The sequence below is a fragment of the Podarcis gaigeae genome (assembly GCF_964106915.1).
Source record: "Podarcis gaigeae genome assembly, chromosome: 6".
Lineage (NCBI taxonomy): Eukaryota > Metazoa > Chordata > Lepidosauria > Squamata > Lacertidae > Podarcis > Podarcis gaigeae.
This window is the reverse complement of record NC_139682.1, coordinates 75,795,315-76,083,672: the sequence shown is the minus strand read 5'-3', so window position 1 is coordinate 76,083,672 and position 288,358 is coordinate 75,795,315. Positions and strand designations below refer to the sequence as shown.

General features: G+C 42.5%; 8 protein-coding genes and 2 long non-coding RNA genes across 17 annotated transcripts in view; 6 read left to right on the top strand and 4 right to left on the bottom strand.

The window, feature by feature from the left end:
• LOC310846583 (putative ferric-chelate reductase 1) overlaps positions 1 to 21,610 on the bottom strand; it is a 27,776-nt gene extending 6,166 nt beyond the window's left edge. For both annotated transcript variants that reach the window (XR_014565404.1, XM_083743428.1), the window contains exons 1-13: positions 21,360 to 21,610; positions 15,314 to 15,506; positions 13,371 to 13,507; positions 10,746 to 10,837; positions 10,176 to 10,260; positions 9,464 to 9,481; positions 8,760 to 8,945; positions 7,656 to 7,757; positions 6,636 to 6,780; positions 4,163 to 4,276; positions 2,570 to 2,682; positions 696 to 782; positions 1 to 35 (exon numbers count right to left, since the gene is read on the bottom strand). The exon at positions 1 to 35 is cut by the window's left edge and continues 63 nt beyond it. Coding sequence is in view for 1 of the 2 variants with exons in the window: in XM_083743428.1 (XP_083599554.1) it covers positions 1 to 35; positions 696 to 782; positions 2,570 to 2,682; positions 4,163 to 4,276; positions 6,636 to 6,780; positions 7,656 to 7,757; positions 8,760 to 8,945; positions 9,464 to 9,481; positions 10,176 to 10,260; positions 10,746 to 10,837; positions 13,371 to 13,507; positions 15,314 to 15,506 (1,307 nt within the window). In the remaining variant the exon portion in view is untranslated. The remainder of the gene's footprint in view (positions 36 to 695; positions 783 to 2,569; positions 2,683 to 4,162; positions 4,277 to 6,635; positions 6,781 to 7,655; positions 7,758 to 8,759; positions 8,946 to 9,463; positions 9,482 to 10,175; positions 10,261 to 10,745; positions 10,838 to 13,370; positions 13,508 to 15,313; positions 15,507 to 21,359) is intronic.
• Positions 21,611 to 28,454: 6,844 nt separating this feature from the next.
• MTF2 (metal response element binding transcription factor 2) lies at positions 28,455 to 49,709 on the top strand. The gene is made up of 15 exons (XM_083743412.1): positions 28,455 to 28,834; positions 36,516 to 36,714; positions 36,799 to 36,880; positions 37,772 to 37,867; positions 38,596 to 38,696; positions 38,788 to 38,936; positions 39,678 to 39,773; positions 40,676 to 40,744; positions 41,757 to 41,880; positions 43,369 to 43,436; positions 43,743 to 43,913; positions 45,287 to 45,395; positions 45,561 to 45,613; positions 45,729 to 45,830; positions 46,970 to 49,709. The coding sequence occupies exons 1-15, from the start codon at positions 28,830 to 28,832 to the stop codon at positions 47,322 to 47,324; spliced, it is 1,779 nt and encodes a 592-aa protein (XP_083599538.1). The 5' UTR covers positions 28,455 to 28,829; the 3' UTR covers positions 47,325 to 49,709.
• A 2,316-nt stretch (positions 49,710 to 52,025) lies between these two features.
• TMED5 (transmembrane p24 trafficking protein 5) lies at positions 52,026 to 58,245 on the bottom strand (the record flags this gene model as incomplete). The annotated part of the gene is made up of 4 exons (XM_083743595.1): positions 52,026 to 54,889; positions 55,276 to 55,450; positions 55,634 to 55,731; positions 58,057 to 58,245. 4 exons carry the CDS (start codon positions 58,243 to 58,245, stop codon positions 54,671 to 54,673), a joined length of 681 nt encoding a protein of 226 aa, XP_083599721.1. The 3' UTR covers positions 52,026 to 54,670.
• Positions 58,246 to 58,631: 386 nt separating this feature from the next.
• CCDC18 (coiled-coil domain containing 18) lies at positions 58,632 to 91,121 on the top strand. Of its 2 annotated transcripts, none has more exons than XM_083743210.1 (29): positions 58,632 to 58,765; positions 60,645 to 60,823; positions 60,948 to 61,101; positions 61,272 to 61,436; positions 63,601 to 63,710; positions 65,043 to 65,171; positions 68,701 to 68,797; positions 69,657 to 69,778; positions 70,748 to 71,057; positions 72,388 to 72,470; positions 72,568 to 72,719; positions 72,885 to 73,102; positions 76,265 to 76,375; positions 76,683 to 76,814; positions 77,771 to 77,905; positions 78,226 to 78,303; positions 80,421 to 80,537; positions 81,634 to 81,801; positions 84,264 to 84,406; positions 84,876 to 85,039; positions 85,322 to 85,535; positions 85,625 to 85,724; positions 85,887 to 86,003; positions 86,659 to 86,802; positions 87,347 to 87,550; positions 87,773 to 87,910; positions 88,504 to 88,692; positions 89,443 to 89,878; positions 90,790 to 91,121. In XM_083743210.1, the coding sequence occupies exons 2-28, from the start codon at positions 60,678 to 60,680 to the stop codon at positions 89,848 to 89,850; spliced, it is 4,248 nt and encodes a 1,415-aa protein (XP_083599336.1). In that variant the 5' UTR covers positions 58,632 to 58,765; positions 60,645 to 60,677; the 3' UTR covers positions 89,851 to 89,878; positions 90,790 to 91,121. The 2 variants fall into 2 exon arrangements, with proteins under 2 accessions (XP_083599336.1, XP_083599337.1); XM_083743211.1 differs by lacking the exon at positions 58,632 to 58,765 and adding an exon at positions 58,950 to 59,115.
• A 997-nt stretch (positions 91,122 to 92,118) lies between these two features.
• Positions 92,119 to 101,064, top strand: LOC310846627 (retinol dehydrogenase 8-like). Its single transcript, XM_083743556.1, has 6 exons — positions 92,119 to 92,469; positions 93,211 to 93,376; positions 94,570 to 94,745; positions 96,307 to 96,400; positions 97,575 to 97,758; positions 98,933 to 101,064. Exons 1-6 carry the CDS (start codon positions 92,373 to 92,375, stop codon positions 99,170 to 99,172), a joined length of 957 nt encoding a protein of 318 aa, XP_083599682.1. The 5' UTR covers positions 92,119 to 92,372; the 3' UTR covers positions 99,173 to 101,064.
• Positions 101,065 to 102,341: 1,277 nt separating this feature from the next.
• DR1 (down-regulator of transcription 1) lies at positions 102,342 to 115,343 on the top strand. Its single transcript, XM_083743616.1, has 3 exons — positions 102,342 to 103,241; positions 111,579 to 111,742; positions 113,333 to 115,343. Exons 1-3 carry the CDS (start codon positions 103,022 to 103,024, stop codon positions 113,477 to 113,479), a joined length of 531 nt encoding a protein of 176 aa, XP_083599742.1. The 5' UTR covers positions 102,342 to 103,021; the 3' UTR covers positions 113,480 to 115,343.
• Positions 115,344 to 129,419: 14,076 nt separating this feature from the next.
• Positions 129,420 to 204,316, top strand: FNBP1L (formin binding protein 1 like). Of its 5 annotated transcripts, XM_083743453.1 has the most exons (16): positions 129,420 to 129,844; positions 157,609 to 157,724; positions 168,282 to 168,335; positions 170,997 to 171,144; positions 172,582 to 172,644; positions 173,323 to 173,427; positions 177,010 to 177,138; positions 181,402 to 181,548; positions 182,562 to 182,765; positions 184,217 to 184,375; positions 189,862 to 189,876; positions 196,646 to 196,755; positions 197,003 to 197,135; positions 198,005 to 198,099; positions 199,686 to 199,834; positions 200,266 to 204,316. In XM_083743453.1, the coding sequence occupies exons 1-16, from the start codon at positions 129,821 to 129,823 to the stop codon at positions 200,442 to 200,444; spliced, it is 1,830 nt and encodes a 609-aa protein (XP_083599579.1). In that variant the 5' UTR covers positions 129,420 to 129,820; the 3' UTR covers positions 200,445 to 204,316. The 5 variants fall into 5 exon arrangements, with proteins under 5 accessions (XP_083599579.1, XP_083599576.1, XP_083599575.1 ...); XM_083743450.1 differs by lacking the exons at positions 184,217 to 184,375; positions 189,862 to 189,876 and having other exon boundaries at positions 200,266 to 200,424; positions 201,950 to 204,316; XM_083743449.1 differs by lacking the exons at positions 184,217 to 184,375; positions 189,862 to 189,876.
• On the bottom strand, positions 184,675 to 188,228 carry LOC310846712. Its single transcript, XR_014565500.1, has 2 exons — positions 187,248 to 188,228; positions 184,675 to 186,985 (listed from the first exon to the last, which is right to left on the bottom strand). It is a non-coding gene; the product is annotated as an uncharacterized lncRNA (long non-coding RNA).
• Positions 204,317 to 204,390: 74 nt separating the features above from the next.
• On the top strand, positions 204,391 to 206,806 carry LOC310846690. Its single transcript, XR_014565475.1, has 2 exons — positions 204,391 to 204,690; positions 206,300 to 206,806. It is a non-coding gene; the product is annotated as an uncharacterized lncRNA (long non-coding RNA).
• BCAR3 (BCAR3 adaptor protein, NSP family member) lies at positions 206,501 to 280,313 on the bottom strand. 2 transcript variants are annotated; one of them, XM_083743347.1, is made up of 12 exons: positions 279,486 to 280,313; positions 266,293 to 266,620; positions 253,774 to 253,813; positions 227,052 to 227,195; positions 222,086 to 222,528; positions 220,974 to 221,074; positions 218,618 to 219,249; positions 213,293 to 213,408; positions 211,140 to 211,311; positions 209,471 to 209,582; positions 208,680 to 208,892; positions 206,501 to 207,455 (listed from the first exon to the last, which is right to left on the bottom strand). In XM_083743347.1, exons 2-12 carry the CDS (start codon positions 266,610 to 266,612, stop codon positions 207,277 to 207,279), a joined length of 2,472 nt encoding a protein of 823 aa, XP_083599473.1. In that variant the 5' UTR covers positions 266,613 to 266,620; positions 279,486 to 280,313; the 3' UTR covers positions 206,501 to 207,276. The 2 variants fall into 2 exon arrangements, with proteins under 2 accessions (XP_083599473.1, XP_083599474.1); XM_083743348.1 differs by lacking the exons at positions 253,774 to 253,813; positions 266,293 to 266,620; positions 279,486 to 280,313 and adding an exon at positions 238,345 to 238,603.
• Between the last annotated feature and the right edge of the window lie 8,045 nt (positions 280,314 to 288,358).

The following is a 288,358-nucleotide window of genomic DNA, read 5'->3' as shown; positions in this document are numbered from 1 at the left end:
ACAATGCATCCAATAACAGCATGGGCTTCTGCACTCTGTCAGAGAGAAAAGGGTATGAGTCCTATTTACGCTTTGCAAAAGCTACCTCTCCTTTAGAAAAGGCTGCATCTTAATTCTTCTTGTAGGAAATCCTTGTTCGCATTCAATGTTCTTGCAAAGGGACCGTGGGGCAGCAAAGAACATTGTATAACGAAAAAGGAAGCTGCCACCCATAGGTAGAAGTCGTCAGTCGGCTATTTCTCTGTACAGTCACTCAGGAAGGTTTGACATCTCTTAACATGCCACCATTTCCGGGGCATTTTTAGATGACATTTCCTTTAAAAAAAAACCAACCACTATTACTTAAAATTTAGACTGCAATCACAAAACACACAAATATGAGTAAGTCCCAATGAACAGTTCAGAAGCATGCTTGCTTATGAGTAAATATGCAGAGGATTGTGCTGGAAAAAATCCAACACTTTCTGCACCCTCAAGATACCATGTGGGTCCCTGCTGCTAACTCAGAGGTGTCTTACAGTATATGTGTGTTGCACGTCTTTTTGGCTTTGGCTATAGGCTGCTGGCAATCTGCTTTGGAAAGGGGTAGCAAATTGGACCCTGCTCTATCATCAGCCTCCTTCATCACCCTTCATCAAAGTAAGTTGTTCAGCAGGGATCTAGGTGCTGTAGAAATCAAGGAAAGCTAAACTTACTTCACTCCACCCATTTGCTGCCACAAAGATTAATATGAAAGCGATTGCCGTTGCCACGACAGTTAGCAACATCATCAAAAAGTGGATCTGAAAGGGGGGAAAATGTGCTTAAATTAGATAGCAAACCAGTGAAAAGTGAAGGATTAACTGGCCTATTGCCATTATATAGAATAGATATGTATAAAGCCATTTTTATTTTTTTATTTTTAACCCTCATTCCCCCTCACAGAACAGCAGTTCTCAAAGTGGTACCCAGGATTCCTTCGAAGAAGCCATGTTAGTTGAAAGTTGAATGTTACTGCCTTAAATATATAGTACAGATGGGGAAACAGTCTCTCAGTGGCCTTGGTTCCTTCTTTAAAATAGCCAATTCACTTTCACCATCTACAGGCAGAACAGGGTAAGACTCAAAAGTCTGAGGGCTTCTAGAAATCTGGGGAAGGATGAATCTTCCCGTTAGGGAAAAATGCAGCAATAATGATGAGTGCTTTGCCAAAGATACTATTTCTATTTCAGAAATAACAATATATCCTTCAAAAAATGGCAAAAAGATATTTCAAAATTTATCTAGAATGGGAAAAGACTAAGGATAAAACATAAGATACTAACAGACTTAAGAGATAGAGGAGGCTTTTCTCTCCCAGATTTGAAATTGTATTTTGAAGCAGCATGTCTTGTATGGATAAGGGATTGGATAAAATTGGAAAAAGAAGAAGAGTTAGAAGTTATAACTTAGAAGGACATGACACTAGATTTGGCTGGCACTCATATTTATGGTATGGGAAAGGGAAAATACATAAAGGTTTTTCAAACCATATAATAAGAAAGTCATTAATAAGAGTGTGGGAAAAATATAAAGATCTGTTAGAGTGGAAAAGACCATGGTGACTGTCACCCACTGAAGCATTTTCACTTAAGTCGACCAAAAAAGTAAGCTGGTTGACATATAGAGAGTTGTTAACAAAAGAAGGTAAACTGAAACTAAAAGAGTATGATGAGCTGAAAGACTATTTACAAAGTTGGTTACACCATAGGCAATTAAATGAAATTTTTAAGGAAGACAATAAAAGGGGGTTTAGTTATACAATCTCCAGATTTCAAAAAGAAATAGTGGAAGAGAATGTTAAATTGTTTAAAAAAGCACATAGTATTTTATTAGAGTGGGAAACCAAAGATGAAGAGGTTAAATCAGTTATGATTAAATGGGCTCAGGATGTGGGACACAACATCCAATTTGAAAGTTGGGGAAAATTATGGAAAGTTGATATAAAATTCACAGATTCCATACTATTAAGAGAATTACATAAAAATGATGTATAGATGGTATATCACACCAGTGAAAATGGCAAAGATATAGGAAAGAAAATAACAGATGTTGGAGATGTAAGGAAAAGGAAGGAACATTTTATCATATGTGGTGGGAATGCAAATGCATTAAAAAATATTGGGAAATGATATACAATGAATTGAAAAAAATGTTTAAAATGAATTTTGTCAAACACCCTGAAGCCTTTTTGTTAGGTATCTCAAATCAAGAGCTACCGAAAGAAAAATGGACATTATGTATGCTACAACAGCGGCAAAAATCTTGATTGCACAATATTGGAAGATGGAAGAAATACTGTTTCTCCAAAGAAACAATAACTTTAGCGCAGAATCAGAACAAATGGCGGTGGTTGGATTGTGGTTACTGCTGCTGCTGCATTGAACTCAGAAAAAAAAAACCCTGAAGATGTGCACACATTTCTATTACGATCTGTGCAATCCCAAAGCTTGAATGCGATTTCGCCATCTGAAACTACTCTAGTCCCCTGTTTGTAGGGGCCAACCTAACAGTCCTCTCTACCCAACCATAGATCTATTAATGTGCGTACCTGAAACCAAATATCTTTACCCAAGAGAGGTTTCTTGATGGATTTCTTCAAGTACCTGGCAAATATCATTCCCACACTGCCTGTGGTCATCCAAGCGATCAACATGAGGGCTCCTTAGAACAGAAGCAAAGAAAACACATGGAGACAAAGAAAAACCAAATTATCAGTGGCCTGAGAAGGAGCAGCTCCATGGAACTTGCTTCAGCTGCTCCCCGCCCGAAAATTACAAGGTTTTTATTAAGTGTTCAAGAGTGTGTGTGTGGGGGGGGGAGTTTTCCCTCCTCTGTCCCAATCTCCTATCCTTTTGTGTTCTATCTTTTAGATTTTAAGCATGAAGGCAGGGGCCATCTTGTTTTGTGATTGTTGTGAGTCACTCTGAGAGCTCTTTTCCATTGAAGAGGAGTTGCAAGTACCTCAGATAAATAAGTGTACAGTGTGTTGTGTCTCACAAACACATTGGTATGCCCATCATTCTTCTACGCCAAAGGAACACAAGAAAAATAGAACGTATATTTACTAATAAAAATAAATATATGTTTGGCAAAACTCTAGGAGCTATTCTGGAAGCTGTCATTGGGACACGGGCACGGCAGAAATTTCCCCCACTTGACTGATTGGCTGTTGCCATTTGGGTTTCGCCTGCCGCACAGCAAATCGTCACAACTCGTAAGGTTGCAGATAGGCTCTGGTTCAGGTGATAGGGATGGGAGAACGCTCTCGCCATCCCTATGTGAAGGGTATTCTGTTAAAGGAATCAGGGACTTGATGGTTTGGTCAACCCCTGAGAGGGAGTTGTGCCTGTGCCTGAGTCCAGGGGGACATTTGGGCGGCAGAGTTAGCCCGTTCCCGGCTTCCGTTCATCCGGGTGTTCACCCTTGGCTGACCTATGCTGGAACCCTGGGTCAGCACTACCTGCATGGCAGGGAGCTAGCCGAACCAGAGCCTATGCAACCAATCACTTTCTGTAATCAATGAAGTTGTGGCATAAATTCTGCCAAAAACCAAAACCAAAATTTGAGTCATGTTTGAGTTTATTTAGGCAGGAGGTTTCTGGGTCTGAACACGCAATGGGTTAAACCACAAAGCCTAGGACTTGCTGATCAGAAGGTCAGCGGTACGAATCCCCGCGACGGGGTGAGCTCCCATTGCTCGGTCCCTGCTCCAGCCAACCTAGCAGTTCGAAAGAACGTCAAAGTGCAAGTAGATCAATAGGTACCGCTCCGACAGGAAGGTAAACGGCGTTTCTGTGTGCTGCTCTGGTTCGCCAGAAGTGGTTTAGTCATGCTGGCCACATGACCCGGAAGCTGTACGCCGGCTCCCTTGGCCAGTAAAGAGAGATGAGTGCCGCAACCCCAGAGTCGGTCATGACTGGACCTAATGGTCAGGGGTCCCTTTACCTTTATCAGAACTTGAGTGGAGGGACAAACAAAGACACAAAGCAACTAATCCATCCCCACTAAACTGAGCTCACTTAAACATGTACGGAATCTATCCACAAGACCAAGACCCACTAGGAGCATCTCTCACAGGAGGTACTGCAAGAGGTGGAATGGAAAGAGACTTTGGAACTCCACTCTCAAAACAGTTACTTACCATGAGCTTTGATGATCAAGGGTCTAGAACTGGTGCCACCTACTGCTGCAAAGCTTGAAATGTTCACCTTCTGATCAGTAATAAAGGGTGTCCTGGGATGCTTCTGTATCATCCCTCCAAGTGTTTTTGGTTTTTTAAAAAAGAAGAAGAAGAACTAGTTATCACAGGGCCTCTTGCTATAAAATGAATTCCTGCTTGAACAAAGCTATCAACAGTTTTAAAAATCAACAGTTTTTTGTAGTCAACAGGTCTCAAGTATGCAAGAAGGTTCTGTACAGGCATCGTTAAAGAAGATGACTGGGTCTTCCTTTTTTAATTTTTATTCAAAATTAAAACAAAACATATTATCCAGAAACATATCATCCTTATTTTTCCCCCCATTTTTCCTCCCACCCTCCCACACAAAACCCACCCACCCCCACCCCCTGGCTTCCCTCAGTTCCAATCTTTGATTTCTCTAAGTATGCTGTTTTCAGCATGTTACACAGTTGTATAGATCCTCAAACTATTTAGCAGATTATCATCAATAAAAAAGTTTGTGAATGTTTATGGTTACTGGGTCTTCCAAACTTAACACTTTATCATAGTAAAGTAGATAATACCGATAATGCAAAACAAGAATAAAATCTTCAGGAGAGGAACCGCATATGGGCACCTCAGCCCCAGGCTAATATTTGCTTCACTAAGCTATGGACTATTTCCAAAAAATATCCAAAGTTACACTTAGGGCAATTGTGGAGTATGGTTCTGGCACCACCACACTCTCTGATGTTTCCATTTCCACAACTCAAACTGTTTATACTTTTCAGAGCTGGTAGCCTAGAAATTTTGGTCTAAGCATGATCAGCTTTGTAACAGAAGCACTGTGCACGACCTAAGTAGATACTGACTTGTATGTTAACCAAAACTGTGTTTAAATCTTCAGTTATGAGAAGGCAAGGTTATTTATGATTCAGAACGAATCATAAATTGTTCTTGTTTTTAAGCTAGACTTTGTGCTTTTAAAACCCTAACTTAAAACCCTACCTGACCGTGGTGTTAAGTTGTGGGTGAACATATCAGACAACACAGCGATTCTTCAAACAGCTCTTGTTTATTCAGAGGCCAGAACAGAACTGAGCTGAAGGGCTCAGTCAACCTGTTTATATAGAGCTCCAGTACACATAATTGTAACAACTTTCTGTAACTATCCAATCACTGAACGTCACTTTCGATCCCTTATTTGCATAACTATCTACAGTATCCCCCTGCTGGCCCAGGGTGAGAACTTCAGTACATAACACGTGGCACCACTGCCAGCTCCACCACAGTGCTGCTGCCGCCCTCTCACCTGCTGCACCCTGCTTGCCGACGCTGTGTCAGGGTGCCATTGCAGTGGTGGGGTTGGCGATGGAAGCACACATGTGACAGCAGGGGCCGGGCAGGAGCTCAGATCAGCAACAGGGCATTGCTGGGGCATTTTGCCTTCAGCAGCAAAATGTCTCAGGCCAGCCCTGTCCTTAACAAGGCACTGGTAGTTCAGTTTCAAGCCTAGGACCCTCGTACCTACGGGACCGCCTCTTCCGGTATGCCCCACAGAGGACCTTAAGGTCCATAAATAGCAACACCCTAGAGGTCCCGGGCCCTAAGGAAGTTAGATTAGCCTCAACCAGAGCCGGGGCTTTTTCAACACTGGCTCCGGCCTGGTGGAACGCTCTGTCTCATGAAACTAGGACCCTGAAGGATCTGATTTCTTTCCGCAGGGCCTGTAAGACAGAGTTGTTCCGCCTGGCCTTTGGCTTGGAGTCAATTTGATTCCCTCCCCCTCTTTCTTTTTTCCTTTCTCCTCCTGTGATGAGGCTGCATTTTAATGTTTTTAATGTTGTATTTTAATCTTGTTTTAAAGTTGTATTCATTCAACTCGTTTTTATTATTGGTTTTTAGCCGCCCTGAGCCCAGCCTTGGCTGGGGAGAGCGAGGTATAAATAAAATTTATTATTATTATTATTAAGCCTTACTTCAGATTACCATTCACATATGGTTTTGCATCCTATCCTCAAGTCAGCAGTCCATGGCCACTGAGCATACTTACCCTAGCAGGTTGTTTGCAGAGGAATCCCCGCCCCCTTGGGATTTTTTCTAAAAGTTTTCTGTTCTTCCACAAAACTTAGTATTCCACCCAAGCTTGCTGGTAAGTCCTGTTTTCTTCTTCTTCTTTGTATAGGTAGGTTTTTTTGGGAGGTGGTATATGAGCAACAACACTCACAGTCTGAGGATTAGGCAACAATCTAAGATCTCTTTGCATCTTATAACATGTTTTGGTTGAATACCATTGGCATTCTAAGTATCTGCAGACGATATTGGAGCGATAAAAGCCTTCCAGCTATTATAAGTAAAGGCATTTGCTACAATTAGGCTCTTTAAGCCTTGAGCTCCAGAATTCTGTTGCTCTTGTAAACACTGTCCCCATTTCCAGTTTCTATGTGGAACTCACCATCAGCGTGCGATGGCCCAAAAGCCAGAAATATGTAGTACAAACTGTCAGTGCTTCTTGGCTGGGTTGATATGGGGTTTCTCGAGATGAAAGAACACCTGATAATTCCCTCGCTGAAGGATGTTGTCAGAACGTCCACGTTACCCTAAACACACACACACACACACACACACAAGAGAGAGAGAGAGAGAGAGAGAGAGCGCGCGCAAAGTTATCTGTCACAGTAATTTTCACCATTATACATAAACTTATAGAACTAGACACAGTAGTAATGAATAAACTCATAATAATCAAGTAAAATAATGTGATGCTGTTATAATATCTCTGCCTTTTCACCTAATTGTGGAGATACAATCCACAATTTTGTGTATCTGCCTTCTTCCTATAATAAAGAGCTAAAAGGGGATAAGTTTATACAAATCCTGAAGATTCATCATTATTGCACCTCAACCCCCCTGAAAAGAAAACCTATATTCTTTCCCATTCTTTGAAAAACCCACCACTACAACTCAGGAAGAAAAGGCACTATTCCCTTGTGCTATTCCAGTTTGACTAGTTTGTCTAGCATTTCCAGCATCAGACAAAAGGATCGAACTCTGGGTGTTTCCGGCATAGGCTTCAAGCTTACTGACTTCCCTGAAAGGGATGATCATCATCTAATCTTTGCCCTATTAAGCAGAGATCAAATCATTTCTGCCAATGGGCCTTTAGATGTTGTCTGACTGCAAATCCCACTGCCTGTGGCCAGTGTTCGCGGTCTGGCATTATGATGAATTTGTATTGTTTATTGTCTGTGGATATATATATATTTATGTACACCACATAGAAATATGAATTAAGTAAGTGGCATAGAAATGCCTTAAATAAATAAGGATGACTTTTAAAATTATCCATGGCGGTTGGGGCTGAGGAGAGCTGTCATCCAATAAGAAATCATGGGGCACAGGTTTCCCACACTCCTGATAGTTCCACACATCATACTTTAAAAAAAACGGAGGTAGCAGAAGACATTTCCAGTACCAGAGGCCTTGGGCTGGGACGACTACGTCCAGTTGAGAAGGCGTGTTGAACCTCTATGCGATCTGTTCCATTCTTACCACAGATATAAACATCATCATTTCCCTGGGAAAAGATACACAACAGTCTCCTGTTATTCAGAATGAGTGCACGCTATATTTGTTTATTCTAATGTTACTAGCCCACGGGAAATCTGCCAGTTTAGCTAAGGGTACCTTACGTCCAGGTTTGAGTATGGGATGCATATTGCATAAGAAAAAAAGAAGCCTTGACGACAATGAATGGAGGTGGGGAAGTGGAAGGCAGGTATGTGGTCTGGTATCCTGGAAAGCCACTGCCATTCAGCGTAGAGAAAACTAAGCAAGATGGACCAATGGTATGATAGTATTTGGCATCTTACTATGCTCCTACATTCATGCTTGCTCTGGTGTCCATAAATGCTCTATGCTTCCATAACCACAGGGACTGCTTGTTAAGTTGGTGGTGAACATATCAGACGACACAGTGATTCTTCAAACAGCTCTTGTTTATTCACAGGCCAGAACAGAACTGAACTGAAGGGTTCAGCCAGCCTGCTTATATAGAGCTCCACTGCAATGCAACTGTAACACTTTCTGTAACTATCCAATCACTGAACGTCACTTTCAATTCCTTATTTGCATATGTGAACCTGAGTGAAAATATCTACAGTGTCCCCCTGCTGGCCCGGGGTGAGAACTTCAGTACATAACACTGCTGACTTTCAGCGACATGTAACGCAATACAAATAGTTTTTCTTACTTGTGGTTTTTTTAAGGGTTGCTTAATGTTTAGGTTTTTTTTAAAAAATAGCGCTTTCAATTTTTGCAAGAACTAAAATCTTGCAAATTTGTATGCAGAATCAATGCAATGTGAACACCTGTGAAATTCTGTTGAAAACGACACAATTTTAACTTGTTCCTCTCTTATTACCTTTAGCTTTACCTTTGTCATGTTTGCTGCACCTAGGGCTACATTTTTTTTAAAAAAATTGTGACATGGCTGCAAGCTTTGTACATTAAAGTAATATAGTTAGACCCTAAGCACCTTTTTTTTAAAAAAATAAATAAAAATAATTCAGTATCTCACCATTATGGTGTCATCAGAAAAGGCAATGGCTACATATCCGTCTGAAAGTCCACTGATTTCGAATTGGAAAGCATCGCTTCCTAATGCCGCGGATGACATGAAGTAACAGTTTGGGTTGCTTGGGCTGCAGCCTGCAGGGTTACTGAAACAGAACTTGTATTTGCCACATCCTTCCTCTGTGGAGATCTGCAAGGAAGAGTAGATCCCATCAACCATCAGCAATAAACATGGCTGTTAGTTATATCCCTAAAATATTAATTCCACCTCTAAGATAAGACTATGTTTGCCTGTCTAAAGGTACATGATAAATAAATGGAATCCTGTTTGAATGTGTGTTCAGGGGTACATGTAAGTCCCAGGTAAGTCGATAGATTCATTGCAACCATAATGAACACATTACACACAGACACACACACCTGGAGTGCATAAATGCTGCCAGGCCCTCTTGCATTTGTTTTTAGCATGCTTTCGATACACAATCCTTGTGACATTTCCACTGGAGGGATTCTCGGAGTTTGCCAAACTTACAGCACCCTTTATAGCACAATTCCATACATTACCTAGAAGCGAGCCTGGGTTTCGGACACAACGACTGTCCTCTCCAAAAGAAACATATTTAGGTTACTTCTGACATGGAAGAAATGGGCTTGGATGAAGTGGGAAACAAGTCACATTAAAACAAAATGCAAAGATCGAACACTTACTGTTGTGGAGGAGAAGGTCTGTGAAAGAAAAGAACATTGGTTACATTAAAAAATGGCTAAGGAAAAGGATTTTACTTCTCAGCTTTTCCGTCAAAAATCCTGGGATTGAGGAGGAGATTATGAGCCATCTATATTGTTTTAATTGTTGTACCCTGCCCTGCCAGGAAATAAATGTCAGGGGAGTGTGTATGGTGTTAAGTTGTGGGTGAACATATCAGACGACATAGCAATTCTTCAAACAGCTCTTGTTTATTCATAGGCCAGAACAGAACTGAACTGAAGGGTTCAGCCAGCCTGCTTATATAGAGCTCCACTGTAACGCAACTGTGACACTTTCTGTAACTATCCAATTACTGAACGTCACTTTTAATCCCTTATTTGCATATGTGGACCTGAGTGAAAACTATCTACAGTATCCCCCCGCTGGCCCAGGGTAAGAACTTCAGTACATAACATATGGCACTTGTTACTCCATATGTCTGTATCGTATGTATACGTTGCTGGTATTTGGCCTTCAGAGATGTCGGTTACAGTCAATGTAGTTTTCAGGCCCCCTACAGTTTTCAGCAATAGAATGTTTAAACTATTGACACAACCTGGTAGTCCTTACACCAAACAATAGAGTTCTCTAAGAATAGTTTAAATTAAATGCACAGTATTATTATTACATGCTTGTAAAACAAGGTGGCCAGTAAACCAGATTAAAACTTACTGGAACAAGTGGTGAACTGGAAGACACGAGAACTTGACTTTGAACTTGAGTCCAGAATACCGAAAAATTATAGACCGCTGTTGCTCTGAAAATGGTGGAATACACAGCATGTAAATAATTTTAGAAAGCATTGACCAGGTACAGCCAACCAAGTCTTCCACATTGCACTATTCTATTTTTCAAATATAAAATTTGATTTATTATATAACCTGGAATTTGTGGATTTAACAGCTTCAGTCTACACTGTTAATACCACCACCACCCACCCTTTACCCAGGGTGAGTTATAACAACTTAAAATTCAGAATCAAAAACAGTTAAAACAGATTATGCATGCTGCTTATTGTTTTCACTGCAGCAGTTCCCAGTGCCAAAGAGCCAAGCCACAGTGAAATTTAGAAAAATGCTTGGCCCTTCTGCAGCAGAGACACGGATTCTTGTAGCCAATCCCAGCAGGATGTAGGCTTCCTAGTCTAGTATACATTTACAACCATAAAGTAATTTAAGACTTTGGGGAAAATTAAGGCATTAGGAAGTGCTGCTCCATTATACAGAGAAAACAAGCCTGTACCTGAACTCAACATTCCCTACACCAGGAGCAGCAATCCAAATTGCTGTTATGTTTTGCTTCTTTGCCTTGTTTGTGTGACTCAGGGAAGAATTCTACAGTGGGGGGAAAAGAGAAAGAAAACCTGATGCAGAAGGAAATCAGGCACATTTCAGATGCTAAAAACAACTCAGAACAGTGGGCCCATGGAGTTTCTTGAGAAGCTGGGTGATTACAGAGAACCATTCCCCACCACCACCAACTTTCATTGCATACCCTTCAACTGTCCCAAATTAAGCGGGACACCTTATGCTTCTGATTGGATCCCGGAATATCCTGATTTTGGTTCAGCTTTCTGGTGTGAGTCAGCCGAGCACCAAAGATGCTTGTTTTTTTATCTCACTCTCTGGTGCGAGTCAACTAACTCCTGTGCGAGATCAATATATTTTTTTTAAAGGAGTGTCCGATTTTGATTAGCAGGATGTTGGACAAACAAGAACCATGCTGGCCTTGTAAACAAAATACTGGTATTGGGGTGATGGGGAAGTGGAGCAGTCTGGCCAATGATCTGATTAGTCACGCTGGGGGAGATGGGAAAGTGTCTCCCACTCCGCTAGGAACACAATTTTACACCCCTGCCAGTAGTGCAAAGATGGGGATCTTGTGGCCCAGATATTGTTGGGCTACAACACCCACCACTCCGACGACTGGTCATGTGCTGGCTGAGGCTGATGAGAAATGAAGTTCAGCAGCGCTCAGAGAGCCAGAGACTCCTTATTGCTTATAGACAACAAAGATACACTCTTCTTCTTCTTCCCATGGGCTTGCTCTCCTGTGGAACTGGAAGGGGAGTATAAGACATACAGAGTCTCAGAGCTGCTGGGTTGAGGACTACAGTCATACCTCGGGTTGAAGTAGCTTCGGGATAAGTATTTTTGGGTTGCACACTGCAGCGACCCGGAAGTAACGGAGCGCGTTAATTCCGGGTTTCGCTGCTCGCGCATGCGCAGACGGTCAAAATGATGTCACACGCATGCGCAGAAGCAGCGAGTTGCAACCTGCAGATGCACGGACATGGGTTGCATTTGCTTCTAGATGCGAACGGGGCTCCAGAACAAATCCCGTTCCAGGCTGCGCACCTGAAGGACCAGGTGAGCAGCCTGGGAGCCATTTTGGACTCACAGCTGTCCATGGAGGTGCAGGTCAATTCTGTAGCCAGGGCAGCTGTCTACCAGCTCTACCTGGTACGCAGGCTGAGACCCTACCTGCCCGCGGACTGTCTCGCCAGAGTGGTGCATGCTCAAGTTATCTCCCGCTTGGACTACTGCAATGTGCTCTACGTGGGGCTACCTTTGAAGGTGACCCAGAAACTACAACTAATCCAGAATGCGGCAGCTAGACTGGTGACTGGGGGCAGCCACCGAGACCACATAACACCGGTCTTGAAAGACCTACATTGGCTCCCTGTATGTTTCCGAGCACAATTCAAAGTGTTGGTGTTGACCTTTAAAGCCCTAAAGGGCCTCGGCCCAGTATACCTGAGTGTCTCCACCCCCATCGTTCTGCCCAGATGCTGAGGTCCAGCGCCAAGGGCCTTCTGGCGGTTCCCTCATTGTGAGAATCAAAGCTACAGGGCAGAGGGCCTTCTCGGTAGTGGCGCCCGCCCTGTGGAACGCCCTCCCATCAGATGTCAAAGAGATAAACAACTACCTGACATTCAGAAGACATCTTAAGGCATCCCTGTTCAGGGAAGATTTTAATGTGTGACATCTTAGTGTAATTTTGGTCTTTGTGGAAGCCGCCCAGAGTGGCTGGGGAAACCCAGCCAGATGGGTGGGGTACAAATAATAAATTATTATATTATTATTATCCAGAGGTACCACTGTAAAGCATTTTGAGCCCAGAAAAGAGCATTGGTGGTTGGGTGGGGGTGGGGGAGAGGAGAAAATATCCTTCTCTTTCTGCCAACTGAGGCCCAAAGCTGTGATTGCAGCCCTGACTTCTTCCTTCCTTCCTTCCTTCCTTCCTTCCTTCCTTCCTTCCTATGACATGTATTGTGGCGAGGGTCAAAAAGAACCATGAATATAGTTCTGTGCACCCAAGACACCTGCAGAGCTGCTGTTAGTCAATCAGCATTCCCCTCTCCACACCTTTTCACAGCCAACTGCATTTGAAAACAAAATATACCTTTAAAACATGTGTGGGGAATCTGTTTTGACCTTCTAGAAGCCGCATGCCAGTCGTGGGCAGAGCAGGAGACAAAGGTGGGCAGAGCGATGAATGTCTACCATTGTAGAGTAGGCTAGGCTCTGCATTCACGCCTCTGTGTCCAGACAAGCCAGAGGCATCATCAGATTTCAAGGACACATTTCAGCCAGACAGAAATACTCAAGCCTGAGGAGAGTCCAGAGAGCCAGATAAAGAGGCCTTGGGAGGCCTAAAGTTTCCCATCACTGTTTTAAAAGAATATGTGGTAGGATATAGCGTGGGATCAGCTCTTCAGACAAAAAAACAGACTATCCCCCGATCATATTCAAGGCCATAGGATATTCCCTCAGTGTATATGAGTCTCTGCTCTGCAACCAAAGCTTGTTTTTGCATCGCAAAAGCTACTAACAAAAGAATTACACAAGCCCAAGTTACACATACCTGAATGTCGTTACATGCAAGGCCTTGCGAGTTAGGGTCTAGGATTCGAAAATGTCCCACAGCAACATCACCTCCAACTGCTCGGGCCTGGAGTAAAAATCCCTCAAAACTGGAATCGCCGCTTGCCGTAAGAGATACTGAGTAAGAAGGATGTTGTAAAAAGAGTCAGTTTAAATGTTTTGCCACAACAAATATTAAGGGCAAAAAGCAACAACAAATGAAAGTTGCTTTAATTACTACCATCACTTCAGTGTGAGAATCTACAAGGGCTGTGTACACACACCAGGGTGTGTCCCACAGATCTGATTTTAATTTGTGCACTTTTGTCTACACCCGAGTGCTTTCAATTCAAATCTATCTTGATGTTTCCTGTCCACACTAGTAGGGGCTGATTGATGAAATGTATTTGTGTTCTGTGTTGTTCTCCCCTGCCTTTAATGACTTTTCCTCCAGTCCCCCAAAATTCCAAAGACTAGGGATCTGTACTCACTCAACTATATCTATCTATCTATCTATCCAGTGCATTTTTCTGGAGGAAATTTTGTGATTCTTTGTGCTTTAGTCCATTTACCCAATTTGAACTGTAAAATGGTGATTTTCTTCAGTCAAAATGAGAGTACCCCTAAACATTTTTAAAAGAAAAAAATGACTATCTATTCATTCATCCATCCAAGACCATATAACACCGGTCCTGAAACACCTACATTGGCTCGGTAGTGCGCCTGCCCTGTGAAACGCCCTCCCATCAGATGTCAAGGAAATAAACAACTATCTGACTTTTAGAAGACATCTGAAGGCAGCCCTGTTTAGGGAAGTTTTTAATGTCTGATGCTGTGTTGTTTTTAATATTCAGTTTGGAAGCCACCCAGAGTGGCTGGGGAAATAATCTTGTTGTTGTTGTTATTGTTGTTGTTGTTATTATTATTATTATTATTATTATTATTATTATTATTATTATTACCACTACTACTACTACTACTACTATTATCCCTCCCTCCCATGGAATATCACAGTAACAAACTATAATCAAAGCCCAAATTCTGAACACATTTGAAAGTGGGCAAAATGGTCTCTTTAAAAAAACCCACACACCTTTTTTATTTATTTATCACTAAACAGCACCCAGCCCCACCAGGTAGAAAACCTACTAGGTACTGCCTCTCTAGGCTGGGCATGCAGAGATATGAGTACCTCTTATCTCCAGACCCTCCCTCCCACTACAGTGTGGCTCAGAGAAAAACAAACTGTACATTTCACAGACAAGCACACATGGCAAAGTACAAAAACATGCCTACTTTCTTTATAGCAAACTGTAATGTGATTGAAATAGGAAACGCTTTCCATTGGACAAAGAATCCTTTTGTCTCTCCAGAGATGACTAATCCATGTGATCTTGTTGGCCAAAGATGACACACTTATTGCAGCTCTGAGCAATGATCCAAAAGAATCTAGCATGGCATTCAGGGCTCCCCGCCCCTGCCCCCCCCCCCCCGCCGTTCCGACAACCATTCCCAATAGACTGAGATTGTCAAAAAAGGAGAATCTAATGTGAAGGGCTACAGCAAAAAGTGAGGCAGAGGGCAGGGAGACATGGCATCAATGCATATACATGCACACCCACAGGGCAATTTGGATCCTGTTCATTTCACATTTGGGCTTAAACCAGGGATAGAGAACTTGCTTCCCTCCAGATATTGCTAGACTTCAGTTCCCATCAGCCCCAGCCAGCATGGCCAATGGTCAGGAATGATGGTCAAAGCTATTTATGGAGTGCAACAGATTGCCCATCCTTGGCTTAGAGATAAAAAGGTATTTAACAAAGGCTTGATGTTAAGTAGAGACATTGGGGGGGGCAGGGAGAGTGGGAAGGAAGCACTTCCTAGAGTGGACCTTTGACCTCACGTTTGGTTTACATCGCAGTCAACAAATGGTTCTGAATTCACCTATAATTTCATCTCCTGGGGCAAATGAAGTTTTGGAGGTAGAGATGGCATATGGCAGTGCAGAGTTCTGTGCAGTGAGTCCGTGACCAGGAACCATAGAGCTACAAGCCGCACTGATTTTTCCATTTGAGTAGCCGAGGACTCCTGAAGAAAACGCTCCCCATAAAAGAAAGAAGCTAGCCAACTTTTCCATCTGTGAAGAAAGCAAAACATTTGAAACATTTAAGTGAGGATAACAGACGATTGCACAAGCAGCTTAAAGGCAAATGGGGGAAGGATATCTCAATATCCTCTGTTATGGGGGTGGAGAACCTGCAAGCATGGTCAATGGCCAGCGATGATGGGATTTGTAGTCCAGCCGCACCTTGAAGGCCACAGGCTCCCCAGCCCTGCTCAACTGCTTAGACTTTTGCAATAAAATTAAGCTTAAAGGAAACACACTTTCAGATGATAAGCCACAGAATAAGACATTACCTCAGACAGCATGTATTTTGCATCCATGAAGATGCAGACAGCAAATGTCCTCAGCGCTGGACCTCAGTGTCCAGGCAGAATGATGGGGGTGGAGACACTTCTTCAGGTATACTGGGCCGAGGTCAACACTTTGAATTGTGCTCGGAAACGTACTGGGAGCCAATGTTGGTCTTCCAGAACCGGTGTTATATGGTCTCGGCGGTCGCCCCCAGTCACCAGTCAAGAGACCAGGGGCGCAATAATGCTACTTATGTGGTGTTCCACTGATACCAGAGACAAGGTGAATTACAGCAGCAGCAGCAGCAGCAACAACTGTAACCCAGAGCAGTTATTTAGCAAGCTGGAACAAGCACATGCATTCATAGAGCAGCACACTTACAAGCCTCTGGGTGCAAGAAGCAATACACAGTGAGTCCAAAAAGCCAAACCTTCCACCATGCCAATGAACTGTTTTGGTTATTGTGCTGACATGCACTGGGTGGGGCTGAACAGGCTACGAGGTGGTAATAATACGCTATGCACTGATTTGCTTACTCCAACAACAAAGTTGTTGTACCTGGGAGACTGTCCTATACACTGTCATTAAGACCACCAGGGTCAGTCCTGCTTTTGGAGTGATGAAGCTGACTCAGGTGGCAGATCCCGGGGTTGGCAGGAGCCCCCCAATTCATTTCCCTGAGTCCTGGAAGCCGACACTGCTCATTGCATGGGGAGACACCAGCAGCTGGGTAACCAAAGCAGAGCAGGGTGAGGTGGCCAGGAGGTTGTTATATTTACAACATTTATATACTACTTGATGGTAATAAAACAATAAAACTAAGAGTGAGAAACAGTGAAAATCAAACATTTAAAACTAAAAATAATTCAAAACCGCATTAAGCTAGAATTAAATAAAACACACGACGGCTTCTACATGTCAGAATAGCCTTGCTTAAACAAAAATGGTTTTAGAAAGTGCCAAAGGGAGATACAGTGAAGGCGCACATGGTTGAGGTCAATGGGCAGGGAGTTCCAGGGTTTACACTAAAGAAAGAGTATAATATGGCAGCTGCAACAGGGCCAGTTCTGCACTGTGCGATGGGTGTCCTCATGTAATTTGTTTTGGGGGTTCCCCCCCCAGCATTCATAGGATGCCATTGTCCGCAAAACGTCAGTCTGTATTTCCCTACTCCACCCCCGTTTAATCTGGATTTATTACTTTTTCCAGGAAAAAAATATGTTTTTCTTAAAAGTTAGCAAATTTCCGCATTACACAGAATTCCAGGAGTGGTGCAAAGGTGGTGATGTCGGGGCTCGCATAGGTGCAACAGTAGATGTGCAAGATTGGCTCTATCAGCATATCATCACCGCCCGGCCCCATCCCACAGCTCACACGCAGCTCTTAAGTACATGTGGGCGGTTCTCTTCTTAAACTTATCAGCTTTCAATTCATTCAGCATTTTTCATTGTTTCTGAGATTAAGACTTCAGGAATAGAGCCAAACCACTAAAGTCTCCCGGCTGCACGTATCTCACGTAACCCATCCAGCCTTTTAAAATAAATAGCTATTTTTCTTCCAATTAAAAATGAACTTTGTCACAGGGTTCTGTTGCTTATTGATTTCTGACACCTGAAAGTGAAACTTCAGACAAATATGAGAGCAAATTAAGGACCTGGAGGTTAGGGTGGGACAAAGAGAGAAATAGGGGAAATAATAATAATTTTCAAGTTTGGCATTTTTAAACTAAGGATGACTATTCAAAGCTATCCATAGTATCCTGGTCTGTCCTGCTCAATACTGTCAACACTGACCATCAGAGGCCAGGAGTGGGCAGCCAGGAGGAGCAGGGCAAAGTCACTTGCTTGGCTTCCCAATGTGGAGATTTGCGGCTACCAGTAAAGGAAATGGCGATGTCAGTGGGGTGCAGCCGCAACGGTGGAGTCAATCTGCAATTCCCTGTGTCCACACCTTACTGACCTCCCCACCTCTCTGCTCTCCCTTAAAGGTAAAGGGACCCCTGACCATTAGGTCCAGTCGTGACCGACTCTGGGGTGGCAGCGCTCATCTTGCTTTATTGGCTGAGGGAGCTGGCGTACAGCTTCCAGGTCATGTGGCCAGTATGACTAAGCCACTTCTGGCGAACCAGAGCAGCGCATGGAAACGCCATTTACCTTCCTGCCGGAGTAGTACCTACCGTATTTTTCGCCCTATAGGACACACTTTTCCCCCTCCAAAAATGAAGGGGAAATGTGTGTGCGTCCTATGGGGCGAATGCAGGCTTTCGCTGAAGCCTGGAGAGCGAGAGGCATCGGTGCACACCGCTCCCTCTCGCTCTCCAGGCTTCAGGAAGCTATCCGCAAGCCTTGGGAGCCCGGCGGGAGTGCTCACCGAGCTCTCAAGGCTTGCAGGCAGCAGCCTGCAGCCCGGAGCACGAGGTGCGCTCCGGAGCATGCCCTGTGCTTCACGCAGATGTTTGCAAGCCAGGCTCGCAAGGCTTGCGGGCAACAGCCTGTTCTGGGGGCTGGGGTCGGGGGAAGCTCGGGCTTCCCCCACCCCCACCCCGCAAGCAAGCTCCGGGAGTGATGGTGAGGTTGAGCGCAACCTCGCCTTCGCTCCTGGACCCCCAGCCCCGAGGCTAAAAACGATCCATCCCGCTCGCTGTCATGGCTTCTTTGCTCTTTGGGGCTCGGGGGGAAATATTTTTTTTCTTTATTCCCCCCCCCAAAAAAAAACAGTGCGCCCTATGGGCCGGTGTGCCCTATAGGGCGAAAAATACGGTATTTATCTACTTGCACTTTGACGTACTTTCGAACTGCTAGGTTGTCAGGAGCAGGGACCGAACAATGGGAGCTCACCCTGTCACAGGGATTCGAACCTCCGACCTTCTGATTGGCAAGTCCTAGGCTCTGTGGTTTAACCCACAGCGCCACCCGCGTCCCCTGCTCTCCCTTACTAGCAGTGATTTCTGTGCTGGGAAGCTGGGTAAGGAGCTCTGCTCTGCTACACTGGCAGCTACAGACAAAAACTCCAGGGTTTCAGACAGGGGTCTCTCTCTCTCTCTCTCTCTGCCCTACCAGGACATGCCAGGGATCGATCCTGGGACCTTCCACATGCCAAACATTTGCTCTACTGCTGAACCTCAGTTCTTCCCTTCGCAGATGACTCACCACAGAGCTTTTAGATCATTGATGTCCCTCTCAGATCAGATACTTCTCCACAGAGGCAGTTCAGAGATACCTACAAGATGCTGGGCGCTATATCTCTCAGTGATTTCCACAGACAAGTCAGTTCTGGTTTAAGATCTTCTATGACCAAATACCTTCTCATTTAAACCACCCCTTATGAAACTGCTGGCCCTTGTTAAGTGTTAGTAATACCTGAGGCACTCAGCTGTAAGTCGATGCATTACAAAGGCAGATATCCATCACCTACCTTTCACCTATTCCTAAGAAGCATCTCTCTGCCTAACACTTCAAGATTTAAACTTTAAGTGATACTAAAGTGCTCCTTCAACAAAGCCTAGTGTGATTTGCTTACTGTTCTTCCAGCCTCAGTAGGAGCACTTAAAGCTGCCCTTCGTTCTTGGAGAAAGGTAGAGGCACAAATGTAAGATACACAAAGTAATAAAATAAGTAGCTACTACCCTATACGTGTCTACTCTGAAGTAGGCCACAATGAAGTCCCAAGTAAGTACAGCAGGCATAGCCAACACTGTGCTCTGCAGTTTTTGTTGGACTGCAATTCTCATTACAGTGGTAACTCGGATTACATACACTTCAGGTTACAGACGCTTCAGGTTACAGACTCCGCTAACCCAGAAATAGTACCTCGGGTTAAGAACTTTGCTTCAGGATGAGAACACAAATCGTGCTCCGGCGGTGTGGCGGCAGCGGGAGGCCCCATTAGCTAAAGTGGTGCTTCAGGTTAAGAACAGTTTCAGGTTAAGAACGCACCTCCAGAATGAATTAAGTACTTAACCCGAGGTACCACTGTATTCCTGACCATTGGTCATGCTTGCTGGGACTGATGGAAGCTGTAGTCCCACAGCACCTCAAGGGCTAAGTGCCTGGTGTATAGGATTGCAACCTTAGTTACTTTGAGTGCTGGTAGCATCCATTTATTCCCCCTAAAAGAGTGCTGTGTTCTTTAATGCTTGGTGCTAGGCAAATACAATAGAACACACAAAACTGACCTGTAATGAAATTAGCAAAATTAGGACTGGAGAACTGGGAGGTGAGCAGCGTAATATAGATGTGGCTGAACTGGAGGCTGTAAGGTGTTCTGGAGTCACCTTTAAGAATATAAAAGAGCCTATGCACTCTCCCAAGTTGTGATTCCCTGTACCTGGCATCCACAGGCATGCTGCCTTCAACAGTGGAGGCATAACAAAGTCACTGTGGCTAGTAGCCACCAATAGCCTTACCCTTTTAAAGCCATCCAACTCAGTACCTATCACTATCATTTCCTGTAGAAGCAAATTCTAGACTTTGCATTGCATAAACCACTGCTTTCTTTCATCAGCCAGGTACAATTTCCTCCACCTTGGAAGAAATACAACACTAAAATAGGTGAAGGGTGCTTTGTATACAGAGTGGGCAGGCACAGACCTAGCACACTTCCCAGGATCGAAGCAGCGAGCCACTGCGCTCTTGTGCTTTCCATTCTGTACAATGGGCAAACTGAAAAAGTGAGAGGTTATTTCCCCAGAATGACATCTCCCGTGCTTTTTGCACTAGTAAAGCCCCAGGTCCCAACTCAGCCTCGTTCACACAGCATTTTCAAACACATGAGCTCAAAGGAGCAAAGCTAACAAATTCCACATGCCAGCAATCTATAGGTATATAGTGAAGAGGCCAGTAAAACTGCGTCCAGGGGTGCAACCAGTGGCGTAGCGTGGGTTGTCAGCACCCGGGGCAAGGCAAGTAATTTGCACCCCCTAACCCGTGGATTTGCGCCCCCTAACCCTAACCCCCAGATGTTGCGCCCGGTGCGGCCGGCCCCCCCTGCACCCCCCACGCTACGCCACTGGGTGCAACACACACCTCTCATTCTCTGTCTCACTCCCCACTTCCTACATCCCATTAAGTGCACAGCTAAGAGTTGCGAGGCAGGCAGCCCATTCAACAGGTGCAGTTTTCACCAACCCCAAAATGCACTGACCGGAAAAGTTTCACCTAGTGAATATCAGGAATATAGGAAATTATGTTCTCCTCCTATAAAGATCACTGGATCACTGGTGCATTAGTGGGCGGTAGGTATAAAAAGGTTGACTACCCCTGGTCTACACTGACCGGCAGCAGCTGTCCAGAATTTCAGACCAGAGTCCATGGGCATAGACAGGATTTTTGTTTGGGAGGGGGCAGGCCTTTTGTTAGGGGAGCAGACCTTTTTTGGGGGGGAAGAACCTCAGTTAGCTATGTATTTTTATTGCTTTACGGGGGGGGGGGCAGCTGCCCCTCTCTACCCGCCCACCTTGGCTACACCCATGCCAGAGTCTCTCTCTCAGCCCAACCTGGACTGAACCTGGGATGTTCTGCATGCAAGACAGACGCCCAAAGCTTGCCAACATTTCAGTCTCCACTCCAGCCCTACCTGGATAGGTCAAGGAATGAACCCGGGACCTCCTCCTACGCGAAAGATGCAGCCGTGCAATGCCTCTCCCTCGAAGTCAGCTTCTTGAAGCTTCTTCAAGACGGAAAGCGTGGCAAACTTAGGCGCATTCCGAATATTCCTGCTGCGGCCACTCCTCCTCGCCTTCGCTTCACCTTTCTTTGCAGCCCAGCCTTGGGATCCTGCGCACGAGCCGCCTGCCTGCCTGCTGGATGCAAAGTGGAGCCTTTGCGCTCGCCCCTCCCTGGCTTTAAGACCACGCCTGGGCCCTCTGCTGGCCAAGGTGGGCCACTGCCTTTGCCCCGGAGCTTTGTTTATTGCTGTGACCCGGCGACACGCGCTTATCAATAAAGGCGCGCGGGGCGGGGGTGCCTTTATCTTCACGGCCACGGGGGAAACTTTAATTAGACATAAAGGGTTGGATCCGGACGTCAGCTGAACTTGGGTCCCCTTGAGTTCAGTGGGTCAAGTTAGTCGCGAAGAAAAAGGGAAGGAATCGAGATGTTGCTAGACCCACATTGAATGGTCCCGGAGACATCAAGTCGCATCTAGGCTAAGGGTGCAATCCTAACCCCCACATCGTGTGTGTGTGGTGTTGTTGTTGTTTATTGAATGTATAAACTGCCCTATATGCAGGGGTCTCAGGGCGGTTCACAGAATAAAATCAAGATATAAAACCACAAAATGCATAATAAAAATAAGAACAACAACCCAATAGCCCCCCCAAAAAAACACATTTTAAAAGGGCATAGGATGTAAATCAGATCAACCAAAAAGGTAAAGGGTAAAGGGACCCCTGACCATTAGGTCCACTCATGGCCGACTCTGGGGTTGCAGCGCTCATCTCGCTTTATTTGCCGAGGGAGCTGGCATACAGTTTCTGGGTCATGTGGCCAGCATGACCAAGCCGCTTCTGGCGAACCAGAGCAGCGCACGGAAACGCCATTTACCTTCCCGCCGGAGCGGCACCTATTTATCTACTTGTACTTTGATGTGCTTTCGAACTGCTAGGTGGGCAGGAGCAGAGACCGAGCAACGGGAGCTCACCCCGTCGCGGGGATTCGAACTGCCGACCTTCTGATCGGCAAGTCCTAGGCTCTGTGGTTTAACCCACAGCGCCACCCGTGTCCCTCACAAAATACATAATAAAAATAAAAACAACAATCCAATAGCCCCCCTCCCCCAAAAAATCCCACATTTGAAAAGGGCATAGGACGTAAATCAGAGCAACCAAAGGCCTGGTTAAAAAGGAACATTTTTGCCTGACGCCTAAAGGTGTATAATGAAGGCGCCAAGCGAACTTCCCTGGGGAGAAGGGATGGGGAGCCACTGCAGAGAAGGCCCGTTCTCATGTTGTCACCCTCCGCACCTCTCGAGGAGGAGGCACACGAAGAAAGGCCTCAGAAGATGATCTCAGGGTCTGGGTATTTCATATTGAAAGCGACGGTCCTTGAGGTTTCTCAGCATGGTATTCTCCCCACACCAATCTCCACCAAAGAATGCTACCAGTTGGGGAGGGGGCTTCACCATGGTGAAGGAAGGTCCCAGTGCCACAGCAGTTCCCCCTTTAGTGGTAGCCAGTGGAGAGCCTCAAAGCAGAGATTTTCTGTATAGGGCACTTCCACTGCTATTCCCAATGAAGTTCACTGTTACCTTGTCCAAGTTATGAAAAATATAAACGAGGGGGGGAAACGTTTGTCTTAGGCTTGTGTTGTACACTCCCCACCGATATGTGAATGGCAAATAGTTCCACAAAGACTTTTGTGGTTTGTGCAATTTGCTCCTACCCTTTTAATATGCTTGTTTCATCCCACTGCTGTGGGGTTGGGAAATATTCCATTCCTTTTATCCTCTCTACCCAACCCTCAGGCTTCCTTGCCTGACCCAATGTGAGGTAATATAGCCTTCCATATGCCTAGGTAAAGGTAAAGGTATTCCTGCCCATAGGGGCCAGTCTTGACAGACTCTAGGGTTGTGTGCTCATCTCACTCTGTAGGCCGGGAGCCAACTCTGTCCGCAGACACTTCCGGGTCACGTGGCCAGCGTGACAAGCTGCATCTGGCGAGCCAGCGCAGCACACGGAACGCCATTTACCTTCCCGCTGGAGCGGTACCTATTTATCTACTTGCACTTTGACGTGCTTTTGAACTGCTAGGTTGGCAGGCGCTGGGACCGAGCAACGGGAGCGCACCCCGCTGCGGGGATTCGAACCGCCGACCTGACGATCAGCAAGTCCTCGGCGCTGAGGTTTTACCCACAGCGCCACCCGTGTCCCCCTTTCCATATGCCTAATTACTTCCAAGATCAGGATGTTTGTCTAAATCCTACTAGAATGGTCATGGGTGGTGGGCAAGGGGTGGGCATCATAGCCCCAGGTTCACAGCTTTCATTTCTTTTGAAAAAGTAAGTTTTCAGCATCTGTAGAATTCAAGGTGAGGCACAATTTACAGGCACTGCAAGTCTCATTTTTGTTTTGTTTTGTTTAAGAAGCTAGCCCCCTTTGCAGTGTTTCACTTTGCTCCCCACCCTCAACCAACCACCAAAAATTCCTGTGGACACCCATGAATGCAATACAAACAGCCCACAATTTCACTCAGCTGTGCGTTTGGAAGCTCCTCTCAGTCCTTCTAAATGTCCTTTCTTTCTGCAGTTTAAAGGATGAGGCTTTAAAGGACACATATACATTTTGGATAACGTCACATGAAGATGGAGTAAAAACCTAGCACTGGAAGCACAATAAAATAGGACTGCAAACATAATCTCTGAGAAGACATGCTCCGAGGTGAGCATTCTCAATTGTTCTCTGGTGTGGGAGATGTCAGTTCGGCAGGCACAGAATCAGCTGCATGCTTATTTGCTCAGCTAGTTTGCTTCTCCCATGATAGCTCCCTGAAGAGGCTCAATACAAGCATGGATGGCCACCACAGCTCCTGTGAGCAACACAGATGTCTTCCCATGTGCCCAAAGAAGACTTCGGTTGTGCATGCTTGCATGTGCTCATGGTTACAATGTGTGCACAGTTGTGGAGCATCACAGTTTGCGGATGTTTCCAATGGGTCCCCAAAAGTAGGCAAGCCCTGGTCAGGAAGATGTTTGCTCTTGCAAACTGGCCCTAACATTCAAGTACAGTGGTACCTCGGATTAAGAACTTAATTTGTTCTGGAGGTCTGCTCTTAACCTGAAACTGTTCTTAACCTGAAGTACCACTTTAGCTAATGGGGCCTCCCGCTGCCACCGCCGCACAATTTCTGTTCTCATCCTGAAGCAAAGTTCTTAACCCAATTTCTGGGTTAGCAGAGTCTGTAACCTGAAGCATCTGTAACCAGAAGCATCTGTAACCTGAGGTACCACTGTAAATATATTGTGTGTGTGTGTGTGTGTGTGTGTGTGTGTGTGTAGATGTATAGAGATGTATATAAATACATGTATATAAATGTATTTATTTAGTTATGGAAATATTTCTATATATGTTATAAATGTAGGATTGGGGGGGGGGGGAATCAACAGATTCTTTCCCCCTCAACTATAAATGAGAAGTTTTTATTTTTTTAAAAAGAACTGTATATTGCACAACCTAAAGAAAATCTGATACATGAATGAGATCCAGGATAGCATGAGCAGGCTTCCCCTTCCTCCTGCAGCCCCCACAATCTGCTCCAGAGGATTGAGAAACATGCTAGATTGGCTTTGGGGCATGTGGGGATGGGGTACAGGTGTGTGGGGAAGAGAAACCAGAGGTTGTATTGCACAAGTGGAATTCCATTGCACAAGTGGGGAGACGTCACCGGATGCTACCCATAATTAGGAATCTCAAAAACTGACAACTTTTGACAAAGTGCTGCAATATACTTGGTGGTGGTTGTTGTTTTAAAAATGAATAACAATAGAGCAACAACAGGGATTAGGGAAGAGTATAAGAATAGCCTGTCCAGTCCAGCATTCTGTTCCCATTGTGGGCACCACATATCCATGCGACACCTGCAAGCAGAACATGAATGCATTAGCTCTCTCCGCAACCTGGACTCCATGGCAAGCGGTATTCAGAAGCATGGTGCCTCCAGTGCGGGAGATCATAATCATCAAGGTTAAACAACATTTGTCTAATCCCCTTTTAAAGCCATCCAAGTTGGCTTGTGGTTGCAAATTCCATAGTTGTGACTATGTGCTGTGTGAAGTGGTACTTCCTTTTGTCTGTTCTGAATCTTCTAGTATTCAGCTTTGCTGGATGGCCCCAGCTTCCTCTAGTATTTTGAGAAAGGGAGAAAAAGGCCTCCCTATTTACTTTATCCACAACATGCTTGGTTTCAGACACATCTATCATGTCCATCCCCCGTTACTCACCTCCCCCCCCCCCCAAAGCCAGAAAATGTTAGGATCTTTCTTCATAGGGCAGTTGTTCAAGCCTCGCGATCACTGTGGTTTCCTTATTCAGAACCTTTCCAGCTCTTCAATACCTTGTTTGAGATGTGGCAATTAGAACTGTACACAGTATTCCAAGTGCGCTTGCACATGGTGAGATAACATTTCAGCTATTATGGTCACCTAGAGTTTTCATCTTATCAAAGCACCAACATGAACAAATGAAATAATCAACTCTTGAAAGATTAAATATCCCTTAATACAGATGTAATGGAATTTATTCCTAACCTACCTGCATGCTTCTATAACCCAGAACTTTCCAAACTTTTCAAGATGGTGACCAACTTTTTAGACACGCATCATTTCCTGACACAGCAATTCAGTTTTCCTCGCAAACCGGAGGTTAAACTAATCCTTTTCCAACCCTGGGCAGATCGCAGGGAGAATTCTCGTGACACACCTACACATTGCAGCCAACACACTAAACATGTCACAACACACGGTTTGGAAAGCTCTGCTATAGCCAATGGCCACAGTCCTACTCATGGTTAGGTGCAGGGATACGTGCATTTACTTCAACTGGCTTAAATGCATCTACTGCTGTATTGAACTGTGGCCAGTATAACCTTAGCTAAACTCCACACAGTATGATTTTGCTCTGCAGATAAGCATTAGCAACACTGCTGAAATAATTAACCTTTGTGCTAGCTATAGTATGGCTCCAAAGTAAAAATAGCCAATCAGATCTGCAGTACAAACACATCATATTTTTAATCAGGCAAATCAGCATATTCTCCTGCAATGCTGAAGGTGTAACTGGCTAATCTCACTTTTGAGTGATTTATTGCACTGAGATAGTGGCACAGTTGGATATGAGACCAAACCATATTCTAAGTGCATAGAACAAGCACGGCTTATATATCATCAGCGGACTGAAGCCACTGTGTTCTTTGAGACACAGCCTAGGACTCACCGATCCAAAGATCGGTGGTTCGAATCCCTGTGACGGGGTGAGCTCCCATTGCTCGGTCCCTGCTCCTGCCAACCTAGCTGTTCAAAAGCATGTCAAAGTGCAAGTAGATAAATAGGTACCGCTCCGGCGGGAAGGTAAACGGCGTTTCCGTGCGCTGCTCTGGTTCACCAGAAGCGGCTTAATCATGCTGGCCACATGACCCGGAAGCTGTACGGCGGCTCCCTTGGCCAATAAAGCGAGATGAGCACCGCAACCCCAGAGTCGGCCACAACTGGACCTATTGGTCAGGGGTCCCTTTAACTTTACTTTACCAATAATAACGTGGGCATATATTGGACCACGTGAGCTCTGACTGTTTGTGTCTCCTTGCCAGAACTGGTCTAGGAGCTCAATTCCACTCCTTTGTGACCAGATTCTCCCCACAGGAAAATTGGCTTTGTTGTCAAGCTGAAATGAAGACACTCCTTGACTGGACCACCCTGCTGAAGGTAGCCTGGGAGCATTTCCACTCTTCTCTTCACTATTTGAATAACATTGCAGAATCATCACAAACATAACCTCCCTATCGGACTCTCTCATCTCCTTCCATCAATGAAGGAAGATAACAACAACATTGCAACCTTCCCTAGATAGAAAGCGACACAGTAAAAAGCTCCTCCTAATGCAGACTGAGTCTGGTTCATGGTAACACACCGGCACTCACCCAGCCCTCCTTGCCCCATCTTTATTTGGGTTTCCATAATAGCTGAATTTGGCCTATTGGTAGTAGAAGTGGAGAGAGGGCCATTGCCCTGTGCCTCCTTTTGTAGGCTTCCCAGAGGCCTCTAGTCAGCCAGTGTTAGGAACCATGATGTGGGAACCACCAAATGTGCCTTGTTGGGCCTGATCCACTAGGGCAGGGGAGCAGAAACATACGGTTTTCTTATATGTGCTGGAACAGGCTTCCTCAACCTTGGCCCTCCAGATGTTTTGGACCTACAACTCCCATGATTCCTAGCTAGCACGACCGGTGGTCAGGGATGATGGGAATTGTAGTCTCAAAACATCTGGAGGGCGGAGGTTGAGGAAGCCTGTGTGGAAGCTGCCCAGAGTGGCTGGGGAAACCCAGCCAGTTGGGCAGGGTATTATTATTATTATTATTATTATTATTATTATTATGCCTCTCTGAGCTGAGGCAGGGACATGGAAGAGAAGCAGGGAGGCGACTGCAAAGCACCTTCGCTAGGAAGGCATTTTTATATTTTATATCCAGTATATAGTATATCCAGTGCTTTTTTCTGGGGGTACGCATACCCTTAATCATTTTGTGAATTTTTGTACTTTTGTCCATTTACTGTATTTATTTTTCCTGATTCGAACTATAAAATGGTGATTTTCTTGAGTCAAAATGAGAGTACCCCTAAACTTTTTTTTTTAAAAGGAAAAAAAAGAGCACCGAGTATTATCGCTGTTAGGCAAGAGCAGAAGCTGTCCACTTCGGTCTCGAAGCTAAACGCTCTGCCTACGCCTTGTTTCCTAAAAACACATTCCCGATTTCCTTCCAACCCTCTCTACCCGCGCTGAAGAGTTCGCTAAAAAAGACGCGGAGGAGGAGGGAGCCGTCTCTCTCTTTCAAAATAATCCCTCTTTGTTCACCCGCAGACAAGGCACTCTCGCGGCTCCGTGTCCTTCCGCACGCAGCTAAAAGCGGGCGGGTTTGTTGGTTGGCTGGCTGGCTGCCTCCTGCTCTCGCGCTCCCTCGCGCCGCCCCTCGCCGAAGGTGATTCGGCGCGAGGGCGGGGCCGGCGCGTGGGCGGGGCCGCCGCCGCCGCCGTTGGAAAGCGGCTCCTTTTGTGTTTTCCCCCACAATGCACCAGCGCCTCCTCCTCCTCCGCGGGAAAGCAAAATGGCGAAGGGCTGCGGTGGAGGCGAAGGGCTGCCCGTGAGGCTGCCTTGAGCTTCGTCCTCGTCCAGCCCACCCCCCTCCCCGGTCCAACGGCCCTATAGAGCCCCCCAGCACCACCCCCGTGAGGCGGTTGGTTCGCGAGGAGCCCGGCCGGCGGGAGGCTTCTCTCGGGAGGAGCGCGTTGAGCTCACTTGATTTCCCTGTATGAAGCGGGTGGCCCCACCGGAGAGACCGAATGAGGTGGGTGAAGGGAGCGGGGAGGGTAGCCGGGGAGGGGGAGGGGGGTCCCGGGAAGGGAAGCCCCCCCCCCCTCGGCTGGCGCAGGGAGCGGGAGAAAGAGCTCGGCTCCGTCTCCCCTCCCCTCCGCGCCCTCAGTTTCCTCCGCTGGCTGGATTTCCTTTCTCTGTTCTCCCCAAATCCGGTTTTGTTGGGTGGAGGGAACCGACATCACGAAGGCCTCTCTTTCTCTTCCACCCCCACCCTCCACTCCGACCTTATTTTTAATTGTGCTTTGTTAAAAGAAGGCGGGGAGGGGTGTCTTTGGGTAATATTACTGCCGACAGAAAAGCTGCATTTGTGGGTTTGAAGAGGCTTCTGGTTGTATTCCCCCTCCCCACCTCCCCACCTGGAGACCAAAACAAAGGCGAGGGCCTCCCGGGTGGGGGTGGGGAAGAGGGTGGCACTTTGATAGCTCGTGGCGACCTCGACTCCCAGGGAACGGGGAAGTTTCCTGGCTTTGTTGATCCGTACCTATGAACGAGCCGCGGCGTTTTGTTGTTGTTTTTTTTTTGTTATGATCATCGCTCTTTGCCTGTGTAGATGTTTATGTGGTGTTTAGAAAATGAGGGGGTCCGGTAATTTTAGACTCTGGATTTGCAAAAAACCAAAACCCAACAACCCCCAATAAAGATGGTATTGTATATTATTTCAAAGGGTGCTCGTTACTCTCCTCCTTCTCTTCATCTCACGTTTATAGTTTTAACACATTCCTAGTATGTTAGAGCAAAAGAAGTTTAGCAGCCCTGAGATAGATAAATGGCCACACACACAGTGAGTCTTCTAAAGAGGTCCTGTGGAATATGTGTACTCTGTACTCTGTATCCGTGGGGCCTCTTTTAAAGGACTCACCGTGTGTGTGTGTGTGTGTGTGTGTGTGTGTACACATACACACATGCTTCTGATCAAGCACAGAATTTCATGCCTTAAATAATTAACTGTGGCCATATAGGTTGATAGCTATATAGGTTGGTAGACCATGAGACTTTTAATCTCCGGGTCACAGGCTTGATCCTCATGATGGGCAAAAGATTCCTGCATTGCAGGGGGTAGGACTAGATAATTCCTTGTGGTCCCTTCCTACTTGTGATTAATTGCAATTTCTGTCCAGCTGCTGTTTGCTTAGTGGTCTTGGTTGATGTCCTTCCGCTGTCACTTAACCGCTATTGCAATGCATTTTATGTTATTTTTTTCCTTTGATGTGGATAGCACAGATTACATTATTCTGGTTTTCAAATGTTACTGTGCCACTCATCTCAGTGTTTTGGTGGTTTGTTCCTTATGTGAAAAGCAGGTTCAGTTCATGAATTAAATTGAGGGTGTCCTTTCCTTTGGGGGAAAATCAGTTTCACAAGCTTTTAACTCATTTCTGGGATGCTAAATTCTCCACTATGACTGCCAGCCTCTCTTTAGAATTCCTGAACTCCAGGTGCTCTGTGACAGTATGGTGGAATTGGAGCAGCAGTATGTAAGAAAACTATCTTGAGAAAGTCCAGATTAGTGGGGCATGGCAACCCTCCTGGTGAACAAAGGTATTAGGTGTCTATATATCCCACCCTTTCTCTGAGGAGCTCAAGGCAGCATACATAGGTCTCTCCACACCCTTTTATCCTTGCAGTAACCCTGAAGATGGTTAGGCTGAGTAAGTACAGTGCGATCACATTTTGCACAATGGGTACATTTTGGGGATGGTGCGCATACACAAAAATACATATACAGTGGTACCTCGGGTTAAGTACTTAATTCGTTCTGGAGGTCCGTTCTTAAACTGAAACTGTTCTTAACCTGAAGCACCACTTTAGCTAATGGGGCCTCCTGCTGCTGCCGCGCCACCGGAGCACGATTTCTGTTCTCATCCTGAAGCAAAGTTCTTAACCTGAAGCACTATTTCTGGGTTAGCGGAGTCTGTAACCTGAAGCGTATGTAACCCAAGGTACCACTGTACTTTGAACCACTTCAATGCAAGCAATCTTACCTTCTGGACCTGATGCACCAAATGGGTCTTACTCCAACAAGCAAGGCAGAGAGCTTTTAAGTTGTCAGTCTTGCTTACCAGACTCTGGGAGGCTCTCAGAAGATCTCATGAGAGGCACCCATAGCCTGGTAAGCAAGACCAAGAGCTTAAAAACTTTCCAACCTAGGAAAACCCTGTGCAAGAAGAGCTTTTAAGCTCTTCAGCTTCCATGCATTTAAATTGTGTGATTTCAACCAGCTGGCCTTCAACTGCATAAACCTGAAATTGCATGTGTTAAATGTATGTAAGTTGCAGGTTACCTGTACAGGCAGTCATTGTGACAGCCCAATAACCAAGCGTCCACTAACACTATACAATGAAAAATGTCAGTTATTCTTTGGTGAAGAAAAAAAGAGCCGGTATTGTGATGTTGGGAGTTGTAGTCCCAACAACATCTGGGGACCTAAGGTTGAGAAAGGCTGGTTAGAGGTTAAGAGTAGGAGGACTTTGGAGAGTTGGATTCAAGTGCTTCTTCAGCTGTGAAGATTACTGGGTTCCCATGAGCTAGCTCAGGGTCATCAAGGTTTACCTTGCCTGGGCCAGTTCACTCCAGTGGAGATCCCACCGAGGGTCGGATTGTGCACGTGTGTGAGCGTGCATGTGATTTCCGGCACCGCGAAAATGAGTCCCCGCACCGTGTTGCACTGGTTTAGCACAGCGTGGGGGCTCGCCAAGCAGGTGGCTCGGTTCGAGGGCAGCTCATGGGCCTGTTAAACAACCCCCATGGACCGCTTGTGGCCCATGGGCCTTAGGTTTCCTACCCCTGGACTAGCTAGTCACTTAATCTTCGCCTAATTTCTTCACAAGATTGTTGAGAAGAAGAAGAGTTTGGATTTGATATCCTACTTTCTCACTACCCTAAGGAGCCTCAAAGCGGCTAACAATCTCCTTTCCCATCCTCCCCCACAACAAACACACTGTGAGATGAGTGGGGCTGAGAGACTTCAGAGAAATGTGACTAGCCCAAGGTCACCCAGCAGCTGCATGTGGAGGAGCAGGGAATCGAACCAGCCATGTAGGGTGCCTTGAGCTCCTTTCAAGAAATATAGTATATAATTAATTGATTTAAAAATATATTCCAGATAGGTGTTATTTATCTACTGGAATATTTTGGTAATCTCACTTGATTTAACAAGAGGTTGTGGGGACTGCAGTCTTACTGAGGGTACATTAGCATGGGACTGGGTATTGGGGAAGCATATTTTTTTCTATATTAATTGGTATAGTCAAGGTAAGTGCACCCCTGCATTGTCTACAACAAATGAAAGAAATTGTGGATTCAGTGATAGTAATAAAATCAACACATGGGAGCTTGGTTGCTTGTGAAGCCCACAAATCAGGGGTAGCATAGCAGCCTCAGACTTCTGTGTAAAAAAGTAAGGTAGTCACTTCCTACAAAGTTCATTGCACAGCACACAGTTCCTTACCTGCTCTATTTAGTTGTTTATTTACACACTTCTTATATCACTTTAACTACAGTAACCTCTAAGTAGTTTACACTCACACTATCCTTGTTGTCCACTGTAAGGGTTCTAGGTGGGGGTCTTCCTAGCTAGAATACACACAATTGTTAGAACTAGAACTGCCTGGGACTGAACATGTTATTTTACATGCAAAAACATGAAATGTAATACAGCCTTTTTGTGCACATTCAAAGAATGTGGGCCGCTTTCAGACCCAGAAGAGGGCAAAACAGGCATGGTAGGCTTATGCTCACTGTGGTGAGTGTAGTGGTGGTGTAGTGGTTAAGAGTGGTAGATTCGTAATCTGGTGAACCGGGTTCACGTCTCCGCTCTTCCACATGCAGCTGCTGGGTGACCTTGGGCCAGTCACACATCTCTGAAGTCTCTCAGCCCCACTCACCCCACAGAGTGTTTGTTGTGGGGGAGGAAGGGAAAGGAGAATGTTAGCCGCTTTGAGACTCCTTCGGGTAGTGATAAAATCAAATCCAAACTCCTACTCCTCCTCTTCTTCTTCTTCTTCTTCTTCTTCTTCTTCACCTCACTTTTCAGTCCAAACTTTGGAAAAGGAAAAAAGAAAAGCTATACTCTGTTATCTGTATGTTTTCTTTATTTTAACTTGAAGACTAGTGGGCAGGTTGTTCCAATCCTCAAAATCCCTTGTGCTTCTTATTGAAACAAGAGAAGGGTCTCCAGCTCTTATCTAAGCCTTACCTTTTCATTGAGGCGTTGACTTCCTTTTGCAGAACAGAAGGATTGGTGATTGCCATGTTCCATTCCTCATTACCTCACAGCTGCTTCCTGGCTGCTGTCCACATTCCCTGGAACATGTGAAGTGGTCATTGGACAATCCACTGGTCATTGGTGGCCAGTTAACATCTCATCTACCTTCAGTAGCCAGCGACCATTTGCATGGCAGACAAGTTGAGTCCTTATCACTTCTATATCATACAGCATGTAGAGCGGCTTCATTGCTGGGTCCTCATTTTTAAGCAGTTGAAATGGGCTAGCCCTACTCTGGAAGCAGGGCTGTGGCATCCTGTAGGTCTACTTGGAGTCCATTAGAATCAGTTGCAGCGGCAGTTCACAGAATTTTAACCTTTTCCTGCTTACCAACTTGCTCTAGCAGAAGAATACGTGTGGGAGCAAGCTCAACTTGCTTTGTGCAGTGGCGCTTCATCATTTTGTGTGCACAGTGAGAACATGTGTAAGTCTCAGTCTGCTGCATCTGTGTGTCGTGTTTTCTGATAGTTGTGGTGTACAGAAAGGGGAAGTACCACCTTCTGGATTACCAGCATCAGTTGGCGGCAGAGTAGGAGGAAATGGGGGCGGGGGGGGGGGAGACCGCTTCTATTGCCATGATCTGCTCTAGACTTTGCCAGCTCTGTTTCTGCCCCCAGTTTAGTCTTGTCCAGCTACCTCTGCAGTATTTTACCATTTCACCTCAGTGTTGCACTATTGCTCTCGTGTTTTGTTTGCACTGAGCTGAGAGCTGGATAGCAGAGCCACTGATCAGCTGTGAACATCTACTCCTTATGCAGTTCTTCCAAGCTACCAACCTCATCCTGGTGCACTTCTAGTTCCATGTACATTTAGAAATCGCATGTATTTAGAAACCAATGTAACCAGCTTAGTGTTTTTGTTTGGAGAAAGTTGGGTATATATATATATAATTTTTTTGTAATTCAGCCAATTATTTGAGGTCTAGATGAATGCAGATATATATCAACTGTGGGAGCAGAAGCCCACTTCCTTATGTGGATTTCCTATAGTTTCTCCTTCCATCACTAAGAAAGTAATTGCGTATTAAAAGGAAAATATTATTCATGGTCATCGATGGTATGACGGAAGATTACCTTTTTTACTACTGTTTTCATAAGCATAACACTTGACAAACACAAAAACGTCATAATTTGCTTATTTTAGAAAATGGTTATACAAGTATTAGTGTTATAATTACTTTTCTTAATGATGACATTGCCTTTTTGAATTATTGGGGTATATTTGGGTATTGGCAACCAAATGCAAGTTTGTAGTATTAGCATAAATTTAGAATTGCAGTTTGAATATCCTAAGTAGCCATGACCAGTGGATTTCACTTGGTAAAAAACGTAAAATGGACCTTCTTAGTGATAGCACCCACTCTCCAGAACGCTGTCTCCCAGGTAATTGGTATGGAGGCAGCAATGATCTCTAAAACATATGCAGCAAACCTTTAGTCAAAAGTAGACCCATTAATTTCAGTGTTTGTTCTGAATAAAACTTAGCTGAATACCACCCTATATGTTTATCCAAGCTTTCCTGGACTATTTTCTTTTTCTTTTTTTCTTTTTTAAAGGGGTTTTCTACACTGCTCAGTTTTATTTGTGATACATGTTTTGCTTTTTTATCTAGTTTTTAGGAATGTTTTAATTGAATTTTGTGTTTTTATGTGGACTGCTTAAAATATTTTTCCTACATTAAGTGGCCTAAGAATTGTTTCCAACGTTAGTCATGATATAGACTTATTTCAGTGTGTCTGCTCAGAGTTTGACTAATGTTGGGTATCACCAGGTTCATTGATCAGCATATTTTTGTTTTAAATGTTGAAATTATAAGTGTTGAGTAGACTATCATAACCCAGATCTAATAGTTCTTCAAAGTAACTGTAACCAACCAAAACAGAAGTACATTGCCTTCTACTTTACCAGTCTACTGCTACTGTTGCAACAGATTTTAAGGTTGCCATCTTGTTTGTGCTTTGGAGTAAGTCTCATTGGAATCAGTGGGATTCCAAATCAGTGATTCTGGGAAATGGGTTATCTGTAAGACTGCAAACATAAGCTTATTTACTGTGGAGCAAGCCGCATTGAACACAGTGGGACTTCGTACAGTCATACCTCAGGATAAATATGCTTCAGGATAAGTATTTTCGGGTTGCGCTCTGCAGTGACCTGGAAATAACCGATTGCGCTACTTCCGGGTTTCGCCGCTCACGCATGCGCAATCAAAATGACATCATGCGCGGAAGCGGTGAAACGCGATGCGTAGTCGCATTTTACGTTCTATTCAGGATGCAAACGGGGCTCCGGAACGAATCCCGTTCGCATCCCGAGGTACCACTAGTGAACATGAGTAGGATTATAATAATGCTAATTTTATTATTTGTAGCATACCCACCTGACTGGGTTGCCCCAGGCACTATGGGTGGCTTCCAGCATATATAAGAACATAACAGATCATTATGTTCTCTTTTAACACAATTATGTACTTGTCAAAATTAAGTTGTTGTGTTGTGTACAGCTGGTTTTGGGGGCTCTTCTATCAGTAGACATTTTCAATGGATGAGTTCCATCCCTCTATCCCAGGGTTCCCCAGTGGTTATAGGGAAGATGAGGCTAGCCTAATTCACTTGTTAAAATTTGGTAGATAAATTATTGGGTGCAGGGAAACACTCTTTCATTAATACCACATTCTCCTTTTCACTGTGTGTTGAAAGTTGGAATTCATGATTTACCTGGCACTGCATCCATCCCAAGATTTAGAAGCCAAGAGCAGTGTTTGCTCTATTTCCTTACAACTTTTTGTAAGTGCCTTGGTTATGGTTTTGTGTTCCGATGTGTTACGCAAATACTCATTGAACAAGTACAACATCGCACTTGCAGAGTGAAAGGAAGCATTTTGCATTTGTTGCTGTACTGTAAATAGAAAATTTAAAATGACACTTATTTTTATCATTACAAATGGCACCAAACGACCATTTTACTCGTTAGTTGTGCAAGTAATTCAGAGGATTATATTGACAGTAGAAATGGCAGAACTCAGATGTTTACCACTCAATCTTGACATCCAGGAATATGATCTACTACCCCAGCCCTGTATTTTGATATTGCAGTAGCTACAATTCCCCAGGAGGAAGGCTAACCTCACCTTTCATATTCATATCTCAGATTTTTCTTCAGATAAGTTCTGCTTTCAGTCCCACTCCTATTTTGAGTACTCTCTTTTTTCAGTATATTAACTTAATTAGATTGTATTTATTTGCATTTTTGGTGTCACATGGCTTGTAGTTTTCTGATGGCTTTTAGCTGGAGGGTTGCAAGGTGCAAAGAGGGCTTTATATTTTTACTACAAGAAGAATAGCAAGTGGCAAATTATTCATATTAATTCTACATTTATTTTTGTTCTTTAGAGACTCTACGGGGGTGGGTAATTCAGTGGTCCACAAGCGGTCTCCTTTACGCCGAAACCAAAAACCACCAACGTCCTTGACCAAACTGTCCTCGCGGGATGGACAGAAAACCAAAAAGCCAGTGTGCAAATTCGAAGAAGGTCAAGATGTCCTAGCTAGATGGTCAGATGGCTTGTTTTATCTTGGAACTATCAAAAAGGTAATTTGTGTCCAACAGCCTTGTAAAATGATCATACCTCTGAGGCTGTGCCACCTAAACACTAACATTTATTCTCCTTTTCAGATAAACAAACTTAAGCAGAGCTGCTTCATTATATTTGAAGACAGTTCTAAATCCTGGGTTCTCTGGAAGGACATACAAACAGGCAAGAACCTTACTTTATTTTTATTGATACTATGAAATTTCAGACCTCATCTATTTCCAGTCTTGTCCCAGTGAGAGACCCCATGGGAGGGAACAGAATAAAGTTAAAGGCTTTGTCAGGGAGTTTTGACCACTCTGCATTGATCTTGGATGGGCAACATTTATCAGCATGGCCCTTAAAGCAGGCATAGGCAAACTCCGGCCCTCCAGATGTTTGGGACTACAATTCCCATGATCCCTGACCACTGGTCCTGTTAGTTAGGGATGATGGGAATTGTAGTCCCAAACACCTGGAGGGCCAGAATTTGCCTATGCCTGCCTTAAAGTCTTATCTCCTTCAATTTCTTATGTCTATGCTGGAAGCAAGACCTGGCTGAGCCATCTGTATGGCAGTGTCCTGTTTGAGGAACTTCCCCAGGAAAGTGCATCTGTTGCTGTTTAGATGTAAACAGCTGGCCCCCAAAACATGATTAGCTATTGCTAATTTACACTGGTCATCATCCTGAGCTTTTATAGGAAAGAGGTGAAGAGGGTGATATAAAAATGAATTTAATAATAACATGTAGTTTTATTCCGCGAGCTGGCTGGCGGTGCATAGCTTCTCTCTCCCACCCCAGCTGCGGGCAGGAAATACCTCCCAGATAGCTCCCCACTTGCTACAGCATTGAGGGAAACCACACTTTCGCCAACCGGATGACTGGCGTCGCCCTGCTCTCCCCCCCCCCCCCCCCCGTGCCATTATCGGTGTATTGGATGACCCCAGTTTTTTGATGTGATTTTTGAGTCAAAAAAACTCATCCAATACACGGAAAAATACGGTAATACAACTGGTATCCATTTAGTCTATGTATTTTATTTATTTAATGTAAACCATAACATTTTATCTTTTTAGGAGCTACTGAAAGTGGGGAAATGGTCTGTACAATATGCCAGGAAGAATATTCAGAAGCACCCAATGAAATGGTTATTTGTGATAAGTGTGGTCAAGGTAAAGTGAACTTCTTAATGTGCAGAATTTTTTAAAAATTCAGGATTGTATTACACAGTGTCACTCAGCTGATGGCAAGGGTTCCATCAGCAAAAGAGGAAGGGGATTTTATCTATTTATCTATGTATCTGTTTGTTTATTTATTTAGCCAATTCACTATTCCCTCTACAGCCTTTCATATGCTCTTGAAGCTACTCCACAGGTTCCCTTAAAATTCTGGAGCAGATTGCTGGAGGCAGGGGCTTGCAGAAAATTGCTCCCCTTCCTATTTTGCTGATGGAAACCTTACCATCAGCCGAGTGACACAGTTAAGTTAGTGCTGTGTCCACTGTAAGTACACGGGGTGAGATTGAGTGTTGTGCCAGCGGACCCGACAGGTCTTCCTCGTCCTTCTCTTCCCTTCTCCAGCTAGAGGGTCCTCTAGCCCTTCAGAGCAGATTTGGATGGCAGAGGTGTGTGTGTGTGTGGTGTGTAGGAGAGGAATTGGAAGTTCTCTTGTAGGTCTGTTACATAAGCAGTCTGGCACTGTTACATGTTGTCCCGTTGATACGGTTGTGTACATATGGGATATGTATTGTACCTCTTGACATAAAATACATTTGAATTATAATGTAAAGCAGAAGATGGATTGGGTTTTCTTTATTGTCACATGCCATAAAGGTTAAGATGGCAAGGGTGTTTAGTAACCTTAGAGTAATAAAACATTTAAACAATCTTTTTAAATTCAGGTTATCACCAGCTGTGTCACACACCAAATATTGATTCCAGCGTGATAGATTCAGATGATAAATGGCTTTGCCGGCAGTGTGTCTTTGCAACAACAACAAAGGTAAGTTATTCCCTTTGTGAAGTGACTACAGTTTAAATTTGAACTTGATTTTGTATAGTAGTGGTCGCTGCTTCAATCTGTTTTATTCCAGAGAGGTGGCGCACTTAAGAAAGGACCAAATGCCAAAGCACTGCAAGTCATGAAGCAGACATTGCCTTACAATGTATCCGACCTTGAATGGGATGCAGGCCATAAAACAAATGCCCAACAGTGTTATTGCTACTGTGGAGGTCCTGGAGAGTAAGCATGTTGAAACTCTTATGAAAAGATTTTCTCTCAGATTTATTGCTGTATATTCTATTAAATACCAGTAATCTGTATGAGATGTTGTGTTCTGTTCCAGAAATATTATGTATATATTTATAAGGCAATTTTAATACAGTAATGGCCATTGTATCAGCGACCCTAGGCTTTCATTACACTTTCTGTTCAGTTTTAAAGTCTGCATTCATAAAAATAGGATTGTTAAGCTCACGTTTCTACACGTTTTAACTTGGGAGCAAGCTTCATTAAACACATTGGGTTGTATTCAACTAAATCCTACTTGGAGAGTAGAGCAGACCCACAGAACCTAGGGTTATGTTCATTACCTTAAGTGAGCCTACTCCCAATAGGACTAGCTTTGAATAGCACCCAGTGAGAGTTACTTTCAAGTAAACATGCATAATATTAAGCCACACATTTTCAGTTGGGAGTAAAATTATGATAAAATTTCCTTCAGCTTTCCCCCCGCTAAGTGTCACTTTTCCATTTACTGAAATGGAATGGATTGCATTCAGATCTGCCATGCAGAACAGGCTTCCACTCATCACCTTTCTTTCTTCTCACCTACAGCCTCCTATGGGCCCTCAAAATCTCCTACGGGAGGTTGGGGGTCTGTTTGCCCAAATTTGGATTCTGCCCCATGTGTTTGCACTTCAGTAGGGAACACGTAACACATTCCAATTCAATTCTTTCCTTTCTCCCTTTCTGTTAATGAAGCTGGTATTTAAAGATGCTACAGTGCTGCAAATGCAAACAGTGGTTTCATGAGGCTTGTGTGCAGTGCCTCCAAAAGCCAATGCTGTTTGGTGACAGGTAAGGTGTATTTTCTTGATCCTACTTGTGTTTGTCTGGGTTTTATTCTGGGGGGCAGGCCAGGGGGAGACACAATAATGCATTTATACGTATAGCATCATAATACTATTATTTTCTGCACACTTGCAGTTATGGCATGTGGTGACGTTCTTATTGCTGTTCCTTGTTAGGATTGTATTAGTCTATATTTTTATTTGTAATTTGTTACAGAATATAACTGTCACCATTTACCTAGCTATGTATTTAGTTAGCTTGTATAAATAAATAAAGTTACCTAGATAAAGATTCAGTTATCTTAACAATTATATTTATAATAACCGCTTGTTATGCAAAAATTCAGTTATATGTTTATAAAGAATTATACCCAAACCTCACTATAAACTCCACAGATTCAGATATCCAAACAACCTTTTCCGTGCTTTGTTGGTTAACTGCAGCCATTTTTGGGTAGAAACTATGGAGGGAGTGGGGAATGAGACAAATGAGAGAGCAGGAGAGATTGGGCAAATCAGATTTTCCTTTGTCTCTCTTTTGCTGGTTGGCTGCAGGCATTTCGGGAAGAAACGATAGAGGGCAGGTGAAGAGGTCAGACAAATTTCAGATTAGCAATGTTTGCATAAGAATCAATATGAATCATGGACTTGTTTTGTGAATGCTCACTTAACGAACAATTTTCAGGGAATGCATTGTGTTTGGTAACCGGGACTTGCATGTATATAAAACAAAGGAAGCATTTTAAGTTCACAAATCTAGATAACTATTAATTATTTGATATGCTACTAAGTAGTTTGTATTGGCTCCTTTGGGCTTTGAAGTCATAGACATCGTGCAAAGTGAATATGTTGCTACAAGTAAGTACTTTCTCAGCAATTACTTTTTTGGTTATTTATTTTTATTTTTAGGTTTTATACATTCATTTGTTCAGTTTGTAGTTCTGGACCAGAATACCTCAAACGTTTACCCTTGCAATGGTAAGTACAATGTTGCACCGGAGGAAATCATTCAGTAACCTAATAATTCACTAAGTTGTTTTTAGTTGGTTCTCATAACGTGCCTTTCGCTAATGTTTCTGGGGCAAGGGCCCCATTGACTCATGATCAGGCTTCTAGGGGTCACATGTCAAAATTGGCATGGCCAAGGAAGGTGCAACAGTTATAAAGGTTTTTCTAAGGGACATATTTGGGGATTTTGTAAGGTCACCAAAACGTTTTGGCAGCACAGAATAGCAGTAGGGTGCACATGAGAGTGGTCAGTTAAAATACTTTTTAAAAAATGGGTTAAGGGAGGTGACGTTGAAGGATGACAAAAAACTGGGTATCACAGCAGGGCACAGATTAGCTACCCATGCTGTAAACAAAGCACAAATAGTAAGTTTGTAAGTCTAGTAAGTTTGTGAACAATTACTGTTATTAGTATATTCCTCCTCTCTGGCTTCATATTGAGAAACAGAAATAAAATGTCTAGTAAGTGGTCATTCTTAATAAAAAGGTAAGGCTGTTGTCAGTTTTCTTGGTCACCAACAGGTAGTGCTGTGCTGTGAAATATGGCATGACAACAGACTTCTGCAAGCTGCTAGGCCATCATATCAGTGTTGGAGGGTGAGAAGGGATGTGGTGGAGAGAGAGAGGAAGGCTTTCCAGCTGTAGTCCTGTTCTTCTGTTGCCCTCACTTCCTACCTCTTCTGCTGAATCTCAAACAGTGTCATTGGTGTGAAGAAGACAGTATGAACAGGGGAGGGGAGAGCAGGGAATGGAGAAGGGGGGTTGTCAAGGGAGCGGGAGGTAGGCCTGGCTGGCAGGCAAAGCAAGCTGGGGCATGGCCCCAGTAGTTTATAAAGTTTATAAAGTTGTAAAGTTCCTTAATGTAGCACAGTATGCTGGCTGATTTATGAAGAGCCACATCACTACTTTAGCCGGGTGGGGTTCATACCTATGACATTTTAAAATTTCCTAATTGTTTTTATTAAAACCTTTTGAATTCTAGGGTAGATATAGCACACCTATGCCTTTACAACCTAAGTGTTATTCACAAAAAGAAATACTTTGATTCGGAGCTTGAACTCATGACATACATTAATGAAAACTGGGATCGACTCCACCCTGGTGAGGTAAGTTGTTGAAATGCTATTGGTCATCAGGTCAAACTATTGTGATCAGTAGACTTTTAAAAAATGGGCTAGTCCATTTACAGAATATATCAAGGGTATAAAATTCCTGTTCTAATGAAATGATAGCTGGTTTTCAGAGGATTACGTTAGGGTTGTAAGCGAGGGACTTTAACATGCACACCAGTAGCTACAAAAGGCTGTCATTTAGCACATTAAGCCATAGTTTAAAGAAAGTCAGTGCATGAGTTGGTGGCAGCTCCATAGAATCATAGGTTTTTTTGCAAGTACAGCCTGATTTCCTTTATGCACAAAATTGAATGGAAACCGTGACAGTGGCCTGAAACATAATTTTATGTACAGACGACCGATAAATGTCCACCTGATTGACAGTGCCAAACACAGAAGTGACCTGAAAAATTTGCTAATCATACCACTAAAAGGCCCCCCCCCCACTCTGCCAACATGCGTGGGGGCTGGGGAAACCCCCCATGCAAAGTGGTCAGCTCTATTGTACAAGATAACAGAGATCCCACTACACTATTAGAAAAAAACCCTAACTGCTTTATTGCATTTATTTGTGTAAAATGTGTGCCACACAAATCTGGCATCATTTTCTGTGCGCTTACCTCTAATAAAAATTGTTAACTCTATTTGTAAAATGCTTGTTTTCCTGTCATTATAATGATAGTTGAAGTAAATTCAGTACCAAAAATAACAGGCTGGATGGTGATTACTTTTCTCTGATTGCACCTAATCTAGAAAAGATTGAGGATTTCAAAATTATTTTTAATAACAATATTTTTAAAATTCATAAATGTACCATTAAAAAAACACTGAGACAGAATAATGCACTATGCATACAATCTCAATGAGACTTCATTCTCCTCTCCTCCCTCTGTAGCCCATCACACTCCAAAAAACAATTCTATTATTTAGCTGCTTTGTTTGATAGTCAACAAAAGTTTATAGCTAATTTTTAAAAAGCAGTCATATTCTAAATGTATTCCTTTCATACTACTGTCATGTTCAGTTCCAGCATTTCATTAAAATGCAAGGAATTCTAAGTCTAGTTCTGTCAAAGCTATTCATTGTACCTGATACAGAAGTAGTCTGTTGGTAATATGTAAATAAAATAAAGCATGTTATTTTATTAACATTTATTGCTTTATTTTATTAATAAAACACTCCTAAACATGAATGCTATGCTTATTTGTTTGAACAGATGTGGAATTTAGGAATTCCCCCTACAATTTCCATACTGCCTTGTTAGGATGTTGAAGTTATTCAGCATACTACTTTTTCAAATTTCATTGTCTTAATAGTCAAATGCAGTAGGTATTCTAGAATATTACTCTAGATTTCCTAATGCATGTAGGAATTCTAGAATACAAATACACTTTGTCTCTTTGAATGGCTGAAGGTAATAATTGTGATCAGAAGTTTTACTGTAACTTTTAGTAGGTTAAATCACTTCTTAATACTTTACAGCTGGCAGACACACCCAAATCTGAAAGATATGAGCATGTTCTGGAGGCATTAAATGATTACAAGACTATGTAAGTTGATAGGGTTTTTATACACTTTTCTCTTCTTGATTTTGTCCTGAGGTTTCTTTGAATGATTCCCTAAAAACATGTCCATGGTAGCAGCATGAGGAGGCACTGCAAAATTGTTCAAAGTCAAATCTGTAGTTATTGAGATACAAGTTAGGTGTTTAGCTGTCCTTTCGCTGCATTTGAAGGGAATTAAATATTATGTCTAGGGACATAATATTGGTACTAGTAAGTTAAATTGGGGTTTATGTGTATATTCAAAGAAACACTTCTAGCTTCATGTTCTGTGTTTAATGTTTAACAATGTAGGTTTATGTCTGGAAAGGAAATAAAGAAGAAAAAGCATTTGTTTGGTTTGAGAATTCGTGTTCCCCCTTGCCCCCCAAATGCTGCTTTTAAGGCTGAGAAAGAGCCTGAGGGAACTTCACATGAGTTCAAAATTAAAGGCAGAAAGTCATCTAAACCTGTGCCTGATCAGAGGTAAATCATGATTCGTTCTCTCTTGGAGTAAATAAATTATTTGACAAATGACTGGTAAATGCATTTCCTGATACTTTAAGTATCTAGATATACAAATTTATTAATGCCAGATTAATTACCACTGATTTCAGTGGCAGTTTGCAGGAATTATGGGGGGGGGTTCTGTAGGATATCTTCAAATAGCACTGGTTAATATGTTATGCTTTCTCTTTGAAACTGAAGTTTTGCTTAATAGAATTAGTTTAGGCCTAGAATATTACTGTTGTGCATAAACTAATACTGTAAAATGGTGCTTTCTAGTAATAATCCTTATATAATAAGCAAATTAAATCAATTGGTTGGGTTCATATCTGTTCAGAGAACAAAATGTCCCTCCTGAAGATGTCCTCCGTGGAATCTGCAGTATTAGACAGTTGCCCAGTCTTAAATTTCTGTTTCTTGAGCAAAGTGACATGAGACATAGCATTTTTAGTGGAGGCAACCTGCCTATGAAACTCCTTCCCAAGTGAGATTCAGTCTTCCTTCACTCTAGAAGGTGAAAGACAATTTTCTTTGTCCAGGTTTATTAATCATTGGGTAAATTATGGTGGCACTGCTGCTATTTTTCTGTTTTACTATGACTTTGTGGTTTTAATGATGATTTATTGATGTGTAATTTTATTCTTTCTCAGCCACTCTGAACTTCAGGTTGGAAGAAGGGCAGGATATAAAAGTACCATATAAGTAAAGCTTAAAGTCTGACCCAGATTGGGTACTACATCATATATTTCTAGAATGTTTCCCCATGTGAGTTGTGGCCTTTATCGCATTGTGCTAGCCTAAAAGTATATCAGTATGATGAGGATGAAGGGCTCCAACAACATCCTCCTGGTGCCAACGCTAAAATTCTTTCCCCATAGTTCACAACTAACAAGAACAGCAATCTCTACATTTCTGCTGCTTACACAGGGCAAGACCATGAAGAAAGGCTCTTCTTCCTTTGCTTGGATAAGTGGTAGCACTGCTAATGGGGATGCTTCTCTTTGGCAATAGCCGTATTCATACATAAAGAAAGAACATAGTTTAAGACTACATGAACAAGTCTCTGTGCAGCCAAGCAAAGCCTCAAGACTAATACACTCCCAGTTCTCCTATTATTCAAAGACATGCATGCATTCTTGCAGTGGTTATCTTCTGGGTCCTATTAGTGTGTAACAAAAAGTCACAACGTGAGTTTCTTATAGAGAAAGAACTATATAGGTTCATTGAATATATATTCAGGGTAGTAATCATGTTTGATAAATGATGACGGTAAAAAAATGAAATCATAAATAATACTCAAACATACATTCTTTTGGGGTATCTTTTAAAAATGACTGTGGGCGTCCTTCTAGGGAAGTTACTAATGGTGTAGAACGAAAGGGGAAGAAAAAATCTGTAGGCCGTCCACCAGGCCCATATACCAGAAAAATGATCCAGAAGATGTCTGAGCCATCTATTTTAGTAAGTGGCATTTTCATTTACTCGCTGATTACTTTATCGACTTAAAAATGGCCAATATGTTAAACTGTATTTAAAAATAAAAAGCTATATCTCCTTGAAAAGGCAAGTATTTGCACAGCCTGAAAAGTTCTGTTCTTTTTTTTTTTTCCTTCCCCTTGGGAAAAGGAACCTGTTGTAGTGCAAGAATCGCCTCCTTTGGATTTACCAAGCACTACTGGGTGAGTAGGGGAAATGTACTCTTAAATTTGTATTGTTCTTGCTTGGCTAATGTCTGATCAGATCAGATTTTAATATTTGATTACTTTTATCACATGGCAACATGAAATGGCTCAGATCTGATGGAACTGCACATTCATCCAATACCTCAGATGTGGAATCCACAGGTGCTGCCAGTACAAAAGAGACTACCTCAAACAGTATTTCCAAGCATTACAGGTACACTGCCATTTGCTTTATGCCGTGTGAGTGAAATGATGGATTGCAGCTGTTACTGGAAAGGTGACCCAATTATATGAAACACGTTGGCTCCGATTCTAATATAACTTCTCTCTGGAATGTTGGCAAGTCTCAGCCATGGGGGGCTGCTGGAGGAAGAGGAGGTAATTGCACAAAATAGGGTCCCGAGAAATTAGAAAGGTCACAGAAAAGTTTTCCATCCCTTTCTTTCAGCAGTCTCCTGTTCCACACCCACCATTTGCCATTTTGTTAAAATTATTTTACCACCCTTCATTCTTTTCAGGGTTTCAAGGTAGTATACAGTCGTAATACAAATACAGTAATAGAACAACCAATGCAGTCAATCAAATTGGCTTGAAACAGAGTAGCAAACTACCTGATACTAGAAGAATCACAACGGTTGCCACCAGGTAGACTGTTCTAGGGACTGTCTCAAAGTTTGGGGTGTCAGCAGTGCAAGTCCTGTGTTGTTTGAGTACCATATCTGATAAGGAAGGCACATGGAGGGGAAAAGATCTTAAAACACATACAGATTGCTTTGTATTTGGGTCTCAAGTTGTGCAGGATATAGATATATACCCACACATATACAGAAAACAAGAGAAAGTAGAAAAATACAAACAAGAAGAAGGAAAGGGATATACAAAGGGTAGACTCCCATTGTTCAGGGTTTTATTGGTAATTACCGGCATCTTGAAACATCTTGGGCATCTTGGGCCTGGAAACAAACAAGCAAGCAGTGATATGTGTAAATCAATGCTTTATTTTGCATAAACTAAAGCTTTGATCACCTTCAAGGATAGCCCCTTGGAGGATAGCAATACAACAGATGTATTGCTATAATCCAACTGGAAATTTACTAGGCCATGGATGCAAATTATATTATGAGGGTGGAGCTCAACTATTGCTATCCTCCAAGGATTTCCACTGGTGCAACAGGACATTTCCCCACAATCCCACCCTGTCATAGGTTTGGGGGAACCCCTGGAGCAGATTTTGGGGGCGCACAGGGGAAGAACATTATGTAAGGAGAAATAGTTGCTCTGAAGGAACGTTCACTTAAACGCTATGTTGAATACAACCCTCAACCTTAAATTATTGTTTCTTATCTTCCGTAGTTTGTCTGAATCCAGGAAAAGGACACGAACAGGAAGAACTTGGCCAGCTGCAATCCCACACTTAAGGAGAAGAGGGCGCCTTCCACGTAAAGCACTCCAGATTCAGAATTCCGAAATTGTGAAAGATGACGAAGGCAAAGATGATTACCAGTATGATGAACTTAATACAGAAATACTTAATAACTTGGCAGATCAGGAGTTACAACTTAATCATCTTAAAAACTCCATTACCAGTTACTTTGGTGCAGCAGGTAGGATAGCTTGTGGTGAAAAATACCGTGTTTTGGCACGTCGAGTAACACTCGATGGAAAAGTGCAGTATCTTGTGGAGTGGGAAGGAGCAACTGCCTCCTGACTGTAGTACTGAACATGTTTGCTGCACTGTTTATTTATAGGCACTGTTTATATAAATCAGGAGTGCAGAAGGAAACCAAGTTAGCCTTAACATTTCTTTCTTAACAGTACAAAACATTGTGCTGAAAATTCTACCATTTTTTAAATGAGGCTGGATTTTTTTAAGATAAGGATTTAGATTGTTTAGGGCGGGAATCTGGGATTTCATTTGCTTTTAAATGTGCACGACTTCAGAAGAGACTTGTCTAGAGAACATTCCATGTGGGTAGAGAATATTTTCTGTAGTTAGAACAAATTTTTAGTAAGATTTCGTAATCTTTTCTTACCCAAATGTTTGCAAAAGTGTATTTCTACTTTGACAACCCTAGATTTTCATAAGGTGCAGTGTATATAATTCCTACTGAGGACTGTAAAATATTGAAATCTTTCAAGCAAAGTGTAAAAAAAATATATTGAGCTTGTAAATTGCTCTGTGACTAGACTTTGTTGTCTTTTTAATATATTATTTGCATGTGTGTATATATACACATACGTGTGCATGTGTATATATGTGTGTGATTGTGACCTATGCAATATAAATTATGGGATTGGGCAGCTTTTGACTATATATCCCATAATTCTTTTATCAGGAATAGTTGCAGTATTTACACAGCAGCATTTCTTCTCAGGCTTTAATGGGTGCTGTTGTTTGCCACATACTACAGAATATGTGTCAAATGAGTGCTGTGTGTTTTGGCAGTGAGTGCAGTTGTTAATGTCATATGCCTTCAGAAAATAATTCAGGCTGCAATCCTCCACATAGAGGCCCAGTGATGAAAGATTTGGTATACCTTTCAGGTTCACATAATCCCTCCCTGTCTCTCCTGTGCAGATTCCCCTTCCTTTCAGCATTAAGATATGTTTCAGCATTACATATACATAGTGCTAGAGATCCATGTATAGTTGCCTCAAACCAGAGTTTGCAAACTAGTTACAGCGAACAGTGGTTAGTGTTTATCTTGATGCAGATGTAATGTACATCACTAGAAAGAGAAGGGATTAGCAGGAGTACTTTTGCTATATCTTAGCCAAGGTTAAGAAATATGGGAATAATTTCATCTATTGTGGACCAGGTTGCTTTGAGGCTGCAATCCTTTACTCACTTACCTGGGAGTAAGCCCTAGTGAGCTCCATGGGACAAACTGCTGAGCAGACATGCTGAGGATTGTGGTGTAAATCTTCTTGATCGAAGCAGCCTGGCTGCACAGTATTGCAGCCTCAGTTAATGTTGGAGAAAGTTAGCTGTCTGACACAAATCTGAACTTGAAAATTTGAACATAAACTCTGGCTAGGAGAAAAAAGGATTTGTGACACATTGATTGTAAATTTTGTCTCCCAGTTAATTAAAAAGTCTGCAGGAATCACAATATTCCTTTTGTATGTAATGTTTTGTAGTCATGTTTGATAAACATAGTTGGAGCAAAGTGTTTAATTGCACAGGGTCAACAAACAGTATGTTGCCACTTGAAGTAACAATACTGCTTTTATTACAATATTACCTCTTCTGTTCTTATAAATATGAATCAAGTTTTAAATGAGTAACTTTATTTTACTTGTAAAATAACAAGTGTTTTTGTCGGGGCTAGATGTATTTTCTTTATTGGTTTTGAGTTGTTCTTTGTTTTTTGTTTTGCCAAAGAGTGTAAACAACTACTTTTTCTGATGGTTTCTCATTTTACTGCCTAATGGTTTACTGTCAGACACGAGCTTGCCAACAAAACAAAAAAATATGACTTTAAATAGTGAGAGGCTATATGGCTAAACCTAATTGTACTAAAATCGACTTAAAAACAAAATGCTGTTATGATTGTTAAGGGAAATAAATCTTTTGTCACCACCTTATATAGCCAAAGGAAGCATAGACAAAATATGTTGTTCTGTGCTTGTGGCTGGCCAGTAAACTTACAAGCTTTACAAAGATGATAATTTAAGTTTACTTTTCTTTGCCTTCACTAGAAACATGAATCTCTTTTCCCCTCACACAGTCTTGGCTATTAAGTTAAAGTTGCCTTGCCTATAGCTGCAATATTTTGATAAGACCCAGGTTACTTTTTGAATGTTGGTCTCTTGGGACAATGCAAATTGTAGTTGTGATGTTAACAACCAGATTTTCATTAATTTTCTTTTTCACAATCTTTGTACTTCACATCAAACACCAGCAGTATTTGCAGTAGGGCTTCCATATAAAGACAGCAGTTGGAATTGAGTTGGGGAGAGAAATTGACAAACTATCAACATATTTTTAGCTGTTTTTGTTCTCATTTTGTCACAGTGGTTGACATGTTTGTATTGCTGAAACTGTTCTCACGTTTTTAAAATCAACATTAAATGTGTGTATTTTTAAGAAGTTGTCCCTATTTTTGTTATACAGGTGTGAACTGTAGTTATATCTTAAAGCCTGAGTTAAGTGTGTTTCCTTAAGTAAATTCAATGGGACTTTATAAACATGTTCTAGATTTAAGCAATGTGGATTGTAGCCCAGTCCCAAGGTTTCCTACTCTATCTTCAGTGCAGCTTTCTTCCAAGTGATTTAGGCAACAGCACAATCCTAAGCATGTTCAGACAAGTGCAAATGCAAGAACACAGCAGCTTGGCAATGCAGTCTCCTTTAACTCAGTGGGATTGATTTTGGCATAAATATGGGAATGAGGCTAATTATCTGAACATTGCTCCTCCCTTTCTAGGGTCTGAAAGAGCATTATTGCATGTTGACTACTATATAACCTCTTTAAGCTTTTATAAACTACAGGACATAAAATTTGGCAGTGTAGATTACAAATGTGAGAAAACTATTTAGACCACTAAATAATCACCCATTCTAAGCCACCGAGTCAGATAGGTGGATAATGATGATGTTTGTTGTTATTAGTAGTCCACAATTCAATATTGGTTTTAGCACCTGTATGCCATAGTTGAGACCACATTAATTTGATCCATTTCTGTTATTAGTTCAGAATCTCTAGTGAGACCCTTTTAAAACAAACTAGTGAATTATATTCTGCTGTACAAAATTTGAATGCTTGTTTGTGTTTTTATAGAGTTGTATTCTTAAAGATGTTATCTTTGCATAGTTTTGCTTCATTAATTAGGTATTCTCAGTAGCTTCCAGATAACTACTGTAATTTTCAATGGTCTGCATAAGTTGCAGTGCTAAAAATAGTGACCCCGCGTTTAGCAAGCAGACGGAACTAAGTCACCCAGTATCAGTTTTTATTGAGGCAGCTGCTATACTTTGTTTTGAGGTCATAGCATTGGAGCAAGGGAATTGCCCGTCCTTCCGTGAAATAAATGTAACTAGTGTTTGCCCGCTCCACCGGCAGAGGCCATATGAACAAATTGAGGTGAGAGGGAAAATGGCACAGGAATTTTATATTGCCAGGGGTCACAAGAACAGCCTTGTTAATAATGCAGACATTAGTTAATACTAACAAAAAAAATTCCTTCCAGTAGCACCTTAAAGACCAACTAAGTCAGTTCTTGGCACACAAAAGCTCATACCAAGAACTGACTTAGTTGGTCTTTAAGGTGCTACTGGAAGGAAATTTTTTTGTTTTGACTATGGCAGACCAACACGGCTACCTATCTGTAATTAGTTAGTACTAATATTGCCTGGCTGTTATGGCTATTCAACATTTCTCCTATTTCAGATGGAACTCCTCATATGAGATAGTCATTGCTCCCAGTTTGTTTTGTCTACTAACAAATTAAACTATGCTGTTGATAGCTTACTAACTACACCATGCAGTTGCTGGACTATAGTGCTTCAGAATTAAGAGAATATCCCATTTAGTGCAGATTTTTGAAGGTAGAAAATATTGTCATGAATCCCAACCTGAAATTGGAGATGGCACAGCCCACAATCACTGTTGGAAAACTAAGCCATGCTTGTATAATACTTGATTTTGTAGCAGCCTGTTTTGTATTATTTGCCCTAACTTCAAAGACTAAATGGAAAAATTATTTATCTATATAGCATTTCTGCTTGCTGCTTACCTTCTTGCTATAAATCAGTTATTCCACTTGTAAAAAAAAGGGGGGAATTATTAATCAGATTCTGTTGCCAAGTACTGCTATGCTTGCTTACTTGTCAGTAGTTAAAATAAGTCTGGTTGCTTCATGAGTATATAATGATCGTGCATATTTGAATTTTCTAAATTTTGCAGTCTGAGTAACTGGGATGAATTGGTAATATACACAACAGGGAATCTATGGCCCGAGAGCCAATATTGTGTCCCCAATTTGGCCTGCCAGGCAATTTCAACTAAACCATGCCCACCTGCTTACAACAGTAAATGGGGTGGCAGGACATGGTTTAATCCTGCAGGAACAGGATTGTGCATCCCAGGCAGCAGGATTTAAAAAGAGATGAGCAATCTTGCTGTAGTCTTATTGGGTGGGGGAGATAAATTTGCCCTTGAGGCAGATTCTGATAAGGATCTGTGCCGTGGAGCCAAAAAGGTTTTCCACTTCTATACACCATGCCCAATGTATACTAATGAATAGGGTGCTCGCTTTAGTGTCTGCGGCAGTGGCAGGGATATCACTGTCCTGTAGGCAAAAGATGCATTTGAATGTTGCATGTCTTACCACTAAGTTGTTATGACCTGCCCTGGGACTTTAGGTGAAATGGGTAAGAAATCAAATAATAAACACTGAATACACATTAAGTTTAGAATTCCTTTATTAAATCCATTTCACAGCCAGAAATTTATTCATTTACCGTCGTGTTCATTTTTACTGCTGTGTCCATTCTTACCTGTGGAATTGCACACACTATTCTGCAGCATTCTGAAAATGTACAGCACAACCATGAATGCCATAGTAGACAACTTTGTTAAGTCCCCAGCAATGTGGATGGTATCCAACTAACTTTAAGTTCACTGGGTCCACTGAGGATGACTGAGAATGGGTACGATGCAGTTGGCTATCACCCTATTTTATATACATGTAAAGTTTTGTTGGAAACCAGAACTGCAAAGGACAGATCAATTGGCATTAGCATAAACTGAGAGGTAGAAGGCTTAGTCACAGCTTTTTGGTGAAGATACTTTTTAACATTACAGTGCTGAAAGATCGTATATTTTGAAACCTTGGCATCCACATTTGCATGGCATATTTAATACTATGTTGCCTCAAATTGGGAATAATTCTCATCTAATTGGCTTTAAGACTTCGTTTCTGCTGATATTTAGTAGATAACTACAGCCAGCTAGAGATCCCATTGCTGCAGCCTCAAAATGTATAGCAATGGGTCACTAGTACTAAGACTCATTTCAGCCCAATTAATAATAATAATAATCAGCCCAATTATTTGACCCATTGGTATGTAAAAAATATGAATATGGGCAGAAGAGGATAAGCATAGATGCTACCACTGTAGCAGCTGTAAATAACTACTTGGTCTGCTACCTGTAACTTAATATGCTTATATGTTCACATAATAATTTTTACATTTATAAACTGGTAACAATTTATGTATCATTAGCCACACCAGTATTAACTTTATGACAAAAGTACCGTGACATCTAATACTGTTGAAAAATAGGTTCAAGTTCACAAGAATTATTACCTGGTGGTTCAAAACCTTGAGCTATGTTTGAGGTGCATTTCTACACTTACCCCCACATAAACTGCTTAGCATAATGGGAATTGAATTAATATCTGCATATCAACTTCAGCAGCTGACATGTTATTTGTGTAGTTTCAAGCAAAAAAACAAACAAACCCAAAACATGTTAACCATGCTAAGCATGGAATATATACACATATGCATGTTCAGACATCAGTTTGGGACATCCAGGTTTGCTGGATTACAGCCATAGGAGCCATCTCAGCATGCAAACATGCATGGCATTTTGATGAGCAACTGTTGACTGCTTTAATTAAAGTTTGTAACCCTTAGCCCATTAACTAGGAACCAAGTTCCACTGCATAATAGGATTTGCTTCTGAGTATGTCTTCATAAATCACAGCGCAAATTTTCCAGCTATTTTTAAGTTGTAAATTTAAATTTTCAAGCTAAAATTTAAAAGTGAAAACTTGCTGTTTTTTAAAAATCACAATAAGGGAAACTGGGCTTTTAGCTGTCAGTTTCAGCTACCCTACCCAGTAACCATGAAAATTGGAGCATTCTATCTCCATCCTCTCTCACATATTCAGAACTACAGTATCTAGGGCATAGCTGTCAACTTTTCCCTTTTCCTCGGAGGAATCCTATTCGGAATAAGGGAATTTCCCTTTTTAAAAAAGGGAAACGTTGACAGCTATGAATTCTAGCCTTCTAAATGTTGCTGTATGACAACTCCTGTTATCTCTAACAATGGAGTATACCGGCTGTAGCTAATGGGAGCGAGACATTGGCAAAGCAACAGGTTGACCACCCCTCTGGTGTATGAGGGGAATGTGCTATTATAGTTATCCTGGTTTGAAACACATTAGATGTGCCTGTGTATAAAAAACTCAAATGTTATTAATTTGTGTAGTAGAATAAAAGCGATTCACGAAGTCCCCCAAATTGGATATAATGAGTCCTTTTACAAACATGTATGCATGTAAGTGGCTACATGGCCTCAAAACTGGTTGCTAATATGCCTAGGCACTTGCAGGGTTTGTGTTACATAAATAATCCAGAGGGGAAAGCTGGTGCCTTTCAGCCCTCTTGAGCTTGTGTTTTTGCAGTTTTGAATTATGAAGGCTAGCTACAACAAACTAACAAACAAACCCTGATCTGAACTTAAAATTAATTCACAAAGTGAGAAAAATTAAAGAATTTGGAAGCAATATACATTTTAGATGCCAGTTAATTTTTGTTGAATAAGTTTGTTAATTAGTACAAATAAGGCACAAGAGTCTTCACTAACACCCATTTAAAAATATTGTCTAAATAACAGCATAGTTTGCTGTAGCAAATATTCCATTTAACTGACATATCCAAGGCAGGACTCAAATACTAAATATACAATTCAATTCATAACTTCATGAATCTTTTTCCTTTTTAAAATATTACCTTTAGGCTAGCAGTCATTAAGACATAGTATCAAATATTGGTAAATATAAAATCTGAATTTGTTGCAAATTGTGCAGTATAGATGGCTGAGGAGATTCAGGCAAGTTTTAAGTTATCCACCTTAATAAACCAAGTTATTGCAATTTATTGGAGCAAAGAAAAGCATTCTGCTCATATTAAAAAGTCATATACAAATGTTAAAAACTGTTCATTCAAAACAAGCTGGGAAGAAACATCAATCTCCTTTTTCTTTAGCAGTGTATTGCATTTCCCCCTGTTTAATGCTGTTTAAGACACTGGTGTTACGTTCTAGTTTTCCTTTTATCTTCAAAAAGACTCTTCAGCATGTAAACTTGAACAGCTGACACCACCACCATTATTGCAAGGTTGACCATGGACCAGAAGTTTACCCTGTCAAAGTTGCTTTCTTGTATGTTTCTATCACGAGCTTCAAATGCTTTGAGCAGGGTCTGAATATGGATACTTTTGCTTAGCCTGGACTTCACACTGTTGACCGATTCCTGATAAAGATCAAAACACTAGTTTTAGAAAAATAAAAGAGAAGCACACAATTCAGCACAGCAGACTCGTCTACAAAATATTGCAGTGACCTTGTGAGCCCCAACTCCTTGCCATGCTTAGTTCCAAAGCCTCAAAATGAGAACTTGCATCTGTTACTTCCAAAGCTGAGGTATGTACACTTCCCTTTCTTTTCACATGCTACAGAATTTAGGCTATATATTTAATCAATAATACACTTATCACAATTAAGGCCACTAGAGATAGTTGTGCAGCTTTCAATAGGGTGATCCTTACTAGATAGTAGTAGCAGAGGAGAGCAAGTAAATTCCAAGCGTACAGAGCCATTCACTCCATAGCTCTTTAAAAAAGGATTGTAGATACATACCAGAATATCTTCTAGCTTCATATCCAGAAGATCTGTGCCAGTGATATACTTCTTCCAATCTTCCTCTTCATCTCCCATGTTATCCAATATCAGTTCAAAGAAAATCACCTTATCTGACAGAGTGCTGAATGTGTTGTCAAAGCAGAACATATAGTCACCATCCTCTGTCTCCACCCTGTAAACACAAAAGACATTACACTTTAATGAGTGCTGGACTGGAAGGGAAGAGGGAATAGAAAAATCCCCTCCGGTGAAGTCTCATTCATACATTTCAGGAATGAAGTCTTAATTACTAAGCTCTTAGAATGCCACTAAAAATGGTTTAATTAACGTTTAATGAAATCATTTAAAAACTTACGTATGGACTCCATCCGATTTTCTCTGTTCAAAAACTAGTGCTTCACCTTTTGGTGATAATAGATGGAAATCAATATCTAAACCTGCTCCATCAAGAACCTGTAAAGTCAACAAACAGCGTATATGAGCAAAATGAAACATGTTTAATATTCAAATCTTACTTGAAGACAAATCCACATGAATCTATATGAACACTGAGATGTTATCTAAGATTACTACTATGTATTTTAGCTTTTTAGGAAACTATAGATACAGTTGGCAAAAGTAGTTTAAATATTTTTTTTACCCTGCTCTTTGCCCAAAAAGTATCCCACAGCAGCTTAGAGATCAATAAAAATCAGGACTATCCTTGCCCTCAAGCTTACAATTTAAAAAGCTGTGACACAAAAGGGAAAAGGATGGGGAGGAACAAAATAGCAAACCAGCTGGAATGGAAACAGTTCAGGAACATAAATCAAAAGGAGGTGGGTGATCTCTCAGCAGAGCTGATTGAGAGCTGCTTCCCATTTCTCTATATTGTAATTTTATTCAATGCATTCAGATAGTGCTTGGTACTTCAGTACTCACTATCAACCACACCACTAAAGAACAAATGGCTGCATTCATGGACAATAAAGAATGTCAGTGTACATAAGACCTTACACCTTTGAGTAGCAACTGTGATCTCCAGGAATATTTAACACAGTTTCTAGATTACAATTTGAAGACCTCTTCATTTTTTTAATAAACATTACCTGCCTTTGGAAGATATGCTGACAAAAAGGATGAAATCAAGTAAAAATAAATGCACTCATTATTATTATAGTGGACACTCCCGTTGCGAACGTGATCCGTGTGGGATGCACATTCGCAACCCGCGTCTGCGCACGCACGGGTTCTGATTCAGCATTTCTGGGCATGTGCAAAGCGCGATTTAGTGCTTCTGCGCATGCACGACCACTGAATCCTGGAAGTAACCCGTTCCGATACTTCCGCGTTTCGGCGGTCCGCAACCTGAAAAAACACAATCTGAAGCGGCTGTAACCCGAGGTATGAGTGTATAATTATTTACTTCCCAATGTGATGATGGAATCCTCAGGCTCCTCTGAATGCAGCCCTCCATGCTCTGGTCTATCTGGTCCTCCAATGCATGCCCCCTCCTCACACCCCTAATTTCTACACCCATACATCATGCTCCATTAAATACCACCACAGGAACATGTACCAGTTGCATTCCATGCAACTAGAGCAGAAATGCTGCTCATTTCCACCTTGTCTCAAACCTCCATTCAGCACTATTTCAACATATTTCGCTTACGTGGCTCTAAAATTTCAGAAGTCCTCTGTTTGGCTAAGGTTATCAGATCAGGCTCCCAAACCAGTTTGACCCAGCCTTTCATGACATTTATCTAGCCTGTTTCCTCCATGTAAAAAAAACAACAAAGAATTGTCATTCTGAAGCTAGAGGGAAGTAATACTCACATGGCTTTCTTTCTCGCCCTTCAGAACTACAGTGGTACCTTGGGTTACATCCGCTTCAGGTTACAGACTCCGCTAAGCCAGAAATATTATCTCGGGTTAAGAAATTTGCTTCAGGATGAGAACAGAAATTGTGCTGCTCTGGCGGTGTGGCGGCAGCAGGAGGCCCCATTAGCTAAAGTGGTGCTTCAGGTTAAGAACAGTTTCAGGTTAAGAACGGATCTCCGGAACGAATTAAGTACTTAACCCAAGGTAGCACTGTATACCCTAATGTTCTGATCCTGCAGGTATATCCAAATATTCAGGTTGGTACTTTGAGGCTAAAGGTGACTTTCATGCCATCCCACCCCATCTTTTATAGTTAAGGTCCCGTTTAACTTCACGGCAACAGAAAACACAGCATATGGCTTTCCTCTTAAGGACCCAGCGTTACTACCTCTACCAGACTATGGAAAAACAAAATTCAAATTACAATCCGAAGCAGGCTTCCCTGGACATAAGCCTCTTTGCATACAGTGCTAACAGACACATATCTGCATATTGGAGCCCCAAACAATACCTCCCAGGAGTGATGGTGGATTCCTCGGTGGTTTTAAAGCAGAGGTTGGCTCGCCATCTGTCACGTATGAGATTCTCGCCTTGCACGGGGGGTGGACTTGATGACCCTTGGGGTCCCCTTTCCAACTCTATGATTCTATGTGGCTGTGCAGCAAGTAAGGGAGGTTCAGAAAAGGCACACACATTTTTCCTTTCTGACATGCAGGGCGTTTGTGTGCGTTTCCACTCGCTTTGCAGGAGGCATCCTGACTGCAGCCGAGGGAATGGATTTCCCTACGACTCAAACACGCGAGCTGGTCCTCGCCCGGACACCAGATTGCGCGTTGGGCGCGGGTGCCCGCGTTCACACGTGCGCTCCTACCCCAAGCAGTTGAGGAAACTCGGAAGGGCACCGGCTCCCTCCCTCACCTGATACTCGATCTCCAGAGAGGCCTCCTTCTGCATGCTCTGGAAGAAGCACTCCTTGCGGCCGGCGGGCAGGGTGAAAGTGAAGTCGCTGTCCAAGGCGGTGGCGAAAGCCGAGGCGCCCGGCGGAAGCAGCAGCAAGAGCAGCGGCAGGAGGGAGGCCAGCAGGCACCGCCGCATCTCCGCCTCCATCGCCGCCGAGCCCTCGAAACCCAGGAAGCGGGAAATTCCGGAGGAGACGGCACCTCTTCGCCGTCCGCTCTCACTCCCTCGCTCGACTCAGGTCTTCTGAGGCGACGAGCGAGGCTGGGTACCCACAATGCACGGCGCGCCGCAGCTCCGCCTAGAGGAGGAAAAAGCGCGAGGGGAGCGACTTCCCCTCGTTTTGAAAAAAACGCGTGCCCGCCGCCGCCGATAGGAGGGTCCTCGGCCGCCGCAAGGCACTGCGGGAAATGTAGTTGAGGGCAGGGAAGGAAGCGGAAGGGGCGAAGCGGGGAGGGGGGGAGGAGGAACTACGGCTCCCGAGAGCTTTAGCGCGGAAGGATTTAAGTAGCCGCTTCGCCCGCAACCGTCTCCTCCCCCCCACCTGTCAGGTTACGGCCCGCGCAGTTCGAACGCAGGAGAGACGGGTCGCCCCGAGGGCCGCGATTCGGAACGCGCGAAGCGACAGGGCCGCACTGATTGAAAGAGGCGTTTCCTCAGAGAGGGCCTGGTAAGCAAGGGCTGCCGCTCTGGCTGAAGGGATTGAGTCCGGAGCGGAGTGCAGTAGCTAAACGGTTAGGGCTGGTTATAATGGGGAAACCAAGGGGACGCGCCTTCGCTTTGTGGGACGGCGCGAGGCCTATATGCTTGAGGGGGAGAGGCGTGGAGGCAGTGTTGCTAAGCAACGCGAGGCGCTCTGGCCTGGAACCCGCGCGGCTGAGGCGGTTCCTTGGAAAAATGCCGCCGCCTGCTAGAGAGAAGGGTGGCCGCTGAGGCGAGAAGGTCAGCCTGCCTCCGGGGCAGAAGCTGTGCAGGGTTGGTGCTCTCTGGGACTGGCAGAGTGGAGAGCAGCAGCAGCAGGTGGGGGCCGGGGAACAAGACTGAATGGCTATAAATAAGTAGGTGAGGCCTGAGGCTGGTTGGTAGTGATTCTGGACTCCAGCTCCCATGAGTTGCAGTTCAGGAAGGAGAGGCACAGCTTTAGTGCTTCTCAAGCTTGGCTCCCCTCAGCTGCTGTTGGACTACAGCTCCATTCACCCCCAATCCCTGGTCCCTGCTAGCTAGTAATGATGGGGTTTGTAGTCCCCACAGCAGCTGGGGACCCAAACTTGAGAAAACGCTGCTAGTAACGGGTCAACCTCAGCTAGGCAAAGGGGAGTACTGGAATAGCACATCACACATGGCAATGCTTTGCCTTGGAGATGCCGGAGTACAATGTAAGGGTTGCAGCAGACCACTGAAGAGCTGGGTATAAAAAATGAGCTGTTCCAGATGCTGTAAAAGGCAGCATTGCAGTCGGCAAAAGATTGGGTCACCGTTGGGTGGTAGGGTAGCGGGGAGCTTGTTATCACCCTGTTGTTCTTGGTCTCCCAACACCTTTGTTTATGGAAATGCACCCTCAAAAATGTCATTTTAAAATTTGGATTTAAAATGCTCTTTTCAGAAGAGCAAGGAGCAGCTAAGCCATGCTGCATTGGCATACAGATCAGCAAGCAAAAAACAATCAAACAAAACCTTACTTGAGTGCTGCTATGGCTTTCTGCAAAATACAGTTTGCAAGTGAATTTGATTCTCACCCCTTGCCTTCCCCCAGAACAATTCAATTTCCAAAGTTAACCTTTTGTTTGTGTTTGGAATGCAGAGGCACAAACCACAGTTCCTTTACAAACTTTATAATCTTATCTGAAGCTTGTTTGCAAATAGTGCTTATGAGGGGGATTTTCTCCCCTGAGGATTAGCTGTGTTTGTCTGTTGTGACAAAACAGCATTGACTTGTAGCACCTGCAAGGCTAACACATTTTATCATGGGCAAAGTGTTTGCAGACCGCCCTCTTCATCAGATGTCAAAAGTGTAATCTTAAATTGGTGTATATAGGCGCACTGTGGTCAAATGGAGAGGTCTGAGGTCTGAAATGAAATGTAAAAAGGACAGTGGTAATTACGTGAAAGTAAAATAGCCAAAATGACAGTAGACAAAGCAGTATTGGAGGAAGCCTGAATTGATCTGGCCATTGTGAATGCCTGGAAGGGGAGAGTGTTAGGGAAGTACCGTATTTTTTGCACCATAACACTCACTTTTTTCCTCCTAAAAAGTAAGGGGAAATGTCTGTGCGTGTTATGGAGGGAATGCCTACGGGTGGCATGCCTACGGATTTTCCTCCTCTAAAAACTACGTGCGCGTTATGGTCGGGTGCGTGTTATAGTGCGAAAAATACGGTACATGTTCAAGAGGCCAACTCCAAATTTGCAAACTGGTTGCAGGAAGCATTATATCACAATTCTGTCATACTATAAAGCCAAAATCTGAAAAAGAGGGCTATTTTCTCTGTCTTTTTAAAGGGGTTCTTCTTCAAAAAGTGGAAGATGCTTTATTGATATGTTTTTCGTAGTTATCTTTTACATTAGACAAATGTATAATATCAATGGAACGTAACTTATGGACTTCTCATGACCACAATACGGATGAGGAAGACTTGTTTGCAAATGTTGTGTCATTAAGGAGTCAGCTAAAGAAAACGGAAAGAAATTTACAAGACTTAGGAGAAGAGCTTTATGTATGTGTCCAAAGGTAAAACTTACTGTGTTTGTTTACAAATATATTTGTTGCAAATTGTCCCAATTTTGATAGTCTGTTGGAAAAATTGCTGCAAAAATCAAGGGAAGGTATTGATATTTGTTTTGTTTTCCTCTAGTACCAATTCATATGATAATTCTGATGACACGCTTGAGGTTTTAACCATGGAAGATCTCACTGATCCTAGTGAATTACATAATTGTTCAACTCAATCTTCTGTGAGCAGAATGCCTTGGCATAACAGGGATTCTTCAAGGAAACACAGGAACAAAGTAATTATTCAGAATTTGATGAACATTTGTTTGTTCTTTCTGGTAGTTTGTATATAATATTTTTATGGAGTTAGTTTTATAGATCAGTTCATAATGTTAATCATAAAAAAATAAGATGAATGAATCACTTTGGTTGGTATTTGTTGCAAATATTGTTCTTTGCCTTCTAGTGTTACTCGCTGTCTTTGGATAAAAGCCTGGAAGAAGAAAATGAAATACTAAGGGATAAATTGAATATAGTCCGCGAAAAAAATGCATCCTTGACTTCTCAGAACCATCATCTAATGAATAAAATTGAAACAATTAACTATGAACTGAATCAGTCAAGAGCACGGGTAGGTATTTGAATAAGATAAAATTTTGAGGCATTCTGATTTGCTAAAGATTTTGTTGTTGTTTAGTCGTTTAGTCGTGTCCGACTCTTTGTGACCCCATGGACCAGAGCACGCCAGGCACTCCTGTCTTCCACTGCCTCCCGCAGTTTGGTCAGACTCATGTTTGTAGCTTCAAGAACACTGTCCAACCATCTCGTCCTCTGTCGTCCCCTTTTTCTTGTGCCCTCAACCTTTCCCAACATCAGGGTCTTTTCCAGGGAGTCTTCTCTTCTCATGAGGTGGCCATGAGTATTGGAGCCTCAGCTTCTGGATCTGTGCTTCCAGTGAGCACTCAGGGCTGATTTCCTTAAGAATGGATACGTTTGATCTTCTTGCAGTCCATGGGACTCTCAAGAGTCTCCTCCAGCACCATCATTCAAAAGCATCAATTCTTCAGCGATCAGCCTTCTTTATGGTCCAGCTCTCACTTCCATACTAAAGATACTATTAAAAGATACTGCTAAAGATACTATTCTAATATAACTTGAGTTAAGGAGCTAGTTCTATATTCAGGGGTTTAGGGGTTGTGGGATGTGAAACACAGGAGCAGTCAATTATAACATTCCTAGAGTGTACATGTTTAGACATGGGGAGGGATGTTTGTCCAGCCAGCTGGTAAACTGCCTGGGACAGACTTCCTCCACATGTGACTAGAGGTGGGTGTTGCCTCACCTGTGCAGGTAATGATAAAAGCACAGGGCAGGGGCAGCCAACTCTCTCTTCTCTTCTCTTCCTTCAAAGAAGCAACATCTGCTAAGATGCCCTCTTGGCTCCCAGCCAAGAGAGGACAAAGGGACTATCTTCTTATAAGGTAGATTCTAAATGTATATTACTGTATTAAGCTGTCTGCCTTCTGGGATCCGATTGTGAACAGAATGTGAGTAAACTCTTTTTATACTTTTGTAAAGGACTGTGTCGTGTCTTCTATTTTAATAGGGAACAAAGGGGAAATTACCAGAGTGATTATTATAGAGGTTCTAGCGAACCTGAGCACACGTTACCGTTGCGAACTTAAATAAAGGGGAATGTCTTACTCTGCTGATATTTTGGGAACTTGTTAGCACAAGTTGGATAAGGATATAATCAGTCAATATATCCTCTCCTGCATCCCTGAACATTCCCACAGGGGTGACAATCATTAAAACATGTTATGAAAGTAAACCTGTGAGCCATATGTTCAGATCATGAAATTATTACTTCAGGGGTGTTACCCAAAAGTTGTATTGCACAAAGTTAGAAGGCAATTATGCATATGTGGATTTGCAGCATTATGCATACATGATTGGGAATTGTATGTTACATGTTCATCTCATTCACAGCTTTTATTTTAGGCTTACATTTAAATCTTAGGTATGTGCCTAAGAAATCTGTGAAGCAATAATAACTTGTGAATTTTTACAGTTTTATTTTATAGTATGGCAATTAATTAAGTGTTGCTTTCCCTGCATAACAGAAATGATTGCATATGTTAAGAAATTATAAATAATGTTGCTCAAGCATCATCCACCACCCTAGAAATATTTTAAGCATGTGAAGGCATACTTTGAGCCCTACTGTTTGAGGGAAAGCGCTTCAGATATCCAAATTCTTAGATAACCCCTCTTCCCTCAGGCTTATCAAGTACCAGCTTTCTAGCTAACATTAGAGTAACACTATCATTTTGGGGGACAGTTGGAATCCTCAGTTTTGGGGAAGAAATGTATAAATATTCTGTTCTCAAATTACTTCCCAACCCCTTCCTAGTAGTTATGTGTGCCTTGCACTATGTAGATAAACAAATTTCAGATCTCTGGCTCATGGTTTTGATAATGAATGTTAGTGAGTGATTACTAATTACTAACAATACTGGGTAGATATAATGAAGTGAGAATAAAATACAGAAAATATTTTCATTCTGGTCAATTACATTTAATTCAACAGTATTAATTTCAATGATTGGACTATTTGTAATTTTCTTTAATTAAAAAAACCCCACAGTATAGCAGAGATAGCTTTTTGGGAACTAATGAAGGAATAGCTTTCTCCAAAAGAAACTCCTATTCAAATGGCTCTGTGTGTGACTATGATGTTCAGAAGTTAAGAGACAACTCATTAATGGATTCTTCTTATTGTATTTATATTTTAGATATCTTTCCTTGAATCTACTTTGAGTACACACTCTGTCAGCATCCCAATGTTAGAAGAACAGATAGCAAGTTTGGAAGCAGAAGTTCAAGCACAAGATAAAGCTCTAAAGTAGTGAACCCTTTGTTTTTTATTTGTTTTTTTCAAATCTTCAGGGTTGGTTCATCCATTTTTTCAGCATGGGTCTCAGATGCACACATGATCCTTTTCCTTGCCACGGGAAGTAATGAGAGAATGGGGCTATATAATGCTTGTTTGAATGTGGTACCTTCATCCTAAAATAGATAGCCTAGCTCACTTATGGCACCTCATAGTGAGGGTGAGTAAAGAGTCTTGGATTTCATGTGATTTATCTCCTAAAAACAGGAGTGTTTATGCTATTTTTTCAAATTTGGAAAACTCACAGCAAAATTAGAATTACTTGTACACATCTCTAACCTCTGACTTAGAATTCTATTGACCTCAGTGAAATTAACTCATTGCAAACAGGTTCATAGTGTTAGGCAGGCAAATGCAATTAGGTCCAGTTAAGACACAATGGTAAACCATGGTTTTTGACTACACTTGGTTGTAGCTCACCAAAGCCATGGTGAGCTGCAGGCTTGTGTACTCTATTCTTCACCTCTTTCACAGTCCAGATGAGGAGATCAGAAAGATCTGTGTTGCTCTGATCATACTTTTTTCTTATTATTGTTGTTCAAAAAGGATTCCCCCCATACTTTCCATAGTAGGACATAAAACACCATAATGGCTTAAAAGCATTCAACATAGCATGATAGTTTTAGTTGGCTACTCAGCACAGCTCTAAATTAACATAACAAAATTCTAAATTGTAGTAATTACTCACAAAACTCCTTGATATTTAATAAATAATACTGTACAATGATATTTCCTTAAACCCATCAAATTTAACTCTGCTATCATTCTACTCTATCCCACCAAACAACTAAATTGATATTTGTTCTATTTTTATTTCCCCCAATAACTTATGCAGATTGATTGCATCTTGAACTTACTGTTGTTCCAATAGAAATTAAGTTCTATATTTATTAGTTTTGATCAGGTTTTTCGATTTTTAAAATCTCTTGTTAGGAGGAATAAAGGAGAAAGTTTGTGGCTTGCTTGCTTTGGGCAAAATGCTTAGTAAAACTTGTTTGTTCATTCGGGCAAGCACTTGGTATAGCTAACAAGATCCAAACCATCTATCTCCGGATATACCCACCAAAATACTAGTTTGAATTGAAAAAACCTGATCTGTAGGATACCTGATTGGCCACTTCTCTCAAATTTGTGTTCTAGAGGAAGGGAGAAATGTTCTCCATTACCTGATGATCTTAACCAGATACATTCATGTTATGTGTGTGTACACAGACACACAGTTACACATACACATCTATGAGTATTATGTGTTGTTTAAAATGCTGTTTTCTGATTTGTTTTTAGAGAAGCAGAAGATAAATTAGAGGAAAGCCAGAAAAGGCTAATGGAAAAAGAATATTCTTTGCAGAAGCTGAAGGAGGAATATAAAGAAATTAGATTTGATTTAATTGAACAATGCAAACAAGGAAAGAGGTGACAAATTACACAAGAGCTTGATTTTTATTCTGATAGCTTGATGACATATCTCCTTGCTCCAAATTTTTTGTTTTAAGATGCTTTGTCTGATGTTGAACAAAACCCACAACATTCTTTCAGAATTAATCCTAATAAGAAAAAAATGGAATGGCTGGCAGTACAGTGGTACCTCGGGTTACATAAGCTTCAGGTTATATGCACTTCAGGTTACATACGCTTCAGGTTACAGACTCCGCTAACCCAGAAATAGTGCTTCGGGTTAAGAACTTTGCTTCAGGATGAGAACAGAAATCGTGCTCCAGCGGCACGGCAGCAGCAGGAGGCCCCATTAGCTAAAGTGGTGCTTCAGGTTAAGAACAGTTTCAGGTTAAGTAAAGACCTCCGGAACGAATTAAGTGCTTAACCTGAGGTACCACTGTACTGGTACCATGTCATTTAGATGTACATGACTTTTTTTACCGTTATACAAATTTTCAGGTTGGTTGCTTTTGTAACAGATTAAAACAACTTCTTAAATTGAATAGAAATAAGTATTTGCAAGAATGCTTTCTCCTTTATATTACATTTAGTAAATCCTAGTTTAAGCATTTCAAACCATGATCCAAAAAGGCCTGAACTGAAATATAGTTGCCTATGCATCAAGGTTGTTAAGAGGTCATTTCCTCCTGGAGAGATACTGGAAGTAGTCTGTGGTATATGAGTGGTATTCAAATAAATAATTGCACAAGTGGAACTACTTCACTTGCACAATGGGACTCTCCCCCTTCCTCTCACAGGCACTGCATGCTATCCCAAAACCTATTCTGGAGGCTTGGTAGACTCCTCCCCAGAACAAATTTAAGAGGCCTGTGGGGAGGTGGGGAAAGACTCCTTGCACAAGCTGAGGTTATTCCACTGGTGCAAGAAGTTGCTTAGCACTACTTTTGAGTACCGTATTTTTCGCCCCATAGGACGCACTTTTCCCCCTCCAAAAATGAAGGGGAAATGTGTGTGCGTCCTATGGGGCGAATGCAGGCTTTCGCTGAAGCCTGGAAAGCAAGAGGCATCGGTGCGCACCGACCCCTCTCGCTCTCCAGGCTTCAGGAAGCTGTCCGCAAGCCTTGCGCGCCCGGCAGGAGCTCCCGCCGAGCGCGCAAGGCTTGGGGCGGCAGCCTGTTGCCCGAAGCATAGGGAGCCCTCCGGAGGGCTCCCCGTGCTTCGGGCGAGTGTCTGCAAGCCTTGCACGCCCGGCAGGAGCTCCCGCCAGGCGCGCGGGGCTTGGGGCGGCAGCCTGTTGCCCGAAGCACGCGGAGCCCTCCGGAGGGTGCCCCGTGCTTCGGGCGAGTGTCTGCAAGCCTTGTGCGCCCGGCAGGAGCTCCCGCCAGGCGCGCAAGGCTTGGGGTGGCAGCCTGTTGCCCGAAGGACAGCGGAGCCCTCCGGAGGGTGCCCCGTGCTTCGGGCGAGTGTCTGCAAGCCTTGCACGCCCGGCAGGAGCTCCCGCCAGGCTCGCGAGGCTTGGGCGGCAGCCTGTTGCCCGAAGCACGCGGAGCCCTCCGGAGGGTGCCCCATGCTTCGGGCGAGTGTCTGCAAGCCTTGCGCGTCCGGCAGGAGCTCCCACCAGGCGCGCAAGGCTTGGGGTGGCAGCCTGTTGCCCGAAGCACGCGGAGCCCTCGGGAGGGCTCCCAGTGCTTTGGGCGAGTGTTTGCAAGCCTTGCGCGCCTGGCAGGAGCTCCCGCCAGGCGCGTGAGGCTTGGGGCGGCAGCCTGTTGCCCGAAGCACAGCGGAGCCCTCCGGAGGGTGCCCCGTGCTTCGGGCGAGTGTCTGCAAGCCTTGCACGCCCGGCAGGAGCTCCCGCCAGGCGCGCAAGGCTTGGGGCGGCCCGAAGCACAGGGAGCCCTCCGGAGGGCTCCCCGTGCTTCGGGCGAGTGTCTGCAAGCCTTGCGCGCCCGGCAGGAGCTCCCGCCGGGCGCGCGAGGCTTGGGGCGGCAGCCTGCTGCCCGAAGCACGCGGAGCCCTCCGGAGGGTGTCCCGTGCTTCGGGCAGGCGTGTGCAAGGCTTGGGGCGGCAGCCGCGGCTGGAGGAGGGAAATAATTTTTTTTTATTCATTCCCCACCCCAAAAAACGAGGTGCGTCCTATGGGCCGGTGCGTCCTATAGGACGAAAAATACGGTACACCCCTGTGTGTTTCCACCCCTGCCCTATTCTCCCTATGGGGTGAAGTGAATGACTGAACCAATAGATTCCATATTAAGTTGACTATTGAGTCTCCCTTACAGTGCAACATGAATGGATCAGGGAGATATCAAGTTAAAGCTATCTTCTCCTGGTTTCTTCTTGTGTCAGGAGTGAGGAAGGGACTGCATAAAAGCATGTTCCTGAAGCCCACTCCCAATTTCCAGGAAATAAATCATGTCAGAACAAAACCTTAGAACAGACTTGGGGAGCCTTTTTTATGTGAATGGCCATTGAGCCATGGGAAAAGTCAATTGGGTTGGAGCCAGTGGTAGACAGAGAAAGAGCCAAAAGTGGGAGGTTTACACAAATCCTTAATTTGTGTTCTGTGTGTGCACAGGAGATGGCAGTCAAGGTGCAATTTGAGTTCCACTTGCTGCTTTGCCTTTTGTGCCCTCCTGTGTGCCAAGTGAAGCATGCCAGCCAAATTGTTGCTTGGCTTTCAGCCCACTCTTCGCTTACCAGATGGTATAGGCTGAGGGACAAGTTGTGCCAATGGACAGGCTGAGTGGAGGAGCCCAGAAGGAGTTATGAAGATGAGTGTCCGGCTGTGGCCCAATGTTTACCACAGCCAGAACCCAGAGTGGATCAAATGTTGCTGTAGCCAGAGTGTCCCTTTTAATGAAGGAGAAATCATTCTGGATGAAATTGATCAGCAGGGTGAATAGGACCCATAGGCTGTGAGTCCCCCAGCCTTAGACCGAGTAGATCAGGGTTCTTGCAGTGTTCCCTGTTAGCTTTAGCTATGTTTGCATTTCCCCATTACCTCTATATATCTGTCAGTGCTGTGGAAATAAATTAGCAGTGCATAATTATCATAGAGTTTTATGTTTTCAATATTGCAGGGAGTATTTATTCTCATATTTTAGATGTTATGTATTTCACCTTTAACTTTAGTGGTTGAATCATTTATTGCTTGGAAAATGATGAAGAAATAAAATGCACCCAGTCTACTTAACGTATTGCTGTCATTCAGTGAAAGGCATACATGTTTTTCTCAATGTTCAAACTGGAGAACGCTGTTGTGCTTCATGACATCCAAATTCTTAACTGTTCCTATGAAGGAAATGCTCAGCATTTCACCGTTGATGCTCCGATGAAATATTTACATCTGTTAGCCTTGTCGTGTAAAAAATCTATCATGCCATTTATTAAGGTGCAGCTGAATGAAACTAAAGGCTAAAAGAAAATGTCTGTTACCGTGTGTTGTTTGTTTAAAATGTTTTATGTTCCAAAGCGCTGATATTGTGAGTATAATATTATACCATTACTTCACTTGGTTTGTTTAAAACTGACATACCTTTTTCATTTAAAGAACTGAATGTCAAAGAAATGAAGCTTTGTTTAATGCTGAGGAGCTGACAAGAACTTTTAAAAAATACAAAGAGAAAATAAGTGAGAAACTGGAAAAGGTAAGATTTGACTAGAAAATGTCAATCATTTTAATAGTGTTTTATGTGTATTTGTCTCAGTGTTAAGATCATGTGTCAGTGCTATGATTATTCATGTTTTTCTAGCTTGCTCCTATGTCTTTAACTATAGCCTGACCAGCAGAAATCATCTTTGTGCCAAGAAGAGCATAATTCCCTTAATTTAACCACCAGGTTCACTGTTAAGGGCACAGGAGCACAACCTAGTCCTGGAGGGAAGCAACTCTAGCTAAAACAGCCCATTCAGTTGCATTGGAAGAAATGGTTTTCTTTACACATATTATGAATAGTTATAGTTTTAGACAGCAAATTACTGAGCAAATTCAGTGCTGACACAACCTTTTGAATCTTAGTACCAATAAAATTTGAATCAATATGTCATAGCTACAAAAGCAAAATTATATTTATAGGCAAAGGCAATCCTGTTCCTGCTCCAGTGATATCTTGGAGGTCAGGGGGTGGGGGGAACCCTTCATTTACATCAAATAGCAAAATAGCATCATGCAGCACCTGAAAACCTTTTTGTCCAGGTTTTGGATTATACTAATTCAAATGTGTTTCTTATGCAATCAATAGCCAAGTGGCAAAAGGTAAATTATCTGGTTGCTGTCTCCTGACCTGGACAAACACAGAGACCAATTCTCTGATCTTTTCACATCTTAGGTTCCAGTTGTAGTTATATAATTTGGGTAGTGGGAACATTGGGACCGAACATTTATATTCCCTCCCACACCAGTGTAGATTTTCCCTGAAGAAGATGCTGCAAACAGGACGGTAGCCTTAACATTTCCCCTGTAATAACAGATTATATATTGCTGATAACTGTCTTCTTTTTACTCAGGTTCAGGAAGAAGAGCAAACTTTAGAAAGAAATTTAATGAACTGTGTGAAAGAGAAAGAAAAATTGCACGCAAAATGCAATAGCTATAGGAGTGAGCTTGAAAGCACAAAGGAACAAGTGAGGTAAAACGTTTTACCTTTGACACCTCCACATGGAAAACATTGATACATGATCATTTTATTAATAGGTATTTGGATCGTGAAATACTCTGACCTTGAGCTAATGGCACAACACTATGTGACCAGCTCAGTCCATGTGACAGATGACAAAGCAGCAAAGCTGTAATGTGATTGATTTTTCCAAACAAAGTTTTCTCAACCCATCTCACATTGGGAGGGATCAGTTTGACTGCACAGTGGAACAACTGGATGACTGTTTAGTCCAACAGTCAGCATGTATTTTTACTAGAAGTGATTTGTTTTCTCAGTTCTTGTCTGTTCTGCAGCTAGGCAGCAGCCACGAGGTCACTCAAGTGGGTAATAAGTTTATCCTGTTGCTTGAGGCAGGAAACATAATCAATCCATGAAACTTCTGATTGACCCTTCCCTTCAGTGACACTCCGCCGCCCCCAGCTTGATGCTTCCTTTATCTTCCGATATAAATTATAGGTTTCAGAATTTTAATAAGAAATCACAGATTGTGTCCAATGGTGGCTTGATACTTCCACCAGTGCATATTGTCCTAAAGAAAGCAAAAGTCTGGCCTATTTCTCAAAAGCTTTTTTTTAAAATCCATTCTGTAAGAACAAATGCAAAAATAATTGAAACCCCATAGATTTCAACATTTGAAACTGAAACACAATTTTTCTAGCTTAAAATGGCTTTTGGAAGCTGAACCTAATACTGTTGAGATGCTCCAGCTCATTATCCACTTCACTTTTTTATTTATACTCAAATTTTTCCTGTGATTTTCATCACCCTATATTTTTGTTTTAAATTTTAGATTTTAAATCCATGGTGTTTGCAGTTAGAAAATATGCACAATGAAATCCAGAAACATGCTAGTTTTTAAAAAAATAAAGTATTTCTGGTGCAGTAGATTTTCTTGGTTTCCCCCCCCCCCCGAACCTTTCTCCTTTTGTATTTGTTTAGACAGTTAACTGAAGAGAATAGTATTGGAAAAGAAAATCTCAAAGGTGTGGAAGCCAAATGTGCTGAAATGGAAGTGCAACTGAAGCACTCTCAGCAGAATATCCTGAAGCTCGAAAATAAACTTCAGGTCCAAGACACAGTACTTGAAGAAAAGAATACCCTATTGCATGAAATTGCTAGCTTAAAAGCTCTTGTTGCACAGCAAAATGATCACCTCAAGTTGTATCATCAAGAAATTGAGAATTCAAGAACTGAACTAAAAACCTTAGAAAATATTATTTCCCAGTTGTCTCAAAGTTCACCAAGAGAGGTACAGTAACCTTTTTGTTTTTTGTTACTGTCAGCAGACTAAATATACACTGGATGAAATGCAAAGCCTGTGTGTGCAAGGGAGGAGCACTTCTATTTATGCACAGAGGAAGGGGCAACAATGTCTTCTAATAGTAACCCGCCTGTCATTTATGCAGGGCATTTCACAGGGTCCTCAAACTTGGAAGTGAACTGTGGGAGGATACAGAGGGCAGCTTCTTAAAGGGGAAGCTTTATAAGCACCTCTGCATACAAGAACATCAGTACCCCAGTGTTTGTTAAAGTTTTTATAGTTCATTATTGAAGAAGAAGAATACATTTTAAAGGGGCCGCTGTTTGAACAGAACATTCATCTAAATTCCAAGAACTGGACTGACTATTGCTGTGTTAAAAGAATATAGAGTAACCTGTTTTATTGGATCTTGCACTGGAACAGTGTTTCTACTCTTCTATTGATTTCTACTCTTATTAAGGATTGTTTCAAGCACTGCAATCTATCTACATAGTAAACACATTGATGTCAGAATTGGTTTGTTAGTTTGGATTTTGGTTATATAATCTAGGAAGCGATAATTGAGCAATGACTTGTCTCCAGAATAGGCCACAATTTCTTCCTTGAAGAAGGAAGTACCATGAAGTAGCTGCTGCTACTTCACATACTCATGTTGAGTAACTCTTCTCATTGTCCCCTGAAAGGTTTGCCTCAAAGGAAATATCCCCACGTTTCTCATTTTTACCTAGCTTTGTGTGGTACACATCCTTCCCTTAATTGAATAAAGCTTCTATAACTCTCAAATAGAGCAGTGCACCCTGAACAAGTTCTTAGGATGCATTACATCAGTGGTTGCAACCGATGCAACTGTCTGAAAAGCCAATCTGATAATCAAGAGGCAGAGATGATGGAATATCAACCACAATCCCAGTCCCTTGGTCACACAGATTTTGATTTATAATCTTGGCATAAGTGCGAAAGCTAATAATGGGGGAAGTAGATCAGAAATGACAATGGTGGAGAAAGCTAAGCAATTTTCTTTTCCCATCTATGTCACATTTTATGTTACTTTTTAAACATCGCCCAAGTTTTGCAGTACTGAAAAGTGGCTTGCAATTTGATGGCCTGTTGCATAACTTTGGGTCTTCACTAGAGTTAAGCACTTTTAATTCCTGCCAGGTTCAGTGGAAGAGCCCGTGCTTAATCCTAACTCCGTTGAGATAAGGAGAATTTAAACATTTTTAGTTTGGGTTGGGTGGTAGAGATTAAAGTTCCTCAAATGATGACCGATTATGCCATAAACAACATTTTTATGTGTCTTTCCCCCCTAAACTTGCAGGCTAGTCATTCCATGCATCATTCTAAAGAAGCATCATGTCCCAATTGCTGTGATTTAAGTAGATCCCTGATAGAAGAGCTAAGGTATTATATTTTAAGCTGAAGTAATTGGGTGCATTTGTAACGAGTGTCAAAAAAGAAAGGAAGAATAAAACTGCTCTCCCTTCTTTCTTTTTTCTAGATTAAAGCTGACAATGAAAGAAGCATTGATTCAGCAATTTCAGGCAGAAACTATGACCAGTAATCCATGTCAAGATCTCTTTGATGAAAGTGAGAGACAAGAATTGAATGGCCTAGAAATTGAACCAGTAAAATTGACAGGAAACCAAACAGGTATGCCATACTATAATATACAATAGTTGAAGCTGTACAGTTTCTTCTGGTATGGACTGTTGCTTCAGAACAATCCGCTGAGCAAAAAGAGCATGCACGCCTGCTTCTGTAATTTAAAGATTTTATAAATCAGTACCCTTAGACACCTGTGTTTCTTTTGTGAAGAGAGAAAACACCAACAACTGGAACTTGTCGCTAAGCAGTTTGAAAAGGTCAAGCAAAGATTACATGGACAGTTAGAAGAACTACGTACTAAACTGGAAAAATGTGAAGCTGAGAATTCATTTTTGAAGGAGACCATGGCCCAGCGAACTAGTCAGTTTCAAACAATACAGGATGAACTGTTGGAGAAAGCTGCAAAATCTAGTAGCTTGGAACGAGAAGTAAGTAGAAATGAAGAAGTCTGTATTCTTAGGAGCTCTCTTATCAAGTGCTGCAGCCATGTGTTTCCTCTTCCTCTCCTGTCCCCTCCAGCCCACTATATACCCTTAAAATCAGTGCTGGAGGGTGCGGAGACCTTCCAGAGATTCTGGAGGTGCATGTTGGAAAAAAGTTCTTTTTATGTTGTGAACTGCCCTAAGATCTACAGATGGAGGGCGGTATATAAATTTAATAGATGATGATGATGATTATGACAACAACAACGATTTTGCTACTGGAATGATAATACTGTAATAATACTTTTTTTATTTGTATTCCACCCACCTGACTGGGTTGTCCCAGCTGCTTTTGGTGGCTTCCAACATATATATAAAAATAAAACATGGCACATTAAAAAGCTTCCCTATACAGCAGGGGTGTCAACCTCAAACTCATCGGGGGCCGCATCAGCAGTTTGGTCACCCTCAAAGGGCCGGTTGTATCTGTAGGACTATGTGTCCACTCTTTATTATCATAAATTATTGTCACTGCATTCAATTATTACTGTTTTTTGTAATAATGTAGACGGTCCAGAAGGATGTTATGGTCGATTGTATCAAAGGCCACTGAGAGATCCAGCAGAACTAGGAAACAAAGTTGTTACAAATAATGAGCCCTAATGAGACGATTGCTGCAATCCTATGTGCATTTACTTGAAACTCCTGTCGAAGAAAGTGAGGCTGGCTTCTGAGTAAACATACACGGCATGGGGCTGTAAATAAAATGTGTGTGTGGGAGAGAGAGAGAGAGAGCTCTGACAGGAAAGCATCAACATGCCTTGTGCACTCTCATTTTCCTTGGCTAATTCCCCTGCCCCCCCCATCTCGGGGTGCCATTGCATAGTGCAAAAGGCGAAAGAGCGCGAGCACGCTGCCTGCAACTGGATCTTCGGCTTTTTCCTTTCCTTCCCCGAGACGGGAGGGAGAGATCAAGACGGAGCTGCTGGCAGGGCGGAGAGCGAGCCGCCCAATTGTGTGACCGAGTGATGGAACGGCTGCAAGGAGCCGCAGTCCGATCTCCTCCCAGGAATGTGCCAGCGGGACTGACATGTGCCGGACGGGGAGAACCGCCCAGCGCGGCTGCGCGGGCGCGGAGTCCAACTTGTGGAGCTGAGATAGAGAGCCGGGCGCCAGATCACCTTCCTTGCTTGGCTTGCCGCGAAATTGCAAGAGGAGGAGGAGGAAGGCGGTGGTGGGGTGCAAGGAGTGGAGGGGGTGCCAGGGAACACAGCCCCCTCCCATCACGGCCATCATCATCGCCGCCCCCACTTTACATTTATTTTAAGGGTGTTTGGAGTGCGCGCACGCCTCTCTCTCTCCCCCCCACTCACCCCCCCCCCCACACCAGCCACCCCATATTCCCAAACAACACGGGCATCGTAGGTCTTGGAAAGGCTGGTTGTGCAAAGATGGAGAGGGAGGCGAAATGAAGAGGAAGGGAAGGGAAATGAAGAGGAAGGCGAAATGAAGAGGAAGAGGCTGGTGAAATCCAGCGCGGAGGAGAAGAGGATGCCTCCCGCAGGGCGAGTTTGCACGCCGGGATCCAGCATCCCCGGAGAAGATCTAAGGCTGGAATAAAAAAAGTTTCTCCAAGGAGAAAGACTCCCCCTCCGCGGCGCGGAGAGACCTGACCTTCCGCTTGCTCTTTTTGAGCAGTGAGCGGGAGAGAGAAGCAAGCTGCCCGCCTCGCTTCAGCCCCCCGACGACGAAGGCGCAAGTTGAGAGACACAGGGACATTTGAAGCAGCAGCCACGTCCTTAAGAGCAACGGGGGGAGGCGAGTAGGAAGCCGCACCATGTAAACTTTATTGTGTTAAAAAAAAAACACAAGCGAGAATAAAAGGTGAAGGCTGGTGGCCGCCGGCGGCTACACGGGCCACATGACGAGGTCTGGCGGGCCGGATTTGGCCCGCGGGCCTTGTGTCTGACACCCGTGCTATACAGGGATGTATTCTAATGGTTATAAAGTTACTCATTTCCTTGGCATCTGATGGAAGGGGGTTCCACAGGGTGGGTGCCGCTATCGAGAAGGCCCTCTGCATGTACTCGTACAACACCTTAGGTACAACCCACAGTTTTTAATTTCATATAGTTCCTACTGGGAAAGGCTATGCTGTTTTTGCAGGAAATGACAGCATACAAATCAATATGGCTAATTTGACCCAACATCCCCCCAACCCCCCCCCCCAAAAAAGTCACTGCAATCAACTATGCAACCAGCCATGATCTGGGCTCTCCAATCTCTTGCACCGCCAACAAAAACAACCAACCAATCAACCTATTTATGTGATGCTAACACAAAAACCCTGCACGTACACTATGCAATGGAATGAAAAATCACTAGCCCCCTTCTTTCTCCCACCTCTCTCTCCCCACTTCCCAACCTCAAAATGCCTATGATAATAGTGTTTCACGCCAAATGTAAATGACCTGTAGAAAGGACTCTGAATTGAAACAGATATCATATACGTACCTTTGTTATCCATGAAAATCTTTTAATAAATACATTTTTAAGGCCCTAATCATATAGTGGCACCTCTTTGATTGTTACAGGAAAAGCGCCTCTGCAGCACCCTAAAGAGTTCCATTGTTATAGAAACATTCCTTCTATAAATCTCTTTTTCATAAGTAATACATCTAGAGATCCTATCCTTGGAACATTCCTTCTTTCAGAGTGTTAGTTCCTCTTGGAATTGGATTGCTGAGGTTGGCACCTTCAATCCAGCTAGCAGCTAACTTGATGCATTCTTGACAAAGAATGCCCAAAGCACATTGTAGTGTTTGTGGCATAGTCCCACAAGACCCAATGCAGTACAGTAGCAATATATTTTGTTCGCATGTCATGCCAGGGAGCAGGGTGCAATCCATTTCACGCATGATACTTGCTTGTGGGAAATGGAAAATGTCTAGCGAAAGAATAGAGCATTACTGGGTGATGAGGTGACTTGTGAATGTGCATTGCACAAAGTTTTTTCTTTAAGGTGTGGGCAGAAGGAGTTGTATTATCATTGACATTTTATGAAGCGTATGTGACATTCATGGAAACACTTTCAATAATTTCACCATTGTTTATGCTGAAAATCTTTTTTTTAGACTGTGTATTCTCAGTTTATATATTTCTTTGTAGGCAGCAAGGAAATCATCTAGGCTCTCAGCCCTTGAAAAACAGTTGGAAGAAAAGACTCTTGCTTACACAACTGCTGCTGAAAAAAATACTGAGCTGGAACGGCAATTAGTGGTAAAACTCCTATTACCTATTCACAGCTTCTTGGGATGGAAGGAGATGTATTTACATATGTAATGTTTTATTAAATACGCCAACAGGCATTAGTGTTTTCAGAGTTTACCTCTAATGTGATTTTTAACAAGCAAATTGTTTTTCCTTAAGTGCTTTCAAACAGTTCAGTACAATGCGATTTCTGTTTATACTGTTTTCTAGCTGCACTTTGGTTTGTAATATGACATAATGTGGCCCTGAAAGATCCATATAATTTTCCACTGAAGCATTAATTTATGCAGCTCAATAATGAAGTTGTTTTTCCTAGGAAGTGAATGCTCAGCTTCACAGCTTAGAAAGAAACTTCAATGAGGAACATGGGCACTTAGCCGCAGTGCTTAAAAAAACAAAGATGATTCATCACGAGCATCAGAAAGAATTGGAAAAGCAGATTGAATTGGTAAGCTTCTAATTTGTATAGTATTTTCCCCCCAGTTCCTAAATATTTTGGTGATCTCTTAATAAAAGATTCAGTGTCTCTTCCATGCTGCCTTTGTGCCTGATGCATACATATAAGATCAGTCACATGTAAGAGGCCACTTGAAATTTAAGTGTAAGGAAGTTGCTTCATGTGGCAAGTTGCTTCTGAGAGTTAGCTCAGATTTTGCCCTGGTGTTCTTTCCAGCTACAAAAACAATTCTGAAGCAGCAATAGGCTGCGGACATTGAGCTGGGTCAAGGGAAAGCTTTCCCAAAAATGTTTATAAAGGCACAAACCTATTTCCATTGATGGATACAGTGGTACCTTGGGTTACATACGCTTCAGGTTACAGACTCTGCTAACCCGGAAATAGTGCTTCAGGTTAAGAACTTTGCTTCAGGATAAGAACAGAAATCATGCTCCGGTGGCACGGCAGCAGCAGGAGGCCCCATTAGCTAAAGTGGTGCTTCAGGTTAAGAACAGTTTCAGGTTAAGAATGGACCTCCGGAATGAATTAAATACTTAACCTGAGTACCACTGTATTTTGTTATCTCTCCTGCACTTTTAAGAAGCAACTCCATCAAAAATTGAAAATGTCAGGGAGGACTTTCAGCTCTCCCTAAATTCAGTAAACCACATGTCCTAGAACATATAGCTGCAGAACATTCTTTAGTAAGTACCTCCAGACATACAGTTTTACTCAGAGTAGACTTACTGAAATTAATGAACATGGCTTGTTTAGGCCCATTAGTTTCAACAGGTCTACTCAAAACTTACTTGAATGTGACTCATAAATACTGTATATTGTTGGCAACCCTGTTATAATAAGTATCATGTCAATGTAGCCAATAAATGTAACCAATTGTTGCAGCTATATTATTTGTCATTCTGTAACAAATACTTTATGGGTCAATAACTAATTCTTCTTTTTAATAGCTTGAGTCTCGACTAGAAACGAGATGCCAGCAATTCCATGAGCAGGAGAACACAATGTCACTTTTACAGCAAGATATCTTATGTAAACAACGTCAGATTGAATCACTAGATCTACTGCTAATAGAAAGCAAAGAGGTATTTTTTATTTTTATTTTGAGGGCTGCTTGCAAAATACCCAGGTTTTTTTTTCATATGGTCCTTCCCAATGCTGTGTGCTGTTGCTTCAGAAAGTGCTGCTGGCATGCTCTGTGGCAGCAGCAAAATCTTAACATTTCCTCAGGGAGGGGAGATGAGTTTACGCAGTCCTTGCACAGGGCTTCTGCTGTCAGGATTTATTAGTTCCATCACTCCTGTTGAGTTTATTTTTCTTGGTGTACTAGTATTTTTTAAAAGTGAACTGTAAAATCATGTTTTAAGGTGGTATGTTTTCTTCTTTTGATGCTGTATTCAAACAGGAAATGGAAAATCAGAAAACCAAGAAAGAGGAAGCAATAAGGATATTACAGAGCCAATTTACTGAGGAAACAATGAAGGTAAGTACACTTCCTTTTCTTTTTTGACTTCTTGTGACTTCTCATGTCTTGCAATATTTTATTTCATAAAATTTATACACCTCTGATCCTAAAAAAAACCCCTCAAAATGATTTACAAGAAGTTTAAGCAATAAAATCAAGAAAAGTTTGCTAATGCATTTTGAAACCTGCAAAAGTTAACATACAAACAGATTAAATTGACTTATTAATTTAATTAGCTTCTTAAGCATCTTGGTAAGCTTTCTGTTCCTTTCTTTGATCAAAACTTTAGAATATTTATACTGAAGGCTCTCTTTCCCATCAATTATTCTCCTTATTTTATTATGAAAGGGAAGAATTTAAGAGTGAGTACCTTAAAATGATTTTTTCTTAGGCACCAAAGTAACGTTTGAGCTATTTAAATTTGTAAAGAAAAACCCTTTGTGATTCTATGTTTATACTTATATCTGTTATGGTTTATTAAACTAATCCTTAATTTTATTATTTATATAGCATGATTGCAGTACAAAACACTTTACATGCTAACTATCATCACAGGCGCAAGGGACGCGGGTGGCGCTGTGGGTAAAACCTCAGTGCCTAGGACTTGCTGATTGTAAGGTCGGCGGTTCAAATCCCCGCGGCGGGGTGAGCTCCCGTCATTCGGTCCCAGCTCCTGCCCACCTAGCAGTTCAAAAGCACCCCTAAGTGCAAGTAGATAAATAGGTACCGCTTTATAGCGGGAAGGTAAACGGCGTTTCCATGTGCGGCACGGGTGCTGGCTCACCAGTGCAGCTTCGTCACGCTGGCCACGTGACCCGGAAGTGTCCTCGGACGGCACCGGCTCCCGGCCTCTTGAGCGAGATGAGCGCGCAACCCTAGAGTCGGTCACGACCGGCCTGTACAGGCAGGGGTACCTTTACCTTTATCATCACAGACAGGCCTCTGCCCTGAAGAGCTTACAATCTAGATTTTGAATCATGGAGCTGGCAACAAAAAACGGGGAGGGAAGAAAGGCAAGGGTGATTAAGAATGAATATGAACAAATGTACACATGCATTTATTTTCCTTACAGGAGAGGGCTAAATAACCAATAGGGTTCTTGAGGAAAGATGGATTTAAGAATGAATTTGAAAGAAGAGACAGTAGCACCATGTAGATCAGGGAGAGAGTTCCAAACATAATCACATGATACTTTAAAATAAAGTTTGCCCCATTTCCCACAACCCACATAAAAGTATGTTTGAGGGAGAGAATGAGACATCCTATAACATTCTGTCTATATAACCTACAGACAAGAATCACAACATTAGGGTTCTTGTAATTTTAATTTAGGGACGCGGGTGGCACTGTGGGTTAACCCACAGAGCCTAGGACTTGCCAATCAGAAGGTTGGCGGTTCAAATCCCCACAATGGAGTGAGCTCCCGTTGCTCAGTCCCTGCTCCTGCCAACCTAGCAGTTCAAAAGCACGTCAAAGTGCAAGTAGATAAATAGGTACCGCTCCGGCAGGAAGGTAAACGGCGTTTCCGTGTGCTGCTCTGGTTCGCCAGAAGTGGCTTAGTCATGCTGGCCACATGACCCGGAAGCTGTACGCTGGCTCCCTCGGTCAATAAAGCGAGATGAGTGCCGCATCCCCAGAGTCTGTCACTACGGGACCTAATGGTCAGGAGTCCCTTTACCTTTACCTTAATTTTAATTTATTGCATTGATGAGATTATGCCAGGGTTATTTTTGAGTCCCTGGAATACTGCACTGTGAAAAGCTACTCCTGATGAATTCCTTCTGCTGCATAGCTATTGGAGGTGCAGGTGAGCTACAGCTGAAATGTTTCTCTTTCTCCAAGGTATAATAAATTAATAAGTACTGCACCACATTCAACTTTAATTTGTGAAAAACATTTGTGGTGTGGGTGTGCAAACATGCAAATACTTTCTTACGGCTTCATTTTAAAATGTTGTGCTGTTCAAAGATGTGCTCAGATATTGTTATTTTAAAGAACTGGTTTATATTAACTAAAACTACATTGGCTTTGTACCCATAATAAAAAGTAGCGTATTTTATTGCAATTTTAGGTTCTGGGGGTGTTTCAGAAGAGCAATTCTTTCCTAAATTTTATCTCCCTTTCATTCTCATTAGGTCAGACAGCTACAAGCCGCGCTAGATGACTGCAAGGAAGATCTCGCGGTATATTTAAGTAATCTCGAAGAAAGTAAAGTGTTATTTGAAAAACAGCTGGCAAAGAAAAATGACGAGGTAAACTTTTTTGATGCCTGTGTCATTAATGCCTACATTAGAGCATTAATGTGTGCATGGGCCATTTTTATGTGAGCACATTTGTGCAGGTTCATCCACCTGTGAGTGCTTTCAATTTTATGTTTCCAAAATCTGTCATAATGTTTCTCATTCAAATTAGTGAGAGGTGCTTGCTGGGGTGTATTCATGCTATCTGCTGTTTCTTCCCCTCGCTCAGTACTTTCCCACCCTCTGCGAGTTCAGGAAACCCTAGGTCCATTATGGGTGTGCACATGGGTATTTGTTTATGCACAAGACAAAGACATTGCTTTTAGATTGTTAACAACTTCGTGTTCTTCTGGACATTTTAACTGTCACCCCTCTTTCAGATGGTTCTGATTATGTTAATGCTTTGCAGAGGAGGTGGGGGTGCTTTGCTTCTTAGAATTGTACATTACAATTTGTTTAGTTTTAATTGTGTTTTATATATTGTGTTTTTGTATCATAAGTCCTCTCAAAATTATTTTAGTAGTAAGTGTATAATAAATTTACACACATACACACATATATTATTATATTATATTATATTATTATATTATATTATATTATATTATATTATATTATATTATATTAATATTAATATTCCGTCTAAAGGTGGCAGACATGTAGTTGGCCATAATCATGGTAGCTCTATGTGGTGACATTTGAATCTTTGTTCAGAAAAAAAGCTTTACTTGAGAATTGGCTTAATTGTGGAAAATATTTTACTCGTAGGAAATGTAAGGAAATACAGAAGCATTAAAATCTTCAGTGTGGCTTAGGATAGAAAGTGTGCCAGCAGTATGCATATATAATAATTTAGGAGGATTTATTTTAAAATATAAGTAGGTCTTTCCCACAGTTACTCCTTTTTTTTTTTTTAGATGAAAGCATATTTTTAAGTATAGACCATACTATGTGAATTTGATTTTATATTATAATGAAATTCTGTGATGATGTGTGTTTTAATAGTAGCTTATGTATGTTGTCAGGCTGCTCTCCTATGAATGATGAAATGGGAGCAAGCTGAGAATGTATCTCAAAGTATTAGGACTTCATCATTTTTATTTGTTCCCAGATACAGCGGTTGCACAAAGAAATAAAGTTGAAAAATAACAATCTTCAGTCAACTAGTGAACAAAACTTCATTCTGCAGCAAACACTGCAGCAGCAGCAGCAAATGTTAAACCAGGAAGCCATTAGGAATTGTGAATTAGAAGACAGCCAAATTAAGCTCCAACAGCAGGTACATAATGATCAGTAAAGGATTTATATTGTCCATGTTACTATTTGATACACTTTCATGTACCATGTATATTTGGGAAACAAAATTATGTTACGGCATATGCTGCTCTTGAAAATGCTTTCTCTATCAAAATAGTTTCTATGACGTGTGAGGGGCTACTGTTTGAGGAACACGTGCCTAAAGCCCTGTGGGCCATATAGATTTAGTTTGTTTATTTAGATATTGCTACTGGATGTGGTCTATAAAGGCACAAGTGCAGCATAGGTCTGTAGACATTATATCCTGCCGTCAGATTTGCAAAATTCACGTACACAGGATTAGGCAAATGGCACAACTTTTTTTTTTATTTCTGAAGTTTGTAAAAGCTTATTTGCATACTAATAGCCTGTTGCTATAGTTACAGTACAATCTTATGCATGATTATTTAGAACTCCCACTGTGTTCGTTGGAGCTTATTCCTTAGTTAAGGGTTTTTAGGAATGTGCAAATATGCACTTCCCTGCTTTACTTTCATTTTGTTTGAGTGATGTTTTACAATCCATATACAGTGGTGCCTCGCAAGACGAAATTAATTCGTTCTGCAAGTTTTTTCTTCTTGCGAGTTTTTCGTCTTGCGAAGCACGGTTTCCCATAGAAATGCACTGAAAATCAATCAATGCGTTCCTATGGAAACCACCTTCAGACCAGGTCCGGGGACAGTCTGTCCCCCGACCTCTTCTGAAGGCTGGGGGGGGGGGGGACAAGGGATTTTCTTCCCACCCCCAGCATTTTAAAAAACCCCGGGACAGCAGAGGACTTCTCCGCTGTCCGGGGCGATCTTAAAATGCTGGCGGGCGGCAGCAAAGCCTTCGCTGCCGCCCACCAGCATTTTAAAAAACCCCGGGACAGCGGAGGACTTAAAATTTTAAAATTTGCGATTTAAAAGCCCCCGGGAAGGCAGGAAGGGGGGACAAATACTTTTGCCCCCCGCCAGCCTTCAGAAGAGGTCCAGGACCTCTTCTGAAGACAGGCGGGGGGCGAAAGTCTTTGCTCCCCCCCCCCGCCGCCTGCCTTCAAAAGCCGTCCGGGACAGCGGGAAGCGCTTCCCTGCTATCCCGGACTGCTTTTAAAATGCTGGCGGTGGGGAGCAAAGCCTTTCGGCCGCCGCCAGCCTTCCTGGACCTCTTCTGAAGGCCGGAGGGGGGCAAAGGCTTTGCTCCCCACCGCCAGCATTTAAAAGAGGTCCCCAGAGATTTCCCTATGGGCTTTCTTCTTTCGTCTTGTGGGTTTTCCGTCTTGCGAGGCATTCGTCTTGCGGGGCACCACTGTAATGCATTGTGTCCATTATATGGAAGCTTTATACTTATCATTCATACCAATAAAAATTGACTTTAGGGTAGTGGTACCACTTGAGCAGGGACACGGGTGGCGCTGTGGGTTAAACCACAGAGCCTAGGACTTGCCGATCAGAATGTCAGCGGTTCGAATCCCCGCGACGGGGTGAGCTCCTGTTGCTCGGTCCCTGCTCCTGCCAATCTAGAAGTTCGAAAGCACATCAAAGTGCAAGTAGATAAATAGGTACCGCTCCAGCAGGAAGGTAAACGGCGTTTCTGTGCGCTGCTCTGGTTCGCCAGAAGCGGCTTAATCATGCTGGCCACATGACCTGGAAACTGTACGCTGGCTCCCTTGGCCAATAAAGCGAGATGAGCGCCGCAACCCCAGAGTCGGCCACGACTGGACCTAATGGTCAGGGGTCCCTTTACCTTTACCACTTGAGCAGTCTCCAAGCCATCAGTTCCACATCAGTCTTGGTTCCATTAAAATTAACTTCACTGTTGCAACTGGTTTCTGGTGGCTCCAATCTGGTGGAACGCTCTGTCACAAAAGACTAGGGCCCTGCGGGACTTGACATCTTTCCGCAGGGCCTGTAAGACAGAGCTGTTCCACCAGGCCTTTGGCCGAGGTAATTCTTCACAGAACTCTAGCCCAATGGTTGCCATCAATTTGATTTGAACTGATTTTATAATGAATTGATTTTAGAATGCTGATTATTTTACTGTTGTTAGCTGCTCTGAGCCCGGCTTTGGCTGGGGAGGGCAGGATATAAATAAATATTATTATTATTCAGTAGTTTTATGCCTTAGTTGCCTTTTTGCTGGAGAATTATGCTCTATACCTGTGAATCAGAAGGTGAACAGACATTTATTTTTGTTATTGGACACGTATCATGAAAACAATTATTTCCAAAGCAGAGGAACTATATCCATTGGGCAAACAGTAATCAAAGGCCTTTAAGATAAAGCTAGATACACAAACTTGCACACGTGTATATTTGTTTGTGGTTTCAGGGGATATATACCTGCAAATGCTCTTTCTTGGTTTTCTCTCTAAACTTTGGATAGGTAAATAAATATTGAATAGCCTAACAGTGCTGTTCTGTGTATGTCTACACACTTACCTCTATTAAATCTTTTTAAAAATAGGTATTAAAATTAGAGCAAGAACTTCAAAAACAGAAGGAAATTATGGAGGAAGAGTTGAGAAAAACTACCGAGAATCTCCATTTAGTCTCTGAAGAAGCTGATTTGAAAAGACAAAAAATAGCAGAACTCACGGGCACAATCAGGTAGGTTTAGAATACACTTCCGTGGATGGGTCCTTTTAAATCTCTATACTGCATATATCATTACTTTTAAATTCTTTTTCTGAATGTATCATCTTTTGAATGAAGAGGTTTCCAGAACAGAACTTTTTAAGCAAGTTAGTTCAAGCATTGAGGGCCTGGTAGCTTAAGCCCACCTTCCTCAACTTGCTGCCCTCCAGACATCAAGGACTACAACTCCCATCAGCTGTGCAGTCTGGGGCTGATGGGAGTTATGGTTCAAAACATATAGAGGGCAACACTTTGGGGAAGGCTGGTATAAGCTATTGTGCTGTTGCAGACCCATCTTACTTGGAGACAGATACATAGTTCCAACTTCTTAAATACTCAAGTTCAAACTCAGTGTGCCGTAGATCTATATTTTGCTCAGAATAGCATGACGAACATGCTTATTTCAGTTACTGATTGAGATTTTCTAATTCTGCTTGTTTAGGCAAATTAAGATAGAGATGGATCAATGTAAAGATGAGCTAATAGACATGGAGAAAGAGTTAGTTCACTTAAGACGAGATGGTCACGCTAAAGCATCGCAGCTGGGCCACTTGGAAATGACTTTGGAAGAGAAACATGAAGAACTGCAGAAAAAGACGCAGCAAGGTAGTCTCTTTACTGTGCTTTTTCAGTGCAAAGGCCACACATAACTACTTTGAAATGAATGTGATGTGTTTCTCAAGGATAATACACATTGGAATGGTAAGCCTACATGAATGAAACTGACAGGGAACAGGGCTGTAGAATCTTTGCAGAGCTGTCTAATAAGTATGACTAGCACAGATGCTAGCTTTTTCACTGCTAGAACACATCCGTGAATTCAGTATGTAGTCCTCCGTCTACACACACACACTTAACATCCTTTTCTGCTTTCCATATGCACTACAGTGAAACAGTTAGAAGATAAATTGCTTCAAGCTGAGACACAGCAAAAGGATTCTGAGCAGAAAATAGGAACGTTGGAGACTGACCTGCAGAATGCCACTGGGAAGCTAAAAACTAGTTTGAGACAACTGCAAGAACTTCGGAATATGCTACAGGAAACACAGTTGGCTCTGGAGGAGAAGTATGCTGCTATCGAGAATTTAACAGAAGAACTAAGGTAGGCTGAACCCTTGTTACTGAGCTTCATCACCATTGCGAACTAGTACTTTGGAAACCTTATGCTTTATTTTTAAATTTAAATTGCAGAGATTGCAAGGATGAACTTGAGAACAAAAGGCAAGAACTCCTTGAGATGGAAAAGATATTAAAAGAAAGGAATTGGGATTTAAAACAAAGAGCAGCTCAGGTTAGAACTTTTATCAGTACAATTTATGAATTTTGACAAGCCTCATACATGTTTTGGGGGCCTAAGTGATAACCACAACTCTGTGGTGCATAATTTCATACATGGTAAGCAACTTCTAATTCTTGTTTCATGTTTCTGCCTTCTCTCTCTCTCCCTTTTTAGGTTACACAGTTGGATATGTCAATTCGTGAGCACAGGGGAGAATTGGAACAAAAAATAATTAAATTAGAAGGAAATTTGGAAAAAGCAGAGTTGCAGATCAAGGAATGCAACAGACAGGTGCTTTGATTATCTGATGTTTTTTTAAAAAAATATTGTATTGAAGTCAAATGTAACCCTTACTAATATAATAGCTTGCGGAAGTTTTGAAGCATGAAACAGTATATGGGCTGTGTGTATCTTAACTAACAATATAGTTTTTTAAACATAGCAATACATGTTGTGCCATTAATGTGCATAAAATTATAACAGTTGCACAAGTAGAACAGTACCATAATCACAAGTGAGTTACAAGAAGGCTCACAGCACATGTTACCTGCCTATACACAATCAGTGCATTAGTGAGACAGACAAAACAGTTACCTGAAACACATTGGTGCTGCAACATTCTTTTGTACCAACCACATAGGTGACCCCCTTTTCCTTTTATTGGTGTCAGCAGTTGCAGGCCCTGCCCATTCTGAGGATGCCTTTTCTGAAACTACATATGTATGAGGCTAAAAAATGGAAGGGAAGGAGCCAACTTGAACCACAATTAATGAAAAATACTATTGCATTAACTAAAGTGGAAGAGTTAAATACTGTCACAGAATCTGCACAACTGACCAACTGTAGATTTTAAACAGACATTGTAGAGTACTGTGGGGCTTTTGTTACAATTCCTAAAATAGATAATTCTCTTAATAAGTAATCCTGTCCTACACCCTGTTGCCAGATTGAGAGTTTAGAGAGCAAGCTACAGCATTCCAAAGGTGAACTTCAGGAGAAAGAGTTGAACATCCTCCAACAAGATCAAGAGATAAATCGTCTTAAAAAGGAAACTGGAAGAAAACAGGAAAAAGTAACAGATATTGAGAAAGTAAGTTTTTTATTTGCATAATGGTTTTTGTCTGTGACTATAGTCACTATCTGATTTTTTTCATCAGCCTAAACCATAAAGGATAGAGAGAAATGCTTCCTGTTCATAAGGGGTTGAATCCAGATTTGCTCTTCTGTAAACAGAAGGCTCCTGCTGGAGGAAGCAAGGGGTGTCTGAATATTTATTTATTTAATTACACACACCCTTCTCTGCCCATGCTTCACAGCAGATTTTTATAAGTGCAAGGGCTGTGATGGGGGGAGAAGTAATTAGCAAATATTACTTCCCATGCAATCAGCTTTTTGCGCTCTTAATCCATCAATTTGACAGTAAGTGACTATATAGGATTGTGGCCTCATTGTTTGTTTCCCTTCATCTCATGGTGGCCTTTTAAGTCTCATAATATGCTACTGATTATTTATCATAGTGAGGACAGAAGGCTACACAGATAATGGATCTGATAAGGCATGGCAGCTATGTTAAAAATGAAAAAAAAAGTAAAAATGCTTAAGTTTTGTTAATGCACATTGTTTACCCCTTTTAGAAGGTGGAGGAACAGGAAAGGTTCATGGCAGAACAGCACAAGGAAATACTTGATTTGGGTCAGCAGCTGAGGCTAGAACGTGAACAGATGAAAAAGGTCCATTTGGAGCTACTGGAAAGTCGCCGTCAACAGGCTCAAGCTCAGAGAGATGTGGATAGGCTCTCTCTTGAACTGGAAGAAGTGAACCACCTCTCGCATGAAAAAGTAACCGTTTTTCATAGTTCTTCCTGTCAACAGAATTGGCCCGATACAGGAGTGTTCCTGTACCCAATTCAATGTGTATTGGGCAGCAATGGCTTCCTCACTTTAATGGGGGTTCATTGTTTCCCTGCAAGCAGAAAGGGAAAGGAGGAAGGAGGACTATATACTACTATATATAATAAATATATTGTTGCTGATATTATTCATTTCATAATTGCCTTTTAGGAAAGTCGTACAAATCATTTGGCAGAACAACTAGGGGCAGCTCAGGCACGGGAAGCCCAGTTAGAAGCAAGAATGCAAACGGAGATTAGGAGGCTCTCAGCAGAAATACATTCACTAAAGCAGTCTTATACGTCAGAGGTAAAAACAAAATTGCTTTTACCAACATGTGTTGTATTTTTAGATGTATTAGAACTGAACAGTTAATTTTTATCTTGGAATTTTAGAGACTGGCCGTAGGTTTTGCTTGGCACCTGGGTTTAAAAGGAAAACTTTTGATTCTGGCATTGCAAATAAGGGAGAACATAGGAAGGTCCATTGGCCAACCTACAGTGATTGGCAGTGGCTCTCCAGGGTTTTAGGCAGCGTTCTCGCCCAGCCCTACCTAGAGATGGTGGGGATTAAACCTGTAACCTTCTATAGGCAAAGCAGATGCTGTACTACTCAGCAATAGGCCTTCCCCAAATGCTTCAGGACCATTCATCTTTCTCATCCCTTCCCAAACATAAGTTCAGCTACCTTCATTAAATTACTAAATCAACACTGATAGACGTGACTTTAACAACAGAACATTTGATTTTGGGGATTGTCATTTGAACAAAGAATTCCATAATTATGTATCAGTTGGGACATTAGCTTAATTAGGCTATTTGTTCCATGCCTCTATTATAAGTTTAAATAAACGGATCATAAAGTTTTGAATATATTTTGTTGTCTTACCTTTATCTCTTCAGAAACTCTTACATGAAACAGAGGAAACAAAACGGAAGGAATCAATATCTAAATCTCATCACCTTTATGGGCAGTTGCAGCAGCTGAAGCTAGACCTGGAAGATGCACAAGGCACTGTCTGTAATCTACAAGAACAGCTTCAGTCCAGAAATGACATGATTGACGCAGCAAACGAAGCTCTGCTTCTCAAAGTGAGTAAGCACAAGAATGTGTTTTCTTGACATACAAGGCAGCATGGCAAAAATCTCCTGTACAAGGAGAAATTAATAAAATTATCCAACTTCACTGATACTTACTACCAAAGATCATTAGCAATTAGGCTTTTGTGAGACTTGAGGGCCAAAGATGGTCCTCCGAGCCTATTTGGCTACTGAGACTCTCCCCACACCACATCCTGTCTCCCCAGAACCTGCCTCTCACTGGCCGTACTCTGTATCATCCTAGAATGCCTATGCTTGCCTAGAATGTGTCCTTGATGATGCCTCTTGATTGGCTAGATGGAAAGGTTAAGGGTGTGTACAAACCTCTGGTTTTTGCATGATGGAATCCAAAGCTAAGAGTCCCATCCTTTGCTGTGCTTAGTTCTATCTTGGACCACCCCCACTTTTGCCTCTAGCTGCACTCGTGATGGGTGTTCAACCCCAGGGAATGCAACTATGGGACTTAAAAATTTTCCCACCCCTGGTTTGGAGCCTGACTAGACATTTTTAGGGGGTGGCTGTGTTGATCTATGTGTTCCCATTTTCTGGATAATATGTAGAATAAGAAATAGGAAGCCCAGTCATGTTCAGTGTCTTCCTGCCCTCTGTAGATGGCAGCCAATGAAGTGGGACAGGGAAATGCTGAAAACATTGTCACTGAATGAAGTGCTAAGCTAATGTGAAAGGCATGATATTTTCTTAATAAAAGTGTTGATTTATTTGTTTTTATTACATTTTTAGGAATCTGAAGTAACAAGACTACAAGCTAGAATTGCAGGCCATGAAAGAACAGAAAGCATCAAGCAACTCTCAGCCCCACAAAACATATCCACTCATCAATGGTTAGATCAAGAGCCAGACTTTGACAGGCATTCTCAGAGAAAATTTGCAAGCACTAATGATCCAAGTTTTAAAGATGATGGAAATTTATTAAAACCAAAAAACATTTTTACATCCAATTCTTTGGTAATTTGTAGGAAGCCAAAAGACACAATTCACGACTCACCAAAAAGTCCAGATGAATCATCCTTTGATCCTTTGACACACATTGTGGAAGAAGATGAGACTTGTGATAGCAGTGACTTCCAAACTCTTAGTGGCATGCTAAAATATATCAACAAAGAGATGAATTCTGAAAATTCTCCATAATTTTCACCTGATGTAAAGGACAATTCAAGTATGTATTTCTGTACCATAGTATTTCTTAGGCAAATAGGACACAGTACACTTTGTCTGGAGGTGGGGCAGGCAAATGATGATAATGTTCCCTCTTTGAGTTACATTTTGTGGAGCAAGCATGACTACTAAGATGTATTAACTAATTAATGTTCCTCTAGGACAGACTTTACAAATGTATCAAGAGTGCATATAGGGTCCCCCTTTTTTTTTAAGGACACGAGCTCAATCAAAAATAAAAAGCATGATCCTTTGCAGAAGTAAGTTCCACTGTTCAATGCTTACCTATCAGGTGAGTGCATAGGAGTGGAGCCTAAACCTGAAAACAGTTTTGAGGAATTTTCTTCAGGACTAGTTTTTACCTGATGGTAATTGCAAACAGAGCATTATGAATAATGTAATTCAATGCATTTGATAGATATTAGGATATCATCAAGTGCATAAGTTCTGATTTAGACCAGTTAATGCTGTCTCCCAAGAGGTGTCCAAAATCATATATAAGAGCTGTCAAGGTAGGGATGGATCTCTCTGGGTTTGTGATAGTGCGTAGCATGTCATCCACAAATATGACTATCTCTTGTTCCCTAACAGCTGCATGGATACTGCTGATCTCACTAATGTATATCCATGGGTTGCACAGGTCAGAGGTTCCAAATACAAATAAAAAAATAGGCTTATTCCATTCCTTACCAGGAATGAGTGGGGCAGGGGAAAGTATCCTATTTGTAAATTACCCAGGAAGACCATAGGATCCTATCAAAGGCCTTCTCTGTATCAAATAAGGGGAGGGCAGTTGGGTGATTATTATGCTTGTTCAAGTCCTTAGTGTGAGACCAGTAATTCATTTTAACTAGAACTTGAGGTCTGCATGAATTTCACATTTGTTAATGCCTATGTTAATATCTGTTTCAGGAACAAATGTTGTGAAGTAACAGTGTGCTGGCAAGCAGTCAACCGCAGATGGATTTATTGTCTTCATGAATATAATGATGTGCCATTTTATACAAACTCTGTATATATTTGAGAAGCATAGTGACTCATAATCCCTTCCTATTTATCCCAATTCTATTTTTTTATTACTGCTTTAAAGTAATTTGTACAGTAATAAAGGTGTGGTGGGGTTTTTTTTTCTCTTAAAGAGAAATCTGAAGGATCTGGATTTTTTTTTTTAACTATTTTCCTGATACTTGAATATTTCAGATAAATGTATTATTATTGAATTAATAAACAAACAATACACATTGTGTTACTTGCTTTTTCTGTTACATATCCACTACTGTAGTTACCATGTGAGGGGGGGAAATCCATAAATTTGTCCAATTTTTATTTTTTTTAAAAACTGAAAGGCACCAGTTTACCTTGTGGTACTGGAATTTTGGGATTGTGTAAATAAGTCCTTCCTTTTGTTTTTCTGAACCCAATACAAATTAATATTATCGGGTGACCCACAGTTATGAGAAAGAGATCAGAGGAATGTAGTGTGTCTCTGGGCAAGCCATGCTATTCATAATTCTATAAGCCTCTCATGTCTGCGTCTCCCTTAGCAATAACGTTCAGATCAAGGGCTATTACATATGTCCTTTTGCTCCCAACAAGCCTCCTTTACTCATGATTAATCTCTTTTTTAAATACATGGCATTTTAAAAAAATGTCAACAGGAATAGCTAACAGAAAACAGATATTGCAGCACATAACAGAAGGCAAGTTGTTTCCTCTTCTAGATGCTGAATGTGAAGTGTTACATAGCGCATGTTTAAATTGGGAAGACCAAGAAACCCCCAGCCCGGCCTGCCTCCACCATACATTCTTTGATAGCCTTGACGGTGTCTCCCTGCTGTGGAACCCCTTGATATGTTTCTGCTAGTCCTTCAGTGTCCAAGCAGCCATCAACACCAGTACTGCCTGAAACAAAGGGTAGCTTCAGCAAGAATGTAATTTGGCCACAATGATTGTGCCCAACAATGATAGTTATAGGGACTGCCAAGACTGAAGGCCCTAATTGAGTTTCTTTTAAGGAAGCAACTGACTTTGAGTTGCCTCAGATCTTTTTAAATTAAAGCACCTATTTGAAGGATGCATGCAATTTGCAAATACAACTTGGGCAAAGTATTGTCCTCTAGGTTTTGGTATAGTTGATCTCCAGTCCTGTTACCTGTTTAAATTATGATAACCCACCCTTCATATTTTGTTCAAATTTTCAATTTAAAAACTGCTGAAACCTTGAAGCCTAACTTCCCTACAATGCATCATCAAGCCAGATTATGCAACCTTCATATATAACCATGCCCAAACATCTATTTTTGTTTATTGCTGTCCATACGGAGATTATCTTCTTAGCTCTGTAATGCATAGGTATGCACCTTTAGATTTGCTGACACCTAAAGTCTTGTGAATAAAAGCATCCAGGGGAGTATTAAGCTTTTGTCCTGCAAAGCTACCAGACTACCCACAGACTGTCTAAGGGAAACCTTCCAGCGCATCTGCTACCATCCACAATGGCTCAGAAAACAGTGCTCATCACAGGTTGCTCCTCAGGAATTGGGCTGGCGTTGGCTGTAAAAATGGCCACTAATGAACAGAAAAGATTCAAAGGTTACAACACCTTCTCTCTTTAATTTTGCTCACCTGTGTTGCTGAACATTACCTAGTGTGAGCTATGTTGAGTAGTAAAGCTTTACGTAGCGTGACATGATGCAACTTTGCATCCTTGCAGGCTTTGCAATTTAATTTTAGAAACAAAAGTGTAAGGGTTTTTCTTTTTTGGAGACGCCAAATGTCACTAGCCTCCATTATTTTACAGCCCGGTCCTATGCTTATTAAAAAGTCCCACTCAGTTCAGTGGGGCTTGCTCTTAAAGCTACACAGGAGCTGTTTATTTTGATCTATCTGTTTAAATTAGAATTGATGGAATATTTCTATTTTTAACGTCAGCTGACTATTTTTCTTTCTCTTTTCTTAAAAAACAGCCACAATCCTCTATCCACTTGTATGGAAGTAAGCCATTTTTTAAAAAGAGAGAAAAACCAACTGGTTGCAGTGTTCAGGAAGTGGAATTCTATACATGTCTGTTCAAAAAGAAGCCCTGAACGCTGCAACCAGTTGGTTTCAATGGGTTAATTATGTGTTGGGTTCTGACCATGCTGTTTTATTTTCTTCTAATCTGGAGCCTCTATCAAATGGAAGTATATTCAGGTTTCTATGACCTTAGAGTCTGGAGCTGAAGGTTTATGTAATCAGTGTTTAATTTTCATAACCCTTCTGAAAGGAAAGGCTAAATACTGCTGTTTGTGATATTTATTTTCCTCCTCTTTTTTTTTTTTTTTTTTTTTGCAGTTTATGCTACAATGCGGGATCTGGCCAAACAGGATAAACTGATAGAAGCTGCAGGCAATACTGTTGGAAACACCTTAGAGATTAAACAGCTGGATGTGTGCAGTGATGAATCTATTAAAATGTGTGTCAGTAGCATCCCAGGAAGGCGGATTGATGTCCTAGGCAAGTAATGAATACCAATGGAACATTCGTTTTATGTATATATTTTAATGTAAAAATTAATATTTATTTGTTACATTTATATCCCACCAATCCTCCAAGGAGCTAAAGGTAGTTCTCCTCCTACTCATTTCATCCTCACAATAACTTGCCTGTTCTGGTAACTCCTGATTGTATTACTGCCCTAGGTTGATGCAAATTTCAGCTGGTCCAAAACAGGGCAACTAGGTGAGGGATGGGGGCTGGAGACCCTTCAGGTCATCTGGTCCTCGGGCATTTAAGGCTTCAAACCTTAGAACAAGTACTTTGAATCAGGCCTGGGAGCAGGCTGTAAGCTGGTGCAAATGGCAAAGCACTGGTATGTTGGGATCTGGTCTCCCATAGTCACCTGCCTAGCCCTTGAGATGGTCATCAGAAGAGTCTTTGTCCTGGTTCCTGTGCTTAATGAACTGAGGTGGGAGGTGACAAGGGGGAAGGCCTCTTTGGTGGTGGTGCCTAGTTTATGGAATAGTAAAGGGTAAAGGGACCCCTGACGGTTAGGTCCAGTCGTGGACAACTCTGAGGTTGCGGCACTCATATCACTTTACTGGCCGAGGGAGCTGGCATACAGCTTCTGGGACATGTGGCCAGCATGACTAAGCCACTTCTGGTGAAACCAGAGCAGCGCACAGAAACGCTGTTTACCTTCCCGCTGGAGCGGTACCTATTTATCTACTTGCACTTTAATGTGCTTTTGAACTGCTAGTTGGCAGGAGCAGGGACCGAGCAATGGGAGCTCACCCCATCTCAGGGATTCGAACCGCCGACCTTCTGATCAGCAAGCCCTGTGGGTTTAACCCACAGCGCCACCTGCATCCCAGTTTATGGAATACCCTCCCCATAAAGGCTTAATGGTACCTACATTACAGTCTTTTAGGCAGCCAAGGAAAAGATTTTTATTCCCCTTTCAAGTTACACATTTCATGCTTTTAATTTCTGCCCCTTGCTTGTTTTAAATTGATTTTTTGCTGCTGGGTTCATACTAGCTTTTTTATTCTGATTTGCAATGGTGCTTAATGTTTTACATTTTTTTATTTATGGCCAGAGACCTGGGTTAATGGGTGGTCCCACACGTTTGTTGCACATGAAAAAAATAAGAGCAACTTGAGTGGCAAGTGATAGCTGGTCGTTGTTGTTGTTGTTTTGCATTTATACAGTTAGCAATGCCGGCATGGGACTCATTGGACCTATTGAATGCCAGACCATCAAAGAGATGCAAAACGTGATGGATACAAACTTCTTTGGGTTGGTCCGGCTGCTGAAGGAGATTTTACCCGACATGAAGAAGAGAAAAAGCGGCCATATCGTGATTATCAGCAGTGTCATGGGAGTACAAGGCAAAGTAATATTGCATCTAATTAGTTACTGCAGCGTGTTTTGCAGGTTAATGCTCTGATCCCACGGCTGGAGGTAGTTATGCCTCTGAATGTCAGTTGCTGGAAGCTGCAGGAGAGGACTCTTGCAATAGGCTCCTGGTTATGGGCATCTAACATAGGCATCTGGTTAGCCACAGTGAGAACAGGGTGCTGGACTCAATGATCCAGAAGGCTCTTATGTTCCCATATTCAAGAGATATCTCATCCTACATTTTTATCCCATTTTAAGTGGCAACACTACCTTTAGATTTGCCCTTTGTGCTTCCCCAGAATTAATTCTGCATCAGCCAGTGTTCAAAACTCCCATTGTTCTAAGACGGTGCATTTTGCATCAGGGAATTTCATTAGCACAAGCAGTTTCTGAGCTCTAGGCGCAGTACTGCACCTAAGATTTCAGTTTAAAATTGCAGAGTGGAAGGGAAGGAGGACCTTTTTCTGTCTCCCCACTTCCAGCTACTCACGGAAGACTGGAGAAAAGACCCTCGTAGAATATTGGGGGGGACGGGACAGGGGAAGGACTAGATCATGTGAAAAATGAACATAATGTTTTAGCTGCACTTCATTCATTTTCAGCTTTATGTTCTTGTTACAAAAATATGCCTAGACATTCCATTGTTGCTCCCATAACCTAGATTTAAGATGCCCTTTAGCTCCTAGCTTTCATATCTCAGTTTTCAACACTGGCATCAGCTGAAGTTTTGCTAACGCTGAAACATCTCAGCCCTGGTTACTTCTGCTCCTGATTCAGCAGAAAGTGATTTTTGTGGCTTTTCCTCCCTCCCTTATTCAAGTAAAGGAATGCCAGATAGCTGGCTTGTGGTTTTCGGGCAAGAAACAAGTTCAATGACGACAATGATTTTAGTCCTATAGGCAACTGAGCTGCAATCTGCAGCTAAAGAGCAAAGTCTGCTCTTGCAACACAATGCCCTTATTTGTGGCATTGTAACCCAGAACATTGTGTCAATGGAGTTTTGCCACAGTGTGTAGCAACAGCAAAGACTGTACAGAAGTGTTGTGTCTAGCCCTTCTGGGGGAAAGGAGTGGGCTGGAGATTTATGGTGAAGCAACGGCAAAACTGAAGTTTACTTGCCTACGTGTTATCCAAAATGTTATCTGAAACACTTTCGGTTTGCATGGACTTAGAAACATTTGCCTAACCTAAGGGATGGGAACCATCTGGTGCCTTTTCCATCCCCTTTCCTGAAAACTGGAGGTGATTTGAAAGAAGGATGGCATGTGCATTCATCCCATTTAGTAAATGAGCTTTGTTGCAAAATATTTTGGGCAAGAGGTGAAAGAGGGGCAAAATAAATATACGTTCGTTGAACCTTCTTCTTGGCCTTGACAGTGATTCACTCTAATTTTCCTTAAATAAAAAAGCATTTGTAATGCTGACAGCCTAAATTGATGTTGATCTAATGTTGTGTATGGTACACAGGAGACTCTTACACGATAGTTTCATCATCAGCCCAGGGTATATTAAGATTAGCAACTCACTTTATTTTTATTTTGTAATCTATAGGGATTTTGTTCAATGATGTTTATGCTGCATCTAAATTTGCGGTGGAAGGATTCTGTGAAAGTTTAGCCATACAAGCACTCAAGTTTAAACTTAAGTAAGTAACAGCCTGCCTCATTTATTACTGTACTTTAATTTAAATTTACTTCGGTGCTGCTAAAGCAGCTGTTTAACTTCACCCCAGGAGGTGCACTCCATTGTCTCTAGAGACAGACGGATGTTGACTGGCAGAGTGTCTAGGACAGGGGTCTGCAAGGTTTACCCCGCCCAGGCCGGTTCACTCCAACGGAGATTCCTCTGTGGGCTGGATTGTGCATGTGATTTCTGGCATCTGTGCAGGCACGATTTCCAGCACCACGGAAGCGAGTCCCTGTGCCGTGCTGCACCAGTTTAGCGCAGCACACGGGGACTCACCGATCAGGGAGCTCAATTTGGGGGCAGCTCATGGGCCGGTTAAACGAACCCCTTAGGTTGCCACCCCTGGTCTGGATATTAAGCCACTCTTATACAATCTTCAGGTCGTATAAATCTATTGCCTTTTACTAAGGATATCCAAGGGTGAAATGCAAGATGCAAATGCAAGAAAACAAACTCGTGATTTTGAATGTTCACTTCTGGATATGGATTAAAATTAATGCTAAAATCAAGCACTATGTTGCATGGCTTTACTCTTTGCCAATTTATGCCCTGTAACTAAGGGTTTGCATATACTTAATAATAGTAATAATAATAATAATAATAATAATAATAATAATAATAATAATTTTTATTTATACCCCGCCCTCCCCAGCCAAGGCCGGGCTCAGGGTGGCTAACAAGCAATAATAAAAACAAGTTGAATGAATACAATTTAAAAACAATATTAAAATACAACAATTAAAATATAGAAACATTAAAATATTAAAATGCAGCCTCATCACAGGAGGAGAAAAAAAAAGAAAAAAGAAAGAGGGGGAGGGAATCAAACTGGCTCCAAGCCAAAGGCCAGGCAGAACAACTCTGTCTTACAGGCCCTGCAGAAAGAAATCAAATCCTGCAGGGCCCTGGTCTCATGAGACAGAGCGTTCCACCAGGCCGGAGCCAGTGTTGAAAAGGCCCTGGCTCTGGTTGAAGCTATTCTAACTTCCTTAGGGGCCGGGACCACTAGGGTGTTGCTATTTATGGACCTTAAGGTCCTCTGTGGGGCACACCAGGAGAGGCGGTCCCGTAGGTACTATGCATATAGTAGATGACTTACACAATATATCCTGTTTCTTTATTTTCCCAAACAGTCTAAGTTTAATAGAACCAGGGCCCGTGGTTACAGAGTTTGAAAGAAAAGTGTTTGAAGATGGGATGAACATGGATCTTTCAGCTGCAGATAAAGAAACAGCAGACATGTTTGTAAATATTTACCTGAAAAATTACAAGCAAATTTTCCAGACCCTGGGACAAACAGCTGAAGACATAGCAGAGGTAATGCATTGGAAGGTTTTTGTGGAATTTAAGACTGGGTTACATAATTATGGTTCGCCAGCCATGAGGCATTATGTGACTGGCAATTGCTCAGCATCAGCTTCTGATGAAATTACAATCCAATGAAAGTGGGGGGAAGTGACAGCCAAGTCTAAAAATATCTGTACTGACAAGGCTCTGTTAATGTGAGTAATAACATTTTAGGCAGGAAGAGTCTAGCCAACGCCAAATGTAACTAGGCAATGGGCCAACCTTTGTCTGAGCATCTTACCGAAATCACTTGCATGTTCAGGATGAGCTCAAGTGGATAATATCTTCATTGCATATCTTTAGGCGCCAGGCAAAAACATTCCTCTTCTCCCAAGTTTTTGACTAATTAACAGTCTATGACCTTTTTAAATGGTGGTTTGTATGTGTGTGTTACTATGTTATGTACCATATTTTCCCATGTATAAGATGATGTTTTTTGCCTTAAAATGTTAGGCAAAAATTGAGGGTCGTCTTATACACGGATACTGAATACAGAGTGGGACATGGTGGCAATTTTCTGCAGCAAGTGGGTGGGCAGGGGATCAGTTGTGACCCCCCAAAAAAGCTCAATAACTTTAGCGATTGTTGGTGATGACTGGCAAAAGCACGTTTGGCGGCAAGTAAGTGTGCGGGGGATTGGTGGTTGTGGTGGTGAGCAGACGGGAGATTGGCAGTGGCCAATAACTTTGGCGATTGTTAGCAACGGTTGTGGTGAGCACACGATTGGTGGTGAGTGGGCGGGTGATAGTGGAAGCTTCATTCCATTTCTTTGGTCAAAATTTTTCCAGAAACAAATAACACATTTGAAACTAGGAGTACTCTATTACTGATAGGGGACACTTATCTTGAAGGAATGTTCTGAGAGTGTCACTGATATAGCAGTTTCAGATTAAAAATAGTCAGAGGTGTGTGTGTGTGTGTGTGTTTTAAACTGTTCCTCCTCTTCCAGTAAACTCACTTTCAAAACATCATTGCTGGAACAATGTAAGCAACCCAAACAGCAATATTGAGTTAAAATGCTGATTTTATTCCCCTGTTTTTTCTCTTTGCGTTCTCCACCCCCATTCCAAATATATTTACATACACACTCTCAGTCTGGTGCAATTCCAGAATGTTATCATGTCTTCTTTTCTCATTCTTACAGCATACAGTGAAGATAATTCTAGCCGAAAACCCTCCTTTTCGCCACCAGACCAACACATTATACACTCCAATTACAACACTGAAATATGCCGATCCAAATGGAGACCTGCCTATTGATACCTTCTACAAAATGGTTTTTCAGCATGATAAGGTTTTCAGTGCGAGTCTTAACTTCATTAAAATGCTGCGTTGGAAAAGCAGAAAAAGTTTTGACTTGGGAGGAGGAAGATCCTCCCAATGAGCAAATGGGTGATTTCAGCTGCCATGTGGGCTATTTCACACACTTCCATGTTTCCTTATGTGTAAGTGCTTGTGTGGGATGGGAGACATCTTAAATAGCCCTGACTGAAGCTACAGTCCTATACACAATCCTTACTTGGGGGCAAGTCCAACTGAAGTTGGTGGGGCTTACTTCTTTTTTTAAATAATATTTATTAAGTTTTCCAATTTAACAATCCAATAAAAGCTACATTAAAAACATTCCAAATTATAAAATAATCAAACAGCCCAAATATTATGTCAAATTGTAAATCTTTGTTTGACTTCCCATGCTCTGACGTCAGGGGGTGGTGATCATCTCACATTTGTTCTGCTTCTAAGTTAGTCCAGGTGATTCCCACAAATCAATCCGATGTTAATCCTTCGTTCATTTCCCACAGCCTCTGAGTTCATCTAGCAAGCAAGTTAAATCAAACAATATGTTACTGTGTGGGTGTTTATCTTCTTCCATGTCTTTCGCTTTTGTTTTTTAATGACTGAAATTATAAGCTACATGTCCCAAAATGGAGGAAATCTGGCTTTCTGCCAATTTTACCAGGCGTAGGTCCAAATCTCTTCGTTTTAAGTCTGTCCATATACTATTCTGACCACCTCGATATTTTTCCAACACATACTTTCATTTACCTGGAAAATTGGGTAGGCGTAATGTGAAATCTATTGAAAGATCAAATAGCGCTTTTGTGTAAATTATCTGCTTAAGGGCAACATATACCACTTTAGGCTAGCAATGGGTGTGTACATGTTGCACTTTTAATGTTTCCCTATGTGGGGGGAATCGTTTACATGGAAAGGTAGCATGTCAGGGGAAAGTAGCATATCATGCCTCACAGTCTCCCTAACAGACTATGTTTCTATGTGAAATGGTTTCTGTTTTTAATTAGAGAAGTATTCAAAGATGCAATTCTTCTCACCAGCAGCCTGAAAGCTTTACACTTTATGCATAAGAAGAGCCCAGCTGGGTCAGACTAAGTTCCAACATGCTGTTCCAGAGCTGTCAGGGCAGCTTATCCAGAGGAAGGATGAAGCTACAAAAAAGACACATAGTATCTTTAAATGAAGCCTTTTGGATCCTAACGTATCTTTTACCTGCTTACTGCATATAACCCTCTCGTGCACAGCAAACTATGTTGCTCTATGTCTCATATGCTTTGCTCCAACCAATTTTCAGTTTCTTTGTTCAAGCTTCTCTCCTACTCTATCTTAAATATACCCATAGCTGTCAACTTTCCCCTTTTCTTGTGAGGAATCCTATTTGGAATAAGGGAATTTCCCTTAAAAAAGGGGAAAGTTGCCAGCTATGAATATACCTTCCACACGACATACCATATTCTCATATATTTGTGAGGATTTCTAGATGCTGCCTCTACAGAAAGTATAACTGTTTGCTGGTGGCACTTACAATAAAGGTCAATTCACATAACATTCTTCTTAGCTATTTTGGAATTGGTATGTACCCAGGATCCTAACTGTATATAATTTACTGTGTGTACATTAAATGGGTAGAAGACAAATTGCTTCAGCAGAGATTGCAAGAAATGTTGTAGTGGTTTGTAACCTAATCCAGCTGTATTCACACATTTTAAAAGCATTTACATGTTACTTGTGGGTTCAGAATGTGGCTAGAAAGAGATGTAGTGCACTCTTGAATGTCTAGGTTTCACCTGTGGTTCTTGATGCAGTGCTTTTTTATATGGCTTTCCTTAAAGTGGATTTAGAATAATCTTATCCACCAAGTTAGTAAAAGTCAAATGTAACCATTCTTGTACTGAAGACATTTTATGCTTTTCAAATATTTCTAATTGTTAATAGGTATTAGATTATTAATCCTGAATAAATCAGCATTCAGAAGGAAAAGCAGCTGATGAGCTGGCAATGTATGTACCAAACAAGTACACTGTGTTGCACAGTGCAGTGTATGGGCTTCAAGGAAGAGAACTGTTTGCACTGCTAGCTCTAAAAAATAAAAAACTGCAGTTTGCCTAATAACTTGACTCTACTTTTAATGGTGATAATATTCACATGCATTGCTTCTATAAAAGATACCAGGTTTCCTGGTACACCTTTTATACCATATTATTATTATTATTATTATTATTATTATTATTATTAAATCAGATGTGGGTGCCTAAATGCACACATGGGGTAAGGAAAAAACACACACAGCCAGCAGAGAATATGACATATTTTATTGTACCATTATTAAATGCCACTTTAACCCACCACCAAATGCTACTTTCTCCAACAAATGCAAAGTAGTTTTCTCCCTACTCATTTTTTCCTAACAACAACATTGTGGGGTAGATTAGGCTAAGAGGATGGCTAGCCCATAGTTATTTTAGTAAAAAGTTCATGGCTTTAAATCTTGGTAACAGCCATACCTAATTCTTCATGGGCACATGCAGGATTGTATTTTAGGCTTCACTAGTCTAGGTCCACCTTCTTTTGCCATTTAGATTTCCACAACAGAAGACGAGAGAAATCACAGAGTCAGAGAACTGTAGAGGTGGAAGAGACCAGCAGGGTCATCTAGTCCAAACCTGTGTGTATCTGAAGAAGTGTGCATGCACACGAAGGAATTTTTTTTGTTTTGACTATGGCAGACCAACACGGCTACCTATCTGTAACTCTGCAAAGCATTAATCTTTCGCCCAACTTGGGGCTCGAAACTAGGACCCTGAGGATTAAGAGTCTCGCGTTCCGCCGACTGAATAGAAATACTGACTTCAAAATAAATCGCACAACTAAAAGGATACACCATACAGCGCAATATTATAGTTTCAATGGAGTTTGCTCCCAGGCGACGTAATTGCAGACGGCAGCATTGTGGCCTTAACGGTTCTTTCCTAGCTAGTCCCGGATCTAACCTTCTGCGCGTGCGAGATTCCGACAACAACCCGTCGTCCGGGACTTCCAGCACCACCGAGGCGGCGATCCGGAAGGGCTTCGGCGCACGCGCCGCTCTACCGCCCTCCACGGAGCCCCTTTGCGACGAGATGGCGGAAAACTACACTCCTGCTGTCTCTGCCCGTTTCCCCAGGGCCGTTATTGGACTACAATTCCCATCAGCCCTGACCACTTGGGCCTGCTAGCTGGGCTTGATGGGAGTTGTAGTCCTCCCCACCCCCACCCCCAAAAAAGACCTGGAGACCCAAGTTGTGGATGGGGGGAAGCAGCCTAAAACACCAGTGAGGGGAATGACAGAAAGGGGTCCGCAACCGCGCCCAGACCCACGCACCCCATTCGAGTACCACAAAGCCGCTTCCGGGCCAGACCGGAAGCGGAACTGGCGGCGTGAGTGAGGAGGAGAGTGGGTGAGGAAAGCGCAAGGAAAGCGCTTCCGGCGGAAGTGCCGCGCGCCGCAGCCTTGTGTGTCGGCTGCCCCTCGCGAGCCTTTCGGCAGCCTCGTTCCCTGCCGCAACCGTCGCGCGGCGCGTGAGGAGGGAGGGAGGGAGCAAGAAGTCGGAGCCGCTGCCGGCGCTACGCGGAGCCTCCTCCTCCTACTTCGCCGGCGGCGGGTTGTCTGTCATCCCGGCTCCCCTCCCCCCTCGACCCTCTCTCTGAGGCGGCAGCGCTGACGGTTCGCCTCCGGGCGCCTGAAGGGATGTTGTGGCGGAGGCGGCGCCGGTGGTCGCCGTTGCTGTAGTGACGCGGGCGGCACGAGGGGGTGGCCGCTTCCCGCCGAGGCTCCCGTGTCGCTCTCGGTCCCGTTCCTGGCAACCTCGGCGCGGGGCGGCAGTTGGGCCGCCCCTGCCGTCTCCGGCCCGGAGCCCTTCCCCTTCGAGGAGGCGCTGCCTGGGCGGCCTTCCCCGCCATGGCTTCTTCCTCCGGGAACGACGACGACCTGACCATCCCCCGCGCCGCCATCAACAAGATGATCAAGGAGACGCTGCCCAACGTGCGGGTAGCCAACGACGCCCGGGAGCTGGTGGTCAACTGCTGCACCGAGTTCATCCACCTCATCTCCTCCGAGGCCAACGAGATCTGCAACAAGTCGGAGAAGAAAACCATCTCCCCGGAGCACGTCATCCAAGGCAAGGGGCAGCCTGCTCTCTTACCTCTTTAGTGCCCAACCGGAACAAAGCCCTTCACTTGCCACCCTCTGGTCTCTTGCTGTGGGGTAGCTCAATCGGTACAGCATCTCGATCTCAGGGTTCGAGCCCCACATTTGGGGAAAAGGTTCCTGCATTGCAGGGAGTTGTGCTGGGTGACCTTTGGGTCCCTTCCGACTCCACGATTCTGTGCTTCTCCGTAGGCTTTCTGTTGCTACAACTTCAGAATTGGTTAAGCGATGCATCCAACCACCGCCACACTCTTACAGTATGCTGTGTAGCAGAGAATTACAAAAGGCTGGATTGCCTGGAGGACTCTGGTGAGCTGTAGACTAGATAAGCATTTCACCCCTTCAGGCAACTGCGTAGCATTTGCTGAGAGCTACAGCTTCATTAAGGGCTAGAAACGCAGAAGATCTTTGTTTGTGTCATAAACTCCCAGGCAAGTCTGAGAAACTTGCTGATGTCAGTTGAACTTCCAAGTAAAGTTATTTAAAACTCCTTGCAAATTATAGCTATAGGTTTAGTAAAGTGAGCACTTTGTGTGTTTAGCTACATGAATCTGAGTTGAAGTAAAAGCCTCTTGTTTTTTTGGGTTTTTTTTTAGAAACAGGATGTAAGAGTTTAAAGAGTATTATGAGAGGGGAGTTCGCCATTATGCAATTGTTCTCACACGTGTTCATTTTTTCCACTACTTTTCATTTAGCCAGATTTCTAAACCATTGTTCATCAATTAAGGCAAGCAATCCTAACCCCACTTACCTCAATAGGACTTACTTCTTTGTAGATGTGGTTAGGATTGAACCTTAAGATCCCAGGGTAGTTTATAACAATTACACCAAAACAATAAAATACAATACGTTAAAATCCCAGAAAATACTAATTTTAAAAAAATATTATTTATTGAATTTATATACTGCCCAGTATCTGCAGGTCTCAGGGCAGTTCACAGGATAAAATCAGAATACAAAACCGCAAAATACATAATCAAAATAAAAACAACTACAACCCAATAACCCCCTCCAAACACATTTTAAAAGGCATAGGATGTCAATGACATCAATTATAGCCAACATTACTATAGATTCCTTGCAGTTTGTTGGAAACAACTTTTTCCTCTCTTTATTTCCTTATCTAATTGTTTCCATTTTATAAAACAAGAGGATTTTAGTGAAACATAGTTGCTCTTTCCTACAAAAAAGGAGGGCAAATTTCATTAGGCTATTACTTTGTTTTATGTTACTTTCCCTTTAAAATTCATGTTACAGTACTCATGTTCAGTTCAGCATTCAGAACGGCAAAAGTGAAAGTAGCTGGAGTCTTGGTTTCATTCAGCTGTTGCTTAATGATACTACTTTCAGCATTAAGAAACGTAAGATGCCTGAAATGAAAACCCTGTTTTTAGAGTGTAAGAGCAGTACAGCTGGATTTGATCAAGGGCCTGTCAAGTTCAGCATCCTGTTTCCCAGTGTCTTTGGGAAGCTCTTGAGCAGAATATGAAGATAATAATCATTTCCCAGCAACTGGTATTCAGTGATATGCTGCCTCTGGGCCTGGAAGTAATGTATGGTTGCCAAGGCTAGTAGCTGTTGATAGCTATCGCCTTTCGGGGTATTACTGCTTCATCTTGACTTTTGTGCAGTGCTGCACCAGAGAAGTTCTGCTTGCATAATGGCACATTCGTATCAGCTATGCCCCCACAAAATCTGCTCTGGAGCTCCCCTCAATCCGCTGGAACTGATTTTGAGGTCACACAAGGAGGGTTGAAGGGGACAGGAGAGAGAGAGGAAGTTCTGCTACATGAACAAAAGTCTGTTACATGCGCAGAGCTGTAGCACAGGAAATAGCTCTTAAACTTTTTTTTATTGTAGTAGGAAAACCCTAATACGGGAAGATACTTTGGATGATATACAATGTTAAGTCATTCTTAGAGCAGACCCACTGAAATAGTGGGCTTAGAAACATTTGGATATCACCCTGTATTGAGAGTTGTGCCACTTGTGTCCCTGACATATGTAAATTATGCTAATTTCTAAAGTTCTTTTGCATAATTGCAAACTGTTGTTATGGGAGAAACAATGAGAAATTATGGGCACTGAAACGATGACCACTGGTTAGGCTGCTGAGTTTCATCTGGCTGTCGTAGAGCAACCTTTCCCAACTGATGCTGTACCAGATGTTGTTGGATTCCAACATCACCCCCCAGCCAGCAGGGTCTGTGGCGAGGGATGAAGGGCAACCAGCTGGGGAAAGCTGCTGTATAGAGCTCCATCTGTTTTTGAATGCTTATCTTCGCAACTGAAAACACATATCCAAAAATGAAAACTAAAGTCAGGATGTTGAAATATGAACCCGATATCAAATTCTGCATTTTTTTCCTGGTAGAACACACAGAAAGGTCTGGATTCTTCTGAGTACAAAGTTAACGGGCTTGTAGAAAACTACACAGGGCCCACACACATTCAGTAAGTAATGTCTCCAACTCATCATTTTGTGCTGGGTTGGATGATCGATGAGTAGAATTGAGGTTTCCATATATAGGTGCAATATGCACCATAGGTTTCAGCACCCGCTACTGGATCATTACCTGATCTAACATGGGTTGCAGCAACAGCACTGCCATCAGCGACCCTTCCCCTCTGCAGGGAGGTGGGACCAATTCGGATGGTCCGCCCCCGCCACTTAATGGATCCAAATGGTTTCCTGAGAGTGGTAGGGGATGCTTTATCCCATGTTGATGGCCTTTCAGCTGATTCCCTGGTGGCCCGCTGGAATGCGGAGTTAACCAGGGCTATCGACTGTCTGGCTCCGAAGTGCCCTCTCCGATTGCATGGAGCCCGGACAGCTCCATGGTTTTCTTCGGAGCTGAGGGCGATGAAACAATCGCTGAGACGGCAAGAGCGTCAGTGGCAAAAAAACTCCGAATCTGACCGGACACAGGTTAGAGCTCAACGTCGAGCCTACCAAGTGGCGATAGCGACGGCGAAGAAGACTTTCTTCACCGCCTCTATTGCATCTGCAGAAAATAGTAGCAGGAGACTTTTTCAGGTGGTTCGTAATTTAACAGAACCACCTTTACCACCGGGGCTTTGTAAAGACCCCAAGATCTCCTGCAACGATTTTGCAAAGTTTTTTGCAGATAAAATCACTCATATTCGGAAGGAGCTAGACACCACTGTGGGAGCAGGGCTGGGGCGGGAGAGTGCTAGAGCTCTGTCTGGTCAAGTTGCATGGAATCGATTTCAATCCATTACCCCCGAGGATGTGGACAGGCTGCTTGGACGCGTGAAACCAACCACCTGTCTCCTGGATCCTTGCCCATCCTGGCTAATAAAAGCAAGCCAGGAAGGGCTGGGCGATGGGCTCTGCGGGGTGGTGAATGCTTCCCTCTGTGAGGGAACATTCCCAGATCCGCTGAAAGAGGCGGTCATTAAACCGCTTCTTAAAAAACCATCTTTAGACCCGGCCAGTATGGCCAACTATCGCCCAGTCTCAAATCTTCCATTCTTGGGCAAGGTGATTGAGCGCGTGGTTGCTGAACAACTCCAGGCACGCCTGGAGGATGCGGACCATTTGGATCCCTTCCAATCGGGATTCAGGCCTCATCATGGGACTGAAACTGCCTTGGTCGCGCTGGTTGATGATCTCCGGCGAGCTAGGGACAAAGGTGAGAGTTGTTTCCTAGTTCTGCTGGATCTCTCAGCGGCCTTTGATACAATCGACCATAACATCCTTCTGGACCGTCTAGAGGGGCTGGGAGCTGGGGGCACTGTTATACAGTGGTTTCGCTCCTTCCTCCTGGGCCGTGTTCAGAAAGTGGTGGTGGGGGGTGAGTGTTCAGACCCCTGGGCCCTCACTTGTGGGGTGCCTCAGGGTTCGGTCCTCTCCCCCATGCTTTTTAACATCTATATGAAGCTGCTGGGAGAGATCATCAGGGGGTTTGGACTGGGTGTCCATCAATATGCAGATGATACCCAGCTCTACCTCTCTTTCAAATCAGAACCAGTGAAGGCGGTGAAGGTCCTGTGTGAGTGCCTGGAGGCAGTTGGAGGATGGATGGCGGCTAATGGATTGAGGTTGAATCCTGACAAGACAGAAGTACTGTTTTTGGGGGACAGGGGGCGGCCTGGTGTGGAGGACTCCCTGGTCCTGAATAGGGTAACTGTGCCCCTGAAGGACCAGGTGCGCAGCCTGGGAGTCATTTTGGACTCACAGCTGTCCATGGAGGCGCAGGTCAATTCTGTATCCAGGGCAGCTGTCTACCAACTCCACCTGGTATGCAGGCTGAGACCCTACCTGCCCGCGGACTGTCTTGCCAGAGTGGTGCATGCTCTAGTTATCTCCCGCTTGGACTACTGCAATGCGCTCTACGTGGGGCTACCTTTGAAGGTGACTCGGAAACTACAACTAATCCAGAATGCGGCAGCTAGACTGGTGACTGGGGGTGGCCGCCGAGACCACATAACACCGGTCTTGAAAGACCTACATTGGCTCCCAGTACGTGTCCGAGCACAATTCAAAGTGCTGGTGTTGACCTTTAAAGCCCTAAACGGCCTCGGCCCAGTATACCTGAAGGAGCGTCTCCACCCCCATCGTTCTGCCTGGACACTGAGGTCCAGCGCCGAGGGCCTTCTGGCGGTTCCCTCATTACGAGAAGCAAAGCTACAGGGAACCAGGCAGAGGGCCTTCTCGGTAGTGGCACCCGCCCTGTGGAACGCCCTCCCATCAGATGTCAAAGTGATAAATAACTACCTGACATTTAGAAGACATCTTAAGGCAGCCCTGTTCAGGGAAGTTTTTAATCTGTGATATTTTAGTGTATTTCTGTTTTTTATGGAAGCCGCCCAGAGTGGCTGGGGAAACCCAGCCAGATGGGCGGGGTACAAATAATATATTATTATTATTATTATTATTATTATTATTATTATTATTATTATCATCATCATACAGATACATGGTAAAAATATTAAGGGCTTCCACACTGATGGTTCAGTTAAAGGAGAATCCCAGGTCTGAAAAGGTTAAAAATTGCTGACTTATTTAATTCACCTTTAAGATGTTCCATCGTCTTGCAAATAACAATTACTACCTCCTAAGAGAGCACCCCAGTGGATAACTGATGCCATGGTGGCTGTATACATAAGGTTCTTTCTAACTTCTGGCCACAGAAGCATTGTTATTTGACCACTTACAGAACTAATAATCATAGAATCGTAGAGTTGGAAGGGACCACGAGGGTCATCTATCCTAACCCCCTGCACTGCTGGAATATTTTGCTCAACATTGGGCTCGAACCCGTGACGCTGAGATTAAGAGTCTCACACTTTACTGACTGAGCTACAGGGGTGAGGAACTTTCAGCCTGCAGACCTAATTAGCCGTCCCAGGCCTCCCCATTTAGCCCACGAGGCCTTTTCGACCAAGCGATGCCCATCTGCTGCACACCTGACATCAGGTGTGGGAGAGGTAAAGTGTCTGGACCAAGAAAAGGGTTTGTGGGTGCAGCTGATTGGGGGCATCTGCAAAGCCCTTTGCAGGGTTATTTGAAATCCTGATTATCAGCTGGTTGGGCCTCAAAGTGCGGTGTAGGGCTTTCTGCAGCCACTGAGCTTGTTGAGGCTTGAAGAGAACCATGCACAGCCAAATCCCTGACAATCAACTGAGAATGACTGGCACTAGGGTGTCTGCACTTGTCTGTCCCGTAAACTGTTTTTCACTCTTTCCAATGGTGTTACCACTAAACCACAAACTTGAGCAAATTGGGCCACTGCACTTTCAATTTTGGTTTTGACTTTTTATATTCACTGTGTCTGGCTTAAAACACCAAGACAAGCTGTGTGGTATCTCTCTGCAGGTTTGGAGCTTATGTTTCCTCCCTTTCAACTGCTTGCTACCACAGGTTGAATTCTATACTATCTTTGGGGAAAGTTCTTTGTATCTAGCTTAGTCATTTTTGTTTGCATTTATCAACACATCTTTGGTAAACTTAAGTCTGACAATGCACAATGTAGTCACTGCTGTTAATTTTTCTTCTCTTTAAATTAGAATTTTTAACTCTTTATATGTTGGATATAATTTGCATACCATGAAAATAAGGAGGGATAGCCTTAGTTGGTAGAGTCTGAGACTTTTAACAGTCTCTTAATATCAGGTTTGTGGGTTCAAGCCCCACGCTGGATGAAAGATTTATGCATTTGACTAGATGAGCCTGTGGTCCCTTCCAGCTCTACAATTTTGTGAATGTGTTTCTATGGAGTGATCCACCCATTCAGCTGTGCATTCCTTTAGGTTTGCTACTACATGGTTTAGAAATAAATATTTATTATATCCTGCAGTTCCCAATCATTCTCTTGGATCCACACATGCTTAGCCTCAACACGTCAGGCATTCTCAGGCCACTGTCATGTTTCCCAGTGTTAAACATCTTGTGTGTAAGTTGAATCCAGACTTTCATGGAAGGGCCTTAGATCCAGTGGGTGCTGCAGCTGGAGGAAGACAATTCACTGATTTCCACTTCCCTTGCAAACCCTCAGCATCGTATCCCACTGTTTTGGAGGGTTTCTGCAATCCTCCAGAGCAGATTTTTAGGGGCTGCATAGGGAAGGGAGATCTGGTGAATATCAGCCCCCTCCATTTGTCAGCATTTATTTTATTTTTTAACATTGATAGTCCACCCTTCATGAAAAGACCAAAGGGCAGTTTATAACATACAACATGATAAGCAATATATGTCAGTACATAACCTAATATCCATACAATACAAGAAAACCAGAACAGTTATATAAAAACAGTTCATACTAATAAATAATACATAATTATTACTTCTTATTACTCATCCCAGCATTGAACTCCACAACGCCTGTAAAATGCAGTGTTTCATTGCATAAGTTATTACTGTATTTTTTGCTCTATAAGACTCATTTTTCCCCTCCTAAAATGTAAGGGGGGAGTGTGTGCGTCTTATGGAGCGAATGAAGACTGCACAGCTATCACAGAAGCCAGAACAGCAAGAGGGATTGCTGCTTTCACTGCACAGTGATCCCTCTTGCTCTTCTGGCTTCTGAGATTCAGAATATTTTTTTCCTTGTTTTCCCCCTCCAAAAACAAGGTGCGTCTTGTGGTCTGGTACGTCCTATAGAGCGAAAAATACGGCACCTACTTTTCTCAGGTGCGATTAGGAAACATAATGCATTTCTAGTAACAACAGCCTTCTGAAAAAAACAGAGAAATCAGCAGAATATCTAAAGTGCAGAAACAGTATACAAGTACATATACTTATCTGTACAAAACTAGCTGTTAATCCCTTTGCCCAACCTCAGAAAATGAGAAACCCAGCTCTCACCTGGGAGCTTTCCTTTGCTCTCAGTTTCTTACTTTGGGAAATCTTCACTTCCTTGCTTCTCACTCAGAACCGTTCCACCATCAGCCTACCATTTTCATTGGGCACTTGCCTCCTGTTGCGCCCCATGAAGGGGAGGCACCAGAGGGGTAATTTCCTGTGGACTTTCCCCCTCAGGGTGTTCCCCACTAGCAACAGCCTGTCATTGGACAGCCTACTGCCTGCAGAATGCCCACCTTCTCTCTCCCCATCTTGAAAAACACCTCAGGTTGGGTAGTCTGATTTGCTTGCCTTTGTGCAGCAGCAGCCGCTAAACAGTACCATCTCATGTACCAAATTGCTCGTAAAGTAGAAAAGGCTTCCCTGTCAACTTGCATATATCCACACCATACATAGTCTATAACAGATTGTTACTCAGCTAGTAGAGGGATAGAAGTCAATAATACGTCACGTACTTGCAAGTGCTGCCCAGTATAAGGAATTGTTTTTGATAAAGGTAAAGCTTGCTTAAGTGAAGCTTCAGATCATATAAAAAAATTCATTCCAGTAGCACCTTAGAGACCAACTAAGTTTGTTATTGGTATGAGCTTTCGTGTGCATGCACACTTCTTCAGATACCAGATATCTGAAGATTGCTGAAGAAGTGTGCATGCACACAAAAGCTCATAACCAATAACAAACTTAGTTGGTCTCTAAGGTGCTACTGGAAGATTTTTTTGTTGTTGTTTCGACTACAGCAGACCAACACCTGTAACTTCAGATCATATGTTCTTTGTCCTTTTAAAAGAAGTGGCCTGACTTAGATATGCCAATCTGCGGATTTCTGTAGTCCAAAATTACTCCCTCCCTCAGAAGGTAACACTATATAGCAATCATTGTATGTTTTTTGTGGTAGTGGCAACTGTGTCTGATAGATTAAGTTGGTATCTTGTTGCCTAAAATGCTTGAATTTTACTAACTAGAAACCTTTTTTTACCCTAGCACTTGAAAGCTTAGGTTTTGGCTCCTACATCAGTGAGGTAAAAGAAGTTTTACAAGAATGCAAAACCGTAGCACTAAAGCGAAGAAGGGCTAATAATCGTTTGGAAAATCTTGGCATTCCTGAAGAAGAGCTCCTAAGGCAGCAACAAGAGTTATTTGCAAAAGTAAGTGAGGAAACAATATATGCAGTGCTTATCTTTCCACATTTAATTGTGGAAAGATACACAGTTTGTGAAGATAAATCAGCTAAGCATCCTAGACTTGGATATTGCATACAAATCTAAATTTTGGAAATGACTTGAGTTTTCATTCTTTGAATATGCAAAACTTGATTCATTCAGCTTGGTTATAAATGGATGCGACTGTCTCAGTATGTATTAGCTTGAAATAGCTACATCAAATAATGTGTCAATGCAAAAATATAGGGTTGCACCTGAACTTCGTATACTCAAGTGAAATAAATGGGACTTCAGTTGGTTATGACTAACTTAATTCTCATTTATTTCTTTGGGTCTCTTTTAAGTACAGATAATTTTTGGGAACTAATTTGGGCTGTAATCCTGTGCACACTTATTTTGGAGTAAACACCATTTGATTCAGTCAGACTTCCTTGGTGTCCTTTCCGCTTCAAAATCAGGATATCATTAAAAGCCTGTCTACCAGAATCCATTTCTGACAAGGGTTAATGTAATTGAAATGGTATAGGTTTTGGGTTCTCTCTGATTAATTCCAGATTGCAGAATCTATCTGGAGTTATACATTAAGCATACCTGACAGCAATCCAAATGGCTGGGATTAAGGGTTGGATTAGGTGAAGGTGTCCTTGTGTCCTGCTCTCCTTGCTCAGCTGGCCTCTTGCTGGCTGCATGAGTGGGCAGGTATGGCCCCTGCTAGTTGTATCCCTGCCAGTGGAAATCGCTAAAATTGAGTGTTCTGAGGGAGGGGCTGAGTTGGCTGAAAATTCACTGGATTCCAAGACACTCTGTGTCATGTGATGGCATCAGGTCCATTCCAAGTCCATTGGTTGAGCCTGCCTGAAGCCTTAGTTGACAGAACTGTTCCTGCTTTTAAGCCCTTCTTGTACTGAGAAAGGAAGTTGAAATGGGAAAGATGCAGGAGTCGAGAGGGAGAAGAGCGCAGTCCCTCTTCTCCCCACAGCAAAAGAGAAGTTGTGGAGGGGAAACCAAATCTGACTAGTACAAACCCCTTCCTCCAAAGAACCTGAAAAGTGCAGTGGGACAGGGAAAATGATCTCTTTCCCATTCTCCCTGCATTGTCTGAGAAAGACACTCTTCAATCTAGGGCAGGGCTTCCCAAACTTTGGTCTCCAGTTGTTTTTGGACTACAGCTCCCATCATCCCTAGCTAGCAGGACCAGTGGTCAGGAATGATGGGAATTGTAGTCCAAAAACAGCTGGGGACCCAAGTTTGGGAAACTCTAGGGAATTTTAGCTCTTCCTAAAGTTCTGTACCTTTGGAAATACTTTTTCTCATGAGCAGCCCTCATTTGGAGTTAACCCAGCAATATGTTTTTTTAAACACAACGGAAAGTTCTCAAGTGTGCAGCAGGGTTAGGCAATGATGATGATGTTTCACTTGTGGTCCTAATTTCTTCTCTCGAAACAGATCACGAGAGGATGCCATAATGTTCTTGGCTTACCTCTTGCACTGATCTCCCCGTGCGCATGTGTGTGTCTGTGCACAACTGTGTTAGGTCATGCTATAGACACTGAACTTACGGTTTTGTGTCCCTAGGCTAGACAGCAGCAGGCAGAGCTAGCCCAGCAGGAATGGCTACAAATGCAGCAAGCGGCCCAACAAGCACAGCTTGCTGCTGCCTCGGCCAGTGCATCCAACCAGGCAGGCTCTTCTCAAGATGAAGATGATGAGGACGACATCTGAAATCTTTTGGGCTGAGTTTCAGTCCCCGCAAGGAAATAGTTTTCGCTGGTTTTGCTGTGCAGGACATGAATGCTTACCCGTAACTTTTGTCTGCATCTTGGACCGGCCGTTGGTATTTTAGGGATGTCTGCTGTTGTGTGCTGTACATGTCGAAACTGTCTCTTTGAACTCTTGAAGACTTAAGGTTCAGTATCATATCAACTTTGGATTTTTAATGGTGTTTATGGAAATTTTAGATAGCAGTGTGTCACTTATTTGATCAACAAACAGTGTTACAATAAAGTTTATAAAATATAGCAAAATTTATACAGAGGCTCTAAATTCACATTTGCATTTCTCTTCCCTTTTAACCATAGAATCTTCTGTAGAAATTTTTAATTTGGGTTTTGTTTTGGTTTATTGGAACGGAGCAGCCAAGCAAAGGGTTCGGCATAATTGAATTCTTTGTCTTCAAAAACGATATATATATATATGGCAATATATACTCTGTGCTCATATACCACCAATCTTGAAAAATGATACGTTTTTGCCAAACTAGGAAAATGTATGTTTAATAGTTGTACAGATTGAATTTCTCTTGTATAGAGGTGAAAACAAACCCAATACTTTATTATGTCATCAATTCAGTGTCATGAGCAACATTAATATTTCATTTCAAATATTGTCTGCTTTGAAGAATTAAATTTGTTCCTGTTTCACAGCCATTTAATTTTAACTTTAGGTGGTATTAACATGCATCGTGCATGTTCCAAGTGTTCAAATGGACTTTGGTGGAACAGAGTTGTTTTAATTCTGTTTTGACTCAGAATGCTGAAATAGTCAGGTCTATGAAAGCAAATATTGGAACTAATAAGCATGCTTGCAATGAGAGGAATCTTCATTTAACTCCAATGTACTTTTTTTTGTCAGCACAATATTAACACGACGTTTTCAAGACTAGTGTACCAATAGAGAAGTTTTATCTGTGAAACTGGCTGCTTCTACATTAGAAACTAGTAGGGTACTAGTTCTAAGTGTTGCAATTCCAAGTTCAGTTTGGTGACTGAGCCCCAAGACTGACCAACAAGACCTAATTATTCTGGGGCATTATAGGTGTGGATTTTTTATATATAACAATGCTTAGATTGTTATTTGTGTTGATAATAAGGAACAATAGAGTCCTTTTTAGAATCTGAAAATATACTTGAAGATACATCAGCATATTTTTCTGGTACTTGCTTGCAAGGAGGTAGAATCTCATGCATTGCATATTAATGCATCATGCAACATAACCAAGACTGCAATTTTAAAAAAACTTTCTAGCATAGCCTTGATGGCTATAGAAAATTATGCAAGAGCTGAGAATGAATGGAGAAAGTCTTCTCTGAAGCAGAGAGCCAAACTGAGAGTCAAACTACGATCTTGAATTGCAGTTAGTTGAGTTTTATGGAGCTTCACCTGAAATAACTTGCACCCTTATTTATACACTGGTAGCTGAGAGATAAATTAGTTTGAATGTTAAGCTGAAACACATTTGTTCAGCAGGAAAAGTATTGGGCAAAATCTGGTGAAAGATTGTCTTCATTAAGGTTGAAGTACCAAAGGTAGAAACACTAGGCTAGTAAAACCATGTTAATGTGCAGTGTTGGCTTTCCTAATTTGTACTGTAACACCCTTGCCCTTCCTATTTGAAATAAGTCTTCTTTTTTTAAAGAAAGATATACATTTTCACACTTCTTTTCTGATGCAGAATTCAGGTTAATATTTTACTGCATCTGGTATGTATCATAATATGTTTGAATCCCTGTGACCTTTCCTTTGGACATTCTTGTGCTTTTTCATATGCTGTATTCCTCAAGCAATAAAATTCAAATGTGTTTTTATATTCCACGTTTCAATATCCAACTTTCACGGTTTGTCATATAATAGAGAAACTTAATTTTGTTCTGCCATGAACCAACTTTGCAAACTTCATGGGATCAAGATGTTCTCACCAAAGAGATGCCTATAATCGTCCTTCGTGTTAGGGCTGGTTCTTTTCAATTTGCGTAATTTTCTTCCAGGGACAGAACGTATTCTGTCTAGTCGCATCACGTACAGTTTGCTCGTAGATCCTGTACCATTTCAGCACATTTTGGACTACCATGCTAATCACACTTACCTGGGTGTCAGCCCCAACAGGACTTCCAAGAAGACATGGTTAGGAGTGTGCTGTTTTTTAAAAACAAATCTGTCCAAGTAAGTACTTTTTAATTTTTTTAAGGAACCACATTAATTTACTTTTATAGTTTGAGATGACTATTTAGATTTTTTGAGAAAGTGTTATTGATATGATTTACTGGCTATGATCCAAAAATCCAGTACACATATGGAAACTTCCCTTGATGGGAGCTTCCAGTCTTCTCCATGATAAATTTCTGGTATGCAGAAATATGTATGTGCTGTATTTTCATCTCAAGCAGGATTAAATTCATTGTGTATAGAATGCAAGATAGATCACTTTTTCATGTCAGTTTTAATGGTTTCTTCTTAAATACAACATTATGTCAAATAAATACTGGATTTGTGAATAATTCAACAAGTATATCAGCTATTGTATAGTCTTACGTTAAAAGAAAATTGCAATAGAAGCAAGACAATGTCAGAGTTGGAAAATCTCCAGTTTCCGCCAAAGTAATCAGCTCCTTACGTTTTGTGTGCAAATGTTCTCTTTGGATCCCCTACTTAAAATTTCCTTTCTGGTATTAATTTGCGCTGCTTTTAAAAATTTCCCAGCTTCTGGAGTTGAATGTATGAAAACGGGCATTTTTGGTTGCGGAATTCCAATGCTTGCGACTTGAAGAAGAACTAGAAGTATGCTAAGAGCACAGAAAGACCTGCACGGCCCAGAAATCGCAAAGTAAGAAATTATAAAACATCCTGAAGTTATTTTCCTACACTACTCTCAACCTCCATCTTAAGTAATGTTAGTGATAATTGCAGTGATGCTATTATGTGGTTTGGGCTCAGGTTAGTAGCTGTTTCCACATCCATCTCCAAAGCAGATTATTAATAAATTGAGTTGGGTGTGCATTTAATATTTGCTGCTTGGCATGTATAACAGCTTTTCTGGCTGCAGTGCACTAGGCAAAGGTTAATGCAAGATCAGTCCCAGGGTGGTGATGGCATAATTAAATGTTCCCAAGCATGCTTTGAAATGAGAAATTGAGGCCTGCGAAGGTGTGGAAGCATGACTCTGCCTTGCATGGGAGAAGACCTTGGCTGGGATCCAAAATGCTGCGCAAGTATTTCCTCCGTGCTCAGAGAGGCCTTTGGACTCGCTATCCTCAAACAGAACCTCTCCCTGCCACATGGCAAACTCAGGACTTTCAGAAGCGGTTTCCTTTTTGTCTTCAATGGGAGGCTCCTGTTCAAAGAAAGCAATAAAAACAACTCAGCAACAATCCTGCTGGGTGTGCCAAAATCCTTGGGTGTGCCTGAAGTCGCTCTTTGGATTCCAGCCCTTGTCCTGTTTTCACACAGGAGGGCATTTTCTCTGCTTAATGTCGGAATATGTGCATTGCCAAGCAAGCAGCCTTTTAACAACATCAAAAAGCTTTACCCCAAATCAAATGAGATGAATTCTCAATTTAATTTGCTTTGTTTTCCTTCCGTTCCCTGCCCAAGCCTTGAGCCGGGGTAGAGACAGACAGGCAGAAGCGAGGATCAGACTTTTTTACTTAATATAAAAAATCCTTGCTGGGTCAATCTAGCTTTCTGTCTCCTGCAGTGGTGGACCCCATTTCTCCTGAAGTAGAGTAGTAATCTTAGCAAGACCAGAAATTTGTACCAAAGGAATGCTGTGTGTTCTGCAGTGCAAATTTCACCACAAAGAACCAAGCGAGACATGTTGTGGACTTCCTTTATCTCCTTTGCAGAAAGCAGCTGTTTTATGCGTAAGGGTGGGGAAGAGTTAAGCAGCCCCTACCCTGCTTTCAGCTTCTCAAGAGTGGCTCAAGGAAAATCACACTCAAATCCATGCATTTAAACATAAATAAAATTTAAATTTATTTAGTTCTTCGATATATGGTACATGTTATTAACTGACTTCTGTTTCTCCTCCCCCGTCTTGTTTCTTTTAAAAGTAATCAGCGAAGAAGCTCCACCTAGTGATCAGCCTGTGTTTTCAAAAGCGATGAACTAGAAAGTAAGTGTGAGACTTTTTTTTTTAATAAATATTTATTAAAGTTTTTTGAATACAAATGCATAAATAATAATCAACATTACCTATATCATAACATGATTTCATCACTTCTTTGTACCCCCTCACGTCTCCCGCTCCCACTTACATCGTTAAAAATTTTTTTCAAGCAAATTACCATCTTGTTTACAATCTTATATCCGCTCATTTAAATAGAATCTAGCAGTTCTCCAAAAGATTTATATTTTCCTTAATCTCACTTATCGTCAAATTCAGATTTAATTCAGTGGTGGACAATTATTTATGATCTAGCATCCTTCTTAACATTCAACCAAATTACAATATTTTTGTAAATAAATCTTAAATTTCTTCCAGTCTTCTTCAACCCTCTCTTCTCCCAGGTCTCGGATTCTGCCAGTCATCTCGGCCAGCTGCATATAGTCCATCAGCTGCATCTGCCACTCTTCCAGTGTGGGTAGATCTTGAGTTTTCCAGTTCTTAGCGATGAGTATCCTTGCTGCCGTTGTTGCATACATAAAAAATGTTCGGTCCTTCCTTAGCACCTTCTGGCCGACAATACCCAGAAGGAAGGCCTCTGGTTTCTTAGTGAAGGTATACTTAAATACCTTTTTCAACTCATTATATATCATTTCCCAGAAGGCCTTCACTTTAGGGCAGGTCCACCAGAGGTGAAAGAATGTTCCTTCATTTTCTTTACATTTCCAACATTTATTATCAGACAAATGGTATATTTTGGCAAGTTTAACTGGGGTTATGTACCATCTATATATCATTTTCATTACATTTTCCTTCAGAGCATTACATGCAGTGAAGTTCAGCCCAGTGGTCCACAACCTTTCCCAGTCCTCAAACATAATGTTATGCCCAATGTCCTGTGCCCACTTTATCATAGCCGATTTAACCATTTCATCTTGTGTATTCCATTCTAACAGCAAGTTATACATTCTTGATAATACCTTAGTCTTTGGTTCTAACAATTCTGTTTCCAACTTCGATTTCCCCACCTGGAACCCTAACTTTTTGTCATTTTTAAAGACTTCTTTAATCTGAGCGTAATGTAACCAGTCTCGCACTTTATCCTTCATTTTCTCCAAACTCTGCAATTTCCAATTGTCTCCTAAAGTAAGTGTGAAACTAGGGCCATACGTTTCTTTCCTGCTTTGAGCAATTGCCTGCGACAACTGCTACACATAAATTTAATTCCACAACGTCATGCTGTAAGTTCATTGCTATAATTAATATACAAATAACACTGTGCTACTCAGTGAGCTGGAAGTACTTGATTAGCAGTTTTCTGGAGGAAATGCTCAAGTATGTCTGTTGAAAAGACCAAATGCTTTCATGAAATATCTTGACTCGCACAAGCTTCCTGAAGGACAAAATTGTTTGGGGTCATTTTGTGGATGTCTTGAGTGCAATTAGTTCCTGCCGAACACTCGAAAGCTACTGGCCCAGTGTTGTTGCTGCAAAGGTTTAAGTTACAGGGTCTGCTGCACAGCAAAAGTGATTGGTTGTTACAACTGAGCCTCCAGTCTCCCCAGAGACTAACTCATAACTACTGTCATCTACTCATGCGAGAAAAATTATTTTGTGTGTTTCAAATTTAGTTACCGTATTTTTCGTCCTATAGGGCGCACCGGCCCATAGGACGCACCTCGTTTTTTGGGGTGGGAAATGAATAATAAAAAATTATTCCCCCCCCCAGCCGCGGCTGCCACCCCAAGCCTTGCACACGCCTGCCCGAAGCACGGGGCACCCTCCGGAGGGCTCCGCGTGCTTCGGGCGGCAGGCTGCCGCCCCAAGCCTCGCTCGCCCGGCGGGAACTCCTGCCGGGCGCGTAAGGCTTGCAGACACTCGCCCGAAGCACGGGGAGCCCTCCGGAGGGCTCCCTGTGCTTCGGGCAACAGGCTGCCGCCCCAAGCCTTGCGCGCTCGGCGGGAGCTCCCGCCGAGCGCGCAAGGCTTGCAGACACTCGCCCGAAGCACGGGGAGCCCTCCGGAGGGCTCCCCGTGCTTGGGGCGGCAGGGTGCCGCCCCAAGCCTCGCGCGCCCGACGGGAGCTCCTGCCGGGCGCGCAAGGCTTGCAGACACTCGCCGGGGCTGCAGGCTGCTGCCAGCAAGCCTTGTGAGCCCGCAGGAACTCCCGCCGGGCTTGCGGATAGCTTCCTGAAGCCTGGAGAGCGAGAGGGGTCGGTGCGCACCGATGCCTCTTGCTCTCCAGGCTTCAGCGAAAGCCTGCATTCGCCCCATAGGACGCACACACTTTTCCCCTTCATTTTTGGAGGGGAAAAAGTGCGTCCTATGGGGCGAAAAATACGGTGTTTGGGAGTGTGGGTGGTGGACATCTGTAAGTATGTTGCCCCACTAGGTACCACTAGGTGGTGCTCATGCTTAACACAATAATTTATTGCTGCTGCCTGAGAAATAGTGAAACTTTCTATCTTAAGGAAACTTTCCTTTAATTATTAGAAAGGTTTGATTATTAACTTTAAAGAAAAACAGGGATATTTTTTCATAATAAGTATGAGTATTTTAAAATGTTACGTGCATTAATCTCAGCATTGATTTTAACAATGTAGGGTCCAGATATCCAAAAGATCAACTCATTTTCTACAGGCCCTCTTGGGTGTTAAAAGATTATCAGAGTGGGCCCAATTGGTAGTTCCACCACTAAATTTGTTGCGAATGGAGGTAGAAGCCCTATAGTTATTAAATTTGTTCCCCACAGAAGTGAGTCTGGACCCTTCATTATGAGCTTTTTTGGACATTGAATGATGGGTAAGAAATTGAAATTTATCTGTATTTCACAAGATTTATACACTGCTTGATGGTAATAAAATGTCAAGGCAGTAATAATAATAAAAAGCTAAAAACAACTATTGAACCATAATTAAGATCAGTGATAAGCTGGTGTCCAGGTTGAAACACACGTCCACATTCTAGGCAATAATGAAACAAGCAATTCTATATTTATTGTTCATTAGAGGTTTGGAGCTATGTCACTGCCACCCAGCCTTTCTGAATGCATTTTGATACTTCTTTAAAGCTGAAATCTGCATCAGAAACGCTGAACAAAGTCCAGGGGATTGTGGGTTGAGCAATCTTACTTATACTTAGCGTTCACCAGTTCAGAGAGATAGCACTGCTATGTTGGTGGAATGGCTTGCCAAATCCGGTGCCCCTTAGTTTAGGCAGAGAGGGTAAAAAGGAAGAACAGTCACAGAGGAAACAGAAATGAAATATATATATTTGGTAGAGAAAACCTGTTTACAAATATGTATCTACATATGAATCTTCAGGCACACTACTTCTTTTCCTGCATTGCAGGGGGTTGGACTAGATGACCCCTGAAGGGTCCCTTCCAACTCTACAATTCTATGATTCTATTATTATTTTGCAAATTAATATGGAACTGATCTGGCTATTCTTACCCTAGAGTGGCACTCACTTTATTTGGTTTCTTGATCCGAGATCTGCAATATAAGACGGGGTATAAAAAATTAAATAAATCAAAAATTCAACAAAGGATTAGTGGTTACTGACAGTCAGTTAGATTAGTTGTCTCCCTGTACATTTGCACAATATCTTTGCACTTATGCACAGACATCTTTGGCCCCTAGCCTATGTATTTTAAATACATTTTGATTTTCAAATAAAAATTTCCTAATAATGAAGAATCAGATATATGGCTAGCATAGCTTATGGGACAGGATACAGTATTGCAAGAGTAGGCTTCCGCTAGCACAACAGAACTTCATCTTCCTCTCCTCTCCCCTGCAGCCCCTCCCCCCAAGCACTCCCAAAATATTTTCCGGAGGGTCCACCAAACCCCCAGAACAGATTCTAAGGGCGTCAACAGCATTGGACACATTCTGTGTCTTTGGCAGCACTGCAAAAATATGCATGGCTTTATACTGGACGTCGTTTGCCAGCCAAACCACTGTGATCTATTTACTTACTGATCTATAATTGCCTGCTCCTCATTAATGCATTTTCCTGAACTTTGCCTCGGCAACTGGGGATTTCCATCATCTCCTGGGGAGATTTCTTATAACCATACCACATGCAAATCCCTGCTCTCTGGCACAAAGCTATAAGCAAATCATAGCAAGAAATGTGCGCCGATTATGCTAATCCAATGTTGCGATTGACATTTTGGCCTCTGAACTCCTCATCCATACATCTACATCAAACATGGCAATTACAAAGCATGACAGCTGATGTCATGCTCCATATGCGAACCACTGTTAAAAGAACAGTTTAAAAAGGGATTGTGCATTTCAAAGCAAGTGTTGTGTGTGCTCTTTTGCTTGAGAAACCTGGGAGTACTGCTAGATCTAAGAAAAGGAGGAAGAAGCTATATATTTTTTCCCACTTTCAGCGGTGGTTCTGTACATTTTATTTATTTAAAATATTTGCAGGCCATTATTCATGACCAAAACGGCATTGCAGAGCGGGTTACACTATTAAATCCTTCAAATGCCAACATGAAACAAAAAAATAAAGCAGCAAAAACATTACTTCTAATCCAGTAATGACAGCAATATCCAGGCACATAAACAAGGTACTTCAAGTTCCTTGATTCTCAGAGAATTATATCTTATCAGCAGGAAGCATACTTTAATTGTATCATCAGGATTTTGAGATTCCCTTGTTATGAATCATCAGATTGTTATGGGAAGATGAGGTGCATTTTCAGCTTCCCCCTCTGCGTAAAACGGTGCCTTTCTACTGTATGTCACTTTTATCTGTTTTAATGGTGTGCTATATGGGTTGTGAAGAAGGACTGAAAAGAAGCATGGTACCCCACACCCCTCATTTTTCCTCCTAGCATGGGGAAGGGTTGAGGTGGCCGGCTTCCTTTTCTCTGCAAACAACAGGAGCTGTCCGCATCGCCTGCGCTCCTGAGCAATGTTCCACTGTAAACAAAAGGTTGCCAAATAATGGCAGCCTCACAGAAAGAATAATCAGCGTGTATCCTGGTGATAACTTGCCCCTGAAAAGCTGCCAACGTTCAGATGTGCCAGAACTTTCCAGAGTTTTCGTTTGCAAGGGGCTAGAACAGCCAGTTTGTTCAGTCCCAGAAGAAAACGGTTCAAGCAGAAAGGTGAGGGACAAGGCTCAGAAGAAATGAAGATGGAGCACAACCCGCCAGCCTCAGCAGCAGGGAGGAGGAAAACACTCCTGCTCCCTCCCATTTAGTAGCAAGAGAGAGGTTGTGTGAGCAAAGACCCTTTGTTTAAGAACGCTTTGAAGACCAAAGGGAGACAGCACTTCTTTAGAATTGACACAGCTAACACATTTTTTTAAAATGCACTTTTACAATGTCACATCAGGGGCTTCAGTTATTCTCCTTTTTTCCTGTTTTACAGAAGTATTGTTGTGGTACTGATTTTTCTGATCTTTTCTTATTTTAACAAAATATTCTTCCAGTGTAGGTGTGCTTGAATCTGTGGCATGTTTCCAAGGGATTAGCTTCCCCATGCATATTTCCTTTAATTAGTCTGCACAATGTGTTGTTTTTCTTAGAGGTCTTCCTCCCATGTTAACAATGTCCTTGTTTTCACATTCCTTACTTTATGAGATTTGATCCAGTCCTCCATGGAGATGCTGTACAAAAATGCAACTTCCTTTTTTTAAGGGTGGTAAATTTCACACAAGACTCATGATTCTTTTTTACCATTCACTTCTCTCTCTCTCTCTCTCTCTCTTGCTGCATCTATTATTTATTCTCTCTAAAAACATGATTTGTCTTGCTTTGTTTTATTATTATGGTTTATCCGTACAAGCCTGTACAGTGGCACCGTACAGAGTTACATGGGTTTCTACCAGGGGTGCTGCTAGATCTGGGATGGCACAGGACAAAGTTTTGCCTCTGGGAAAATTCAGGTGGCTGGGATCTCATTGGCATGGTGTTTTGTAGTGTGCCCAGCCACCTTGTAAGCAGTGGCTGAAAAAGGGGAGGAAGAGACTTAAGATCTGGGGTGCACAACAAAAGTCTTTGAGCTTGTGCCCCATTGGGCAACCCCCAACAATGCCCCTGGTTCCTGTCCCCCAAGGAGCTTAAAATCTAATAGATGATGGGAAGGGGAAAAAGGAAGAAAAGTAATGACACTGGTAAGCAAAATAAGCAAATATAGTAGCTGTTCAGAATGTGGATTAAGGGAATGAACCAATGACCACAGAAGTGGGTTTCAAGAAGAAAGCCTACATGAACATTTGCTGGCATCCGTCTGCCTCAAGCAACAATGGAATGCTCTTCCAGAAACTGCTGCGTTGGCACGTTGTGATCTCTCCTAGGCACAAGCCTGGGAAGTGTTTATGGAGGTCCTGGGCTGCCCAGACAACAAGACCCACATCTTGGCCTCACTGATGTGGTTCAAAGGAAATCAGAGGTCCTGGGCTGCAGAAGGAGGTGAACAAGGCGCCACCCAGATGTCTTAGGGACTCCACTCTGGATTTGTGTAGGGTTTACTTCTTAGCCTTTTATTCTCCTAAGACATGGGTAGGCAAACTAAGGCCCGGGGGCCGGATCCGGCCCAATCGCCTTCTAAATCTGGCCTGTGGACAGTCCGGGAATCGGTGTAGAATGAATTCTGAGTAGAATGTGTCCTTTTACTTAAAACGCATCTCTGGGTTATTTGTAGGGCATAGGAATTCATTCATCCCCCCCCTCCAAAATATAGTCCGGGCCCCCACAAGGTCTGAGGGACAGTGGACCAGCCCCCTGCTGAAAAAGTTTGCTGACCCCTGTCCTAAGATATCCAGCAAGGCAAAACAAGGGGCTTGGAAAGTGGTTGGGTGATGGATTGGTTTGAAGTTTGCGGCACAGCTACAACTAGGCCAAATTGTGGCACACATTGGACTTGTTGGAAATATGTGAGTTGCCTTGAAGAGAGGACAGCCAGTCATTAAGAGTTCAGGATGGGGGAATGGGCATATTTTACTTGAACCATTAAGCTGTATGACCCAGCTATGCCCCACTGAAGCAAATCACACAACTTAATTTTAGCAATTGACTCACCATCATCTAATTATCCAATCATGCTTGAGTAGTTCATAAGTTTCTGTTATGACTCAACCTACCTGTCATTTGTTTTCCTATTTTGCAATCTACCCCTCGTTTAAGTGCACAGAGTAAGCGAGGTGGCATCTTTCCTCAGACTAGCAACAGTTTGGAGAAAATTATCTGAGAACTATGCTTTTGCTTATGGACGTCTAGCAATGAAAAGATGTCACTGATAAGGCTGAAGATGTTTTTCTTGTAAAAATTTCGTTTGAGAGGATTTCCCTTTCAATATATTTTCTACCAGTTTGCCAGAGGTGGTGCTGCTGGGCAGACAAGTTGCTTTTGTTTCCCTTTGCCAACTGCAGTCTACACTGGCTACACCTTCCCTTCCTTTCCCTTTTGGATAGCTGCAAGGGTTCTCAAGAAGTGCCTGTGTTCCAAAATTTACCTCTACACTACTGCTTGAAAGTCAACTGCATGAACGCCAACAGAACTTTCTTCAGACAAATCTCGCTATTTTTCTTTCAGAAATCCAACATGGGAAACAAAACTTGCTTCCCCATAAATGCACTTTACCTTTTCCGTAGCCCCACCCCTCCAATATATATTTCTGGTGCTACCTCTGCAGTTTAGAATTTAATGGACCTAAGGTAGTCATGTTTGCTATTTTCAATGGGTCTACTCTAGGGAGGACCAACATTGGGCACAACCCAAAGAGTTTCTTTATGTATATAAAAAGATTCGTCCTATGGTTTGCCAACCCTTTCCAGTGTTCATCAATTGCCCTCTGGTATCTCAAATTTCTGGAGGCTATAAGTGTCCCACTTCTCTTCAGAAGGTCACAAGAGGCCCAGGATACATTCCTCTACATTTAAGTCAATGCCAGGGCAGTATCGTAACAAACAAGGTTAATTCGAGGCATGGTCATTGCTAATGGGCTGTTTTAATATGGCTGTTTTAAGATACAGCACCTAAGCACCAGTGGCGTAGCGTGGGGGGTGCAGGGGGGGGCGGCCGCACTGGGCGCAACATCTGGGGGGCGCGCTCGCACTCGCAGCTCTTTGCCCCTACCTGGCTCACTCACTCTCTCTCACTGCAGTGCTGGCTGAGCGAATCCGATCCGAGCCGCCAGGTCGCCGCCCACTGTGGAGGGGGTGGGTGCCAGACGTGCGGAGAGAGAGCAAGGGACTATCTGGGGGAGGGACAGTGCAGCGGCTGCCCAGCGCAGCGCTGAGCGCGGGAGAGAACCACACCAGACCAGACCAGGCAACAGCAAAAAGAAGCTGGCAGCGGCGGCAGGTTAGGGGTTAGGGGGCGCAAATTACTTGCCTTGCCCCGGGTGCTGACAACCCACGCTACGCCACTGCTAAGCACGTTCTACTTAATTACCAGTCTGTTCACATGGCTCCTAATTACTGTATTTTCTAATTTCCTCATTAAAGAATCTCACTACTACACTGTTCCTTTTTTGTTTTAAGAAAATGGAAGTGCCCAGTAACTCACCTGTATGAGACAATCCATACTACTTAGTATTTTGCCCCCCCCCCCCCCCCGGAAGAAGTGTAATACAAAGAATTTCCACTAACAGTTATTTCTGATCTTCTCGCTTTGTTTTCTGTGGTTAAAAGCAAAAAAATATAGGGGTGCTAACTGTGCCTGTGTGACTCATACAATGCCAGCTTTGATTTGTTTTTACTTACTTTTGTATTAGATGTTACAGTTCCCCTCGCCTGTACCACATTTAGATAAACTGAGCATTTGGGGATAAGAGTTTGTGACAAGATTTAAGAGTGTCCATGAAGGGTATAAAAATCCTTTTAAATCCACAATAAATTATTTCAGATAAGTTGCCTAAACCAGAAATAAAATTGAGAACACCAGGCCATAAAAAGGAATGACCAATACCACACCTTCAAGACCAATCTTTAAAACTGGGTGTGTGCAGGCAACAGATTCAAATCCCCATGCTATCATGAAGTTCATTGGAGACCTAGCATCAGTTGCTATTTCTTAGACTAACCATTGCGCAGGATGGTTGTGCAAAAGCAAAGTTTTCAAGTTATCATATTGCTTCACTTCCAATCAGTGCATATCCTGTAACTTTTAATGCTGAAATCCTGTAACTTTGCATACTACAAATGTGCCGTGGGGGTGTTGTCCTGCTTTCATTGCACAATAGTCTTTTCAGACAGTGAAAACGTAAAATTGGGAAAGCATCGCAGAACAACTAATGAAGCAGAAGAAACCCACCACTAATGTGCTGTTATTGTATCAAGAATGCGTCACATCCGGAGAAGCCTTTTATTCACTCATTACTATACAGTATCTAGTCCTGGAGCACCTTGAATCTGACTTCTGTGGAACTGAATGTTTTGAGGTTTACAGAATGAGGTTACATTCACACAAACAGTTATGCTGTTTAGCACTCTAATTCTCATGAGCCACCAAGTCATTCAATGCATTCAATTAGTGGTCCTACTCATGTTTCCCCCACTTGGCAAAAGGAAGATGGGCTGCATTTGACATTACTAAAATGGTCCAGATGCATAGGGAGTAGCATAAAGAAACCACTTCCTATTCTGTTCATTCCTTGAACAGAAGGACTGGCCAGACCTGGAAGTATAACGAGTGCAAACCAAAAAGTGTGCGCTCCTACAATATTTCCTCATTCACAAGTACAAATGTTGAACAGGGGAAGGCAGGAGGGTCTACTTTCTCTCAAACAGTTATTGCTGGAATAACAATGTTTCACTGCAATCAAAAGCAAACTATAGTAATTTGTGAGGTGGCTTATAAGGTATGGGTGGGACGCGGGTGGCGCTGTGAACCACAGAGCCTAGGGCTTGCTGATCAGAAGGTTGGCAGTTCGAATCCCAGCGACGGGGTGAGCTCTTGTTGCTCAGTCCCCGCTCCTGCCAACCTAGCAGTTCAAAAGCACGTCAAAATGCAAGTAGATAAATAGGTACCACTCCAGTGGGAAGGTAAACGGTGTTTCCGTGCGCTGCTCTGGTTCACCAGAAGCGGCTTAGTCATGCTGGCCACATGACCCGGAAGCTGTACGCCGGCTCCCTCGGGCAGTAAAGCGAGATGAGCGCTGCAACCCCAGAGTCGTCCACGGCTGGACCTAACAGTCAGGGGTCCCTTTACCTTTACTTTTATAAGGTATACAATGATGGAGCTTTTTTCAAAGTGGGACTTCATCCCTGGTATTACGACTATTAGATGAGAAGCCACTTTGAACAGGGGACCCTGCTTATCTTAAGCAATGCACTGAGTGCACTGAATTTTAGATTTCACTGGAGGTAGTGTGACTTCCACACACAAAACAACAATTAGCAGCCAACATTTTTGTTTCTTCACTTTGCTCCAGCAGCTACAAAAAATTCCTGGCCATCTCCTTCCTCCTTGAGCTTGGCAACTTTTACTGGAACCTATTCCAGACCGAGTGTTTCTAAGCATGTGCAGAGTGACCTTTCTTTTTGAAATGGAAGATTACTAGCTTCTGTCTTTCAAAAAAAAGACCAACGGATGCATTACCCTTCAAAAATGACTAGAACCTGTACTTCCTGTTCTGAAATTTGGCCAAGGGCTTGGTTGAAAAAGGCTGCCTGCCTTCACCTTGAGGCATTATCGCAGTCCCTGACTGTGCTCAGATAAAACGAGGTGGCCGAGTTTAAGGTGGTCGTAGCGTGGATTTTACCACTCAATGTTTGGAATGCCCCCTTTAATTAAAAACAAGAACCCCAAAGCACCTAACTAGGGAAGCTGCAGGGCAGGCAACGGTCTGTGTGCTAGAACCTGGATGTCACAGCCAGTACCATCATTAGGCTAACTAGGCATCAGCCTTGGGCACAGACCTCAGAAGGGCTCAGTATTAACTTTTGAGGGGCACAGTTCTGCAGATCCTCAAAGTGGCCCTATTTTCCAGGGACAGTCTTGGATTTACAGAAGCCATCCCAGTTTCTAATTTGATCCTGGAATGTCTTGCTTTTCCTTAGGACGTCCCTATTTTTATTGGAGAAATATTGGAGGGTATGGTAGGACGTCCCTATTTTCATGTGAAAAATGTTGGACGGTATAGAGTTATGTGACTCCCAAGCCAAGGGGATAAGTAACTATACAACTTTTAGAAGACATCTGAAGGCAGCTTTTTATAATGAAGTTTTTTTAATGTTTTACTATGTTTTTATATATGTTGGAAGCTGCCCAGAGTGGTTGGGGCAACCCAGTCGGATGGGCGGGATATAAATATTATTATTATTATTATTACTACTACGGGATAGGACCTCCCTTTTTCAACGGAGGAATGTTGGCGAGTGTGTTTTATACGGATTATTTTTGTTGCCTCTTATAAATTTCTGACAATAGTCCATTTTATATTTCGAATAATTTTATCACTTTTAAAGGAATTCAAACAAAGACGTTCCTTTTGAAAATCGAAGCTAGTCTTTTTTATTATTTTGGAGAGGGGTGCAAGCCGTCGGCCTTGCCGCAAAAGAGCCTGCCACCTGCGCTGCTTGGCGCGCTAAATTCCTAGGCGCAAAGAGCGGTTTGCTCGCAGGAGGAGCGCAATCCGCGCCTCGCCTGCGCTCACCTGCCACCTGAAGCGACCCAGCTGCCGCCTCCTCTTACCTCCGACTGCCGCGCCTCCTCCCGGCGCTGCTTTGCGCGCGGAGGGCGTGTCCCTCGGGCGGGAACAGGAAGCGTGCCGCCCAAGCCACCCCCGACGGAGCCGCAGCCTCGGCTCGCGTCTTGTCCCAGGGCCTCCCTGAGGAGCGGCGGTGGCGGTGGCCGAGTCCGCCCCTCTCCCAGCCTCCATCGCGGCTGCCCGCCTTCCTCCTCCTCCTTCCTCCTCCTCTCCCAATTCCCATCCCCAAGCAAGGCGGAGCTGGAGATTGAACCTTCGGCTGCCGCTACCGCCGCCGCCACCTCTCCGCCCGTCTCCCAGGCGCCCGAAGCGAGACTGCCACCCCCTTCCCTCCCGGTGCTTCTTTCGAGGGGGCGACGCGGGGGCAACAAACAAGGGGCGGCGGGGGTCGCGCCTTCTCCGGCGGCGGCAGCAGCAGTAGCCGAAGCCGCAGCAGCGCCCTGACGAGAAGCGCCACAAAGGAGCGCCAGCGGCGGCGGAGCTTTGCGCCGCCTGCGGAGTCGCCATGAGCTGGGGCACGGAGCTGTGGGTGAGTAGTCCGCCCTTTCATTGTGTCTGGTGGTTGGGAGGGGGGGGGTCGGGTCCACGCTCTGAGGGAAGGAAAAAGAGGGAGGGCGGCTTCGTTGGGGGGGGGGGACCGCTCCTTTGGGGAGGCGCCGTGCCGGGGATGCGCGCGGGTGGTCGGGGCGCCTTTGTTGGAGGAAGTGTTGTGGGGAAGCGCCTGAGGGAGGTAATGGGTACTGAGGGGAGGCGAGTGGGGGTTTTTAGGGGGGGCGGGTCGGGGAATTTCCCCTGGATAGCCGAGCAGAGGGCTGAGGAAGGGGGGGGGGACACCACACAAATCCTCATTTGTAATTCTCTTGGTGTAGGCGACCCCCTTATTCCTCTTCCACCCCAATCTCCCCTGCTGGCGTGTAAAGCGGGGTGCCCCTCATTTCAGGACACTGGGAGCGGTGAAAGGCGAGTGAGACCCCCGCATCGGCGCCCCCTCCTTCTCCTCTATGGGCGGTGCGTGGGTTGCTCTGGTTTACTTGCCTTGCAGGGTCTTCCCTCCCTTCCCTTTCTCTGTCTTCTTTCTTAAACAAAGGAAAGGTGTTCGGACACAAGCCAGCAGTGGCACATTGAATGCACGGCTTGGTGAGATAAGCCGGTGGCTCTGCGCGCAGTTTGTGTATGTAGCGAACCCCTCCCCTCCCCCCCTCTCGCTTAAGAAAATAAAGGTGAAAATGACTTTCAGGTTTGATTGCTTCCCTTTGGTGTGAGTCAGCTGCGCCTTGGATCCTGCTTGAAGAGTTTCAGACAATACTGGGCCACTAGGGAAGGGTTACGACGAGAAAGCGATGTGCTGGGGGCGGGGGAGTCGAAAAATACGAGACGAGGGGCTTTTGCTGAGGGCGCTGCAAGCTCCGTTTGGAAGACAAGTTGCAGATCCAGCCTTTATTTGCGTTCATTCGAACTCTAGGGCTAAAGTCGGAGGAATTGCAGTCTTATTGTTGATGCAGGTCAGGCAGGCAGGTCTGAGTCACTGGGAAACCCATATATTAACATTCTAAGACGCTGCTCCTTGGTGCAGAAAATTTTGTGCATAGTACTACACTGCTTTCTGACAAATCCTTGGGTGGGTCGAGAAGCAAGCAAGCAGCTCTTTTTGCTGTTCAGGAGCACGCAGTTTCCTTTCTTGAAAATCTCATTACTTAGAGCTTGCTGATTGCGACAAGGGTAGGAAAGCCAAGCTAAAAACAGCTCCAAGGAGCCAACAACATGACATAGTGCCTAAGGCACCAGCTGCCACTGGTCCGTTGTACAGATGAGCACTCCCTCAGTTGGTTCAATAAATGGAAGGAGGGTCATGGTGAACTTTTGAGGTTGGGGAAATAATTTTGAAGCCCAATTCTGAACCATATAGTGGTTGCTGCATGACAGTCTTCAACAAAAATGACGTAGAGCTAATAAAAATAGGTTTTTGTTGTGTGTATGGGCTATCAGCAAGCCCTGTCATTCACTGCTTTACAGTTGGCTCTAGCTTAAGGGGTACTTTGATGTTGGCTTCAGTAGACTACAGAGATTTTCCCGTCACCATCTGCATTATATTACAATAAGCATTTTTACAAAATTTAGTATTACATCAAGTGTTTATACACACCGTTAGCAAAATAAGGACACAGAAATACTGTATAGTCGTACCTCGGAAGTAGAACGGAAGTCCGTTTGACTTCCAAAACGTTTAGAAACCAAGGCGCACGTTTAGAAACCAAGCTCCTGCAGCCAATCGGAAGCTGAATCAGACGTTCTGGTTCCCAAGAATGTTCACAAATCGGAACACTCACTTCCGGGTTTGCGGCGTTTCGGAGCGAAAACATTCAAGTCGCAAGAGTAAGCTTCTTAACATTTTATAGCCTGTTGGTGTCATGTCAGGTTATAGTGTTTTCGAACCTGTTGGTTTGAAAATAAAATATATATTTTATGTGTATGCAGGCAGCAGCAATAAAGCTTGAAATGTGTCTGTTCATAACCCCTCTTTTTGAGGGATAGATAAAGGAATCAGGCTAAGCATTTAGAGGGACGTGGGTGGTGCTATGGGTTAAACCACAGAGCCTAGGACTTGCTGATCAGAAGGTTGGCATTTCGAATCCCCGTGATGGGGTGAGCTCCCGTTGCTCAGTCCCTGCTCCTGCCAACCTAGCAGTTCGAAAGCACGTCAAAGTGCAAGTAGATAAATAGCTACCGCTCCGGCGGGAAGGTAAATGGTGTCTCCGTGCGCTGCTCTGGTTTACCAGAAGCGGCTTAGTCATGCTGGCCACATGACCTGGAAGCTGTACGCCGGCTCCCTCAGCCAATAAAGCGAGATGAGCGCCGCAACCCCAGAGTTGGTCACGACTGGACGTAATGATCAGGGGCCCCTTTACCTTTAAGCATTTAGAATATGGCAAGCAAATCTGCAATCCTAACCCTGTTTGGGAGTTAGCTGCAATGAACTCAATAGGAGTTGCTTCTGATTGATTACAGTCTGATTGACTGGATTCTGCCATTATATGCTACTTGAAGTAGCCCTAGGTATCATCTTTTTTACTGTGTGTCTTTGTGTGTACCTGACTGCAGTATAGTACATAGTGGCAGGCTTTATTCAGAAGAAACAGTGCAAAACATGTACTGTACGCTTTTGTTCTTTACTATGTCATTTACCAGATTTTTCAGGTTTTCTTATTGTTTTCTCATTTTCTTGTTTTTCTGGATTTAAAGCTGACCTGGAAAATCCTTTGAAGACACAAATAAAAAACCTGAACTTTCAGTGCATTCTAAAACACTTGGTTTAGTCTTAAAATTGGGCCTACGTTTATTCCTTGTCTTTCTTTCTGTATGAAATAAACCTAAGCCTATGCTTTTTAAATTGCCGAAAAAACCATGCATACCATTCCTCCTGCTGACTTGGTGCCATTTGTTTCAGTTTGTCAGACCCTCTTGACCTGTGTAGATGATCTGGTGATATGTTCCTTTCTAAAACCCTGTCCTGTCTTGTTCTATGCCTCCTGAGTCGTAACAGTTTCTGAAGGGGAAAGTGTGCCATTTCTCTGTCAATATATATTGCTATTGGGCTGTAGTGCAAGTAGCAGCAGCAGCTTCTTCTTTGGCAATCACTCGTAGCCGTGTAAGATTGTCTTCCATAAACACGGTTTTAACAATGAGTCCGTAAGTGACTGTGGAAGCCAATTCTGGATCCACACGTCCTTCCACAGTGGGGACATATGTTTCCGGGCGGGAGTTGATCACGGTGTGGATTTGCCAAGCATGCCTTCCTCTTAGCATGGTTCTCCCTTGTTTCCTGAGTTCGAGTGTCTTCAAAGCCCATGACACCTTTGGTAAAGGCTGTTCTCCAGTTGGAGCGCTCCCAGTCCAGTGTTTCCCAGTTGTCGGTGTTTATACTACATTTTTTTTAGATTTGCCTTGAGACAGTCATTAAACCTCTTTTGTTGACCACCAGCATTACGCTTTCCATTTTTAAGTTCGGAATATAGTAGTTGCTTTGGAAGACGATCATAAGTATCACTACTATTCTGGCATATGCAGTATTAATTGGAACCAGAGAAAAAATATTTATGCAAATGCAACAAAGCATAGCCAGTAGAAATGGGCATTTATTTACATTTGTATCATTTTATTTATCACCTACTCTTCACCTGTTATGGTCCCAGAGTAGGTCACGACAATTTAAAATTCATCATTAGAAACAGTTTTAAAACTTAAGCAATCACAAGAAATAGGGTGGGTCCTGAAAATATATACCTCAAGTGCCAGAGGCCAGGGTAAATGAAGCCTTTATAATAGAAAGCAGTATCGAATCTGCTAGGTGAGATTACCATCTGTAATATCCCCCACCAAATGCAGGTTTCTCCTGCTGCCAGTGCCACTGCTGCTTTTGTGTGCAGTGGTATCTTGGAAGTCGAACGGAATCTGTTCCGGAAGTCTGTTCGACTTCCAAAACGTTCAGAAACCAAGGCGCGGCTTCCGACTGGCTGCAGGAAGTTGCAAACGCTGCAGGTTGTGAATGTGCTTCCTGCATGGATCATGTTCGCAACCCGAGCGTATTAGAATATGGAGTATTGGCCTTAGCTGGAAGCAACCATAGCTGGAAATACTTGTGCCTCGTGTGACAGTTTTGAAACCACCCGGGTTCCTAGCTTGCTTCTTCCATGTTCCAGCACAATGGAGTTATAGTAAAAACTTTCCACCCATATTAACCACTGAACCCTTGTGTACTGGCCAAAGATTGAGGCTTCTGGCAAAACATGTCATCTTTGATCTAATTTACCGTATTTTTCGCCCTATAGGACACACTTTTCCCCCTCCAAAAATGAAGGGGAAATGTGTGTGCATCCTATGGGGCGAATGCAGGCTTTTGCTGAAGCCTGGAGAGCGAGAGGGGTCGGTGCGCACTGACCCCTCTCACTCTCCAGGCTTCAGGAGAGCCCCACAAGCTCGGGGGACAGCGGGGAGGCGCAGCGCGCCACCCTGCTGTCTCCCGACGTGGTATGGAGGCTGCCGGCGGGGAGAAGCCCCCTTCTCCCCGCCTCCAGCCCCGCAAGCTCGGGGACAGCGGGGAGGCGCAGGTCTCCCGACCTGGTTTGGAGGCTGGTGGCGGGCTTCCCCCTCCCCCAGCCACGCAAGCTCCCAGAGTGATGCCGAAGCTTCAGCATCGCTCTGGGACCCATTCTGGGGGCTGGGGGAGGGGGAAGCCCCGTGCCTGGGGGGGACGACAATAAAATTGTTCCCTTTATTTCCCCCCCCCCCAAATCTAGGTGCGTCCTATAGGGCGAAAAATACGGTATATCATGGTAATATTTAGTCTTTAACCCTGAAGACAGTTGCATTAGCAGGTGTGTCTCATTAATTTATGATTGGGATCAGCATGTGTATCTGGGACAGCATTGGAGATCTAAAGCAGAGTAAAGAAGAGAACCAGTACTGTATGTAAAAGTATTAGCTTTTCTCAAGTCCTGCTGTGAAAATCGTAGAATTATGGAGTTGGAAGGGACCATGGGGGGTCATCTGGTCCAACCCCCTGGGGCTCTCTTTTGCCCAACGTGGGGCTCTTCCGCTGCTCCAACACTTTTATGGGAGATGAACAAGAAAAAATCCACTGTGCACCTGAGAATTAGGATCAGCTCCTGTTTGCACAAATAATGATGAATTAGACATTTGAAGGATTGCAGATTTTGATAACATTGATGGCAAAGGAAGACGTCATGAATTGTGGTGGCAGACAAGCTTTCAACCGGGCTTGTCTTTAAATAACTGTCTAGGGTGTGATTGCAATGAGAACTGACAAATTTCAATTTGTATCTGTATTTCTAATAGCATATGCTATTGTATATTGTAGATTAGTGGGGGTTTTTGTTTTTTGTTTTAAAAGCACTTTACGAATTTGTTCTTCTGGCTATACTTTGTGCCTCATAACATTACTTATAAAACAAGTGCTTCATGTGTAAGGATTTACACTGTGTGCTCATAATACTTAGATATTTTTGTATCTTTTGATACAGAATTGGAGTCCGGCAAGTTCCAAAAATGATAATGACACACTTCACAGCTGACCTTTGGAAAGCTATAAATCTGTTTCTTTATAGTGCAGGAAAATGGCTTCAAGGCTTCTTTTGAGATTTGTGTCCCCACAGATTATAGGCACTCCCTGAAATGTCTTAATCTCTGGTGTGTTGTACACACTTGCTTCCCCCCTCCCCATGACCATGTTTTTATTTTTGCCTTTATATACACCAACAAATGATGTATATTCATTACCTCGATTTGACTACCTTATTTTGGGAGGAATTCAACATTTGCCAAGGTGAACTTTCCACCAGTGCAAGCGTTTCAGCTTGCTAGACACAATGATTCCATCTCTCCTCCCACCTCCTCTCCTGGCTCCTCCAACCAATGGGGGGGGGGCAAGTGTGGGGAGGAGAGGGGGCAAAAGTTCCTGCACAGGGCTCCTGGTAACCAGACTTGTTACATGAATCCTGCGCTTTGTGATTAAACAAATGATTGAAAATTAGCTCAGGGGCTTAACACATTTACAGTGTATTAAAATGCACGCCTGCTCAAAAGTAAACCCCACTGATTTCCCAAGCAGTGTTAGAAATTAGCCAGGTGCATTTTGCAACTGGCACGGGTCCAAATGTGACCAGAGATGGAGATCTCTGGATGCGAGGTTGAGGACTGACATCTTCATCTGGCTGGTTCCTCCATCTTTCTTAAGCAGGTCTGCCGAACAGCTTATTTACTGCATGTAGATTCCCACCTTTTTCTTCAAGCAGTACATGGTTCAACACCACCCCACCCTCAGTTAATCCCTATTACACCCCTGTGAGGTAGGTTCAGAGGCTGTGGCTGGACCAGGGTCACCCTATAAGCTTCACGACTGAATGGGGATTTGAACCCTGACCTCGTCCGACAAGCTAACCATTGCACCGCACTGGCTTCCTAGAGTTATTCTGCTATGAGGCAGCTATATAAATTAAGTAGGTAAAGAAATAGGGTGAAAGCAAAATGCCACTCAAAGAAGGATCTGAAATATTTTCCTTGAAGCCTGAATTGGTTTTATTATGTATTGTTCTATTTGATGTTCCAATGTGTTGCAAACCACTTTGAAAAATTTTCCCCCTTTAAAATATAAAGCGGTGTTGAAATGAAATGAAAAATAATAATTAATGCCATTGCAAAAAAGGAACTTAGACGTTCTATGGCAGAGACCTTAACCTAGGCTTAAGGTGACACAGCATCCTTTGTAAATTGCCTCCATGTTGGGGCATCTGACAGGGTCCTGAAGAGACCCTAAGGAATCCATCTTTGACTTGTAGCTTAACTTACATTTTACTAGTCGTCGCCGTCCCCCCCCCCCCCCGCGACAGTGTATTTGGAAAAGAAAAATGCAGCAACTGTAACTCTATCTATTAATTTCTTTTGGAATGCTCTCTTGTGCTTAAGAGTAGGAAGCTGTAATGGAATGTGGTTGTGGCAGATAGATTTCTCGGCCACGTATTGCAAAACGTTATGACTCTGGACTATGATGCAAGTTTTTTTTGTGTGTGTGTGTGTGTGTGTGTGTGCTCTTGAGTGAGTGCCTTACCTTTTCAGCCGTGTTTTTTATTTATTTATTTCATGTGGATGCTTTCAGACTTGAGCTGATTCTTAGATAAGGGCCTTTTTCCTCTGCAAGTTCCGTAATGGAACCGACTCCCTTAGCTTCAGTGCTGTGGATAGATAACAGAAAGCCCACAGAAATGTTACCAGTTTTCCTGCGTAGAGGCAGCTTGAGTGACAGGTTAGGTGAGTTACTTGCCTGGAAGGAATTGTTATTGCCCACAGGTGAGATGGCTAACTGTCATGCTACCTTACTCTAGAATGGCAAAGTTTGTTGAGGCATGAAAATGTAATGGGGGGGGGGGGGAGCAACTTACTAGGCCAATTGCTGTTCCAACTGAATTTTGTTTTACTTCACCCTGTTAGTCAATATTTTTCCAGCAGTTTTCTGAGTCTATGAACATGTGTTTCCAGGGAACGTGAATCACTGATCCTGAGGGTTTTTGTTTTTCTCCGTTAGTTAAATATTCCAGATTGACAGAGATATTCCAGTGGTTTTCAACCAAATTGTTCTAACTTATCTGCTGAAGTAAAAACTCTTCTCTTCAATTATAGTTTATCTAGCTCAGTAGTTCCCAGAACTATTTGCAAAGTGGACATGGTATTATTTTTAAAATATTACCATCTGTCCCCATTTTTACTTTACTAAAACCACGTAGCTTCATTTTTTGCTTCTTTTTTTTAAAGTTAGATTGTCTACATTTAACAACCCCCTGCTTCTTAAGAATCAAAAGATTTCTGATAAGAAGCTACCTGTCAAAATATCTGGCACATTTGAGACCACTGAAGTGCAATTATTCCATCACAGCTGGGGGTGAAAGAATGAGGGAGGCTAATATCAAATTAAGCTTGAAACCATCGCATAGCGGAAACACAAATAATACATTCTGACAGCAGGATTTGTGAGTGTTGGCTGGGATCCAAAGGGCCACACAAAGTGTTCTGGATGTGCACTGAAGCTTTTCAAACTCTTCCCCCACCATGATCACCCAAGCTCTTTGTATGCTCTGAAAAGCCAGTTCTGAATGCCGGGCAACCCACCTGAGCGGTTTTCATTGCATTGCGAGAAGTTCCATCCGGAAGAGGGGGAAATTAGCAATCCCTTCATGTCTAAGGAGGAGCCTAGGTGGTGGTTGTAATGGCTACTACTCAATTTATTTATGCACCATTAAAATCACATAATGGTTTACGGGATTAAAGCCAGTTCATCAAGTAAAATTATAAATGCTTAAACTGGCAGCAGCAACAGCAAACAGAGTATTTCCTGTAGGCACAAAGCAGCTTGATGGAGGTTGAGCACCCAGGTGGCTGTTCTGGTCCATGGGATCATAGAATTGTAATGTTGGAAAGTGACCCTGAGGATCATCTAGTCCCGCCCCCCCCTCCGTCCCCTGCAATGCGGGAATATGCAGTTGTCCCATACTGGGATTGAACCTGCAACCTTGGTGTCATCAGCACCATGCTCTAGCCAGCTGAGCTATCCAGGCTATGCAGGTCCCTTTTAGAACTTTGTCCTGGCATGGATCAGCTAACTGGAGATAAAAGCAGTGGGTTAGACAGAGGGATCTTGTTGCATTTCCATGCTGCGCAGCGCTAGCCCTTTCAGCATTGCACAGCAATGAAGTTGACCGGGGACAAGGACACGGTTCTCTTCCTCCACGGTCTGCTTAGTATTTCTGAGCTGTGTGTCAACTAAAGGGGAACCAAGTTTCTGTGTGTGAGAATGGGATGCAAGCTTCGGCTTCACCCACTTTGAGGTAAGCAGCTTCCAACCTCTTTCCCCTGGGAGAATGGGGCCATTGGTGGCTGTGGAGAGACTTTATCCCTCCTGCTTTAGTATGCAATGAAACACCGTGTCTGTTCAGTTCCCTGCCAATTTGGATACAATAACAGAACTGGAGGCCCCTCGACTGTCCTCAGGTCCAGTATAGGACCACTTTGACCGGATATCCCAACCGATGTGGACAGACTCCTCCGAGCTGGAAAGCCCACCCCCTGTCCTCTTGACCCGTGCCTGTCGTGGCTGATTAGAGTGTGTCCAGACAAGGTGCGGCCCCCCCTAGGGGATATCATCAATTTGTCCCTTGGCACCAGGACATTCCCAGGGGAATTGAAGGAGCCAGTTGTGCGCCCGCTCTTAAAGAAAACATCATTAGATCCTTTAGATCTATCCAATTACTGCCCAGTTTCGAATCTTCCATTCCTGGGTAAGGTGATTGAGAGAGCGGTTGCTGAACAGCTTGGTGGGTTTCTGGATGAAACATCGGCCCTGGATCCATTCCAATCCAGCTTCCGCTCTGGTCATGGGACCGAGATGGCTCTGGTCGCCCTAACAAATGATCTCCGTAGGCAGCTGGATCGAGGTGGGCCGGGGCTGCTGATTCTTTTAGACCTGTCAGCAGCCTTCGACATGGTCGATCACGAACTCCTGGACCACCGCCTCGCTGACATGGGGATCCAGGGCACAGTCCTTCAATGGCTGTGCTTGTTTCTCTCTGGTCGGGGACAGAGTGTGGCGCTTGGGGGCGGGGACTGTCGTTGCGCCACTCCTTGGTGTGTGGAGTGCCGCAGGATATGATTCTCTCCCCAATGCTTTTCAACATCTTTATGCACCCCCTCGTCCAGCTTGTCCGGAATTTTGGGTTGGGCTGCCATCAGTATGCTGATGACACCGAACTCTATCTGTTGATGGATGGCCATCCTGACTCGGCCCCAGACACACTGATCAGATGTTTGGAAGCTGTGGCTGGATGGTTACGTGGGAGCCGGTTGAAGTTAAATCCTTTGAAGACAGAGGTCTTTTGGCTGGGTCGGGAGGATATGGGATTGGGGGTGCAACTCTCATCTCTTGCAGGGGTGCAATTAGTTCCAGCACTGTCCGTTAAGAGTTTAGGTGTAATATTTGACACCTCCCCTTCCATGGAGGCGCAGATTGCAGCTATAACAGGCGGCATTTTTTCATCTCCTCCAAGCTAATCAGTTGGCTCCTTACCTCTCTCGCCCTGACCTAGCCACTGTGATCCATGTGACAGTCACCTCCAGACTGGATTATTGTAACTCACTCTATGTGGGGCTGCCCTTGAGACAGACCCAGAAACTCCAGCGGGTGCAGAATGCCACGGCAAGACTCCTTACGGGGTCTTTGCTGCGATATCACATTCACCCAGTGCTATACCAGCTGCACTGGCTCTAGGTGGAGTACAGGATCAGGTTTAAGGTGCTGGTTTTAACCTTTAAAGCCCTATATGGCTTAGGACCCTCGTACCTACGGGACCGCCTCTCCTGGAATGTCCCACAGAGGACCTTACGGTCTTCAAACAAAAACACCTTGGAGGTCCCGGGCCACATGGAGGTTAGGCTGGCCTCAACCAGAGCCAGGGCTTTTTCGGCTGTGGCTCCGATCTGGCTCTGTCACAAGAGACTAGAGCCCTGCGGACATCTTTCCGCAGGGCCTGCAAGACAGCTGTTTTACCAGGCCTTTGGCCAAGGCACAGCCTGACCCCCTCCTTTGGTAATCCTCACAGAACTCTAGCCCAATGGTTGCCATTAATTTGATTTGAACTGATTTTATAATGAACTGATTTTAGAATGCTGTATTATTTTATTGTTGTTAGCCGCTCTGAGGCCAGCTCCGGCTGGGGAGGGCGGGATATAAATAAAATTATTATTATTATTATTATTATTATTATTATTACTATTATTATTATTATTCCAGGCTTTGATTCTGCAGTTGTGAGTATGTGGCCAGCAGTAGCAGTGCTTGGAATAGAGTGCGTGCACATTACCTGCTTGTAAGGTTCCGTGTCCATCAGCTTCTCTTCCCCTCCCCTCCCCTTCTTCTGCACCGTGCATGTTTACCCTTGCACCATCTCTGTGGGAGACATTGGTACTAGCTGTTAGAATCATAGAATTGTAGAGGTGGAAGGGACCACGAGGATCATCAAGTCCAACCCCCTGCGACGGAGGAATCTTTTGCCCAGTGTGGGGCTCAATCCCATGACACTCTTGAGTCTCAATCTCAGCAGAGCTATCCATCCCAGGGAGAAAGGATTGTTCCGCCACTGCAGTTTAGTGAAGACGGCATACACTTCAGAGAGAGTGAGACATGGGAGATACCCTGGTTACTTGTAGGGAGATGCTGTTGGGGACTTGTCTGACAGTACACTTGAAGTGGTTTGGAGTTTGCAGTGTTCTCTTAATGTTTGTACAGAATGCTGTCTTTTAGTGCATAGGGACGCGGGTGGCGCTGTGGGTTAAACCACAGAGCCTAGGGCTTGCCTATCAGAAAGTCAGCAGTTCGAATCCCCACGACGGGGTGAGCTCCCGTTGCTCGGTCCCTGCTCCTGCCAACCTAGCAGTTCGAAAGCACATCAAAGTACAAGTAGATAAATAGGTACCGCTCCAGCGGGAAGGTAAATGCCATTTCCGTGCGCTGCTCTGGTTCGCCAGAAGCGGCTTAGTCATGCTGGCCACATGACTCGGAAGCTGTACACCGGCTCCCTCGGCCAATAAAGCAAGATGAGCGTCGCAACCCCAGAGTCGGCCATGACTGGACCTAATGGTCATGGGTCCCTTTACCTTTACCTACCCTTTATCCAGTTTCAGTCACCAATGTTTCTGCCTTCTCAGCTCTGCAGTATGCATAAGTTTAAGCTGCAGGCATATATAGCCCATGCTGTTCACACTGGCTGGAGCTAATGGGAATTATAGTCCAAAACATTTGAATGGCACCAGATTTTTACAGCGTCACATGCTGTTTATTAGTGAGCTCTGTTTGGTGCCTTGGCAGAAAGTTTGTGTACTCATCCTTTTGGGCAATTGTCATTTTTTCCAGCTCTATAAAATCTTGAAAAGGAGGGGCGGGGGGAAACAGAAGGGTATAATTAAATGCGCACCCTCCGTACTGACTTTTATTGCCCAGTGCAATTGGTTCCCCAAAGTACAGAATCTTGGCTGATCTTTGTAGCTGTAGTTCCGTCTATAATAAGTGTTGCTCAGCAGCAGCTGGGTGATCCTTGATGAAATGAAGGCTGTCAAACAGCAGTATTAGGCACAGGGCTCCTCACATTTCCAATCACCAAAATGGTACCTCATTAAAAAAAAAGTTTGGTAAATGAAAGACGTTTTCTCAAATGCATGGATTTTCCATAACTCTGAAATGGGTGTGGAATCTGCAGTCCTCCAGATGTTATTGGATTGCAAATCCATGTCTCTGACTGTTGGCTATGCTGATTGGGATTGATGGGAGTTCGAGTCCAACATATGAAGGACTTCAGACCCCTGGATCTCTGTTCTCAAACACTGCTTACTTGCTCTTGTTTTGTATGCTGCGAAATCACACTGGGTATTATTGTTCTACGAATCAAACACTTCCTTTGTATGATGCTCTCGTAAAAAACATTGTAAAACATCAGCCATTGAAAATATCGTCTGTTTCAATAAACTGGTTTATTTTCTGGTACATAGTATTTGCTCTTTAACACTTACGCTTATCTGATATTTGCTGAAGAGAGGGGGAATGTGGCAGAGGTTTGGGCGCAAGAAATAATGCTTCGTGAATGTTCCATTCAAACACTAATGGATTTGCATGTTTCCACCATTGTGAGGCAAATTGCCAACTGCTAATAGAGGAAGCCATTGATAACTAAATTATAAATATATAAAGCACTCTCGAACATATTTATAGCATTAACTATTACATAAGTAATAAGACTAACTCTACGGTCTTTGTACTCTTGGCAGCTGCTACCCTGTTCTGATGATGGCATAATGTAGTAACAGGGCTGTTCAGCCAGCAGCGGAGTCTACATCATTGCAATAGCTGCAGAAACCGCAATTTACGCTGACAGCTTGTTCCACAATCCTGGGAAGTTCTATTACTAGTAGTTGAGCACAGTGTTGCATGCTGATTGCGCCCACATTACTGAGCAGAAAAGGCAAAGAGATCAGCAGCTACAACTACAATATACAGCTGTCTGCTGCTCAGTGGGAGAAGGCAATGTAAGAGGAAGAGAATATTGGTCTTGGGAGTCCTTTCAATGGAGGTGTAAATGTGTCTCCGGCAAAGCAAAGCCTATCCTGAGATGGTCCTGCCAGCATCTGTAATTTTGGGGCATGCATTTCATGGGTTTGAGTTTATTTGTCACTGTGCGCTTAAAGACCACATTAAAAAATGGACATATTGGCTGCATGAGCACACCAATATGTGCTTGTAGGCTCCTTTAGTCTGTTCTATAAGCCAGGGAAATCTTCTCTGTGCCTTGGGGACAAATGTATGAAAAAGGGAAGCACACATGTATTTGTGTGTGTGTGTATGTAGTTCTGTTTGAGTCTTTTTGAGTCTACAGTGTTTTACGTTGTGCTATTAATAAATCTTTGACTAGAACACCGTCTGTGTTCGACAAGCTTAAGCCTGTTTTAATCAATTGTACAAATACGTTAAATGTAAGCAACTCATCCTACAGTTGTTGTTGTTGGGTTTAATTGGTGGCAGCATAGTTAGTATCACAGCAGTTGATTAAATATTAAACAGAACTTCTGGTTCAAGCGTTATGTATGCTGACTTAGCTCCACATTAAGAAATGGATCTGCTGTTCAAAATACATGATCGATACAAATTTGCTCAGCGTGGGTTAACGTACCACTTCCTCCTCTGTCAAACTTGTAGACATCTTCCAAAACAATATTAAGATGGGCTGTCAAAGAGAGGCAGATGAGAGCTCCCACTGTGAACCAGGAAAGTCTTAACACATTTAGATAAAATGGAAAAACTGATAGTTAACCGTGAGCATTAGAAGTCTGTGCTCTCCCACATATTACTGAAATCTGTTGGGAAGTTAACCCTGTATCAATTGTGTCCACCAGGTTTCAAGATATAGCACCAAGTTAAATTTATGGAAGCATAGCCCTGGTCTCTATGTACTCCTGGTCAGGTACCCTGTTCAACAGTTGGCCTGTTTTTAGTTCTGTACCTGGTATCTGTTTTAATCATATTGTTTTATATATTAATGTGATTATTATTAATTTGTTGTAGTTTAAGGAAAGGTGTTTGAATCTCCTTAAATTATGGATAGGAGTAAATGATTGCACCTTAGCACTCCAGTTGGATATGGGACAGGTAAGGAAGATAATATCATGTTTCTATTTTTAGTCTAAAGCATAATCTTAACTTATATTTTAAGGAGCTATTTATAGTCTCTGGGCAGATGTTGATTTTGGTAGCAGTATTTTCCCACTTTGCTTTTTTGAAGAATGAAGAAAGAAAGAGATCCTTGGAACTACTAACGACACCACATGTCACCCGTGTTTGACATAGCTATTGATGTCCAAATGGGGGTGGAGTGGGGGATCTAAGATGGGTAATCATTTGGCCTGGTGGGTCAGAAGCCTGCTAGCCTACCATGTGCTTGTGGGTGAGACTGGTTGGGAAAGAGATGGGTAGGACTACAGTTAAAGAAGCCAGCTAAGACATCTGGCTATAAAATCATGCTTGATTGGTATAACCTTTTGCAATATTACATGAGCAGCCATAATGATAATAATAATAATGATGCTTTTGTGACCTTAGGAGGCTGTCATACGTTGACTGCAGTGATTCACTAGCTTGGTGGGTTACAAGTTTCAAAGCCTGATATAAGACACAGGAGGAGTTGGGCTACATGTCTGCTCTGTTCTACTCCTGATATATTAAGCAACTTCGACAGCACTGGGGTGAAAACAGCAACAGCTGGAGTCATTTAGGCCAGTATGGAGAAATGGTATTGCCTGGTTGCACCACATGATAGCTTGGTTAGTGTGTGTGTGTACACACACACACACACACAAGTCCTGCCTATTGTACTCCTCACTCCACCTAGAGATTATGATGGGCGTATTGCCAGGCAGGCCAGTATAATGTAGTAATATTCTGCTTGTGTGCCTAGAACTTCAGGCATGAAATGGTTTGCAACATCTATCTGGGTAAGGCTCAGATAAGGCCACCCAGTGGGATGTGAAACTAAGTGGATTCAAACTCTCACACATCCAAGTCTACAACACACCACACTGTTATATGCATTGCATATAAAGCCATTGCTTTTTTAGGATGGAAAAATGAGGTTCCCACTCGCATCCATTCTAAAGAGCTTTGTTTTTTTAAATTAAGAGACCATGCTCAAGTGGAGTTGGGAGAGCAAACTTACTAAATGCTTTAAAATCAGCAGTCTAAGGAATGTGGAAGATGTATTGCTGCATTTAGTCCCAGATGCTAAGAAATATAAGGCACTTACTTAACTTTGTGGCCCAGAGAGGATAGAACACCATTAATGTGACTAATACCATTGCAGCTGTTAAAGTGACCCACCCTGTCCCTAACCGTTGGGATAAAAATGAGTTTAACACTTCTGGATTGCTTTGTAAGTCTCTTTTTTTGAGGAGGGGTCATTATTTCACAATAATGTGGGGGTGCCTCTAATATTTATGTAGGCACTTGCAGTCATGATGTCAGATTGATCAGAAGGTCTGCAGTTCAAATTCCCACGACGGAGTGAGCTCCCGTTGCTCGGTCCCTGCTCCTGCCCACCTAGCATTTTGAAAGCATGTCAAAGTGCAAGTAGATAAATAGGTACCGCTCTGGCGGGAAGGTAGATGGCATTTCTGTGCACTGCTCTGGTTCGCCAGAAGCGGCTTAGTCATGCTGGTCACATGACCCGGAAGCTGTCTGTGGACAAACGCCGGCTTCCTCGGCCTATAGAGCGAGATGAGCGCCGCAACGCCAGAGTCGTCCGCGACTGGACCTAATGGTCAGGGGTACCTTTACCTTTAAGGCTGCAATACTAATCCATTTACCCACGAGTAGGCTCCATTGAATTCTGTAAGTCTTCTGAGTAGACATGGTTCGGCTTACAATGTGAGTCCTGCTTAACTCAGTGGAACTGACATCTGAGTAGACATACCTAAGATGGTGCTGTGAATTTATCTCTCTTGGAAACTGTCATTGAATAGTGAGTGACACTAAATTTTTCAGTTATGTTTGCTCCAAACTAGAATTGTATATACAGTGGTACCTCAGGTTACAGATGCTTCAGGTTACAGACGCTTCAGGTTACAGACTCTGCTAACCCAAAAATAGTACCTCAGGTTAAGAACTTTGCTTAAAGATGAGGACAGAAATTGTGCAGCAGCAGCAGGAAGCCCCATTAGCTAAAGTGGTACCTCAGGTTAAGAACAGTTTTAGGTTAAGAACCGACCTCCAGAATGAATTAATTACTTAACCTGAAGTACCACTAATTTGAATGGAACCCAGATGGAGCAAATAATAGTTCCTTCAAGTGAGCCACTTGCTAATATCCACCCCTCAAACATCCCTTTTCTGTCCAGATATATAATAGACCAGTAGGCTGGTAAAGTTTTGGACGCATCTTCCAGACTGTCTTATATAATTCTGTGCTCCGTGACACCTACCAATGGATAGTTTCATGAACGGAAGCTATATGAAATATAGCTGACAAATAGATGACAAGCTTAAGTAATTTATTTCAGTTTCAACTAAATCCTGGAAAATCTTGTTCAACGAATAATTCAGAATTTGACGGCTGCCAACGTGGGTTAGTCTTTTCATTGTCTACTAAATATGCTTAACACATTGTTCTGATTTCTACAACAGACTGTCCTTGCTGTGAAAAAGTTAGTAAATCAATACGCTTGCTTGACTGCCCTATATGGGAATGTCTTTAGATGCATATAAAGTATATAAAGCCTTTTTCATAACAACCAGTGTTATGAAAACAGTGCAAGGTGATCATACAAGGCTGTATAAAGTACTGAACTTTGCTTCTGAGTAGTATGACAGTACTGAAAAGAATGTTACATCATACAGTACAGATTGTCATTTACTTTTCTTTCAGTTATTTACTTTTCTTTGCTTAACGGGGCTTCATCCTCAGTGATGCAGTTCTAATTAAGAAATGCTGCTGTCAGCTACTTTGATGTTGGGAATAAAAGTGCAGATAGGGTTCTTTAAAAAAAAAAGAGGATGTGAGAAAAGCTCTGCTGAATTGGACTATCAGAGGTCAGCAAACTTTTTCAGCAGAGGACAGGTCCAGTGTCCCTCAGACCTTGTGGGGGGCCGGACTATATTGGGGTGGTGGTGGACACCCAGAGGTGTATTTTAAATAAAAGGGCACATTCTACTCATGTAAAAACACGCTGATTCCCAGACCGTCTGTGGGCCGGATTTAGAAGGCGGTTGGGCTGGATACGGCCCCCGGGCCTTAGTTTGCCTACCCATAGACTAGTTCTTCATCCTGCTCTCAGAGTTCACAATCAGTTGGCTATGGAAAGTCCTCAAGCAGCACATTAGGGCAATGGCCCTTTCCCTTTGTGGTCTCCCAGCAACTTGTGTTCAGTGAAATATTACCTCTGATCCTAAATGTAGCACTTCAATAGCCTTATTCTCCATGAATTTATATTGATTCCTTTTTAAAGCCATCTAAACGTCGCTTCATCTTATTGGAAAAAAATTCTACACTTTAACTATGTGCTGTGTGTAAAGAAAGTGCTTCTTTTTAATCTGTCTTGAATATCCTACCATTCAGTTACATCAAATGGTACCCTATTATCATCTTTCTTCACAACATGCATAATGTTATAAATAAATCTGTTATGCCTTTCCTTACTCATCCTTTTTTTTTTCTCTCAGCAAAAAAGCCCCCAAACATTTTAATTTTCCTTGGTTGCGTCAACTTCCCCAATCATTTTGGTCACAATTTGCTTTTGGTTTTAATTTATATTGCTGAGCTTGTTCCTGTTGGAAAGCTGGGGTTTGTAAAAGGTGGTGTGGTTACTGCCCTGGCTTCCTTGCCCCCCGTTGCTAAACTTGGGTGCTTCGACTTCTATTCTCCTTGCTAGTTTCCTCCAACTTCTGCTGCAGACAAGGAAGTCTGCAAGATAATTTGGAAACGTAATTGTTCAAAAAGTAGAAATGCCAGAAATATCCCTAGTAAGTTTGCAAGCAAAGTGGAGCAGTGGGGGAAGGCACCAGCTGTTGGAAAGGAAACTGCTAAATATAGGAATGCTGGTTAGCGCTGTGCAAAATTTTGTGGGTGAGATGGAGGGATGTCGTTGGGGTGTGTGGGCAGGGGGAGGGAGAAGGGCTGCAGCATTTCAAATGACTCAGCATAAGCAGAGTCATACTTGGGGAAATACCTTTGCAATACTAGGGCTATTGGTGCGGACAGAACAATTAACATGTCCAGAGCTGCTCTGACAGATTCCCCTTAGCTTGCTGGAAATGCAAATCAGAATATCTTCTAGCTTCCCCATCCAAGCAGTGGGGTGAGAGAGAGGGAGGAACAGAAACGCATGCAAGGCAAACGCCTTCCGCACCCACTGAAACTCACTCCTTGGTCAGGCTGTGTGTGTGTGTTCCCACTTTGCCATTGCTCAGCTTCTTCCCAAACAACTGAGCTGCAGGGGTTAAATCTCCCCAACTCAAACTGCTTAGCAGCTGGTACAGAAACAGCTGATTTAGGGCCAGGAGGGTAGTAGTTCTCCCACTCAGGGTGCTGAGCCGAGGGGGGGGTGCAAAATTGAGAAGATCCATACAGTGGTACCTCAGGTTAAGTACTTAATTCGTTCCGGAGGTCCGTTCTTAACCTGAAATTGTTCTTAACCTGAAGCACCACTTTAGGGGCCTCCTGCTGCCGCCATGCTGCCAGAGCATGATTTCTGTTCTCATCCTGAAGCAAAGTTCTTAACCTGAAGCACTATTTCTGGGTTAGCGGAGTCTGTATGTAACCTGAAGCGTATGTAACCCGAGGTACCACTGTAATTAAGAAGATGCATTTGGGGGGGCGCCAAATTTTTGCCTTGCATAGGTCACTATATTACGAAAGATTATCCAATATGCCTCTGCCAATTTTCTTCTTTCTCTTTTATATGCTGTAAGTGCAGCAGTGCTAACTGTGGCACAGAGAACAACACCTCAGCCCAGTAAAGCAGAACTCAAGGCTACTTCGGGAGGAGAAAAGAAACACTGAAATAACTCTGCCAATTTTTTAATATTTCTTTTTGCTGGAGGAAAGAGAAGAAGTGGAGCTCTGCAAGTGTGGGAGCGGCACTTCTAATCCCTTGAACCAAAGATTGTATTAAATGCTTGACTGGGATTTACAAACATACCAGCTTTTCTTAGTACAATGATGAATGTGATATTTTGACCATTTGCAGCCCTTCTCCTTTTAGCAGAGTTTACATCAGCATTTTTGCAATTTATTTTTTTAAAATGATTTTGTTGCTCACTTTTTCTTTTAACTTTCAGACCACTCAGGAATCGGTGTATTTGCTCTTATTCCCGTTTAGTAAAGCTTCTTTGCCACTTAGGGAGAAAAAACAACATTAAAATTGACATAACAGATTCTTAAACTCTATTGTAAGTGTTGTAATTCCCACAGGTGATTCAAAGGGTGTTTTCTCTTCACTCTTGACATTGGTATAAAGAAGATTAGCATGTGTAAATAGGTTATGAATTTCTCAGTACTCATTAAGGGCAATGATGATTTTCAGTTTTCACCACATTGTGGCTAAGATGTTAAAGGCACCTTCAAAATACCGACCCCACCCCACCCATATTCTGCCTGGAGGTAAAATTGAGAGTGGACCTCAGTGGTCCTTTATAATCCCTTCTCCGACTCATTCTGGAAAGAAAGTTACAGATCAGCTAGAAGGTTCTGTGTTTTGTTTAAATACAGGCATCCTGTGTTTGTTTATGTGTGTTACTTTCTTCCCACCCACCCCCATGGAGGGAGCATAAAACAAGATGCACACTTTTCATCTTGGAGAGCCAGGTAATATCTGAACAAGCGCTAAAAACTAATTACTTTGGAGAATAAATCCAAGCCACCACTAACTTTGTCTCAAAACAAACTCTGTTATGCAAGATGTAGACCTTAGTTGTCAGCAGTTGCAGTGCTGATATGGATCATTTAACAAGTTTCTGACCGAGTAATTGTTGTATTGTGGCACCTTTTTTATTGAGATATGATTTCTCAGAGTAAGTTATATTGTTCAGCGTGGCGGGGGGGGGGGGGAAAGCTGACTCCAGGAGTTTTACCACTAAACAATATAACTTGCGTAATTTTCCGTAGCGATAGCTATCCTCTGAACAACATGAAGGAAAATTGTGAATAATGAACTGAGAAACTATGAGCAAACAGTATAAGAAGCCATTCCTGATTTAGGACTTCTTTCCAAAGATGACATTTTGGAAGGAGTTTATAGATCTTACTCACTTCAACGTAATGTGTAAAATTACAACACAATGATCATCACAGTCTCTCAGAAAAAATACTTTCCCCCTACCAGACAACTTTAGGACCAGAACTCTGTGTAGCTGACCTGGTTTTCAGCTGGCAAGGCTGTGGTTCAGATATTCTGTATCAGAGGTGGTGTCATTGGGGGTCAGTCAGCAGATTTCAGAAGAAAACAAAATGTGAATTCAGCTGGCTTTCCATAATAGAAGGTTTTACATAAGTGCTTGACAATGACTTACCATTGGGCTTTTTAGAGAGTGCAAGTTTAAACAGGCAGACCTGGAGGGAGTCCGCTTAAACATATAACTATCTGAACTTTGAGAAGCCTACATAATACAGTTGTTTACACTGGTGATTTCTGGATATTTCAAGCACTTAGTGTACAAGGAAAGAGAGAGAATCTGGCAGTGAGGTTTCATTTGTTGTGTCTTAGATCTAGAAAAGTAGGATTTGACTCATGGGAGCTGGTATGGTACAGAACGATTGTACAATTAGAAAAGTTTTGACAAATATTTAATACTAGCAGGTACTGAGTGCCCAGTGCTGCCAGGGTAGTCTTAGAAGCCTCAGAGTTGTGATTTTTAAAGAGATAATATAATAATTTGTGAATTTTGACCTGTCAGGTAATGTGTTTTTATCTTGTATTTTATTCTGTGAACCACCCTGAGATTTCGTGATGAAGGGCAGTATAATAAATTGAATAAATGACAATAGTAGTAGTAATGTCAAAAATCAGGTCAAGTTACACACAGGTAATGCTCAGTCTACCATCTTGATTAAGAATGGCACATGACACTCCCCATCTCAGTTCATGGCAAATTTGGCAGCTGAACCTATGCCAGAAAACAGGTGAAGTCATGCCAAAGTGACATTTCACTCCACAATATTGATTCAGCATGGTGCCTGGCGTCCATATGACATTGAAGTCCACCACCCATGCCTCGGAAATCCCTATGCTGAGTTTAGTGATGATACCCTGACAGTCATCCAGACACAGAGACCACAAACAGACAAACCATTTCCCAACATTTATTGTATATATAGTTAGATGCCAATTTAAAGGCCACTAGGGAAGAAGGTGCCAGGGCCTTTAATTACCACACTTTGAATGTTTTATTGAAGTCAAGGAACAGGATAGATCTAGAAACCTATCTTAGATATTTAAGAAGTCAGTACTTGGGCTACTGCACAGTATTTCTGGATTGGTCATCTTGAACAGGAGCACCCATAAAACGTTTTCTGAAGCATCCAAGTGACCTATGCAGATCAAAGCTTCAAGAAAAACACAGTTATCAAAAAGTGATTTGCAAAACTAAAACGTTTTTCTTTTCTAGAAAACTTAAGCACAGGGTATTTCATATAGACGTTTTTGAATGAAGATGGAGCTACATAAGGCAAGAGTGGCAGCCCTGTGTGGAGTGCTGATATAACTTACTGGTTATATTTGGTGTCAATAAGGTGTACATCTTTCTGCCAATGACATGTAGTGGGACACATGATCAAGTGTACTAACTTATGATAATAGGAATACCGTTTTTGGTGGTGACGCTGTATTTTGTTCTTAGTCTCTCCTGAAAGGAGAGTCTTTTTGGATGGGCAGATGTTGGTATTTTGGAACGCTTTCAACATAGTTACTTCCTATGACAACAAGTGAGCCATAAAGGGACTGTGCATATTAGTTCCATGTGTACATTTTCAAATAGTCTAAATTGTGGAACAGTGACTCTTAAGCGTGTCCTTTCCAAAAACCATTAAACAGCTGCAGAAATGTAAATTCTCAGTTAAAGTACTTCCTTTTGAATGCTCCTCTGCGATTCATTATAGGCCTTAGTAGACTATGACTCTCTCTTCTGGTATGGAAGCGTTGAGCTTCATTCTGTTTGAAAGCTGAGGTTAAATATCTGCTAGGGCTCATCATCATAGCCCAAGTGACTTAATAATAATAAATGCAACATTAATTAACAAGTCATACAATTTATAGTTTTATTCTTAGGAATAAGTGTTATGTTAGCTGGGGAGGTGCTATGCTCTAACTCTGGCAATAGCAGACAAGTATAATAACCATAGCAATATTTTCCACAATTTTCTCTCTCTGTCTCTCTCCCCCCACCCCCAATCCTCTCTTTGGTACCCATCAAAGACACCCTTCACATGCCTCATGCTGATTTAAGATTCTTGGAAAACAGATACTTCAGTCACTATGTGTTGTCAGTTAGTCAACTGCCCATTGCTGTTTGTTCCAGCACTCAGAATGTATTGCAGGTGAATAGACCACTTCTTCAGTGCTTATTTAACTTAGTTCCCAAAGGAACATGATTGTCTTTTAAGTCTTAAATTCCTTGAGGATTAATGTTGGGGAGGACCTAAAAAAAGGGGGCCAAAAGCCACACCTGCAAAGGTTATCAGCCATCCAGGATCATAAATACTCTGCAGGTGTAGTTATCCCTGTCATTCTTTATAAGTCCTTTCTTTTACCTGTGACAACCGAGGTACACAATGGAAAAGATTAAAAGGATCAGGCCTAGTGGGTTAGATAGACCTAGTTGGATAAGAGTTAGAATTAGATAAATCCAATGAGAAATTCTTCCAGAAATAAAATATCCAAGCTTGAGTTCCTAACTGTCTTGGGTTCAGCCTCATTATTAGGTTCTATGGAGAGTGGTAAATACATATATTGTGTGCACCTTGGCCTAACCACCATCTTAGGGATGTGTACAAACAGGTTACCACTGCATATATTTTTATATTATTGTAATACGATGGTTATACTTGGTCCCTGTTCATTACCTTGCTGCATTATTTTTTTTGTATCAAGTGAAGGTTGAGATCCTTTTTAAAGGCAGCACTACATATTATACATCATAGCAACCTTACATTGACTTACAAGAACATGAATCGTGGCAGCAAGATCATCCTTATTCATAATAGGGTGCAGTTGGTGCACCAGATGATGTTGGTGGAAGCTGCTTTGTACTACAGATACCACTTGGGTAGACAAAGATTGATCACCACCACCATAAAGGGAAAATGCAGCATTGTTCAGCACAGGCTGAACTCCTACATCCTGGTTAAGAAAAACAAAAACAAAAAGCCTTGCACTTACAGTACTTCCTTTTGAAACCCACAGAGAAGCTCTTAATATTCAATTTTCATATATGATGCCCTCTGGTTCCCTCTGATAGTTTGAGAACCTCTAGTCTTCCTACATGCATTAAAGCAATACTTTGCACTTGCAGTTGCAAAATATACCAATCCCTGTTGACTTTGCTTTTATATTCTATTTCACTTTGTGGTTGTAATATTGATAATGGGTATATTCTACTTTGCCATGCTTATTTCCTACGCAGTAGAAAACTTTGTGATAAGATGCCACCTTCTTCTGCTCAATGGTAATGAATGCCGTGTTTGGCTGTAGGAATTCTAAAAGATGTTTTCTATTGCCAGTGTTTCAACTCTAATATGTGTATACCCAGTCCTCCTTCAGTCTAATCTGGTGGTGGCCAACCTGTGGTCCTCAAGATGCTGCTGGACTTCAACTCCCATCAGCCCCAGCTGCATGGCCAACGGTCAAGGTTAATGGGAGCTGTAGTGAGGCAGCATCTAGAAGACCACAGGTGAGATGCTCCTGGTCTAATATCTCTAATCACAGGGGAACATGGAATCTGTTTGGGGATAAAACTGAACACCAATTCTGAGAGTAGGAAGTGGACCCTAACAAATGACAAAGCCACTATACATATTTCATCTTGTGATAATATTACCTCAATAGTTACCTTGGGCATGGTGCAGTGTAGATTGATCTTTGCTTTGCTGCCAAGTGAGCCTGGTGACTTCAGCTTCTAACAAAAAGAATGTAAGAGGGGCAGTGCTGGATCAGACCAAACAGCTATCTGGGCCAGCATCCTTTCTCACAGTGGCTAACAAGTTGCCTCTGGAGAGCCCCAAAGCAGAACTTGAGGGCAACAACCCTCTTCTGTTGTCCCCCAACAACTGGTATTCTGAGGCAAAGTCATGAGATGAGAATTCTCCTGGGTTCTGAGAGTGACAAGGTATGAGATTTTACTCCATTAATCAAATTTGTCTTGATCAAGTTGCACTTTGGGATCTAGTGGCAGGAAATTAATTGCTTACATTGCCTCTCCCCCCCCCCCCAAAAAAAAATTGCTTGAGTTCTGTTTGTGAGGAAATCTAGCAATGTTTTTAAAAACGTCACTTGACTAGTTTTCCACAGACCTGGCAGCTTGTCAGAACAGTGAACTAAAAAGTCCAAACTAGGACAGCAAAAGCATTGTTCTTGTGTTCACGGCAGGAAGCTTCTTCTAATGTCTCTGACTGTTGGTTCAGTTCCAGAGCACCTTATTGGAGTTTCAGTGCAAGGGTGAAATAGTCAAAGCAAATGGATAAAGCAGAACAAAATGGGGAATAGCCAGATTCTAGTAACTATTAACTTAACGAAATGCATTATGATGAATGGATGAGATAGTTATTTCAAAGCTGTACATGCGATGTTACACCTTCCCCTACCCATACGTTGCCTTGCGTACTTCCCAGCGCATACTTGGACTGTGATTTAAGATCCATAGTGATGTTCTAGTACCGTATCACACAGCACAGATAAGGCTGTTGTCCAAGAATGGATGGCGCTCTAGCAAAAATATGTCCATATTTCAAGCTAGGTTTTCACTTACATTGTGTGATGCAGATGTATCACATCTCTGTGTGGTTGAGGCCATGGATTTACGGAGATGCTCTGTTGTTGTTCTTCCCCCACCCCCAAAATGCTTCATCGTTTGCAAAGAACAAGGTTCCTGGATTATTAAGGTCTTCAAGCTAGAAATGCTTAATAATATTGAAGAGTAGAGGACTACAGTGGCCAAGCTGGTCTTTAAGGATCCAGTGTTTTGAGTTTGTCAGCAGCACATCTTCACATTCCTTCTCATTGATGTAGTGTTCGTCTACATACTTGGGTTGCAATGAAGAAGTAGATGAATTATAATGTGGTTGGGATGTAATATATGGCAATATTTACCCAGTATGCTGGATATGACTGAGAGGATAATAATAGAAACCTGATAGCCTTCATTCTTTTTAAGGCTGAGTTTTGGCTTCCATTTGCTGCCTCATATCGCTTTACCATCTACCATTGCCATTAATTTTTATGTATCGTCTAATCTTCAGGTGTTAAATATATTCTCAAATATATTGCATGTAATGTAAAATGGCTTTAATGGCAGTCTGAGACCATGAGCATGTTTTGAATATCAAACAGTTAATTACTAGGTTTGTTGAACATTAAAGCTAAAGTTGCAGTTGAAGCAATCGTCTTAAACAAGGCAAACTAATAAAGATGAAATCAGCCTGAAGCGCAAGTTTCAATTATGGGCATGCTTTTAGAACTAACCCTCTTGGCGATCATGAACAGTTCAAGTGTAGTTCTAATGCACTGAAGCGTTGAGGTTTCCATTTGTCTCATCTTCCTCTTCTCTGTGGCCCAAACAGTAGCTGCAGAGCCTTGGTTTATTTACTTCATGTGTACAGTTTGCTCCTCTCTGTTGAGCCCACTCAGCTTCACCACACTGTGGTGTGTTTAAAACTGGAACAGTTGGGGGCACATTGAGGCCAGGAGATAAGCATAAGTAGAGTTTGAGGGAGGCGACAGCCACAACTCTGCCACAACTGTAGGGCCTGGGTGTTTTTTCTAAAGTGGGGGGACATGGGTAAGAAGGAGTTATCTGCCAAAGTGAACTCCACCGCCATTACTAAGGAGAGAATCCAGTAGGGACTTCGTCTGAGCTCAGAAAGCACTACAACAGTGTTTCCCAAACTTGGGTCTCTAAGCTGTTTTTTGAACTACAACTCCCACCATCCCTAGCTAGCAAGACCAGTGATCAGGGGTGATGGAAATTGTAGTCCGTAAACAGCTTAAAACCCAAGTTTGGGGAACACCGCAATAGAAGCTTCCTTCATGCTCAGCTATCTGAATCCTAGAGCATATTTCAAATATGTACTATAATCTGTAGTAATTCTATGTAATATACAGTGGTACCTCAGGTTAACTACTTAATTCGTTCCGGAGGTTCTTACTTAACCTGAAACTGTTCTTAACCTGAAGCACCCTTTAGCTAATGGGGCCTCCTGCTGTTGCCGCGCCACTGGAGCACGATTTCTGTTCTCATCCTGAAGCAAAGTACTTAACCTGAGGTAATATTTCTGGATTAGCGGAGTCTGCAACCTGAAGCGTATGTGACCTGAAGCGTATGTAACCTGAGGTACCACTGTATATTACACTGTATATGTAAGTGCTGTGTGAGAGAATCCAGCAACCAGGTTGCTCACTTGGGTGAGAAGGTTTGAGCATATAATGCCCATCCTGGCCTGACTGCACTGGCTGCCAATTAGTTTCCAGGCCTGGTTAAAATGCCACCTGCTCCCCTATAAAGCCACAACGGCTCAGGACCACAATACCTCAAGGACCACCTCTCCCCATATAAACAGACCTGGCCCCTGCAATCATCATCTGAGGCCCTTCTTCATGTGCCTCCTTCATGAGAGGCCCAGGGGGTAGCAACATGAGAAGAGGCCTTTTCTGTGGTGGCTCCTCACTTGTGGAATGGTCACCCCAGAGAGGCCCGCCTGGTGCTTTTGTAATGTATCTTTAGGTGCCAGGCAAAAACACTCCTCTTCTCCCAGGCCTTTGGCTAATTAAACAATCTATGGTCTTTAAAACTGTGTTGGGGGTGGGTTGTTTTTGTTTCTAAGTATGTTACATATTTTTGTGTTTTTATTTTGTAAACTGCCCTATGATCCTTGGATGAAGGGCAGTATAGAAAATTGATCAATAAATAGAATAAAATAAATAGATACACTTGGTACAGAAACCTCCAGTGACTATGTAGGATGGACATTGAGTTGCTGAACTAGAGATGAGAATTTAGTCCCTAGCAAGGGGGTGGGAAGAATATGGCTTTTCCAGGGAACAGGGGAGCTAAGTCAGCAGCAAAAGAGTAACAGAGCCTGGGATTCAAATACATACTGCAAGCTCCACAGTTCAGCTCCTTAAATGTTGACCCCCGACCCCAGCTGGACCTCGTTTTCAAAAGATGCTGTCAGACTGTCAGTTTCATTCAGCAGGACAGCTCTTATGATTGTATCTTTCTAAAAACAAAAAAGCACCTTCTGTATTGAAGTACTGTATCCTAGTATCTGTTTTCTTTGTGTGATGATGTTTATATTTTCAATTCACTAAATGTGTAGAAGACAGAACATAGTATCTGAAAACAGTGTGTGTGTGTGTGTGTGTGTGTGTGTGTGTGTGTGTGTGTCAGTGTCATTTTGTTTAATTTAGATTTTTTCCCTGGCTTGTGTTTTACAGGATCAGTTCGACAATTTAGACAAGCACACACAGTGGGGCATTGACTTCCTGGAAAAATATGCAAAATTCGTTAAAGAAAGGATAGAGATTGAACAGAATTATGCAAAGCAATTGAGGTAAGCTTTATTTTACAAGTTCCATTTTCCTCCAAACTTCTATTACCTTTTAAACTGTTCTGGTGTTTTGTTTTGTTGTTTTTTTTATTTCCTAATTATATTTTTAGTTAAAAGTAGTTCCTGTACTGTAGAAGAAATCGAATATGCAAGTATTGTTGTCCTGGAAGAATAGCCATACTTGATCCACGTAGCTAAAATCACTTTTTCTTTTCCATCTGAATTGGTTACTCCTTACTACAGATTCACGGGCAACATGGTTTTTTATCCCTCTGTTGCGGCAAAAGCAGAGACATGTTTGCATTCAGCACAAGCAAACACAAGCTTGCACGTAGCATAACATGCTTTGCAAAGCAAGCAAGGCAGAGATGGACTGTCTTGATCAATATGCATTGAATGGAGGAACCCCTTAACTGTGTTTCACTGAGGACTGGTGCTGTGGCTCACATTTCTTCCATTATGGTTGCTATGGGGAAAGGTGCTTGAAAAACCTCTGAATTAAAATTCGAGCGCTCCCTTATTTTCTTTTAAGGCTGTAAAGCTTATCTGTGTGTAAAGGCGTAAATATACTCGCATCCAGAATTGCTTTGCTGCATCCACTGCAGCTGCTTTGTGTTGCTGAAGAGGCAAGCTGTGATGTTTTTTGTGCTTCCGTCAGCATGTGGTGCAAACATCAAAGAAACCTCAGCATTTTCCTCTACTATCTTCATTTTCATTTGTGGGTAGGCACCACTGGCCACCTTTGGAAAGTAAGGGGAAATCCTGTTGCTCTAGTTTTTCTAGCCAGTTCCCCTTGGAACTGGGAACTGTAGACATGTTTCTCCTGGGGCTTTTGGGTGAGTTGTAAGAGGCACCGAGCAATGACCTTACTCTGGAAGAAACCCTTCTGCAGTACTGCATAGAGACAGCCTCCCCCTGCGTCAAAACAGTAGTGCTGAAGACTTCTGTTAGTTTTATGTAGAAGCATAGAAGGTCGGCAGGGAATCTTGTAATAGATTATGGAGACCCAGTCCTTTACTATGCACAGCAAAGCATAGAACAGGGGTCAGCAAGGTTTACCTTGCCTGGGCCGGTTCACTCCAGAGGAAATCCCTCCGCAGGCCGGATCGCGCATGCGCCCATGATTACGTAGAAGCAATTTCCGGCGTCTGCGCAGATGTGATTCCCTGCACCGCGAAAGCAAGTTTCTGCAACATGCTGCACCAGTTTAGCGCAGCGGGTGGCTCGGTTCAGGGGCGGCTCATGGGCTGGTTAAACGACCCCTGTGGGCTGCTTGTGGCCCATGGGCCTTAGGTTGCTGACCCCTGGCATAGAATCAAATTATTTGACCCATTGAAATTAATGAACGACATAGTAATATTGATTAATTTCAGTCTGCTCCACGAAAAAGAATGAGTTGACTACTACCTATCATGTCTTAGCAAACGTAGCTTCAATATTTTTTTCTTGTTTTGACACCTGCAGAGGCTGTATCTGTATTATCAGAATTGCAGGAAAAATAAATGTAGGGCTGCATAATAAAGTGTGTGCACTGCTTTTCTTTAGCAGTTTATTGAGCGGCCTTTTGGCTGTGAACTTTTCCACATGGAACTTAACCGATATATTTTAAGCCTCTTTTCCATGAACAGTGTAAACAAGTAATCTGCTTACATGCATTATTTTCTGTGCTGGGGTCCATAGGTAAAAAGCGACAACTGTTTTAAGTGTAGGCGTATCTTAAACTTCGGTGTTAACTGGTCTACTATATATGCATTTTTTAAAAGACTTCACCTATCAGCTTTCAAGTAACCTGGGCTTGTAGTTTCTTCTGAAATGGTAGTAATTTGGGATGTATGGCAATGTGCTCTATTTTTACTTCAATCTTGTCTTAGAAGCTGGTAAAGAAAATTGGGAATTCCAAGATAAATAATGGGGAACAGTCTTGATTCTCAGAAAGTTCTGGATCTGAGCCTCAGTTGCTCTTACCTTCTCTGTCTGCATTCAGTTGCAAACAGGACCTGAGCCCATTGTGGAGTTTTTGTTTTGCAATTATCCATTCTAATCCTAGATACATAAGGATACATCAAGTTATCAGCTGTTGTTTATGATTAAAGTAGCCAATGTTGATTTAAAAGGGAAAACAGTTTGTTCTGTTTACTTCCTCTCTTGACTACAGCTAAGTGTTCTAAAGGCTATCTTACTCTCTTCTTATAAGCAACTGTTGTTGTTCTTTTCACATTAATACTCATGTCCTGAGTGCAGCTTCGTTGAGCTGTATATATAAATGCTCATCTTCATAATAACCGAGTGGCTAGGAGACAAAAGTTTTGCGAATTTGCCTGACTTTTTCTCTCTGAAGAAATGAGTAATGTGTATTCCATATTCTAGATTTCCAGTCAAGGGCAATTCCGTTGTAACACGATACAGCAAGGTATCTAGAGGGAATTCCTTGATTTGGAAGCTGAAGAAAGTTGTTTAAATGGCTTGATTATCTTCTGCAGTGGGAAACTATGTAATTGTGTACAGCCAAATGAAGATTTAGTTACCTAAATAACTATATTTAGAAACTTGGCAAGCTGTCTGGATGCTCTACTAGTTTGAATTTTAAATTGGAAACAAATGGTCACGATGTGGGCCCTTGTTTCTGAAGGCTGTTCTTTTTTAATTGAAATTGAAAACATAAGATGTTGATTATTATCCAAATGTAGATGTGGCAGACTTTCCTTGAACAACTGTGCAAATGGACTCTTATTCAAAAGAGTTTCTGTGCTGAAAGTTATTCCTCCCCATTATTATTTACAAAAGTTTTTATCGGAGGTAGAATGCCTTTGTTTCATGAACAGGATGCTGCAGCTAGCCTGGTGACTGGGAGCAGCCTCCGGGACCATATAACTGGTCCTAAAGGATCTTCACTGGCTCCCAGTATGTTTCCAATTCAAAGTGCTGGTGCTGACCTTTAAAGCCCAAATGGCCTTGGCCAAGTGTACCTGAAGGAGTGTCTCCAACCTCATTGTTCACTGAGGTGAGGTCCTCTTCTGAGGGTCTTCTGGCGGTTTCCTCCCTGCAAGAGGTGAAGTTACAGGGAACCAGGCAGAGGGCCTTCATGGCAAGTGGCGCCCTCCCTGTGGAACGCTCTTCCTTCAGGTGTCAAGGAGATAAAGAACTACACAACTTTTAGAAGACATCTGAAGGCAGCCCTGTATCAGGAAGATCTTAATGTTTGACCTTTTACTATGCTTTTATATGTGCTGTAAGTCACCCAGAGTGGCTTAGTCGTTTAGTCATGACCAACTATTCATGACCCCATGGACCAGAGCATGCCAGGCACTCCTGTCTTCCATTGCCTCCCGCAGTTTGGTCAAACTCATGCTGGTAGCTTTGAGAACACTGTCCAACCATCTCGTCCTCTGTCGTCCCCTTCTCCTTGTGCCCTCCATCTTTCCCAACATCGGGGTCTTTTCCAGGGAGTCTTCTCTTCTCATGAGGTGGCCAAAGTATTGGAGCTTCAGCTTCACGATCTGTCCTTCCAGTGAGCACTCAGGGCTGATTTCCTTCAGAAATGGGCCATGTATAAATAATAAAATTATTACTATTATTATTATCATTATTACATACAGTGCGCAATCCAGCCAGAGTTGGTTCTGAAGACCCGTTGATTTCACTGAGAAAGTTAAGCAAGTGTTTAAATTTCTTCCAGTGAAACCTAATTAAATACAGTGGCAGTAGCAAATTCTTTTTTCCGTGGAGCATTCTGGGAGCTAAGGCAGGGCACCACTGTGAAAAAGGCCCTATTTTTAGTCACCATTCAGCTATGAAATGGTGTGTCTGATTCATTACTATGTAACAGTACAAAGTGAAATCCACTAATTGCCGTTCCTTTTCTTTTGTGAATGCAGTAGATAACAATAGTACTAGAGCTCTGATCGTAACCATTTAGATTAGATTTGTGACCATCACCACGTGGCAAGGTGAGCTCCCGTTGCTCTGTCCCAGCTCCTGCCAACCTAGCAACTCAAAAGCACACCAGTGCAAGTAGATAAATAGTTACCATTGTGGCGGGAAGGTAAACAGTGTTTCTGTGTGCTGTGGCACTCCTCACAGTGCTCTGTTGCGCCAGAAGTGGTTTAGTCCTGCTGGTCACATGACCCAGAAAGCTGTCTGTGGACAAACGCCAGCTCCCTCGGCCTGAAGCGAGATGAGCGCCACACCCCATAGTTGACTGGACTTAACCATCCAGGGGTCCTTTTCGCCTTTGCCCCCTTTACCTTTATAGGTCAATACCAGCACATTGAAACTAATTGGCGGCCAGTGCAGCCAGGCCCAGATTGCTAGCTGCCCTGGTGCATTTTTATGCATTGCAACCTTTTTAGGAATTTAGTGCCAATACTACCGTATTGCAAAATGGCAGAACCTGGATTAGCTGTCTGCATGGCAATTAAAAATCTGCAGTTGTGACCCTCCCCCACTGTCAGTCCAGTCTGTTAGGGAGTATGCATGCATGTGCTTTCCTGGTAAGTATTTTCCATTCTTATCTGCAACACACCAGAAAATCTCTTCAAAAGACTCTCTTGTGCAGTTGCCTGGTTACAGCATTATTGTTTCGTCTCCTGAATAATAATGAGTTAGATTTTAAGCCTTCCCACTTTGCTCAGCTCTGTGCAGCAGACATAGAGATTAAAGATGGATAACGTAACGTAGAAAGGTATGGCTTTAGGTAGCTTAAGAATGACATTTCCCTCTTTTGGGCCAGATCTATCGTCGTCTACCTTTAGTATATGTTTTCCCAAAACAAGCGATGTAGTCCAGTATCTAAAAATTCTTCAATATATTCAGAGTGCTGCCCCAGGTCATAATAAATTAATATTTATATTTGGTAATGTGATTTTTATTATCAAAATCTCAATACTGAGACTTCCTGAAATATGGAGGGAAGCATCAGAATCATGTGCTTTGTCATAACAGTGTATCTAGTAGGTGGGGAAACTGGTGAGATAATAAATACCCAACAAATTCTACAGGGACACATTTCATAGCAGGCTGTAAAGCAGGGGTCAGCAACCTAAGGCCCATGGACTGGTAGCGGTCCACGAGGCTTGTCTAACCAGCCCATGGCGACTCTCGCTGCCCACTCTTACCGACGCAGCATGGGGACTGACTTCTGGGTTAATGGCGCCTGTGCGCATGCACACGGGTGCTCCTCCAACCCGGATGTGTTCCGGAAATAGCGTGCGCACATGTGTGGGATGGAGAAGCGCCTGTGCGCATGCGCATACACTATTTCCAGCACACTTCTGGGTTGGAGGAGCGCCGGAAATAGCATGTGTGCATGTGCACAGGCGCTGCTCCGACCCGGAAGAGCACATGTGCGCACATGCTCTTGCCCATCCTCCGACGGTCATAGTGTCGACCCACCCATCCTCGGATAAGGTTGCCGACCTTTGCTGTACAGTGGTGCCCCGCAAGACGAAGGCCTCGCAAGATGAAAAACCCGCTAGACGAAAGGGTTTTCCGTTTTGGAGGCGCTTCGCAAAACGAATTTCCCTATGGGCTTGCTTCGCAAGAAGAAAGCCCATAGGGAAATCTCCGGGGACCACTTTTAAATGCTAGCGGTGGGGAGCAAAGCCTTTCCCCCCCCTCCGGCCTTCAGAAGAGGTCCAGGAAGGCCGGCGGGGGCCGAAAGGCTTTGCTCCCCACCGCCAGCATTTTAAAAGCAGTCCGGGATAGCAGGGAAGCGCTTCCCGCTATCCCGGATGGCTTTTGAAGGCAGGCGGCGGGGGGGGGAGCAAAGACCTTCGCCCCCCACCGGCCTTCAGAAGAGGTCCTGGACCTCTTCTGAAGGCGGGCGGGGGGCAAAAGTCTTTGCTCCCCCCTGCCTGCCTTCCCGGGAGAGCGGAGAAACGCAGCGCTGCGTTTCTCCGCTCTCCCGGGAAGGCAGGCAGGGGGGACAAAGACTTTTGCCCCCCGCCCGCCTTCAGAAGAGGTCCAGGACCTCTTCTGAAGGCCGGTGGGGGGCGAAAGTCTTTGTCCCACCTGCCTGCCTCCCCGGGGGCTTTTAAATCGCCCCGGGACAGCGGATAATTCCTCCACTGTCCCGGGGCGATTTTAAAATGCTGGCGGGCAGCAGCGCTGCCGCCCGCCAGCATTTTAAGATCACCCCAGACAGCGGAGAAGTCCTCCGCTGTCCCGGGGTTTTTAAAATGCTGGTGGGCGGCAGCGAAGGCTTCGCGGGCAGCAGCGCTGCCGCCCGCCAGCATTTTAAGATCACCCCAGACAGCGGAGACTTCTCCGCTCCCGAGGCGATTTTAAAATGCTGGTGGGCGGCAGCGAAGGCTTCGCGGGCAGCAGCGCTGCCGCCCGCCAGCATTTTAAAATCGCGTCCGCTGTCTGGGGTGATCTTAAAATGCTGGCGGGCGGCAGCGCTGCTGCCCGCCAGCATTTTAAAATCGCCCCGGGAAGTCTCCGCTGTCCCAGGGGCTTTTAAAATGCTGGGGGACGGCAGCGAAGGTTTCGCTGCCGCCCGCCAGCATTTTAAGACCGCCCCGGGACAGCGGAGTAGGCAGGGGGGGGAGCAAAGACTTTCGCCCCCCACCGGCCTTCAGAAGAGGTCGGGGGACAGACTGTCCCCGGACCTGGTCTGAAGGCGGTTTCCATAGGAACGCATTAATTGATTTTTAATGCATTCCTATGGGAAACCGTGCTTCGCAAGACGAAAAGACTTGCGGAACGAATTAATTTCGTCTTGCGAGGCACTACTGTAAAGGGTTGTGCCTACTTCCCCAGAACCTTTTTCACCATGGGAATTCTTTCAGCTGGGGTTGTCAGCCAGCTAAAGGTTTTTTACAACTGATTTATCATTTTCGTCTTTGCCAGTTTATCAATTACCTAGAAATTTGGCGGGTGGGGTGGGATGGGAAGGTGTCATGGGGTGGGGAACGGAATAGAGTATCCCAAAGGAGGGTGGCTGCCTAGCTGAACAGGAGCACTCCTGTTCGGAGGTAAGGCTACACTGCAACATTCTGTTGCCGGTTGCTTTGTGTTAACAAAGCCTCCACAAAGGTGCCTTTTGAGATACTAAAGGACGTGTTAATATAATGTATGACTTAATGAACAAGAGATACTAATTAAGAAAGGTCTTTTAATAGCTGAAAAATTGTTACCCTTACAGTAATGTATCAGAACCCAAGGAGCCTTGAAAAAGAAACATAAGTGTCCTTAACATTCAGACTCGCTGATTAAAATTGTCTCCTCCCCCCCCCCCCGCAACCTTGATTTATCAACAGACTAAGCTGATTAAAACTTGCATTCCAAGTTACACCATTAAGGAAGGTAAAAAAAACCTAACAAGCACCTTCTAAAAATAACTTGTTTTGCAAGTAAAATCATGGCTGCAAAATGCACAGGCTGTTACGGCTCAGTGCATTATTTGTGTAAGGTAACTTCCCTGTTGTATAGTACTGAAGCATGAAAGTATAATCTGAATTTTTAAATGCACAAAACTATAGCCCACTCAAATTGCTGCATAATAGTGAACTCTTTACTACGTGCCCTCAACGATGACTCAAACCTTTGGGATGCTGGAATACCAGCTGAGAATCGTTTACATTTTATCCAGTGGTGCACCTTCAGTGTTGTTAGGTTACATTGGTCCTGTTTAACAGGGCTGTCTTACACATATGCGACGCAGCGCCCCCCCCCCCCAGGTTGCCCAGTCCCAGGCGCACAGGAGTGCGGAGCCGCTCGCCCGCCTCAGCATCTCACTGGCTCAGTCGCCCCCGAACTTGCTGTGCAAAGCGGCACTCCGACCAATGGGTGGGCTCTTCCCCAGACTCAGCTTTCCGGCCCCGGACTCTCAGCCTGGCACCCCTGAGAGCCCGGAGCCAGGGTGCCCTGCACCCCTAGCACTTAGGGATAAGACGGCCCTGCTGTTTAACTTGATATGTTACAAGTGCATGGTTTTCTTCCACACGTGTGGAAGATGGAGTGTTTCACTCACTCAGTTCTTTCTTCAAATGAACAAAACAATATAGTTTATCTTCTATCCCTGGCAAGCACATACTTGGTTTGTTGAACATTAAAACTAGCCTATACTTTCCAAGCCATTGTTGTTGTTGTTACAGCAGGGTTGGTGCCTGTTTCCCCCCAAATAGCATTAAATTGGAGCGTTGCTCTACCTCCCCCTTAGTATGTAAGTGTGAGCATCCAGATAACCTTATTGTCTTTTCCTTGTGTAATATATTTGGAACCCCTGCCCTTACCTTATATTTGACATTCCTGTTGAGCCCAGTAGGATTGGGTTTGTGGCACCTTACGCTGACTGTGGACCAACTAGGTTCTCATGCTTCTGGCTTGGCTGTGCTAGTTCTTGGTCACGGAAAAAAAAGCAGCTGAACAAACAAAGCGATTTGTCAGAAATTCAGAATTTTCCTGGGAAAGTACTGTCAAGCTTGCAGCTATTTTCCCCGAGGATGAAATTTAGTAAAATGCTATTTCAGGACTTTGGCATGTTTGTGTGTGTTGTTGTGTTTCCGGATCTTATAATTCTGCTTGCATCCGTTCTTGACATCCATTCCGTTTTGATAAATTCCAGAAAGTCTTGCTTGTGTAGATGCACCTTCTTTGCATTACTTGGTTGTGTTTCCATTATCTATATTGCCCTAGAAACTATTTGGCACTTACATAATGCCACTAAAAAAAGTGTGAATTGTGGGAGTCTTAGCTTTGGAGTGGGCCTTCCATACTGCAATAGTAGGGTTTCCTCAATATGTCATAGCCAACTGACTTCCCCTTTGGAAAGAAAACCAATTTACTCCCATAAGGAAAAAGGGAACTAAACATCACTGTTTGCTGTGATGTATCACACAATTCTTTCTTTAGTGTGACCTAAACAAAGCTTTTAGCTTTACATTTCATATACAGTCATACCTTGGTTTTCAAACAGCTTAGTTCTCGAACGTTTTGGCTCCTGAACCCTGCAAACCGGAAAGTGAGTGTTCCGGTTTTCAAACGTTCTTTTGGAAGCTGAACATCCAGCAGGGCTTCAGCGGCTTTCCAGTTTGCTGCAGGAGTTTCCTGCAGCCAATCAGAAGCCATGCTTTGGTTTCCAAACATTTTGGAAGTTGAACAGACTTCCGGAATGGATTCTGTTCAACTTCCAAGGTACGACTGTACTAGTAGACACAAGTGCTTTTTGAAGAGATGGGTTGAGAACCCAGATCTCTGGTATAACAGAACATATTTTCATCAACATTCTATCATGGCCTCTTAAACTGAATGTGTTAACCATATGTTAATGCTTAAATCAAACCATCTTCCATAGTTTCCCTTTGTGGGGAAAGTTTCCTATTGTCATCAGCTCTTGCTATTTTTAAATAACTCAAAAACCTCTTTATTTCTTCATTGCTAACTTCTGTGACTTTTCTTTCCCTGGGATTATGTGAATGTTGTAGTGTTTAGACGCAATATAACTTTTATATACCCAATGAGTATAGCAAGAGAGTTTGACTTTAAGGATTGATAATAAAACCAGGATCCATAGTGGGACTAATAGCCCAAGGGGAAAGTTGTACAGAAGTTTAGTTCCATTTCTTTAATGCATCGCTTGGGGAAAGAAAATAGATTTCCTGCTGAAGAACATGAAATATATACATTATTCCTTTGTGGGAATATTTGTGGGCAGTGAAGTAACTTGAGGCCTCTGGAATCCTTGGAATGCCTGCTGAACTCTTTAAAATGTATTAAACTAGGCATTCTGTTACTGCTGCTGCTCTTTACCATCATCTGGAGAATAGCCTATTCTGTCTGGCTGAAACACGGCATCTTTTTACCATACTGGAAAGAGGCTGCTAAGAAGTGTATTATAATTATTCATTAGAAATTAATTTGTAGTGTCTATAGGACAACTCTCTCTCTCTCTCTCTCTCCCCCCCCCCCCCCAAGTTTTTGGCCCCTGTCTTTGTTTTAGTCGTTCTACTCTGGATAAGAATAAGATAAAAACAATAGGTTGGCTTTGTTCCTAGTTGCTCAGCGGTGGAACAATTTTCACTCCTTCCCGCTTGCAACATTTGTGAGAATTCAGGCACCCATGTTTATTAGTACCAAGGGCACCGTGCATTTATTTTGTCTAGAAACGGATAGATATTAAAACATGCACCTCACTTAGATGCTTTTCGTCAATCACTTCATTCTCCTCAACTTATAATATTGTAAACAGGAAAATAAGCTTCTTTTCTGTTTTGGTTTCTGAGAAGAAATATTGTGACTGTTTCATTATCATAAACTACATCTTTAGCGTGTGCTCCTGGATCCTTGTTTCTGATAAATTATTTATTGTCAAGAAAAACATCTTAATGTTGTAAGGAATCGAGGTATATTCTGACGGAGGTGCTGGCATTCAGAAATGATTACATCACAAGGTGTTTATTGAAGTAGGTCCTCTTCACAGGAGATATATGAACTGTAAACTGAGGACAAAGGGCTGTTTCCTTATTCACCTAGTTTGAGACTGATCCTTAGACAAATACTAACAGAAATTTATTAATGTCCTTATTTAGTAGAACACTATGTTTTTTTTTCCCTTAACAGAAATCTGGTGAAGAAGTACTGTCCTAAACGTTCATCCAAAGATGAAGAACCCAGGTAAAATGAGCATTAGTTTTCTATTGTCTGTCAGGGGAAAAAATATCACAGTGTTCAATGACTGTTATTCTCTGGAAACACTTTGAATGAGGGCCTCAGTCCTAAATATTTTTACACGTCTGTGTACCTTTGTGATAGGCTGGTGTGTGTTTTTTACCTCCACTTGCGTGGTAATAAGCTCAGTTTAATTCAATAGGACTTACTTGCAAGTAGACCTAGTTAGGATTGTTCCATTAATTTCATACCAGCTTACATCAGAGTTTGGTTTTTAATGACCAAATATAAGGGTTCTGTATTCAGAAATCAGAAAGCGAAGGCATTATTAACACTTTCTGCACTGCTTTCCAAAGGATGTTGAATATTTAAGTTTTGAGATCATGTTTAACTATTCTGAGAATCCCTAACATGTAGCTTTGCTGTGAATTCTAAGACTTGGTTCTCACACACAGCAGATGAGGAAGTAAATTAGACTCTGGGCTGTACCACATATTTTAGGTAGGAAGTAATGCTTGAATGCTCTACCATCCCAAAGAAATTTCATATGCAGAAAACTGGCATATTAGGAAGAATGCTAGAATTCTTCTCCCTTGACATCTAATTTTCTTTGTGGAGTTAATCAGTAGTATTCCGCATTACTACTCCTCATGAGTAGCCTCATTGAAGTTAATGGACATGGCTAACTTAGGTTGAGAAATTTCAGCAGATCTGGTCTAAGTAGGACTTAGTTGAATATCACCAAGTGTTTTGTAGGGAGAATCGCCAAACCACACAATCTCCCATCTGGTATCTGAAATAGGTAAAGCCCAGAAGTCGTTTTATCTCCTTGTTTTTGCTGTTTTGCCAACTAGACCTGAATTCATTATTTTAGCAATGTTCTTTTTGTTGCATTTCTAGACACCAGCCATGGCACATTAATTTTCTTTAGCTCAAAGCCAAACTTAAGTATGGTGACACTTTGCAGTGTCAGCGCTCCCTGATTAAAAGGCGGTGAGTTGAGTGCTACAAAGTGTTGTTTTATTTTTGGAAAAGGTTCCTTTGTGAAGCTGTACATTGAAAACTACTATAGAGGAACGCTGCAAAGCTGTATGTCCTTGTCAGTCTTCACTTGTTGGGTGGAGTAACTTTCTCTCTATTCTGTACTTTATATAGTTAACAGTCTTTCAGCATAGTATAAGGGAGAAAATGGCAAACACTCACCACCAACAACCTACTAACATTGATTGCTTGGCCATTCTTAACACGGGGGGCGGGGGGGGAAATGAAATTTAGGCTATTCCATTATTATCAGTGTGGACAGCACAGGAAGCATCTTTTTTTTTTTCAGATGCCCTGGTCAGAGATTGTTCAAGGCTGATTTTACAATTGAAGGCCGTCATTGAAGGAAGACGGTATTCACTGGGTTACAAGAGACAAAATTTGGTCATCTAGCTCAAAATCCAATTATCGATGAGATTTAAGTTTCATCAGCCAAACACTATTTCTCACAGAAGATCATTTTGAGCCACTCTGCTTCATTTTAACCTTTTTTTTAAAGAACAACACAAAACACAAACCTAGATGACAGGACTTCCAGAAGCTGATATGGAGCTCAAGACCATTTGAAAGAGATGGCAAACATTCCACAGGCTTATGAGGTCTTAAACAAAAATAAAAAATACAGTGACATGTTTGTTTGTTTCTCCCTTCCATACACATTTTCTCCCCTTATTTTTTCCTCCTCCTTCCCACCCTGCTCCCCCCTTTGTTTTAGTGCCAGCAATAGTGTGGCACCCTTCCCCTCCAACCAAAGAGGTGAGCAGGCAAACAGGCAGCTGTCTTCAGAGCTGGTAGCAAACTTGTTCAGTAGATCCATCCATCGGGGTGCATAGGAGTGGCATGGTTGGCATGTTACACCCTCAAGATCAAGCAAAATCATCTCTGCAACAAGTTCAGCTTCCCAAGCCTAGGAAATTAAGTCCTTTCCTAAGCTCAGTCCTTCTTCCATTTCGCATCTTAGGAGATACCACTATACTGCAGGGCTTCCCAGGTAGTGTTCTTTATTCTTTTCTACCTTTTGAAATCTGTTTTCATTTTTTTAAAAAAAACAACAACCAATGTGCGTGAAGAGAAGTGTATTTGGGGCATCTCCACTGTGCATCTTTCTGCAATTCGTTTTATCAAGGTTGTAAAGGTAAAGGTAAAGGTACCCCTGCCCGTACGGGCCAGTCTTGACAGACTCTGGGGTTGTGCGCCCATCTCACTTAAGAGGCCAGGGGCCAGCGCTGTCCGGAGACACTTCCGGGTCACGTGGCCAGCGTGACATCGCTGCTCTGGTGAGCCAGAGCCGCACACGGAAACGCCGTTTACCTTCCCGCTGGTAAGCGGTCCCTATTTATCTACTTGCACCCGGAGGTGCTTTCGAACTGCTAGGTTGGCAGGCGCTGGGACCGAGCAGCGGGAGCGCACCCCGCTGCAGGGATTCGAACCGCCGACCTTTCGATCGGCAAGTCCTAGGCGCTGAGGCTTTAACCCACAGCGCCACCTGCGTCCCTTTATCAAGGTTGTACCCCATGCTAACTGTGACATGTTTTATGGTCCATTTATGCAACAAAAGCTGTAACTTCCGGATAAACAGAAACATGACATTTGTTTCCCTCCTTCTTCTTCACTGTGTATTGCCAGGTTTACCTCATGTATAGCCTTTTATAATATCCTTAACGAGTTAAACGACTACGCGGGACAGAGAGAAGTAGTAGCAGAAGAACTGGGACATAGGGTATATGGAGAACTGATGAGATATTCCCATGAACTCAAAACAGAAAGGAAAATGGTAAATCACGAGGGGTTCACGATTGTAGAATTTATGCGATTATTCTTTTCACTGTTATCAAGGTCTCGTCTGTTGGACCAGCTCTTCTTTGGTGTAGTAGTGGTGCACAAATTTGAATTGCATGGTTTTTTCCATACTTCTGTGACAAGAGAACAGTGTACCACAAAAGCACACATGCTTCTGAACAGAATGAAAGGCCACCCAATTTAATAAAGCGTTATCTTTTAGAATGTTAGTGTTTGTGCAGTGCATTCCTCCAGGTGCTTGCTTAGAAGCCAGTCACACTGCAGCGCATTAAGGAATAACGGCTTGTCCCTTACTTGAGTGTGTTTTAGGATTGCAGCCTTTTTTTTATACTTCGATTGTATGCCTCCTCAGGTGTTATGGAGAGTCGGAATACAAACGACAGAAATAAATAACTTTGTGTTTTTGATTCTGTGGACAACTGTTGTTTGTTGTAAAGGCATTTAAAGTACAGTCGTACCTTGGTTCTGGAACGCCTTGCGACTTGAACGTTTTGGCTCCCGAACGCCGCAAACCCGGAAGTGAATATTGCAGTTTGCAAACCTTTTTTGGAAGCCAAACTTCTGACGCAGCTTCCAATTGAGTGCAAGAAGCTCCTGCAGCCAATCAGAAGCTGTGCCTTGGTTTTTGAACCTTTCTGGAAGTTGAACGGACTTCCAGAACGGATTCCGTTTGAGAACCAAGGTACGACTGTATCTTTTAATTCTCACACATTGGTCTGAGAATTAAAACGTGTGTCACAGCCCAGAGCCATGCTTTTAAGGGAGCTGCATGTGCATTCGCTGGTCTTTGCCACTGTACACCAAGTTATTTTTATTCAGATTATAAAGTCATGAGCCTGGACCCTTGTAGATTTGAATGTTGCTGTCTGGTGCTTGGAACATTTTAGGTGCTTTTAGAATAAAACGCTAACCAATGATACTGTTATGAAGATGCTGTTGAGTTTTAATAGTTTGACTCCATCAGGCACGGGAGATGTGGCATCAAAAACTAAAAGACAAAACCCTGACTGCACTCATGGTGCAGTTTCCTTGTGCACATTTATAGTGTCACCATAGAAATAGGGTAATATTTTCAAGTAGAACTGATGTTTGTCCAGTTGTTTCACTTTAACAAAATGGGTAGAAATCCATTTCTTCTGCTGTATTTCAGTAGATTAGAGAGCAGTGGAAAGTGTGGAACGTTTTTCTTTTGGAGGAAGCAATGTGCATTGTGGTTTGCTGAAACAGGTTTGTTTTCTCCATGCAGTAGCGAGGAGGAAATAAACAAACCCAAGTAGGTTTACTTTGAGGTGCAAACTAGGCCACTGTTGGTGTTCGGGTTTCTTTAGTACACGCAAGTAAAAGACTGTAAGTGCCATATCAGATTTTGAAAGAAAAAGAAATTAAAACCCTCTCGTTCGTAATTTCCCAGCACCTTCAGGAGGGTCGAAAAGCTCAGCAGTATCTTGACATGTGTTGGAAGCAGATGGATAATGTAAGTTTTCTTCTCTCTTCTCGCCCCTATCTTTTCCTGTTTACTTTTAGGATTACAAAGTTTGGTGGGCAATTGTTAAAGAAATTAACTGAAGATTAGCTTTGTTATCATTGTTATCTTTGTTAAATAGACCAGATAAATTGCTGTGTTTGCAGAGATCATAACAGCCCATAACTTCTAAGTGTGCAACCTATTGCGCAATTCAGTGTGCAGCTCAGCAGGAATTGTGCCTTGAAGGATTTACAGACTTCAGCTATGTCAGAATTTATTGAAAATGCCTCCCAGCTCTATGATTCTTAACATGGTTGCTGAAATCAGCCCCCAGCACAGTAGAATGGAAGATTTAAATATATGTTGCTATCGGGATCTTTTAAAAACAAGTGAGGATTTTGCAAGTGTCTTTTATTAGGCTTGAATTATAACTTCAGTTTTTGTTTACTTTTTTTTGTTTTTGGATAAAAATCAAAATGAACTATGCAAGACAAAACCTCACTTTTGTTTAAAAGTTGTCAGTCATGGTATACTAATAGAAATTAGTGGGATTCTACCATATTAAATAGTTGAGTGAGAGCAAGTATATGAGTGTTTATATGGGTATACACATGTGAACTTTAGTGTGTCTTTTTATAGTATTTTGTAAAAAATAATAATAATAACATGATGATGTTACCATTGCAGAGTAAAAAGAAGTTTGAGAGAGAGTGCAGAGAAGCAGAAAAAGCACAGCAATGTTTTGAGAGACTGGACAATGATACTAATGCCACTAAAGCAGATGTTGAAAAGGTAAATATTATTATTATTATTATTATTTTCCTATAACGGTATTTGCATTTTTTCCAATACAGTGGTGCCCCGCAAGACGAAAAACCCGCAAGACGAAAGGGTTTTTCGTTTTTTGCGTCGCTTCGCTAGATGATTTTCCCTATGGGCTTGCTTCGCAAGAAGAAAGCCCATAGGGAAATCTCCGGGGACCTCTTTTAAATGCTGGCCGTGGGGAGCAAAGCCTTTCCCCCCCCCTCCGGCCTTCAGAAGAGGTCCAGGAAGGCCGGCGGGGGCCGAAAGGCTTTGCTCCCCACTGCCAGCATTTTAAAAGCGGTCCGGGATAGCAGGGAAGCGCTTCCCGCTATCCCGGACGGCTTTTGAAGGCAGACGGGGGGGAGCAAAAACTTTTGCCCCCCGCCGGCCTTCAGAAGAGGTCCTGGACCTCTTCTGAAGGCTGGCGGGGGACGAAAGTCTTTGCTCCCCCCCGCCTGCCTTCCCAGGGGCTTTAAAATCGCCCCGGGACAGCGGAGTCCTCCGCTGTCCCGGGGTGATTTTAAAATGCTGGCGGGTGGCAGCGCTGCCGCCCGCCAGCATTTTAAGATCGCCCGGGACAGCGGAGAAGTCTCCGCTGTCCCGGGAAGGCAGGCAGGGTGGAAGCAAAGACTTTCGCCCCCTGCCGGCCTTCAGAAGAGGTCGGGGGACAGACTGTCCCCGGACCTGGTCTGAAGGCGGTTTCCATAGGAACGCATTGATTGATTTTCTTTCTTTTCTTTTTTTTTAATAATATTTATTAAGATTTTCAGAAATACAGAAAGAAAAGATTAAAGTACATTCAAAGCCTTATTTTCATACACCCACTTTCCGGGACTCCCTCTTTCCCCCACCCCTACCATATTCCCCTATCGTATTGTTGGCTCCACAAGCGCTCAGTTCTAATTAAAACTTAGTTTGTTTAAACCATTAGTCGAATTTAAGTTTAATTTTGTACAATCCCCATCAATACCCTTACTAACAAAACAAAAGTTCTTTCCCCAGGGCCCACCCCCTTTCCATTCCACAATTTCCCTTTTTTTTAATGATAAAGACACCCCACACAATAGAAATATAAGAAAATAAGAAATAGAAAGTGTAGTAAGTAAAAGAAAACCAATTCAGAAAATAGTTGACAAGCCTTTGGATTCTATTTCTCCCCCCCCCCCCCGTCCCCGGTTTAGTTTCCCCCTGACCACCAATCCATGTTATCTGCCTGGAATTTTTAAAGTCCATAAATCACATTTTTCCCCCAACTCCTTGCTGGCTTTTTCTTTTTATAATTATTTTTAGAATTATTTTTAAACCATTTAGCATCAAATCTTTAATAACGCTCCCCCTATTGTTCTTTCCAAGTTGTAGTCCAGTTTCCTCTTGTTCCGCTGCTAAAACGTTCTAGTTCAGAAATTTAGTAAGTCTGCAGGGGTTATTGTTATTCAGGAACAAAAACTTGCGTTCAGTCCCTTCCTTTCTTCAATAGAAAATTCTATTGTCTCCTTTAGCTGAACACCCTGTAGACACAATATTGTTTCCGTTTTGCAGCTTTCCCAGAAGATAACCAGTCCTGTAAAATTCCGATGGTATTTTTCCACTTACGACCTTCTTTGTAATGTCCCGAAGCTCCTCTAGGGGGATTATTGTAACTTTGTTTTCTCTAGTCCAAAAGTCCGATTGTTATCCATGTTTTCGCCATTTTGTATCCAAGTTTTAACGGGTTGTAACTAATTGTAACAAAATTTAACCAGCAAAGTCCTCGTATTAAGGTCCTCTTTGAATTTCCGACTTTGACAGCTACTTTGACAGCTGTCAAAATCTCCTTCGCTTTTCACCAGGCTCTCTCCTCAATCACCCCGGTTCCCAGGGGGGGGGGGTTACGTTTTCCTTCTCCCTCAATTCTTCCTCCAGCACAGTTCTTGTAATTTCCCATCGTGGAATTCTTAGTTTTTATCAGCAATACAATTCTTTTTGGACCTTGGTTTCCCAGTCCTTGTTTTGGAAGGTTTACAGTAGGGAGGGGGACTGACTTCCTTTTTGGATCCCCCCCCCGCTCGTATCAAATCCGGAAAAAAATTCTTTTTTTTCTCCTTTTAAACCCGGTTTCCAAATTACTCACGGGTTGTTGTTAAAAGTCCGAATTCTCAATGGAAGAAGTCAGCGCTCTCCGCCGGATGGCATGCGGCTTCGCTCGGCAGGGATAGCAGAGGACTCAAAGCACCACGCTTCTCCCCGGCACCCGATCCGTAGCCTTTAAAAAGGCTCCTTCACGAGTCGGGAGGGCGCTAGCGGTGCCAGCCGAGTCTCCATGTCCACGGCCTCCGTGGCCGTGGTTTTTAAGGGTCCCCGCATCGCCGGTGCGGTAGGACCCAGCCCCTGCCGAGCAGGCTCCCTCCGGAGCTCGGAGGGAGTCCGCCATTCGGCGATGGCGCCAACCCGGAAGTCCAACCGGATTGATTTTCAATGCATTCCTATGGGAAACCGTGCTTCGCAAGACGAAAAACTCGCAAGACGAAAAGACTTGCGGAACGAATTAATTTCATCTTGCGAGGCACCACTGTACTGTTATCCTTTTTAAAACTTAATGTGACAGCCAAGGGGACAGTGAATCAATGGCTGCATTCAGACATCATGTTTTTTTTATTTTCCAAAGGTTTGGAGTATCAGGAACAAATTCTGTGTGCACGTGTCACGACACCACCACCTTCATAGGGCCTAGTTTATTAGAACGGTTTCTCATCTGATCAATTCACGGTTTGCTGTTACATCTGAATTGCCAGAGCGTGGTTTGTGCAATCTCTTCAAACCAGAATCGCAAGCCACAGTTTGCTCTTGGTTTGCCGTTCTCTTTTGGAGGGTTTGCCAAAGCCATAGTTTGCCAATTCAGAAGTAGCAGAGAACTGTGGCTTGATCGACCAGGACGTTTTGACCAGTGGAAGTTGCAGTTTTCTGGATGGTATCATCTTGGTTGCCACTGCTGAAAAGAAAACTTTAGTGGCTGAAATAGGAACTTTCAGCAAAATGGTGTTGTGTGCCATATTTGTTGTCGCTTGAAATGAATGGAATTGTATAAAGTAATGTTGGTGAGACAGTCACATATTGTCTCTTTTTCTATATGTGTACATGGCAATTCCTTATTTTTGGTCATTTTTAAATGTTTTGTTTGAGAATAGCATGGAGAGATGTACATGCCCAGCTTAAAAGATGCTTTTCTCTAAATAAGAACAAGCTACTACAAATGTTTTGGAGTGGTTATGAATGTTTATAAAGAGAAGTTTATACACCTTAGGTTGTATTCAAAGTCCTGGGGTTCCTCCAGTCCACTGAAGCAGATTTGGGTACAACACAGGGCATACACAGGGGAACAAAAGGTGGAAAAGTCATTCCGCTCATGCATTTATTTAGTTGAATACTGTCTACTGACCCTGCAAATGCTAATGTAAGGTAAAGGATACAAGGGCATCTCCAGGGCTCATGAAAGGTGATGGCATTTCACTTACAATGACCATGTTGCTAAGTAAGATTTTGTTTAAACAGAAGACTTCTAGAAAACACTGTCATTGAACTGTCTCTTATTAGGCAAAGCAGCAATTAAATCTCCGTACACACATGGCTGATGAGAACAAAAATGAATATGCTGCCCAGCTGCAAAATTTCAATGGTGAACAGCACAAGCATTTCTACATTGTCATTCCTCAAATCTATAAGGTGAGTTTTAGATCTAAACTTTGTTTCGATTTTTATTTATTGCATTTGTATACTTCTGCTGGGTGCCCAAAGTACTTTACAATTTTCAATATTAGGGGGAAAAACATTATTTAAACTGCTGAAAGTGTGACAGTGACTTCTAAGCTCATCCACACTGCTGCTCATCACATGATTTCTAGGCACAGGTCAGAAATGTTTTCCTTTTGTTCCTTCGCTTTCCCCAGGAAAACCCACTGTTTAGTGCTGAATCAAAACAAACATCAGTCTGAAGAAAACTCAGTTGACGTTTGTTCCCATTCAGTGCTAAACAGCCACTTTTCCTGGGGAAAGTGGCAGGAAAAACCTTTTGGACCCATGCTTAGATTTGAGATGGTTTGAGAACACTGCTGTGTTCATAAAAATTATAAATGTTTTATCAGCACCTTACATAGTTCTGCTTTAATCCTTCACTGTTAATTTACATTAAACTATGGTTATACAATATTTGAAAAGCTATTTACAGTAGCATATCATTTGTCTTGCTTCCTGACATTCCCTGTTGTTTTTAAATGAAGTAGATTATTGATTTCGATTCTTTTGCTGCTCCTGTATACTTATTTTTAACTTTGCAGTATTCAGTTGCTCCCACAACTCCTGGTTCTAATTTCCTTGGCACTTAAAATTCTTGCCATTGCTAAAATATGTAGTACTTTTGTTTGATATATTTGTGGAACAAAGGCACCATGCAGATAAGGGTTGAGATGGTGAGGGGAAAGAAAAAAGAAAATAAATCCTTTATTAAGTTACTATAGTCCCAAAATCATTCACCTTCTGGTACTTCCACTGCAAATGATGAATATCGCCTTTTCTTTCTACACAAAACTAGCAATTACTTTCTCTGGTTTTCTTCATCATTTTGAACTCCCATGGTGACTGTGGCCATATTATCATTATACACCTTTAGGTGCCAGGCAAAAATGTTCCTTTTTAACCCGGCCTTTGGTTGATCTTATTGACATCCAACACCCTTTTAGAATGTGGCTTTTGGAGGTGGGGGTTATTGGGTTATTGCTTTTGGTTTGATTTTATATGTTGTGGTCTTGTTGTGAACTGCCCTGAAACCTCTGGGTATGTTGTTGTTGTTTAGTTGTTTAGTTGTGTCCGACTCTTCGTGACCCCATGGACCAGAGCACGCCAGGCACTCCTGTCTTCCACTGCCTCCCACAGTTTAGTCAAACTCATGCTGATAGCTTTGAGAACACTATCCAACCATCTCGTCCTCTGTCGTCCCCATCTCCTTGTGCCCTCCATCTTTCCCAACATCAGGGTCTTTTCCAGGGAGTCTTCTCTTCTCATGAGGTGGCCAAAGTATTGCAGCCTCAGCTTCACGATCTGTCCTTCCAGTGAGCACTCAGGGCTGATTTCCTTAAGAATGGATAGGTTTGATCTTCTTGCAGTCCATGGGACTCTCAAGAGTCTCCTCCAGCGCCATAATTCAAAAGCATCAATTCTTCAGCGATCAGCCTTCTTTATGGTCCAGCTCTCACATCCATACGGTGGTGTATAAGTTGAATAAATAATAGTGGCATAGATTGCAGCTGTGGAGAATGTTACCCAAAACAAGTAAGCAAACAAAAAACAACGCATACATCATCTGGCCCATACATCTCTTAAGCATGTATCATTGTTTTTTAAAATGAGTTTGTATGTTTTGTGGAACTTGTGTTCCTTTTAAAAGCAAAAAAGCCTTCACAGCTACCTTTTTGCAAGCCAAAGTTTCTCATTCCTTATATTAATTTTTTAACTCGGTTTCCCTCTGTTTATCCTTCGCTTACATTGCAATCTGTTCAAGGGTGTTCTCATTTGATGAACCAATAGAAAAACTGTTTGTATTAATCTGCACACAGCCTGATATATGCCAGTTATCCAAACATTGAACTTCCCTAGTTGTGTCCCATATTAAACATTCCTTCACTAATATTATGCTAAAGGGGAAATTTCTGATGCTAGCACTTCTTTTTAAATCTATCCCAGGTTTTTAAACATGTGCCAATAACATAATTGTATCTGTTACAACAGTTTTTCCTAGTACTTCCATTCATAATAAATTCTTTACTGTGGTATTCATTGCTGTTTCTTCCATTGGTCTATATAATAAGAGTTTTTGTTCCTAAACAAAAGGACTCCAGCTCTACAATAGCTCCATTAAATCCCCCTCTTTCTATGCCTTACAGCTTACATTTTTAGGTTCCTTAGCTCTTTTTAACATTCCATATAAATACATTGTTTCTGCCATTCTTGAATAATTTGGCCTGAGATTTTGGAGCAGGAAATTTTGGCAGTGCACAGACTTTTATTGTGTTGGTTCTCTCCAATAAAGACAGTTTCAGGTTTTTCCCATCTTCATATCTGTTTCATTAGCATTATGTAATTAAGTTCACACAGATCCTCTAGATGTTTTCTTTAGCATTGGGTTATTGGCAAGGGAAGTATAATGTTTGCTGAAGCGCACCTACACCCTTGTGCAAATTAATTGAAACAAACAATGTAGTTTACTGTACAAAACTCACATATACCTGTACAAAACTCACATATACATACATTAGTAACGGATATGACCTCTGCTATTTTTAAGCAGCATTTGAACTTGATTTGGCATGGAGTCTACTAGTTTCGAACAGTCACTGTTGATTTTCAGATCTCTGTACCACACTTGAATCAGAGCCTGAATGAGCCTCTCCATAGTCTGCAGTACGGAGGCGACTTTTGCATATAGCCCACAAAATTCTCAATGGGATTTACATCTGGGGAATTCCCTGGCCAATCAAATACCTGTATTTGCTGCTCTGTCATGAATTTCTTCATCACTTTCAATGTGTGACAGGGGGCTAGGCCCTGCTGCAATATCCCAGTATCGTCAGGATACCTCTTTTCCAGCTCTGGAATAACTCTCTTTCGTAGAACCTCAATATATTGTGGCGAGCGCGTCATTCCTTCTATTGGCTGCAGGCTTCCGACACCATAATGATCAACTGATTTTTCGTGTTTGTTTTAAGTACAGGATTACAAGTAAGATAGAAAACATCCTTTGTTTCAATTAATTTGCACAAGGGCATACATTGTAGCAGATGGGGCATCAAGTGGCTGAAAGAAGTCACCTCTTCTGAGCTCCACCCCCCCAAAAAAAACAACAACCCTGAGTAGCTACGTCAATGTGCTCTCACACCTGATGGTTCTGTTGTTAAATGCCAGGTTGGAGAACGATATTCCTTGCCAAGAAACCTATTTGCCTGGCAGCCAGATGTGAGCTACAACTCCTCGTGTTGGGCCAGAGAGACAGAACTGCTTGTGTTGGTCTTGCAAGACTTCAGGGACCATACCTGGTCCGCCTCAACTGCTCTAGTTCAGCACTTCATGGTCACCGTGACAAACATGGAGCTGTCTCAATATATTGTGGGGCCAACACATATAAGTCATCCCCTCAGTCTGGTTTTTGCAATGGAGCAGATGAGGTAGTTGTCAGGGGAAAGTGTGCATAGGATTGCAGCCTCTGGTTTCTTTCTGAGATTCTTAACCACATCCCCCAATTATTTTGGGTTTTTTCTTCATCTTGATACATCATCTTCATCTTGATTCTTCATACAATACCGACAAGCCATTGCAAATGAACAAAATTCCACTGGAAGGCTATCGTAACATTTACAAGGAAATACTCTGAAAGGAAAATCATGTTTGCTTCATAAACATGAGCAAATTTTCAACAAAATATTTGTTACAAGATAATATAGAAGCTGCAGCAGTAAAGTCTGCATTCCGTACATGTAAAAACAAGCCTTTTATTTATGATGTAGAATGAATCTTCTATAGATGACAGGTAGTTAAAACAACATAAAACATTTATAAACAATAGTTTTTCTCAAACATAAAAAGAAATAAGTAAATGAATGAATCTATTACTAACTCACTATGAAACTGAAAGTGGAATCTTTTCATTGCCTTGCAGATGCTAAAGAGGGAAGGGAGCCCTGGTCTTATTTTCCTAACAGGAAACCGTGGTTAGGTTAACCTAACCATGGGTTCAGTTAAAATGAACTTTGGTACACTCCTATGTCACACCAAGCCTAGGTAAAGGTTCTTTATTAAATAATCTGGTACAGGAAAGCAAACTCAGCAAACTGGTGATGCTTTAAACAAAATTGGGAGGAAATGTAGCCCAAATATACAAGTATCTGTATAGTACTGTATTGTCATAAGAATACTCAGGCTTTTTCTTTATAATTGTAGCATCTTCAGGAAATGGATGAACGAAGAACCATCAAACTTAGCGAATGTTATAAGGGGTTTGCCGATTCTGAGCGCAGAGTTATCCCAATAGTCTCAAAATGTTTAGAAGGAATGACTGCTGCGGCAAAATCGGTTGATGAACGCAGGGTAAGTTGACTTTATTTTGTAGGATTCAGATTATCAGTGTAGAACTCATTGCTTTGGAAGTAAATCTAACTAATTGTGGGTCTGCTCATGTCCTACCACAACTAGGCAAGGAATTAGGCTGATCAAGCCTATGAAACTTGTGTTCCATGAAGCCAAACTAACAGAGGGTTTATCAAGTCTCTTGCGTGCCATAACTCTCTGGTAGACAGCTTTGTTGGGTCATGAGACCTAGTGCAAGTAATTGTGAAAAGGAGTCTGTGTTTTATTCAGACTTTTTCTTACTTTACCCATTCTCTCTTTAACCTCTCTCCCTCTCCCTCTTATTAATTTATGATGCCCGAATAATAGATTACTTTATTGATTATGGATTATAGATTACTGTTGATTATACAAGTCTGTTCTTGCAGACTTTGTTGTTAATCTTGAGATGAAATTTCTTCAGCGGTCTGAGTAATCCCAGGGTTTGGGACTTCATCTTGGCAGCTTATGCATTTCCTGGATGGAGGTACAGTGGTGCCTCGGGTTTCAAACACCTCAGGTTACAAACACTTCGGTTTATAGACTCCGCTAACCCAGAAATAGTACCTCGGGTTAAGAACTTTACCTCAGGATGAGAACAGAAATCACATGCTGGCAGCGGGAGGCCCCGTTAGCTAAAGTGGTACCTCAGGTTAAGAATGGATCTCCAGAATGAATTAAGTTCGTAACCAGGGGTACCACTGTATATACAAAAGTTTCATTTCGGATGTGATGGGATGTGGAGGAGCGGGATGCTCAGGGCACAAGCATTGTTTGTTCTCTCTGCAAATGCCCTGTAAATGCCCTGTAGATGGTAGTCTGGAATTTCCCCTCTGTAAACTGACTTAATTCTTTCTGGAAGATCAGTAATTTCTCCTGCTGTTTTAAGTTACTCATTTTTCATCTGCTGCATTGGTAATAATATCATTTCAGTTAAGCCATCAGCTCTCTTGAGTAATCATTTTTTAAATAAACATTGCATCTCTCCCATCAAGGACTCTCAAATAGTAATAGACTCCTTCAAGTCTGGTTTTGAACCTCCTGGAGACTTTCCATTTGAAGATTACAGTCAGCACATTTACAGGACTGTTTCTGACGGAACAATCAGTACACCAAAGCAAGAAGGGGTGAAAATCGATGCAAAAACCACCGTGGGCAAGGCTAAGGGCAAGCTGTGGCTTTTTGGAAAGAAACCAAAGGTACAACTCTTAAAATATATTTCACATGAGAACACACTCAGGCTTTGTGGTTAAGGGATCAAATGTTGTCCTTTGGATCAAAATAATGTTGTTTTGACCTTATATAATTTTGAAAGACAGTTTGCATTGCCCCAACTGTCCATTTAGGAACTTGGTTTTGGTATTATATGTCTGTTTTGCTCCACCTCAGCTATAGTATTCTAGCAGCACAGGAAACCAGTACAACTGGGGTAGCAAAATGCCGCACAGTAACTTAGCTGCTGGCTTTGCTGGAGCAATTACAACAGTAGTTAGTGACCAGGAACTGCAAACTCCTGGTAACATGTTCCACCAATACTCAAACGCAGGTCTTGCGAAGGAGCCTGCTGCAACTATTTTGACCAGTAATACCATCCTCTGTGGCTTGTGTATCCTCTGTATATGTTGGAGTATTGCTATTGTGTTGAAACTGGAGGGAGATCAGATCAGTTGATTCTGATGGGTGTGTCAATCATCTCTTTAATATCAGAGATTCAGCCGCCTTCTGGCTGTGGTCCATTAAAATTGTTTTAGGTACTGGAGGAACTTGCATCCTGCCTGTAATGTGCAATTTTAGAAACGGATGTTTCCGTTCAAAGTGCATGGTTTTGGCAGGTTAGTTTAAAGATATTCAAAGGCACTTGAAGGTTAAAGCAAAGCAGGTGATATATTGCTTTGGATATAATGAAAGAATAATGATGTGAAGGCAAATTGCACCTTACCTTTGCAGAAGTTCTTAGTATAGAGAGCAACAAACAACACAAGCAATATTCTTTTTTAAAAACAACAACACTAATTAAAATTTCATGCAGTGTGTGAAAAAATTGTGTAGAACACATGAGAACGGAATAACCTTCCTTTTCCAGCTGTGCAGTACATCTCCATTACCTTATGAATGCCATTCCTTAAGTCTTCCTTTCTGCCCATACGATTTGAGGATATAAGAATTTTAACATTCGAACACTTAGAATAAATTTTACTGGGGTGCTTTTTTTTTTGTAGGGGATATGTTTTTATTCTTTCAAAAAGTTCCTAGATGTAAAACAAATAAATCTAAAGCCTGTTATCTTTCAGCAATGTGTGTTATCTGAAGGGTGGTTCTTGGTGTTGTTTCGAAACTCGCATGTAAAAGGACATTTTAAACCATTTTAACATCGTAACTAAATATTCTCCCTCTCTTACTTTTTAATTTTCTTACTGTGTTGTATATTTCTGATGGTGAAAACAGCAGAGAGCCTTGTGCCACCTTAAAGACTCAACACATTTGTTATGCCGTCAGCTTTCTGATTATAATATCTGATGGTGATTGTTATGGGGTGGGGGGGAGGGCGGCTGGGACCAATGGTCTGCTTCTGTATTGAAAGTGGGGGGGAGAGACAGAATTTTCAGTTCAATGTTTGCCTTATCTGTTCCTTTCTTTATTTCCGCATCAGCCGCAGTCCCCTCCCCTTACCCCTACTAGTTTATACACGTCCAGTACTTCTAATGGTTCCCAGTATCCCTTATGCTCGATTGAACAAGTCCATTATTGCATGAGTGAGATAAAAACAGGGAAGCCCAGAATTTCTTCTTTCAGAAGCCTCAAAAGAGGGGTAAGTTTTATGACGGGTTTTAGGTGCATGATAGTGCTATGAGCAGTGTGCTTGTGGTGTGTGGCTTTCCCCAGTCTTCTCCACCCTCATCATAAGGCTGAAGATCCTATCAGAGGTCTTTGTGCTTTGTAGCTCCTTGTTCAGAATAGCTGGCTCTTCGAAGGGTGCTGGGTCCGTGTTCTCACAATTTTCTCATTCGCAGCCATGAGTGTGTTTAATGCATAATATGTTTGGGGGAAGGAGAAGCCAGGCCATTTTAAAGAACAGAACAATAATTAGTTTGCTCTTTTTTCTAATGATAATAATAATAATTTTATTATTTACACCCCTCGCATCTGTCAGGGTTTCCCCAGACACTCTGGGCGGCTTACAGCTTGTCTAAAAACACCAAGTGTTAAAAGCCTCCTGATATAGGGCTGCCTTCTAACATCGGTACGTGGATTTCATCAACACATTGTCAATTTATTTGCAAGCTGCCAATTCCAGAAAAAGCACACACTATAAGAGCAGCTTACAATTGGATGAAGAGCAACAGCGTATCACAAAGTCAACATTCGCAGTCACAGTTTCATAATGATAGCGATAATTAACACTACCTAGCAAATATATCGGTGTAAGTTTTAATCTTTTTTTAAACCAGAAATAATAATAAAAATTAAATAAATAACAAAAAGCATATACAGACCACAAATGTAACAGCATTATTCCTCTCTCAGCAAAACCAGTAAGGGGCCAGATGAACTTCGAAAAGTTTCATTCTGTTCCTAAATGCCACAGCCATTAACTGCTAAATCCACTAAAAAGTAGCTCGGACCTTTTGAAATTTCTATAATATTTGTTCTTTCTTGTAGTCTGTGCAGCAGAGCTCAGGCGCAAGGCAGAACCACAGGGTTATTTTTCCTTATCTTTTATGAACTGGCCCCCTAGTGGGCATTTGAGTTCAGTTCTTTCCTAGTCAACATTCTGCACATGCACCCACTGACAATGCCCCATTATCAGAGCATACGGTGTGTGTGTTTTTTTAAAAAAAGGATGTTAGTAAATGGCTCAAATTGTTAATTTAACCAGTATGTTAAGGCATCTTCTGCAAGTCTCTGCAGGCCGTTTCGTCTCGTAGATGACAGATTGCATCGGCCGACTTAAAACACAGTTTATTGGGGAAAGTATTTCAGAAAAGTAAGCCAGTTTAACTGATAGGAGTACATATACCTAAAATGTTTATTTTTTAAAATTTATTTCAGTGTAGTATGATTTTTTCATGCAATGTACTTTGTCTCAAAACATTTAATTTAGATTTGTTTTCTTGGGGGCTTTGGGTGGTTTTCGTTGGTTTTGTTTTTGGTTAAACTGAATTCCATTCCTGGATAACTGCTAAATGCCACTTTTTGAGAAGAATCAAGGAAGTATACTTAACTAATTTATACTGGCATATTCTGCAAAGTAGCATTTGTTCTAGGGATCAAGTGACTGCCAAACATTGATGATTTTGTCATGATAAATGAACCAGCAGTAACTCCTTAGGTCTATAAAATATAGTCTTTTGTATATGAGAAATTTATTTTTTTGGCTGTTGATAACCCGAAGCTGAATGCATTTGCCAATATACAAATATGCCAATATAAATTATAATTAGGAAAAATCACACCAATTTGATTGCAGTTTAATACTTTATACCAGTCTTAGCTGGGGCATGTTGTTCTAGAGAAGCAGATCATAGTCCATAGATATCCTAAGCAATGCCGGTTAATGATTAGAGGAGTTCTCTCTGTTATGGGAAGGCAGTTCCTTAACTTGTGGATTTTAAGTTGGAGCACCACAACATGGTAACTTCTCTTTTCAGCAGTTTGATCTGTGCTCCTAAAGATTTTAACTCTACACCCCAGAATTCTTAATTCTGCATTTGCAATATATTCCCTTTATCAGGAAGTTTTAAATGTTTGATGCTTTATGATGTTTTATATATTCTGCAAGCCGGCCAGAGTGGCTGGGGAAACCCAGCCAGATGGACGGGGTATTAAAAAATTAATATTACAATTATTATTATTATTGCAAAAATTGAGAGTTGCTTATATTTTATTACATTTCCATACTTTGTTATGTGCTCAAGATTCAGAGTTTTGGATACGTTTTTGGTAAGGGAGAAAGTAATTTTGGCAAGGGTTATTTTTGTTGGTAAGGAAGAAGTGGAGACAGCTGGAGTTAATATGTTCTCAGGGTGTCCTCACAATCCATGGAACTGGATATTTAGCCAGATTCTGCACTAATATTAGATCTTATGCTCAAATTGCACATCCATAGACATGCAAATGCGCACAGGCCAAGCCATGCTCAGGACACAGAACATGTGTTCATGATCAGGACCATTCTTAGCATAATAACTTGTTAGCACAGTAGCAGAATCTGATCCTCAATGAGCTGCTTTGGAAGTTGGCTGAAAATGCTCCTGTTGCACTTGTTCTTCCTTTCTCCTATCGATTGATCCTGCTGGATATATTTGCAATTATGTGTTACTATTTCTTCATTATAGACGAGGAAGTGGCTACCAATTCTTTTTAGCATAGTCATGGAAAATTAAAAGGTGATGGGATTGAAATTACCATATTTTTTGCTCTATAAGGCTCACTTTTTCCCTCCTAAAAAGTAAGGGGAAATGTGTGTGCGTCTTATGGAGCGAATGCAGGCTGTGTAGCTATCCCAGAAGCCAGAACAGCAAGAGGGATTGCTGCTTTCGTTGCGCAGTGATCCCTCTTGCTGTTCTGGCTTTTGGGATTCAGAATTTTTCCCCCCCTTGTTTTCTGCCTCCAAAAACTAGGTGCGTCTTGTGGTCTGGTGCGTCTTATAGAGCGAAAAATACGGTAAATTTCATTTCAACATTTTCTCATCGTGTTGTAAATTTGATCAAATTACTACCAGCAGTTACTAGCCTGTCACGTTGCATCCCTTGAAATACGCAACCAAATCTTTTTTTCCTTTGGTTTAAAGGAACAAGTTCAGGCCAGAGGTGCCTTGTGAAGTGCACACGTATTATCTCTCACTAGTTCCCTGCCAGAATCTGCAAATAGAGATTTTGGTGTGAATGCTATTGGCTGGAAAATCTTATAGGGAAAAACAAGTAGACCTGGAGACCATTTGTAATTTAGCTGACCTCTTACAAAATCCCTGGAATTTAGGGGTGTGACTGAGCACATATAGAAAACCCAAGGTTCAATCCTTAGGGATTTCTAGCTAAGAACTTTTTTTCTATAGCTCCAGTGGATTCGAATTAAAAGAAAGGAGATTCCAGCTAAACATTAGGAAGGGTTTTCTGACAATGAGAGCTGCTTGACAGTCGAATGGACTCCATCAGAAGGTGGTGGACTCTCCTTCCTTGGAGGTTTTTAAGCAGAGGTTCAGTAGCCATCTATCACAGATGAAAGTCCTGCATTTCAGGGGATTGTTTCTATTCTCGATAGGTGCCTGCTACGTCATGCTCACTAGTCTTTAAAATTCCCATAAGCAAGCCTGCTGTTTGGCAATAATTAAAATGGGATTAGATTAGTTCTTCATGTAAGCAGTCGGGCTATTGTCTTGAACCAATGGCCCCACCTCACACGTAGAGCACCAGTTTGTGAGGGCTGGAGCTCTGCTGCCTTCCGGTGACTTGTAATATCTGAGCAGGTATAAAAGAGGTTCCTTGATATAGAAGAGCATAAATAGGCACTGCATGTTAAACAGAAGATGTTACTATCATGCAAGATGCTATTTCTCTTGGTGTAATTTACTATTTATACTATATAAGCAAAATAATGGATGGAAAGCTTCTGTTCATTCCTTGCTCTTGCTACCATATGTGCCCTCCAAAAAGCCTCTCTTAGGGGAAGTGGGGAGGATAATTGCTGCAATTTGGTCTTGATTTCCTGTCACTTCTTCCTCGCCCCTCAACTCCATGCCTTGCCTACGATATTTAATTAAGAACCTTAATAGGAAGGCTTTTCCCAGTGCAAAATTGGATACTGCCAGAATAAGATAAGACGCCATCTGTGTCTTTTTTTAAAAAGATATCGTGCCCCAGAATCAATCTGTGTATGTCTTTTTACCCTTTCCCCGTTTTTATTGGTGATTTAGAAATGATATGTTTCGTAACGCTTGAGTATATAATAAAGTATACATAGTCATATGTAGAATTATAGACTACAGTGGTACCTCGGGTTACATACGCTTCAGGTTACACACTCCGCTAACCCAGAAATAGTGCTTTAGATTAAGAACTTTGCTTCAGGATAAGAACAGAAATCGGGCTCCGGCGGTGCGGCGGCAGCAGGAGGACCCATTAGCTAAAGTGGTGCTTCAGGTTAAGAACAGTTTCAGGTTAAGAATGGACCTCTGGAACGAATTAAGTACTTAACCCAAGGTACCACTGTATTACTCTATAATAGCCTCCAGTAATAAATATTTTGATCTAGAATCACTTTGATTAGAAAGTTACAGATAGATAGCCGTGTTGGTCTGCCATAGTCAAAACAAAAAAAATTCCTTCCAGTAGCACCTTAAAGACCAACTAAGTCAGTTCTTGGTATGAGCTTTCGTGTGCATGCACGAAAGAAGTGTATCTGAAGAAGTGTGCATGCACACGAAAGCTCATACCAAGAACTGACTTAGTTGGTCTTTAAGGTGCTACTGGAAGGAATTTTTTTTTTTTTTTTTGATTAGAATGTGTTGAAGATTTTTCACATGGGCTTTTGGGAAATAGTCTTCCAGTTATTCAGTTGCAAAAGTGTTGTTTCCTCTAACTATTCATTTGAGCCTTACCAGTAACTTGAATCTGTTTTTGAGCAAGGATGATCGAAGTCCTCTGATTACTTAAGAGGATGGACTTCTTTGGCCATGACATTTCTTTACATCAGCCATATCCACCTTAGTGACAGTTGTGTTGGCCGGCCAGCTACTTGCCCAGAAAGATGAAACCTAAACTGTGGAAACTAGGAAAAACCGGGTTTCAGAACATCATAAAGCGTTGCTGTTTTGCTCCCGGAGCTTCGCTAAACAAGACTCTGTTTACAGTAAACCAGGTCATTGCCATTGTCAAACGCTTCTGCTTTGTGTGGTGTTCCTGTGTGCTTTCTTGTCGTTTCCTTCAATGTAGAAATACGTTAAAGAAATAATAGTTCAACAAGATTATACTGTATTGCACCTTTTCAAGCCATAGGCCGTCATCCCATGGCTTGAATTGTAGCTGCTCTTCAATTCTGCAGTGCCTTAGACAATAGTTAAAATGTTGGGAACTTTATGGGGTTCTATTAATTAAGGTTAAAATATCACACACAAAATCTTACTTGGCATCAAGCCCCACTGGGGATTATTCCCAAATGAATATGCAAAGGATTGGGCTGTAAAAGATGCATATATATATTATTTAGGAAGATATATATATATATATCTTCCTAAATAATGCTTGGTAGCATGAAAATAATACCCTGTTTCTTTCTGTTTTCAACTGTACCGGTCAGTGGTCTGTGAAGACGGTAAGGCCTGTGTGCTGTAAACTTCGTAACAAAAGCATGAAAGTAGCTTATTGAAATCGTGTCCATCTCATAGTTGCTTTGAGTGAATTGGTATTCAGATGCGTATTCTTAGTCACTCTTTGTCTCATTATCCATTTGTGCTTGGTGTGAACAAAATAGACTCCTGACATTGCACAGAGGAAAGGAATTCAACCAATAGGCAAGGATGTACTCCTGTTTTGCCTCCATAAAATGAGAGTGATACAGTACCTACTCAATCCAGAGCTTCCTTTTTCTACAAGGTGCTTGTGAACGAGGCCTACAAGGGAGTCAGTCCTGTGCATGCCTGGAGCTATACTATCTGAGTCTTATATTTTAAAAACATTGCATTTAGTCCATAACTGATAACCATGGTAGTTATCGCAATACCGTTCCTGAAAGTCTTTGTTGAAGACAGCAGAACCTGATCCCCCCCCCCCACTTAACACAATCTCTTACACATGCAAAGTAGATGGATTTTCATGGCCAGGTAATAACAAATGAATGTACTAAGCGGTCATCTTCTGAGTAGACCCACTGACTTAACTTAAATCCATGGCCAGGTAATAACAAATGAATGTGCTAAGCGGTCATCTTCTGAGTAGACCCACTGACTTAACTTAAATCCATGGATTTCAACAGCCATACTCTATTGTGGCTTAGCCAGATATCACTCACTATTTTGGACTTGGTCAAAACTGCTGTTGGAAACTTTTAGCCAATGCTGGTGGTTTGTTTAAAATGAAGTCGCCTGGCTGTTTACAACAATCACTGCTATTTAACAATAAATGAAAATAAAGTAATTCAATAGATTAAAATTATTCTGATTAGCGTAAAAAGGCAAACTTTTCTTCTGAGCTTAAGTTGTATTGATCACAGGAGAAATATGCCTCAAAGCTTTCCTAGTTTCTCTGATGTGTATAGCATTGTTCATTGATCATACTTTTACATAACTTCTTTATCCTTATTTGTAAAATCAGCAATTTTATATAACTAAATTCTACAACTTAGTTAAGTGTTCACAATAGGTGTGGCAGACAGAATCTGGAGAGGAGGATTCGAGATAATCTGTTTCCTTTGGTAAAGGAGGCATGGAACATAAATAAGATGCCTATATTATAGGCAGAGAGCATTGTTGGCTGCCCACTCTCCACCTTAGAGCAGATTTATGCCACAAGGTGCCATAGGAAGGCACTGGACATAGTAAAAGATCCATCGCATCCTGGTCACTGTCTCTTCGAGCTCCTGCCGTCGGGACGGAGATACAGGACGATGATGACAAGAACGAGCCGTCTCAAGAACAGCTTCTTCTCCAGAGCGATCTCGGCCCTGAATGGGAAACCTGGACTTTGAAAGTCATCTAATCTTCCTTGCTGTATTATATTACATTGTTTTAACTAGTGTTTTTATAGTTGTTCTGATTTTGAGTGGAGTGCCCTATCTGGGTGGATGGAGCAGCCAAGTAATTTCGTTGTCCCTGAGAGGGGGCAATGACAATAAAGATATTGATATTATTATTATTATTATTATTATTATTATTATTATTATATTTATCCCAGTACTTAATATTTACATATAGATTCATATTTTTAATTGTGTTCAGTACAAAATAATTTCTGTGGCAAGAAGCTGGTGGCAAATTTTGCTCCTTTATTGCAGACAGTTCCATTTTATTTCAAATAAGGTTTGAAGGTAGAATTATGGCAAAAGTACAATGGAAATGAACAGTTAAGGGGTTAAGTTCCATTGATTCTCATGGAAATTAGAAATGCCTATTTTTTGCGAGATTGTTTCCATAGTTTCTCCTTTGTGTATATTGAGTGAGGCCTTTATTATGCTTAAAAATAAAAGACAATTATGTGAGAGCAAAAGTTACCTCTCATAAACTACCTTGAATGACACAAACCTAAAATCCCTAATGCAGCTCATTGTTCTTAATTAGAACAACTTAATATAATACACAATGCATGATAATTTTATAGTTTTGCATTTAAAATCATGATTTATGTAGGAGCAGTTTAGCACAAGTTCAACACACAGAGCAATGCTTTTAAAAGGAAGGCTTACAACTCTGCTGAAAAGGAGATTAGTATGAGATTTTGGAGGGAAATTAACTTAATAGGCCTTATTGTTTTACAGCCCTTTGAAACAGATTCTCTGAGCAGATGGCAAAACCGTAAACACAAACAGACTTTTAATTCTTGTTTAGCTTGTAATTACTGGTTGGTGCTATAGTTAACTTATTAAATGTGCTCAAGTAGGTGGATTTGTGAGCCTTTTCATTGAAACACCCTGTTTGTAGCTCAGAACTTGTTGATTATCGTCCAAACCAACTAATGTAGTAGGAACTTTTTGCATTGACTTTGGTGGAAGCAACTTTACAAGACTTCGGTAAATTGGAGGTAAATCGTCACATTTGCATCTGAGCATGTCTGCATTGATATTTGGCAAGAGAAATCTTAGTTGGCCTATTCAGTGCTTTCTTCTTCTTCTAGAAAAATAGGTGCTGGTACGCACTATGAAATTGTTACAGTAAGTTCCACACTTTTTAACAACAAAAAGTGGTGCCAGTACTACGAATCCTTGAGTACCCCCTGGAAAAACAAACAAGCACAATGGGCCTATTTCTGGTGAATATCAGTAATAATTCTTAGCTGTATTCTGAACCAAGTGGTAAAGGGAATAAGTTAACTTCTGATCCATCAGACTTTCATGTAGACTTCATGCTGCTTTTGATATATCCTGTGGTTAGAGGATAGAGGGAATAAACTTAGATATAGTATGAAGATGCCGTGATGGCTACCACAAGATGTAGCGATGGGTACCAACTTAGATGGCTTTAAAAGGATTAGAGAAATCTATGGATGGCAAACTGCCAGTGGATGGCTGAGCACTGCCTCTCATCTTGGAGATGGGATGCCAGTTATTGGGGAGAGTCTTCAAAGGAAGCTCAAAGTGGCAAAGCAGCTTCTCTCTCCTCCAGATTTCAGCGTGATGGAAGAGAACCTCTGGGAGGTTGGCCTGTTGCCACAGCAAGCTTGGAGAATGGAATTGTGGAGCGTTCTCAACAGGATAAAGAGTTGCGTGCAACTGGGAAACCTAATAATGTATTCTGCTGTTTCTAAATTGCAGAGCACTTTGTTGTCACCATGTTTGCCTATTTTAACGCCATTGAAAATGAGTTAAACCACAGTTTGGCAAAACAGACTTAAGAAATGGAGTATTATAGGCTTGGTTCTGCTACAAGGCCTGCTTCCCTCCTTGCAGCCTCTCCCTGGTGCTGATTTCCCCTCCCTTATCATCACAATTCCCTGGCAAAGAGATTAACAATCATTACTCCTAACCAGGATTTCCCTTAAGTCAGGTGCCCATTTTAAAACTGACATTTCAGATCCCTGGGTTAAGCAGTGCTGAAAAGTTTTAACTTGGGTGCCAGTTAACTTTTTAGCCGCTATTCAGGTGAAAGGGAACTTGCTCTCACTGGGGAGGAAAGACTCAGGATGGCTTTCAGTTAGCAGGGAGCCAGCACTTCATCTGTGCAAAGGAAATGCATTTTTTTAAAAAAATGTATGTTGTGGCAAAAGGTTTAATGAATCCAAGCCACCTCTAGGAATGATGTCTCCTCCCAAAGAATTTTCAGAATTTGAATAGATCTATGGGATAACTACCCTGAGACAGCCATCCCTGCACTTAATGTGCACAGTTCAGGGATGTTTTCAGATCTGTTTAATAAGATTTTGGTTAAACCTCCGGGTATGCAATGTAAGCCACTTAATAACATCCCTGTTGCTAGTGCTTTGTTGTTGTTGTTGTTGTTGTTGTTGTTGTTTAGTCGTTTAGTCGTGTCTGACTCTTTGTGACCCCATGGACCAGAGCATGCCAGGCACTCCTGTCTTCCACTGCCTCCCGCAGTTTGGTCAAACTCATGTTAGTAGCTTTTTCATCTCCGCCAAGCTAAGCAGTTGGCTCCTTATCTCTCTCGCCCTGACCTAGCCACTGTGATCCACGCGACGGTCGCCTCCAGACTGGATTATTGTAACTCGCTCTACGTGGGGCTGCCCTTGAGACTGACCCAGAAACTCCAGCGGGTGCAGAATGCCGCGGCGAGACTCCTTATAGGGTCTTCGCTGCGAGATCATATTCATCCAGTACTATACAAGCTGCACTGGCTCCCGGTGGAGTACAGGATCAGGTTTAAGGTGCTGGTTTTAACCTTTAAAGCCCTATACGGCCTAGGACCCTCGTACCTACGGGACCGCCTCTCCTGGTATGTCCCACAGAGAAATTTACGGTCTGCAAATAAAAACATCCTAAAGATCCCAGGCCACAGAGAGGTTAGGCTGGCCTCAACTAGAGCCAGGGCTTTCTCGGCCGCGGCTCCAATCTAGTGGAACACTCTGTCACAAGAGACTAGGGCCCTGCGGGACCTGACATCTTTCCGCAGGGCCTGCAAGACAGAGTTGTTCCACCAGGCCTTTGGTCAGGGCGCAGCCTGACCCCCTCCTCTGGCAACCTGCACAGAATTTTGCTTGATGGTTGCCATTAATTTGATTTTAATTAATTTTATAATGAATGTTTTTAGAATGTTGAACTATTTTGATTGCTGTTAGCCGCCCTGAGCCCAGCTTCGGCTGGGGAGGGCGGGATATAAATAAAATTTATTATTTATTATTATTATTATTATTATTATTATTATTATTATTATTATTATTTGAGAACACTGTCCAACCATCTTGTCCTCTGTCGTCCCCTTCTCCTTGTGCCCTCCATCTTTCCCAACATCAGGGTCTTTTCCAGGGAGTCTTCTCTTCTCATGAGGTGGCCAAAGTATTGGAGCCTCAGCTTCAGGATCTGTCCTTCCAGTGAGCACTCAGGGCTGATTTCCTTAAGAATGGATAGGTTTGATCTTCTTGCATCCATGGGACTCTCAAGAGTCTCCTCCAGCACCATAATTCAAAAGCATCAATTCTTCAGCGATCAGCCTTCTTTACAGTCCAGCTCTCACTTCCATACATCACTACAGTGGTACCTCAGGTTAAGAACTTTGCTTCAGGATGAGAACAGAAATCACACAACAACAAGGGGGCGGCGGGAGACCCCATTAGCTAAAGTGGTACCTCAGGTTAAGAACAGTTTCAGCTTAAGAACGGACCTCCAGAACAAATTAAGTTCTTAACCCGAGGTACCACTTTACTGGGGAAACCATAGCTTCAACTATACGGACCTTTGTCGGCAAGTTGATGTCTCTGCTTTTTAAGATGCTGTCTAGGTTTGTCATCGCTTTTCTCCCAAGAAGCAGGCGTCATTTAATTTCATGACTGCTGTCACCATATGCAGTGATCATGGAGCCCAAGAGAGTAAAATCTCTCACTGCCTCCATTTCTTCCCCTTCTATTTGCCAGGAGGTGGTGAGACGGAATAACATTATTATGCCAGCTTTTAATACCTCTTTGGATATTCACAGCCTGTTTCCTCCCCACCCCCACCCATTGTTTTCCATCCCCAAGTTCCTTACGGGTTCTCTTAATGAAATTTTGCCTTCTCTCTGTGATGAGGCTGGCTTGACATTTAGAAGCCCATATAGATCGGTAGAAAATCTCCTGAACTGGGAATTTGGCAGCTCTAATAATGTTCAGATCCATTAATTTTGTGCTCTGCTAGTTTCATGTTGTCCCAGTAACCATGTTGGATATTTCTGGCATTGCTGCTCCTTACGACATTGATTACGTCACATTACTTGTTGGGAAAGGGGTTTCCGTGTTCCAGAACTTCCTCCCTTCCTATTGGAAAAAATGGTGAATAATCTGTGGGAATCGTCTTCAGTGGTGGGGAGGAGCAATGTGAGTAAGCTTTATCAGGGTTTGAGGTTCTAGGGGAGCCTGGGCCAATTTAAGTTACTTTTTACGTGGTTATCAGCCACGTTTTACATCTCCTAATGCAACTTCTTCATGATTTGGTTTTTTAAAAACTGCCCAAATTCCCTGTAATTCCCAGTTTGGTTCTGACTGCCCTTTTTATTAACAATAGAAAATCCCAAGGCGATCTATGGAACTTGGCAATGAAAATGTTGCTCTGTTAAAATCTTAATAATTTGGAAATGTGTCTGTCAAAAATCATGTCAAGACTGAGAGTCTTGCCGCACTTCAGATTCATTGTGGCTTGTGATTTTCAGGGGTAGATGTCTTATCAGAAGCAGAAATGTTTGTTACAAGAGGCTAAACATGGCTACTTTTACCATAATTTACCCTAAACCTGTCTAGTCTTGCAACTGCTTGTTCCATAACGACCAGAGGTTTTCCAGCAGTGTCATCGAATGAGCCTACACTCTCCTCATTCAGGCATTTGAAATATTTTGCAGGGTCCCCCCCCCCCCCAAATTAAAGATCCTTTTTTCATTCTGGTTCACTAGTATATTTCCACACACACCTCTTCTGAGTCTATTGCCTCTGAAATGGATTTGCTTTCCCTTCAAGATTATTTAACACATGGAAGAACTGTTTATAATCTGTAACATCTTGAAAATCTCAGATTGGGGGGGGGGGGAGAGGAATCACAGACCATCAAGAAAATAATTCAGTCTGATGTGTGCATTCCCCCCCCCCCCCTGCCCTGGAGCTATGCTTTGCAGCATTGTGGTGTTTAAAAAAACAGTTCTTCCTCCAGTGAGGAAGTCCTGTTGGTTATGTGTGAGGTGCCAGCAGAAATGTACGTGGCTGCACTTTCTGAGGGTTGTATTTTCACTTGGTTTCAGGGCCCTGCTCAAGAAGATTTCAGCCACCTACCTCCAGAACAAAGGCGGAAAAAACTGCAGCAGCGAATTGATGAACTTAACAGAGAACTACAAAAAGAGACAGATCAGAAGTAATTTTGCTTTTCTGTTATTGTATCTTGACCTTATCTTTACTGCTCTTTTCCTAGGCATCGAGGTGTCTCTTCTGCAAACATCAATTTGTCTTTAATTTTCTCTGTGTTGTTCATGAGTCCTCTCAAACCCCATAGTTTTGGGGGTGTTAAGAAATTGTACTGCTTTCTCTTCCTCCCTCCTCAGTTTCATTGTTGCAAGGAAAACAATTTTCTAATTCGATATACTTTTTTTTCCTTTCTACAGAGATGCGCTCATCAAAATGAAAGATGTATATGAGAAAAACCCGCAAATGGGTGATCCAAGCAGTCTTCAGCCAAAACTGGCTGAAACTATGAGCAACATGGACCGCCTTCGAATGGAAATTCACAAGAATGAGGTTAAAATCTATTAAGACATTTCGAAAGAAGGCTGGTATAAGATTTCAGATGCCTCTAGATAAGGAATCCTCCAAAAAATTCTGAAAGGGTATTCATAATGTGGGGGGAATCCTGGTTGCTTTTGCACTCCATTTACAACAACTGCCACTTTAAAGCCACCTGGCTTTAATGTTTCCAATTTAGTTAACAAGGAGAAATTTGTAAAAATCCTATAGCAGTCCTTGCCTGTACCTTTAGAGATGTTCGAGCCCTGAAACAAGAAGCATGTAGCTATTCTCTACAGAACCAAATAGCCGGAAGAGCACTGGTTTGAAAATATTTTTGCAGATTCAGTTTTTCTGTATCTGTGGTACCAGAGCTGACAAATCGTGCACTTATGGGTATGGATTGGGAGACTTCCTGAACAGATGAGTGAGTTAAGAGAAACTGAAGAATTTTTAATATAGTACTGGCGGCGTGTGGTACTTGTATATACCCATCAACCTGCCCCCCCCCGGGACATCCCATTTTTTTCTTGCAAGAGGACAGCAACCAAAATGGCCGCCACAATCTCCGGCTGCACTTTTTTCGGGCATGGCACCGCAAAATGCACATTTTTTGGGTGCTGTGCCCCAAAAAGCCCTTTTGGGAGGAGCCACGAACTTGTATGGGTCATGTGACTTGTGCAGGAGTGCAGCCCGGGAAGATGGTATCCCAGTTTTTGTGCCCCTTCATATTGCTTGTGGTGAATTTGGTAACTCACAGTTCCAGAATATTGCTTTAGAATACAAATCTGTTTTGAGAACAGTTAAGATGTGTGTTTGGTCTCTTAAGCATTTATTTTGCTACTGGTGCCAAATGATCTCTGTCTGTCTATCTCTGTCTCAAGGCCTGGCTTACTGAAGTTGAAGGTAAAGTAGCAGCAAGAGGAGACCGTAGACACAGCAGTGATATCAACCACCTCGTAACCCAAGGACGAGAGAGGTCACTATATTTATCTTTTAAACTAAGTTCACTGTCTTTGCCACTGTCGTTTTCTAAAACAGCAGTCACTGCATCCATCTAGAATTTGATTAAACAAAAAGTATTGCCTTTGCCCCCAGAACCTCCCCAAACCCTTTTCCACTTGGTTTTCTGCCCTCTTCCCTCTCTTTCCTTACTTCCCAGAGATATAGCCCAGGGGTGGGGAGTTGGAGTCCAGCAATAGCTAGAGGTTGATGGGTTGCCCACATCTCATCTAGGCACTGCAGTTGTAATTGCTGTGTTACACAAAAGCAATGTTTTTGTTGCTGGAGCTGAAAAGAGAAGGTGGAATTGCAGATAAATTAGGACTTCCTCTTCAAATCTTGTCTTCACCTCTCATGTAACTAACTAACTCTCTCTCTCTCTCTCTCTCTCTCTCTCTCTCTCTCTGTGTGTGTGTGTGTGTGTGTGTCCAGCACATTTTAGTGTTCGTTTTGTACACCTTTTGAATTATGACCGTTTGAATGCTTGAAATTTGAGTGATGAGTGTTTAAATTTATAGGCTTTCCCTTGGAATGCTTTTTTAATTATTGTATCTTTTCATTGATTGCAACACTTTAAGATGAGCAGTATCCATTTTTAAAATGAATTATTTGCTTAAAGAATTGCACCCAACTTCAGATAGTTTCCTATTCCCTCCCTTCTCCTTAAAAGGGCCGGTGAGGTATTTAGCTCTCCTTAGCTGCAGATAAGGAACAAATGCTCTTCACCTTTTTGTAACTAGCAAGGTAAAACTGAGGCTTAGACAGTCCCAGCAATGACCCAAGAAATGTGGCCTCTGATTTAGAAAGCTGTATCAAAAAGATGAAAACCACACACGTACAATTTGTATTTTGGGTAGCCGATGAGGAACAGAGCCCGTACCTTATCTTTTGCCAACAAAGCAAACTTCAAGGACTGTGAATGTTCTTGCTTCATGAGTACAGTGGTACCTCGGTCTAAGAACACTCCTGTTTAAGAATCATTTGGTTTACAAACTCTGCAAAACCGGAAATAGTGTCCCAGTTTGAGAACTTTTACCCTGGTCTAAGGAAGGAATCTGAACAGTGGAAGGGCACCGGCAGCAGGAGGCCTCATTGGCGAAAGCACACCTTGGTTTAAGAACGATTTTGGTTTAAGAACGGACTTCCGGAACAGATTAAGTTCATAAACCGAGGTACCACTGTATTAGCATGCATGCAGTTGTCTTCTCCACTCTCACAGCCATGCATGGTTCTGAGGAGAAAATGATAGCAGTTGCATAATTCTGTTCCCATAGACAGAGCTTTAAAAGAGTGTTTCTGTATTCTGCCTATTTTGATCTAATAGGCTCTCTTCTGAAATCAGAGCTCCTTCTTCATCTAAGGACTGTCCTTGGATTCTTATCTATACTCCCTGCCTACGCCTGTATTCATCCGTAGCAATAAGTATGTATGTCAGGGTTTGCCATGCATAGTTACTGTGAGCTGAAACAGAGTCAGCAAATGTTATGATAAGCGTATGGGAAATGTTGGTGTTCTTGGTTTGCAAAGTGTGAAGGTTCCCTTGTCTCAACCATTGCATTGCAGCCCTGAAGGGAGCTACACCGATGATGCCAACCAAGAAGTTCGAAGCCCACCCCAGCAGCACGGCCCCCATAACGAATTTGACGACGAGTTTGAAGATGACGATCCCTTACCAGCCATAGGACACTGTAAAGCTATCTATCCTTTCGATGGTAAGATTAGCTTAAGGGAAATATATTTACACACACGCAAAAATGTGTGTGAATCCTATATATGGCAATTACCTTTTGCCTTACCTAGATAATAATTGTCTGCATATAAACGATTCTAGCAGCTGGTTTTGGTTCTGGGAAATCATGCCATAAATCATTTTTGTTTAACGGCAGAAAAATACGGCAGCGTGGTAACAAAACAAATATGTTAGATTAGAAAAACAGCCATTGGCGCGCGTTCAGCTTTGCAACAAGAGACCATGTTTTGTCTCCTGGCCTACAATTGGAACATATGCTCCACTTCACAGATTTGATGTATCCTCCCATGGGTGGAAAACGAGAGCCGAGGGAGCTTGCATTTAAACCCTGCGAGAGCTCTGGCGAAGGTTTTCTTATTGTGTGCGTATGTGTGTATCCCCGTTTCCTTCTAGGTCACAATGAAGGCACTCTGGCGATGAAAGAAGGGGAGATTCTGTACATCATAGAGGAAGATAAAGGGGATGGGTGGACTAGAGCCCGGAGGCAGAACGGAGAAGAAGGATACGTGCCAACATCCTACATCGATGTAACTCTAGAGAAGAACAGTAAAGGTGCAGTAACCTATATCTAACCTCCAGCCCGTCGGCTTAACAATGAACATTCCTTAAAGAATCCTGAAGCACACAGATGGATGGAAAGTGTTAAGAGCGTTCGGGAAGCCTTTCAATCTGTTGTTCACCATGTGAGCTCATCCGGGGATGTCTGTACTGAAGCTGGAAGAACGTCTGCCTTTCAATGAGTCTCTTGACACAGCTTTGGCCAGTGCCATGTCCATAAGTCTTCTTTCTCTGCCTCTGTCTGCTTCAGGGCTTCTAAGCATTATCCTACAATCAATGGTTAATCTGTTATGATTTTGATGGTTTATTTTTTGGGGAGGAAAACTTTTTACTGGCTTAAATGTTTTTTTTAAAAATTGATCACTATTACTATTATTTCCATGGCATCAGTGTATACAGTCCATTAGCCAACCCCTGCCCCCTTCCCAAATCCACCCCCACCCCAAAAAAACCCCAAAACATTTTCCAATACTCAGCAGTGAATATGGCCCTGCTGCAAATAAAGTGGGCAAGCAGATCTGCTTTTGCTTTTCTGAATGCAAGCCTTTCTTCCTTGTTCTCTTGCCCTGTTCTGCATTGTGCATGGAAAACGGCTGACAATCCAGTGCAATGAGGTGCAGTTCAGAAAACAAAGAAACCGTTTCTACTGCGAATGTACAAGCCATTGCTTAGGTGTAAGAGGTTGCTGCTAACGTTTACAAGCATGCCTTTCGCATATGCATTATTGCAGTTTTTACTTTGCAAAAATCAACGAGCGGCACTTTCCCATCCTACAAAGGATGAATGTGGAAGGTAGCTGGGGACGTGCATAGCTAGTAACTGGGGACTCCGCAGGCGTGCAGCATTCTGATGTGTGTTACTTCGTTCCTACCTGTTAAGAACTTTGAATGTAACGTGGGTTGCTGAAATGACTTCCTTCTCCTTGGGATTTCCTGACGAGGTTATTCTGTCGGTAAAAGGCAACTTCCTCTTCTCTTGCACTGACACTGAAAAAACATCTCTCCTGGGAAATATCTGTTCCAGGAGTCCAGGCAACGCTGCATCTCAATTTAATGTGCACAAATTCGGTGTGGACCACCCCATTCAGTCCACCAGAAGGAGCATATCTCATATGTGAAGGAAGGTGGATGCTGATGAGCTCCCCTTTGCTCAAATGAAAATCCCTGTGTGCACATTGGAGTGCCTGGGCCTGGAATAGATTGCTGGACTCTGATGATAGTTGCTGATGCACCTCTATAAGTAGAATTTTCTAAGTGCTACTAGGTAACCTGTACATTTTCACTTGGGCTGGGGAGTTATTCTGGTAGCAAAGTTGCACTAATTTGCTACTGGATGAACTGCTGTCTGGAAGCTAGGAATGCTTGAAAAGGCTTGGTGCCATTACCTGTGCATAGGATTTATTTTCTAACCATTTAGAGGGGTTATTTTATTTTATTTTTTACTTTATTCTATAAGCACACTTCTCTCTCTGAAGGCCTCTGGTAATTCTGTTCTTCTCTTTTTTCCTCTTGGACTGCAGGTTCCTGAAGCGGGTTTCTGAGAAAATGGGCGAGATGTTGAAGGAGGTTACATGCAGCTGCTTTTTTTATTTTTAGGGGGGTGGGCGAGGGAAGGAAGGGGATAGGGAGTTAGGCCCAGCAAGATGGGCAAAAGCCAGTTGCATGAAGGCATGCAGGCAAACATGACTCACTAACCATGTTAGCATCCCTCTGTGTATTCAAAATCGTTACAGTAAAGCCACAGCTCCATTTCAGCAGAACCAAACCACCTGAAAACGCATTCCTTTCGTGGTTCTGAAAAAGCCCTTGTTTTGCTGTCTGCCCGTTGCATTGCCTATTGGCTGTTTCGGCTGCCTCATTTTCCATGCCCATTTTGAGCTGGCATTGAATTGAAGCCATGTCATCCTTCACAGTCTCTGCCTGTGCCACCTCCATTCTCGCCCTAACCTCCTCCTGCATGTCTAGATGCGTATCAGGACTGCCTGCCTAATGTTTTGTATTTCCATAGCTCTTCCTCCTCTTCTGCATTCGTAGCAAAACCCCACTTTACTGTAGTTCTGTTATCTCCAGCACTAAAGTTTGTTTTCCTTTTCATTTCAGTTTCCACTTAATGCTGCTATTGTTACCTTTTTCTTTTTTTTCTCTCATTATGACCATCATCATTACATTCCAGTTCTTCTTTTGTGTTGCGACTGATGTGCAAAAACCTAACATTCATTTTGATTTGGGGGAAAGGAACGTGTCCCAGCAGCCCATCCTCAGCACCTCAATAACCTGTGAGCACTGAAAAGCCTGAGATTTAACAGCACAGATTTTTTTTCCACCACAAGACAAAACGACTGTTTTCAGAAGTGCTTGCCATTCAGATGCTGCCTTAAAACTCTCGAGTGCCTAAATCTGTTGATTGCCAACGCTTACCACTTCAGTATCCCACAAAGGGCTCTGTGCCTCTGCTCTGAATGACCTCCTGCCTCTTTCTACAGTACTACAGCTGCTGGTAGCCTTGGCAGATGCTTTCTGGGCCTCTGCCACAACATGATACATGGTGCATTGTAAACTTTATGCATTGGAAGCAAAACACATGTATCGTTTTCATTTTATGTCTAATGAATGTTTTTAATAGGATTTTTATGGAGTCTTTTTTCTTTCTTTCCTTGATTGTCTCTTATTTCTTGAGTTGGCGGGGCAGGGTTGGGTTGGGGAAAGACTCCAGTTTCTAATTAACTGCAGTGCTAGTCTGTTTCCAAGTGACGCTTCATTGTAAGGACCATTTGAAAAATTGGAGTGATACTTTGTAATGATCTATGTGCACTTTTACTTGTAAACATTTGAGATTTGAGAAATGTTTATACATGTAAATATAGTTGTCTGCAGCACACACCCCATATTGCCCACGTTGTTTTGTCTGCCATTTGTGAGTTCTGTTAATGAAATCATCCCTACATCTAAAATAAATAGGGGAATCTTAGAATATGGGGAATTGGGAGGGAGGCAGGGAGGGAGGAACCATTTAAGTTAAAAGCTTCATTGATCCAGCTTTTTTTGCTGTTTGTGGTAATGTTAAAAACAAACAAACCGGTTTTCTAGGGGTAGGGTGTGGGGGGGGGGTGAAGCAATATTTGGACACAGCAGTGCTGGATTCCTTTAGAACTTTTTTCAGTGTTATTAGGAATTGTACTACCAGTAAAACTAAATCTGTGTGACTATTGTGGTCTCTTCTTTTTATTATTAAGTGTGCCACTATTACGCAAATGACATAGTGTATTTGCAGGGGCGGCGGGGGGGGAATTAAACACTAAAGGTTAGATTTTTCGGATATTGTAAACAGGGTTATTTATATGATGTGACCTCTTTACTCATTACTGACAAAACTACATTGTATTAGTCATTCAGCTTTTGGGTTTCTAAAAGACCAACCTAGTGGTTGTTGTTTTTTTAAAAAAGAATATTATTATTTCAAAGTTAAATATAATGAGAAAATGTTCTCAATATAACTTGCAGTCAAGAGCCCTGTAGATTATGCCTAATGAACTCATGGGCTTCTACTAAATAACTCATAGCAAAGGACTAATAACCGTTCTTTCATGCTACTGTTTTTCTAGGAACAGGATTTGTTTCCTCAGGAGATATTCTTTCTGTGGTATAAGGCACAGTGAATTTATGAGGGTTATTACATTTAAAGGGAGGGGGGGAAATATTTGTACTTGCACAGTTAGCTAAAATCATGCTGAAATTTTGAACATGATGAATTGTCTTGAGTCTTACAACTTTCCAGTAATTTTTAATCTTTTGTGCACGTGTTGATTTTTAAATGTTTAAATGCTTTGTTAAAAAATAGTGGTTCTCTTGAAAATATTTTCATGGAATTAAAAGCAACCTTTTCATGGCCCGGACAATTTCCTTGTCTTCTGTTGCAGGCGAAGGAATAGGTGGCTTTAGGTGCCTCCCCTTTTTAATGTTCACATGCTCATGCTTGGAAGAAGGCAAGAGCATTCATTTGGTTAGAAGGACAAAGCCCCCCCCCCCCCATTTTCCTGTTAGTGGGCCCAGTTCAGACAAGCAGGTTTAATCCCTGGTGCCAAAACTAAGCCCCCAAGTTACCTGAACAAGTCCTTCACATGATCGGTTAACTTGCAGTTCTATAACCCTTAACTTAGTTCCACTTGAATTTCTTCACATGCTTTAGGAAGGAGTTAAGAGGATGGAGCAAGCTGAGGGGCAAAGAACCTCTAGTAACATCAGAGCCTTTCAGCATGCCTGGGTAAGTGACCATATAACAAATAAGCAGCATTGTTTTATCTGGTATGCAGAGGTGGGTGGAGTACAGAATCCTGGGGGGGGGGGGGGAGCAGCTGGTGGTTGGGGAATTCGGGAGGATGGAATAGCCTGGGACATTTGTCATTAGAGCTTCTGTGCAGTTCCACATATGCAGAAAAGAGCTTTGCAAAGTTTTTGGAGCAAGTGTCTACCCAGCCCCCTCTCCCTTAACCAGTGCCGTCTGTATGTGTGCCAAGGAGTAGCAGCCATTCTCCATTTGAGCCCTGTTTTCCTTGGTAGATCTTTGGGCAGCTGCCTCCTTCGTCTTCTGCTGGCTTCAAAATCCAGAGCGGGCCTTTTGTGTGCTCATTCCTTAGCATTCTAATGCCAAAGAAGTGGAAACTTGTGTCAGAACTTTGTGACTCTTGACTGGGAAACTGCAGATTAAGACATGCCTTGCGACGATTGCAGGGCATGTGCTTGAAAGCAATGAGGAATGCACTAGAATGTGAAAGCTATAAAAAAAAAAACCCCTTGCCATTATTTTGCTTTACTTCTTTCTTTTTTAAGTGTCACATTTCCCAACTTCGCTAGTTTGGCAGGCCATGGTAGAATTGAGTGCCTTTTTTTATTAAGCCTGGTTGTTTTGGGATTCCTGTCATGGTCACCACCATGCCTTCCAGCATACAGGCAGAATGATAGATGGGTGTTTTTTCTTTGAGCCATTGTTGGACAAACTGGTTGCAGGGAGAGAATGTTTTTGCCTGTATAGTTCCCAGATACTTTACGAGGAGGGAACGTATATACTTTAAATAAACAACAGTGTGGCTGGTGCTTTATGAAGTACCACAGTCCAGTGACCTTCCCTCCCAAGCCTTTGTCTACTCGTTCTCCATATACTCTGCAGACGGCTTGATTCAGGCATCAGGGGATCTGAGAAATGTTACATGATATAAGTAATGAAATACATTTGTGGTAACAATTGTGAACAGAGGGCTCTCAAGGCAGGAGAGCAGAACATAAAAGCAGTTTTAGCCAAGGAAGGGGGCCAGAATTACAATGCTGTATGACGTGGTGAACTTCCAGGTGCTGCTGGATGCAACTTCCAGCACCCTTTATTTTGTAAATTAGTTTTGAAGGATTTTGTGTTACAAAACAGACAGGGGTACATTTATCATTATCCCTTCATTTACATTTAGTGATACTTTTGTTGTAGACACCTTGTGACTGGGAGGAAAAAAAGTGGGGGGGGGGCTACTGGTCTTTTGTTCTGTTGCCTGGTGCTGTAGGGGTTTGGGTCAGCATCACTTGGGTAGGTCCTTTGTTTATTTATTAATTTTTCATTGGTATTTGTGAGAGATTAGGGGGGTCCTGAGCTTGCTTGGTTGCAGTGTTGCTTGTGTATATGTGAGGGGTCAGGTTAGTCATAATTGATTTGTATGCTTTTGCAGGGGGATAGGTCACTGTCCTGTGTATGTGATTAAGGGGAACCAGACTGGGGTGAAGGCATCCTCCTTTTCCTGTGCTAGTTTTAAGTTTGTTGTTCAACTTTTCTAATAGAGCAGTTTTTGCCATACATGTTGGTACCAGTGGTCTATGTTCATTCCTGATAGGTCCTTGCAGTGTCTAGTTTTGTTTCTGGCTGCTGAGAGCAATTCCATCATCCTTTATCACTACCCTTGCTGCTTGGGACTGATGGAAGTTGGAGAGAGAAGAAAGTTCAGGAGCAAAGATGAGCAGGTCAGTTCTGGACAGCTTGGGCCCCTCAGTTTATCCACTCCCATTTCACTGAGGCAAAAAACAAAACAAAACACTTCCACCACGAGATGCTTTAATTCACAAGCACATGTACAAGTTTCCCTATCCATTTTAAGGGATATCATACAACTGATACCTTCTGCAAAGCCATTCCTGTAACTTCTAGTCTTACTTACATTACAGTTTATTAATAACATTATTTGATGCAAGACTAAAAATACTCTAATAAAACCACTGTGTCAGCAATACTTTACGTAACAGGACAGTGTCTTTGTTGAGCGAGAGATAATTAAAGATATCCGTAATAAATAAATAATGATTTCTTTGTAAATCAGTAGTCAAATCTTATTAGGCAACTAAATTTTAAAAAAAATGCACATGGTGCAATTTACAAATCCCGAAGGTGCTGCAAATGAAACTGCATACAGCAAAAGTATGCAAAAACGATTGGCAGTGGCAACAAGTACTCTCACACCCCCACACCCCCTTCAGCAATTCTCTATCGATTATGACCCAGAAAGCGCTACCCTTTTTCTCAAGGGGCCGTGCATGTGAATTCACATTGTGATCCCTGTTTTGCCTGGAATCACTACTGCCAGTAAGGAGAAACAGTTTTTAAGAATGTGCCAAACAAAAAGTCTGTCAGGGAATGCAAATATTCCTGGAAAATACTTTTCAGGAAGTACTTCCTCCCCACCCCCCAAAAGGCACCCTCTTCTTACTCTGAGGGGATAGGGAAAGGCAAACATTTGATGCAGGCCTGTTTTACAGTGTATTTTCTTTAAGTTAAGTAACTGAACCAACTATATAGTTGAGTGTCCATTGAGCAATTTCACTGCTCAATCTGCTTTGCTAAAGGGGGTTCTAATTTTCGGGAGAGTGCAGTTAAGATCTGGTTGAATTTCTCGTATCTTTCACTTTGGTTAACTTGTGCTCCCTTGCTGCCCCAGAGCAATCTCATCTGAAATTCTGTTTTGAAGATCTCATTCATTTCGTCATCTGGCTGAAAACCTGATGGGAGGAAATGGGAAATAAATTACTGTAAAATAGCCTTCTCACCATGAAGGCATCCAAGACAAGCACCTTTTACTGCAAAAGACTGAAAAGGCCAGCTCAGAAGTCTGGCAATGCTTCTTCTATGCAGGAGCATCTGTAGAAGCAAACATCATGATCTGGTGATAAACCACGTTGTTTACCCTGCTTTCCTACCACAGGTGTCAAGAGTGACATCACTGAGGCGGTTTCGCCCCAGTGAGGAAGCAGCTCCGTTAACTGCTTAGCTAAGGGAAGCAGCAACCACATGTACCTTTCAGCAGAGCAGTTTCACGGAGCTGCCACCTTGGGCAAGCTGGTGGCTCCATAAAACTGCTTGGGTAAGGCAAGGACAGAGCAGTTTAAAGAAGTGGAAGAGCAAGCAGTATAGGCGCCTCACCGAAGCAGCTTGTTCCTCCCTCTTTACTGGTATGAGGGCAGTTTCACTCAGTGGTATATCGCTGGTGAAGCTGGACTCAGGAGCAGTGGCAGTTTCACCCACAATATACCACCTGAGTGAAGCTGCTGTTGCAGTCTTCCCATAAGGCAAAGGAGCCGCCACTGCCCCAGCCACCACACACACCCCTCCATCAGATTATCGTTCTTCCACATGACTGCATCCCTAGGGGATGCTCTTCATATAAAAAACTAGCCACTTTGAGGAGGGTACCCAAAGGGCTGCCTCCCATCCCCCCAGTGACCAAACTGGATAAACAAGGAAACTAGTTCTGGACCTGCCAATCTCATCCCATAAAGCTTTTGCCATCTTAAAAACCTATTCATCGAACCATACTTTAAACCTGGTAATGAGAAATGTTTCTCATAGATGTATCACCTACAACAAAGCCTAAACATCAGCTTCTTGGGCCCAATTTGAAGCTGTTGTGCTATATAACTAGTCATGGCAAGTACCTAAAAAGGGCAGGCACTTTGTTCCTCAGTTAATCAACTTGCAAGGCTTGGCTGATTCCAGCTTACAACACTGTATAGACATGGGCAACAAGCACAGCGTACCCCAAAGCTGCTACTTTATGCAGACTGCAAATACCAGGAGCTGCGTTTGATGCATACCCATCCTGCAACATCACTCTGCAAGGGAAGATCTAAGAAACAAGACCTGTTTTCAACAACCCTGGATGTGATTCCCTCCCCCCTCATTTCTGTGGAATTAAACAGTGTGCAGCAAGTACATTCCCCTCCTACCTGCTAACATCCTTTCCGCGTTTGCGCTGTACAGGTCAGCATTCTGCGCTATCAAGCGAGCAGTTGCCAAGTGTTTCAGCATTATTTCGCAGCTTTGGTCTGTGTTCTCCCACACATCCATTCCATCAAACACAACAGCCTGGCGCTCCAGAAGCATAACAAGAGGCATCAGCAGGGGGACAGTGACCACATTTTGTGGAACGCAAGTTGCCTCTGAAAAGGAGGTAAAAAACAAAACATTTACATTTTGCCCCTTGCTAGCTAGAGGAACCAGCCTATCTCATGTCATACACAAGCAGGATTTCATTAATTTGCTGGCTACGCAGTTCTGTAATATGACCACCAATTCGCCCCAAGCAAAATGCTGCCTGATGCAGATACAACCCCTTTCGTTGGTTCCTCCTTCTCTCCCTAACCATGACTTGTGCTCTTTGCTTGGCAAGTGGATAAAAAAGTTGACCTGGCTGTAGGTTTCTTCTTGTTGCATCACCAGAGAAGCAAATTAGATCACTGTTCCTGAAGATCTAATTCATGCATTCATTGCACATGGATTATTTTGTTCAAAGCATTTCAGTGACAGGGAATGATAGAATACCCCCACACAACAGGAATGAACCATGAGTAAGGCAGGATGTGGTTACATCTAATGCATTTTGTCCGTTACCATCACTTTTAGGACTTGGGCTTTCTCCCGCACTCTCCATTAATGCAATAACAGATGTGGCCTATGGACTTGATTAGACTCCACTGATGATGACAGTGATAAATGTGATGCAGCTGCCCTAACTTACCTCTTCCTTCATGCAAGGCTTTGCTGAATGGCTTTAGCTGCTTCTCATATATAATGGCTGTTTGTGTGTAGCAGTGCCTCAGAGCGGTCCACGTTTGCTCTAACCTTGTGACCTGTAGAGGAAGAATAACTAAACTGTCAAGCAGTCCCTGAACAACAAAAATTGAACATGGTGCAACTTAAAAGTATTTCATACAAATCAGCAACATTTTGCTGCTGTTCCATCAAGTGTGCAGTTTGCATCCTCAGAGAGCAGAAGCTGCCTGTGGGAAACTGCCCTAACATGCTGTATGAAGTGGCAGACTAGAACATTTGCTTGTTAGCTGAAGCCGTCCCAGCCACCAGCTTTAAAAACAGCTCATCCCAGCGAAGGGCTGCAGCAAAGGACTCCCTTTTAACAGTAAGCTTGGTTGGGCCCCCCCGACCTATTCTACTCATCAGATCATCAGGGTTTCCCAAATTTTGGCCTCCAGCTGTTTTTGGACTACAACTCCCATCATTCCTAGCTAGCAGGACTAGGGGTCAGGGATGATGGGAACTGTAGTCCAAAAACAGCTGCCGAGCCAAGTTTGGAAAACCCTGTAAAAACAGTTCTTCCCAGGTATCCAATCTGATCCCAACAAAGGGGTATAGCAAATCTGTCACACTTTGGAATGACTTGTTTTTTAGCAGTAGGCTTGGGCCCTCCCAAGTCAGCAGTTTAACTCAACAAACCCTCCAGCCTGCCATTTTACTTGTGGATGGGTATTACCCATAAGATCTAATGAGCTTGTATAAATGAAGAATGTGCATATCTGGAAGTGGATCGCTGATCACCCAGCATATTTCTTAGCGCCTATTAGGAATCCTTGTGCATCTTGAACTACAATTATAAATGCTATTCTGCGGTGCCGGAATAAGAAGCACTGTGCGCAAGGATGGGAATGACGTCTGCTCGACACTGGCTCAACCTCTAACACTAGGTTTACTCAGCAGTAAGGAGGACAGCCATAAATACAGTAATGTCGCAGGACTGCAAACACTGGCCAATCCCACTTGATGATCAGGGAAGATGGGACTAAATCTGGAGAATCATTCCATACAGTAAGGTGGCGTGTTTTTTACCAGCCCTGTGGATCATTTTTACCTACCAGTGAGTAGCATTGAAATCAGTATGGATTTTTTGCTGCTCTTCACTCACAGGTCTGTAGCTCTTAGCCTACAGTTAATTCCTTATACTAGAAAAGGCTTCTTAATTATAGTTGAGGAAATCCAGGCTTACATGCTACTTATTAAGGTTAGTAAGCCAAAATGAACCTTGGTTAATGAGTGAACTTAAACCACAGTTGGTAGACGATAGTTAAGTTGCTGCGATGGGTTCAGACATAATGCTAAGCTGTGATTTAATAAACAATGGCTTAGTTTTGTGTGTGAACCCCTCACGTGGGTGCAATCTTACTGTCTGCAAGGTGCCCCAGGAGTCATAGGATAGATTGGATCCACCCATCCAATATCAGAGAGGAAGAGCCAATGTTGGAGACACCTCTTTGGTCAAGCCAGGTGGGTATTCCAAAACAGGAAATGAACAGAAGAATGCCAGGACCTTATCCAAAAGGCACAAAAGGCAGTTCCTCTTTCCCCACACCTTAAGACTGCATGTTAAATAGTTTAATATGGGGAATTCCTTTTACCTGAGGCATTTCCAGAGCTTTCATTATAGCTGAAAATGCATACAGATCCCCCATGGAGTCTTTGAGTTCCACAGCAACCTGGATGATCCTGTTTAACGTTGCAACTCGTTCTTCCAAGTTTCCTGTGCAGCCGAGAATATCAACTGCTATCCCTATTGCCATGGTGTTGTGTCTAAAGGGGGAAAGAAATCAGAAACAGTCTTAAGATATCAGGAGAGCCATGAGATTTCAAGCTGCCCATGGAACTGAATCCAAGCACGAATATGACCTTAAAGTACTGTGGTGACGTCATGAAGCATGCATTTATTTATAATAAAGCAGGAGATCTGAAGAAAACAAGTGCTCTCTGTTCTTAGAGGTTGCATACCACACTCGCAAGCAGGCACTTTCTTAGAAAGTTCCTTCCTTCCTGAGGAACGTTTCTGAAAGTGTGTGTGTGGATATAGGATGAATTTTTAAAATTATTGTTTTTATGGCTTTAAAAATGCTTGTCTTCTTACTGGTCTCCAAAATAAACTGTCCAATTAATCATTTAGCCGATCAAAATATTTAAGTCAATTAAGTGAATAAAAATTGCAAATATTGTTACAATACATTTCTATCAATCTACAACAGCGTGACAAATCCCTATTTTCATTTAGAAGGATCACACCAGAATAATCAATCTGCCAGCTTTGATTGGCTTAATTAATGGTTTATTATAAATGTGGAGATGGCTCCCTCTTAGCTCATTTCTTTGTGCATGCAGCAAACCATGATCCCTGGGCTTAGATTTACATCCAAAATCGGAATTGTCATCTGTTCCACTCAATCAATCCAAGATTGGCTTTACTCTATGGTTTGTTTGAAGCATGCCAATGCAGGAATCATGGTTTGTTAACTCTTGTTTGCACCGGAAAAGGAGTGCAGTGGGAGCCCTTTCCATGTTTACAATAAGCCATTATCTATGGTTAACCATGATGTGGGAACATAGTCATTGTTTCAGTATGAAAACTAGCCAATCATCAACCTAATTGGCAGCTTTTCAAAATCTTTGGGGCTATTTAAGCAAACTCCAGCAGTGAGTTTGAGAACATTCAGAGTGAATTCTCTCAACGCCTAACAATCATTTTGACAGTACTCTCATCGTAGCTACTCTCCCTTTCAAGGAAGAAGAAAGGGGAAGGGGAGACAGTAATGCCTGTAACCAGGCATGACAGGCCAACAAAAGAATGCCAGCCCAGTTGGAAGGGCCTGGGAGGAAAGAACTTGCCAGCCCCCATGCTGGCAGCAGAGGTGCCAAGACTGGCAAAGCAATTTGAAGATGTCTGTGACAAAAGCACAGGAGTGGGTCATCTCGTTGCTTGGCAAGAGGAGCAGGAGGGAGGAGCTATTTGCCAGTCAGACCATTCCGTGCAATGGGTCTGAGCAGGAAACTATGGCAACCACATGGTTGGCTAAAAGTTCTAAACCACTGCATGCAACTTTTTGAAGAGGAGGGGCGGCCTGGTGGCTTTGAATGCAGACAAGGTATTATTTTGTAGGCCTCAAAGGAGGCTTTCAGAGTCCCTGAAGAGATGCTTTGCACTTAAAGATTCCTGGGATTATCTGTGTTGGCGACATGTGGGAACATAACGCATTTAGTTTTTCAGGTCTTGCTACAGATCTTTTTGGACCTATTTCCTGCTTAAGAATATCTTCCATTAAAAAAAAAATACTTCCCTTGATATCATGGTTTATTTACAAAAACCTGCTCACAGCTCATGATTAAATGCTTCCTAACCCACCCCTGCAATGTTGGTGTCCATGATGTAAACGTGCTCAGAAGCCTTTAAAAATATAATAATAATAATAATAATTAATAATAATAATAATAACAATAATAATAATAATAATAGGTTCAAATTTTTCCTTGGATAGTCATTTTGTAAAAGGTGCTTAGCCTCTCAGCAGCCCACCCAAATCACACCCTATCACTGGGAATCTATTAGTATGTCATCCATTAGGAATCTATGCCATAATAGATAAATAGTGGGAGGAAAGGCAGAACTGACAAATACTTTTTTTTACAAAGAACAACAATGAACCCCTGACAATTTTCCTCGGCAGCCTGATATTTTCCGCAGAGCCTACAAGGGGAAGGAAACTTGTAAGGTAGCAATAATAGCGTTTACCTTTCAATTATGTCGAGGCGCAGTTGGTGTCCATACGGCAACGTAATAAGTTCCAGGCCTGAATTCACTCCCATGATTCTTCTCATCTCTTCGGAGACCTCCAGTATCCTAGCAACCTGTCAAGTGCAGCAAGAGTGCGTACGGAATGAGTCGGGGTGGAGACAAGGCAGCCTGAACATTAACCAACATTTCAGCAGCCCCAATTGCTCCTTGCTGCTTTACATGCCAGAGCAGCTACCATCCCAAGGCTGCCAGCTTGCTCAAGCAATTCATAAAACGTAAAGCAGCTTCTCTCTCCAAGGGACACACGATTGTTCCGTTCAAACACTTCATGGGGATCCCGTGTCGGTTATACAGAGCTCCTGCTAGGGTTGCCAACTTTTCAGCCTGCAACTGCAGCTGTGCTTTTAATAGCTGCTTTTATCAGATGGTGACACTTGCCTCCACACTGTGAAAGGGTTCACCTGTTGATTTCTACACATGGGTACTTTTAAAGCAACAAAAGAGCAGGTCAGTTCTCCCCACCCCCAGTCAGCTGGCAAACCCCCAAGCTCCCCTTTCCTTGCTGTTCCTCATTCCACTGCAGCCCACCATGAACCTCAAGCGCTGTTCCCCATAGCAGAATTCCACTGAGGTTTCTTTCCATGATCCTCGCTTGGGTGGAACGGTTACCGAGCTCACAGTTCCTTTCGCATCTTAACACTTAATTCTTTTTGCAACGAATTTTTGCAAAGGTCAATAGACTGTTTCTCTAGCTGAATTAGAAACTTTTTAAAAAGCCAAGCAAATATACTCTGAAGTTTATAGATTTCTACTGCATACAGTTTAAGCTATAGGTTTGTTCCAGCTGTGTTGGGAAACAGTAATCAACAAAAATTGTCCATTTGAGCACAGCTTAATCCTATCAGGCAGTCTCAGGACACGGTATAGGGAAAGGCACGCAATGGGGTGTTGTCAAACATCCCAAGGGCTGGCCTTGTTGAAGCTACAGAGGTACTACCAGAGAGCCCTCTGTGTGAGATCCCAAGTTTCATCATGGAAGGTGGGTTACAAGCCTTCTCATTTACCCTAACTGCAGGTGGAGAGGGAGGCAGAGAAAAAGCCAAAACAGAAAGGCAGGAATCTCTAGGCTTGCCAGTGGAAAGGTGAACCAATCAAGAGATCAATCTATGTTTGTTAGGATTTGTTTAACCTCCCACACGGGAACACAGCACATTTGTTGCACTAAATGACATGAAGCAAAGCAAATGCAACCTCAAAAGGTGAATTTAAAGCGGTTTATTAAGGCCTGACGTGTTTTAAGTCAGACAGCTCTTCTTCAGGGCTAAACGAACCCCTAAGGAATTGGGTTTGGCTGCTGGCGGCTGTCTTGATTAAACTGTTGCCCACAAGTCAACCGCTTTGAAAAGCACTTGGGCCTTTCAATAAACTGCTTCAAATTCACCTCCTTCCTGCATTTTTCTAACCCTTCTGCTAATTATTGCCATCCACTGGTCTCAAAAGACAATGGAGTGCGCCTCCAGGGGTAAAGTCAAACCACTAGAGAATCACAGCACCTGCTGTGCCTGCAGAGACCTCTAACTCATAGCTGCTGCGTTACCAGCACCAAAATGACTTCTCCAGGGCAATGCATATGGAAGTCCTGGGCTGCCCAAACAAGTCCTCCCTCTCAGCCTCACTGATGTGGTCCAAAGGAAAGCAGAGCAGTATGTTTTGGCACCAGATTGACTGCAGGAGTTGCCAGAAGGAGGTGTACAAGGTGCCACCCAACTGCCTGAGGGACTCCACTCCGGATTTATTTAGGGTTTACTCCTTAGCTTTTTCTTCTCACAATGATGTCCCGCAAGGCAGAGGGTTTCTGCTAATAGGAGCCATATTATACACAAATGCAACCCCACCCATTCAACCCGCATCAGTTGGAGGTGACATGACCCTCGCTGCTAACAAAAGGGGCATGCCGGTGAAATACAGTGGTACCTCAGGTTACAGACGCTTCAGGTTACAGACTCCGCTAACCCAGAAATAGTACCTCAGGTTAAGAACTTTGCTTCAAGATGAGAACAGAAATCACGTGGTGGCGGCGGCGGCAGGCCCCATTAGCTAAAGCGGTACCTCAGGTTAAGAAAGGACCAGAACGAATTAAGTTCTTAACCCGAGGTACCACTGTAAAGAGGTGTATGCACAATTGTCTCTTCCTTGGTGACCACCATGTTACTGTGATTTGAAGTCACTTGTGCATAAGTGAGGTCCTGTGTGAGATCATCTGGGTTAGCCATTCACCCCCTTCCCAAGATCATCACCAGGAGATATGTTACAGCAGCAGGCCTGTGACAGCATTGCCAGCTTTATCACCAACAGATAAGACAAGAGAAGCATCTGGCACATTTTACAACATCCGCCAGAAATCTTTGATGAGTCATAATGGCCATCATATTTTACAGCATCGTCGAAGTATCCAGCATCATCCTCATTAGGGACCTCTAGCCCCTCTGGGCTGCAGGCAGGTGGCACTAAGTGTCATTAGTAATATTATCCTCACTCTCTCTAATAACGGGCCCCAAATGCTACTTGGCTTAACCAATCTCATCTGGAGACCCTCCTGTGACCGGGGCAAATGCAATGTCAGGAGACAGGCAATTCCTCTAGTGCCCGGTTTAAACTGAACATAAATATAGATTAAGCTCTCAGAGTGGAGTGCTCTAAGTAATGAGGAGAGTGCCGGAAAGGTCCTCACCATCCCTCTTGGTGCAATGGACTGCAGCTGATGCCAACTTGATTTACAGAATCCTCAAAGAAGCTGTTGATTCTAACAAGCCTGTAATAGCTTTAGGGGGAAGCATTCAAAGGAGTGTCACTGAACCGATGACAGCAAGAGGGGAGATAACGCTGTGAAGCTGTGTGTAGATAATGCCGTTTGACACCTGGGTGGTATCAAGCAGGGATTCGAAGTAATGGGTCATTCTCACAGAAAGTGAGCGGGGAAGATGTGCTGCAGCACAAAAGACTGCTTTTAATCCCCATCTCCCAAATAAAAACAAAGCTTATCCCATTAACTTAGGGTGTTTCCATAAAGCAAGCTCACCATCCAACTGTTGCCTCTAAACGTGAAACAAAACCTAGAAGAGGTACTTGTGATCACAGTAGCTTGAAGTGACCACTGCAGGTTTGTATACAGCTGTTGCCATGGATAAGCATTCGTCAGCATGGCTCTTGCAGTATGCAACATGACCAGCCCATAGAATCACAGAATTGTAGAGTTGAGAGGGATCCCAAGGATCATCTAGTCCAACCCCCTGCAATGCAGGGATATCAACTAAAGCACCCATGACAGATAGCCATCCAACCTCTGCTTAAAAACCTCCTCCAAGGAAGGGAAGTCCACCATCTCCTGTTAGAATCTCCTTTCTTATAACTTGAATCCATTGGTTCAGGCCATACCCTGCAGAGCAGAAGAATGCAAGCCTGCTCCATCTTCCATGTAACAGCCCTTTAGATATTTGAAGATGGCTATCATATCTCTTTAAAAAAAAAAAAATCTAGACTTGTTGTGGCATTCCTAGTGGTATCACAAGGAATCCTGCCCTCTGCAAAATCCTGCTGCTTAAATTGGCAAACTCGAGAGCTACTCCCAAGTATACCCCAAACAATTGCCAGGAGGATCTAAATTCTTTGTTGCTACAAACACAGATACTGTAGTTTCACTTATTTCAAAGACAGCTCCGCTAGAGGGCAGAATTAGCATGCCAAGAATTTTGGATCCAGCTGCAGTGGAGTCTATGTAGTTATTAGCTGGCTGGCTGCATCCTGGGACAGATACACGGGGAATCGAAAGTGATTTGGGCTTTTACCAAAACTCAGGTGAGATCAATACTCCTACAATAAATGAGCATTCCTCTCTAGCTCTTGCAGCCTCTTCTGCCGCTACAATGCACAAAACTATTTCCTGGAGCTCTGCTGATTAGCACAACTGCTGTCTCCTTTCACAGAAACACAGCCATCTAACCCAAGCCCTTCTCTCAAGACCAAAAATCCTTTAAGTTTCATCAGACAACGTTGAGATTCCCACCACCTCACCCCAAGCAAACAATATGGTAGTACTCCTCTTGTGCAGACTTGCAGTCAGTTACTCAACCAGAAAGAAGAGTTTTTATATAGTGAATCCACTTCCCGACAATCACAATTCCTTCTGGGCAAGTAACGTGCCAGAAAGCACTAGCCTTGATCTGTCCATATGAATGCAGCCACAGTCAAATCATCAATGGCTCCAACCAGCTGAGCTCAGAGGAGGCAGGTCTAAATTCAGCTCCCTTCTGCCCCTCTAACTGCTATGATTTGATTGAGGCTACACTGTTCTGGCTGATAAGTCGGATCTGGAGCATTATGCTGCTCTGCATTGAGTGTGCAGAAGCAGAAATCAAGCACCATGTATTTTGTGGCTCAAAAAATGCCTTTCACCAGACATGAGTTGGTGCACAGGCTGCATGAACCCTCACCTGCCACACTGTCCTGCTTGTGTTAGGGTCTGCGTTGGATTACTGCAATTAACGTGTTATGCATTTGAAAACTTGCCACTGGTTCAAAATGCGGCAGCAAGCAGTGGAACCATCAACACAAAAATTTTAAAGAACATACTGTACACATGTAAAGCAGAAGAGAACCTTGGGAACTGTAGTTCCCCCTCAGAGCTATTACACCCAGCACCTTTAACAAACTACAGTTTCCATGATTCCTTTTTTTTTGGGGGGGGGAGGCATGTGCACTGGATGTACTTTAAATGTATGGTGTGGATTGGCTCCTTGTCATTAAGAAGGATCCACCACAATGAAATGCCCTTTTCCTAGGTTACTAGTTTAGACAAACTCCTAGTCTGATCTAAAATGGTTATTACTGTTGAAAGGACACTTCCCTTTAGCCTTATTTACTGTATTGGCCAGAATATAAGACGCAACTGCAAATAAGACACACATTTAAAATTCAACGCTTATTTGCGGGTGCGGCCTACCTCCTGGCACTGCCTCTCCAAGCCAGTGCTGGGGGAGGCTTGGGAGTGGCGTGTAGGCGGCAAACCACTGCCCTGCACTCCTGGACTGCTCTGTGGGAGGGGGGAGCCGTGCAGCTTTGCCAGTGGCCTGCCCCCTTCCCCCTTCCTTAGGTGGCTGGGGGAGGCGGCGCACTGCTTCCAGGGGGGGCGGAGTTGTGCATTAAGGTCACGAATATAAGCTGCACTTTAACTTTTTATGGCCCAAATTTTGGGGGGAAAGTGTGGCTTATATTCAGGCCAATACACTACTACTACTTTTTTTAAAAAAGAAACAGACAGTTTACCTTGCAGTCCATTTTAAGCATATGCAGAGCGATTCTCTTTGCACTGTTGTTTGTGAACAGCTCCTTCACCCTTTTCAGCATGGCTGTCTCCAAGGGCTTGTTTTCCGAGGGAAGGAGCTTGGACTCGAAATCGTTAGGCCTGAAACTGGAGAACATCTCAAGAACAGGCGCGACAAAGACGCTGCTCTCTTTGCACATCTCCGTCTGGGCCACGAGTGGGTCCACATCGCTCAGCAAAGAATCATTGTCGCCCAGGATCAAGTAGCTCCTTTTGGAATGCCTGGATGAATGTGTCCCATTCTCCCTCGTTGCCAGATGCTCTACAAAGCTGTCCTTCTGGCATAAAGGTTGCTTTGTCACCCCGCAGTCTGTGGGAAATGCTGCGTTCAATTCACAATACAGGGCCTCCGAACCGTGCGGTGGCCTCAGAAAGGGGACTTTGCTGGGCTTGGGCGGAGGCCTGGGGTACAGCTGGCTGTCAGAAGCCCTGAGAGCATCGATGAGCTGCAACTCGGAGGCAGCTCTCCGGAACATCTGAGGGCTCAGTGCGGGCTCACTGCCTGTCCTGAATGCTGGCGACTTTGGACAAGGGCTGGTTTCAACTTCAGTTCCCTGAGATGGGTACCTTGAACCTGGAAGTTAAAAGGAGGAGGCAACACAGGTTAGGAGGCAATCAAATGGCAAGGGAGCAGCGCTTGTCAGGGAGACAGAGAAGGAAGAAGACTTCCAAAATCTAGAGTCACATGCCTTGGCAAGAAATGGCAGGCTTTCCTTCCCATCACAGTCATTGCACAGGTGATGGGTGAGCGAGGTGTTGAAAGGCCACAAGTGTGGCTGACCTCAGGAGACACTCACACAAAAGGGTATTACAAAGCAATCTACCCCTATCAGGTTTTCACACACTGAAGTGGCCTTGTGAAAGTGTTCACTCAACAAATTACTGGCTGGTTTTTGAAGGGTGGCGCATGCAGGCAACATGCAGCCCCCAGGCCCATCTTGCCTCCTCTTCTGTGCACTGCAACGTACTCACATTCAAGATCTGGAGTCCCCTGAAGAGTACAGAGGGAGGGAGGGAGGGATGCACAAACCTGTCATTCCCTGTAATGTCCTGGAGCTGAACAGAGAGGCATACTAGGCTCCCTTGTGCCCTTACTAGAGGAGCTGAGCCAGAGTGGAAAGGCATGATTTTTGCACCCCTCTAGGCCTGTGCCCTTGGCAACTGGGCCAAACCCTAGGTACGCCCTTGTCTGGAGAGGCAGGAGGGTTCAGAGAGAAAGAAATAGGGTTCTGTCAAGCCAAGCAGGCCTTGCTCTTCAGGCAAGTGCTGCACTCTTGCACAAAGGCATCATTTCCATACTGGACTTTTCATATCTGAACATAATGAATATGTCACCCCTGGAGCCAATTCTGTGCACTCATTATTTCCTTGGTTAAAGTATTTGTTTGTTTGTTTGTTTTTCTATCCCACCCGTCATCTGAGGATTACAGGGCAGTTAACACAAATACACATACCATAGTTACAAACCAAACAATATATTTGGGATGCCTTGCATTCTTCCCAATGCCACATACTTAAGATGCATAGTTTAGAGACAGTGAAGCGTAAAGCTCCACCAATATACAGGTCCTCCTCCCCCCCAAAAAAAATCAGAGATATACAGAGCAGCTGCACTGTCACATTATTCTGCAGTGAGTATGATAATGTTCCAGGCTGTACAGTCAGAAGTGGAAAATCTCCAGGGCTTGGAATAGGAACTGGTTTGTAACTGAATCTGATGGGTAAGAACAGAAATGAGAGCTTGTGACTCACAAGAAATAGCCCCACATTTTGCACGGAAAGAACATTTTCCGAAAAGGGAACCTGAGTGCACAAGGAGTTATGACAGGAATGGATTTCAGAGCATAGCTTATGTAAAGCTAATTGTTTCCAGAATGTAGGAAAATACCTACAAAGACCTTTAAGGCACATGAAAATCCCGTCATTGTAGATGTAAAGCTCCAGGTGGCATGTGAGGTTTTGCTGAGAGCAACTTTTGCTAGATGGAAAAAGCAGGTGGGCAGGAAGGGGGCAATGTCCCACACTCTCCAAAGTCTTGTGAGGCAAGTCCAGCCAACACTTCCACCTCTTGTTTGGTTCTTCAAAATAGGGGGTTAGAAAAGAAAGGCAGGGATTATGCAATGAATGGGTGGCATGTACTTTACGCACACACAATGTGTTTGTTGTTTTCTTGTGCTCGGACAATAAAAAGTGTACAATTCCCCAAGGACATGTTTAAAACAGAAGCTCAATGAACAGCAGCCCACCGCCGCAACACCCTCCGTTTTGCTCCAAACACATAACTCAGGTGACACATACTGATAGGCAAGTAACTTTCCGACTGGTGAGCCTTCAGAGGGAATCTCTTCTCCTGAACGTGGTCCAAGCAGGCTGGATGGCTACCGCTTTTTTCTTTGTTTCTGTAAAGGGGAGGAACGTCACAGTGTTAATTCAAGTTAATTAATTTTTTTTATGTTCTCCATTACGCCTCTGCACACAGACCATACTCTTTGAGCCTGCTTGATCTCTTCATTGCCAGGCCGTCAGGCATCTGACTCTCTTGACTGATGATCCCAAAGCACAAAACCATGAAAAATTCTGTCCCCACCACCATGGAATATGTCTATAGACATTCTCACTCTGAACCCAAGCCACCCTCACAGGATTGTTATAAGGATAAAATGGGGTGAACTTTGTGAGCAAAAGGAGTGATATTAATGAATGTGGATTTGGTTGATTTGCAATGCTACTTAAAAGCAGTGCTAGGAACAAGGATGTCTGGATCTCTAGAACCTTAAACAGCTGGAGGATGGGGGGGGGGGGAACAGGGAGATGGACTTGTAGCAGCAGCACTGGGCGGGGGAGTGCCTAACCTTTCTCCCAGCAACAGAAATCACTGCCACAAAGCTACTAATAGGCTCATTCGGGTGGGGGGGGAGAGATAAAAACACAGGCACCAGCCTTTCCCCCAAAGCAGGGCTAATAGATGTTTTAAGAGCAAAGGGTTGATAGATTTTAAAAGAGAACCAGGCAGGGAGAAAAGGCTAAAGAGCCCTTCCCAAGTAGTAGTAGCATTTATTAAATTTACATACCGGCCTATACCTGTAGATCTCAGGGCAGTTCACAACATAAAATTACAGTATTAAAAAGTATGGCTTCCCCCAGCCATTTCAGACAAACCTAAGCTGTTTTTAGGCTTTTTTTTAAAAAAAGTCAAGAAACCCAATCATGGATCTTCCACACAGATTCATGAGTGCAGATGGGTTCCCCTTGGCAGACAGTCGCTCTTCAACATGGAGTGTGATGGGAAGGGGTAGAGCTTCCTTGATCATGTATACTCCTCTCTTCCCTTCTATAATTAGAGCCATATTCTGATCTCCTGTGTAGGACGTCCATCTCAAACTCTCACAGATGGCACAAGATAGCCGTACCTTAGAAGGTTTCCTCGGGCTGAATTCTGCTCTCTGGCCTGCCGAGTGCACATATTAAGGCTCAGTCTTTTTGGAGTTTCCACTTTTCCTTCCGGAATGCTGCCCTCCCTTTGCAGGGCTGGGGAAGTGCCATATTTTTCTTCCAGACACCTCAATGGGACAGTCCTGTTGATGGGCTGAAAGATAATTGCTCCGCTCTGCTTTGAGATTGGCCGGCGGTTCCCCACATAGCACCGGACCAGGCCAGGGATGCTGTCGAAACTTTCGTCCTCAAACTGGTACTGAACACGGCAGTAGGCTTCGTTGAGCCTCAAGATGGTTTTGTTGATCTTGAAGTGCTGAGAGGTGTTTTTCCACTGACAGGTAAGGACAAAATTCCCAGGGCTTGAGAGAGAGTCCCTGATCAAGAAATCGCCATCTCTCTGAACAAGGCTTTCAGACACCTTTAAGAGAAAATCAGAATGAGATTAGCCAATATTGGACAAGTGTACCCTTACTTTCTTTTACTGAAAGCCTCAGCATGCATATATATATATATATATATATATATATATATATATATATATATGTGTGTGTGTGTGTGTGTGTGTGTGTTTTTTTAACGTGGGTCTCCAGCTGTTTTTGGACTACAATTCCCATCATCCCTGACCAATGTTCTTGCCAGCTAAGGATAATGGGAGTTGTAGTCCAAAAACAGCTGGAGACCCAAGTTTGGGAAACTCTGTCCTAGAGTAATCATTCCCACAACCTAGTGTCCTCCAGGTGTTTCCAGATGTTCACCATCCCTGACAATTCACTCTGAGGCTGGTGTGAGTTGTAGTCCAGATATAGTTCTGGAATAGGACTATGCCGCTATTCAACATAGTCAGCTAAGCCACAGGCCCTTCTCCTTTTCTGAGGTTCACATACAATTTTTCCATCTCAGTGATACAGAAGACCTGGCACTCTGTCTTCTGGTATTGCGCTTAGGCTCCAGCGCCTGACAAAGATAGTTCAAACTGCTACTTTTAAATTTGGACCTTGCAAAAGACTAAGATCAGCTTTGCAGCCCAAATTCTGATTAGCCTAGGAATATAAGTAGAATCCATGGGATACCCTGTCATGATGAAGTTAAATTCCTACCCTTGTTTACATCTGGAAACAAGGCCATGGAATCCTTTGTAGCAAAACAAAGCTCTGGTAGGCACATGGCACCCCAACATTAGGAAAGGCGTTCCTCATTCACAACTCTGAATTACTGGGCACACTGAGATCTGGACTGCAAGCCAAGACATCTCCATTCCTTCTTGCTAACACTAAGGGTATGGACACATTACAGGCTTAAAACACAGCTAGGTTTTTCCTTTTCTCAATTAGGATAGAAGAAATGGAGAAATGCATAAAACTGTGGTATTCCATAAGGAAAGACAGGATAGACATGGGTTGTGGGTGCACACTGCTTCCTATACCAGTGGTGGTAGTGTACTGGATGCAGAGTAAACATGAGTGTGCCTGCAGCCTGAATAAGGATTGTGAATGGCTCTCTCAATAAGAACAGCTGAGTGCCATGTGGTCATGTACTGTACTCAACTGTGTACTGCTTAAGTAGTCAGAGAGTGTTTCATTAGCCTTAGCATCCCACTGATTCACTTTGTTTTCAGCTCAGATGAGGACACCTGCTGTGTTTTCAATCCACCTAACACAGCTAATTATGAAGGCCGTAGCCTGCAGGAGCCCAAACCACAATAAACCAAAAACAGTTTAAGATTCCACACAACAAAACAAAGCCTTTTTTAAAGCTGCTACAAAACAAACATAAAATACGCTTCTGGAATTTTTACGGGCACACCAAACTGTAATTTGCAAAGGCAAAATAATAATAAAAATCATGATGTGATCAGAACACAAAGAGCTTTCAGCACCCCAAAGCTAAAAAGATGCAGAGCTGTGTGACTACACAATGCGGTCAAAGCCAACAGAGCTTACAGTGGCTCTCTCTTTCCAGCTAGTCTCCTATATTCCCAACATGCTGCATGTCAGGGACAAAATAGGTGTGACGTTAATTGTGTGAATATAAATTAATATACAATTATTTAATAGAACCATAAACTGCTCAAGCAGCAGGAGGAACACTGGTATAGTGAAGGAAAGTTTGATCCTTTTTCCCTTTGTGTTGGTGCCCACTCCAAAACTGCTACGGGTGTGTGAAGAACTTTGCACTAAATACATCTATCTGTCCCTAGCTTCAAAGATGGGATTATCTTCCTGGGATAAATTCCTGTTCCTACTAAAAGACATGGATAAGTATTCTGCATCCAGGACAGTGAGGTTTCCTGCTTGCATACTGCCTAAGTGCATTAATACTAAAATATTAATGGAAACGCTATTGATTACAACAGAGATGCTTGACTTCCTTGTGGCATCAATATTTGATATTTGAAATGTTTTTCCCCCTTGAAACAATTTCTGAAATCTTAATTGTACATGCAAGATTTGTTTCTTTGCTATACAGTTGTAACTTGGAAGTCAAACGGAATCCGTTCCGGAAGTCTGTTTGACTTCCAAAATGCTCAAAAACCAAATTGCGGCTTCTGATTGGCTGCAGTAAGCCGCAGAAGCCCCGTTGGACATTCGGTTTCCAAAAGAACGTTTGCAAACCAGAACCATCACTTCCGGGTTTGTGGCGTTCGGGACCCAAAACGTACAAGTTACAGGGCGTTCGACAACCAGGGTATGACTGTATAGCCCAGGGGTTGTCAACCTGGTCCCTACTGCTCACTAGTGGCCGTTTCAGGATTCTAGGTGGGCGGTAGGGGGTTCTACGGCACAAGCTGAATCCTTCCCTCGAGCACTGGTGGGCGATAAGGAAATTTACCATCAAGAAAGATGCATTAGTGGGCGGTAGCTATAAAAAGGTTGACTACCCCTGACATAGCCAAACCAGCACAATAGCAAGTGGCTGTGTCAGAATAAACGCATTCTGAATCTGAGTGAGTCCTGCTGTTGCTTGTCCCCAGCAGAGGGCGAAACTAGACATAATGGCCAAAAGCATCAACTGTGGCAGGCTGCATTTCACCACCTTCTCAAAATGGCTTGCTGGAACAGGGCCTTCTCGGTAGTGGTGCCCGCCCTGTGGAACATCCTCTCATCAGATGACAAGGAGATATACAACTTTTAGAAGATATCTGAAGACAGCCCTGTATAGGGAAGTTTTTAATTGTCTCACTACGTTTCTATATTTTGTTGGAAGCTGTCCAGTCAGATGTGTGGGATACAAATAATAAAATTATTATTATTATTATTAATTATTCCTAATCTTACAATCACATAAATGCAGCTTCCTCCGCACCCACAAATTAATTCTGATACTCCCTCTTTTTCCAATTACATTTTTTTTTTTAAAAAGAGAGAGATAGTTAGAATGGCAACTATGGTAACAGCCAGGTTTTCATCCCATGAAAAAATGTGCAAATGATGGCATTTTGTATGTATTTTACTATGGTGGGATTTTTTCTGGTAAGCACAACTTTGGAAAACTCGCAAATACTCTGTTTTCACTCTGTTTTCTCTAAATTGTGCCCATTGTCATAAAGTATCCTCCACACAACCAAAACCGTAGCTGAGCTCAGCTACCATCAAGGTAGAACTTTCTATTTAAATTGGCCCTAAAAGTGACCTCATCAACGCCTTTCTTCAGTGGGTTCAATATACTGGCTTTCTTTACCGTTATCTGGCAGAATTACTCATAACTCTAATTTTTTTAAGGCTCTCGTCTTTTTCATCAGACAAGCTTTAGCCAATAAGCATGTACATCACATGGCCACCAGATTCTGCTATCTCTGAATGGTTTCCAGGGCTGATATCCACAGGGAGGCTCATAACTCCAGAGGTCTGCACTTTGATGACTAGCTCATGCTGTTTCAGTTGCATTAGATTAAAATAATAATGTCTGCTTTCAGACAGATGTGGAGACGCATGTAAATATGGTGAAAACAAAGAAAAAAGCAATGTGTTGCTTAATGCTTTAAAACGGCCTCCCATGTCCTGATTCCAAAATCATCATCAATATAACATCATTCAGTTTCCAGCAAGGATCAAGCGATTTCTGTAGCTAGAGCAAATATTATGTGCTCAAAATCTTGCTAATCAGAAAACCCGATTCCTGCAATCAGGGATAAATGAAATAAATTAGAAATATCTGGCTGATTTTTACATAAATTTAGTCACGTTTTCCAGTAACATCGATCCCTTTTCTCCAAGATAGGACTGACAGGGAGTAAGAAAGGAAAAGCAAAAATATCGAAACTGTGAGAGCTATCACCTTGCTTGTTGTTTTTTATAGTAAAGATTCTCAGAATAGATTGGAGTGTCAATTTCTGTGCCAGAAAGGAGACTTAGCGGTTAGTGGCCAACTCTCTCATAGCTATATTCCCAGCTATGCTTAAAGCGTTGCCTGGGAGTGTATTTTAGAATTGAACCTCTGGTGATATAATTGGGTTCAAAAACTAACTAAATGACAGTTCCTGCAAGTCTCTTTAAGATAATCTTTATATTAAATAAACAAGCTGAGGGATAATTACAGGGAGAGTAAAATTGGGGTCTTGCAGGTTTCCTCCGTATCATTTGCGACCGCTCTAAGTGGGTAGCAGGCGTGACTGAACTGGATCTAGGCCCAGAGTCAGAACAAGGATAGGTTTCTGCACTTCCCTCTATATATCCAATTCCTCCTCCCATAATAACATCCTCAGGTTTTCACTTTTCCTTTCCCTGCTCCACAAATGCTGGATTTGAATTATTGAGCACAAGCGCGTTCATAATAAATTTGAACCGATTTGCAAAAAAACACACAAAAAAAAACACAGGTGATTGTGAAAGACTTGAGATAGAATTGTGAAGTACCTGGATTTAGCAAGCAAGGAAGAAAGAACAGGAAAAGAAAACTAGCTGGCAGAATCACCCAACTGAGAGAGACCGAAAAGGGACACACCTGTCGTGGAATACGTCCATGATACCAGGCATGGCTGCGCAGATCTTCACTGCTCAAAAGGAGCTCCTCTTCCAGCTCTTTCTTGAGTTTTTCTGGGGAACTCTCCATACCCAGCCTGTCCATAACATGCTTTTCCTTGGAAAACTGCAAGAGGGAAAGAGAAAGGAGACTTGATCACCTCAGGCCTGACTGAACGCCTTATCTTGCTCAAAACTTTCATTCTGCCCCATGTGCCATGAGACTCGCAACAAGCCAATGAAATCCGCACGCCACGTTTTATGAGCCTTTGATCCCTAAGCAGTATTTGTGGAAGCTCCTGCCAGGTGAGAAGCTAGGTAATGATTACATGCTGCAAGGTGATACTGTAAAATGTCCCACCTGGATGCTTGCGATAATAACTGGCGTGGCTGCTGAGTCATTTCTGTACCTTTGCAATAATAACGCTTTATGGAGAAAGGAATAAAAAGAAGATCCCAATTTGGGAGAGCCATAATTGCTCAGTCATCAGCCATGTGCTTTGCATGCAAGAGGTCCCCCAGGTTCAATCCCTGGCATCTCTACAGGAGGGTTGGAAAAGAGTTCCTGTCTGAAACCACTGGAGAGCTGATGTCTGTCACTGGACAATACCAGCTCAGTATAAGGCAGCTCCAGCACAAAATTCCATGTTTTACACAAGTTACACATTATTGCTAAACGATTATTGCCAAAAAATAAGAAAAAGGTGCATCAAAATTTGATTCACCATAATCACATTGTTTTCCTTTGTGACACCTCCTGCAATACCTTCAGCAACAATTTAGCTCTCTCCCCCCTAATCACTTACGGCTGGTTCGGACCCAATCAGCATATAAAATAATAAATAGGCTTGGGTATATTTCTGTTACAAAGCTTAAAGTCATATATAGCACAGGGTGTTTGTGTTTTGGCTTAACTGTGGATGATCCTTATCACTTTTACTTCCTGTGAAACTGAGCCTTGTCAATTTCACTTTCCCACTTTGGACTGCAGAAGTCAAACAGATAAAGCTCAATTTTCCAGCAAAGGAAACTGCCTTATACCCAAGCATACTACTTGTGTGTCTACCCCAGAACTGTCTAGAGCCTTGGGCTTATGTCTTTTCCAATTTCTTTATCTGGCAATTCCAGAGACTGAATCCAGGAATTGTACAAATAACACACTCTACATTACTGAAGGTAAATAGGTACCACTGAGGCGGGAAGGTAAAAGTGCTTCCATGTGCTCTGGCTTCCTTCATGGTGTTCCATTGAGCCAGAAGATTAAAAGCAAGATGAGTGCCACACCCCATAGTCAATTTGACTGGACTTAAACGTCCAGGGGTCCTTTACCTTTTCCTTTACCTACACTACTGAGCTATGGTCCATCCCTAGAGCTCACTCCAAAGTGCCCCCTTTTTAAAAAGATGGGAACAAATAGAAGCCAGAGGGGGTTACAGTTCTCTCTCTCTCCCCTCCACAATAATGCAGCCCCCTATCACCTATATCCTGTCCTAAGTGTAGCAGTGTTCAATATTAGGGATTATTAGGAAAGCAAACACATTTGGCTTATTGTATACATTTCTAGTCACAACATATTTAAAAAAAAAAACCAGTGCAGACCAAATGGCAACCCAACGCTACCGTGTTTAGGGATTTTATTTTATTTTTAATTTTTAAAAAACTACAGAGATACAGGATACAATGGTACCTCCGGTTGCGGACAGGATCCGTTCCAGAAGTCCAGTCAGATCCCAAGGTTTCCACAACCTGAGGACCGCTTCTGCGCATGCGTGCGCGGTGAAACCCGGTAAAATACCTCCGGGTTTGCCGCGTACACATCCTGAAGTTTACGTAACCAGAGGGTTACGTAAACGGAGGTACGACTGTACAGATATATAAAACTATTTGTGGTGTGGGCACAAATATGTTTCTCCCCCTCTCTGGGGGGTCATCCAATGAAAATGATTGGCAGAATATTCAGAATGGACTCAAGAACACACACAGACAACCCATAATTCACTTACAAAATTTGTTGCCACAAAGAAAATATGTCCCTGAGCCACAGTTGTTGGGACAACACTGGGAGATGTGCTGAAAGTGGAGCAATCACACAATGCCAGTTCATTCAGTACACAACTTAGATGAGACTGTTCTCATTCACATTCTCAACACACCACCCTCACTGTGTCAAGTAGAGCTCTCTCTCTCTCTCTCTCTCTCTCTCTCTCTCTCTCTCTCATCATCTTCTTCCCTTTCGACAGGGCTCTGGCTGAAATATCCCCACAATTCTTCTTGGCATGATGTCAGCGACCTGTCCAATGAGAGATTCTCGTCTCTGGCACTCTGATTAAGGATCAGCTGTTTTGTTCTTCACGAACACAGAATTAGGAGACGCAGGGTTAAATTAAAAGATGTGGGAGCTGAGCTCTTTGTTCTCTCCCCTCCAGTTTATGCCTGCTCCCTTAGTTCAAACAGACAGCTCACAAGGCTTCAAGCAGCATTTTAATTAAGCCCAGCTGGCTCTCTTGCTGCTATTATTGCAGATTTTGTTTCAAAAATAAGGTATCCGTTACAATGATTTGTCCCCTACTCAGACATATTTGCTTTCTTTTCAATCTGGACTGTTTACATTTTGCTTTGTAGGCTGTGACCTGGTCCCAAAACACAACCAAAAACTGAAGAAACAGAAAGCTCTCTCATCAAATCAGTGACTGATGCAAGAAACTGGTCCTGTGTTTCCCAAGACTCTGCTAGTCACACACAGTAAATAATAGTAAATTCCTGGGCACGCTACAGCATTATTATCACATGGTCTGATCCCTAAAGTCATTTGCACAAGCAACACTTAAAAATATTTTTTTAAATGGCCATCAATTTAACAAAAAGGCCATGTGCACTCACTCCCCTCCCCCCGCCTGGTCCTCTTTTCTAAAAAGAAAAAGAAAATATTGCCTGTCTCTAGCCTTAAAAGGTACTTTCACAGTGTCTATCACTTATCTATACATACATACATACATACACACACACACACACACACACACACACACACACCCCTATATCTGTATCTATAAATCTGGGTATCTGCAGCAGCTTGCTGGTTGCTAAATAAATCCTTGCTTGCTCCTTCCAAAAACAGCAGCACGAATAAAGGGATGCAGAGTTGGAGACCCCATTGACTGTAGAGCGTTACCATGCAACAACAACAACAGAAACATTGCCCTCACAAATGGCTGTGCATTTCTTCTTAGTAACTTGGATGAACCCCAAGGCCTCAAAGTGATGTGACTGCATCTCTGCAGTACTTGAGAAAGACCAAAGGATGCAAGTTCTCATCCTCCAATCTAGGTTTTACTATGAATGCTCTGATCTTGAGAGCTCATCCTCCATTGTATGCACTGTAGGAGGCATTTGCTACAGACTTCCTCCCTTGTGCAGCTAGTCTATTAAACTACCGGCAATTGGCCATACCATTAAGAGAGCATTGTTCTAAGTGGAACATTGCCAAGAAGAAAGACTGTTGTTCTTAGCTGACCTTTTTAATGCGATGGGAGCCAAGGCTGGCTCTATTGTTGATTTTCCTCTTGTGTTTCGCCTTCAAAGAGCAATGCTTTAAAGTCAGGGGTCAGGGAGAGCATCACCAAATGATAACAGTTTATATACATGTATGATGCAGGTTAGGAGCCCACCAGAATTTAGAAATACTCACATCACTGGATATTTATTTCTACCAAGTTAACTTTGACCTGAACTCCCCAAAAAGGGGTAGATCACTGCCAGTTTTTGTATGAGTAGATTGCAGTCTCTTGGAAGTTGGCCGTCCCTGACTTAAGTCATAGTGCCATCATGGCTGCAGGAATAAAATGGGTCTTCCTTTTACTAACCTGATGGTAAACACATTTAAACACATTTATTTACACCATTTTGTTGTAAAAAAGGATTCGTATTTCTCTCTACATAGTAAGAATGTAGTGCCTCATCACAATCCTGGATTTGCATGAAGTCAGGACAGTAAAAAGGAGCACAAGAGAAGGCTGGTTTCACAAGAGCAGTTGCCATGGTATAGGAACAAGAGGGAAGGGACACTGAAATGGGGTAAGTGATGGTTTAAAACAACAGCAGAAGTTTGAGTAAAGCAGAGATGGAAAGGACTGGGAGGAAAATGGAGATGACGGCCACACGGATGTTACTAGCCCGGAGATAGAAAGATGACAAAGTCCCTACCAGAGAAGAATGGCAAACTGGGAAGGCCTAGCCAGATGGGTGGTGTATAAGTAATAAAATATAATAATAATAATAATAATAATAATAATAATAATAATAATAATAATAATAATAATACTATGCCAAAATGGCAAAACTGACTGGAAAGCTCAGGAACCAAAAATACCCAAACTTTTATAAAGAATGGGAAAAATTTATAACTTATCTGGGAGACCACTGTAAGCAGATGAAAACATTAGCAGGATTACAACAACACTTGTAATGTTGCAAATATTATGGACAAAATGGAGTGACATAAAATCTGGATTACTGAATAATATGCAGTTGAATGGGTTGACAATAGGACCCATGGAGGGGAACGTGGTAAGTCCAGAGATTCGGATGACTCTCTAAATATGGATATGCATTTTGTATTGTTACAATTTTATACTTGTAAAACCAAATAAAAATTATCAGTTAAAAAAAAAAGGACAGAGGAAAATGGTGGGTAAGTGCTATGGAATATTTGAGTGCTTTGCATCCTTCTCTCACACATAAGGCAGCCGGGGAACGGAAGCAGGAGAAGCTTGGGTAAAGTGAGAAGGGAAAGACACTGAAAGCGAAAAAAGTGGCTGTTTTGAACAAGGCAGAAGTTTGAGTGAAGCAGGGGTAGAGAGGCACTGAGAGGAAAGTGGCAGCTGTAAGAAACAGCAGAGGTTGAGTAAAGCTGAAAGTTCAGATCATATCGAGCTGATAATGTTGTTTCCTCTCCAACATTCACATTATAATCTGTGGTGCAGAGACAATAAAGCTGATGGTACAATTCTCAACAGTTCCCTTCTTTTCCTCTCTCCTCTCCTTTTTCAGTCTTGTGTAAATCATGCCCATACCCATATTACACATTACTGTACATTACATTACATTACATGCATTCACATTACATTGCGTGTACAAGTTTTACCCTCAAGAAAGGAATCAGCCAGGTAAGCAATTGAATCAGCATTGAACCAGCAACTGACCCTGCTCTAAATGTCAGAGCTCAGCCTTGGAACATCTGAAATGATGGGAAAGTGCTCCTGTACAAGGCATCTTAAACCCAGGCACCTCTCACTTTTTAAATAAAACATCTCATAACACTCCAATCACATAACAAATACTCCAATCTCACAACAAGTTTCTTCACCCCACCCCCAAATTATGAATTCCGCCTCCCAGATTTAGAAAGTCTCCAGATTGCCACTATTTTTCAGGAGGGATTCATACAGATACAAAGGGTTGCACAATTTAAGTGCATTAAAGTACTCCAGTGGCCTACCACAACATATCCACTTAAAAAAAAAAAAAAGCAACCCAGCCAGATGTGTGAAGTATAAATAATAGTGGTGGTGGTGAAAGTGTTATGAAAGTGACAAGGAAATGCACTGTGGGGTGTGTGGATGATTAATGGGAACCCGTTTAAATGCCCTGTAAACAAATCAGGACAAATGCGGAATGAATGGCCACTGGAGTATGATCACCCTGTAAACAAAACAGAACGAATGCTCAATTAAGACCAGCCATTGTACAACCAGTGTGTAAGCTTTGTGCAAGCAAATCAGCAATTGATGCTGAATAAACAGGTCATCTGGAGGAGCCCTTCAAATAATATAATAATAATCTCATTTTATTTTGGGTTTGTTTTTTCTTACAACAACAACAACAACGCCCCTGGTGAAATAAAATAAAACAAGACAGTGACTTCATTTTTTGTATGTACATAATCTCTAGTCTCTCTCTCCTCATTAGGGGAATGCTTTAGCAATCTTCTCCATCTCTTTCGTAAAGTATTATTTACGTCTAGCGTACCTAAAAAGTTAGTGGGGCTTCCTGCTCTCTGTGATTAAAAAAAAGGAAACCTGAAACCCTGATGAGATTTTGAGTAAGCTGTTTGTGCAACATTTTGATGTCCTCTGCCTTCCTAGTAGGCTATCAGCCTTTCCTGCTGCTATGCATAGAGCCCTGCCAGGATACACTGAAATTAACCCCAGGAGCTGCCAGTCAAGGGCTTCTCACTTATGACAGGAAAGACCTCCGTGAGCAGATTTCACATTTATGATGAGACAGAATGCAGCATATTTAGAATACTCTCTGAATCTTCCTAAACTACAGATCCTACAGATGCCCACTTAGGAACGGCTTGCAGTAAAAACTAGCAAAATGCACAAGGCAAGTAGGCCAAGGAGCCTATTATAATTTAAATAACAAAATACAAGAAGAAACTGAGCATAATATAAGGTTGTAGGAGCTGCCCTAAAAGCTGCTCCAGAAGCTGAAGCACGAGCCTGTCATGCTCATCTTATCGTGATCTTAAAGCAGTTGCATTGGCTGTTAGTAAACTAACACACATGGTTTTAGTCTTGTCCTATAAAGTCCTAAACAACCTGAGAACAGAATACCTGAAAAAGTATCTTTTCCCTTACTGCCCCCCCCCCATGATTGCTACAATCAGCTGATAAGGCTCTCCTGTACTGCTGTCTGTGGAAGTGTGATTGACATCAACCAAGCAGAAGGGCCTTTTCTGTGGTGGCTCCCTTGTTGAGGAAACATCTCCCCTCAGAGCTTAAGCAACTGCCCACAATGATGATGCTTATGCACCTTCTAAACACACCTCTGTCCTTCCAAGCAAAGTCACCATACTTTTAAACTCTTCCCTGAATTCCAAGGGCCTTTTAGCTGTTGTTATTTTAGTGTTAGATATGTATTTTAAAATTGAGGTACACTACCTCATGATTAATGTGTGAGGCGGTACAGAAATGTTTTCATAAATAAGCAGCAAAAAAAAAAAACCCAACCCCAAATAAGGGTAGTCCAAATGACAGCTTATGCCCACAAGAGACACAAACAGCAACCTGCTTACTACAGGTCATTCCCCTTTGTACCATAACTGCTGCACTGTCTCTGCACAGACAAGAATATAAAATGATGTCACATAATTATGAATATTCATTTGGAATTCACCCTGACTGTTGTGCTGCCAACTCCTAAGAGAGATGGGAAAGAATTTGTGGTAGAGGCTCATGAGATCACGATCAAGGATTAAAGACAAAGCTTTGGGAGGGTAAAGGGGTGGAGCTCATGGTACAAACATGATGCTCATCTAAGGCAGGGGGCAGCCAATGTGGCACCTTCCAGGAGTTACTGGATTATAGCTCCAAACATCCCTGACCACTAGCGAACAGTGGTGGGCTGATGAAAGTTGTAGGCCACACCACCTTGAAGGCATGTTGGGTATCGCTCATCTGAGGTGCATGGCTATTCCATATGCTTTCAAAGTCCCCTGCTACCATGCAATAGGTAAAGGTAAAGGTACCCCTGCCCGTACGGGCCAGTCGTGTCCGACTCTAGGGTTGTGCGCCCATCTCACTTAAGAGGCCGGGGGCCAGCGCTGACCGGAGACACTTCCGGGTCACGTGGCCAGCGTGATGAAGCTGCTCCGGCGAGCCAGCACCAGCGCAGCACACGGAAACGCCGTTCACCTTCCCGCTATAAAGTGGTACCTATTTATCTACTTGCACTTACTTAGGGGTGCTTTCGAACTGCTAGGTGGGCAGGAGCTAGGACCGAACGACGGGAGGGATTCGAACCGCCCACCATACGATCGGCAAGTCCTAGGCACTGAGGTTTTACCCACAGCGCCACCCGCGCCACCATGCAATAGGGCCTAGTAATATTGGTTGGGCATGTAGAAAATAAAAAGCTATCCCTTGCAATCTTATTGGACTACAGTGGTACCTTGGGTTATGTACTTAATTTGTTCCGGAGGTCCATACTTAACCTGAAACTGTTCTTAACCTGAAGCACCACTTTAGCTAATGGGGGCTCCTGCCGCCGCCACGCCGCTGCTGCGCGATTTCTGTTCTCATCCTGAAGCAAAGTTCTTAACCTGAAGTACTATTTCTGGGTTAGCGGAGTCTGTAACCTGAAGCATATGTAACCTGAAGTGTATGTAACCTGAGGTACCACCGTATAACATTTCCTCAGCATCAAAGCTTATACTTCCAAGGCGGAAAAGGCCTGCAGGGCAGGGATCAGGTCTTCTAGGGCTCACAACCAATAATAATATGCAGAACTATCTAAGCTCCACGGCATCCATCAAGCTTCACAACTATATTCTTAGCGTGCTTCTATTTAAACTAATGTACTGGCTCTGGTCAGAGCTAAGATCCTGCCTTACAATCTTGTCAGCACAGATCTAGCTGAGATTCCTGCATTGCAGGGGGTTGGACTAGATGACCCTTGGGTTCCTTCCAACTCGTACGATTCTGTTATCCATTTCAACTTATATCCTCAGAGAGCAAAAGTTAAGTTGCCATCTCTGGTCCTCTTTTTCTATGCTTACAAATGCTTTAAAATAGAACTTTATTGAACATGAAGCAGCAGAGATCTCAAAAGTTCTGCAGTGCATAACCAGCCTATTTTGAAGAGCTGGGAGCCTCTCAAATGGAATCTTATTTCTGAACAGGGCCAGATGGATTTCTATATAAAAATAATGTGTCTCCCCCCCCCCCCCATCATCCTGTTTCCCCAGAGGACATGTGGATTGAGTCAATGGAATGTTACCATGACAACATGCTGCATGATTTTAGGTATTAGGCCATTGTGCCAAGATAAACAACGTAGTCAAGAACTGTAGCTCTAATTCTACTTTGATAATGAACACTAAGCCTCAAAATTCACATGGAAGTTTTTATACCAGCTGGGCTAAAATAATGGCTTTTACAACCTTAATCATGACCTTAAAACCCCTTCTTAAGTGGCGTGTTTGAACCAGCAGCTTTCTTTCCATTTGCTCTTACGTCACCCCGCAGTAAATTCCTAAGTTGCTCTTCTGCGAATTGCAGTCTACTCCACAAAGAGAAGCCTAGGGGACTCCTTGTGAGTAAATGCCTTCCAAGACAAGTTGACATGCTGGCATTAACAGCTGCATGCACAGCAAAAACTCAACATGTTTTCCTCAACATCAAAATATAGTAGCTTGCATGGGCATAGCCAGGATTTTTGTTGGGAAGGGCAGGCCTTGGGGGGGCGGCACAAAACCTCAGTTAGCTATGTATTTGGATTGATTATGATTGATTTAGGGGGGGGCAGCTGATAGCAGGGGCAGCAAACAGTGGTGAGATAATAATGTGCTGGGTGGTTTGCCCTGCACCCCCTAAACTAGCCAGCTGCACTGAGGTGGTCTAAGATTCTGCCCCATTACCAGTGTTTAAGTAAAATTATGTTTCCAGTCTGGTCACCTTCTGTACATTGGAACAGAAGAGGGACACTATCTTGCCTTTTGCCTCAGGCAGCAAAATGTATTGGGTCATGAAATACTCCCTGCCACCCTGCATGCCCTATCACCATTCCCCTGTCAGGGACCCAGGTAAGCCCTGCCCCACATCACGAAACGCAGTGTACACACACCATTTGAATGGCAATGCCCATCAACTTTGTGGAGGCCTGGCCCCCTCAAATATTTTATGGGGCGCGGGCAAAGGGCCCTTGATCCTTAGGAGTTGGCTCCTATATCCCCCAATGCAAGTCTGTACCCAGACTAAACAATGCTGAATCATAGCCAGGATTTCCCTCATAACCAGAGTTTGAAACCAGGATTTGAAGATAGTTATGTAAACCCTGGTCATAATGAATCGATCACATAATGAATAGATCACAAACAATTAAAACCAAAATAGGAGGGCAAAATTCATAAAAGGAATATATGAATCTATGGCATGTTTCTGACCTCCTAACTGAGGGATGGAGTCACTGTTGTTTATGAGCGTCATCTTTTGACAGTGATTAGTATTAATAATAAAATTATTCTTAGAGTTGCATACTTAATCTGAGATTTCGGTAACACAGCGCTTTAAAAAAAATGTATATAAATATATTTTGCTAGACCCTTTTCATGAAACTCAGTAAAAGGTATCTGATAAAAGAAAGTACATTGTGTTATGAATTTCTATATTAAGTGCCTGTGTATTATTTTTAGTCATATAGCATATCACTTTCAGGTTCCCGTAAAGAAAAGCAGAGATGTTTTGAATGCTTTATGTAATCTAATAACCAATTTGTAAATAAATCCTTCTTGCAACTACTGACTTCACATTTTCTTTATGATGCAACCTTCTGTCTGTTTACAACTTCAGGTTAGCAGGCAGCCTAAAGTTTAAAACAGAGGTTATTGAATAATTCAGTCTTAGTAAATTTCAATGCATGTTGACCTGATCTGCATGCATCTTCTAATCTAGACTATTGTTATTATTATTAATACTACATAATTATTTATTTATTCAGACCTCATCTTTTTCCCTGATGGAACTCAAGGCGGCTTACAGATAAAAACCAACAAAAAATCATTAAAATACAATTAAACATTAATAGAATTAAAGCTATGTACATATAGAAAATTAGTTGAAAACATACCAATAATTACAATAAAAGCAGCACAAAGAAAAAAGCATGGATCAGGAAATATTTATTCATCCTTCCCAAATGTTTCAAAGATCAAGACCACATATCTAAATATGTTTTTAAAGGCATCTTTTAAAAGGAAGTATGTTTAGAAGAGTATATCTGGAAAAAAAGGATGCATTTAAAATGTTATACTCATGAGTTTTCACACAGATTTTAAAACAAACATTGCAGATTAATTGTGGAAATGGCACGGAAAGGACTTGTGGGTAAAAGAATGCAATAATTACCCAGACTGAAAATAAGACTATTTTTTCTTATTTATCTTTTCAGCTACTAGTAGTCCTTATACCAGTTCTATCCACAAGCAGTTCAGAGTGGCATACCTGGGGATTTTCCACATTTTATCTGCGCAAAATCTTGTGAGATAGGGAGGGAGAGATTTGGCTAAGATCAGTCAGCGAGCTATGCGGCTGAGCAGGATTTTGAACACAGGTCTCTGTGGCAGACTCCAACATTTTAACCACTACACCACAACTATGCCTGGACAACAGTGTGTAACATAAAAATGTGACCTTTTCTTGATCTGTAGATAGAATATACGTGTAAGTACAATAGCGATATCAATCACACACACTTCCTTAACATTACAGACCACCTACCTTGACACCAATAATGGCCTTGCGGTGATAAAAACAGCAGAGAGATGCTATGAGCGTTTGGAGAACATTGGAATCTTTCGGCATTTTCAGATCTTTTGTCCCGCAGACCAACAACCTCCCTTGGCACACAAGAGGAATGGTCCCTCCCAGCTACTTCCAAGAGCTCCCACTGAGTTTAGCTCCTGCTTTGCTGGGTCTTCTACACTCCCCCCCCCCCTCCCCAACCTCATATTTTAATCCCAGGCCGTTTCCTCAGTGAAAGCTGATCCTGTCATCTAAGAAGGTCATCTCCCGCTTGCTTCCAGCAATGGATCAGAATCATCATGGGACTTCATTCAGCTTGCCAATGAAGTCCTAACTCTCAAAGAGAGGGAGAGGAGGGAGCGAATCTCTGTTTGGGAATCCCCCAGATTACAAACCACAAATCCCCAACCCAGCAAAAAAATCATCACCTTGTTCTTCAGCGCGTAATAGATTGAGTCATTGGGCCCAGAAAGGTTTCCAAGTCCAGTTATACCTCTGCAGCCACATACTAAAAAGCAATGCCCATGCTTGCATCAGTAACATTGCTACGTACATGACTGATAAGCAGGGTTCGGGGGTGGGGGGAGAACAGTTGGTTGCCTAGGGGGTTGCATGTCTCTGTTACTCATCATCTACAAGGTTACATCCTAGCGCACAGGTAACCAAGGAAAAAAAGTCGAGACTGTTTGTCTTGAAATAGGAAGCTGCTGACAACCTGTCATGCAACAACAGAGTGCAGCCAGTAGCATCATCACAGCAGCTGCTAGCGTCATAGAAGCAAACGCAGCCTTCCTCTATTTAATTAGAAGATAAGTCGGTCAGATCTGGTGCACACAATTATGCAGCCTTCTGGAAAGCAGCACTTACTACAGCTCTCTGGGCAGCCTTTGGGTAGGAGGCAACTGAAAAACCACGGGATTGCTGCCATTGATTTCAATTGAAACAGGAGATTTCAGCTTCTGGAGTGGGTGGGGGCAAGTTCCTTTGAAAACACAAGTTAAGCCAAACTTTGTCACTGGCAGACCAGAAATAAAGGTCAGTCTATACCCTATGGTTCTGGACAGAAAAAGCTCAACACAAATAAGGATTATGCAAGGCACCATGCACTTTAAAAACATATCCCTTTCAATGCTTTCCTTTAATTATAGGTTGCATTGCAGAATCCAGACCACACTGCGCCGTGAGCAGAAAGTGGAAGGCCTGTAGAAAGGAACTTGCAGAGTAAAGGGTCCCAAATGTGTCAAGTTAGTGATCCATGTGACAGCGTTGTTTTTAAATGTGGTGGGAACATTCCAACTTGTGATTTCTAACCAAACATCTGAAACAGAGTACAGGCCAGAAAATATTTCTTTGAACATGAAAGTTCCACAATGTAGGCAATATGAAAGAAGTCATCTCCCCCCTCCCACTTGACATTATAAAAAGTTACTGGAATTCTCCACCACAATATGTTTATTATGTGGCAAGCATTTAAATAGTTTCAAGTACATGACCAGCCATATATAGTTTTGAAAACATCCAAATGTTTAATTTTAGGTGTTTAATTTTAGAAGGAACCAGAAATCCATTGCCAAACAGATGCATAACTTGTCCATAATGTGTTCACAGAGCAGCCAGACAGGGGATGGATTATGGGAACAGCTCTCTTCCTAACAGCCTTGTTCTATAGTTTCAGTAAAGAATATTTTTTTCCTGTTGTTCTGACTGTATCTGATGGAAATTCTAAGTGCAGACAGGGTAGAAGAGCTTTGCTGGATTAACTAACCCAGGCTTCCTCAAACTCAGCCCTCCAGGTGTTTTTGCCTACAACTCCCATGATCCCTAGCTAGCAGGACCAGTGGTGAGGGATTATGGGAACTGTAGTCTCAAAACATCTGGCTGAGTTTGAGGAAGCCTGAACTAATCCAAAATAAGAAATACTGCAACGAAACTGAGACGATCTAGTTGGATAGTGATTTATTATAATCCCTAAACCTGTTGTGTCAGCAAACAGATGCTCAGGAAAGCAGATTTTGATTATAGGCCTACTGTTGATGTAATAAAAGTTTTGCTGATGCTTGCAGGGACATTTCTTTGCAAGTATAGGAAACACACATCTTTTTTTGGTATTTTCATATTCCATCAATGCTCAGCTCAAAAGAGTCCTGCAATAGCTTACAAAACAAAAAGTGTTTTTCAGAACAGCTAAAAATGACAGTAATTCAATAGGATGTTCACTTAGGCATTGTAAAAAAAAGAAAGAAAGACGTCACAGATTTGCATAAATGTACACCTCTTAAGTTATATGGACAGATGCAAAATTAAAAATAACTGTTTTAATTTAAACAGAAATACAATGCATCTCACCATTGTGGAAAAGACTATGACCTTATATAGAGATCTCAGGAGCTTGTTTTTTGGGAAACCTTTTGTGAGCAAGACCTGGTTGGACCCTCACTCATCCCAATTGTGATCTTTCGGCAGGCCACAATAAAGCTGTTACAAACAAGGTGGCCATTTTTTTCAATAGCAGCTCAAAAAAAAATCACTATAATTTCCTAAAGACTTCTGCTGTGAACAGCAAACAGGACCACTCACAATAGTATGCTTGATGTTCTTGTTAATCTCAGTTTGTATTGATAATTATTAGGGTCATATATTATGCGTGCTATTTTCTGTCCTTGTTTCTCTGGTGTTTCTCTTAGCTGGAGTCCTAATCTGCAACTAATTTGTGATGGTTGGTATCTGTACTATTCCTCTGTTTTGTAATTGTCATTGTGACAAACGTAAATAAAATCGATCAATTCTATTCTACTCAGTTGGCTCTCCAAATACAGGCCCATTTTTATGGTTTTTTATCTTTAAAACTGACTTGGACCAGGACAACCTTTCAAATAGGACTGTCCTCTGCAAAGCTGAACACATGACCATTCTACATCTCAACTGTTTCCACTTAGTGCCTACTTTATTGATCCAATTTCACACAAAATGGATTGGGCTTCTGCATCAGACGAAATCCACTGAGGGCATTTTGCGCACAACACTGAAAGTGTATCTCTGCATTTCCTGTCCCTTTAATGTGAATGTAGAACCAACCTAGGATAAGTCACTTTGTATTCGATTTAAAAGTAGCTCTCCTGCTTTTTATCCCATGGGAACCATATACACAGATGGGAACAAATTGCCAGGGAGGTTCAAAGGTCAATTTTAAGGTCATGAGCAAAATAACAAAGCAGCAGTTGTCATATATTCCCTAAGCCTACTAATTGTGATGATATAGCTAGTTACTGAGATTCGTCTGGCAAGCAGTTGGTGTAGGAGGTTTGTTGTCTCTTCACATAAAAATAAACTGAAAGTGTATTGCATGAAAGTACAGCATCAGATCTACCCAACAGAAAAGCTCTAGTCAGCACTCAGTTATAATCTGCCAGAATACGGATGTAACAGTTAGAGGAAAGCATCTGTTCGTAGATTCAAGCTCAAAGTGGGTGAACACTAGAAACTATTCTAACAACACACCTCATATTAATGTGACCATTCAGAATTAAAACAGCACTTACATAGCTGCAAAAATCAAGCTACTTATTTTAAATACAGTGGATGCTAGGGTTGCAAACGTGATCCATGCAGAATGCACGTTCGCAACCCGCAGCTTTCGCAACCCGCGTCTGCGCACACGCAGGTTGCAATTCAGCGCTTCTGCGCATGCACAAAGCACAATTTAGCGCTTCTGCGCATGTACGACCGCCGAAACCTGGAAGTAACCCATTCCGGTACTTCCAGGTTTTGGCAGTCCGTAACCTGAAGCGGCTGTAACCTGAGGTATGACTGTACAGTCAAAGCCAAGTGACTGGCATGTAAAGTAAGTCAGAAGATGAACACAAAGGACTTCTAAATCTCACTGGTTTCAAATTTAAAAACATGCTTCCACCGAGATCTACTTCAGCAAAATCTAAATTGCATCTTGGCAGGTTGGAAGCCAGCAATATGCTATTCCATCCATGTATGCATGCACTAACATAGTCTTTTGCACGTGCCCTGTTTTTGTAGCATTCACATGGCATTTCTGCACATTACATAAACGATATGACTCCACCACTGAAGTCTTGCACCACTCCTCTAAAGAACTGCTGCCACTGCTTATAGGTCAGCAGAAAACAAAGCTTTCCACAGTGAAGCTCAACACAGACAGCAGTTTTTAAGTGACTTAATGGTGGTATGAGAAGCTTTTCTGCTCATAGTGCACTGTACATGAATATTCTTCTGTCCCACTGCTACCAAATAGAAGGTTCCTGGTGCAAATGGATGCCGCTTCCAGCTCGCGACATGTCGAGTTGCCAATTTCCACTGGTTGCCCTCCCAACTCTCCCCACCTTGTGGAACAACACAACACCACACACACTCTGCAACATACTGCTCAATTAGTGTCCTCTGACTTTGGAAGGACTCGCATCACAAACTGGTCAACTTATGTCTATCTGCAGCCTTTCACAGGATCAAATCATCATTTTCTCTAGCTCAATCCTGTTTGCTCTGACTAGCAGTATCTCCCACCCTTGTTCATTGGATCATTTAAATGGAGATGCCAAGGATTTAACTAGGAACCTTGAAGATGCAAAGCATGAGTTTCATCTTTGAGCCTCAGCCATTTCCAAAATAGTGACAGCCCAGAAAAATATTTTTAGTTAGAGACCATGGCTCAGCTGTAAGAAACATCCTTTGCATGCAGGAGGTCCTAAATTAAATCAATGGCATCTCCAGTTAAAAGGATCTGGTTAGTACGTTGTGGGAAATACCTTCTGAAACAGGGCCAGGAGGCCGAATCTAGAACTGGCTGACCCTTCACAGGCCATTCTGACAGGAGGGCGGGGTAGCTTACCTATCAATTACCTGACATTGTATGACACCAGATGAGTCAAAGTTCAAGCCCTGGGTGCAGGCAAAGCCTTATCTCTGCTAAGATGGAGATCAGCCTCTTCATGCTCTTTGAGAGTAAAAGGCAGCAGTACAGGTTTGTCTCTGCCCCAAATGGCCATATGGATCAAATTCAGAGACCTGGAAGGCATGGTTAGGCACATGGGCTGCAGGTTCCCCACTACTGCTGCAGAACCATTTCCATCTCCGATAAGCAACACTGGGCTAGATAAATAAATGGTACAAGGACAATCCCTAAATTCTAAGCTATATATATCTTTGTGTCATAAGGTCGCAAAGGAAGTTTGCATTCCCAAGAAGGCAACTGCAACTACAGCTATTGTTTTCTATTAAAGGACAAGAAACAAATGGGAAGCAATTGTTCTTCTATGAAATAGGGTGAATATAATCTGGACAATACATGTAAAAATGTATTGACAAAGCTTATTTTATGCATGCTACTGCTAACTAAATGGCCCTGCTGCATGGAGGAACACAATGCACCTCTTTTGTGTTAAGAGTCTGAATCTAGTATCCACATGGCAAGAAATTACACTCTGGCACCCCCCTATGGATAACAATAATATGTTGGGAGAGTTTGTTTCAAAAACGAAACACTGCAGTGCAGCTCCTTTATTTTCCTTCTTTTGAGGAGCTGAGAAACTTGCCAAGGTTGAATCTCCAGCAAAATGGTTTTGAGTAAGGTGCAAAAATGCCTCATTCTACTTTCAGAACTTTTTAGTAACTAGGGTGCCCCAAATGTCAGCTTTCTTAATTGCCTAGAAATACCTTTGCCACTTAGGAGTGCAGTTTTTATCTCTCTTCCTTTCCTAGGTTTCTTATCCACTACTTCTTGGGCATCTGCACTAATTGAAGGATATGCAGGTCTGTGAACCTGTGTCTATTTAAAAACCAACCAACCTGTATTGAGAGAGAACTGACTAAACATAATGTGATAGTCTTGAACCAACGAACCGTATACATACTAAATTTTGGAGTTCTAACCCATATCAGATGTACAGTTTAAATAACCCTGTGAGCTAGTCAGGGCAATCAATTACTGAGGCCCAAGAGTTGTGGTTCTCAAGGATTTGGTAGGAGAAGATAGAAAGTGAAACGGGAAGATTCAATGACAATCAAATAAATATTTAAACATTTCAGTATTAGTATTATCAGTATGGGCTGGATAACAATTATTGTTAAAGCAGTTATTTTATAATTATCCTTTTCCAGAGAATCTGTCCAAGTCCAAAGTGAAGTTTAAGCAGAGTATCTCACATTTTAATACCAGATAACTTGTTTTCTCTTTTGTATCAATGGGGGGGGGAGAGACATCATTCTACTTGTCACACTAGAGGGCAGTGTATTACCACAAGGAACATTGCGTAAGTGGATCTAGAACAGCTAAACCACAGCGATTTATGTTCAACCATTTCAGTATACCGGTAAGTCACCTGTCAATTACGGCCTTGGTCTGCCATTTTCACAAGTTTAAATAAGACTGAGCAGTTAAATTGAAAATTAAAACACACACACACACACACTTGAACGTTTGTGTGTATATACATATCCCTTTTTAGATTAATAGGGGACTGAGGGGCAGATGGGGCTCATCAACTTGGGAAGGTAGCCCCATCTAGGAGAAGGAAAATTCTGATTCTAAACTTCTGCTGCCTTGTGGCTATACTTATTTGTGAGACTTTGGGAGTAAACCCTGAGGAAAAACCTGAACCCACTGCCTTGTGGGACATCTTTGGGAGAAGAAAAGGCTAAGGAGTAAACCCTACACAAACTTGGAGTGCTGTCCCTAAGACAGTTGGATGGTGCCTTGCATGCCGCCTCCTAGCAACTCCTGCAGCCAAGCTGGTGCCAAACATTTTGCTTTTCTTTTCTTTGGACCACATCAAGACCGGGGGGGGGGGGGGCGGTCTTGTCATCTGGGCAGCCCAGGACCTTTATACACACTCCGTCCAGGCTTGCACCCTAGACGAGTGGGATGGACAACCATAGCAGTGCTTAAGGCTACCAGCATCACAAGGAAAGGGCAGGTAGTAGCAGAAGCATTGTCATGCCTGCCTATTAGAGTTGCCACATTCTGAAGACCAAAAAAAGAGGACACATTTGTCAACTTCTACTTTTAACTAGGGATCACTATGACAACTCTCATTTTATATACTCATGCTTGTTTAAAGTTGTTGCCTCCTAGTTTCCATCATCAGTTACCTTCATGCACTTTAAATATGTGTAGGGAATCTAAATGGTGCAACTGTGGATGATGTGCGATTCCAGAACAGGCATGCATCACTCTAAAGCTTGATAAAATGAAATTTGGATAGGATATCCTTATTACAAGAATGTGATGTTCCTATATTTGGTTTTAAAAACAAAACAGTGCTTGGTCATGTTCATGTATTTATGTAATTGGTTATTTCTTTATTTTCTAAGGTCACATCCGCATCACACATTCAAAGCACTCTTATAACACTTTAACAGCCATGGCTTCCTCCAAAAATTCATGGGAACTGAAGTTTGTAAAGGGTGTGAGAACCTTTACAGAGGTACAATTCCCAAACTGCTCTGAGTACTTACTCTAGAAGAGCAAAATATAAACTACAAATAATTTGAAACAGTTAACAAGGTGTTCTCTACTAAATTTTCAAAGCCATTCGTGATTCACATGAAGCACCATTCTTAATAGATTTCATATGACCCTCTTTTAAAATCTAGTAATGCCAAAAAGACGAGCTTCAGAAAAAGCCAACCTTCTGTGTCCAACAGAGAAACTGTATCAGTTTATCTTTTTTGGCACAAACATTAATCTGACATGTGGGTGTGTGACCCACAATGGCAAGAAGATTAGTGCCGGTAACCGGTCACGAGTGCAATCATTGTCCAAAGAACCAGTGAGTTGCAAAAATGTGCTTAGCTTTAATTTGGCAAAAGTAATAAAAGCAATTGCTCTCAGTTCTCTCTTGATTTACCACCCAATAAATGTCACTAGATGAGTACCAATGTTTCCTACAGGGGAGGTCGGCTCTATAAAACACCAGCCTGGGCTGCAAAGCCATGCGGATCAATGTTTCCCAAAGAAAATGCAAGGGCAGAACCAACAATGAGTGGCAGGAACTGGGTGGGTGGGTTACGAGGCTGAGGGTGGGTGGTCAATGGGCATCAGGGACAATTCTTATTTTTATTATTCTTATACAAATTTAGAGACCACTTCACAGCATAAAGCCATCAAAGTTATGTCCACGATAAAAACAAGAGTACACAAGCTCTAAGAACAATAAAATCAGTTCAGCAAACTTCAAAACAATAAAACTTTCCATACAAACTCAAAAACAAAAACAAAACAATGGGTGGCATTCAACGTCAAGCTACTGTGATTATTCCATCTGCCCGAGCGTTTCAGCTAAACAGAATGTGACATACTGAGCAATCCCCACACAGGGCAGAGAAAGGAACCCCCCTGTTCAAGCAGAAGGTCTTGTAGAAGACCTCCATGGTGGGGCTCCTTAGATGAATGCTGCCCAGCTGAACAATTTCATCAGATATTAAACTGATCTTCCATAATGAATGGGTTTCACTTCAACAGGCACCTAAACATCACTGTCTGATTGCAGCTAGTAACTGATTCCAGAGAGCTGGAGCTGCAAACCTAAAAGCTCAGTTTCTAGTATAGGCCAAGTGCACCTATGGAGAATATGGTACTCTCAGCAGCGCCCCATATGAGGAGTGCAGTTGCTGGCCAGAGACAGAGTAGGCAAGGTGGCCTCTTAGATATAATGGTCCCAAGTTGTTTAGGGTTTCAAATGCTAGAAGCAGAAACTTGAACTGCTCCCCATAGCATGTTTGCAGCCAGTGTAGCTCCTCTAGCAGAGGAATGAGTAAACGTAATGTCAATGGAGCACCACAGTCAACACAACCTAGCTTGCTGCATTCTGAACCAGCTGCAGCTTCCAAGTTAAACCGCAGAGAAGTCCCACACAGAGCAACTGCATAATCCAGCCTTGAGAGCACCAATACCAAAATCACAGGGGCCAAGCTATCTCTGTCCAGAATCAATGTGTGAAAGAAAAGCTTAGAACGGAAGGTTCCATCTGAGAAAGAGGGCAAGGCTAACATGTAGTTCTTCTTCAACAAGATACAGAATTCTACGAGTGGGTGTCTTGGGTATTATCACAAGGGACCATATGAACTTCATGATTGGTTCCTCTCTGCACACAGTTGAAAGTGAATTCAGAACTGTATCATGTTGCAAGGGCTTAACACAACTTTTCCAACCTGTGGACAGTAAATTTGCAGTCCTCACTTAAGTCTTTCCTTGGTAGTATCATTGTCCCTGTTTTGCTGCTGGGGGGACATTTTGTGGGACTTTTTAAAATGTTCCTTGCATTGGCACTAGAGATCTTTATATTTCAGAAAAAGAAACCTGCTATGATCACTTTAGTGGGAGCAGATGCTAGATAAAACCAAAGGCCTTTCTAGTCCAGCATCTTTTGTTTCCCAGAGTGGTTAACCAGGTGGCTTCTGGGAATCCTGCACGCAGGAAACAAGGGCAATAGCATTCCCCTGCTTGTAATTCCTCAGCAACTGGTAATTCGAAGAGTTACATCCCTACAGGTGCTCTGAGCGATGCCAGTGGGAAAACTAAGAACATGCCTTCTGACTGTAATCGCTGGGGAAACTGTAATAAATTCCGCAGTTCTATCCCATCAGACAATCCTCCGCCAAGTCATCTATAAAGAGCTATTCTTCAAAGTTTGCGCCCAACATCAGTATTCAACAGGAATATTTCCTTTTAAGGCAGTGATGGGATTCATCCTTCCACCTTCATTTCTCCAGATCCATGCATAGCAGAAACAAACCTTCTTCTATGCAAAACAGATTTTCAGTGCTGACAGTGAGTGAGGAGGGAGGCAATGCCAGAGCGCTTCTGCAAATTTTATTGCAAACGCTCCGGTACTGTTCTCTTCTGCACTCACAGCTGGCACTGTCTTAGCTGCTCTCCCCCACAGAGACAAGGCTTTTAAGCTGCTCATGTGCAGTCTCGGGGAAAGGCAGACGGTGAGGAAATCCTCTAGAAGCCAGTTTGCCTTTCCATATTATTAAAAACGAAACAAAAAACAAAACCTCTAAGGTGCATCTGACTATTGCTATTATTCTGCCTTATTAAAAAGCATTTCTCTTTCATGAGGATATACAGAATTTCTTTCACAGCTCCTTGCAAGCAGCCATCCCAAAGAAGATTGGCCTGTTTTCACTTGGGGAATAAAAGCCCAACTCTAAAAGAGCCATTTAACTGTGACCAGTTTCATCAGAGCTCACAGAACAAAGGAAAAGCCCTCGTCATACGGCCACTTCTCAGTACTGAGACTCCAGCAGATCAGTACATTCGCTTGTTCCCGAGACTGGTTTTTGTATAATTAGCAGCCTCCTTTTTTAATCCACAGAATGACCTAATGCATCAATACTTTAGAGGTTATAAAATGCATTCATTTGCATTCAGCTATTAACGCTAACACATACGACCTAAAGAACCATTAAGAATGCCTCCTCCCCAATAATCTATGCAGCAACAGGAAAAAATGAGTAGGCTAAAAATATCCCTCCTCACATGTCCCTGAGCAACATTAATTCCTTCTGCTTTCACTCTCCACTGCTGTATCCAAGGCAGAACTCTTAATTTACATCCAAAAAGCAAGACTAATAATTTGCTTCGGAGTCACAGAGAAGCGTTTGTCAAACTAGAGGAAAGCACAGATGATGAAAGGTATTGTTCAAAATGAAGACTATAAATAGAGACTATAAATAGAGTTTAAATGGCCATCATAGCTCAGCACTGTTTATTGCATAGACACATGCAGGCTATGATTATTTTCTTAAAAACTGGAGAAACTTTTATCTTCACTCAAATAAGTCTGGCAAGATCACACTTTATCCACTGAAGGCAGATGCCATGACCATTTGCTTAGTAGTAACATCGGACCAGCATTGTCCCGCCAAGATGTGGAAGTGAATCTTACCCATATTTCTGCTGCTGATAAGCAACCTGGAAGTGGGCCAGTAGTGGTGGCAAGATTCCTAGGCATTTGGCAGGACAACACTAGCTTCTAAAGGGGCTTAATCCTATGAAATGCTACTATGTGATCCTATATCAGGTTGGTGGTGAAAAAGCTGCTTGCTACTAGTTGTTTTGACTCTTCTGCCATTTTTCTACCACTAACAGAAAATACTGAAGTATTTCTACTAGCGTATAATCTCCATGCAATCTTAAAACAAATTGCAGAATGTCCCTGTGCCACACAGAATTGTAAAATCGTAAAGTTGGAAGGGATGCTGAGGATCATATAGTCCAAGCCCCTGAGATGCAGGAATATGCAGCTGCCCATACAGGGATCGAACCTGCAACCTTAGAGTTGTCAACACCTGCTATAACCAACTGAGCATGCCACTGCAATCTTTGAGCTGAGTTCATCCTCATCCCTCATTTATGGAAACAGGAACCCTAGTCAGAGAAAACTGAGACACAGAATGTTATTGTTTATACCCCACTCATCTGACTGGGTTGCAATGAGCTGGGACCTAGAGAATCTGTATTACAGGACATCTTCCTATGTTTTGAAATATAAAGACGACTGAGACTGGCCAATGCAAGAGTTGAACTGATGAGAAATTTAATTTTTATAAGTAAAAAACATTGAAAATGATGAAGTTGGGTTCTTAAACTTGCAGTACAAATTTGCAAATATTCCTTTGCTTTGAATTCTTTATTCTCACTCTGCTAGTTATGGGGAAGGGGAAAGCGCTTTTCTAGGCCTGCCCTACAAACACTAGGAATCCTATTCAGGGAAGTTCTCCCCATCCTACTAGCTATTGCCTTCAAACTTCTGAACAGATCTAAGAGCAGGGAAACCTTGCTTTTAATTTTTTAAAAAATAAATAAATTAAAAAGTAAGTTGAGATACAAGTGACAGCACTGTACCTACTCCTAATTTTTGCATACGTATGGTACAGCTATAGCATCCACAGCAGATGCTGCAAAGCTTGCCATGTGCCTCTCCCAAGGTTTATCACTGCAAGAGCTTTTACTCTTCCCGTCACATGCAGAGAATTAGTCCCAAACTGGGTCAAACTAGGAGGAACTATTGCATAGATATCCCATTAGTTACACTTGAGAAGGCTTCAATAGCTAACTTCCAAACTTGGGGTGGGCCTGGTGGGTCAAAGTCTCAGACCCTCTGACCTATAGCTTTAAGCAAATGAATAATTTACCCAGACGTCTGTGAAATCCATTGATTGCACATATGCGACTATAAGCCCGTGCACATCCTCTCACGCCCTTGATGTGTCATGAAGACATCATTCATCCATGCTATGGTTCCTGCTGCAGGAAGCTCTACAGAACATTTTTGGGACACTAGCGGGCTGGAAGGGAACCCATCCCATCTAAATGTATTTGGAATCAGTCCAAACCACATCCTTCAACACCCCTGAACGTAATCTGCCGTGTGTAAAAGACACAAATTGCTGCAGTGAGACTTTTCTGCAACCAAGCAGGACTGTTGTCTAACAGTCTGATCTGTTCATGATTACTTGGAATGAGTGGTGCTTACTCCCAAGTAAGTACACAGAGCTACAGCTGAAGGCCTATTTTTATGACCAGCTTCTTATCGAAGTTGTTTATTTCTATAAAAAGATTACCGGAAAGGAAGAGGTGAGATAACCAACAGACAGCCCAGAATGTGATTTAACTCTGAACTCAAGGAAAACAAGCAGACTTTGTGCTTCAGTTGCAACTGCACTTCTTGTGCAACTTTAACACAAAACGAAGGGAGAATAAAAGTTAGCTACTTAAAAAAAACACCTGAGCACCCTCAGGATCTGACCGTGCTATTGTTTGACTGTCAACACTAATTCCATCCCATTCAGAAAGGGAGTTCAAATAACATATAGAACCTTTTCATCAATATTGGGCTATCTATTTATCTATCTATCTATCTATCTATCTATCTATCTATCTATCTATCTATGAATTACACGCACACGCACACGCACACGCACACGCACACACACACACACACACACACACACAACCTATGAAATTTATATGTAAATGGTGAACATTCCCCTAAAATGAATGGTTTTTAATCTTTTTTTCTGGAGAATACTCATTCTCACACACTTTTTTGGGGTAACTGAAACTGCATTGCAAAATCTGAAGAAGTTTGTGCTCTGGTTTAATAGCTATGTACATATAAAACTGGAACTGAATAATTTAAAATACTGACTGAAATAATTTTCTCCATCCCATGTTTCAGCAACATTCCCTAAGCCAATGTTTGTCTGCTTTCAGAACTCTGTTAATGACCACCACATATATATATATATGAGACAGAGAGACAGAGAGAGAGAGAGCACACAAGCCTATGACTGAGTGTATGCAAAACTAATTCAGAGTTGAAATAAGTTGATGGTCTGTATCTCAAATACACAAATCACGAGAATGACAGAGTGCTTCACGCTCCACTGCCTGGACTGTCCCTTGCTGCCTCCAAACTGGGAATGTTGAACATTTGAACACTTTCCATTATATGAAAATATGCAAACTCTCCCTGCAGTTAGAAAACTAGCACATAATGGAGATGTTTGCTATGAGTGGCAAAAAGCAGGTATCTGCAATCGCTTAAACACATACCCCATGCCAGATGTTTCAATTGGAGAAACATTTAATGTTGTTGCAGCAGCTTTCAAGTATGAGGCAGTAGCTTATCAGCCTGTAAGGCCTAGGACATTTTTTAAAGGCCTTTTACATGATGGCGTCACAATATACGAAAAATGACTCCCTTCTAGAATTGCGCCTTCTAAAATTTTATTTATAGAAATAAAATATATCCCACAGTGGCTTAAAACATAGGCAAGCAATTTGAAACCCTATAAAATATCAAAACTATACACTATTAATGTTCAGCAGAATTAAATCAGTATTTAGATCAATTTCGATATGGGTTCAGTTCTGGCCAGGGTCATTCTGATGGCTGACCTTTACAGAGAGTAGGGCCAAGGGGAATGAGTCCAGTCTTGCTCCTGCTTCTCAATCTTTCTGCAGCTTTCAATATCACTGACCAGAGGTTTTCAACCTTTTTGAGTCCACTGCTCCCTTGACCAACCACATTCTTTCTGTGGGGGAACATGCTCTGAGCCCCAGAAGCCCTTGCCTGTAGAGCCAGCAGCCCCTCACCACTTTTCGAACACCCTCCCTTGCGGAGTGTTCCCTCAGCCTCCTCTCCTCTCTCCTTGGGAGTCCTCCGGGCGGCTACCAACCCAGTCTCTGAGCTGCCCCCACCCCAAAGAGTGGTGCCTCCTCCCTGGCCAGCACCAGAGGCTACTGGGGAGCTTGAAGCCAGGGCTGTGCACACCTTTGGGAGGCAGAGACGCAATAGGGCATCAGAGAAGGAAAGAGGGACAGAGACCAGTGTTGCCTGTGGCAGCCCTGACCGTCATTCAAGGCACCCCAGGGTGCTACAGCTCACTGGTTGAAAACTGCTGCCATTGACCATGGTATCTTCCTGGACTGGCTCTGCGGGAAGGGAATTAGAGCGCTGGGTTACAGTGGCTCCAGTCCTGTCTACCAGGACCAAGTCCAGAAAGCGTTAATAGGAGAGTGCTTTTTGACCCCTGGTCAAAATGCTGTGTGGTGTGGCTGTGAACTATTCAATCCCCAGTGCTATCTAGCTGTGGCACTGGCACTATTACAGATGCCTCATAACACCTGTTTCACACCTGTAAGTCAATCATTTAGTGTGGCAGCATCTACAACGTTGGAACTCCTTGCCTACTGACATCAGGCAGGTGTCTTTCCTGTATTCTTTTTGGTGCCTGCTTAAAATGTTTAGGTTTTGTTTCTTGTTCAAGCAAGCCATTCCAGACATGTAGAAGCTTACGTGTGTTTTTAGCTACTGTTGTTTTTAATCATCTTTTGACTGCTTTCAAATAAACTGTTTTTATCAATAATTTTAATGTTTTATTTTAAATTTTTGTAAAGCCATCAAATGGCATATAAAGCTTGTTTATATAAATATATAAACAAAATGTATTTTTTAAAAAAGTATAAACATAAAAATAAAATGTTCCCTTTTCCTACATAGGTCAGTATTTGACTCTACTCTAAGCGCCCTGTTCCCAATGCAGTTTGTGGCACTAGGGATCAAATTGCAGATGCAAGGCCATGAATACTGGAATATAATCAAAAGAAAATGAAAAAGCCCTTAGTGACAGTGCTGATTAATTACCAAGGTCACAAAGTGACCTTATCTACTTTCTACTTGTTTGATACAAGCACTCTAATTAGCTACCCCTTTTTTCCTTGAGAATCAAATCACCATAATACTGTGGAACAATGAACCAGAGAAGAGATACACTTGCAATTATTGGCATTTACTAATAAGATAATGAATTTTAGCCTTTTTTTTTTTTACAGGGACTTGGAAGTAATTAAATAATATTTCATACCTTTACATATTCCATAGCTGGGTCCATAGCATTCTGATCTCTGCAAAGGAGAAGTACAGCAATGAGTACAAAGGTTTTGTCTGATTTAGAACAAAATCAACATTTTATTTGCTTTTTGGATCAAGTGGCATGAATAATGCAACACACTACACACACAAGTTGAAAGCTTAGGAACTGTAGAGCATCTGTTTATCTGCCATTGTTATAATTCACATACTATGTGCATCATGATCATGTTCATCTTATCGTATTCAAAGGCAGAATTAGAATCAGTTTACACAACCACTTTAAACGATTGTTTACAATTCATGCTCACCTTTTAGAGAGATGATTATATGAGCATGCCATGGCCAGATAGGAAAAAAAATACCGAAGACTGCATCTCTCTCATTTATATCTCTTTAAAAACCAGATGCAAGGAGATGTGAAACTGCTCAAGTAAATGAACCCATACTATCAAAGGCACACATCAGAAAAATACAGAACTGTACTGTGTTGTAATAATAAAGGGAAGCCATCACAAAAGTAGTCTCTCTCACTTTGGGGAAGGGGCGATTTAAGTTGAATATATTGCTTTCAACTTACTGTGTTGACTGTGGGTTTTATGTAAAGCATGGGATGGTATTAGTTCTATTCAAACCAACAGTGAGCTATGCCAAAAGTTACAAATGAGATGTGGACCATAGTCTTAATTCTTCAGAACAACAAGAACTAGAAATTAATTGCATACACAGGCTATCATTTTACTGCATTTTCTACCACACTTTTTATCACATATCTACACTTGGAAGAGCAATAAAATCATTCTTAACACTTGGCAGTGAGATACAGATGATCAAGCTACTTCAAGGATAGGTTGTCCAAAGGATGCTTGGCTTACTACAGTCATCCTGCCAAAAAATAACAAAAGTATTATAACACACCCTTCCAATGGGCAACCCAGTGTGCCGCACCACAACATCTTGTGTTGTGAAAGTTTCATTTGGATGTTCAAATTAATCTATTCTGGAGTAAAAATGAAGAGGGCCAGCTGTGAATGTATTTGTTTGTCTAAGGCGGCAATGTAAGTAAATCCTACTGAAATCTGAGGGCCTTATTTTGCGGTAAACACATTTAGGACAGATTGTGCTGTATGACAAGCATCTTCTCAGAGGACATTTGTTAAGTTGATCTTCTGCTTGTAACTTGATATCCAAGTTCAAAAAAATTTAATGGGCTGCAATTTACTTTCTCTGGAGCCAATTTGATAGGGAATTCTGTTTTCCAGTCTCTGCATTGTTTTAGAAAAGATTATTTTAATCTCTCCAAAATCCAGAAGTCTATAAACTGAGGTCCAGTATTCATGCTCATCTGAGGTAAATGACATGCGCACAGCTTCTGTCCTGGCTGAGATACAAAACTAAGGTAGTAGCAGAGTAAGGTACCAGTTCACAGTAGAAACAAAGATTGGACCAGATTAAATACAAATGTCTCCCATTTGCCCCATGTGTGGGCCCATACTGGGGAGTAAGAGCATGTTTTAGCTCCTGTCCACCAGTGCCGTAGGAAGGGGGGGATGGAGGGGGCAATCCGCCCAGGTGCCTCTCTGGGAGAAGTGACAAGATGGCCCCTGCCTCCCCACAGCTGTAGAGCAGCCAAGGGCGCCCACAGTCCATATGGGCGCCGCTCGTGCAGCATCCATACAGAATGCCACACATGCGCAGTCCGTACAACTTGCACTGCCCCAGGTGCCGGAGAAGGTTCCTCTGTCACTGCTGTCCACCCAGTGCACCTGACCCATTTTTGTTGTTCCTGGATGTCACTGGATTGTATGCAAGTCTTATTCAAGAAAATAAAGAGAACCTGATGGATCAGGCCAATGGCCCATGTAGTCCAGCATCCTGTCCTCACAGTGGCCAGCTGGATACCCCTGGGACCCACAAGCAAAACTTGAGCAGAAGAGAGCTCTCTCCTCCTGCAGAACAGGTACAGTGGTACCTCAGTTTATGAACTTAATCCATTCCGGAAGTCCGTTTTTAAACCAAAACCGTTCTTAAAGCGAGGCACATTTTCCCTAATGAGACCTCCCACAGCCGGTGCCCTTCCACAGTCTGGATTCCATTCTTAGACCGAGGTACAGTTCTCAAACCGGGACACTATTTCCGGTTTTGCGGAGTTTGTAAACCAAATTGTTCTTAAACCGGACTGTTCTTAAACCGAGGTACCACTGTATTCTGAAGCACTGCTGCCTCAAACTTTGGAGCCAGAGCATAACCATCATGATGAACATCCATTGATGGTTTCATGGAGGATAAGGCTATCCTCAAATAAACTCCTTTAAGTTACTAATTTACAGTACCATTTATTGTTGCAATGTTTTAATGAAATGTTTTCTTGTAACAAAGCTCTATTTTGAGCTATCCCCTGACATTTTTCCTTTTGAGAGGAATTCATGCATGTGTGCATCAGAATGGAAGATGGCAGAATCCACAAGGACGTGGTCTACAGGGAGATGGCCTCAGACACCAGGCCCTTTGGCAGACCAACTCTGCGTTACAAAGATGTCTGCAAATGTGACACGAGGGCTGGCTACATCAACCCTGCCATGCGGGAAGCCCTTGAAGATGACCACAGCACCTGGAGATGATCAGTCAGGTTGCGTATCCACAGCAGTGACCAGAGGAGGAATTACCACTGGGAGGAGCGCAGAGAGAAAAAATGCCATGGTGCATCTACACAACTGAATGCCTTCATCAGCCCCAGCTACAAAGAAACATGTCTCTCCCATATCGGTCTCTACAGCCACAGAAGACGCTGTAATCTTCCAACGGTTTGACCCCACAAAGGCACACTCCTCCATTGTCTCTCATGGCAGACAGAGGACAGATAGATGCCTACCTACCTACCTATATAAGCCAGGCTTCCTCAAACTCGGCCCTCCAGATGTTTTTGGCCTACAACTCCCATTATCCCTAGGTAGCAGGACCAGTGGTCAGGGATGATGGGAATTGTAGTCTCAAAACATCTGGAGGGCTGAGTTTGAGGAAGCCTGATAACAAGCTTTTTCATATTGACTTGCCATCTATCGCCCCACCCCACAAACCAAAGACAGCTGGCTACAGGCTTGCGTACGTATGCGAAAACATTCCCAGAGCTGTGCCTCTTAAGGTTATCAGCTACAATCCCCCCCCCCCAATTTATTTCTCTGCAAGCAACATATTAAAGAGACCAATAAAGAAAACAAACCACCACTGTTACAGTCTCTTACCACCAATTCTAATTAGCCATGTTTATGGGGTCACCGGAGATAAATCAACAGGATTACAACTGTGCTCAAACACAGCTGCTCATTGAGACCTTGAGTATCAGTTGCAGTTGAAAGCTTGTTTCGCTGCCTTAATAAGCCATCTTTCATCTGGCATTATAAAAAGTTCCTAGTTAAAAGGGATCTTAACTTTCTGTAAGAACCCACCTACGTCACTACCTCCCTGGGGTATCTTTTGCTGTTTGCTTACAGGCTGCTTTCTACTTGCGTATATGATGAAATCAAGTAAGCTGTGGGGCTCACACAAGTGTAGAGTTTGCACTGTATGTTTGGCTTCCCAGTCATCAGATAAGTCTTATTTCCATGTCAACAAAAGAGCATTTGATGTAGAGAGTAGCTCATTAGCATTGGAAAGGAAAAGATGTTTTGTTCTTTAGAAGATAAGAGAACAATTATAACAAAAAGCAGCTCATCAATTGAAGAACAGCATCAATTTAGGAACTATTTGGGGTGACATCACAGACACTCAGAAACTGCACACTAGAGGCAAAACAACCCAATGTTGCTTGCCTTTAGAGCAGGGGTCAGCAAACTTTCAGCAGGGGGCTCAGACCTTGTGGCCGGGCTGGACTATATTTTTTTTTGGGGGGGGGGATGAATTCCTATGCCCCACAAATAACCTAGAGGTGCATTTTAAATAAAAGGACACATTCCACTCATGTAAAAACACGCTGATTCCCAGACGGTCTGCGGGCCAGATTTAGAAGGCGACTGGGCCGGATCCAGCCCCTGGATCCCCTTAGTTTGCCTACCCATGCTTTAGAGTGCTAACCTTTGGATGCCTTTTGGAGGCATCAACATTTCCCTCCAGTTTTAAGCATCTCTCTCTCACACACATACCTCTGACTTGCAAATCCTGCTACTAAATGAGATATTTCTATTCAAAGCAGCAAAGACATTACTGTTAGTATGATAGCATACTGCAGTTGTGCTGGATCCAGAGAACTCAGTTGTAAGCCCTATTTAGCATGAAGTCTTGGTATGGTGCTTCAGTGCTGGAAGAAGAAATATTCGCCTTCCATACATACAAAAATTGATTAACAATTTTCACTCCATGTCCCTATCTGAGCTGACAAAGTTTTGATGTGACTGCAAAAATGAAAAATACACAAACACTAAAATGAGCCTTTATTGAGACATATGTCCCATAGATGGCAGCCCAGTTTATTTGTGTTCATAATTTATATTGTTAATGTACAAGATGAGAGCATTAATAAAATGAAATGAATGAAACAAATTTGGAAAACTATGGTATCCTTTTATTGAATTTGCATGTAAAAAGGGAAAACCATTTTGCACCACCTTGAATGCATGGTAACCTATGGAAAACTGATCTTGGTTAAATGCAGTGCTTTTTTCTTTAAAAAATGTTTAAGGGTACTCTCATTTTCCTACTCATATTGAAATACTGCTCCTCAATGAGATCAAACTTAGATTCACAAAAAGTTTAGGGGTATGCGTCCCCCTGTGCATCCCCCCAGAAAAAAGCACTGGTTAAATGTATTATTTTCACGTCCTTCTCAGGACCAATTGGGGATGACTGACCTGGTGACCTGTACAACTGTTCGGTCTGCTGTCAAGGTGCAGAATGTCAATGCACAGCTCCAAGAACCCTGCTCTCCCTTCTTATGGTTCTTTATCAACTTGAACCACACAACCATTCAAACAGAGAACTGTAAACAACTAGGGCACATAACCACCACGTGTCAGTGGAATTTCAGAACCCCTAACTTCAGCAGGATCATGCATAAAGAGTTACATAACATTACATGTGCAAGTGGCTCATCACAAGACTGATCCAAGAAAACTTTTTTGCATCAAGTAAATTTAGTTCACATTTCTACTGGTTACAATAATCTATAGCATTTTAGCACTGCATTTTGCACACAATATTTGAATACAGTCTTTGAACAGTATTTTCACACCAAAAATAAAAGCTAAAAAGCAGTTTCCTTTAGGTTTCAAATAGCCCCACTTCTGTCATCTACCAAGCACTTCACAGCTGGACTCCAATTCATTATCAATGCTCATTCTTAGGACTCTTGGATGCATAAATCTCTTGAGATGAGAATACATTCTTTGGCATTTGGTATTTGTCAATTAAGTTAACCAACACGTACACTCCTCAAGTACATGGCATGTGCTCATTTCACAAGTAAAGAGTTGTCTGTGTGTGTCAGTCACTAGTTCAGGAGATTTGAAACTGAGTAAGCGTGTAAGTGTAAAACAAATTTGAAAGGCTTCCCCTACCCAGACTTAGAATCACCAGAGCAAAATGTAAAAGCTAAGACACAGAGCATTGCAGTGAAGCTGGATCTCGGAAGCCTTTTTAAAACAGAAGAACCAAGTGTTTGGGGGACAACTATATTGTTCATTAAGTTCCTTAAAATACCATTCAAACCTGAATTGTGCAAACAGAACTCCTATAGAGCTTTAGTACAGCATTCGCTGCCAGCAGCTTCTGAACTTACTGCAGTTCTGGGGCAGGCCATTACAAATCGTTCCTTGGTGTCACTGTGCTTATTTTTCCCAAGCTCCCAGCATGCAGCTCTACTCCTCCTGTACACAATCTGCATGTCAGGGGTGGTGTGGGGAACAGCAGGTTTGGGGAACAGCAGGTGTTAGGATGTTTGCAGTTAAGGTGCAGAAGGACTTTGACTGGTACATGGCCCGACTTGAGCATTTGCCAAACTATACCTGTATGTGCAACCAAGACTTCAGGAATACATTAGGATTCAAACGCCAAAGCAAATCCCAACAAGGTCAACAGGGTATCTTACCCATCTACCAAAGAAGAATGCTGGTATGTCAACTCTATATACCAACATTGCAACAGACCACACTGTGCTCATAGGAAACTGTGGCTTCCAGTTCTCTGAAAATTCACTTTTTTTTTTTAGCTCAAATGCAAAGAAGTGATCTCAAATGCCAAGAGGTCAGAATGGAAGTTATTCATGCCTGCAGGATCCAAGTTATGCTCTCCCTCAACCCCTCCCCTTTACATCAGCAATGGTCATAGCGTTACCAAATGGTGCTGCAACAGCAATTTCCTGTATTGGCCAGGAGTGGGAATAGATGACCTTTGAGTTACCTTGAGAACTCCAAGATTCCAAGTCAGATGAGGCTTAGGGAAGCTTGGCATGAAGTGAAAGAGCCAGGAGACAAAGCCTACCAAGCAGTCTTGAGTCACCTAATGAGCCTGCCTTCTATTTTGTTGAGGTCCAAAACAGTAGAACTCCCAGCTGATCTCAAAATAATTTCTACCATTCACTTTCAGCTGCGACAGAGCTTGCTAAGCCATAACAGCAATATAGCTGGTGCTTCCATTATCCATGTAGCTGATGGACATTTGCAAAGCAATGTGCACATCAGCGCTCTCAGAATTAAACAAGCCCTGTGTGTTTCAAATGCTTATACCCCCTCCTTTAACAAGCATGCTTGCTCCTTTTAAGTAGCCATAAATCTTTCCAGGACAAAATTATCAACAAGTTTATTTCTCTGCATTCTCACAGCAGCCGTTCTTTGCTATGCACTTTTGAAATACTTTTAAATACTTGAGTAGCTGATACTGAATGATGACTTGACTGAGCATCATGAGATAAGAAAGGAATTTTTAAATAAAGTAAAAAAAAAAAAAATTGAAATCCGTATGCATAAGTTGCCTGAAGGGCACTGCACATTCCAGAGAACTACTTGCATTTTTCTTCCCTGCTTCTCTCTCCTTTTTAATGTCTTTGTAATGCGAGTTAAGTTCTGTTATGCATTCACTTTTGCTCTAGAGTGCCAGTGTATATTTGTATTTAAAAATATGTATCATGATTTTGCAACCAGAACATTCCTGCATTATAACCAAATAGAATTTTTGCACTACATAATCAACTCTACAGGTTTACGGTGAGAGTTACAGAGCCAAACAACAACAGTTGAAATCAGGACACTTGGTTTGGTCAAGCCTCCTCAGGAACGTGCTCAGAGGTAGATTTCAATAAAACTGTAATGTACACAAGTTATAAAGCCGAAAATACTCTGCCATAGCTCACAAACCATATGTGCTCTCAGATATGCCAGTAACAAAAGCTTCTCTCAGGAATGATTTTACATTCTGCAGCCCGGGACACATGCCTGAACAGAACGTGCATGTCTGCTTCATGTGCTTGGATATGGATTTTACAGAGCATCAAAAAGGAAAACATATGAGAGCGACAATGAGGAAGCTATCATGTCCCCATTTCAAATATATTTTGGAAAAGACATGTGTCAAAATATAAACGTCACACTAAACCGTTGATGCATTTTGATGATTCAGGTTATTATTTCTTTTCTGCATGTCTTATTTATTTATTTATTTATTTATAATAATTTTATTGTTTATACCCTGCCCTTTGGCTGGGTTTCCCCATTCACTCCAGGCGGCTTACAGAATATATAAAAGTTAATAAAGCATCAAACATTAAAAACTTCCCAATACAGGGCTGCCTTCAGGTGTCTTCTAAAAGTTGTATAGTTCTTTATCTCCTTGACAACTGAAGGGAGGGTGTTCCACAGGGAGGGTGCCACTACCGAGAAGGCATTTTACATTTACTATGTAAAATAATTTTATATACCACCCTTTTCCATAAAGGCCTCAGAGTGGTAATACAAAAATATATAAAAGGCATATATCTGGGCACTGGCAGCAAAAGGGAGATTTGGCCAAATGTGTCAATAAAGGCAACTCAAGGCAAACCTCTGCATCTCAAACATTCTAAAACTACAAGACTGCTTTGTTTATACTGATAGTGAAAGTGGAAAAGCATGTAGCACCAGCATAATGTTCACCATATAAGCTTGCAAATGTCAGATACTTGGGACTGTTCTTTATTACTTCATATATGCTGAGGAATGTTCTTTATTACTTCATATATTTCTTTCTTTAAAGAGGAGACATGGCTAGAACAGTGACTCAAACAGTCTTTTGTGTCGGCAGGCGAGGTATTGGGGGGGGCATCCTAGGCGTTTGTGAATTAAATTTTAAGACACACTAAACTTAGGGCACACTATTGTGCCCAGGAAGAGTTTGGAATTATTATACTAGGTTAAGCAAAATCTATGCCTGCCCTCTTCCCAATTTCCAACTGCCAAGGCTGCACAAAACACCACTGTTTATGTACAAGCTAAACAGCCACCTTCATTTATAATAAATAATATGCTTAAACAGCTACATTCTTGCTTGCTTGCTTGGGGACATAAGTGCAATCTTTTACCCCCACTATATCAACACACTAGATTGCTTACGTGAAAGAAGGCCTGTGAAATCCAGCAGCAGAGCATTCTTCTTCTGATAGTATCTCTGCCTATTTGTACCATCCAGTAAAATAGCAAAAGTTAGACAAGGCAATAAGTTCATAAACCAGCTCAAACAAGCAGCAACCTTCTGATAAGGTTGCTCTACAACAACAATAAGCCCCCTCCTTAGGGCATTTCTTTCCATGTGATCTCAATCAAGAAGACTCGCACAGCAGGGCCATGCACCCTGCACCACACAATTGTACTCCATGACAGCTCCTCCCAAACAGTTGACATGGTAGAGGACGGTCTGAAGTGGATATATCTAATGACATGTGTAGGCTCTATCCTACACATGCAGCTCATGGAGACAACTTACAATCCATTCAGCTGGATTTCCCCCTTCAGATCTTCCCCTGACAGGTTGACAAGTGTGAGGGTGGGGGCACAGCCAATAGCACACACAGGGTGAGCATGTGCTAATCTGCTGTCCCTACGCAACTGAGATCACATGGAGAGAAACACAGGGGCGGGTCTACTATGAAATTAATGAAGCTTAAGCTTCAGGGCCTCTAATCCAGGAGGAGCCCCAGAAGCAACATTAGTCCACATTGCTTTAAAATTTGGGGTCTGGTAGACCCAATATAAGTCGCACTTGGATGTTTACAAAATGTGTCTGAACTCAATCAAAGTTCATGTACGTAAGTTGACATTCAACAACAAAAAACCCCCCATATATTTACTGTTAACATTGTGAGTTCAAGTATCTGGACTGCCTGTTCTTCAAGCCCTTTTCAAAGCCAAATTATAAAGTTCAGGAAGAAATAGTACCTCACTTATAATAGCAAGCCATTCTTTCTTCTTTACAGTGCAGTAAATGTAACACTGTATTTTAAAAGATGTATTATCACAGATCTATAGAACTATTGTCCAAATAGGTCTCTAGAAGTCAACCGATTCCCACACCCTTCTCTCTCTCCAGCATTCATCATCTGAAGTCTATCCACCTGCATGGAAAATAGGATTAACACAAACCACTCAAGAGATGATTATACACAGCTACTTTATAAAAGCTTCCAGAGCCAAGGATTCCACAACCTTCCCTTGGTGACTCAATAGCTGTTGGACTGTGGTAAGCAATATTACTGAGGAAGACATCACCCACCACTGTCCACATTATAGTACTTTGTGGCTACCGTAATTTAAGGAAAAGTTGAATAATGAGTTCCATGGTGAAGAGATACTTGGCATTAACAATCCAAGTAACTAAAACATTTTAAACTAAGAAAAGATACTGAAGTACCTCAAAGTTTTGCGTCATTTGCAAAATTGAATAAAGATCCCCTCCATCACTTTCACCTGAGTAGCTGGTAAAAATGTTGAAGGGAACCAGGTCTAGAACAGAGCTCTGCAGTACTCAGTTTGAAACCAAACTTCAGTTTGATGAGAAACCATTGGTGATCCCTGAGTACAGTTTTCCAACCAACTTTGCTGAAATCAAGGTAAATTACATCCACCACATTCCCATAATCAACTACACTACTAACCCAAAGAGAGGCGGGGGTATCAGGCAGAAGTTACACTCAACAAATCCATGCTAGGGTTTCTGCTAATCACTGAATTATGAAGATGCTTACAACAAAATGCTTATTGGGACTTTATGTTCTAGCACAGTGGTTCCCAATTAGATAATTACTGAGGACCCCCTATTTTTCAAAAGCCAAGCCACGGACCCCTTACTTTTGAAAATTTTGATAACTCTATGGTAGTTAGCTCTACAAAGCATTTTTTTTTTTGAACAAAATGTGGGGTAGCAAAGGATTTTAGGTATACTAAAAAACATGGACCATAAAATTTGTGATATTACTATACAAAAATGACAAAAAATTAGTTGGGGGAGAGGCAAGGGATGGGGCTGCGGACCCCCTGGGTGCGTTCCGCAGACCCCCAGGGGTCCCTGGACCCCTAATTGGGAACCACTGTTCTAGCATCTTCCTTGGTAATGAAGTCAGATTGACCAGCCTGTAATCTGCTGAATTCTCCCTCTTCCTTTTTTTAAAAAAAGATTGGCCATCAGCCTGTTTCCTGTCCAGTAGAGTTCAAAGTATAACGTAAGGAGGCACACATCCCTCTGCATATCAGATTACTACCCCTAGAGTTTCCAGTGTTCACTCTCTGTTCTAGAGAAGGGTCTAGATGAGCAACAAACCATTCATAAAGTTGTTTGTTCTGTCTGAATGCTGCTTTCTGCAAACCACACAAGATTATACTAGAAATGGCGATCCCACAATGATACACACATCTGCATAAATATCCTCAAGGATGATAAAGCACAGCCTTAGAGCTTTTCCTCACAGTGATGGGTTGCAGCCTGGGCTGGGCCTGAGCCCTTGTGGAATGTACCCATCTTTTCCGACCTTGCTGTAGGGTGAAGCGATGACACACCCAACCTAGTCAGACTTCAGGTATTCAGAGACTGTACAACTCAGTTACAAAAGCTCTCAGGCGGCAGTCTTCAGCCTGTAGCATCTTAGCTCCTGGACAGTCCAAGAGCAGCTGCTGTAGTCAGTCACAGCAATAGGAGCAGCTGCTGCACAGCAGCTGCACCCCATGTGCTTCCAATGCCAGGTACGCCAGCGGTTTGCCAGGACTCAACTGCCTTCATTGGTGCATGGCAAGGGAGAAGGTTTTGTGGATTGTGCCTTTTGCTGCTAAGTTTTGGAATAAATATATGCAACATGGTGATGTCAATGAATTCTTCTAACTATGCTTTAGAGTAGATCCACAGAAATTAATGGGTCTAAACTGGCCGCATCCATTCATTTCAATGGGTCTACTCAGAGTATGGGTCTACTCAATGGGTCTACTCAGGGCGCAGGTGGCGCTGTGGTCTAAACCACTGAGCCTACGGCTTGCCAATCGGAAAGTCGGTGGTTCGAATCGCTGCAGTGGAGTGAGCTCCCGTTGTTCGGTCCCAGCTCCTGCAAACCTAGCAGTTCGAAAGAACGTCAAATGCAAGTAGATAAATAGGTACCGCTCCGGCGGGAAGGTAAATGGCATTTCCATGCGCTGCTCTGGTTTCGCCAGAAGCGGCTTAGTCATGCTGGCCACATGACCCGGGAAAACTGCGGACAAACATCGGCTCCCTCGGCCAGTGAAGCAAGATGAGCGCCACAACCCCAGAGTCATTCACGACTGGACTTAACTGTCAGGGGTCCTTTACCTTTACTTTTTTTACTCAGCGTATAACTAACATTGCACACAACCCAGTCTTTTTATGCCAACTTCACTTTCCTGACCCCCAACACAGAGACCTAGCAGTATCTCTAATGAGACAGAGCTCCCAATGTGTCAAATCAAAACTAAAGATGTTTAACCAAACAAGACATGCTGTTGCAAACGGAGGCCAAAACAGACAAAGAAGCAATTTATGTGACAGATGCCTGCTGCTTTTGTTTGAGAGATGAAAGACGGGCACATCTGCTAGTCTTTTTTTTTTAAAAAAAAAAGGCTAAAAAGCATTTCCCTTGTTAACCGCAATGCATAAGAAAGAACAACTGGGCACTGCAAAAGGAGCACATTGCTACAGTTACTGCTAAAAAGGATGAGCATCAAATGTAATATTGGTTCCTCTCAGGGCTATGCATAGAGGAAAGAGAGCCAATAGATATGGTCGTTTTAGACATGGGCAGGGGAAGCAAGATGGTTTACTTTTATTCTGCCACTGTGCCTGCTACTCACTTTAAAAAAAAAAGTTCAAGTTATTTACATATGAATGGCTGCTATAAGCAAGCAAATAAAGCAACATCTGTAAAAGGACAGCATATTTACTTATGATGAGCATAAACAAATATGTGTTCACCTATGCATTGCAATATTTTAAGCATCACTAGAAATGCCAATAAACTTAGGTAGCAGCCACAGCAGGTTTAAAATGTAACATGATTTACCTGTGGTGGAAGTTCTCACTCTTGTGGTTTTTCTGGAAATACTCCCCTATAACACCTTGCATCAAAGGTTCTTGGGGTCGATGTGCTTTGGAGTAAGGCGAAGTCCCCATGTGGCTAAAAACATCACAGGGTCCAACAGGAATGGTCCCTTTTTTCTTCCTCGGAAGGGTGCCATGAATGGAAACATCTTGACAGGCATGGGAGCGATGGTCTGCCAGAGATGGTTTGCTGCTCAAAAGGTCCATAGAAGATGCCAGCGAGAACTCATGGCTCATCTGCATATTTCTTGGGAGACTTGCAAATTTCCCAGCTGCTATCATTCTTAATTCTAGAAAACAAAAGTTGTGCATGGTGGAAGTTAGAGAAACACCAAAGCTAACTTCTTGGATCAGGGTAGGCTAAATCATGTATCAATTGTTTCTATTCAAGTTACTTGTGTATATTAGATGTATAAAGGAAAAAAGAAAAGAGTATATCCCTAAAATTAAGGGTTGGCAACTGAGAGCTCTGAAAGCAAGAAAGGCTGCCACAAATATACCCAGTTTTAGATTTTAGTGCCCTGGCTTTCACCACAGTAGCTGCTGTGACTTCCAAGTCAACACTGCACTGGCAAGACTTTGAAAAAATTTAGATGGAAGAGTGTAGTTGGAATAGGAACAGCATAGGTAGCTGCTGATAACCGCTCAGTCATCCATGATAGCTATTTATAAAGGTAACTGAAAATTCTGTAAAACAAGAGGAAAATCTGCAATAGTAGTGTCAATGGCTACTATTGCTCTGATATCCAATGCAAGAGCAGCTCAGCTCACCAAATTGCAATTGTATACTGGTCTCATCCACTGGCACAATATCTCACACACTGCTTTGCCAGTATAGTGGTTTATAGGCTTGGCTCAATATGCATGACAAGACCCAGGGCTGGAGACTCAAAACATACACATGATTGTTCGGAAGGATTTCTGGAGGTTAGGCTGTTATTACCGACAACATTTATCTTTCTAATTGTTTTTTAACCCCCAAGTTTTTAAGCAGGTCAAACATCAGCCAAGAATCATTAACTACAGCTAAGCTGTCAGAAAAGACTGATATTGTACAGACTATCCTCAATTTAAGAGATTACAAATCTAAGCTCAGCAAGGGGTGCCATTTGAAAAAAAAAATCTTTAGTGTTGCAAGAAAGCAGCTTGAGAAGCAAAGGTATGCTCATGTATCTAAATGCCTGCCAACAAAAAATGCACACACATGCTTGGATCCTGAGTTCCTGTGAGCAAAACTCTGCTCGTGGGACGTTCCCTCCAGCGTAAGCAGGGGAGGCAATTTTCAGATTCTCTATCCCCTTGAAAATCTGTAGGGGCCCTTCCAGAACAATGAAGTGGGAATGCAAGGGAAGGAGGAACTGGCAAAAAGAGTGTCCCTGTTGTCTACCTGTAGGAGTCTATGCTGGATCAAAAGACCTTTGACAAATGGAATGAGACTTTCTCAAAAACCTGCAGCCAAGGAATTGCAGTCTTACAATAGATATAAAGAGGGTGCACAAGCAGGCAAGGACATAACAGAGGTGTCATCTGCAAGCATCCAAATGCCAACACAAATCAAAACATCTGAGTGAAATGAATAGAGGGCAGGGATAATTGTGGACCACAGCAAAAGAAATAATACCCACTTTATGCAACTGTTAAAATCTGAGTTTTGGGCTGGGGGAAAAACCTGTAGCATTTATCCCATGGTAAATTTAAGTGTTCTCAGTGTAAATTGTACAAATAGGTCACAAAATTACCTTCTCGTATACTTTTCTCATATGTTTTTCTCATATATGTCTCCTTATCTCTACTATTTGTAGCTGCTGCACCCTATTTGCACTTACCTATGAGTAAACCCCATTGAACTAAATGGAACATACTGCTGGGTACACATGTACAGAATTACATTGTAAGAGGGTTATTCATATTCTGTGTTATTCCCCTTAAGGTACACACTCCTGCAATATTTTATCCTAAAAACACCATGGGTGGAATTCAATGTCACACTATGTTGAACATCCCACCTGTGAAAGCATATTAGCTTGCCAGGTGAAATTATCCCCCTTTCCCTGGTTTTCTGGGGGGTTTCCTGAGTCCTCCTCTCAACAAGCCAATTTCAGGAGTGTGTGGAGTGGAGCCCCTTTGAGCAAGCCCAAACCCTTGCATGGGGCTTCTACCAACAGGGTTTGTTAGGTGAATCCTGCCCTATGGTTTTATGTAACCCTTACAGGAGGCTCAAGAAGGAATCTTCCTCCCCCGGAGGGAATTCCCCATGCAAACCAATATCCCAGCACGAAAACATCCAAGACATGCTTACTAATACAGGCAACCAGGATAAAATGTTCAAAGATATGGCTTTTTGCTGAGCCTAAGCAGTTGTAGAAGTTGTTCACTACACGGCTGGGAGATCTCAAAATGCCTTAAAGGATATAGTATTAAATTCAGAGATGAGTATTGCTGAAAACGCAGATTTGCTAGGAAATATTCTTTTCTTCTTTCTCTGCCAGTGTCAGCTCAGTCAACCAGCTTCAAGGGTTGGATCAAGATGCTGGAGGGGTTTATTACAAAAAGATATGGAAACAAGTTTTGCATGTCTTTGCTGAAGTGCGATCAACTACAAAGCTTCAAACTCTGAGAACTAAGGTCACTTGGTACAATTTTTATCCAGGAGTTCCATGATGTCCCCAGTTAAAGCTACCAACTTTTGAACCAGCCTCCAAAATAACACCATTTATCTCCATGCTTTACAACTGTACAAAATGATTTCTCCATGTTAAGCTGCTATTTAAAAGGCACAAGTGACATCACAGGGTTTTTTTCCTGATGAGTTGGCAACCTGGTGATGAATCAAGGTGTGGACTGGAAACCCACCAATGTTGGTTGAGTAGACATGCTTATACATTCTTTTCACATTATTATTTTCATCAAGAAAATGACTACAAAAATAACCCTAGGAAAGAGTTTTTTTCTGTTTTCCTTAGAATGTTAGAGTAAACAGAATAAATGCAATGTAAGGAGCCTGTTGGATAATGATTAATGTGTGTCATTGTTAATCAGTTTCGAGTCCATTCAAGAAACCAGCAGGTATGAAGTACAGTACTACAGACTCATGTCAATCATCAAAACTCTGGTTGTTGGGCACACCCACAGGGATAGACTGGAGTGACATCACTGCTTAGGTACTACAAACCACAAGAAAAGTTATGAAGCAGACTGTTAAATCTTCTTGAATGCCAGTACTGTGGTTCAATCTACGCTCATTAAAAGTTTGCAAAGCACAGTCCCAAACATTCAAGTGAGATCATTAGTGTCCTTGCCCTGCTTATCTTCTTTGATTTGACTGCTTCTTGGCAAGGTTATTTGAAATGAAGTTAAACATGCCAACACACCCTTTTGAAAGTTTTACACCAGTATCTAGGGCTATCTTTTTGTTCACTCTTGTCCTCAGTTAGGGAGCAAAAAAATAAAATAAAAAATTCCACATACACCTTATTTCCTGTTCCACATTCAAACATTCCAAGGCAGGGATGACCAACACCTTGGGGGTGGGTGGGGTGCTACTTCCTCATGAACAGCAAGACTTCCAATGAGAGCTTCCCACTTACTGATCACACAGTGATCAGGGCAGGCCTTTGGGGCAGAAGGCCAGTGCCTCACAAAACAGAAGAAAGAGGTGCTCCCAAAATGCACAAGCTTATCACATTTTGAAGCGAATTAATACATGCTACCATCAAAAAAGCGCCCCCGCAGAAAGAACATTAAGTAAAGAATCTTGTTGTTGTTGTTGTTTAGTCGTGTCCGACTCTTCGTGACCCCATGGACCAGAGCACGCCAGGCACTTCTGTCTTCCACTGCCTCCCGCAGTTTGGTCAAATTCATGCAGGTAGCCTCGAGAACACTATCCAACCATCTCGTCCTCTGTCGTCCCCTTCTCCTTGTGCCCTCCATCTTTCCCAACATCAGGGAAGTAAAGAATCTAAAATTACTTAATTGCACCACCGAGAACATGTGTGAACCAAGTAGCTAGTCCAATGTGCAGGATCATTGAACAAGTGTACACAGAGCCGACCTGATCAAAGTTTGGAAGAGTGAATCTTTATTATTTCAGCCTTGCATCTTGCAGACACTGCTGGGTCATGAAATTGGATAATACTGGGATCCAGATCAAATAAAAATGGGATTCGGCTCTGGGACAAACAAACAAACAAAACCTTGAAACGACTTAAATTGCATCTCTAGAAACATGTTCTTTTATTAGCTGGGGGAATGCCTAAAACCATAACAAAAACAGATTCCAAAAACAACATAGTATTATTTTAGTTTGCTTCTTTTGTATCTTTTCTTTTCAACATGTCACAGTAGAATTATATCTGCAGCATGGTCATTAACCCTAAGGCTAGTTTTGTTGACAGAAAGCTACAAGGAAGAGATAAAAGAAGTTAAAACCTCAAAACTCACAGAGAAACAGGTTGTTACACCAGCAGTTAAGTTTACAGTCTGTGGGTAGAAAGTTACACTTATAGATTTGGAAGACTTGGGTTGATATCTATCTCCACCACAGATACATTTGCCAGCCAATCCACTTATTCAAACTAAACATAGTCTGGCACTGCTGGGACCCTGCAACTTGAGAATGCAGATTGGGGGTTGTGGTAGACATCACATTATCACTGTCTCCAAACATCTTAAACTTCTTGCCCACAAAGCTACCACATCAGGGAGCATGGTTTTGGCCTAACCTTCTCCCTCCCAGATGTGCTTGTTTTTAATCTGTGCCAAGAGTTTTAATACATGGAATCACCAAAAATATCAAATCCCACACACCTGAATTGTGAAATGGCACAATGCTAAGGGCTACTTGATATTTCTGAAGATGTAGATTGCAGGAGCCACTGCCTGCAATATGGGAATAACTATATTAGAGGAAATGATGTTGTGGAGACAAACACAATAAAGGTAACTCATTTGCAATTAAATTTGTCATCGATAGGAGGAAGAATGACTAAAATTATTTTAAAAGACATTCGGGTACCAGATGAACTCCTTTCACACACAGTTTGAGTCTAGGGATACCACTTACAACATATGCCTCATCCATCCTTTGGAAAGTTCAGAGCAGCTTACATGAAATTCACAGGTAGTTTTCCATCCATATACGGGCTGGGCTAAGATCAGCTACGTTTCCACAATCTTACTCAGCGGTCAGCAAACTTTCAGCAGGGGGCCAGTCCGCTGTCCTTCAGACCTTGTGGGGGGGCAGACTATATTTTTTGGGGGGGGGGGAGAAATGATGCAAGAGCACCACAAGCCCCAGTGGCTGCTTACTTGTGTCTTGCGAGCGGCAGGGGCTGGCGGCAGGACAATGAGCGGCACGCGGAAGGGCTCTGGAGAGGGGCTGCTTAAAGGCGGCCACTCGAGCACTGCTGTTGCTGGCACCAACAAAGCCCAGTCCCCTTCCTCCTCTAGGCACCGCCGCCGTGTGAGGGAGAGGGAAAGAACGCATGCGTGCTGGTGATCCACACAGCGATTCCCAGACCATCCACGGGCCGGATCCAGAAGGCAATTGGGCCTGATCCGGCCCACGGGCCTTAGTCTGCCTACCCATGATCTAACTGTTCTGTGAAGCCTAAGGTGTCTCTGGCTCCTAGTCCCTACTATGACCTGCTTCAGTTGTGCCATTATTAGGGTAAAGCCAAATGGCTTTCTAAACTGATCCTAAACATATTTATTTCAACTGAGCCTCCAAGTGAAAAGTTTAGGATCACAGAATTTTAATGAAAATATAGATTCTGAAAATCATGAGCTCCCTACAGATAAATGACATTAAATTTTTGAGCCATTACTCTTTTGGATAATCTGTGAGGGCAGATTAACTGCCTAAACTTTACTGACCATATTCTGGTCTATATACACCCAGGCTCTAGAGATCAACTTCTCTTCCATATTTTGGTCTAATGAAGATGCCTGTGCAAGAATATCAGTTAATATTTCTATCAACAGAAAAGGCTGAACAGCCTGATCCAACCTAAGTTGGTTTGCATTTCTGTTTTCACAGGCACAGTATTCCAATATACATAGGCACTGCAATGAAGAAATCCAGGGCTTGCTTTTTCCTTTTTTTGACAAATGAACCTTTGAAAAAGAATACAAAGGGGCTGTGGAACACACAACCTGATAAAGATAAAAGATTATCTGGAGGGAATAAACACACCAAAAGCAAAAAGTCTGCTTAATTCCATCACCAACAAGTGTGTCTGCCAATTGTCAAAACTCCAGATATCAAAGGGTTCCACTTTTGTGTAAAGAACACAAGAAGAACCCTGGACCCTTCCAGCCCAGATCTAGTCCAGCATTCTGTTATTACTGTGACCAACAGATGCCTATGGGAAGCCCACAGGCATAAAATGAGTACAATTGTTCCCCCCAGAACAAGTCTATGGCGCTACACCTTTTTTATAATTAAAAATGCTTTAACATACATTATGAACATCTGAAAGCACATTGGAGCAGCTCCCCATGATGACAGCATTGTTCTGAATCAGAGCATGGCAGCTTAATTTCTACCCCAAGCCAAAAGTGAACACATTTGTGGGGGTAGCTCTCAACTGCCTGAGCGAACTCTTTTTCTTTCTGTCCTTTTTTTACTCATTACTCATGCCGAGCCAGCCAAAATCATAAGAATTAATGATTTATTTTCCAAGTAATTTTGGAGCCAATGCATAGCCCCAAAGCAATCTATCTTACAAAAGGAAAAGCCAGAGCAGCAGCACGATACAAATAATTGAGTCACCCAGTGTGGGAACTTTTATTGTAATGGTTATGAATGTATTTGGTGAGGCTTCCTAGGCAGGTTAGGGCAGGAGCAGACTTCTCTCCCATTCGTATGCAGTCAAATTTTTGTCTGTGCTACCTCTACCCTCCATTCTCCTCCAACGCCAGTATCTCAACCCCAGGACACCTTGTCATTGAGCTCTGGCGCTAATAAATTTGTGTATCTTCTCAAGTGTTGCACTGACCAACAGTACTGAGAACCAACAAAGAAGAATACACTTTTAATCCCACTTTTACTTTGGGGTAGCTCTTTTCTTGGGAACTATACAATGGATCTCTGGGGAACCTCTAATACATCAATGACAGGTTCTCCTGTTGTATTGTTATTGGCTACAATTGCTCAATTGGCATTTCAGCTTTTCCCATTCACCGACTAGAGCATCCTGGGGAAATATTCCTCTTGAAGAACAGACAATAAGTGAGGCACAACAAAATACCTGATGAAATCACACCACAGCCCTCCCAGGTAATGTGGGTATGCCAAAAACTGCTTTGACCAATTCTGCACCCTGAAGAGAAGCCTTTTCTTGCCTTGGAGAGAACTTGATAAGATCAAGTTTTAGAATCACAGTTCTTAACATAGTATGATGCAAAGGCCTTTTCCACTGGTATCTCCATATGCCTCCTGCAGTTGCTTTTAAAGTCAGGAGACCATCCAGAGTGGGATTCAACATGCAAAAGCTTCAGTCAGAACACAACATCAGCAACCCCTCTCCCTACAAGCCTAAGCACCTTTTGCTCATTCATATGGGTGTTAAGATCCCTGAATCTATTAACTGCCAGATAAAGTGACAATTTTATTCATATCTTAATTGTTTTAAATAATTGTTTTTACTATTATACTACTTTGATGTGAGGCTACCATGCAGGTTGCTGATCAAATTACATGGTCCATCAACACCTGAGCAAGTGGAGCTCCCAGGCAAATTACTGGACCTACATATTCTTAATATGAATTATTCCTGTCAATGGAATTCTATATGACTGTCACATTAAACCATATGCATCTCTTTTGAGAGTGAATTTAAAATACACTTCCAAATAACATTATACAGTCAAAAAGCAACTAATACTACTTAAGAAGCTTCCTGCCAGTTTTACTGAAATACTATCATTTATTTTTAATCCATTGATTGCTTAAAAACAGGCCCTTAACTTAATACGTTCTGCTGACAGCTCAAATAAGAGCTAATAAGCAGATTTCAGAGAGGAATGCAATTCATGATTTAGCTCTTTTGATCATATTATATGACTCTTTGTGAAAGGTTCCCTCCATATTGAAGGAAGGGAACTACATTTAACCTTCTCAAATAGCATGTCACTCAGTAACATGTCAAGATATTTTACAGCAGGGATGATCAACCTTTCAACATCAGAGCTCCAAAACCCTTAATTCCTATGTAGAGAAAAATGAATTTTGGATAGATGAACTCCAGTCACGCCACAGGGCTGAACAGCTTAAAAAGCTGCACCTTCCAAAATATCCTCTTTTATACAACTATGAAAGTACAGGATCCCTACTGCTGAAAGGTTGGTCATCTCTGGTTTACAGTGAGAGCTCTGTAATTCTAACCAGTTAACAAGCAGCAAACTCCCCAGTCCAGTGCATGCTTACTCAACTGTTTATTATCAGATTTACTTAAAGGTAAGGACAGATTCTAAAAGAACCACTATGTTAGTCTTTTGCAATAAAATCAGACAGAACAGCCCAGTGGCACCTTGAAAGACTTAACTAATTTACTGTGACATAAGCTATTATCTGCCTTGTCAGATGCATGAGAGAGATCATGAAAATACTAAGCAGACAAAACAGAGGCCTGGTTTGCACATAACACTACGTCATGGTTTGTTTAACCCAGGGATTGCTAAAGTGTAGTTTTCTAGATGTTGCGGGACTGCAGTTCCCATAACGCTTGACCATTCATCAAGTTGACTAGGGCTGATGGGAGCTGGCACTCAACAAAATATGGAGGGCCACAGGTTCCTCACTCTTGATTTAAGTTGTGGTTTGTTCAAACTATGGTTTGAGTGGCCAACAAACCATAGTTAACAGTGCTGGGTTCCTGCATAATGCCAAGCAATAAGGCAAACACAGTTTCATAAGAAAACAAACCATGGCTTCACACTGTGGTTTGCTGGTGGTGATTGTGGTAAGCTTCTGGGCAGGATTCTCACGTAACACTAACCCATGATTTAATAAGCTATAGCGGAAAAAACAAGTTTACAGTTATGTGCTAACCAGGCCAAACAGTCATACATCAACAATCTTCACTAGCTTCATTCTCACTAAGGTGGTCAAAGGGGGAAATTTGCCATGTGAGTCCCCAGCAGGAAATATGGCAAGATGCAGCCCAGACACAGGCTAACCACCTCCGTGAGGACAAGCAAGCTCTAGTCCAGAGGCGGCTAACTTATAGCCTCAGGATGTTATTGGAATACAGTTCCTACCATCCCTGGACATCAGCTGTCTGGAGGGGCACATGTTAGTGACCCTCTACCCCAATGTTTCTCAAACTTGGGTCCCCAGCTGTTGTTGGACTACACTTCCCAGCATCCCTGACCACTGGTCCTGACAGCTAGGGATGATGGTAGTTGCAGTCAAACAACAGCTGGGGACACAAGTATGAGAAACACTGCTGTAGCCCATTAAAGACTATGGCAAAATGTGCTAAGTCTTTAAGGTGCCACAAGACTTTGCCGTTTTTACATCCAAGTATGCATAGTTGAGATTGCAACCTTAGTAAGGACTCAAATTGGACCTAAAAAAAATTTAAACCTAGTGACCACTAAAAAGGGGGGGGGGGATCCTCTGCCTCTCTTCTGCAACTAGGCAGACTTTTTTCTTTTCTTCTGCATGTCGAGTCCATCCATTGTCCTTCTACCATTCCGTTACCATGATTTCTGAGAGTTGTCATGGATATGCATGTGAACTTTCCCAGACAAATAACTTTCCTAAGAATAAACCTAAACACCTTTTTTTAAAAATAATGGACTTATAGGGAAATAAAGAAAACGAGAGAGAATGAATCCAGCCCAAAGTGGTTTATTGATGTAATCAAAGTATATTTTTATTTACTCATCCAATTAAAACAGCCTAACTATGTAGTTAGCAAAAGTGGAATGTATTTCAGGTACAATCCAGAGTTATGGACATCCTTAAATGTCTCCCAATGGAATACAAGAACTTTAAAACACTTAATTTTGACTAGATTGGACACACCATTGTCATTTTTCTCATTACCTGCCCCATCCCCTAATGCTCTATTATACCTTCTCATGCCACCCTTGCACTGTAGGCTAGGCTGCGAGACCCAGAGATCCTCTTGATTACTGCATCAAATGCAATTTCAGTTTTTGCTTTGAAAAAAAAATTAAAAATTGAGTGGAATATTTTCTCTTTCTCCCTCTTTACCAATCTCAAGCTATTTCCTTGTCTATCTAACCCAATAGCTCACACCGGCTCCACAGCCTCTCTGTCTCTTAGTAGCTTAAGATTCACATCAGTTCTTCACAAAGAGAGAGTTCAGGGTGAGTCATATCCAGAGAAGTGGGCTTTTCTCGTCTCCCTTCCTCCTCTCAGGGACAAACACAACCAGCTATTCATTCTTTGGCCAAACAAAGCAGGAGAACAATGTTGTCAGCAGAGTTACACAGGCAGCCCACTTCTCACTCTTTACTAACTTTCCAAAACAAATTAGTTAGGAAGCCAGCCCCATCCTAAAGTCCTGCCTTCACTTAAGCCTTGCCCATATAACACCACCAAGGCTTCCTGAGCCGTTCAACAGTAAGGTAATTTGGGTGCAAATCAGTAAAACGAGTGAAAGGGTTTAGGTTAGGGGGAGAAAAGCAACATAAATTAAGTTAATTCCCAACTATAAGAATACAGTTCTATTTGATAGGACTCCTAACTAAAGAGGTAATTTTTTTTTAAAAGGCCAGCACATTTTATAAACTTACTTTAAGAGGAATGTTTTGTACTTCAATGCCAGTTGTGTCTGCTGAGAGAAAATCAGCTGGGATGTATAATGGGCAAATTCCATCACATTCTTACTACCATAGTAACCTGTTTTTTAAACAGACACACTTGCCTTTTACAACTCAAAATACGCAATTGCTGGCAACTCTTTAATAAAAGCTCTCTATTATTAACATCTTTCTAGTCCAAAGGAATCCCTGGTCAAATTAAGCAAAGCCAACATAGTGGAGAGCACAAGCGTTAGTAAACATCTTAAAAGCATCTGAATAAGCAGCTTAACCCTTGCAGAATACCGTATACACTGGAAACATTAGAATCTTGTATACTGGAGAGACAAGTGAGTCAGGTTGGCACTGAAAACTACAACAAAGCTGGTGATAATTATGATTATTGTTTTCTGAAGCACTTCATGGTACTTTACAAAATACAGAAGGGCAGGTCCTCGCCCACAATGAGTTTACAATAAAAAATTCAACACATGAAGACAGAGAAAGGAGAGTGAAGTGGAGGTGAGGGAGATGTGCTTGCTGCTGTTACACATATATAGGCTTAGGCTGCAAACACACCATACTTTTAAAGCACATTCACACACTCCCAGAACAAAACACAAGCTTGGGAACTGTAGTTTGTTATGCGTGGTCAGCATTGTAGCTCTGTGTGGGGCTAAATTACAGTTTCCAGGATTCTTTGGGACATAGGAACTGCACATAGGTGGTCCCGTAAGACACAGGAAGTACAGTACTATATACCTATACACTGATGAATCACAGAAAGAAATTTAAAAGCTCTTAAAAGACCATCTCCAACCACCTATGCTAAGGGAAGATAACCCACCAACTTTGACTCTCACTGGTAGTTCCAACAAGGCAGAATGTTACAATAATAAGACAAGTGGATTAAGGAAGGGGGGGGAAATCAGTTATGAATATTTTACCATATTATCCAGGATAATCTTTGACAACTGAATTTTTTAAGACATATTATACATTCATTCCATACACATACACACCTTCTTTACATCTTCAGACTCTAACACAATTAGTAAACCACATCATGTGTGCTGTTTGCCAAATGTAAGTCAAAAATCTTAGATGTTTGGGTATTTACCAGTTATTTGACTTTGTACATTTAAGTTAGCTCCGTTCAAGGGTCTTTATATTAATCTTTTGGGGGGGAGGGGGAGAGATAAACATGCCATATCTATATACATGTATCAGCCTGCATTCACAAGCACTAAACCATTGATTATGCTCTTCACTTTAATGCCCCATCAACATGACTCTAATGTGTGATAAAAAACCCAACCTTTCGTTCTCCCTACTGAGGTTATGAAGGGAACTGTTAAGTAATCTGCGTTCAACAATCTTGTGTAGCCTTTCCATAGAAATCAATTTCGTTCCCCAAAAGCATTCTCTTCTAAAACCTAAGTAGGCAATTTCAGAATGGAAGCTATTTCTCCTAACTACAGTGGTACCTCGGGTTAAGAACTTAATTCGTTCTGGAGGTCTGTTCTTAACCTGAAACTGTTCTTAACATGAAGCACCACTTTAGCTAATGGGGCCTCCCGCTGCTGCTGCGCTGCTGCTGCATGATTTCTGTTCTCATCCTGAAGCAAAGTTCTTAACCGGAGGTAATATTTCTGGGTTAGTAGAGTCTGCAACTTGAAGCATATGTAACCTGAAGCGTATCTAACCCGAGGTACCACTGTACAAACCAACCAGCATTCCTCTTGATGTACTGGCCCAGGAGTAGTCAACCTAAGGCCCGGGGGCCAGATGCAGTCTAATCGTCTTCTCAATCCGGCCCGTGGACGGTCCGGGAATCAGCGTGTTTTTACATAAGTAGAATGTGTGGCTTGATTTAAAATGCATCTCTGGGTTATTTGTGGGGCATAGGAACTCGTTCATTCCCCCCCCCCCCCAAAAAATATAGTCCGCCCTCCCCACATGGTCTTAGGGACGGTGCACCCGCCCATGGCTGGAAAAGGTTGCTGACCCTTGTGGAAGCCAGAAACCCTGTGCGCACTTCATGGCGAGTAGGCAAGCCTCGTTGGATCCGGTAGGGCTTACTTCTGAGTAAACATGCAACATGGGCCCGGACTACACACAGCCTTCTTTCCCCTCCCACCACAATTTACTCCCGTCAATAAAAATAATAATAATAAAGTAATAAAAACTCCAGCAGCATGGTCGAGCTCCGCAAACCCTAAATCAACCCGGCGTTCTTTTTGCTGTTGCATCGACGGAACTTTCCTCAAAGGAATACACCGGGGTGTATTTTTTATTATTATCATTATTTTGGAAACCAACCACCCTGCTCAAGTTTTCTTTCATCGCTCCACAAAACCAAAAAGGCGCCACTCTTACCTCAGGGGATGTTAGTTCGCGGCGCTGGAAGGGGAAAACTCGGCAGCCGCGCACTCCTCGCCCCAATTTGGGCAGCCGGTGAGACTTAGGACGCCGCCCCGCTCGTCGGGCGCGGATCCTCCGCAGGTTCCCTTCGGGCTCCGTCGTTCAACTTCAAGCGGCTTGGCCGGGACAGAAGCGCTGCATGGTTCCCCGACCGCTGAGCCGGCGGTAGTGCTGCTGCGAGGCGAGAGTTTCGCAGCTCAGGCAAGCGAGCGAGCCGCCAACCAACCCCGGGCGGCGCGCGCTGCAAACTCAGGCAGCTGCAGGCACGGCGGCCAAGCCCCACACGAGGCAGCGCCGGCGCTCCGGGAGTGATTGAGAGCCGCTCCGCAGCCACACCCCTGCGCCGCTGGAGCCCCCTCCAGAGGAGCTATTTACATACGGTGACCTCCCGTTGCCCTTTGCCGCGCCGAGAACTTTTCCTTTAGTCCTCCCCATAATTCTTCCCTTTAAAATCAGCTCCCTGAAAAAGTCATGATTTACTACTTCCTAAAGGCAACCTTTTTTTATTTTTTGCCGCTAGGTCAGGCCAGGCTGTTAAGCGCAGCTGATTTCATTAGCTTGAGCCCCTCCCTTGACTGGCATCCAATCTTCCCAGCCATAGTTTGTGGTGGGTGGTTTTTTCCCCCTCTTCTTTTTGGTCTTCTTGTCAAAAACTATTCACCGTGTCAGCCAAAGGGGCCCGCATACCAACAAATAAGCACGCTTAATTAAAACAGCAGGTGAGGAAAGCAATAAACAAGACAGCCCTCTCGCCCCTGTGTGATTTCATCCTTTGCCAGGCTTAAGGAGAAGAGAAATTTATACCACCGCCCACCAAATGTGGATATCCGACGGGTCAAACTGAGCGGCAATACTGGCTGCCTCTGAACGGTCATATTATTGCCACGGTTCAAAGCAAAGCCAGCCCTAACATTGGGCAGAATTCAAGTGGTCCATCTATAACAGCGCATATACCTGAAGGAGTGTCTCCACCCCCATTGTTCAGCCTGGACACTGAGGTCCAGCTCCGAGGGCCTTCTGGCGGTTCCCTCACTGCAAGAAGTGAGGTTACAGGGAACCAGGCAGAGGGCCTTCTCGGTAGTGGCACCCGCCCTGTGGAACACCCTCCCATCAGATGTCAAGGAAATAAACAACTACAGTGGTACCTCAGGTAAAGTACTTAATTCATTCCGGAGGTCCGTACTTAACCTGAAACTGTTCTTAAACTGAAGCACCACTTTAGCTAATGGGGGCTCCTGCTGCTGCCACGCCGCCAGAGCCCAATTTGTTCTTATCCTGAAGCAAAGCTCTTAACCTGAAGCACTATTTATGGGTTAGTCTTTAACCTGAAGCATATGTAACCTGAAGCGTATGTAACCTGAGGTACCACTGTATCTGAGTTTTAGAAGACATCTGAAGGCAGCCCTGTTTAGGGAAGTTTTTAATGACTTGATGTTTTAATGTATTTTTAATCTTTTGCTGGAAGCCACCCATAGTGGCTGGGGAAACCCAGCCAGATGGGTGGGGTATAAATAATAAATTACCATCATCATCATCATTAATTAAAATATTTATCACAGGAACCACAGAGGTATATTTAAGGCAAGGTGTAGGTGGTTCAAGGAGGTCCAAGGTTAATTGAAAAGGGATCCCAACTATACCAAAAATACAGTTCAGGAATCCTAGAGATCTTTAGAAGAACTAGAAGATTGCTGTTTGGAGCGTGTCCTCTTTACTGTCAACATCAGTTCTCCCTCCCTCTCAATGCATTCCCTTCACAACTAACTTCTGCTCCACGGCACAGCAAGCAAGACATCACAGTCTGTTTCTGAGTCCTAGAGTTAAATCTCTCCCTCTCCTTTATCAACTAGCCTCCTGACCACAAAAGCAGGCATTGTTGTGGGGGCCTCAATCCCCCTGGTCCATCTTGGGGAAGAAGGGCTGTGGTCCCCTCTCCCCCCTTTAGAGTCCCAGGTGTATCAATATGGCGGAAACACCGTCTGAATTTTCTGCATGACTCTGATCTAAATAACTACTTTATGAGTGCACAAGGACTTTGGCACACCCAGGAGGATTTTTTACTTTGAGAAGCCAGTCAGCTCATCCCTTCCCCAGCCCCTATCATATCACAAACTGCTTTAGAAAGTCTCCTCGTTTTCAACAGGCATTTGCCTTGCAGCATGAAAAACTGCCCGTTCCAAAATTCAAGTGCTTATAAATCTAGTTGCTTGGATCCAGCAACATGCCCAAGGCATGTTTTGGTAAACTGTTTTGGTAATCATGTGGAAAACATGATTATATGATTTAGCCAAGAGGGACTATCATCATTAATTGCCATTCGGACTGAACTGGGACTAGAGGCATACCTGGGCTTGCTTGCACATTTAGCAAGGCGATATATTGGCACGAGTGCAAACCCATCTCCATTAAAAAACATGGCGTAATTCACAATCACCAATCACAAATGACCCTTAAGCTGGGCATTTAACAACGCAATCCTATAAATGTCTACTCATCAAGTTTGTTGGGGTTTACTCCCAAGAAGCTAGGTGCATAGGACTGCAGTCTAAATCTAGCAAGCCAACTTCAGACAATACCTCACTTGCCTTCTCACTTCTGACGAGGTGCCAGAAATAAGCCCCACTTAAGTCAATGGCCATTGCTCTCTGGGGTCTTGGGCGGGCTGCCCCTCTGCCAGATTGCTTGATCAGGTGCCTTTTCCAGTAGCACCAACTGTGACTTGTTGGGAGAATACAACTGGGCAAGACAGCTGGCCAGCAACAAACAAGCATCTAACCAGCATCAAATCAGGAGGGTGGCAATTGCCAGACGGCACCATCCATACACAATGTCCAGTGTCTGCCACCTGAAGAACAAACCATAATACTTAGCCACGGTTTGAAATTGGCTTAGTTCAATAAGTCACAGTTAACACTAGCCACAGTCTGAGCTTGTTTCAACAGAATGCTAAATAATGATTTAGTGCTTAGTAAGCGGGCTTTGGGCTTAGAAGCTCCCCTCACATGGACATGAGGAGGAAATCTGAATCTTTGGCTTGTCTGTTTACCTAACCATAGTTACTCACTATGTTGAAACCCAGGTAAACTGTGGCTAGTCTTAACTTTGATTTAGGGAAACATGCTGACTTCAAACAACAATTCACAATCTTCTTTCCCTAAACCATTGTTTGTGGTTAATTTAATCATGGTTAATTTAAAATGGAAGCAACTGCTTCCAGACTCCCTGTCATTCATGTGCTGGTGGAGGGAGAGTACCTGAAACTGAGGTAGTTTAGTATTTTGTCTTAACCAGATCATTTGTTAGGCATGAGAAGTTGTGGTTAGTTAAAAACAGCAGAAAATGCTTCCAATTTCCTCTAAGCCATGCTGGAAGAGGAGGGGGGCATATGGGCCTGAGGTTTGTGTATGTAACACTAAACTATGGCTTAGTGTTGTATCTAATACAGTACTGTATATAATTTTCCATATATGTATATTTTGTTATTTTGCAAAACTATGTGAGTATACTTTAAAAAAAACCTCCCTAAGAAGAAACCATTAATTTTGAGATAAGACAGCCACAGGCAGCCTCACCCAGAAATAGAAAAAGGACTTTCTTTTTAATTCTAGGAATTACTGTACAGCCTTGTTTATTCATAAGGCATGGAAGAGATATAAGAGTCTTTCAGATAGTCATGCTTTCTGATAAAGCAGAGGGTAAAGTATACATTACATGGGGAATGTACTATGAATATATAATCAAAATAAGATAAAATTAGAATTTTTAATAGCCCTTTCTGATAAGAAAAGTTCTACTGTCTTCTCATGTGTTGCTCTTTTTTGCAAATAGTTCCTGGAATAGCACTCATCTATGTGGTCTTGCAGGAAGTGAACTGAATTTGGTTCTGGGTTGAAATTACACATCTGCCATGACCTCAAGTATGTGGCTTTGGGCAAATTACCGTAAGTATCTTTCAGCTTTGTTTGAAAAAAGCATAATAGTGACTATTACCTACCTCACAGGGTATTGTGAGGCACAATCAATAAAGTATTATGGGGAAGGGGAACAAAAGAATGAAAGAAAGCAAAATAAAATGAGTTGTTCACTAGGGGCTTTGGTAGTGTTCTATCAGTCTTCTGCAGCCCAGAATTACAAGGAACTCCAGTGCATGGGCCTTATTTTCCATTCAAATAGCTGTAGACTTTGTTTCTAATGATTGATTCACACACTTACTCAGCTAATTATCATTGTTCTGTGGTGGAGGGAGCAGGCAGGCATGTGCACCTTGTTCTAGCCTAGGCCTAAGCACAGAAGTCCAATTTGCATGATCCTTCCTCCTCATTAAAGGGAGGGAAACACTGCATGAATTAGATCCATGGACTGGAGTTCACCATGTGAATATATTATATAATCTCAGTGTTTGGTTTCTGGGATTAAGCTAAATGCCTATCAATAATCCATTCTTTTATATGTTTTGGACATTTCTATACACCTCATAATCTAAAAGAATTTGTGTTTTCAGATTTGCTTCTTCTTATTCAAGGTTATGTCCTCTTGCTACCAGTTCCTCAAAACTCCCACACTGCCTGAGAGTTGCCTCTCTCTTTCCTTGAATGTTGACGTTCTGCAGCTGTGTTGTCTTCTGTAATCCCCAAAAGTTTTTCTTAACATTGTTCTATTACTTTCTTTCCTTTGTCTGAGTTCATAAGCCAGGAGCTCAAAGGCTTTCCTGCTACTACATTGGTAATAATTCTGCCTTAGCAAGCAATTTATATTTCTAAATAAAACAATGGTTTTTAAAACAAATACTGTTCCATAACTTTTGTCAGGAGGCTTGACTGCTTTTTAGATAACAATATTTTTTATTTTTATTTTTATAATATTTTTTATTAAGTTTGTAAAATACAGAAAAAAGAATAAAGAGCATGTTATAAGAATAAAATAAAAAGATCACAAATTTTCTTGTTCTTTTTTCCAAATCTACTGGACTTCCCCACATCCTCCCAACCCTGCATTCTCTGTGAACATAACATCAGCAATTTGTTAACTTATTTCATTACTTATTGTATCCTTCGTTTTATCATGTTACCCAATTTCAAATGTGTTATAACCCAAATCATGTACATTTTCATTTAAACACAATAAAGTTATTTCCTTATTCTATCTCAGACTTCTTGTGCCTTAATTTCCATTTCTTTAGTTTAACATTACTGAAGCTAGAGTTTCCTAAAAGGTGCATTTTTTAACATTCATACAGCTTATAGTGTTTTTCCAGATAGTCCTTAAATTTTTTCCAGTCCTCCTCGATTGTTTCTTCTCCCAGGTCTCGAATTCTGCCAGTCATTTCGGCCAGTTCCATGTAGTCCATCAACTGCGTGTGCCATTCCTCCAGTGTGGGTAAATCTTGTGTCTTCCAATGCTTTGCAATCAGGATCCTTGCTGCTGTAGTAGCATACATAAAAAAAGTTCTGTCCTTCTTAAGCACTCTCTGGTCCACCATGCCCAGGAGGAAGGCCTCTGGTTTCTTAGGTAAGGTAAATCTAAATACCTTTTTTAGTTCATTATGAATCATTTCCCAAAAGGCCTTCACTTTCGGGCAGGTCCACCAGAGGTGAAAGAATGTCCCTTCCGCCTCTTTACATTTCCAACATTTATTATCAGACAGGTGATATATCTTAGCAAGCTTGACTGGGGTCATGTACCACCGGTATATCATTTTCATAATGTTTTCCTTCAAGGCACTACATGCCGTAAATTTCATTCCGGTGTTCCATAACCTTTCCCAGTCTTCAAACATAATGTTATGCCCCAAATCCTGCGCCCACTTTATCATGGCGGATTTGACTGTCTCATCCTGAGTATTCCATTTAAGCAGCAGGTTATACATTCTCGAAAGTAGTTTACTTTTTGGTTCTAACAGTTCTGTCTCTAGTTTCGATTTTTCCACCTGGAATCCAACCTTCTTGTCTACTTTAAAGACCTCTTGAATTTGTGCATAATGCAACCAATCTCGCACCTTGTTTTTTAATTTTTCCAAGCTCTGCAACCTCCAATTGTCTCCAATCTTTTCAATAATTTCCCCATATTTAGGCCAATTGGCCTCCATGTTAGGTCTCTTACGTGCCTTGGCCTCCACCGGTGAGAGCCATCTCGGAGTCTTACTCTCCAATAAGTCTTTATATTTTGTCCAGACCATTAAAATTGCTCTCCTAACAATGTGGTTTTTAAACAGTTTGTGCACTTTAACCTTGTCATACCACAAATATGCATGCCACCCAAAAGCATTGTCAAACCCTTCCAGATCTAGGACATCAGTGTTTTCCAGTAAGATCCAATCTTTCAACCAGCAGAAGGCTGCGGATTCATAATATAACCTCAAGTCTGGCAGGGCAAATCCCCCTCTTTCTTTCGCATCAGTTAATATTTTAAACTTTATTCGGGGCTTTTTGCCCTGCCAAACAAACTTAGAAATATCCTTCTGCCACTTTCCAAAACATTCCACCTTGTCCACGATCTGTAGGGTCTGAAACAAAAATAACATTTTTGGCAATACGTTCATCTTTATAGCTGCTATTCGGCCCAACAAGGAAAGTTTCAATCTTGACCACGTTTCCAAATCTCTTTTGATTTCTGACCAACATTTCTCGTAGTTGTCTTTAAACAAATTCAAATTTTTGGAGGTCAGATACACCCCTAGGTATTTTACTTTTTTAACCACATTTAGTTCTGTTTCTTTCACGAACTCATCTGTTTCTGTAGTTGTCAAATTTTTTGCTAGAACCTTAGTTGTTGCTTGTTCAACTTAAATCCCGCCACCCGACCAAAATCAGAAATTAATTCTAACACTCTTTTAGTAAACAATATTTTTTAACAACTTCTATTCCAGAACCTGTTGTGTTTTCATTTTTCTCTTCATCGCAGAAAGCTATTCCAACGAATGTTTTCTTCTCAGGCTATAGCTAAATGACTACAATCAAATTCAAACTGCGTAGATTTGTTGACTTTATCTCAAGGGTACCATGATGATAATGATTATTTTAAAACAAACTGTGGGTGAACATAATAATTGTGTCAACCAGAAATCTTAAGAGTCAAGGGTATGTGAAAGGCACACATTGAGCTGGCTGAGACATACAAATCTTGGCTTCGTGCCTGTGTGCTCCATCCTCATGTTGCCTCTTCCCTCCTCAGCCTGCTCAGATTATATTTATTTAAACCGTAAAATATAGGATACAGCATAGACATAAAATCAAACATTTTTAAAATAGCATCAAAATAAAACCAAAACGAAACCAGTAAAGGGAGTAGTACCAAAGATCTGCAAAGCACTGAAATGCTTAAAAAAACAACAACAGCTGTAAAGCCTGGAAATCTCATAGTTGTAGAGTTGGAAGGAAGCCCAAGGGTCATCTATCTAAACCAGGCATAGCCAAACTCTGCCCTCCAGCTGTTTTGGGACTACAATTTCCGTCATCCCTGACCACTGGTCTTGTTAGCTAGAGATGATGGGAGTTGTAGTCCCAAAACAGCTGGCAGGTCAAGTTTGGCCATGCCTGATCTAATCCAACTCCCTGCAATGCAGAAATCTCAACATGTGGTTCCCCATCCAATTTGAAACCATACCGGACCCTGCTTAGCTTTGCAAATGTGCTAGCAGTTTCATTGCTGCACCACTCTTCACCTGGTGCTGAAAGTACCACAATGTAGACACAAAGCCAGCTTCTTTGGGAAGAAAATTCCACAACCAGGGCACAACTGAAAAGGTTGTTTTCTTCATAGACACACTCATCCAGAATGCAGATGGCTTCTATTAAGTGCAGTTTCCTGTTACATCTGAAACAGAAAGCCATGGTTACCACGTTCACAAGCAGTCAGAATCTGAAACCACAGTTTGAACTTGACTTAAGATCCTGCTTTGTTCTGAAACTAGTAGCCATGAGTTTCCACTTTGGACATGACAGGAAACCCATGGCTAATGGAAGACTTCCTGGGTTAATATCTGCGTGCTGAAGAGGAAAGCTTTTTTGCTTATTTTATAATTCCTCTTTTTGCTGTCTTTTCTTTCGGACTATCAGGGTCATTGAACAGTGGATTGTTTTCACTTTAACAGGCTCCTGCCTCATCATCAAACTTGTCACAGAAGTGAGAGCAGCTGAGAGGCAAGGACAATTATTTCAAGATAACAAGATCCTGACAGCTGATTCCTGCTGTAAAAATGTTATAAATACAGTCACTCACAAGGGCAGTAAAACAGATGAAACCACTGGAGAGTAGATTTAATTCACCTCAGGTGTCACCTTTCCCCTATTCATTCATCTTCTTTGCACCTTAGCCTAAAATATTTATTGTCTTTCCTTAAGTCTTTTTTTTTTTACCCGAATGATCTAGAATTGGATCAAACACTCTGTTTTAATATTTCCATCAGACAATGTCTAAAAAAATCAAAGTATCTGAAGATTATAAACTGTAAATTTTGAAGTAGTATTGAACTAAATATGGAACGCAGACAGAAATTACCTTCAAAACATTCATCTGCAAAGGAAAGAGGAAGCTCCAGTGGATTTGGAAACAAAGGGATGGAAGGAGGGCAAATACCGTATTTTTCGCCCTATAGGACGCACTTTTTTTCCACTCCAAAAATGAAGGGGAAATCTGTGTGCGTCCTATGGGGCAAATACAGGCTTTTGCTGAAGCTTGGAGAGTGAGAGCGCACTGACCCCTCTTGCTCTCCAGGCTTCAGGAAGCTATCAGCAAGCCTGGGGAGCCCGCGGGAGTTCCCGCAGGACTCCCTAGGCTGCAGATAGCAGCCTGCCGCCCGGTGCGCGGGGCACCCTGAAGCAGAGCGCCCC

Coding starts and splice junctions, on each gene's coding strand:
- MTF2 (XM_083743412.1), top strand. Junction 39,774..40,675: donor CCAATGCTGTTTGGTGACAG/GTAAGGTGTATT, acceptor TTTTATTTTTAG/GTTTTATACATTCATTTGTT. Junction 45,396..45,560: donor TGTCTGAGCCATCTATTTTA/GTAAGTGGCATT, acceptor CCTTGGGAAAAG/GAACCTGTTGTAGTGCAAGA.
- CCDC18 (XM_083743210.1), top strand. CDS start 60,678: ATGGAACGTAACTTATGGACTTCTCATGACCACAATACGGATGAGGAA. Junction 85,040..85,321: donor GCAGAAAAAGACGCAGCAAG/GTAGTCTCTTTA, acceptor TATGCACTACAG/TGAAACAGTTAGAAGATAAA. Junction 85,536..85,624: donor AATTTAACAGAAGAACTAAG/GTAGGCTGAACC, acceptor TTTAAATTGCAG/AGATTGCAAGGATGAACTTG.
- LOC310846627 (XM_083743556.1), top strand. CDS start 92,373: ATGGCTCAGAAAACAGTGCTCATCACAGGTTGCTCCTCAGGAATTGGG. Junction 96,401..97,574: donor GCACTCAAGTTTAAACTTAA/GTAAGTAACAGC, acceptor TTTCCCAAACAG/TCTAAGTTTAATAGAACCAG. Junction 97,759..98,932: donor CAGCTGAAGACATAGCAGAG/GTAATGCATTGG, acceptor TCATTCTTACAG/CATACAGTGAAGATAATTCT.
- DR1 (XM_083743616.1), top strand. CDS start 103,022: ATGGCTTCTTCCTCCGGGAACGACGACGACCTGACCATCCCCCGCGCC. Junction 103,242..111,578: donor CCCGGAGCACGTCATCCAAG/GCAAGGGGCAGC, acceptor TTTTTACCCTAG/CACTTGAAAGCTTAGGTTTT. Junction 111,743..113,332: donor AACAAGAGTTATTTGCAAAA/GTAAGTGAGGAA, acceptor TTGTGTCCCTAG/GCTAGACAGCAGCAGGCAGA.
- FNBP1L (XM_083743453.1), top strand. CDS start 129,821: ATGAGCTGGGGCACGGAGCTGTGG. Junction 177,139..181,401: donor TCATTCCTCAAATCTATAAG/GTGAGTTTTAGA, acceptor TTATAATTGTAG/CATCTTCAGGAAATGGATGA. Junction 182,766..184,216: donor TTTTTGGAAAGAAACCAAAG/GTACAACTCTTA, acceptor TTTCCGCATCAG/CCGCAGTCCCCTCCCCTTAC.
- BCAR3 (XM_083743347.1), bottom strand. CDS start 266,612: ATGATAGCAGCTGGGAAATTTGCAAGTCTCCCAAGAAATATGCAGATG. Junction 219,250..220,973: donor GGAAAGTTACTTGCCTATCA/GTATGTGTCACC, acceptor TTTAACTTCCAG/GTTCAAGGTACCCATCTCAG. Junction 209,583..211,139: donor AAGCTCTGGAAATGCCTCAG/GTAAAAGGAATT, acceptor CTTCCTCTACAG/GTCACAAGGTTAGAGCAAAC.